This window comes from Gorilla gorilla, chromosome 15 (assembly GCF_029281585.2).
Source record: "Gorilla gorilla gorilla isolate KB3781 chromosome 15, NHGRI_mGorGor1-v2.1_pri, whole genome shotgun sequence".
NCBI lineage: Eukaryota > Metazoa > Chordata > Mammalia > Primates > Hominidae > Gorilla > Gorilla gorilla.
The window spans coordinates 56879336-57167693 of NC_073239.2; positions in this window are offsets into that span (position 1 = coordinate 56879336).

Below are 288358 nucleotides of genomic sequence, written 5' to 3' on the forward strand. Positions count from 1 at the left end.
CAATTCGATTTCATTCGATTCCATTCCATTTCACTCCATTCCATTCCGTTCCGTTCCATTTCGTTCCGTTCCGTTCCATTCCGTTCCATTCCATTCCGTTCTACTCGAGTTGATTCCATTCTCTTCCACTCCATTCCATTCGATTCCATTCGATTCCATTCGATTCCATTCCATTCCATTCCATTCCATTGCATTCCATTCCATTCCATTCTATTCCATTGAATTCCATTCCATTCCATTCCATTCCATTCCATTCCAATCCACTCCATTCTACTCGTGTTGATTCCATTCTATTCCATTCCATTCCATTCCATTCCATTCCATTCCATTCCATTCCAATCCATTCGTTTCCATTCCATTCCATTCCATTGCATTCCATTCCATTCCATTCCATTCCTTTCCGTTCCATTCGATTCCATTCCGATCCATTCCATCCCATTCGATTCCATTCGATTAAATTCCATTCCATTCCATTCCATTCCATTCCATTCCTTTCTATTCCATTCCAGTCCATTCCATTCCATTCCATTCCATTCCGTTCTACTCCGGTTCATTCCATTCCATTCCATTCCATTCCATTCCATTCAATTCCATTCCGTTCCATTCCATTCCAATCCATTCCATTCTACTCGGGTTGATTCCATTCCATTCCATTCCATTCAATTCCATTCCATTCCCTTCCATTCCATTCCATTCGGTTCCTTTCGATTCCATTCGATTCCATTCCATTTCACTCCATTCCATTCCGTTCCGTTCCGTTCCGTTCTATTAGGGTTGATTCCATTCTATTCCACTCCATTCCATTCGATTCCATTCGATTCCATTCGATTCCATTCCATTCCATTCCATTCCATTCCATTCCATTCCATTCCATTCTATTGAATTCCATTCCATTCCATTCCATTCCATTCCATTCCATTCCATTCCATTCCATTCCAATCCATTCCATTCTACTCAGGTTGATTCCATTCCATTCCATTCCATTCCATTCCATTCCATTCCGTTCCCCTCTTTCCATTCCATTCGGTTCCGTTCGATTCCATTCGATTCCATTCCATTTCACTCCATTCCGTTCTGTTCCGTTCCGTTCCGTTCCGTTCCGTTCCGTTCCGTTCCATTCCATTCCATTCTACTCGGGTTGATTCCATTCTATTCCACTCCATTCCATTCGATTCCATTCGATTCCATTCGATTCTATTCCATTCCATTCTATTCCATTCCATGTCATTTTTTCCATTGAATTCCATTCCATTCCATTTCATTCCATTCCAATCCATTCCAATCTACTCGGGTTGATTCCATTCCATTCCATTTCATTCCTTTCCATTTCATTCCATTCGATTCGATTCCATTCCATTCCATTCCATTCGATTCCATTCCATTCCATTCCATTCCATTCCATTCCATTCCATTCCATTCGATTCCATTCCATTCCATTCCATTCCATTCGATTCCATTCCATTCCATTCCATTCCATTCCATTCCATTCCATTCGATTCCATTCCATTCCATTCCATTCCATTCGATTCCATTCCATTCGATTCCATTCCATTCCATTCCATTCCATTCCATTCCTTTCCATTCCCCTCCATTCCATTCTATTGAATTACATTCCATTCCATTCCATTCCATTCCTATCCATTCCATTCTACTCGGGTTGATTCCATTCCATTCCATTCCATTCCATTCCATTCCATTCCATTCCATTCCATTCCATTCCATTCCATTCCATTCCATTCCATTCCGTTCTACTCGCGTCCATTCCATTCCTTTCCATTCCTTTCGATTCCATTCCATTCCATTCGATTCCATTCCATTCCATTCCATTCCAATCCATTCCATTCTACTCGGGTTGATTCCATTCCATTCCATTCCATTCCATTCCATTCCATTCCATTCCATTCCATTCCATTGCATTCCAGTCCATTCCATTCGATTCCATTCGATTCCATTCTATTCCATTCCATTCCATTCCATTCCATTCCATTCCATTCCATTCCATTCCGTTCCATTCCTTTCTTCTCGGGTTGATTCCATTCCATTCCATTCCATTCCGTTCCATTCCATTGAATTCCATTCCATTCCATTCCATTCCATTCCATTCCATTCCATTGCTTTCCATTCCATTCCATTCCGTTCTACTCGGGTTGATTCCATTCCATTCCATTCCATTCCATAGAATTCCATTCCATTCCATTCCATTCAATTCCATTTCATTCCATTCCATTCCATTCCATTCCGTTCTACTCGTGTTGATTCCATTCCATTCCATTCCATTCCATTCCATTCCATTCCATTCCATTCCATTCGATTCGATTCCATTCCATTCCATTCCATTCCACTCAATTCCATTCCATTCCATTCCATTCCATTCCATTCCATTCCATTCCATTCCATTCCGTTCTACTCGGGTTGATTACATTCTATTCCATTCCATTCCATTCGATTCCATTCAATTCCATTCGATTCCATTCCATTCCATTCCATTCCATTCCATTGAATTCCATTCCATTCCATTCCATTCCATTCCTTTCCATTCCATTCCATTCCATTCCATTCCGTTCTACTCGGGTTGATTACATTCTATTCCATTCCATTCCATTCGATTCCATTCAATTCCATTCGATTCAATTCCATTCCATTCCATTCCATTCCATTCCATTCCATTCCATTGAATTCCATTCCATTCCATTCCATTCCATTCCATTCCTTTCCATTCCATTCCATTCCATTCCGTTCTACTCGGGTTGATTCCATTCCATTCCATTCCATTCCATTCCATTCCATTCCATTCGATTCCATTGGATTAAATTCCATTCCATTCCATTCCATTCCATTCCATTCCATTCCATTCCATTCCTTTCGATTCCATTTCAGTCCATTCCATTCCTTTCCATTCCATTCCGTTCTACTCCGGTTCATTCCATTCCATTCCATTCCATTCCATTCCATTCCATTCCGTTCTACTCGGGTCCATTCCGTTCCATTCCATTCCATTCCATTCCATTGCATTGCATTAAATTCCATTCCATTCCATTCCAATCCATTCCATTCTACTCGGGTTGATTCCATTCCATTCCATTCCATTCAATTCCATTCCATTCCCTTCCATTCCATTCCATTCGGTTCCTTTCGATTCCATTCGATTCCATTCCATTTCACTCCATTCCATTCCGTTCCGTTCCGTTCCGTTCCGTTCCGTTCTATTCGGGTTGATTCCATTCTATTCCACTCCATTCCATTCGATTCCATTCGATTCCATTCGATTCCATTCCATTCCATTCCATTCCATTCCATTCCATTCCATTCCATTCCATTCCATTCTATTCTATTGAATTCCATTCCATTCCATTCCATTCCATTCCATTCCATTCCAATCCATTCCATTCTACTCGGGTTGATTCCATTCCATTCCATTCCATTCCGTTCCCTTCTTTCCATTCCATTCGGTTCCGTTCGATTCCATTCGATTCCATTCCATTTCACTCCATTCCGTTCCGTTCCGTTCCGTTCCGTTCCGTTCCGTTCCATTCCATTCCATTCTACTCGGGTTGATTCCATTCTATTCCACTCCATTCCATTCGATTCCATTCGATTCCATTCGATTCTATTCCATTCCATTCCATTCCATTCCATTCCATTCCATTCCATTTCATTTTTTCCATTGAATTCCATTCCATTCCATTTCATTCCATTCCAATCCATTCCAATCTACTCGGGTTGATTCCATTCCATTCCATTCCATTCGATTCCATTCCTTTCCATTCCATTCCATTCCATTCCGTTCTACTCGGGTTGATTCCATTCCATTCCATTCCATTCCATTCCATTCCATTCCATTCCATTCCATTCTATTCCATTCGATTCCATTCGATTCCATTCCATTCCATTCCATTCCATTCCATTCCATTCCATTCCAATCCATTACATTCTACTAGGGTTGATTCCATTCCATTCCAGTCCATTCCATTCCATTCCGTTCCATTCCATTCCATTCGGTTCCATTCGATTCCATTCGATTCCTTTCCATTTCACCCCATTCCATTCCGTTCCGTTCCATTCCGTTCCGTTCCGTTCCATTCCGTTCCATTCCATTCCGTTCTACTCGAGTTGATTCCATTCTCTTCCACTCCATTCCATTTGATTCCATTCGATTCCATTCGATTCCATTCCATTCCATTCCATTCCATTCCATTCCATTTCATTCTATTCCATTGAATTACATTCCATTCCATTCCATTCCATTCCAATCCATTCCATTCTACTCGTGTTGATTCCATTCCATTCCATTCCATTCCATTCCATTCCATTCCATTCCATTCCATTGCAATCCATTCGATTCCATTCCAATCCATTCCATTCCATTCCACTCCATTCCATTCCATTCCATTCCTTTCCGTTCCATTCGATTCCATTCCGTTCCATTCCATTCCATTCGATTCCATTGGATGAAATTCCATTCCATTCCATTCCATTCCATTCCATTCCATTCCATTCCATTCCATTCCTTTCGATTCCATTCCAGTCCATTCCATTCCTTTCCATTCCATTCCTTTCTACTCCGGTTCATTCCATTCCATTCCATTCCATTCCATTCCATTCCATTCCGTTCTACTCGGGTCAATTCCGTTCCATTCCATTCCATTCCATTCCATTCCATTGCATTGCATTCGATTCCATTCCATTCCATTCCAATCCGTTCCATTCTACTCGGGTTGATTCCATTCCATTCCATTCCATTCAATTCCATTCCATTCCCTTCCATTCCATTCCATGCGGTTCCTTTCGATTCCATTCGATTCCATTCCATTTCACTCCATTCCGTTCCGTTCCGTTCCGTTCCGTTCCGTTCCATTCCATTCCATTCTACTCGGGTTGATTCCATTCTATTCCACTCCATTCCATTCGATTCCATTCGATTCCATTCGATACTATTCCATTCCATTCCATTCCATTCCATTCCATTCCATTTCATTTTTTCCATTCCATTCCATGCCATTCCATTCCATTCCATTCCATTCCATTCCGTTCTACTCGGGTTGATTCCATTCCTTTCCATTCCATTCCATTCTATTCCATTCCATTCCATTCCATTCCAATCCATTCCATTCTACTCGGGTTGATTCTATTCCCTTCCATTCCATTCCATTCCATTCCATTGAATTCCATTCCATTCCATTCCATTCCATTCCTTTCCATTCCATTCCACTCCATTCCATTCCGTTCTACTCGGGTTGATTCCATTCTATTCCATTCCATTCCATTCCATTCCATTCCATTCCATTCCATTCCATTCCATTCCATTCCATTCCATTCCATTCCATTCGATTCCATTCGATTCCATTCCATTCCATTCCATTCCATTCCAATCGATTCCATTACAATCCATTCCATTCTACTCGGGTTGATTCCATTCCATTTCATTCCATTCCATTCTATTCCATTGAATTCCATTCCATTCCATTCCATTCCATTCCATTCCATTCCATTCCATTCCATTCCATTCCGTTCGGTTCCATTCGATTCCATTCCATTCCATTCCATTCCATTCCATTCCATTCCATTCCATTCGATTCCATTCGATTCCATTCGATTCCATTCCATTCCATTCCATTCCATTACATTCCATTCCTTTCCATTCCATTCCATTCCGTTCTACTCGTGTTGATTCCATTCCATTCCATTCCATTCCATTCCATTCCTTTCCATTCCATTCCATTCCATTCCATTCCATTATATTCCATTGAATTCCATTCCATTCCGTTCCATTCCATTCCATTCCATTCCATTCCATTCCATTCCTTTCCATTCCATTCCATTCCATTCCATTCCATTATATTCCATTGAATTCCATTCCATTCCGTTCCATTCCATTCCATTCCATTCCATTCCATTCCATTCCTTTCCATTCCATTCCATTCCATTCCATTCCATTATATTCCATTGAATTCCATTCCATTCCATTCCATTCCATTGCATTCCATTCCATTCCATTCCAATCCATTCCATTCCGTTCTACTCGGGTTGATTCCATTCCATTCCATTCCATTCCATTCCATTCCATTCCATTCCATTCCATAGAATTCCATTCCATTCCATTCCATTCCATTCCATTCCATTCCATTCCATTCCATTCCATTCCATTCCATTCCACTCCACTCCATTCCATTCCATTCCATTCCATTCCATTCCGTTCCATTCCATTCCATTCCATTCCATTTCATTCCGTTCCATTCCATTGAATTCCATTCCATTCCATTCCATTCCATTCCATTTCATTCCATTCCATTCCTTTCCATTCCATTCGATTCCGTTCTACTCGGGTTGATTCCATTCCATTCCATTCCATTCCATGGAATTCCATTCCATTCCATGGAATTCCATTCCATTCCATTCCATTCCATTCCATTCCATTCCGTTCTACTCGTGTTGATTCCATTCCATTCCATTCCATTCCATTCGATTCCATTCCATTCCATTCCATTCCATTCGATTCCATTCCATTCCACTCAATTCCATTCCATTCCATTCCATTCCATTCCATTCCATTCCATTCCGTTCTACTCGGGTTGATTACATTCTATTCCATTCCATTCCATTCGATTCCATTCAATTCCATTCAATTCCATTCCATTCCATTCCATTCCATTCCATTCCATTCCATTCCATTCCATTGAATTCCATTCCATTCCATTCCATTCCATTCCATTCCATTCCATTCCATTCCATTCCATTCCATTCCATTCCATTCCATTCCATTCCGTTCTACTCGGGTTGATTCCATTCCATTCTGTTCGATTCCATTCCATTCCATTCGATTCCATTCGATTCCATTCCATTCCATTCCATTCCATTCCAATCCACTACATTCTACTAGGGTTGATTCCATTCCATTCCAGTCCATTCCATTCCATTCCGTTCCATTCCATTCCATTCGGTTCCATTCGATTCCATTCGATTACATTCCATTTCACTCCATTCCATTCCGTTCCGTTCCATTCCGTTCCGTTCCGTTCCATTCCGTTCCATTCCATTCCGTTCTACTCGAGTTGATTCCATTCTCTTCCACTCCATTCCATTCGATTCCATTCGATTCCATTCGATTCCATTCCATTCCATTCCATTCCATTCCATTCCATTCCATTCCATTTCATTCTATTCCATTGAATTCCATTGCATTCCATTCCATTCCATTGCAATCCATTCCATTCTTCTCGGGTTGATTCCATTCCATTCCATTCCATTCCATTCCATTCCATTCCATTCCATTCCATTCCATTCCATTCCATTCCATTCCATTCCATTCCAATCCATTCGATTCCATTCCATTCCATTCGATTCCATTCCATTCCATTCCATTCCATTCCAATCGATTCCATTACAATCCATTCCATTCTACTCGGGTTGATTCCATTCCATTTCATTCCATTCCATTCTATTCCATTGAATTCCATTCCATTCCATTCCATTCCATTCCATTCCATTCCATTCCATTCCATTCCGTTCCGTTCCATTCGATTCCATTCCATTCCATTCCATTCCATTCCATTCCATTCCATTCCATTCGATTCCATTCGATTCCATTCGATTCCATTCCATTACATTCCATTCCATTACATTCCATTCCATTCCATTCCTTTCCCTTCCATTCCATTCCGTTCTACTCGTGTTGATTCCATTCCATTCCATTCCATTCCATTCCATTCCATTCCTTTCCATTCCATTCCATTCCATTCCATTCCATTATATTCCATTGAATTCCATTCCATTCCATTCCAATCCATTCCATTCCATTCCATTCCATTCCATTCCATTCCATTCCTTTCCATTCCATTCCATTCCATTCCATTCCATTATATTCCATTGAATTCCATTCCATTCCATTCCATTCCATTGCATTCCATTCCATTCCATTCCATTCCATTCCATTCCGTTCTACTCGGGTTGATTCCATTGCATTCCATTCCATTCCATTCCATTCCATTCCATTCCATTCCATTCCAATCCATTCCATTCCGTTCTACTCGGGTTGATTCCATTCCATTCCATTCCATTCCATTCCATTCCATTCCATTCCATAGAATTCCATTCCATTCCATTCCATTCCATTCCATTCCATTCCATTCCATTCCACTCCACTCCATTCCATTCCATTCCATTCCATTCCATTCCGTTCCATTCCATTCCATTCCATTCCATTTCATTCCGTTCCATTCCATTGAATTCCATTCCATTCCATTCCATTCCATTCCATTTCATTCCATTCCATTCCTTTATATTCCATTCCATTCCGTTCTACTCGGGTTGATTCCATTCCATTCCATTCCATTCCATGGAATTCCATTCCATTCCATGGAATTCCATTCCATTCCATTCCATTCCATTCCATTCCATTCCATTCCATTCCGTTCTACTCGTGTTGATTCCATTCCATTCCATTCCATTCCATTCCATTCCATTCCATTCCATTCCATTCCGTTCTACTCGGGTTGATTCCATTCCATTCTGTTCGATTCCATTCCATTCCATTCGATTCCATTCGATTCCATTCGATTCGATTCCATTCCATTCCATTCCATTCCATTCCAATCCACTACATTCTACTAGGGTTGATTCCATTCCATTCCAGTCCATTCCATTCCATTCCGTTCCATTCCATTCCATTCGGTTCCATTCGATTCCATTCGATTCCATTCCGTTTCACTCCATTCCATTCCGTTCCGTTCCATTCCGTTCCGTTCCGTTCCATTCCGTTCCATTCCATTCCGTTCTACTCGAGTTGATTCCATTCTCTTCCACTCCATTCCATTCGATTCCATTCGATTCCATTCGATTCCATTCCATTCCATTCCATTCCATTCCATTCCATTCCATTCCATTTCATTCTATTCCATTGAATTCCATTCCATTCCATTCCATTCCATTCCAATCCATTCCATTCTTCTCGGGTTGATTCCATTCCATTCCATTCCATTCCATTCCATTCCATTCCATTCCATTCCATTCCAATCCATTCGATTCCATTCCATTCCATTCGATTCCATTCCATTCCATTCCATTCCATTCCTTTCCGTTCCATTGGATTCCATTCCGTTCCATTCCATTCCATTCGATTTCATTCGATTAAATTCCATTCCATTCCATTCCATTCCATTCCATTCCATTCCATTCCATTCCATTCCTTTCCATTCCATTCCATTCCGTTCTACTCGGGTTGATTCCATTCCATTCCATTCCATTCCATTCCATTCCATTCCATTCCATTCCATTCCATTCCATTCCGTTCTACTCGTGTTGATTCCATTCCATTCCATTCCATTCCATTCCATTCCATTCCATTCCATTCCATTCCATTCGATTCCATTCCATTCCACTCAATTCCATTCCATTCCATTCCATTCCATTCCATTCCATTCCATTCCATTCCGTTCTACTCGGGTTGATTACATTCTATTCCATTCCATTCTATTCGATTCCATTCAATTCCATTCGATTCCATTCCATTCCATTCCATTCCATTCCATTCCATTCCATTCCATGGAATTCCATTCCATTGCATTCCATTCCATTCCATTCCATTCCATTCCATTCCATTCCATTCCATTCCACTCCATTCCATTCCATTCCATTCCATTCCATTCCGTTCTACTCGGGTTGATTCCATTCCATTCTATTCGATTCCATTCCATTCCATTCGATTCCATTCGATTCCATTCGATTCGATTCCATTCCATTCCATTCCATTCCATTCCAATCCATTACATTCTACTAGGGTTGATTCCATTCCATTCCAGTCCATTCCATTCCATTCCGTTCCATTCCATTCCATTCGGTTCCATTCGATTCCATTCGATTCCATTCCATTTCACTCCATTCCATTCCGTTCCGTTCCATTCCGTTCCGTTCCGTTCCATTCCGTTCCATTCCATTCCGTTCTACTCGAGTTGATTCCATTCTCTTCCACTCCATTCCGTTCGATTCCATTCGATTCCATTCGATTCCATTCCATTCGATTCCATTCCATTCCATTCCATTCCATTTCATTCTATTCCATTGAATTCCTTTCCATTCCATTCCATTCCAATCCATTCCATTCTTCTCGGGTTGATTCCATTCCATTCCATTCCATTCCATTCCATTGCATTCCATTCCATTCCATTCCAATCCATTCGATTCCATTCCATTCCATTCGATTCCATTCCATTCCATTCCATTCCAATCCTTTCCGTTCCATTGGATTCCATTCCGTTCCATTCCATTCCATTCGATTTCATTCGAATAAATTCCATTCCATTCCATTCCATTCCATTCCATTCCATTCCATTCCATTCCATTCCTTTCGATTCCATTCCATTCCATTCCATTCCATTCCATTCCATTCCGTTCTACTCGGGTTCATTCCATTCCATTCCATTCCATTCCATTCCATTCCATTACATTCCGTTCTACTCGGGTCAGTTCCATTCCATTCCATTCCATTCCGTTCTACTCGGGTTCATTCCATTCCATTCCATTCCATTCCATTCCATTCCATTCCATTACATTCCGTTCTACTCGGGTCAGTTCCATTCCATTCCATTCCATTCCATTCCATTGCATTGCATTCGATTCCATTCCATACCATTCCAATCCATTCCATTCTACTCGGGTTGATTCCATTCCATTCCATTCCATTCAATTCCATTCCATTCCCTTCCATTCCATTCCATTCGGTTCCTTTCGATTCCATTCGATTCCATTCCATTTCACTCCATTCCATTCCGTTCCGATCCCTTCCGTTCCGTTCCGTTCTATTCGGGTTGATTCCATTCTATTCCACTCCATTCCATTCGATTCCATTCGATTCCATTCGATTCCATTCCATTCCATTCCATTCCATTCCATTCCATTCTATTCTATTGAATTCCATTCCATTCCAATCCATTCCATTCCATTCCATTCCATTCCAATCCATTCCATTCTACTAGGGTTGATTCCATTCCATTCCATTCCATTCCGCTCCCTTCTTTCCATTCCATTCGGTTCCGTTCGATTCCATTCGATTCCATTCCATTTCACTCCATTCCATTCCGTTCCGATCCGTTCCGTTCCGTTCCGTTCCGTTCCGTTCCATTCCATTCCATTCTACTCGGGTTGATTCCATTCTATTCCACTCCATTCCATTCGATTCCATTCGATTCCATTCGATTCCATTCCATTCCATTCCATTCCATTCCATTCCATTCCATTCCGTTTCGTTTTTTCCATTGAATTCCATTCCATTCCATTTCATTCCATTCCAATCCATTCCAATCTACTCGGGTTGATTCCATTCCATTCCTTTCCATTCCTTTCCTTTCCATTCAATTCCTTTCCATTCCATTCGATTCCATTCGATTCGATTCCATTCCATTCCATTCCATTCCATTCCATTCCATTCCATTCCATTCCATTCGGTTCCATTCGATTCCATTTGATTCCATTCCATTTCACTCCATTCCATTCCGTTCCGTTCCGTTCCGTTCCGTTGCGTTCCGTTCTATTCGGGTTGATTCCATTCTATTCCACTCCATTCCATTCGATTCCATTCGATTCCATTCGATTCCATTCCATTCCATTCCATTCCATTCCATTCCATTCCTTTCCATTCCCTTCCATTCTATTCTATTGAATTACATTCCATTCCATTCCATTCCATTCCTATCCATTCCATTCTACTCGGGTTGATTCCATTCCATTCCATTCCATTCCATTCCATTCCATTCCATTCCATTCCATTCCATTCCATTCCATTCCATTCCGTTCTACTCGGGTTCATTCCATTCCATTCCATTCCATTCCATTCCATTCCATTCCATTGCATTCTGTTCTACTCTCGTCCATTCCATTCCTTTCCATTCCTTTCGATTCCATTCCATTCCATTCGATTCCATTCCATTCCATTCCATTCCAATCCATTCCATTCTACTCGGGTTGATTCCATTCCATTCCATTCCATTCCATTCCATTTCATTGCATTCCATTCCATTCCATTCCATTCCACTCCATTCCATTCCATTCCATTCCATTCCATTCCATTCCTTTCCATTCGATTCCATTCCATTCCATTCCATTCCCTTCTACTCGGGTTGATTCCATTTCATTCCATTCCATTCCATTCTATTCCATTGAATTCCATTCCATTCCATTCCATTCCATTCCATTCCATTCCATTCCATTCCACTCCATTCCATTCCATTCCATTCCATTCCATTCCATTCCATTCCATTCCATTCCTTTCCATTCCATTGAATTCCATTCCATTCCATTCCATTCCATTCCTTTCCATTCCATTCCATTCCGTTCTACTCGGGTTGATTCCATTCCATTCCATTCCATTCCATTGAATTCCATTCCATTCCATTCCATTCCATTCCATTCCATTCCGTTCTACTCGGGTTGATTACATTCTATTCCATTCCATTCCATTCGATTCCATTCAATTCCATTCGATTCCATTCCATTCCATTCCATTCCATTCCATTCCATTTCATTCCATTCCATTCCATTCCATTCCATTCGATTCCATTCCATTCCACTCAATTCCATTCCATTCCATTCCATTCCATTCCATTCCATTCCATTCCATTCCATTCCGTTCTACTTGGGTTGATTACATTCTATTCCATTCCATTCCATTCCATTCCAATCAATTCCATTCGATTCCATTCCATTCCATTCCATTCAATTCCATTCCATTCCATTGAATTCCATTCCATTCCATTCCATTCCATTCCATTCCATTCCATTCCATTCCATGCCATTCCATTCCGTTCTACTCAGGTTGATTCCATTCCATTCCATTCCATTCCATTCCATTCCATTCCATTCCATTCCATTCCACTCCATTCCATTCGATTGCATTCGATTCCATTCGATTCCATTCCATTCCATTCCATTCCATTCCATTCCATTCTATTCTATTGAATTCCATTCCATTCCATTCCATTCCATTCCATTCCATTCCATTGCAATCCATTCCATTCTACTCGGGTTGATTCCATTCCATTCCATTCCATTCCATTCCATTCCATTCCATTCCAGTCCATTCCATTCCAATCCATTCGATTCCATTCCATTCCATTCGATTCCATTCCATTCCATTCCATTCCATTCCTTACCGTTCCATTGGATTCCATTCCGTTCCATTCCATTCCATTCGATTTCATTCGATTAAATTCCATTCCATTCCATTCCACTCCATTCCATTCCATTCCATTCCATTCCTTTCGATTCCATTCCATTCCATTCCATTCCATTCCATTCCATTCCATTACATTCCGTTGTACTCGGGTGAATTCCATTCCATTCCATTCCATTCCTTACCGTTCCATTGCATTGCATTCGATTCCATTCCATTCCATTCCAATCCATTCCATTCTACTCGGGTTGATTCCATTCCATTCCATTCCATTCAATTCCATTCCATTCCCTTCCATTCCATTCCATTCGGTTCCTTTCGATTCCATTCGATTCCATTCCATTTCACTCCATTCCATTCCGTTCCGTACCGTTCCGTTCCGTTCCGTTCTATTCGGGTTGATTCCATTCTATTCCACTCCATTCCATTCGATTCCATTCGATTCCATTCGATTCCATTCCATTCCATGGAATTCCATTCCATTCTATTCTATTGAATTCCATTCCATTCCAATGCATTCCATTCCATTCCATTCCATTCCAATCCATTCCATTCTACTCGGGTTGATTCCATTCCATTCCATTCCATTCCATTCCATTCCGCTCCCTTCTTTCCATTCCATTCGGTTCCGTTCGATTCCATTCGATTCCATTCCATTTCACTCCATTCCATTCCGTTCCGATCCGTTCCGTTCCGTTCCGTTCCGTTCCGTTCCATTTCATTCCATTCTACTCGGGTTGATTCCATTCTATTCCACTCCATTCCATTCGATTCCATTCGATTCCATTCGATTCCATTCCATTCCATTCCATTCCATTCCATTCCATTCCGTTTCGTTTTTTCCATTGAATTCCATTCCATTCCATTTCATTCCATTCCAATCCATTCCAATCTACTCGGGTTGATTCCATTCCATTCCTTTCCATTCTTTCCTTTCCATTCAATTCCTTTCCATTCCATTCGATTCCATTCGATTCGATTCCATTCCATTCCATTCCATTCCATTCCATTCCATTCCATTCTGTTCCATTCGATTCCATTTGATTCCATTCCATTTCACTCCATTCCATTCCGTTACGTTCCGTTCCGTTCCGTTGCGTTCCGTTGTATTCGGGTTGATTCCATTCTATTCCACTCCATTCCATTCGATTCCATTCGATTCCATTCCATTCCATTCCATTCCATTCCATTCCATTCCATTCCATTCCATTTCATTCCATTCCATTCCGTTCTACTCGTGTTGATTCCATTCCATTCTGTTCGATTCCATTCCATTCCATTCGATTCCATTCGATTCCATTCGATTCGATTCCATTCCATTCCATTCCATTCCATTCCAATCCACTACATTCTACTAGGGTTGATTCCATTCCATTCCAGTCCATTCCATTCCATTCCGTTCCATTCCATTCCATTCGGTTCCATTCGATTCCATTCGATTCCATTCCGTTTCACTCCATTCCATTCCGTTCCGTTCCATTCCGTTCCGTTCCGTTCCATTCCGTTCCATTCCATTCCGTTCTACTCGAGTTGATTCCATTCTCTTCCACTCCATTCCATTCGATTCCATTCGATTCCATTCGATTCCATTCCATTCCATTCCATTCCATTCCATTCCATTCCATTTCATTCTATTCCATTGAATTCCATTCCATTCCATTCCTTTCCATTCCAATCCATTCCGTTCTACTCGGGTTGATTCCATTCCATTCAATTCCATTCCATTCCATTCCATTCCATTCCATTCCATTCCATTCCATTCCGTTCTACTCGTGTTGATTCCATTCCATTCCATTCCATTCCATTCCATTCCATTCCATTCCATTCCATTCGATTCCATTCCATTCCACTCAATTCCATTCCATTCCATTCCATTCCATTCCATTCCATTCCATTCCATTCCATTCCATTCCGTTCTACTCGGGTTGATTACATTCTATTCCATTCCATTCTATTCGACTCCATTCAATTCCATTGGATTCCATTCCATTCCATTCCATTCCATTCCATTCCATTCCATGGAATTCCATTCCATTGCATTCCATTCCATTCCATTCCATTCCATTCCATTCCATTCCATTCCATTCCACTCCATTCCATTCCATTCCATTCCATTCCATTCCGTTCTGCTCGGGTTGATTCCATTCCATTCTATTCGATTCCATTCCATTCCATTCGATTCCATTCGATTCCATTCGATTCGATTCCATTCCATTCCATTCCATTCCATTCCAATCCATTACATTCTACTAGGGTTGATTCCATTCCATTCCAGTCCATTCCATTCCATTCCGTTCCATTCCATTCCATTCGGTTCCATTCGATTCCATTCGATTCCATTCCATTTCACTCCATTCCATTCCGTTCCGTTCCATTCCGTTCCGTTCCGTTCCATTCCGTTCCATTCCATTCCGTTCTACTCGAGTTGATTCCATTCTCTTCCACTCCATTCCATTCGATTCCATTCGATTCCATTCGATTCCATTCCATTCGATTCCATTCCATTCCATTCCATTCCATTTCATTCTATTCCATTGAATTCCATTCCATTCCATTCCATTCCAATCCATTCCATTCTTCTCGGGTTGATTCCATTCCATTCCATTCCATTCCATTCCATTGCATTCCATTCCATTCCATTCCAATCCATTCGATTCCATTCCATTCCATTCGATTCCATTCCATTCCATTCCATTCCAATCCTTTCCGTTCCATTGGATTCCATTCCGTTCCATTCCATTCCATTCGATTTCATTCGAATAAATTCCATTCCATTCCATTCCATTCCATTCCATTCCATTCCATTCCATTCCATTCCTTTCGATTCCATTCCATTCCATTCCATTCCATTCCATTCCATTCCGTTCTACTCGGGTTCATTCCATTCCATTCCATTCCATTCCATTCCATTCCATTACATTCCGTTCTACTCGGGTCAGTTCCATTCCATTCCATTCCATTCCGTTCTACTCGGGTTCATTCCATTCCATTCCATTCCATTCCATTCCATTCCATTACATTCCGTTCTACTCGGGTCAGTTCCATTCCATTCCATTCCATTCCATTCCATTGCATTGCATTCGATTCCATTCCATACCATTCCAATCCATTCCATTCTACTCGGGTTGATTCCATTCCATTCCATTCCATTCAATTCCATTCCATTCCCTTCCATTCCATTCCATTCGGTTCCTTTCGATTCCATTCGATTCCATTCCATTTCACTCCATTCCATTCCGTTCCGATCCGTTCCGTTCCGTTCCGTTCTATTCGGGTTGATTCCATTCTATTCCACTCCATTCCATTCGATTCCATTCGATTCCATTCGATTCCATTCCATTCCATTCCATTCCATTCCATTCTATTCTATTGAATTCCATTCCATTCCAATCCATTCCATTCCATTCCATTCCATTCCAATCCATTCCATTCTACTAGGGTTGATTCCATTCCATTCCATTCCATTCCGCTCCCTTCTTTCCATTCCATTCGGTTCCGTTCGATTCCATTCGATTCCATTCCATTTCACTCCATTCCATTCCGTTCCGATCCGTTCCGTTCCGTTCCGTTCCGTTCCGTTCCATTCCATTCCATTCTACTCGGGTTGATTCCATTCTATTCCACTCCATTCCATTCGATTCCATTCGATTCCATTCGATTCCATTCCATTCCATTCCATTCCATTCCATTCCATTCCGTTTCGTTTTTTCCATTGAATTCCATTCCATTCCATTTCATTCCATTCCAATCCATTCCAATCTACTCGGGTTGATTCCATTCCATTCCTTTCCATTCCTTTCCTTTCCATTCAATTCCTTTCCATTCCATTCGATTCCATTCGATTCGATTCCATTCCATTCCATTCCATTCCATTCAATTCCATTCCATTCCATTCGGTTCCATTCGATTCCATTTGATTCCATTCCATTTCACTCCATTCCATTCCGTTCCGTTCCGTTCCGTTCCTTTGCGTTCCGTTCTATTCGGGTTGATTCCATTCTATTCCACTCCATTCCATTCGATTCCATTCGATTCCATTCGATTCCATTCGATTCCATTCCATTCCATTCCATTCCATTCCTTTCCATTCCCTTCCATTCTATTCTATTGAATTACATTCCATTCCATTCCATTCCATTCCTATCCATTCCATTCTACTCGGGTTGATTCCATTCCATTCCATTCCATTCCATTCCATTCCATTCCATTCCATTCCATTCCATTCCATTCCATTCCGTTCTACTCGGGTTCATTCCATTCCATTCCATTCCATTCCATTCCATTGCATTCCATTCCATTCTGTTCTACTCTCGTCCATTCCATTCCTTTCCATTCCTTTCGATTCCATTCCATTCCATTCGATTCCATTCCATTCCATTCCATTCCAATCCATTCCATTCTACTCGGGTTGATTCCATTCCATTCCATTCCATTCCATTCCATTTCATTGCATTCCATTCCATTCCATTCCATTCCACTCCATTCCATTCCATTCCATTCCATTCCATTCCATTCCTTTCCATTCGATTCCATTCCATTCCATTCCATTCCAATCCATTCCCTTCTACTCGGGTTGATTCCATTTCATTCCATTCCATTCCATTCTATTCCATTGAATTCCATTCCATTCCATTCCATTCCATTCCATTCCATTCCATTCCATTCCACTCCATTCCATTCCATTCCATTCCATTCCATTCCATTCCATTCCATTCCATTCCTTTCCATTCCATTGAATTCCATTCCATTCCATTCCATTCCATTCCATTCCATTCCTTTCCATTCCATTCCATTCCGTTCTACTCGGGTTGATTCCATTCCATTCCATTCCATTCCATTGAATTCCATTCCATTCCATTCCATTCCATTCCATTCCATTCCATTCCATTCCGTTCTACTCTTGTTGTTTCCTTTCCATTCCTTTCCATTCCATTCCATTCCATTCCATTCCATTCCATTCCATTCCATTCCATTCCATTCGATTCCATTCCATTCCACTCAATTCCATTCCATTCCATTCCATTCCATTCCATTCCATTCCGTTCTACTCGGGTTGATTACATTCTATTCCATTCCATTCCATTCGATTCCATTCAATTCCATTCGATTCCATTCCATTCCATTCCATTCCATTCCATTCCATTTCATTCCATTCCATTCCATTCCATTCCATTCGATTCCATTCCATTCCACTCAATTCCATTCCATTCCATTCCATTCCATTCCATTCCATTCCGTTCCATTCCATTCCATTCCATTCCATTCCATTCCGTTCTACTTGCGTTGATTACATTCTATTCCATTCCATTCCATTCCATTCCAATCAATTCCATTCGATTCCATTCCATTCCATTCCATTCAATTCCATTCCATTCCATTGAATTCCATTCCATTCCATTCCATTCCATTCCATTCCATTCCATTCCATTCCATGCCATTCCATTCCGTTCTACTCGGGTTGATTCCATTCCATTCCATTCCATTCCATTCCATTCCATTCCATTCCATTCCATTCCATTCCACTCCATTCCATTCGATTGCATTCGATTCCATTCGATTCCATTCCATTCCATTCCATTCCATTCCATTCCATTCTATTCTATTGAATTCCATTCCATTCCATTCCATTCCATTCCATTCCATTCCATTCCAATCCATTCCATTCTACTCGGGTTGATTCCATTCCATTCCATTCCATTCCATTCCATTCCATTCCATTCCAGTCCATTCCATTCCAATCCATTCGATTCCATTCCATTCCATTCGATTCCATTCCATTCCATTCCATTCCATTCCTTACCGTTCCATTGGATTCCATTCCGTTCCATTCCATTCCATTCGATTTCATTCGATTAAATTCCATTCCATTCCATTCCATTCCATTCCATTCCATTCCATTCCATTCCTTTCGATTCCATTCCATTCCATTCCATTCCATTCCATTCCATTCCATTACATTCCGTTGTACTCGGGTGAATTCCATTCCATTCCATTCCATTCCATTCCATTGCATTGCATTCGATTCCATTCCATTCCATTCCAATCCATTCCATTCTACTCGGGTTGATTCCATTCCATTCCATTCCATTCAATTCCATTCCATTTCCTTCCATTCCATTCCATTCGGTTCCCTTCGATTCCATTCGATTCCATTCCATTTCACTCCATTCCATTCCGTTCCGTACCGTTCCGTTCCGTTCCGTTCTATTCGGGTTGATTCCATTCTATTCCACTCCATTCCATTCGATTCCATTCGATTCCATTCGATTCCATTCCATTCCATGGAATTCCATTCCATTCTATTCTATTGAATTCCATTCCATTCCAATGCATTCCATTCCATTCCATTCCAATCCAATCCATTCCATTCTACTCGGGTTGATTCCATTCCATTCCATTCCATTCCATTCCATTCCGCTCCCTTCTTTCCATTCCATTCGGTTCCGTTCGATTCCATTCGATTCCATTCCATTTCACTCCATTCCATTCCGTTCCGATCCGTTCCGTTCCGTTCCGTTCCATTCCGTTCCATTCCATTCCATTCTACTCGGGATGATTCCATTCTATTCCACTCCATTCCATTCGATTCCATTCGATTCCATTCGATTCCATTCCATTCCATTCCATTCCATTCCATTCCATTCCGTTTCATTTTTTCCATTGAATTCCATTCCATTCCATTTCATTCCATTCCAATCCATTCCAATCTACTCGGGTTGATTCCATTCCATTCCATTCCATTCCATTCCATTCCTTTCCATTCCATTCCATTCCTTTCCATTCCATTCGATTCCATTCGATTCGATTCCATTCCATTCCATTCCATTCCATTCCATTCCATTCCATTCCATTCTGTTCCATTCGATTCCATTTGATTCCATTCCATTTCACTCCATTCCATTCCGTTCCGTTCCGTTCCGTTCCGTTCCGTTCCGTTCCGTTCTATTCGGGTTGATTCCATTCTATTCCACTCCATTCCATTCGATTCCATTCGATTCCATTCGATTCCATTCCATTCCATTCCATTCCATTCCATTCCATTCCATTCCTTTCCATTCCATTCCATTCCGTTCTACTCGGGTTGACTCCATTCCATTCCATTCCATTCCATTGAATTCCATTCCATTCCATTCCATTCCATTCCATTCCATTCCATTCCATTCCATTCCATTCCATTCCATTCCGTTCTACTCGTGTTGATTCCATTCCATTCCATTCCATTCCATTCCATTCCATTCCATTCCATTCCATTCCATTCCATTCCATTCCATTCCGTTCCATTCCATTCCATTCCATTCCATTCCATTCCGTTCTACTTGCGTTGATTACATTCTATTCCATTCCATTCCATTCCATTCCAATCAATTCCATTCGATTCCATTCCATTCCATTCCATTCAATTCCATTCCATTCCATTGAATTCCATTCCATTCCATTCCATTCCATTCCATTCCATTCCATTCCATTCCATGCCATTCCATTCCGTTCTACTCGGGTTGATTCCATTCCATTCCATTCCATTCCATTCCATTCCATTCCATTCCATTCCATTCCATTCCACTCCATTCCATTCGATTGCATTCGATTCCATTCGATTCCATTCCATTCCATTCCATTCCATTCCATTCCATTCTATTCTATTGAATTCCATTCCATTCCATTCCATTCCATTCCATTCCAATCCATTCCATTCTACTCGGGTTGATTCCTTTCCATTCCATTCCATTCCATTCCATTCCATTCCATTCCAGTCCATTCCATTCCAATCCATTCGATTCCATTCCATTCCATTCGATTCCATTCCATTCCATTCCATTCCATTCCTTACCGTTCCATTGGATTCCATTCCGTTCCATTCCATTCCATTCGATTTCATTCGATTAAATTCCATTCCATTCCATTCCATTCCATTCCATTCCATTCCATTCCATTCCTTTCGATTCCATTCCATTCCATTCCATTCCATTCCATTCCATTCCATTACATTCCGTTGTACTCGGGTGAATTCCATTCCATTCCATTCCATTCCATTCCATTGCATTGCATTCGATTCCATTCCATTCCATTCCAATCCATTCCATTCTACTCGGGTTGATTCCATTCCATTCCATTCCATTCAATTCCATTCCATTTCCTTCCATTCCATTCCATTCGGTTCCTTTCGATTCCATTCGATTCCATTCCATTTCACTCCATTCCATTCCGTTCCGTACCGTTCCGTTCCGTTCCGTTCTATTCGGGTTGATTCCATTCTATTCCACTCCATTCCATTCGATTCCATTCGATTCCATTCGATTCCATTCCATTCCATGGAATTCCATTCCATTCTATTCTATTGAATTCCATTCCATTCCAATGCATTCCATTCCATTCCATTCCAATCCAATCCATTCCATTCTACTCGGGTTGATTCCATTCCATTCCATTCCATTCCATTCCATTCCGCTCCCTTCTTTCCATTCCATTCGGTTCCGTTCGATTCCATTCGATTCCATTCCATTTCACTCCATTCCATTCCGTTCCGATCCGTTCCGTTCCGTTCCGTTCCATTCCGTTCCATTCCATTCCATTCTACTCGGGTTGATTCCATTCTATTCCACTCCATTCCATTCGATTCCATTCGATTCCATTCGATTCCATTCCATTCCATTCCATTCCATTCCATTCCATTCCGTTTCATTTTTTCCATTGAATTCCATTCCATTCCATTTCATTCCATTCCAATCCATTCCAATCTACTCGGGTTGATTCCATTCCATTCCATTCCATTCCATTCCATTCCTTTCCATTCCATTCCATTCCTTTCCATTCCATTCGATTCCATTCGATTCGATTCCATTCCATTCCATTCCATTCCATTCCATTCCATTCCATTCCATTCTGTTCCATTCGATTCCATTTGATTCCATTCCATTTCACTCCATTCCATTCCGTTCCGTTCCGTTCCGTTCCGTTCCGTTCCGTTCCGTTCCGTTCTATTCGGGTTGATTCCATTCTATTCCACTCCATTCCATTCGATTCCATTCGATTCCATTCGATTCCATTCCATTCCATTCCATTCCATTCCATTCCATTCCATTCCTTTCCATTCCATTCCATTCCGTTCTACTCGGGTTGACTCCATTCCATTCCATTCCATTCCATGGAATTCCATTCCATTCCATTCCATTCCATTCCATTCCATTCCATTCCATTCCATTCCATTCCATTCCATTCCGTTCTACTCGTGTTGATTCCATTCCATTCCATTCCATTCCATTCCATTCCATTCCATTCCATTCCATTCCATTCGATTCCATTCCATTCCACTCAATTCCATTCCATTCCATTCCATTCCATTCCATTCCATTCCATTCCGTTCTACTCGGGTTGATTACATTCTATTCCATTCCATTCCATTCGATTTCATTCAATTCCATTCGATTCCATTCCATTCCATTCCATTCCATTCCATTCCATTCCATTCCATTCCATTCCATTCCGTTCTACTCGGGTTGATTACATTCTATTCCATTCCATTCCATTCCATTCCATTCCATTCCGTTCGATTCCATTCCATTCCATTCCATTCCATTCCATTCCATTGAATTCCATTCCATTCCATTCCATTCCATTCCATTCCATTCCATTCCATTCAATTCCGTTCTACTCGGGTTGATTCCATTCCGTTCCATTCCATTCCATTCCATTCCATTCCACTCCATTCCATTCGATTCCATTCGATTCCATTCGATTCCATTCCATTCCACTCCTTTCCATTCTATTCTATTGAATTCCATTCCATTCCATTCCATTCCATTCCATTCCATTCCATTCCATTCCAATCCATTCCATTCTACTCGGGTTGATTCCATTCCATTCCATTCCATTCCATTCCATTCCATTCCGTTCCCTTCTTTCCACTCCATTCGGTTCCGTTCGATTCCATTCGATTCCATTCCATTTCACTCCATTCCATTCCGTTCCGTTCCGTTCCGTTCCGTTCCGTTCCATTCCATTCCATTCTACTCGGGTTGATTCCATTCTATTCCACTCCATTCCATTCGATTCCATTCGATTCCATTCGATTCCATTCCATTCCATTCCATTCCATTCCATTCCATTCCATTGCATTTCATTTTTTCCATTGAATTCCATTCCATTCCATTTCATTCCATTCCAATCCATTCCAATCTACTCGGGTTGATTCCATTCCATTCCATTCAATTCCATTCCATTCCATTCCATTCCATTCCAATCCATTCCATTCGATTCCATTCCATTCCATTCCATTCGATTCCATTCCATTCCATTCCATTCCATTCCATTCCATTCGATTCCATTCGATTCCATTCCATTCCATTCCATACCATTCCATTCCATTCAATTCCATTCCATTCCATTCCGTTCTACTCGGGTTCATTCCATTCCATTCCATTCCATTCCATTCCATTCTATTCCATTGAATTCCATTCCATTCCAGTCCATTCCATTCCATTCCATTCCATTCCGTTCTACTCGTGTTGATTCCATTCCATTCCATTCCATTCCATTCCAATCCATTCCATTCCATTCCATTCAATTCCGTTCTACTCGGGTTGATTCCATTCCATTCCATTCCATTCCATTCCATTCCATTCCATTCCATTCCATTCCATTGCAGTCCATTCCATTCTACTCGAGTTGATTCCATTCCATTCCATTCCATTCCATTGCATTCCATTCCCTTCCATTCCATTCCATTCGGTTCCATTCGATTCCATTTGATTCCATTCCATTCCATTCCATTCCATTCCATTCCATTCCATTCCATTCCATTCCGTTCCATTCCATTCGATTCCATTCCATTCCATTCCATCCCATTCCATTCCATTCCATCCCATTCCATTCCATTCCATTCCATTCCATTCGATTCCATTCGATTCCATTCCATTCCATTCCATTCCTTTCCATTCCCTTCCATTCTATTCTATTGAATTACATTCCATTCCATTCCACTCCATTCCTATCCATTCCATTCTACTCGGGTTGATTCCATTCCTTTCCATTCCTTTCCATTCCATTGCATTAAATTCCATTCCATTCCATTACATTCCATTCCATTCCATTCTGTTCCACTCGGGTTCATTCCATTCCATTCCATTCCATTCCATTCCATTCCATTCCATTCCATTCCATTCCATTCCGTTATACTCGCGTCCATTCCATTCGTTTCCATTCCATTCGATTCCATTCCATTCCATTCCATTCCATTCCATTCCATTCCATTCCATTCCACTCCATTCCATTCTACTCGGGTTGATTCCATTCCATTCCATTCCATTCCATTCCATTCCATTCCATTCCATTTCATTCCAGTCCATTCCATTCGATTCCATTCCATTCCATTCCATTCCATTCCATTCCTTTCTACTCGAGTTGATTCCATTCCATTCCATTCCATTCCTTTCTATTCCATTGAATTCCATTCCATTCCATTCCATTCCATTCCATTCCGTTCCATTCCATTCCATTCCATTCCATTCCATTCCATTCCGTTCTACTCGGGTTGATTCCATTCCATTCCATTCCATTCCATTCCATTCCATTCCATTCCATTCCAATCCATTCCATTCTACTCGGGTTGATTCCATTCCATTCCATTCCATTCCATTCCATTCCCTTCCATTCCAATCCATTCGGTTCCATTCGATTCCATTCGATTCCATTCCATGTCACTCCATTCCATTCCTTTCCGTTCCGTTCCATTCCGTTCCGTTCCATTCCATTCCTTTCTACTCGGGTTGATTCCATTCTATTCCACTCCATTCCTTTCGATTCCATTCGATTCCATTCGATTCCATTCCATTCCATTCCATTCCATTCCATTCCATTCCATTCCATTCCGTTCTACTCGGGTTGATTCCACTCCATTCCATTCCATTCCACTCCATTCCATTCCATTCCATTCCATTCCATTTCTTTGAATTCCATTCCATTCCATTCCATTCCATTCCATTCCGTTCTACTCGGGTTGATTCCATTCCTTTCCATTCCATTCCATTCCATTCCATTCCATTCCATTCCATTCCATTCCATTCCATTCCAATACATTCCATTCTACTCGGGTTGATTCCTTTCCATTCCATTCCATTCCATTCTATTCCATAGAATTCCATTCCATTCCATTCCATTCCATTGAATTCCATTCTATTCCATTCCATTCCATTCGATTCCTTTCTATTCCATTCGATTCCATTCCATTCCATTCCATTCCATTCCATTCCATTCCATTCCATTCCATTGAATTCCATTCCATTCCATTCCATTCCATTCCATTCCATTCCATTCCATTCCATTCCATTCCGTTCTACTCGGGTTGATTCCATTCCATTCCATTCCATTCGATTCCATTCGATTACATTCGATTCCATTCCATTCCATTCCATTCCATTCCATTCCAATGCATTACATTCTACTAGGGTTGATTCCATTCCATTCCAGTCCATTCCATTCCATTCCGTTCCATTCCATTCCATTCGGTTCCATTCGATTCCATTCGATTCCATTCCATTTCACTCCATTCCATTCCGTTCCGTTCCATTCCGTTCCGTTCCGTTCCATTCCGTTCCATTCCATTCCGTTCTACTCGAGTTGATTCCATTCTCTTCCACTCCATTCCATTCGATTCCATTCGATTCCATTCGGTTCCATTACATTCGATTCGATTCCATTCCATTCCATTCCATTCCATTTCATTCTATTCCATTGAATTCCATTGAATTCCATTCCATTCCATTCCAATCCATTCCATTCTACTCGGGTTGATTCCATTCCATTCCATTCCATTCCATTCCATTCCATTCCATTCCAATCCATTCGATTCCATTCCATTCCATTCGATTCCATTCCATTCCATTCCATTCCATTCCATTCCTTTCCGTTCCATTCGATTCCATTCCGTTCCATTCCATTCCATTCGATTCCATTCGATTAAATTCCATTCCATTCCATTCCATTCCATTCCATTCCATTCCTTTCCATTCCATTCCATTCCTTTCGATTCCATTCCATTCCATTCCCTTCCATTCCATTCCATTCCGTTCTACTCGGGTTCATTCCATTCCATTCCATTCCATTCCATTCCATTCCATTCCATTCCATTCCGTTCTACTCGGGTCCATTCCATTCCATTCCATTCCATTCCATTCCATTCCATTGCATTGCATTCGATTCCATTCCATTCCATTCCAATCCATTCCATTCTACTCGGGTTTATTCCATTCCATTCCATTCCATTCAATTCCCTTCCATTCCCTTCCATTCCACTCCATTCGGTTCCTTTCGATTCCATTCGATTCCATTCCATTTCACTCCATTCCATTCCGTTCCGTTCTGTTCCATTCCGTTCCTTTCTATTCGGGTTGATTCCATTCTATTCCACTCCATTCCATTCGATTCCAATCGATTCCATTCGATTCCATTCCATTCCATTCCATTCCATTCCATTCCATTCCATTCCATTCCATTCTATTCTATTGAATTCCATTCCATTCCATTCCATTCCATTCCATTCCATTCCATTCCATTCCATTCCAATCCATTCCATTCTACTCGGGTTGATTCCATTCCATTCCTTTCCATTCCATTCCATTCCGTTCCCTTCTTTCCATTCCATTCGGTTCCGTTCGATTCCTTTCGATTCCATTCCATTTCACTCCATTCCATTCCGTTCCGTTCCGTTCCGTTCCGTTCCGTTCCGTTCCGTTCCATTCCATTCCGTTCCACTCGGGTTGATTCCATTCCATTCCATTCCATTCCATTCCATTCCTTTCCATTGAATTCCATTCCATTCCATTCCATTCCATTCCATTCCATTCCATTCCATTCCACTCCACTCCATTCCATTCCATTCCATTCCATTCCATTCCATTCCATTCCATTCCATTCCATTCCATTCCGTTCCATTCCATTAAATTCCATTCCATTCCATTCCATTCCATTCCATTCCATTCCATTCCTTTCCATTCCATTCCATTCCGTTCTACTCGGGTTGATTCCATTCCATTCCATTCCATTCCATTGAATTCCATTCCATTCCATTCCATTCCATTCCATTCCATTCTATTCCGTTCTACTCGCGTCCGTTCCATTCCTTTCCATTCCTTTCGATTCCATTCCATTCCATTCGATTCCATTCCATTCCATTCCATTCCAATCCATTCCATTCTACTCGGGTTGATTCCATTCCATTCCATTCCATTCCATTCCATTCCATTCCATTCCATTCCATTTCATTCCAGTCCATTCCATTCGATGCCATTCGATTCCATTCCATTTCATTGCATTCCATTCCATTCCATTCCATTCAATTCCATTCCATTCCATTCCATTCCATTCCATTCCGTTCCATTCCTTTCTTCTCGGGTTGATTCCATTCCATTCCATTCCATTCCATTCTATTCCATTGAATTCCATTCCATTCCATTCCATTCCATTCCATTCCATTCCGTTCCATTCCATTGAATTCCATTCCATTCCATTCCATTCCATTCCATTCCATTCCTTTCCATTCCATTCCATTCCGTTCTACTCGGGTTGATTCCATTCCATTCCATTCCATTCCATACAATTCCATTCCATTCCATTCCATTCAATTCCATTCCATTCCATTCCATTCCATTCCATTCCGTTCTACTCGTGTTGATTCCATTCCATTCCATTCCATTCCATTCCATTCGATTCCATTCCATTCCATTCCATTCCATTCAACTCAATTCCATTCCATTCCATTCCATTCCATTCCATTCCATTCCATTCCATTCCATTCCATTCCATTCCGTTCTACTCGGGTTGATTCCATTCTATTCCATTCCATTCCATTCGATTCCATTCAATTCCATTCGATTCCATTCCATTCCATTCCATTCCATTCCATTCCATTCCATTGAATTCCATTCCATTCCATTCCATTCCATTCCATTCCATTCCATTCCATTCCATTCCATTCCATTCCATTCCATTCCATTCCATTCCATTCCGTTCTACTCGGGTTGATTCCATTCCATTCCATTCCATTCCATTAAATTCCAATCGATTCCATTCGATTCCATTCGATTCCATTCCATTCCATTCCATTCCATTACATTCCAATCCATTACATTCTACTAGGGTTGATTCCATTCCATTCCATTCCATTAAATTCCAATCGATTCCATTCGATTCCATTCCATTCCATTCCATTCCATTCCATTCCATTCCATTCCATTCCATTCCATTCCGTTCCATTCCATTGAATTCCATTCCATTCCATTCCATTCCATTCCATTCCATTCCATTCCTTTCCATTCCATTTCATTCCGTTCTACTCGGGTTGATTCCATTCCATTCCATTCCATTCCATTGAATTCCATTCCATTCCATTCCATTCCATTCCATTCCATTCTATTCCGTTCTACTCGCGTCCGTTCCATTCCTTTCCATTCCTTTCGATTCCATTCCATTCCATTCGATTCCATTCCATTCCATTCCATTCCAATCCATTCCATTCTACTCGGGTTGATTCCATTCCATTCCATTCCATTCCATTCCATTCCATTCCATTCCATTCCATTCCATTTCATTCCAGTCCATTCCATTCGATGCCATTCGATTCCATTCCATTTCATTGCATTCCATTCCATTCCATTCCATTCAATTCCATTCCATTCCGTTCTTTCCATTCCATTCGGTTCAATTCGATTTCATTCGATTCCATTCCATTTCACTCCATTCCATTCCGTTCCGTTCCATTTCGTTCCGTTCCGTTCCATTCCGTTCCATTCCATTCCGTTCTACTCGAGTTGATTCCATTCTCTTCCACTCCATTCCATTCGATTCCATTCGATTCCATTCGATTCCATTCCATTCCATTCCATTCCATTGCATTCCATTCCATTCCATTCTATTCCATTGAATTCCATTCCATTCCATTCCATTCCATTCCATTCCAATCCATTCCATTCTACTCGTGTTGATTCCATTCTATTCCATTCCATTCCATTCCATTCCATTCCATTCCATTCCATTCCAATCCATTCGTTTCCATTCCATTCCATTCCATTGCATTCCATTCCATTCCATTCCATTCCTTTCCGTTCCATTCGATTCCATTCCGATCCATTCCATCCCATTCGATTCCATTCGATTAAATTCCATTCCATTCCATTCCATTCCATTCCATTCCTTTCTATTCCATTCCAGTCCATTCCATTCCATTCCATTCCATTCCGTTCTACTCCGGTTCATTCCATTCCATTCCATTCCATTCCATTCCATTCAATTCCATTCCGTTCCATTCCATTCCAATCCATTCCATTCTACTCGGGTTGATTCCATTCCATTCCATTCCATTCAATTCCATTCCATTCCCTTCCATTCCATTCCATTCGGTTCCTTTCGATTCCATTCGATTCCATTCCATTTCACTCCATTCCATTCCGTTCCGTTCCGTTCCGTTCTATTAGGGTTGATTCCATTCTATTCCACTCCATTCCATTCGATTCCATTCGATTCCATTCGATTCCATTCCATTCCATTCCATTCCATTCCATTCCATTCCATTCCATTCTATTCTATTGAATTCCATTCCATTCCATTCCATTCCATTCCATTCCATTCCATTCCATTCCAATCCATTCCATTCTACTCAGGTTGATTCCATTCCATTCCATTCCATTCCATTCCATTCCATTCCGTTCCCCTCTTTCCATTCCATTCGGTTCCGTTCGATTCCATTCGATTCCATTCCATTTCACTCCATTCCGTTCTGTTCCGTTCCGTTCCGTTCCGTTCCGTTCCGTTCCATTCCATTCCATTCTACTCGGGTTGATTCCATTCTATTCCACTCCATTCCATTCGATTCCATTCGATTCCATTCGATTCTATTCCATTCCATTCCATTCCATTCCATGTCATTTTTTCCATTGAATTCCATTCCATTCCATTTCATTCCATTCCAATCCATTCCAATCTACTCGGGTTGATTCCATTCCATTCCATTCCATTCCTTTCCATTTCATTCCATTCGATTCGATTCCATTCCATTCCATTCCATTCGATTCCATTCCATTCCATTCCATTCCATTCCATTCCATTCCATTCCATTCCATTCGATTCCATTCCATTCCATTCCATTCCATTCGATTCCATTCCATTCCATTCCATTCCATTCCATTCCATTCCATTCCATTCCATTCGATTCCATTCCATTCCATTCCATTCCATTCGATTCCATTCCATTCGATTCCATTCCATTCCATTCCATTCCATTCCATTCCATTCCTTTCCATTCCCCTCCATTCCATTCTATTGAATTACATTCCATTCCATTCCATTCCATTCCTATCCATTCCATTCTACTCGGGTTGATTCCATTCCATTCCATTCCATTCCATTCCATTCCATTCCATTCCATTCCATTCCATTCCATTCCATTCCATTCCGTTCTACTCGCGTCCATTCCATTCCTTTCCATTCCTTTCGATTCCATTCCATTCCATTCGATTCCATTCCATTCCATTCCATTCCAATCCATTCCATTCTACTCGGGTTGATTCCATTCCATTCCATTCCATTCCATTCCATTCCATTCCATTCCATTCCATTCCATTCCATTGCATTCCAGTCCATTCCATTCGATTCCATTCGATTCCATTCTATTCCATTCCATTCCATTCCATTCCATTCCATTCCATTCCATTCCATTCCATTCCGTTCCATTCCTTTCTTCTCGGGTTGATTCCATTCCATTCCATTCCATTCCGTTCCATTCCATTGAATTCCATTCCATTCCATTCCATTCCATTCCATTCCATTCCATTCCTTTCCATTCCATTCCATTCCGTTCTACTCGGGTTGATTCCATTCCATTCCATTCCATTCCATAGAATTCCATTCCATTCCATTCCATTCAATTCCATTTCATTCCATTCCATTCCATTCCATTCCGTTCTACTCGTGTTGATTCCATTCCATTCCATTCCATTCCATTCCATTCCATTCCATTCCATTCCATTCGATTCGATTCCATTCCATTCCATTCCATTCCACTCAATTCCATTCCATTCCATTCCATTCCATTCCATTCCATTCCATTCCATTCCATTCCGTTCTACTCGGGTTGATTACATTCTATTCCATTCCATTCCATTCGATTCCATTCAATTCCATTCGATTCCATTCCATTCCATTCCATTCCATTCCATTGAATTCCATTCCATTCCATTCCATTCCATTCCTTTCCATTCCATTCCATTCCATTCCATTCCATTCCGTTCTACTCGGGTTGATTACATTCTATTCCATTCCATTCCATTCGATTCCATTCAATTCCATTCGATTCAATTCCATTCCATTCCATTCCATTCCATTCCATTCCATTGAATTCCATTCCATTCCATTCCATTCCATTCCATTCCTTTCCATTCCATTCCATTCCATTCCGTTCTACTCGGGTTGATTCCATTCCATTCCATTCCATTCCATTCCATTCCATTCCTTTCGATTCCATTCGATTCCATTCGATTCCATTCCATTCCATTCCATTCCATTCCATTCCATTCCAATCCATTACATTCTACTCGTGTTGATTCCATTCCATTCCATTCCATTCCATTCCATTCCATTCCATTCCATTCCATTCCATTCCATTCCATTCCATTCCATTCCATTCCTTTCCGTTCCATTCGATTCCATTCCGTTCCATTCCATTCCATTCGATTCCATTGGATTAAATTCCATTCCATTCCATTCCATTCCATTCCATTCCATTCCATTCCATTCCTTTCGATTCCATTTCAGTCCATTCCATTCCTTTCCATTCCATTCCGTTCTACTCCGGTTCATTCCATTCCATTCCATTCCATTCCATTCCATTCCATTCCGTTCTACTCGGGTCCATTCCGTTCCATTCCATTCCATTCCATTCCATTCCATTGCATTGCATTAAATTCCATTCCATTCCATTCCAATCCATTCCATTCTACTCGGGTTGATTCCATTCCATTCCATTCCATTCAATTCCATTCCATTCCCTTCCATTCCATTCCATTCGGTTCCTTTCGATTCCATTCGATTCCATTCCATTTCACTCCATTCCATTCCGTTCCGTTCCGTTCCGTTCCGTTCCGTTCTATTCGGGTTGATTCCATTCTATTCCACTCCATTCCATTCGATTCCATTCGATTCCATTCGATTCCATTCCATTCCATTCCATTCCATTCCATTCCATTCCATTCCATTCTATTCTATTGAATTCCATTCCATTCCATTCCATTCCATTCCATTCCATTCCATTCCAATCCATTCCATTCTACTCGGGTTGATTCCATTCCATTCCATTCCATTCCGTTCCCTTCTTTCCATTCCATTCGGTTCCGTTCGATTCCATTCGATTCCATTCCATTTCACTCCATTCCGTTCCGTTCCGTTCCGTTCCGTTCCGTTCCGTTCCATTCCATTCCATTCTACTCGGGTTGATTCCATTCTATTCCACTCCATTCCATTCGATTCCATTCGATTCCATTCGATTCTATTCCATTCCATTCCATTCCATTCCATTCCATTCCATTCCATTTCATTTTTTCCATTGAATTCCATTCCATTCCATTTCATTCCATTCCAATCCATTCCAATCTACTCGGGTTGATTCCATTCCATTCCATTCCATTCGATTCCATTCCTTTCCATTCCATTCCATTCCATTCCGTTCTACTCGGGTTGATTCCATTCCATTCCATTCCATTCCATTCCATTCCATTCCATTCCATTCTATTCCATTCGATTCCATTCGATTCCATTCCATTCCATTCCATTCCATTCCATTCCATTCCAATCCATTACATTCTACTAGGGTTGATTCCATTCCATTCCAGTCCATTCCATTCCATTCCGTTCCATTCCATTCCATTCGGTTCCATTCGATTCCATTCGATTCCTTTCCATTTCACCCTATTCCATTCCGTTCCGTTCCATTCCGTTCCGTTCCGTTCCATTCCGTTCCATTCCATTCCGTTCTACTCGAGTTGATTCCATTCTCTTCCACTCCATTCCATTCGATTCCATTCGATTCCATTCGATTCCATTCCATTCCATTCCATTCCATTCCATTCCATTTCATTCTATTCCATTGAATTACATTCCATTCCATTCCATTCCATTCCAATCCATTCCATTCTACTCGTGTTGATTCCATTCCATTCCATTCCATTCCATTCCATTCCATTCCATTCCATTCCATTCCATTGCAATCCATTCGATTCCATTCCAATCCATTCCATTCCATTCCACTCCATTCCATTCCATTCCATTCCATTCCTTTCCGTTCCATTCGATTCCATTCCGTTCCATTCCATTCCATTCGATTCCATTGGATGAAATTCCATTCCATTCCATTCCATTCCATTCCATTCCATTCCATTCCATTCCATTCCTTTCGATTCCATTCCAGTCCATTCCATTCCTTTCCATTCCATTCCTTTCTACTCCGGTTCATTCCATTCCATTCCATTCCATTCCATTCCATTCCATTCCGTTCTACTCGGGTCAATTCCGTTCCATTCCATTCCATTCCATTCCATTCCATTGCATTGCATTCGATTCCATTCCATTCCATTCCAATCCCTTCCATTCTACTCGGGTTGATTCCATTCCATTCCATTCCATTCAATTCCATTCCATTCCCTTCCATTCCATTCCATGCGGTTCCTTTCGATTCCATTCGATTCCATTCCATTTCACTCCATTCCGTTCCGTTCCGTTCCGTTCCGTTCCGTTCCATTCCATTCCATTCTACTCGGGTTGATTCCATTCTATTCCACTCCATTCCATTCGATTCCATTCGATTCCATTCGATACTATTCCATTCCATTCCATTCCATTCCATTCCATTCCATTTCATTTTTTCCATTCCATTCCATGCCATTCCATTCCATTCCATTCCATTCCATTCCGTTCTACTCGGGTTGATTCCATTCCTTTCCATTCCATTCCATTCTATTCCATTCCATTCCATTCCATTCCAATCCATTCCATTCTACTCGGGTTGATTCTATTCCCTTCCATTCCATTCCATTCCATTCCATTGAATTCCATTCCATTCCATTCCATTCCATTCCTTTCCATTCCATTCCACTCCATTCCATTCCGTTCTACTCGGGTTGATTCCATTCTATTCCATTCCATTCCATTCCATTCCATTCCATTCCATTCCATTCCATTCCATTCCATTCCATTCCATTCCATTCGATTCCATTCGATTCCATTCCATTCCATTCCATTCCATTCCAATCGATTCCATTACAATCCATTCCATTCTACTCGGGTTGATTCCATTCCATTTCATTCCATTCCATTCTATTCCATTGAATTCCATTCCATTCCATTCCATTCCATTCCATTCCATTCCATTCCATTCCATTCCGTTCGGTTCCATTCGATTCCATTCCATTCCATTCCATTCCATTCCATTCCATTCCATTCCATTCGATTCCATTCGATTCCATTCGATTCCATTCCATTCCATTCCATTCCATTACATTCCATTCCTTTCCATTCCATTCCATTCCGTTCTACTCGTGTTGATTCCATTCCATTCCATTCCATTCCATTCCATTCCTTTCCATTCCATTCCATTCCATTCCATTCCATTATATTCCATTGAATTCCATTCCATTCCGTTCCATTCCATTCCATTCCATTCCATTCCATTCCATTCCTTTCCATTCCATTCCATTCCATTCCATTCCATTATATTCCATTGAATTCCATTCCATTCCGTTCCATTCCATTCCATTCCATTCCATTCCATTCCATTCCTTTCCATTCCATTCCATTCCATTCCATTCCATTATATTCCATTGAATTCCATTCCATTCCATTCCATTCCATTGCATTCCATTCCATTCCATTCCAATCCATTCCATTCCGTTCTACTCGGGTTGATTCCATTCCATTCCATTCCATTCCATTCCATTCCATTCCATTCCATAGAATTCCATTCCATTCCATTCCATTCCATTCCATTCCATTCCATTCCACTCCACTCCATTCCATTCCATTCCATTCCATTCCATTCCGTTCCATTCCATTCCATTCCATTCCATTTCATTCCGTTCCATTCCATTGAATTCCATTCCATTCCATTCCATTCCATTCCATTTCATTCCATTCCATTCCTTTCCATTCCATTCGATTCCGTTCTACTCGGGTTGATTCCATTCCATTCCATTCCATTCCATGGAATTCCATTCCATTCCATGGAATTCCATTCCATTCCATTCCATTCCATTCCATTCCATTCCGTTCTACTCGTGTTGATTCCATTCCATTCCATTCCATTCCATTCCATTCCATTCCATTCCATTCCATTCCATTCGATTCCATTCCATTCCACTCAATTCCATTCCATTCCATTCCATTCCATTCCATTCCATTCCATTCCGTTCTACTCGGGTTGATTACATTCTATTCCATTCCATTCCATTCGATTCCATTCAATTCCATTCGATTCCATTCCATTCCATTCCATTCCATTCCATTCCATTCCATTCCATTCCATTCCATTGAATTCCATTCCATTCCATTCCATTCCATTCCATTCCATTCCATTCCATTCCATTCCATTCCATTCCATTCCATTCCATTCCATTCCATTCCATTCCGTTCTACTCGGGTTGATTCCATTCCATTCTGTTCGATTCCATTCCATTCCATTCGATTCCATTCGATTCCATTCGATTCGATTCCATTCCATTCCATTCCATTCCATTCCAATCCACTACATTCTACTAGGGTTGATTCCATTCCATTCCAGTCCATTCCATTCCATTCCGTTCCATTCCATTCCATTCGGTTCCATTCGATTCCATTCGATTACATTCCATTTCACTCCATTCCATTCCGTTCCGTTCCATTCCGTTCCGTTCCGTTCCATTCCGTTCCATTCCATTCCGTTCTACTCGAGTTGATTCCATTCTCTTCCACTCCATTCCATTCGATTCCATTCGATTCCATTCGATTCCATTCCATTCCATTCCATTCCATTCCATTCCATTCCATTTCATTCTATTCCGTTGAATTCCATTGCATTCCATTCCATTCCATTGCAATCCATTCCATTCTTCTCGGGTTGATTCCATTCCATTCCATTCCATTCCATTCCATTCCATTCCATTCCATTCCATTCCATTCCATTCCATTCCATTCCATTCCAATCCATTCGATTCCATTCCATTCCATTCGATTCCATTCCATTCCATTCCATTCCATTCCAATCGATTCCATTACAATCCATTCCATTCTACTCGGGTTGATTCCATTCCATTTCATTCCATTCCATTCTATTCCATTGAATTCCATTCCATTCCATTCCATTCCATTCCATTCCATTCCATTCCATTCCATTCCGTTCCGTTCCATTCGATTCCATTCCATTCCATTCCATTCCATTCCATTCCATTCCATTCCATTCGATTCCATTCGATTCCATTCGATTCCATTCCATTACATTCCATTCCATTCCATTCCATTCCATTCCATTCCTTTCCCTTCCATTCCATTCCGTTCTACTCGTGTTGATTCCATTCCATTCCATTCCATTCCATTCCATTCCATTCCTTTCCATTCCATTCCATTCCATTCCATTCCATTATATTCCATTGAATTCCATTCCATTCCATTCCATTCCATTCCATTCCATTCCATTCCATTCCATTCCTTTCCATTCCATTCCATTCCATTCCATTCCATTATATTCCATTGAATTCCATTCCATTCCATTCCATTCCATTGCATTCCATTCCATTCCATTCCATTCCATTCCATTCCGTTCTACTCGGGTTGATTCCATTGCATTCCATTCCATTCCATTCCATTCCATTCCATTCCATTCCATTCCAATCCATTCCTTTCCGTTCTACTCGGGTTGATTCCATTCCATTCCATTCCATTCCATTCCATTCCATTCCATTCCATAGAATTCCATTCCATTCCATTCCATTCCATTCCATTCCATTCCATTCCATTCCACTCCACTCCATTCCATTCCATTCCATTCCATTACATTCCGTTCCATTCCATTCCATTCCATTCCATTTCATTCCGTTCCATTCCATTGAATTCCATTCCATTCCATTCCATTCCATTCCATTTCATTCCATTCCATTCCTTTCCATTCCATTCCATTCCGTTCTACTCGGGTTGATTCCATTCCATTCCATTCCATTCCATGGAATTCCATTCCATTCCATGGAATTCCATTCCATTCCATTCCATTCCATTCCATTCCATTCCATTCCATTCCATTCCGTTCTACTCGTGTTGATTCCATTCCATTCCATTCCATTCCATTCCATTCCATTCCATTCCATTCGATTCCATTCCATTCCACTCAATTCCATTACATTCCATTCCATTCCATTCCATTCCATTCCATTCCATTCGATTCCATTCCATTCCACTCAATTCCATTACATTCCATTCCATTCCATTCCATTCCATTCCATTCCGTTCTACTCGGGTTGATTACATTCTATTCCATTCCATTCCATTCCATTCCATTCAATTCCATTCGATTCCATTCCATTCCATTCCATTCCATTCCATTCCATTCCATTCCATTCCATTCCATTCCATTGAATTCCATTCCATTCCATTCCATTCCATTCCATTCCATTCCATTCCATTCCATTCCATTCCATTCCATTCCGTTCTACTCGGGTTGATTCCATTCCATTCTGTTCGATTCCATTCCATTCCATTCGATTCCATTCGATTCCATTCGATTCGATTCCATTCCATTCCATTCCATTCCATTCCAATCCACTACATTCTACTAGGGTTGATTCCATTCCATTCCAGTCCATTCCATTCCATTCCGTTCCATTCCATTCCATTCGGTTCCATTCGATTCCATTCGATTCCATTCCGTTTCACTCCATTCCATTCCGTTCCGTTCCATTCCGTTCCGTTCCGTTCCATTCCGTTCCATTCCATTCCGTTCTACTCGAGTTGATTCCATTCTCTTCCACTCCATTCCATTCGATTCCATTCGATTCCATTCGATTCCATTCCATTCCATTCCATTCCATTCCATTCCATTCCATTCCATTTCATTCTATTCCATTGAATTCCATTCCATTCCATTCCATTCCATTCCAATCCATTCCATTCTTCTCGGGTTGATTCCATTCCATTCCATTCCATTCCATTCCATTCCATTCCATTCCATTCCATTCCAATCCATTCGATTCCATTCCATTCCATTCGATTCCATTCCATTCCATTCCATTCCATTCCTTTCCGTTCCATTGGATTCCATTCCGTTCCATTCCATTCCATTCGATTTCATTCGATTAAATTCCATTCCATTCCATTCCATTCCATTCCATTCCATTCCATTCCATTCCTTTCCATTCCATTCCATTCCGTTCTACTCGGGTTGATTCCATTCCATTCCATTCCATTCCATTCCATTCCATTCCATTCCATTCCATTCCATTCCATTCCATTCCATTCCGTTCTACTCGTGTTGATTCCATTCAATTCCATTCCATTCCATTCCATTCCATTCCATTCCATTCCATTCCATTCGATTCCATTCCATTCCACTCAATTCCATTCCATTCCATTCCATTCCATTCCATTCCATTCCGTTCTACTCGGGTTGATTACATTCTATTCCATTCCATTCTATTCGATTCCATTCAATTCCATTCGATTCCATGCCATTCCATTCCATTCCATTCCATTCCATTCCATGGAATTCCATTCCATTGCATTCCATTCCATTCCATTCCATTCCATTCCATTCCATTCCATTCCATTCCACTCCATTCCATTCCATTCCATTCCATTCCATTCCGTTCTACTCGGGTTGATTCCATTCCATTCTATTCGATTCCATTCCATTCCATTCGATTCCATTCGATTCCATTCGATTCGATTCCATTCCATTCCATTCCATTCCATTCCAATCCATTACATTCTACTAGGGTTGATTCCATTCCATTCCAGTCCATTCCATTCCATTCCGTTCCATTCCATTCCATTCGGTTCCATTCGATTCCATTCGATTCCATTCCATTTCACTCCATTCCATTCCGTTCCGTTCCATTCCGTTCCGTTCCGTTCCATTCCGTTCCATTCCATTCCGTTCTACTCGAGTTGATTCCATTCTCTTCCACTCCATTCCATTCGATTCCATTCGATTCCATTCGATTCCATTCCATTCGATTCCATTACATTCCATTCCATTCCATTTCATTCTATTCCATTGAATTCCATTCCATTCCATTCCATTCCAATCCATTCCATTCTTCTCGGGTTGATTCCATTCCATTCCATTCCATTCCATTCCATTGCATTCCATTCCATTCCATTCCAATCCATTCGATTCCATTCCATTCCATTCGATTCCATTCCATTCCATTCCATTCCAATCCTTTCCGTTCCATTGGATTCCATTCCGTTCCATTCCATTCCATTCGATTTCATTCGAATAAATTCCATTCCATTCCATTCCATTCCATTCCATTCCATTCCATTCCATTCCATTCCTTTCGATTCCATTCCATTCCATTCCATTCCATTCCATTCCATTCCGTTCTACTCGGGTTCATTCCATTCCATTCCATTCCATTCCATTCCATTCCATTACATTCCGTTCTACTCGGGTCAGTTCCATTCCATTCCATTCCATTCCGTTCTACTCGGGTTCATTCCATTCCATTCCATTCCATTCCATTCCATTCCATTCCATTACATTCCGTTCTACTCGGGTCAGTTCCATTCCATTCCATTCCATTCCATTCCATTGCATTGCATTCGATTCCATTCCATACCATTCCAATCCATTCCATTCTACTCGGGTTGATTCCATTCCATTCCATTCCATTCAATTCCATTCCATTCCCTTCCATTCCATTCCATTCGGTTCCTTTCGATTCCATTCGATTCCATTCCATTTCACTCCATTCCATTCCGTTCCGATCCCTTCCGTTCCGTTCCGTTCTATTCGGGTTGATTCCATTCTATTCCACTCCATTCCATTCGATTCCATTCGATTCCATTCGATTCCATTCCATTCCATTCCATTCCATTCCATTCTATTCTATTGAATTCCATTCCATTCCAATCCATTCCATTCCATTCCATTCCATTCCAATCCATTCCATTCTACTAGGGTTGATTCCATTCCATTCCATTCCATTCCGCTCCCTTCTTTCCATTCCATTCGGTTCCGTTCGATTCCATTCGATTCCATTCCATTTCACTCCATTCCATTCCGTTCCGATCCGTTCCGTTCCGTTCCGTTCCGTTCCGTTCCATTCCATTCCATTCTACTCGGGTTGATTCCATTCTATTCCACTCCATTCCATTCGATTCCATTCGATTCCATTCGATTCCATTCCATTCCATTCCATTCCATTCCATTCCATTCCATTCCGTTTCGTTTTTTCCATTGAATTCCATTCCATTCCATTTCATTCCATTCCAATCCATTCCAATCTACTCGGGTTGATTCCATTCCATTCCTTTCCATTCCTTTCCTTTCCATTCAATTCCTTTCCATTCCATTCGATTCCATTCGATTCGATTCCATTCCATTCCATTCCATTCCATTCCATTCCATTCCATTCCATTCGGTTCCATTCGATTCCATTTGATTCCATTCCATTTCACTCCATTCCATTCCGTTCCGTTCCGTTCCGTTTCGTTGCGTTCCGTTCTATTCGGGTTGATTCCATTCTATTCCACTCCATTCCATTCGATTCCATTCGATTCCATTCGATTCCATTCCATTCCATTCCATTCCATTCCATTCCATTCCTTTCCATTCCCTTCCATTCTATTCTATTGAATTACATTCCATTCCATTCCATTCCATTCCTATCCATTCCATTCTACTCGGGTTGATTCCATTCCATTCCATTCCATTCCATTCCATTCCATTCCATTCCATTCCATTCCATTCCATTCCATTCCATTCCATTCCGTTCTACTCGGGTTCATTCCATTCCATTCCATTCCATTCCATTCCATTCCATTCCATTCCATTCTGTTCTACTCTCGTCCATTCCATTCCTTTCCATTCCTTTCGATTCCATTCCATTCCATTCGATTCCATTCCATTCCATTCCATTCTAATCCATTCCATTCTACTCGGGTTGATTCCATTCCATTCCATTCCATTCCATTCCATTTCATTGCATTCCATTCCATTCCATTCCATTCCACTCCATTCCATTCCATTCCATTCCATTCCATTCCATTCCTTTCCATTCGATTCCATTCCATTCCATTCCATTCCCTTCTACTCGGGTTGATTCCATTTCATTCCATTCCATTCCATTCTATTCCATTGAATTCCATTCCATTCCATTCCATTCCATTCCATTCCATTCCATTCCATTCCACTCCATTCCATTCCATTCCATTCCATTCCATTCCATTCCATTCCATTCCTTTCCATTCCATTGAATTCCATTCCATTCCATTCCATTCCATTCCTTTCCATTCCATTCCATTCCGTTCTACTCGGGTTGATTCCATTCCATTCCATTCCATTCCATTGAATTCCATTCCATTCCATTCCATTCCATTCCATTCCATTCCGTTCTACTCTTGTTGTTTCCTTTCCATTCCTTTCCATTCCATTCCATTCCATTCCATTCCATTCCATTCCATTCCATTCCATTCGATTCCATTCCATTCCACTCAATTCCATTCCATTCCATTCCATTCCATTCCATTCCATTCCGTTCTACTCGGGTTGATTACATTCTATTCCATTCCATTCCATTCGATTCCATTCAATTCCATTCGATTCCATTCCATTCCATTCCATTCCATTCCATTCCATTTCATTCCATTCCATTCCATTCCATTCCATTCGATTCCATTCCATTCCACTCAATTCCATTCCATTCCATTCCATTCCATTCCATTCCATTCCATTCCATTCCATTCCATTCCATTCCGTTCTACTTGGGTTGATTACATTCTATTCCATTCCATTCCATTCCATTCCAATCAATTCCATTCGATTCCATTCCATTCCATTCCATTCAATTCCATTCCATTCCATTGAATTCCATTCCATTCCATTCCATTCCATTCCATTCCATTCCATTCCATTCCATTCCATGCCATTCCATTCCGTTCTACTCGGGTTGATTCCATTCCATTCCATTCCATTCCATTCCATTCCATTCCATTCCATTCCATTCCACTCCATTCCATTCGATTGCATTCGATTCCATTCGATTCCATTCCATTCCATTCCATTCCATTCCATTCCATTCTATTCTATTGAATTCCATTCCATTCCATTCCATTCCATTCCATTCCATTCCATTGCAATCCATTCAATTCTACTCGGGTTGATTCCATTCCATTCCATTCCATTCCATTCCATTCCATTCCATTCCAGTCCATTCCATTCCAATCCATTCGATTCCATTCCATTCCATTCGATTCCATTCCATTCCATTCCATTCCATTCCTTACCGTTCCATTGGATTCCATTCCGTTCCATTCCATTCCATTCGATTTCATTCGATTAAATTCCATTCCATTCCATTCCACTCCATTCCATTCCATTCCATTCCATTCCTTTCGATTCCATTCCATTCCATTCCATTCCATTCCATTCCATTCCATTACATTCCGTTGTACTCGGGTGAATTCCATTCCATTCCATTCCATTCCTTACCGTTCCATTGCATTGCATTCGATTCCATTCCATTCCATTCCAATCCATTCCATTCTACTCGGGTTGATTCCATTCCATTCCATTCCATTCAATTCCATTCCATTCCCTTCCATTCCATTCCATTCGGTTCCTTTCGATTCCATTCGATTCCATTCCATTTCACTCCATTCCATTCCGTTCCGTACCGTTCCGTTCCGTTCCGTTCTATTCGGGTTGATTCCATTCTATTCCACTCCATTCCATTCGATTCCATTCGATTCCATTCGATTCCATTCCATTCCATGGAATTCCATTCCATTCTATTCTATTGAATTCCATTCCATTCCAATGCATTCCATTCCATTCCATTCCATTCCAATCCATTCCATTCTACTCGGGTTGATTCCATTCCATTCCATTCCATTCCATTCCATTCCGCTCCCTTCTTTCCATTCCATTCGGTTCCGTTCGATTCCATTCGATTCCATTCCATTTCACTCCATTCCATTCCGTTCCGATCCGTTCCGTTCCGTTCCGTTCCGTTCCGTTCCATTCCATTCCATTCTACTCGGGTTGATTCCATTCTATTCCACTCCATTCCATTCGATTCCATTCGATTCCATTCGATTCCATTCCATTCCATTCCATTCCATTCCATTCCATTCCGTTTCGTTTTTTCCATTGAATTCCATTCCATTCCATTTCATTCCATTCCAATCCATTCCAATCTACTCGGGTTGATTCCATTCCATTCCTTTCCATTCTTTCCTTTCCATTCAATTCCTTTCCATTCCATTCGATTCCATTCGATTCCATTCCATTCCATTCCATTCCATTCCATTCCATTCCATTCCATTCTGTTCCATTCGATTCCATTTGATTCCATTCCATTTCACTCCATTCCATTCCGTTCCGTTCCGTTCCGTTCCGTTGCGTTCCGTTCTATTCGGGTTGATTCCATTCTATTCCACTCCATTCCATTCGATTCCATTCGATTCCATTCCATTCCATTCCATTCCATTCCATTCCATTCCATTCCATTCCATTCCATTCCATTCCGTTCTACTCGGGTTGATTCCATTCCATTCTGTTCGATTCCATTCCATTCCATTCGATTCCATTCGATTCCATTCGATTCGATTCCATTCCATTCCATTCCATTCCATTCCAATCCACTACATTCTACTAGGGTTGATTCCATTCCATTCCAGTCCATTCCATTCCATTCCGTTCCATTCCATTCCATTCGGTTCCATTCGATTCCATTCGATTCCATTCCGTTTCACTCCATTCCATTCCGTTCCGTTCCATTCCGTTCCGTTCCGTTCCATTCCGTTCCATTCCATTCCGTTCTACTCGAGTTGATTCCATTCTCTTCCACTCCATTCCATTCGATTCCATTCGATTCCATTCGATTCCATTCCATTCCATTCCATTCCATTCCATTCCATTCCATTTCATTCTATTCCATTGAATTCCATTCCATTCCATTCCATTCCATTCCAATCCATTCCATTCTTCTCGGGTTGATTCCATTCCATTCCATTCCATTCCATTCCATTCCATTCCATTCCATTCCATTCCATTCCATTCCAATCCATTCGATTCCATTCCATTCCATTCGATTCCATTCCATTCCATTCCATTCCATTCCTTTCCGTTCCATTGGATTCCATTCCGTTCCATTCCATTCCATTCGATTTCATTCGATTAAATTCCATTCCATTCCATTCCATTCCATTCCATTCCATTCCATTCCATTCCATTCCTTTCCATTCCAATCCATTCCGTTCTACTCGGGTTGATTCCATTCCATTCAATTCCATTCCATTCCATTCCATTCCATTCCATTCCATTCCATTCCATTCCGTTCTACTCGTGTTGATTCCATTCCATTCCATTCCATTCCATTCCATTCCATTCCATTCCATTCCATTCCATTCGATTCCATTCCATTCCACTCAATTCCATTCCATTCCATTCCATTCCATTCCATTCCATTCCATTCCATTCCATTCCATTCCATTCCGTTCTACTCGGGTTGATTACATTCTATTCCATTCCATTCTATTCGATTCCATTCAATTCCATTGGATTCCATTCCATTCCATTCCATTCCATTCCATTCCATTCCATGGAATTCCATTCCATTGCATTCCATTCCATTCCATTCCATTCCATTGCATTCCATTCCATTCCATTCCATTCCATTCCATTCCATTCCATTCCATTCCACTCCATTCCATTCCATTCCATTCCATTCCATTCCGTTCTGCTCGGGTTGATTCCATTCCATTCTATTCGATTCCATTCCATTCCATTCGATTCCATTCGATTCCATTCGATTCGATTCCATTCCATTCCATTCCATTCCATTCCAATCCATTACATTCTACTAGGGTTGATTCCATTCCATTCCAGTCCATTCCATTCCATTCCGTTCCATTCCATTCCATTCGGTTCCATTCGATTCCATTCGATTCCATTCCATTTCACTCCATTCCATTCCGTTCCGTTCCATTCCGTTCCGTTCCGTTCCATTCCGTTCCATTCCATTCCGTTCTACTCGAGTTGATTCCATTCTCTTCCACTCCATTCCATTCGATTCCATTCGATTCCATTCGATTCCATTCCATTCGATTCCATTCCATTCCATTCCATTCCATTTCATTCTATTCCATTGAATTCCATTCCATTCCATTCCATTCCAATCCATTCCATTCTTCTCGGGTTGATTCCATTCCATTCCATTCCATTCCATTCCATTGCATTCCATTCCATTCCATTCCAATCCATTCGATTCCATTCCATTCCATTCGATTCCATTCCATTCCATTCCATTCCAATCCTTTCCGTTCCATTGGATTCCATTCCGTTCCATTCCATTCCATTCGATTTCATTCGAATAAATTCCATTCCATTCCATTCCATTCCATTCCATTCCATTCCATTCCATTCCATTCCATTCCTTTCGATTCCATTCCATTCCATTCCATTCCATTCCATTCCATTCCGTTCTACTCGGGTTCATTCCATTCCATTCCATTCCATTCCATTCCATTCCATTACATTCCGTTCTACTCGGGTCAGTTCCATTCCATTCCATTCCATTCCGTTCTACTCGGGTTCATTCCATTCCATTCCATTCCATTCCATTCCATTCCATTACATTCCGTTCTACTCGGGTCAGTTCCATTCCATTCCATTCCATTCCATTCCATTGCATTGCATTCGATTCCATTCCATACCATTCCAATCCATTCCATTCTACTCGGGTTGATTCCATTCCATTCCATTCCATTCAATTCCATTCCATTCCCTTCCATTCCATTCCATTCGGTTCCTTTCGATTCCATTCGATTCCATTCCATTTCACTCCATTCCATTCCGTTCCGATCCGTTCCGTTCCGTTCCGTTCTATTCGGGTTGATTCCATTCTATTCCACTCCATTCCATTCGATTCCATTCGATTCCATTCGATTCCATTCCATTCCATTCCATTCCATTCCATTCTATTCTATTGAATTCCATTCCATTCCAATCCATTCCATTCCATTCCATTCCATTCCAATCCATTCCATTCTACTAGGGTTGATTCCATTCCATTCCATTCCATTCCGCTCCCTTCTTTCCATTCCATTCGGTTCCGTTCGATTCCATTCGATTCCATTCCATTTCACTCCATTCCATTCCGTTCCGATCCGTTCCGTTCCGTTCCGTTCCGTTCCGTTCCATTCCATTCCATTCTACTCGGGTTGATTCCATTCTATTCCACTCCATTCCATTCGATTCCATTCGATTCCATTCGATTCCATTCCATTCCATTCCATTCCATTCCATTCCATTCCATTCCGTTTCGTTTTTTCCATTGAATTCCATTCCATTCCATTTCATTCCATTCCAATCCATTCCAATCTACTCGGGTTGATTCCATTCCATTCCTTTCCATTCCTTTCCTTTCCATTCAATTCCTTTCCATTCCATTCGATTCCATTCGATTCGATTCCATTCCATTCCATTCCATTCCATTCAATTCCATTCCATTCCATTCGGTTCCATTCGATTCCATTTGATTCCATTCCATTTCACTCCATTCCATTCCGTTCCGTTCCGTTCCGTTCCGTTGCGTTCCGTTCTATTCGGGTTGATTCCATTCTATTCCACTCCATTCCATTCGATTCCATTCGATTCCATTCGATTCCATTCCATTCCATTCCATTCCATTCCATTCCATTCCTTTCCATTCCCTTCCATTCTATTCTATTGAATTACATTCCATTCCATTCCATTCCATTCCTATCCATTCCATTCTACTCGGGTTGATTCCATTCCATTCCATTCCATTCCATTCCATTCCATTCCATTCCATTCCATTCCATTCCATTCCGTTCTACTCGGGTTCATTCCATTCCATTCCATTCCATTCCATTCCATTCCATTCCATTCCATTCTGTTCTACTCTCGTCCATTCCATTCCTTTCCATTCCTTTCGATTCCATTCCATTCCATTCGATTCCATTCCATTCCGTTCCATTCCAATCCATTCCATTCTACTCGGGTTGATTCCATTCCATTCCATTCCATTCCATTCCATTTCATTGCATTCCATTCCATTCCATTCCATTCCACTCCATTCCATTCCATTCCATTCCATTCCATTCCATTCCTTTCCATTCGATTCCATTCCATTCCATTCCATTCCCTTCTACTCGGGTTGATTCCATTTCATTCCATTCCATTCCATTCTATTCCATTGAATTCCATTCCATTCCATTCCATTCCATTCCATTCCATTCCGTTCTACTCTTGTTGTTTCCTTTCCATTCCTTTCCATTCCATTCCATTCCATTCCATTCCTTTCCATTCGATTCCATTCCATTCCATTCCATTCCCTTCTACTCGGGTTGATTCCATTTCATTCCATTCCATTCCATTCTATTCCATTGAATTCCACTCCATTCCATTCCATTCCATTCCATTCCATTCCATTCCATTCCTTTCCATTCCATTGAATTCCATTCCATTCCATTCCATTCCATTCCTTTCCATTCCATTCCATTCCGTTCTACTCGGGTTGATTCCATTCCATTCCATTCCATTCCATTGAATTCCATTCCATTCCATTCCATTCCATTCCATTCCATTCCGTTCTACTCTTGTTGTTTCCTTTCCATTCCTTTCCATTCCATTCCATTCCATTCCATTCCATTCCATTCCATTCCATTCCATTCCATTCGATTCCATTCCATTCCACTCAATTCCATTCCATTCCATTCCATTCCATTCCATTCCATTCCGTTCTACTCGGGTTGATTACATTCTATTCCATTCCATTCCATTCGATTCCATTCGATTCCATTCGATTCGATTCCATTCCATTCCATTCCATTCCATTCCAATCCATTACATTCTACTAGGGTTGATTCCATTCCATTCCAGTCCATTCCATTCCATTCCGTTCCATTCCATTCCATTCGGTTCCATTCGATTCCATTCGATTCCATTCCATTTCACTCCATTCCATTCCGTTCCGTTCCATTCCGTTCCGTTCCGTTCCATTCCGTTCCATTCCATTCCGTTCTACTCGAGTTGATTCCATTCTCTTCCACTCCATTCCATTCGATTCCATTCGATTCCATTCGATTCCATTCCATTCGATTCCATTCCATTCCATTCCATTCCATTTCATTCTATTCCATTGAATTCCATTCCATTCCATTCCATTCCAATCCATTCCATTCTTCTCGGGTTGATTCCATTCCATTCCATTCCATTCCATTCCATTGCATTCCATTCCATTCCATTCCAATCCATTCGATTCCATTCCATTCCATTCGATTCCATTCCATTCCATTCCATTCCAATCCTTTCCGTTCCATTGGATTCCATTCCGTTCCATTCCATTCCATTCGATTTCATTCGAATAAATTCCATTCCATTCCATTCCATTCCATTCCATTCCATTCCATTCCATTCCATTCCTTTCGATTCCATTCCATTCCATTCCATTCCATTCCATTCCATTCCGTTCTACTCGGGTTCATTCCATTCCATTCCATTCCATTCCATTCCATTCCATTACATTCCGTTCTACTCGGGTCAGTTCCATTCCATTCCATTCCATTCCGTTCTACTCGGGTTCATTCCATTCCATTCCATTCCATTCCATTCCATTCCATTACATTCCGTTCTACTCGGGTCAGTTCCATTCAATTCCATTCCATTCCATTCCATTGCATTGCATTCGATTCCATTCCATACCATTCCAATCCATTCCATTCTACTCGGGTTGATTCCATTCCATTCCATTCCATTCAATTCCATTCCATTCCCTTCCATTCCATTCCATTCGGTTCCTTTCGATTCCATTCGATTCCATTCCATTTCACTCCATTCCATTCCGTTCCGATCCGTTCCGTTCCGTTCCGTTCTATTCGGGTTGATTCCATTCTATTCCACTCCATTCCATTCGATTCCATTCGATTCCATTCGATTCCATTCCATTCCATTCCATTCCATTCCATTCTATTCTATTGAATTCCATTCCATTCCAATCCATTCCATTCCATTCCATTCCATTCCAATCCATTCCATTCTACTAGGGTTGATTCCATTCCATTCCATTCCATTCCGCTCCCTTCTTTCCATTCCATTCGGTTCCGTTCGATTCCATTCGATTCCATTCCATTTCACTCCATTCCATTCCGTTCCGATCCGTTCCGTTCCGTTCCGTTCCGTTCCGTTCCATTCCATTCCATTCTACTCGGGTTGATTCCATTCTATTCCACTCCATTCCATTCGATTCCATTCGATTCCATTCGATTCCATTCCATTCCATTCCATTCCATTCCATTCCATTCCATTCCGTTTCGTTTTTTCCATTGAATTCCATTCCATTCCATTTCATTCCATTCCAATCCATTCCAATCTACTCGGGTTGATTCCATTCCATTCCTTTCCATTCCTTTCCTTTCCATTCAATTCCTTTCCATTCCATTCGATTCCATTCGATTCGATTCCATTCCATTCCATTCCATTCCATTCAATTCCATTCCATTCCATTCGGTTCCATTCGATTCCATTTGATTCCATTCCATTTCACTCCATTCCATTCCGTTCCGTTCCGTTCCGTTCCGTTGCGTTCCGTTCTATTCGGGTTGATTCCATTCTATTCCACTCCATTCCATTCGATTCCATTCGATTCCATTCGATTCCATTCCATTCCATTCCATTCCATTCCATTCCATTCCTTTCCATTCCCTTCCATTCTATTCTATTGAATTACATTCCATTCCATTCCATTCCATTCCTATCCATTCCATTCTACTCGGGTTGATTCCATTCCATTCCATTCCATTCCATTCCATTCCATTCCATTCCATTCCATTCCATTCCATTCCATTCCGTTCTACTCGGGTTCATTCCATTCCATTCCATTCCATTCCATTCCATTCCATTCCATTCTGTTCTACTCTCGTCCATTCCATTCCTTTCCATTCCTTTCGATTCCATTCCATTCCATTCGATTCCATTCCATTCCGTTCCATTCCAATCCATTCCATTCTACTCGGGTTGATTCCATTCCATTCCATTCCATTCCATTCCATTTCATTGCATTCCATTCCATTCCATTCCATTCCACTCCATTCCATTCCATTCCATTCCATTCCATTCCATTCCTTTCCATTCGATTCCATTCCATTCCATTCCATTCCCTTCTACTCGGGTTGATTCCATTTCATTCCATTCCATTCCATTCTATTCCATTGAATTCCATTCCATTCCATTCCATTCCATTCCATTCCATTCCGTTCTACTCTTGTTGTTTCCTTTCCATTCCTTTCCATTCCATTCCATTCCATTCCATTCCTTTCCATTCGATTCCATTCCATTCCATTCCATTCCCTTCTACTCGGGTTGATTCCATTTCATTCCATTCCATTCCATTCTATTCCATTGAATTCCACTCCATTCCATTCCATTCCATTCCATTCCATTCCATTCCATTCCATTCCTTTCCATTCCATTGAATTCCATTCCATTCCATTCCATTCCATTCCTTTCCATTCCATTCCATTCCGTTCTACTCGGGTTGATTCCATTCCATTCCATTCCATTCCATTGAATTCCATTCCATTCCATTCCATTCCATTCCATTCCATTCCGTTCTACTCTTGTTGTTTCCTTTCCATTCCTTTCCATTCCATTCCATTCCATTCCATTCCATTCCATTCCATTCCATTCCATTCGATTCCTTTCCATTCCACTCAATTCCATTCCATTCCATTCCATTCCATTCCATTCCATTCCGTTCTACTCGGGTTGATTACATTCTATTCCATTCCATTCCATTCGATTCCATTCAATTCCATTCGATTCCATTCCATTCCATTCCATTCCATTCCATTCCATTCCATTTCATTCCATTCCATTCCATTCCATTCCATTCGATTCCATTCCATTCCACTCAATTCCATTCCATTCCATTCCATTCCATTCCATTCCATTCCATTCCATTCCATTCCATTCCATTCCGTTCTACTTGGGTTGATTACATTCTATTCCATTCCATTCCATTCCATTCCAATCAATTCCATTCGATTCCATTCCATTCCATTCCATTCAATTCCATTCCATTCCATTGAATTCCATTCCATTCCATTCCATTCCATTCCATTCCATTCCATTCCATTCCATGCCATTCCATTCCGTTCTACTCGGGTTGATTCCATTCCATTCCATTCCATTCCATTCCATTCCATTCCATTCCATTCCATTCCACTCCATTCCATTCGATTGCATTCGATTCCATTCGATTCCATTCCATTCCATTCCATTCCATTCCATTCCATTCTATTCTATTGAATTCCATTCCATTCCATTCCATTCCATTCCATTCCATTCCAATCCATTCCATTCTACTCGGGTTGATTCCATTCCATTCCATTCCATTCCATTCCATTCCATTCCATTCCAGTCCATTCCATTCCAATCCATTCGATTCCATTCCATTCCATTCGATTCCATTCCATTCCATTCCATTCCATTCCTTACCGTTCCATTGGATTCCATTCCGTTCCATTCCATTCCATTCGATTTCATTCGATTAAATTCCATTCCATTCCATTCCACTCCATTCCATTCCATTCCATTCCATTCCTTTCGATTCCATTCCATTCCATTCCATTCCATTCCATTCCATTCCATTACATTCCGTTGTACTCGGGTGAATTCCATTCCATTCCATTCCATTCCTTACCGTTCCATTGCATTGCATTCGATTCCATTCCATTCCATTCCAATCCATTCCATTCTACTCGGGTTGATTCCATTCCATTCCATTCCATTCAATTCCATTCCATTCCCTTCCATTCCATTCCATTCGGTTCCTTTCGATTCCATTCGATTCCATTCCATTTCACTCCATTCCATTCCGTTCCGTACCGTTCCGTTCCGTTCCGTTCTATTCGGGTTGATTCCATTCTATTCCACTCCATTCCATTCGATTCCATTCGATTCCATTCGATTCCATTCCATTCCATGGAATTCCATTCCATTCTATTCTATTGAATTCCATTCCATTCCAATGCATTCCATTCCATTCCATTCCATTCCAATCCATTCCATTCTACTCGGGTTGATTCCATTCCATTCCATTCCATTCCATTCCATTCCGCTCCCTTCTTTCCATTCCATTCGGTTCCGTTCGATTCCATTCGATTCCATTCCATTTCACTCCATTCCATTCCGTTCCGATCCGTTCCGTTCCGTTCCGTTCCGTTCCGTTCCATTCCATTCCATTCTACTCGGGTTGATTCCATTCTATTCCACTCCATTCCATTCGATTCCATTCGATTCCATTCGATTCCATTCCATTCCATTCCATTCCATTCCATTCCATTCCGTTTCGTTTTTTCCATTGAATTCCATTCCATTCCATTTCATTCCATTCCAATCCATTCCAATCTACTCGGGTTGATTCCATTCCATTCCTTTCCATTCCTTTCCTTTCCATTCAATTCCTTTCCATTCCATTCGATTCCATTCGATTCGATTCCATTCCATTCCATTCCATTCCATTCCATTCCATTCCATTCGGTTCCATTCGATTCCATTTGATTCCATTCCATTTCACTCCATTCCATTCCGTTCCGTTCCGTTCCGTTCCGTTGCGTTCCGTTCTATTCGGGTTGATTCCATTCTATTCCACTCCATTCCATTCGATTCCATTCGATTCCATTCGATTCCATTCCATTCCATTCCATTCCATTCCATTCCATTCCTTTCCATTCCCTTCCATTCTATTCTATTGAATTACATTCCATTCCATTCCATTCCATTCCTATCCATTCCATTCTACTCGGGTTGATTCCATTCCATTCCATTCCATTCCATTCCATTCCATTCCATTCCATTCCATTCCATTCCATTCCGTTCTACTCGGGTTCATTCCATTCCATTCCATTCCATTCCATTCCATTGCATTCCATTCCATTCTGTTCTACTCTCGTCCATTCCATTCCTTTCCATTCCTTTCGATTCCATTCCATTCCATTCGATTCCATTCCATTCCATTCCATTCCAATCCATTCCATTCTACTCGGGTTGATTCCATTCCATTCCATTCCATTCCATTCCATTTCATTGCATTCCATTCCATTCCATTCCATTCCACTCCATTCCATTCCATTCCATTCCATTCCATTCCATTCCTTTCCATTCGATTCCATTCCATTCCATTCCATTCCAATCCATTCCCTTCTACTCGGGTTGATTCCATTTCATTCCATTCCATTCCATTCTATTCCATTGAATTCCATTCCATTCCATTCCATTCCATTCCATTCCATTCCATTCCATTCCACTCCATTCCATTCCATTCCATTCCATTCCATTCCATTCCATTCCATTCCTTTCCATTCCATTGAATTCCATTCCATTCCATTCCATTCCATTCCATTCCATTCCTTTCCATTCCATTCCATTCCGTTCTACTCGGGTTGATTCCATTCCATTCCATTCCATTCCATTGAATTCCATTCCATTCCATTCCATTCCATTCCATTCCATTCCATTCCATTCCGTTCTACTCTTGTTGTTTCCTTTCCATTCCTTTCCATTCCATTCCATTCCATTCCATTCCATTCCATTCCATTCCATTCCATTCGATTCCATTCCATTCCACTCAATTCCATTCCATTCCATTCCATTCCATTCCATTCCATTCCATTCCTTTCTACTCGGGTTGATTACATTCTATTCCATTCCATTCCATTCGATTCCATTCAATTCCATTCGATTCCATTCCATTCCATTCCATTCCATTCCATTCCATTTCATTCCATTCCATTCCATTCCATTCCATTCGATTCCATTCCATTCCACTCAATTCCATTCCATTCCATTCCATTCCATTCCATTCCATTCCGTTCCATTCCATTCCATTCCATTCCATTCCATTCCGTTCTACTTGCGTTGATTACATTCTATTCCATTCCATTCCATTCCATTCCAATCAATTCCATTCGATTCCATTCCATTCCATTCCATTCAATTCCATTCCATTCCATTGAATTCCATTCCATTCCATTCCATTCCATTCCATTCCATTCCATTCCATTCCATGCCATTCCATTCCGTTCTACTCGGGTTGATTCCATTCCATTCCATTCCATTCCATTCCATTCCATTCCATTCCATTCCATTCCATTCCACTCCATTCCATTCGATTGCATTCGATTCCATTCGATTCCATTCCATTCCATTCCATTCCATTCCATTCCATTCCATTCTATTCTATTGAATTCCATTCCATTCCATTCCATTCCATTCCATTCCATTCCATTCCAATCCATTCCATTCTACTCGGGTTGATTCCATTCCATTCCATTCCATTCCATTCCATTCCATTCCATTCCAGTCCATTCCATTCCAATCCATTCGATTCCATTCCATTCCATTCGATTCCATTCCATTCCATTCCATTCCATTCCTTACCGTTCCATTGGATTCCATTCCGTTCCATTCCATTCCATTCGATTTCATTCGATTAAATTCCATTCCATTCCATTCCATTCCATTCCATTCCATTCCATTCCATTCCTTTCGATTCCATTCCATTCCATTCCATTCCATTCCATTCCATTCCATTCCATTACATTCCGTTGTACTCGGGTGAATTCCATTCCATTCCATTCCATTCCATTCCATTGCATTGCATTCGATTCCATTCCATTCCATTCCAATCCATTCCATTCTACTCGGGTTGATTCCATTCCATTCCATTCCATTCAATTCCATTCCATTTCCTTCCATTCCATTCCATTCGGTTCCTTTCGATTCCATTCGATTCCATTCCATTTCACTCCATTCCATTCCGTTCCGTACCGTTCCGTTCCGTTCCGTTCTATTCGGGTTGATTCCATTCTATTCCACTCCATTCCATTCGATTCCATTCGATTCCATTCGATTCCATTCCATTCCATGGAATTCCATTCCATTCTATTCTATTGAATTCCATTCCATTCCAATGCATTCCATTCCATTCCATTCCAATCCAATCCATTCCATTCTACTCGGGTTGATTCCATTCCATTCCATTCCATTCCATTCCATTCCGCTCCCTTCTTTCCATTCCATTCGGTTCCGTTCGATTCCATTCGATTCCATTCCATTTCACTCCATTCCATTCCGTTCCGATCCGTTCCGTTCCGTTCCGTTCCATTCCGTTCCATTCCATTCCATTCTACTCGGGTTGATTCCATTCTATTCCACTCCATTCCATTCGATTCCATTCGATTCCATTCGATTCCATTCCATTCCATTCCATTCCATTCCATTCCATTCCGTTTCATTTTTTCCATTGAATTCCATTCCATTCCATTTCATTCCATTCCAATCCATTCCAATCTACTCGGGTTGATTCCATTCCATTCCATTCCATTCCATTCCATTCCTTTCCATTCCATTCCATTCCTTTCCATTCCATTCGATTCCATTCGATTCGATTCCATTCCATTCCATTCCATTCCATTCCATTCCATTCCATTCCATTCTGTTCCATTCGATTCCATTTGATTCCATTCCATTTCACTCCATTCCATTCCGTTCCGTTCCGTTCCGTTCCGTTCCGTTCCGTTCCGTTCCGTTCTATTCGGGTTGATTCCATTCTATTCCACTCCACTCCATTCGATTCCATTCGATTCCATTCGATTCCATTCCATTCCATTCCATTCCATTCCATTCCATTCCATTCCTTTCCATTCCCTTCCATTCTATTCTATTGAATTACATTCCATTCCATTCCATTCCATTCCTATCCATTCCATTCTACTCGGGTTGATTCCATTCCATTCCATTCCATTCCATTCCATTCCATTCCATTCCATTCCATTCCATTCCGTTCTACTCGGGTTCATTCCATTCCATTCCATTCCATTCCATTCCATTCCATTCCATTCCATTCCATTCCATTCCATTCTGTTCTACTCGCGTCCATTCCATTCCTTTCCATTCCTTTCGATTCCATTCCATTCCATTCGATTCCATTCCATTCCATTCCATTCCAATCCATTCCATTCTACTCGGGTTGATTCCATTCCATTCCATTCCATTCCATTCCATTCCATTCCATTCCATTCCATTCCATTTCATTCCAGTCCATTCCATTCGATTCCATTCGATTCCATTCCATTTCATTGCATTCCATTCCATTCCATTCCATTCCACTCCATTCCATTCCATTCCATTCCATTCCATTCCTTTCCATTCGATTCCATTCCATTCCATTCCATTCCAATCCATTCCCTTCTACTCGGGTTGATTCCATTTCATTCCATTCCATTCCATTCTATTCCATTGAATTCCATTCCATTCCATTCCATTCCATTCCATTCCATTCCATTCCACTCCACTCCATTCCATTCCATTCCATTCCATTCCATTCCATTCCGTTCCATTCCTTTGAATTCCATTCCATTCCATTCCATTCCATTCCATTCCATTCCATTCCATTCCTTTCCATTCCATTCCATTCCGTTCTACTCGGGTTGACTCCATTCCATTCCATTCCATTCCATTGAATTCCATTCCATTCCATTCCATTCCATTCCATTCCATTCCATTCCATTCCATTCCATTCCATTCCATTCCATTCCGTTCTACTCGTGTTGATTCCATTCCATTCCATTCCATTCCATTCCATTCCATTCCATTCCATTCCATTCGATTCCATTCCATTCCACTCAATTCCATTCCATTCCATTCCATTCCATTCCATTCCATTCCATTCCGTTCTACTCGGGTTGATTACATTCTATTCCATTCCATTCCATTCGATTTCATTCAATTCCATTCGATTCCATTCCATTCCATTCCATTCCATTCCATTCCATTCCATTCCATTCCATTCCATTCCGTTCTACTCGGGTTGATTACATTCTATTCCATTCCATTCCATTCCATTCCATTCCATTCCGTTCGATTCCATTCCATTCCATTCCATTCCATTCCATTCCATTGAATTCCATTCCATTCCATTCCATTCCATTCCATTCCATTCCATTCCATTCAATTCCGTTCTACTCGGGTTGATTCCATTCCGTTCCATTCCATTCCATTCCATTCCATTCCACTCCATTCCATTCGATTCCATTCGATTCCATTCGATTCCATTCCATTCCACTCCTTTCCATTCTATTCTATTGAATTCCATTCCATTCCATTCCATTCCATTCCATTCCATTCCATTCCAATCCATTCCATTCTACTCGGGTTGATTCCATTCCATTCCATTCCATTCCATTCCATTCCATTCCGTTCCCTTCTTTCCACTCCATTCGGTTCCGTTCGATTCCATTCGATTCCATTCCATTTCACTCCATTCCATTCCGTTCCGTTCCGTTCCGTTCCGTTCCGTTCCATTCCATTCCATTCTACTCGGGTTGATTCCATTCTATTCCACTCCATTCCATTCGATTCCATTCGATTCCATTCGATTCCATTCCATTCCATTCCATTCCATTCCATTCCATTCCATTGCATTTCATTTTTTCCATTGAATTCCATTCCATTCCATTTCATTCCATTCCAATCCATTCCAATCTACTCGGGTTGATTCAATTCCATTCCATTCAATTCCATTCCATTCCATTCCATTCCATTCCAATCCATTCCATTCGATTCCATTCCATTCCATTCCATTCCATTCCATTCCATTCCATTCCATTCCATTCCATTCCATTCCATTCGATTCCATTCGATTCCATTCCATTCCATTCCATACCATTCCATTCCATTCAATTCCATTCCATTCCATTCCGTTCTACTCGGGTTCATTCCATTCCATTCCATTCCATTCCATTCCATTCTATTCCATTGAATTCCATTCCATTCCAGTCCATTCCATTCCATTCCATTCCATTCCGTTCTACTCGTGTTGATTCCATTCCATTCCATTCCATTCCATTCCAATCCATTCCATTCCATTCCATTCAATTCCGTTCTACTCGGGTTGATTCCATTCCATTCCATTCCATTCCATTCCATTCCATTCCATTCCATTCCATTCCATTGCAGTCCATTCCATTCTACTCGGGTTGATTCCATTCCATTCCATTCCATTCCATTGCATTCCATTCCCTTCCATTCCATTCCATTCGGTTCCATTCGATTCCATTTGATTCCATTCCATTCCATTCCATTCCATTCCATTCCATTCCATTCCATTCCGTTCCATTCCATTCGATTCCATTCCATTCCATTCCATCCCATTCCATTCCATTCCATCCCATTCCATTCCATTCCATTCCATTCCATTCGATTCCATTCGATTCCATTCCATTCCATTCCATTCCTTTCCATTCCCTTCCATTCTATTCTACTGAATTACATTCCATTCCATTCCACTCCATTCCTATCCATTCCATTCTACTCGGGTTGATTCCATTCCTTTCCATTCCTTTCCATTCCATTGCATTAAATTCCATTCCATTCCATTACATTCCATTCCATTCCATTCCGTTCCACTCGGGTTCATTCCATTCCATTCCATTCCATTCCATTCCATTCCATTCCATTCCATTCCATTCCACTCCACTCCATTCCATTCCATTCCATTCCATTCCATTCCATTCCGTTCCATTCCTTTGAATTCCATTCCATTCCATTCCATTCCATTCCATTCCATTCCATTCCATTCCTTTCCATTCCATTCCATTCCGTTCTACTCGGGTTGACTCCATTCCATTCCATTCCATTCCATTGAATTCCATTCCATTCCATTCCATTCCATTCCATTCCATTCCATTCCATTCCATTCCATTCCATTCCATTCCATTCCGTTCTACTCGTGTTGATTCCATTCCATTCCATTCCATTCCATTCCATTCCATTCCATTCCATTCCATTCGATTCCATTCCATTCCACTCAATTCCATTCCATTCCATTCCATTCCATTCCATTCCATTCCATTCCGTTCTACTCGGGTTGATTACATTCTATTCCATTCCATTCCATTCGATTTCATTCAATTCCATTCGATTCCATTCCATTCCATTCCATTCCATTCCATTCCATTCCATTCCATTCCATTCCATTCCGTTCTACTCGGGTTGATTACATTCTATTCCATTCCATTCCATTCCATTCCATTCCATTCCGTTCGATTCCATTCCATTCCATTCCATTCCATTCCATTCCATTGAATTCCATTCCATTCCATTCCATTCCATTCCATTCCATTCCATTCCATTCAATTCCGTTCTACTCGGGTTGATTCCATTCCGTTCCATTCCATTCCATTCCATTCCATTCCACTCCATTCCATTCGATTCCATTCGATTCCATTCGATTCCATTCCATTCCACTCCTTTCCATTCTATTCTATTGAATTCCATTCCATTCCATTCCATTCCATTCCATTCCATTCCATTCCAATCCATTCCATTCTACTCGGGTTGATTCCATTCCATTCCATTCCATTCCATTCCATTCCATTCCGTTCCCTTCTTTCCACTCCATTCGGTTCCGTTCGATTCCATTCGATTCCATTCCATTTCACTCCATTCCATTCCGTTCCGTTCCGTTCCGTTCCGTTCCGTTCCATTCCATTCCATTCTACTCGGGTTGATTCCATTCTATTCCACTCCATTCCATTCGATTCCATTCGATTCCATTCGATTCCATTCCATTCCATTCCATTCCATTCCATTCCATTCCATTGCATTTCATTTTTTCCATTGAATTCCATTCCATTCCATTTCATTCCATTCCAATCCATTCCAATCTACTCGGGTTGATTCAATTCCATTCCATTCAATTCCATTCCATTCCATTCCATTCCATTCCAATCCATTCCATTCGATTCCATTCCATTCCATTCCATTCCATTCCATTCCATTCCATTCCATTCCATTCCATTCCATTCCATTCGATTCCATTCGATTCCATTCCATTCCATTCCATACCATTCCATTCCATTCAATTCCATTCCATTCCATTCCGTTCTACTCGGGTTCATTCCATTCCATTCCATTCCATTCCATTCCATTCTATTCCATTGAATTCCATTCCATTCCAGTCCATTCCATTCCATTCCATTCCATTCCGTTCTACTCGTGTTGATTCCATTCCATTCCATTCCATTCCATTCCAATCCATTCCATTCCATTCCATTCAATTCCGTTCTACTCGGGTTGATTCCATTCCATTCCATTCCATTCCATTCCATTCCATTCCATTCCATTCCATTCCATTGCAGTCCATTCCATTCTACTCGGGTTGATTCCATTCCATTCCATTCCATTCCATTGCATTCCATTCCCTTCCATTCCATTCCATTCGGTTCCATTCGATTCCATTTGATTCCATTCCATTCCATTCCATTCCATTCCATTCCATTCCATTCCATTCCGTTCCATTCCATTCGATTCCATTCCATTCCATTCCATCCCATTCCATTCCATTCCATCCCATTCCATTCCATTCCATTCCATTCCATTCGATTCCATTCGATTCCATTCCATTCCATTCCATTCCTTTCCATTCCCTTCCATTCTATTCTACTGAATTACATTCCATTCCATTCCACTCCATTCCTATCCATTCCATTCTACTCGGGTTGATTCCATTCCTTTCCATTCCTTTCCATTCCATTGCATTAAATTCCATTCCATTCCATTACATTCCATTCCATTCCATTCCGTTCCACTCGGGTTCATTCCATTCCATTCCATTCCATTCCATTCCATTCCATTCCATTCCATTCCATTCCATTCCATTCCATTCCGTTATACTCGCGTCCATTCCATTCGTTTCCATTCCATTCGATTCCATTCCATTCCATTCCATTCCATTCCATTCCATTCCATTCCATTCCACTCCATTCCATTCTACTCGGGTTGATTCCATTCCATTCCATTCCATTCCATTCCATTCCATTCCATTCCATTTCATTCCAGTCCATTCCATTCGATTCCATTCCATTCCATTCCATTCCATTCCATTCCTTTCTACTCGAGTTGATTCCATTCCATTCCATTCCATTCCTTTCTATTCCATTGAATTCCATTCCATTCCATTCCATTCCATTCCATTCCATTCCGTTCCATTCCATTCCATTCCATTCCATTCCATTCCATTCCGTTCTACTCGGGTTGATTCCATTCCATTCCATTCCATTCCATTCCATTCCATTCCATTCCATTCCATTCCAATCCATTCCATTCTACTCGGGTTGATTCCATTCCATTCCATTCCATTCCATTCCATTCCCTTCCATTCCAATCCATTCGGTTCCATTCGATTCCATTCGATTCCATTCCATTTCACTCCATTCCATTCCTTTCCGTTCCGTTCCATTCCGTTCCGTTCCATTCCATTCCTTTCTACTCGGGTTGATTCCATTCTATTCCACTCCATTCCTTTCGATTCCATTCGATTCCATTCTATTCCATTCCATTCCATTCCATTCCATTCCATTCCATTCCATTCCGTTCTACTCGGGTTGATTCCACTCCATTCCATTCCATTCCACTCCATTCCATTCCATTCCATTCCATTCCATTTCTTTGAATTCCATTCCATTCCATTCCATTCCATTCCATTCCGTTCTACTCGGGTTGATTCCATTCCTTTCCATTCCATTCCATTCCATTCCATTCCATTCCATTCCATTCCATTCCATTCCATTCCAATACATTCCATTCTACTCGGGTTGATTCCTTTCCATTCCATTCCATTCCATTCTATTCCATAGAATTCCATTCCATTCCATTCCATTCCATTGAATTCCATTCTATTCCATTCCATTCCATTCGATTCCTTTCTATTCCATTCGATTCCATTCCATTCCATTCCATTCCATTCCATTCCATTCCATTCCATTGAATTCCATTCCATTCCATTCCATTCCATTCCATTCCATTCCATTCCATTCCATTCCATTCCGTTCTACTCGGGTTGATTCCATTCCATTCCATTCCATTCGATTCCATTCGATTCCATTCGATTCCATTCCATTCCATTCCATTCCATTCCATTCCAATGCATTACATTCTACTAGGGTTGATTCCATTCCATTCCAGTCCATTCCATTCCATTCCGTTCCATTCCATTCCATTCGGTTCCATTCGATTCCATTCGATTCCATTCCATTTCACTCCATTCCATTCCGTTCCGTTCCATTCCGTTCCGTTCCGTTCCATTCCGTTCCATTCCATTCCGTTCTACTCGAGTTGATTCCATTCTCTTCCACTCCATTCCATTCGATTCCATTCGATTCCATTCGGTTCCATTACATTCGATTCGATTCCATTCCATTCCATTCCATTCCATTTCATTCTATTCCATTGAATTCCATTGAATTCCATTCCATTCCATTCCAATCCATTCCATTCTACTCGGGTTGATTCCATTCCATTCCATTCCATTCCATTCCATTCCATTCCATTCCAATCCATTCGATTCCATTCCATTCCATTCGATTCCATTCCATTCCATTCCATTCCATTCCATTCCATTCCTTTCCGTTCCATTCGATTCCATTCCGTTCCATTCCATTCCATTCGATTCCATTCGATTAAATTCCATTCCATTCCATTCCATTCCATTCCATTCCATTCCTTTCCATTCCATTCCATTCCTTTCGATTCCATTCCATTCCATTCCCTTCCATTCCATTCCATTCCGTTCTACTCGGGTTCATTCCATTCCATTCCATTCCATTCCATTCCATTCCATTCCATTCCATTCCGTTCTACTCGGGTCCATTCCATTCCATTCCATTCCATTCCATTCCATTCCATTGCATTGCATTCGATTCCATTCCATTCCATTCCAATCCATTCCATTCTACTCGGGTTTATTCCATTCCATTCCATTCCATTCAATTCCCTTCCATTCCCTTCCATTCCACTCCATTCGGTTCCTTTCGATTCCATTCGATTCCATTCCATTTCACTCCATTCCATTCCGTTCCGTTCTGTTCCATTCCGTTCCTTTCTATTCGGGTTGATTCCATTCTATTCCACTCCATTCCATTCGATTCCAATCGATTCCATTCGATTCCATTCCATTCCATTCCATTCCATTCCATTCCATTCCATTCCATTCCATTCTATTCTATTGAATTCCATTCCATTCCATTCCATTCCATTCCATTCCATTCCATTCCATTCCATTCCAATCCATTCCATTCTACTCGGGTTGATTCCATTCCATTCCTTTCCATTCCATTCCATTCCGTTCCCTTCTTTCCATTCCATTCGGTTCCGTTCGATTCCTTTCGATTCCATTCCATTTCACTCCATTCCATTCCGTTCCGTTCCGTTCCGTTCCGTTCCGTTCCGTTCCGTTCCATTCCATTCCATTCTACTGGGGTTGATTCCATTCTATTCCACTCCATTCCATTCGATTCCATTCGATTCCATTCGATTCCATTCCATTCCATTCCATTCCATTCCATTCCATTTCATTTTTTCCATTGAATTCCATTCCATTCCATTTCATTCCATTCCAATCCATTCCAATCTACTCGGGTTGATTCCATTCCATTCCATTCCATTCCATTCCATTCCATTCCATTCCATTCCATTCGATTCCATTCCATTCCATTCCATTCGATTCCATTCCATTCCATTCCATTCCATTCCATTCCATTCGATTCCATTCCATTCCATTCCATTCCATTCCATTTAATTCCTTTCCATTCCATTCCGTTCTACTCGGGTTCATTCCATTCCATTCCATTCCATTCCATTCCATTCTATTCCATTGAATTCCATTCCATTGAATTCCATTCCATTCCATTCCATTCCATTCCATTCCGTTCTACTCGGGTTGATTCCATTCCATTCCATTCCATTCCATTCCATTCCATTCCATTCCATTCCGTTCTACTCGGGTTGATTCCATTCCATTCCATTCCATTCCATTCCATTCCATTCCATTCCATTCCATTCCATTTCATTCCAGTCCATTCCATTCGATTCCATTCCATTCCATTTCATTGCATTCCATTCCATTCCATTCCATTCCATTCCATTCCATTCCATTCCATTCCATTCCTTTCTACTCGAGTTGATTCCATTCCATTCCATTCCATTCCATTCTATTCCATTGAATTCCATTCCATTCCATTCCATTCCATTCCATTCCATTCCACTCCACTCCACTCCATTCCATTCCATTCCATTCCATTCCATTCCATTCCATTCCATTCCATTCCTTTCCATTCCATTCCATTCTACTCGGGTTGATTCCATTCCATTCCATTCCATTCCATTCCATTCCATTGAATTCCATTCCATTCCATTCCATTCCATTCCATTCCATTCCATTCCATTCCATTCCATTCCATTCCATTCCATTCCATTCCATTCCATTCCATTCCGTTCTACTCGGGTTGATTCCATTCCATTCCATTCCATTCCATTCCATTCCTTTCCATTCGATTCCATTCTATTCCATTCGATTCCATTCCATTACATTACATTATATTCCATTCCATTCCAATCCATTCCATTCTACTAGGGTTGTTTCCATTCCATTCCATTCCATTCCATTCCATTCCATTCCATTCCATTCCATTCCATTCCATTCCATTCCCTTCCATTCCATTCCATTCGGTTCCATTTGATTCCATTCGATTCCTTTCCATTCCATTCCAATCCATTCCATTCTACTCGCGTTGATTCCATTCCATTCCATTCCAGTCTATTCCATTCCTTTCCATTTCATTCCAGTCCATTCCATTCGATTCCATTCCATTCCTTTCCATTTCATTCCATTCCATTCCATTCCATTCCATTCCATTCCATTCCATTCCATTCCATTCCATTCCATTCCTTTCTACTCGGGTTGATTCCATTCTATTCCATTCCATTCCATTCGATTCCATTCGATTCCATTCGATTCCATTCCATTCCATTCCTTTCAATTCCATTCCATTCCAATCCATTCCATTCTACTTGGGTTGATTCCATTCCATTCCATTCCATTCCATTCCATTCCCTTCCATTCCATTCCATTCGGTTCCATTCGATTCCATTCGATTCCATTCCATTTCACTCCATTCAATTCCTTTCCGTTCCGTTCCATTCCGTTCCGTTCCATTCCATTCCTTTCTACTCGGGTTGATTCCATTCTATTCCACTCCATTCCATTCGATTCCATTCGATTCCATTCGATTCCATTCCATTCCATTCCGTTCCATTCCATTCCATTCCATTTCATTCCATTCCATTCCATTCCATGCCATTCCATTCCATTCCATTCCATTCCATTCCGTTCTACTCGGGTTGATTCCATTCCATTCCATTCCATTCCATTCCATTCCATTCCATTCCGTTCTACTCGGGTTGATTCCATTCCATTCCATTCCATTCCATTCCATTCCATTCCATTCCATTCCATTCCATTCCATTTCATTCCAGTCCATTCCATTCGATTCCATTCCATTCCATTTCATTGCATTCCATTCCATTCCATTCCATTCCATTCCATTCCATTCCATTCCATTCCATTCCATTCCATTCCTTTCTACTGGAGTTGATTCCATTCCATTCCATTCCATTCCATTCTATTCCATTGAATTCCATTCCATTCCATTCCATTCCATTCCATTCCACTCCACTCCACTCCATTCCATTCCATTCCATTCCATTCCATTCCATTCCATTCCATTCCATTCTACTCGGGTTGATTCCATTCCATTCCATTCCATTCCATTCCATTCCATTCCATTGAATTCCATTCCATTCCATTCCATTCCATTCCATTCCATTCCATTCCATTCCATTCCATTCCATTCCATTCCGTTCTACTCGGGTTGATTCCATTCCATTCCATTCCATTCCATTCCATTCCTTTCCATTCGATTCCATTCTATTCCATTCGATTCCATTCCATTACATTACATTATATTCCATTCCATTCCAATCCATTCTATTCTACTAGGGTTGTTTCCATTCCATTCCATTCCATTCCATTCCATTCCATTCCATTCCATTCCATTCCATTCCATTCCGTTCCATTCCATTCCCTTCCATTCCATTCCATTCGGTTCCATTTGATTCCATTCGATTCCTTTCCATTCCATTCCAATCCATTCCATTCTACTCGCGTTGATTCCATTCCATTCCATTCCAGTCTATTCCATTCCTTTCCATTTCATTCCAGTCAATTCCATTCGATTCCATTCCATTCCTTTCCATTTCATTCCATTCCATTCCATTCCATTCCATTCCATTCCATTCCTTTCCATTTCATTCCATTCCATTCCATTCCATTCCATTCCATTCCATTCCATTCCATTCCATTCCATTCCATTCCATTCCTTTCTACTCGGGTTGATTCCATTCTATTCCATTCCATTCCATTCGATTCCATTCGATTCCATTCGATTCCATTCCATTCCATTCCTTTCAATTCCATTCCATTCGATTCCATTCGATTCCATTCGATTCCATTCCATTCCATTCCTTTCAATTCCATTCCATTCGATTCCATTCGATTCCATTCGATTCCATTCCATTCCATTCCATTCAATTCCATTCCATTCCATTCTATTCCATTGAATTCCATTCCATTCCATTCCATTCCATTCCATTCCGTTCCATTCCATTCCATTCCATTCCATTCCATTCCATTCCGTTCCGTTCTACTCGGGTTGATTCCATTCCATTCCATTCCATTCCATTCCATTCCATTCGATTCCATTCGATTGCATTCCATTCCATTCCATTCCATTCCATTCCATTCCAATCCATTCCATTCTACTCGGGTTGATTCCATTCCATTCCATTCCATTCCATTCCATTCCCTTCCATTCCATTCCATTCGGTTCCATTCGATTCCATTCGATTCCATTCCATTTCACTCCATTCCATTCCTTTCCGTTCCGTTCCATTCCGTTCCGTTCCATTCCATTCCTTTCTACTCGGGTTGATTCCATTCTATTCCACTCCATTCCATTCGATTCCATTCGATTCCATTCGATTCCATTCCATTCCATTCCGATCCATTCCATTCCATTCCTTTTCATTCCATTCCATTCCATTCCATGCCATTCCATTCCATTCCATTCCATTCCATTCCGTTCTACTCGGGTTGATTCCACTCCATTCCATTCCATTCCATTCCATTCCATTTCTTTGAATGCCATTCCATTCAATTCCATTCCATTCCGTTCTACTCGGGTTGATTCCATTCCATTCCATTCCATTCCATTCCATTCCATTCCATTCCATTCCATTCCATTCCATTCGATTCCATTCCATTCCATTCCATTCCATTCCATTGCATTCCATTCCATTCCAATCCATTCCATTCTACTCGGGTTGATTCCATTCCATTTCATTGCATTCCATTCTATTCCATTCAATTCCATTCCATTCCATTCCATTCCATTCCATTCCATTCCATTCCATTCCGTTCCATTCCATTCGATTCCATTCCATTCCATTCCATTGCATTCCATTCCATTCGATTCCATTCGATTCCATTCGATTCCATTCGATTCCATTCCATTCCATTCCATTCCATTCCATTCCATTACTTTCCATTCCATTCCATTCCGTTCTACTCGGGTTGATTCCATTCCATTCCATTCCATTCCATTCCATTCCATTCCATTATATTCCATTGAATTCCATTCCATTCCATTCCATTCCATTCCATTCCATTCCATTCCATTCCATTCCATTCCGTTCTACTCGGGTTGATTCCATTCCATTCCATTCCATTCCATTCCATTCGATTACATTCCATTCCATTCCATTCCGTTCTACTCGGGTTGATTCCATTCCATTCCATTCCATTCCATTGAATTCCATTCCATTCCATTCCATTCCATTCCATTCCATTCCATTCCATTCCATTCCGTTCTACTCGGGTTGATTCCATTCCATTAAATTCCATTCCATTCCATTCCATTCCGTTCTACTCGGGTCCATTCCATTCCATTCCATTCCATTCCATTCCATTCCATTGCATTGCATTCGATTCCATTCCATTCCATTCCAATCCATTCCATTCTACTCGGGTTGATTCCATTCCATTCCATTCCATTCCATTCAATTCCCTTCCATTCCCTTCCATTCCATTCCATTCGGTTCCTTTCGATTCCATTCGATTCCATTCCATTTCACTCCATTCCATTCCGTTCCGTTCTGTTCCATTCCGTTCCTTTCTATTCGGGTTGATTCCATTCTATTCCACTCCATTCCATTCGATTCCAATCGATTCCATTCGATTCCATTCCATTCCATTCCATTCCATTCCATTCCATTCCATTCTATTCTACTGAATTCCATTCCATTCCATTCCATTCCATTCCATTCCATTCCATTCCATTCCATTCCATTCCATTCCATTCCATTCCAATCCATTCCATTCTACTCGGGTTGATTCCATTCCATTCCTTTCCATTCCATTCCATTCCGTTCCCTTCTTTCCATTCCATTCGGTTCCATTCGATTCCTTTCGATTCCATTCCATTTCACTCCATTCCATTCCGTTCCGTTCCGTTCCGTTCCGTTCCGTTCCGTTCCATTCCATTCCATTCTACTGGGGTTGATTCCATTCTATTCCACTCCATTCCATTCGATTCCATTCGATTCCATTCGATTCCATTCCATTCCATTCCATTCCATTCCATTCCATTCCATTTCATTTTTTCCATTGAATTCCATTCCATTCCATTTCATTCCATTCCAATCCATTCCAATCTAGTCGGGTTGATTCCATTCCATTCCATTCCATTCCATTCCATTCCATTCCATTCCATTCCATTCCATTCCATTCCATTCGATTCGATTCCATTCCATTCCATTCCATTCGATTCCATTCCATTCCATTCCATTCCATTCCATTCCATTCGATTCCATTCGATTCCATTCCATTCCATTCCATTCCATTCCATTTAATTCCTTTCCATTCCATTCCGTTCTACTCGGGTTCATTCCATTCCATTCCATTCCATTCCATTCCATTCCATTCTATTCCATTGAATTCCATTCCATTGAATTCCATTCCATTCCATTCCATTCCATTCCATTCCATTCCGTTCTACTCGGGTTGATTCCATTCCATTCCTTTCCATTCCATTCCATTCCATTCCATTCCATTCCGTTCTACTCGGGTTGATTCCATTCCATTCCATTCCATTCCATTCCATTCCATTCCATTCCATTCCATTCCATTCCATTCCATTCCATTTCATTCCAGTCCATTCCATTCGATTCCATTCCATTCCATTTCATTGCATTCCATTCCATTCCATTCCATTCCATTCCATTCCATTCCATTCCTTTCTACTCTCGTTGATTCCATTCCATTCCATTCCATTCCATTCTATTCCATTGAATTCCATTCCATTCCATTCCATTCCATTCCATTCCATTCCATTCCATTCCGTTATACTCGCGTCCATTCCATTCCTTTCCATTCCATTCGATTCCATTCCATTCCATTCCATTCCATTCCATTCCATTCCATTCCATTCCAATCCATTCCATTCTACTCGGGTTGATTCCATTCCATTCCATTCCATTCCATTCCATTCCATTCCATTCCATTCCATTCCATTTCATTCCAGTCCATTCCATTCGATTCCATTCCATTCCATTCCATTCCATTCCATTTCTTTCCATTCCATTCCATTTCATTCCAGTCCATTCCTTTCTACTCGAGTTGATTCCATTCCATTCCATTCCATTCCTTTCTATTCCATTGAATTCCATTCCATTCCATTCCATTCCATTCCGTTCCATTCCATTCCATTCCATTCCATTCCATTCCATTCCGTTCTACTCGGGTTGATTCCATTCCATTCCTTTCCATTCCATTCGATTCCCTTCGATTCCATTCCATTCCATTCCATTCCATTCCATTCCATTCCATTCCATTCCAATCCTTTCCATTCTACTCGGGTTGATTCCATTCCATTCCATTCCATTCCATTCCATTCCCTTCCATTCCAATCCATTCGTTTCCATTCGATTCCATTCGATTCCATTCCATTTCACTCCATTCCATTCCTTTCCGTTCCGTTCCATTCCGTTCCGTTCCATTCCATTCCTTTCTACTCGGGTTGATTCCATTCTGTTCCACTCCATTCCTTTCGATTCCATTCGATTCCATTCGATTCCATTCCATTCCATTCCATTCCATTCCATTCCATTCCATTCCATTTCATTCCATTCCATTCCATTCCATGCCATTCCATTCCATTCCATTCCATTCCATTCCATTCCATTCCATTCCGTTCTACTCGGGTTGATTCCACTCCATTCCATTCCATTCCACTCCATTCCATTCCATTCCATTCCATTCCATTTCTTTGAATTCCATGCCATTCCATTCCATTGCATTCCATTCCGTTCTACTCGGGTTGATTCCATTCCTTTCCATTCCATTCCATTCCATTCCATTCCATTCCATTCCATTCCATTCCAATACATTCCATTCTACTCGGGTTGATTCCTTTCCATTCCATTCCATTCCATTCTATTCCATTGAATTCCATTCCATTCCATTCCATTCCATTGAATTCCATTCTATTCCATTCCATTCCATTCGATTCCTTTCTATTCCATTCGATTCCATTCCATTCCATTCCATTCCATTCCATTCCATTCCATTGAATTCCATTCCATTCCATTCCATTCCATTCCATTCCATTCCATTCCATTCCATTCCGTTCTACTCGGGTTGATTCCATTCCATTCCATTCCATTCGATTCCATTCGATTCCATTCGATTCCATTCGATTCCATTCCATTCCATTCCATTCCATTCCATTCCAATGCATTACATTCTACTAGGGTTGATTCCATTCCATTCCAGTCCATTCCATTCCATTCCGTTCCATTCCATTCCATTCAGTTCCATTCGATTCCATTCGATTCCATTCCATTTCACTCCATTCCATTCCGTTCCGTTCCATTCCGTTCCGTTCCGTTCCATTCCGTTCCATTCCATTCCTTTCTAATCGAGTTGATTCCATTCTCTTCCACTCCATTCCATTCGATTCCATTCGATTCCATTCGATTCCATTCCATTCCATTCCATTCCATTCCATTCCATTCCATTCCATTCCATGCCATTCCATTCCATTCAATTCCATTCCATGCCATTCCATTCCATTCCATTCCATTCCATTCCATTCCTTTCCATTCCGTTCCGTTCTACTCGGGTTGATTCCATTCCATTCTATTCCATTCCATTCCATTCCACTCCATTCCATCCCATTCCATTCCATTCCATTCCATTCCACTCCATTCCATCCGATTCCATTCGATTCCATTCCATTCCATTCCATTCCATTCCATTCCATTTCATTCTATTCCACTGAATTCCATTCAATTCCATTCCATTCCATTCCAATCCACTCCAGTCTATTCGGGTTGATTCCATTCCATTCCATTCCATTCCATTCCATTCCATTCCATTCCATTATATTCCATTGAATTCCATTCCATTCCATTCCATTCCATTCCATTCCATTCCATTCCATTCCATTCCATTCCATTCCGTTCTACTCGGGTTGATTCCATTCCATTCCATTCCATTCCATTCCATTCCATTCCATTCCATTCCATTCCATTCCATTCGGTTCTACTAGGGTTGATTCCATTCCATTCCATTCCATTCCATTCCATTCCATTCCATTCCATTCCATTCCATTCCATTCCGTTCTACTCGGGTTGATTCCATTCCATTCCATTCCATTCCATTCCATTCCATTCGATTCCATTCGATTCCATTCGATTCCATTCCATTCCATTACATTATATTCCATTCCATTCCAATCCATTCCATTCTACTCGGGTTGATTCCATTCCATTCCATTCCATTCTATTCCATTCCCTTCCATTCCATTCCATTCGGTTCCATTCGATTCCATTCGATTCCATTCCATTCCATTCCAATCCATTCCATTCTACTCGGGTTGATTCCATTCCATTCCATTCCAGTCTATTCCATTCCTTTCCATTTCATTCCAGTCCATTCCATTCGATTCCATTCCATTCCTTTCCATTTCATTGCATTCCATTCCATTCCATTCCATTCCATTCCATTCCATTCCATTCCATTCCATTCCTTTCTACTCGGGTTCATTCCATTCTATTCCATCCCATTCCATTCGATGCCATTCGATTCCATTAGATTCCATTCCATTCCATTCCATTCCCTTCCATTCCATTCCATTCGGTTCCATTCGATTTCATTCGATTCCATTCCATTTCACTCCATTCCATTCCTTTCCGTTCCGTTCCATTCCGTTCCGTTCCATTCCATTCCTTTCTACTCGGGTTGATTCCATTCTATTCCACTCCATTCCATTCGATTCCATTCGATTCCATTCCATTCCATTCCATTCCATTCCATTCCATTCCATTCCATTCCATTCCATTCCATTCCATGCCATTCCATTCCATTCAATTCCATTCCATGCCATTCCATTCCATTCCATTCCATTCCATTCCATTCCATTCCATTCCGTTCTACTCGGGTTGATTCCATTCCTTTCCATTCCATTCCATTCCATTCCATTCCATTCCATTCCATTCCAATCCATTCCATTCTAGTCGGGTTGATTCCATTCCATTCCATTCCATTCCATTCTATTCCATTGAATTCCATTCCATTCCATTCCATTCCATTCCATTCCATTCCGTTCTACTCGGGTTGATTCTATTCCCTTCCATTCCATTCCATTCCATTCCATTGAATTCCATTCCATTCCATTCCATTCCTTTCCATTCTATTCCATTCCATTCCATTCCGTTCTACTCGGGTTGATTCCATTCCATTCCATTCCATTCCATTCCATTCCATTCCACTCCATTCCATTCCATTCCATTCCATTCCATTCTATTCGATTCCATTCCATTCCATTCCATTCCATTCCATTCCATTCACTTCCATTCCATTCCATTCCATTACAATCCATTCCATTCTACTCGGGTTGATTCCATTCCATTTCATTCCATTCCATTCTATTCCATTGAATTCCATTCCATTCCATTCCATTCCATTCCATTCCATTCCATTCCATTCCATTCCATTCCGTTCCGTTCCATTCGATTCCATTCCATTCCATTCCATTCCATTCCAGTCCATTCCATTCTACTCGGGTTGATTCCATTCCATTCCATTCCATTCCATTGCATTCCATTCCCTTCCATTCCATTCCATTCGGTTCCATTCGATTCCATTTGATTCCATTCCATTTCACTCCATTCCATTCCGTTCCGTTCCGTCCCGTTCCGTTCCGTTCCGTTCTATTCGGGTTGATTCCATTCCATTTCATTGCATTCCATTCTATTCCATTCCATTCCATTCCATTCCATTCCATTCCATTCCAATCCATTCCATTCCATTCCATTCCGTTCCATTCCATTCGATTCCATTCCATTCCATTCCATTGCATTCCATTCCATTCGATTCCATTCGATTCCATTCGATTCCATTCCATTCCATTCCATTCCATTCCATTCCATTCCATTCCATTCCTTTCCATTCCATTCCATTCCGTTCTACTCGGGTTGATTCCATTCCATTCCATTCCATTCCATTCCATTCCATTCCATTCCATTCCATTCCATTCCATTCCATTATATTCCATTGAATTCCATTGAATTCCATTCCATTCCATTCCATTCCATTCCATTCCATTCCATTCCATTCCATTCCATTCCATTCCATTCCATTCCATTCCATTCCGTTCTACTCGGGTTGATTCCATTCCATTCCAATCCATTCCATTCCATTCCATTCCATTCCATTCCGTTCTACTCGGGTTGATTCCATTCCATTCCATTCCATTCCATTCCATTCCATTCCATTCCATTCCATTGAATTCCATTCCATTCCATTCCATTCCATTCCATTCCATTCCATTCCATTCCATTCCATTCCATTCCATTCCGTTCTACTCGGGTTGATTCCATTCCATTCCATTCCATTCCATTACATTACATTCCATTCGATTCCATTCGATTCCATTCGATTCCATTCCATTCCATTACATTATATTCCATTCCATTCCAATCCATTGCATTCTACTCGGGTTGATTCCATTCCATTCCATTCCATTCCATTCCATTCCCTTCCATTCCATTCCATTCGGTTCCATTCGATTCCATTCGATTCCATTCCATTCCATTCCAATCCATTCCATTCTACTCGGGTTGATTCCATTCCATTCCATTCCAGTCTATTCCATTCCTTTCCATTTCATTCCAGTCCATTCCATTCGATTCCATTCCATTCCTTTCCATTTCATTGCACTCCATTCCATTCCATTCCATTCCATTCCATTCCATTCCATTCCATTCCATTCCATTCCTTTCTACTCGGGTTGATTCCATTCTATTCCATTCCATTCCATTCGATTCCATTCGATTCCATTAGATTCCATTCCATTCCATTCCATTCCATTCCATTCCATTTCATTCCATTCCATGGAATTCCATTCCATTCCATTCCATTTCATTCCATTCCATGGAATTCCATTCCATTCCATTCCATTCCATTCCATTCCATTTCATTCCATTCCATGGAATTCCATTCCATTCCATTCCATTCCATTCAATTCCATTCCATTCCATTCCATTCCATTCCATTCCATTCCATTCCATTCCATTCCATTCCTATCCATTCCATTCTACTCGGGTTGATTCCATTCCATTCCATTCCATTCCATTCCATTCCCTTCCATTCCATTCCATTCGGTTCCATTCGATTCCATTCGATTCCATTCCATTTCACTCCATTCCATTCCTTTCCATTCCGTTCCATTCCGTTCCGTTCCATTCCATTCCTTTCTACTCGGGTTGATTCCATTCTATTCCACTCCATTCCATTCGATTCCTTTCGATTCCATTCGATTCCATTCGATTCCATTCCATTCCATTCCATTCCATTCCATTCCATTCCATTCCATTTCATTCCATTCCATTCCATTCCATGCCATTCCATTCCATTCCATTCCATTCCATGCCATTCCATTCCATTCCATTCCATTCCATTCCATTCCTTTCCATTCCGTTCTACTCGGGTTGATTCCATTCCATTATATTCCATTCCATTCCATTCCATTTCTTTGAATTCCATTCCATTCCATTCCATTCCTTTCCGTTCTACTCGGGTTGATTCCATTCCTTTCCATTCCATTCCATTCCATTCCATTCCATTCCATTCCATTCCAATCCATTCCATTCTACTCGGGTTGATTCCATTCCATTCCATTCCATTCCATTCCATTCCATTCCATTCCATTCCATTCCATTCCAATCCATTCCATTCTACTCGGGTTGATTCCATTCCATTCCATTCCATTCCATTCTATTCCATTGAATTCCATTCCATTCCATTCCATTCCATTCCATTCCATTCCATTCCATTCCATTCCATTCCATTCCATTCCGTTCTACTCGGGTTGATTCCATTCCATTCCATTCCATTCCATTCCATTCCATTCCATTCGATTCCATTCGATTCCATTCCATTCCATTCCATTCGATTCCATTCGATTCCATTCGATTCCATTCCATTCCATTACATTATATTCCATTCCATTCCAATCCATTCCATTCTACTCGGGTTGATTCCATTCCATTCCATTCCATTCCATTCCCTTCCATTCCATTCCATTCGGTTCCATTCGATTCCATTCGATTCCATTCCATTCCATTCCAATCCATTCCATTCTACTCGGGTTGATTCCATTCCATTCCATTCCAGTCTATTCCATTCCTTTCCATTTCATTCCAGTCCATTCCATTCGATTCCATTCCATTCCTTTCCTTTTCATTGCATTCCATTCCATTCCATTCCATTCCATTCCATTCCATTCCATTCCATTCCATTCCATTCCATTCCTTTCTACTCGGGTTGATTCCATTCTATTCCATTCCATTCCATTCGATTCCTTTCGATTCCATTAGATTCCATTCCATTCCATTCCATTCCATTCCATTCCATTCCATTCCATTCCATTCCATTGAATTCCATTCCATTCCATTCCATTCCATTCCATTCCATTCCATTCCATTCCATTCCATTCCGTACTACTCGGGTTGATTCCATTCCATTCCATTCCATTCCATTCCATTCCATTCCATTCGATTCCATTCGATTCCATTCCATTCCATTCTATTCCATTCCATTCCATTCCATTCCAATCCATTCCATTCTATTCGGGTTGATTCCATTCCACTCCATTCCATTCCATTCCATTCCCTTCCATTCCATTCCATTCGGTTCCATTCGATTCCATTCGATTCCATTCCATTTCACTCCATTCCATTCCTTTCCGTTCCGTTCCATTCCGTTCCGTTCCATTCCATTCCTTTCTACTCGGGTTGATTCCATTCTATTGCACTCCATTCCATTCGATTCCATTCGATTCCATTCGATTCCATTCCATTCCATTCCATTCCATTCCATTCCATTCCATTCCATTCCATGCCATGCCATGCCATTCCATTCCATTCCATTCCATTCCATGCCATTCCATTCCATTCCATTCCATTCCATTCCATTCCATTCCATTCCATTCCATTCCATTCCATTCCGTTCTACTCGGGTTGATTCCATTCCATTATATTCCATTCCATTCCATTCCATTTCTTTGAATTCCATTCCATTCCATTCCGTTCTACTCGGGTTGATTCCATTCCTTTCCATTCCATTCCATTCCATTCCATTCCATTCCATTCCATTCCATTCCATTCCATTCCAATCCATTCCATTCTACTCGGGTTGATTCCATTCCAATCCATTCCATTCCATTCTATTCCATTGAATTCCATTCCATTCCATTCCATTCCATTCCATTCCATTCCATTCCATTCCGTTCTACTCGGGTTGATTCTATTCCCTTCCATTCCATTCCATTCCATTCCATTCCATTCCATTCCATTCCATTCCATTCCATTCCATTCCATTCCATTATATTCCATTGAATTCCATTCCATTCCATTCCATTCCATTCCATTCCATTCCATTCCATTCCATTCCATTCCATTCCATTCCGTTCTACTCGGGTTGATTCCATTCCATTCCATTCCATTCCATTCCATTCCATTCCATTCCATTCGATTCCATTCGATTCCATTCCATTCCATTCCATTCCATTCGATTCCATTCCATTCCATTCCATTCCGTTCCATTCCATTCGATTCCATTCGATTCCATTCGATTCCATTCCATTCCATTCCATTCCGTTCATTCCATTCCATTCCATTCCATTCCTTTCCATTCCAATCCATTCCGTTCTACTCGGGTTGATTCCATTCCATTCCATTCCATTCCATTCCATTCCATTCGATTCCATTCCATTCCATTCTATTCCACAGAATTCCATTCCATTCCATTCCATTCTATTCCACAGAATTCCATTCCATTCCATTCCATTCCATTCCATTCCATTCCTTTCCATTCCATTCCGTTCTACTCGGGTTGATTCCATTCCATTCCATTCCATTCCATTCCATTCCATTCCGTTCTACTCGGGTTGATTCCATTCCATTCCATTCCATTCCATTCCATTCCATTCCATTCCATTCCATTCCATTCCATTCCATTCCATTCCATTCCAGTCCAGTCCATTCTACTCGGGTTGATTCCATTCCATTCCATTCCATTCCATTGCGTTCCATTCCCTTCCATTCCATTCCATTCGGTTCCATTCGATTCCATTTGATTCCATTCCATTTCACTCCATTCCATTCCGTTCCGTTCCGTTCCGTTCCGTTCCGTTCTATTTCGATTGATTCCATTCCATTTCATTGCATTCCATTCTATTCCATTCAATTCCATTCCATTCCATTCCATTCCATTCCATTCCATTCCATTCCACTCCATTCCATTCCGTTCCATTCCATTCGATTCCATTCCATTCCATTCCATTGCATTCCATTCCATTCGATTCCATTCGATTCCATTCGATTCCATTCCATTCCATTCCATTCCATTCCATTCCATTCCATTCCATTCCATTCCTTTCCATTCCAATCCATTCCGTTCTACTAAGGTTGATTCCATTCCATTCCATTCCATTCCATTCCATTCCATTCCATTCCATTCCATTCCATTCCATTATATTCCATTGAATTCCATTCCATTCCATTCCATTCCATTCCATTCCATTCCATTCCATTCCATTCCATTCCATTCCATTCCATTCCATTCCGTTCTACTCGGGTTGATTCCATTCCATTCCATTCCATTCCATTCCATTCCATTCCATTCCATTCCATTCCATTCCATTCCATTCCGTTCTACTCGGGTTGATTCCATTCCATTCCATTCCATTCCATTCCATTCCATTCCATTCCATTCCATTCCATTCCATTCCATTCCGTTCTACTCGGGTTGATTCCATTCCATTCCATTCCATTCCATTCCATTACATTCCATTCGATTCCATTCGATTCCATTCGATTCCATTCCATTCCATTACATTATATTCCATTCCATTCCAATCCATTCCATTCTACTCGGGTTGATTCCATTCCATTCCATTCCATTCCATTCCATTCTATTCCCTTCCATTCCATTCCATTCGGTTCCATTCGATTCCATTCGATTCCTTTCCATTTCATTGCATTCCATTCCATTCCATTCCATTCCATTCCATTCCATTCCATTCCATTCCATTCCTTTCTACTCGGGTTGATTCCATTCTATTCCATTCCATTCCATTCGATTCCATTCGAGTCCATTAGATTCCATTCCATTCCATTCCATTCCATTCCATTCCATTCCATTCCATTCCATTCCATTGAATTCCATTCCATTCCATTCCATTCCATTCCATTCCATTCCATTCCATTGCATTCCATTCCATTCCATTCCATTCCATTCCATTCCATTCCGTTCTACTCGGGTTGATTCCATTCCATTCCATTCCATTCCATTCGATTCCATTCGATTCCATTCGATTCCATTCCATTCCATTCCATTCCATTCCATTCCATTCCATTCCATTCCATTCCATTCCATTCCATTCCTATCCATTCCATTCTACTCGGGTTGATTCCATTCCATTCCATTCCATTCCATTCCATTCCATTCCATTTGGTTCCATTCTATTCCATTCGATTCCATTCCATTTCACTCCATTCCATTCCTTTCCGTTCCGTTCCATTCCGTTCCGTTCCATTCCATTCCTTTCTACTCGGGTTGATTCCATTCTATTCCACTCCATTCCATTCGATTCCATTCGATTCCATTCCATTCCATTCCATTCCATTCCATTCCATTCCATTCCATTCCATTCCATTCCATTCCATTTCATTCCATTCCATTCCATTCCATGCCATTCCATTCCATTCCATTCCATTCCATGCCATTCCATTCCATTCCATTCCATTCCATTCCATTCCATTCCGTTCTACTCGGGTTGATTCCATTCCATTATATTCCATTCCATTCCATTCCATTTCTTTGAATTCCATTCCATTCCATTGCATTCCATTCCATTCCGTTCTACTCGGGTTGATTCCATTCCTTTCCATTCCATTCCATTCCATTCAATTCCATTCCATTCCATTCCAATCCATTCCATTCTACTCGGGTTGATTCCATTCCATTCCATTCCATTCCATTCTATTCCATTGAATTCCATTCCATTCCATTCCATTCCATTCCATTCCATTCCATTCCATTCCATTCCATTCCATTCCATTCCATTCCATTCCGTTCTACTCGGGTTGATTCTATTCCCTTCCATTCCATTCAATTCCATTCCATTGAATTCCATTCCATTCCATTCCATTCCTTTCCATTCTATTCCATTCCATTCCATTCCGTTCTACTCGGGTTGATTCCATTCCATTCCATTCCATTCCATTCCATTCCATTCAATTCCATTCCATTCCATTCGATTCCATTCCATTCCATTCCATTCCATTCCATTCCATTACAATCCATTCCATTCTACTCGGGTTGATTCCATTCCATTTCATTCCATTCCATTCTATTCCGTTGAATTCCATTCCACTCCATTCCATTCCATTCCATTCCATTCCATTCCATTCCATTCCGTTCCATTCCATTCGATTCCATTCGATTCCATTCGATTCCATTCCATTCCATTCCATTCCATTCCATTCCATTCCCTTCCATTCCATTCCATTCCGTTCTACTCGGGTTGATTCCATTCCATTCCATTCCATTCCATTCCATTCCATTCCATTCCATTCCATTCCATTCCATTCCATTCCATTCCATTCCACTCCATTCCATCCGATTCCATTCTATTCCATTCCATTCCATTCCATTCCGTTCCGTTCTACTCGGGTTGATTCCATTCCATTCCATTCCATTCCATTCCATTCCATTCCATTCCATTCCGTTCGATTCCATTCGATTCCATTCCATTCCATTCCATTCCATTCGATTCCATTCCATTCCATTCCATTCCATTCCATTCCATTCCATTCCTTTCTACTCGAGTTGATTCCATTCCATTCCATTCCATTCCATTCTATTCCATTGAATTCCATTCCATTCCATTCCATTTCATTCCATTCCACTCCACTCCACTCCATTCCATTCCATTCCATTCCATTCCATTCCATTCCATTCCATTCCATTCCATTCCATTCCATTCTACTCGGGTTGATTCCATTCCATTCCATTCCATTCCATTCCATTCCATTCCATTGAATTCCATTCCATTCCATTCCATTCCATTCCATTCCATTCCATTCCATTCCATTCCATTCCATTCCATTCCATTCCGTTCTACTCAGGTTGATTCCATTCCATTCCATTCCATTCCTTTCCATTCGATTCCATTCTATTCCATTCGATTCCATTCCATTCCATTACATTATATTCCATTCCATTCCAATCCATTCCATTCTACTAGGGTTGTTTCCATTCCATTCCATTCCATTCCATTCCATTCCATTCCATTCCATTCCATTCCATTCCATTCCCTTCCATTCCATTCCATTCGGTTCCATTTGATTCCATTCGATTCCTTTCCATTCCATTCCAATCCATTCCATTCTACTCGCGTTGATTCCATTCCATTCCATTCCAGTCTATTCCATTCCTTTCCATTTCATTCCAGTCCATTCCATTCGATTCCATTCCATTCCTTTCCATTTCATTCCATTCCATTCCATTCCATTCCATTCCATTCCATTCCATTCCATTCCATTCCATTCCATTCCATTCCTTTCTACTCGGGTTGATTCCATTCTATTCCATTCCATTCCATTCGATTCCATTCGATTCCATTCCATTCCATTCCATTCCATTCCATTCCATTCCCTTCCATTCCATTCCATTCCGTTCTACTCGGGTTGATTCCATTCCATTCCATTCCATTCCATTCCATTCCATTCCATTCCATTCCATTCCATTCCATTCCATTATATTCCATTGAATTCCATTCCATTCCTTTCCATTCCATTCAATTCCATTCCATTCCATTCCATTCCGTTCCGTTCTACTCGGGTTGATTCCATTCCATTCCATTCCATTCCATTCCATTCCATTCCATTCCATTCCGTTCGATTCCATTCGATTCCATTCCATTCCATTCCATTCCATTCGATTCCATTCCATTCCATTCCATTCCATTCCATTCCATTCCATTCCTTTCTACTCGAGTTGATTCCATTCCATTCCATTCCATTCCATTCTATTCCATTGAATTCCATTCCATTCCATTCCATTCCATTCCATTCCACTCCACTCCACTCCATTCCATTCCATTCCATTCCATTCCATTCCATTCCATTCCATTCCATTCCATTCCATTCCATTCCATTCTACTCGGGTTGATTCCATTCCATTCCATTCCATTCCATTCCATTCCATTCCATTGAATTCCATTCCATTCCATTCCATTCCATTCCATTCCATTCCATTCCATTCCATTCCATTCCATTCCATTCCGTTCTACTCAGGTTGATTCCATTCCATTCCATTCCATTCCTTTCCATTCGATTCCATTCTATTCCATTCGATTCCATTCCATTCCATTACATTATATTCCATTCCATTCCAATCCATTCCATTCTACTAGGGTTGTTTCCATTCCATTCCATTCCATTCCATTCCATTCCATTCCATTCCATTCCATTCCATTCCATTCCCTTCCATTCCATTCCATTCGGTTCCATTTGATTCCATTCGATTCCTTTCCATTCCATTCCAATCCATTCCATTCTACTCGCGTTGATTCCATTCCATTCCATTCCAGTCTATTCCATTCCTTTCCATTTCATTCCAGTCCATTCCATTCGATTCCATTCCATTCCTTTCCATTTCATTCCATTCCATTCCATTCCATTCCATTCCATTCCATTCCATTCCATTCCATTCCTTTCTACTCGGGTTGATTCCATTCTATTCCATTCCATTCCATTCGATTCCATTCGATTCCATTCGATTCCATTCCATTCCATTCCTTTCAATTCCATTCCATTCGATTCCATTCCATTCCATTCCATTCAATTCCATTCCATTCCATTCAATTCCATTCCATTCCATTCTATTCCATTGAATTCCATTCCATTCCATTCCATTCCATTCCATTCCGTTCCATTCCATTCCATTCCATTCCATTCCATTCCATTCCGTTCCGTTCTACTCGGGTTGATTCCATTCCATTCCATTCCATTCAATTCGATTCCATTCGATTCCATTCGATTGCATTCCATTCCATTCCATTCCATTCCATTCCATTCCAATCCATTCCATTCTACTCGGGTTGATTCCATTCCATTCCATTCCATTCCATTCCATTCCCTTCCATTCCATTCCATTCGGTTCCATTCGATTCCATTCGATTCCATTCCATTTCACTCCATTCCATTCCTTTCCGTTCCGTTCCATTCCGTTCCGTTCCATTCCATTCCTTTCTACTCGGGTTGATTCCATTCTATTCCACTCCATTCCATTCGATTCCATTCCATTCCATTCCGTTCCATTCCATTCCATTCCATTTCATTCCATTCCATTCCATTCCATGCCATTCTATTCCATTCCATTCCATTCCATTCCGTTCTACTCGGGTTGATTCCACTCCATTCCATTCCATTCCATTCCATTCCATTTCTTTGAATGCCATTCCATTCAATTCCATTCCATTCCGTTCTACTCGGGTTGATTCCATTCCATTCCATTCCATTCCATTCCATTCCATTACATTCCATTCCATTCGATTCCATTCCATTCCATTCCATTCCATTCCATTCCATTCCATTCCATTGCATTCCATTCCATTCCAATCCATTCCATTCTACTCGGGTTGATTCCATTCCATTTCATTGCATTCCATTCTATTCCATTCAATTCCATTCAATTCCATTCCATTCGATTCCATTCCATTCCATTCCATTCCGTTCCATTCCATTCGATTCCATTCCATTCCATTCCATTGCATTCCATTCCATTCGATTCCATTCGATTCCATTCGATTCCATTCGATTCCATTCCATTCCATTCCATTCCATTCCATTCCATTACTTTCCGTTCCATTCCATTCCGTTCTACTCGGGTTGATTCCATTCCATTCCATTCCATTCCATTCCATTCCATTCCATTATATTCCATTGAATTCCATTCCATTCCATTCCATTCCATTCCATTCCATTCCATTCCATTCCATTCCATTCCATTCCATTCCATTCCGTTCTACTCGGGTTGATTCCATTCCATTCCATTCCATTCCATTCCATTCGATTACATTCCATTCCATTCCATTCCGTTCGATTCCATTCGATTCCATTCCATTCCATTCCATTCCATTCGATTCCATTCCATTCCATTCCATTCCATTCCATTCCATTCCATTCCTTTCTACTCGAGTTGATTCCATTCCATTCCATTCCATTCCATTCTATTCCATTGAATTCCATTCCATTCCATTCCATTTCATTCCATTCCACTCCACTCCACTCCATTCCATTCCATTCCATTCCATTCCATTCCATTCCATTCCATTCCATTCCATTCCATTCCATTCTACTCGGGTTGATTCCATTCCATTCCATTCCATTCCATTCCATTCCATTCCATTGAATTCCATTCCATTCCATTCCATTCCATTCCATTCCATTCCATTCCATTCCATTCCATTCCATTCCATTCCATTCCGTTCTACTCAGGTTGATTCCATTCCATTCCATTCCATTCCTTTCCATTCGATTCCATTCTATTCCATTCGATTCCATTCCATTCCATTACATTATATTCCATTCCATTCCAATCCATTCCATTCTACTAGGGTTGTTTCCATTCCATTCCATTCCATTCCATTCCATTCCATTCCATTCCATTCCATTCCATTCCATTCCCTTCCATTCCATTCCATTCGGTTCCATTTGATTCCATTCGATTCCTTTCCATTCCATTCCAATCCATTCCATTCTACTCGCGTTGATTCCATTCCATTCCATTCCAGTCTATTCCATTCCTTTCCATTTCATTCCAGTCCATTCCATTCGATTCCATTCCATTCCTTTCCATTTCATTCCATTCCATTCCATTCCATTCCATTCCATTCCATTCCATTCCATTCCATTCCATTCCATTCCTTTCTACTCGGGTTGATTCCATTCTATTCCATTCCATTCCATTCGATTCCATTCGATTCCATTCCATTCCATTCCATTCCATTCCATTCCATTCCCTTCCATTCCATTCCATTCCGTTCTACTCGGGTTGATTCCATTCCATTCCATTCCATTCCATTCCATTCCATTCCATTCCATTCCATTCCATTCCATTATATTCCATTGAATTCCATTCCATTCCTTTCCATTCCATTCAATTCCATTCCATTCCATTCCATTCCGTTCCGTTCTACTCGGGTTGATTCCATTCCATTCCATTCCATTCCATTCCATTCCATTCCATTCCATTCCGTTCGATTCCATTCGATTCCATTCCATTCCATTCCATTCCATTCGATTCCATTCCATTCCATTCCATTCCATTCCATTCCATTCCATTCCTTTCTACTCGAGTTGATTCCATTCCATTCCATTCCATTCCATTCTATTCCATTGAATTCCATTCCATTCCATTCCATTCCATTCCATTCCACTCCACTCCACTCCATTCCATTCCATTCCATTCCATTCCATTCCATTCCATTCCATTCCATTCCATTCCATTCCATTCCATTCTACTCGGGTTGATTCCATTCCATTCCATTCCATTCCATTCCATTCCATTCCATTGAATTCCATTCCATTCCATTCCATTCCATTCCATTCCATTCCATTCCATTCCATTCCATTCCATTCCGTTCTACTCAGGTTGATTCCATTCCATTCCATTCCATTCCTTTCCATTCGATTCCATTCTATTCCATTCGATTCCATTCCATTCCATTACATTATATTCCATTCCATTCCAATCCATTCCATTCTACTAGGGTTGTTTCCATTCCATTCCATTCCATTCCATTCCATTCCATTCCATTCCATTCCATTCCATTCCATTCCCTTCCATTCCATTCCATTCGGTTCCATTTGATTCCATTCGATTCCTTTCCATTCCATTCCAATCCATTCCATTCTACTCGCGTTGATTCCATTCCATTCCATTCCAGTCTATTCCATTCCTTTCCATTTCATTCCAGTCCATTCCATTCGATTCCATTCCATTCCTTTCCATTTCATTCCATTCCATTCCATTCCATTCCATTCCATTCCATTCCATTCCATTCCTTTCTACTCGGGTTGATTCCATTCTATTCCATTCCATTCCATTCGATTCCATTCGATTCCATTCGATTCCATTCCATTCCATTCCTTTCAATTCCATTCCATTCGATTCCATTCCATTCCATTCCATTCAATTCCATTCCATTCCATTCAATTCCATTCCATTCCATTCTATTCCATTGAATTCCATTCCATTCCATTCCATTCCATTCCATTCCGTTCCATTCCATTCCATTCCATTCCATTCCATTCCATTCCGTTCCGTTCTACTCGGGTTGATTCCATTCCATTCCATTCCATTCAATTCGATTCCATTCGATTCCATTCGATTGCATTCCATTCCATTCCATTCCATTCCATTCCATTCCAATCCATTCCATTCTACTCGGGTTGATTCCATTCCATTCCATTCCATTCCATTCCATTCCCTTCCATTCCATTCCATTCGGTTCCATTCGATTCCATTCGATTCCATTCCATTTCACTCCATTCCATTCCTTTCCGTTCCGTTCCATTCCGTTCCGTTCCATTCCATTCCTTTCTACTCGGGTTGATTCCATTCTATTCCACTCCATTCCATTCGATTCCATTCCATTCCATTCCGTTCCATTCCATTCCATTCCATTTCATTCCATTCCATTCCATTCCATGCCATTCTATTCCATTCCATTCCATTCCATTCCGTTCTACTCGGGTTGATTCCACTCCATTCCATTCCATTCCATTCCATTCCATTTCTTTGAATGCCATTCCATTCAATTCCATTCCATTCCGTTCTACTCGGGTTGATTCCATTCCATTCCATTCCATTCCATTCCATTCCATTACATTCCATTCCATTCGATTCCATTCCATTCCATTCCATTCCATTCCATTCCATTCCATTCCATTGCATTCCATTCCATTCCAATCCATTCCATTCTACTCGGGTTGATTCCATTCCATTTCATTGCATTCCATTCTATTCCATTCAATTCCATTCAATTCCATTCCATTCGATTCCATTCCATTCCATTCCATTCCGTTCCATTCCATTCGATTCCATTCCATTCCATTCCATTGCATTCCATTCCATTCGATTCCATTCGATTCCATTCGATTCCATTCGATTCCATTCCATTCCATTCCATTCCATTCCATTCCATTACTTTCCGTTCCATTCCATTCCGTTCTACTCGGGTTGATTCCATTCCATTCCATTCCATTCCATTCCATTCCATTCCATTATATTCCATTGAATTCCATTCCATTCCATTCCATTCCATTCCATTCCATTCCATTCCATTCCATTCCATTCCATTCCATTCCATTCCGTTCTACTCGGGTTGATTCCATTCCATTCCATTCCATTCCATTCCATTCGATTACATTCCATTCCATTCCTTTCCGTTCTACTCGGGTTGATTCCATTCCATTCCATTCCATTCCATTGAATTCCATTCCATTCCATTCCATTCCATTCCATTCCATTCCATTCCATTCCATTCCATTCCATTCCAATCCATTCCATTCTACTCGGGTTGATTCCATTCCATTCCATTCCATTCAATTCCCTTCCATTCCCTTCCATTCCATTCCATTCGGTTCCTTTCGATTCCATTCGATTCCATTCCATTTCACTCCATTCCATTCCGTTCCGTTCTGTTCCATTCCGTTCCTTTCTATTCGGGTTGATTCCATTCTATTCCACTCCATTCCATTCGATTCCAATCGATTCCATTCGATTCCATTCCATTCCATTCCATTCCATTCCATTCCATTCTATTCTATTGAATTCCATTCCATTCCATTCCATTCCATTCCATTCCATTCCATTCAATTCCAATCCATTCCATTCTACTCGGGTTGATTCCATTCCATTCCTTTCCATTCCATTCCATTCCGTTCCCTTCTTTCCATTCCATTCGGTTCCGTTCGATTCCTTTCGATTCCATTCCATTTCACTCCATTCCATTCCGTTCCGTTCCGTTCCGTTCCGTTCCGTTCCGTACCATTCCATTCCATTCTACTGGGGTTGATTCCATTCTATTCCACTCCATTCCATTCGATTCCATTCGATACCATTCGATTCCATTCCATTCCATTCCATTCCATTCCATTCCATTTCATTTTTTCCGTTGAATTCCATTCCATTCCATTTCATTCCATTCCAATCCATTCCAATCTAGTCGGGTTGATTCCATTCCATTCCATTCCATTCCATTCCATTCCATTCCATTCCATTCCATTCCATTCCATTCCATTCCATTCCATTCCATTCCATTCGATTCCATTCCATTCCATTCCATTCCATTCCATTCCATTCCATTCCATTCGATTCCATTCCATTCCATTCCATTCCATTCCATTTAATTCCTTTCCATTCCATTCCGTTCTACTCGGGTTCATTCCATTCCATTCCATTCCATTCCATTCCATTCCATTCTATTCCATTGAATTCCATTCCATTGAATTCCATTCCATTCCATTCCATTGCATTCCATTCCATTCTACTCGGGTTGATTCCATTCCATTCCATTCCATTCCATTCCATTCCATTCCATTCCATTCCATTCCATTCCGTTCTACCCGGGTTGATTCCATTCCATTCCATTCCATTCCATTCCATTCCATTCCATTCCATTCCATTTCATTCCAGTCCATTCCATTCGATTCCATTCCATTCCATTTCATTGCATTCCATTCCATTCCATTCCATTGCATTCCATTCCATTCCATTCCATTCCTTTCTACTCGAGTTGATTCCATTCCATTCCATTCCATTCCATTCTATTCCATTGAATTCCATTCCATTCCATTCCATTCCATTCCATTCCACTCCACTCAACTCCATTCCATTCCATTCCATTCCATTCCATTCCATTCCATTCCATTCCATTCCATTCCATTCTACTCGGGTTGATTCCATTCCATTCCATTCCATTCCATTCCATTCCATTGAATTCCATTCCATTCCATTCCATTCCATTCCATTCCATTCCATTCCTTTCCATTCCATTCCGTTCTACTCGGGTTGATTCCATTCCATTCCATTCCATTCCATTCCATTCCATTCCATTCCATTCCATTCTATTCCATTCGATTCCATTCCATTACATTAAATTATATTCCATTCCATTCCAATCCATTCCATTCTACTAGGGTTGTTTCCATTCCATTCCATTCCATTCCATTCCATTCCATTCCATTCCATTCCATTCCCTTCCATTCCATTCCATTCGGTTCCATTTGATTCCATTTGATTCCTTTCCATTCCATTCCAATCCATTCCATTCTACTCGCGTTGATTCCATTCCATTCCATTCCAGTCTATTCCATTCCTTTCCATTTCATTCCAGTCCATTCCATTCGATTCCATTCCATTCCTTTCCATTTCATTCCATTCCATTCCATTCCATTCCATTCCATTCCATTCCATTCCATTCCATTCCATTCCATTCCTTTCTACTCGGGTTGATTCCATTCTATTCCATTCCATTCCATTGGATTCCATTCGATTCCATTCGATTCCATTCCATTCCATTCCATTCCATTCCATTCCATTCCATTCCATTCCATTCCATTCTATTCCATTGAATTCCATTCCATTCCATTCCATTCCGTTCCATTCCATTCCATTCCATTCCATTCCATTCCATTCCATTCCGTTCTACTCGGGTTGATTCCATTCCATTCCATTCCATTCAATTCGATTCCATTCGATTCCATTCGATTGCATTCCATTCCATTCCATTCCATTCCATTCCATTCCTATCCATTCCATTCTACTCGGGTTGATTCCATTCCATTCCATTCCATTCCATTCCATTCCCTTCCATTCCATTCCATTCGGTTCCATTCGATTCCATTCGATTCCATTCCATTTCACTCCATTCCATTCTTTTCCGTTCCGTTCCATTCCGTTCCGTTCCATTCCATTCCTTTCTACTCGGGTTGATTCCATTCTATTCCACTCCATTCCATTCGATTCCATTCGATTCCATTCGATTCCATTCCATTCCATTCCGTTCCATTCCATTCCATTCCATTTCATTCCATTCCATTCCATTCCATGCCATTCCATTCCATTCCATTCCATTCCATTCCGTTCTACTCGGGTTGATTCCACTCCATTCCATTCCATTCCATTCCATTCCATTTCTTTGAATGCCATTCCATTCCATTCCATTCCATTCCGTTCTACTCGGGTTGATTCCATTCCATTCCATTCCATTCCATTTCATTCCATTCCATTCCATTCCATTCCATTCCATTCCATTCCATTCCATTCCATTCCATTCCATTCCATTCCATTCCATTCCATTGCATTCCATTCCATTCCAATCCATTCCATTCTACTCGGGTTGATTCCATTCCATTTCATTGCATTCCATTCTATTCCATTCAATTCCATTCCATTCCATTCCATTCCATTCCATTCCATTCCATTCTATTCCGTTCCTTTCCATTCGATTCCATTCCATTCCATTCCATTCCATTGCATTCCATTCCATTCGATTCCATTCGATTCCATTCGATTCCATTCCATTCCATTCCATTCCATTCCATTCCATTCCATTCCATTCCATTCCTTTCCATTCCATTCCATTCCGTTCTACTCGGGTTGATTCCATTCCATTCCATTCCATTCCATTCCATTCCATTCCATTCCATTCCATTCCATTCCATTATATTCCATTGAATTCCATTCCATTCCATTCCATTCCATTCCATTCCATTCCATTGAATTCCATTCCATTCCATTCCATTCCATTCCATTCCATTCCATTCCGTTCTACTCGGGTTGATTCTATTCCATTCCATTCCATTACATTCCATTACATTCCATTCGATTCCATTCGATTCCATTCCATTCCATTCCATCCCATTCCATTCCATTCCATCCCATTCCATTCCATTCCATTCCATTCCATTCCATTCCATTCCATTCCATTCCATTCCATTCCGTTATACTCGCGTCCATTCCATTCCTTTCCATTCCATTCGATTCCATTCCATTCCATTCCATTCCATTCCATTCCATTCCATTCCATTCCATTCCATTCCAATCCATTCCATTCTACTCGGGTTGATTCCATTCCATTCCATTCCATTCCATTCCATTCCATTCCATTCCATTCCATTTCATTCCAGTCCATTCCATTCGATTCCATTCCATTCCATTCCATTTCATTGCATTCCATTCCATTCCATTCCATTCCATTCCATTCCTTTCTACTCGAGTTGATTCCATTCCATTCCATTCCATTCCTTTCTATTCCATTGAATTCCATTGCATTCCATTCCATTCCATTCCATTCCGTTCCATTCCATTCCATTCCATTCCATTCCATTCCATTCCATTCCGTTCTACTCGGGTTGATTCCATTCCATTCCATTCCATTCCATTCGATTCCATTCGATTCCATTCCATTCCATTCCATTCCATTCCATTCCATTCCATTCCATTCCATTCCAATCCATTCCATTCTACTCGGGTTGATTCCATTCCATTCCATTCCATTCCATTCCATTCCCTTCCATTCCAATCCATTCGGTTCCATTCGATTCCATTCGATTCCATTCCATTTCACTCCATTCCATTCCTTTCCGTTCCGTTCCATTCCGTTCCTTTCCATTCCATTCCTTTCTACTCGGGTTGATTCCATTCTATTCCACTCCATTCCTTTCGATTCCATTCGATTCCATTCGATTCCATTCCATTCCATTCCATTCCATTCCATTCCATTCCATTTCATTCCATTCCATTCCATTCCATGCCATTCCATTCCTTTCCATTCCATTCCATTCCATTCCGTTCTACTCGGGTTGATTCCACTCCATTCCATTCCATTCCACTCCATTCCATTCCATTCCATTCCTTTCTACTCGAGTTGATTCCATTCCATTCCATTCCATTCCATTCTATTCCATTGAATTCCATTCCATTCCATTCCATTCCATTCCATTCCACTCCACTCAACTCCATTCCATTCCATTCCATTCCATTCCATTCCATTCCATTCCATTCCATTCCATTCCATTCCATTCCATTCCATTCTACTCGGGTTGATTCCATTCCATTCCATTCCATTCCATTCCATTCCATTGAATTCCATTCCATTCCATTCCATTCCATTCCATTCCATTCCATTCCATTCCATTCCATTCCATTCCGTTCTACTCGGGTTGATTCCATTCCATTCCATTCCATTCCATTCCATTCCATTCCATTCCATTCCATTCTATTCCATTCGATTCCATTCCATTACATTACATTATATTCCATTCCATTCCAATCCATTCCATTCTACTAGGGTTGTTTCCATTCCATTCCATTCCATTCCATTCCATTCCATTCCATTCCATTCCATTCCCTTCCATTCCATTCCATTCGGTTCCATTTGATTCCATTTGATTCCTTTCCATTCCATTCCAATCCATTCCATTCTACTCGCGTTGATTCCATTCCATTCCATTCCAGTCTATTCCATTCCTTTCCATTTCATTCCAGTCCATTCCATTCGATTCCATTCCATTCCTTTCCATTTCATTCCATTCCATTCCATTCCATTCCATTCCATTCCATTCCATTCCATTCCATTCCTTTCTACTCGGGTTGATTCCATTCTATTCCATTCCATTCCATTCGATTCCATTCGATTCCATTCGATTCCATTCCATTCCATTCCATTCCATTCCATTCCATTCCATTCTATTCCATTGAATTCCATTCCATTCCATTCCATTCCGTTCCATTCCATTCCATTCCATTCCATTCCATTCCATTCCATTCCGTTCTACTCGGGTTGATTCCATTCCATTCCATTCCATTCAATTCGATTCCATTCGATTCCATTCGATTGCATTCCATTCCATTCCATTCCATTCCATTCCATTCCAATCCATTCCATTCTACTCGGGTTGATTCCATTCCATTCCATTCCATTCCATTCCATTCCCTTCCATTCCATTCCATTCGGTTCCATTCGATTCCATTCGATTCCATTCCATTTCACTCCATTCCATTCTTTTCCGTTCCGTTCCATTCCGTTCCGTTCCATTCCATTCATTTCTACTCGGGTTGATTCCATTCTATTCCACTCCATTCCATTCGATTCCATTCGATTCCATTCGATTCCATTCCATTCCATTCCGTTCCATTCCATTCCATTCCATTTCATTCCATTCCATTCCATTCCATGCCATTCCATTCCATTCCATTCCATTCCATTCCGTTCTACTCGGGTTGATTCCACTCCATTCCATTCCATTCCATTCCATTCCATTTCTTTGAATGCCATTCCATTCCATTCCATTCCATTCCGTTCTACTCGGGTTGATTCCATTCCATTCCATTCCATTCCATTCCATTCCATTCCATTCCATTCCATTCCATTCCATTCCATTCCATTCCATTCCATTCCATTCCATTGCATTCCATTCCATTCCAATCCATTCCATTCTACTCGGGTTGATTCCATTCCATTTCATTGCATTCCATTCTATTCCATTCAATTCCATTCCATTCCATTCCATTCCATTCCATTCCATTCCATTCCATTCCGTTCCATTCCATTCGATTCCATTCCATTCCATTCCATTCCATTGCATTCCATTCCATTCGATTCCATTCGATTCCATTCGATTCCATTCCATTCCATTCCATTCCATTCCATTCCATTCCATTCCATTCCATTCCATTCCTTTCCATTCCATTCCATTCCGTTCTACTCAGGTTGATTCCATTCCATTCCATTCCATTCCATTCCATTCCATTCCATTCCATTCCATTCCATTATATTCCATTGAATTCCATTCCATTCCATTCCATTCCATTCCATTCCATTCCATTGAATTCCATTCCATTCCATTCCATTCCATTCCATTCCATTCCATTCCATTCCATTCCATTCCATTCCATTCCGTTCTACTCGGGTTGATTCCATTCCATTCCATTCCATTACATTCCATTACATTCCATTCGATTCCATTCGATTCCATTCCATTCCATTCCATCCCATTCCATTCCATTCCATCCCATTCCATTCCATTCCATTCCATTCCATTCCATTCCATTCCATTCCATTCCGTTATACTCGCGTCCATTCCATTCCTTTCCATTCCATTCGATTCCATTCCATTCCATTCCATTCCATTCCATTCCATTCCATTCCATTCCATTCCATTTCATTGCATTCCATTCCATTCCATTCCATTCCATTCCATTCCTTTCTACTCGAGTTGATTCCAATCCATTCCATTCCATTCCTTTCTATTCCATTGAATTCCATTGCATTCCATTCCATTCCATTCCATTCCGTTCCATTCCATTCCATTCCATTCCATTCCGTTCTACTCGGGTTGATTCCATTCCATTCCATTCCATTCCATTCGATTCCATTCGATTCCATTCCATTCCATTCCATTCCATTCCATTCCATTCCATTCCATTCCATTCCATTCCATTCCATTCTACTCGGGTTGATTCCATTCCATTCCATTCCATTCCATTCCATTACCTTCCATTCCAATCCATTCGGTTCCATTCGATTCCATTCGATTCCATTCCATTTCACTCCATTCCATTCCTTTCCGTTCCGTTCCATTCCGTTCCTTTCCATTCCATTCCTTTCTACTCGGGTTGATTCCATTCTATTCCACTCCATTCCTTTCGATTCCATTCGATTCCATTCGATTCCATTCCATTCCATTCCATTCCATTCCATTCCATTCCATTCCATTTCATTCCATTCCATTCCATTCCATGCCATTCCATTCCATTCCATTCCATTCCATTCCATTCCGTTCTACTCGGGTTGATTCCACTCCATTCCATTCCATTCCACTCCATTCCATTCCATTCCATTCCATTCCATTTCTTTGAATTCCATTCCATTCCATTCCATTCCATTCCATTCCGTTCTACTCGGGATGATTCCATTCCTTTCCATTCCATTCCATTCCATTCCATTCCATTCCATTCCATTCCATTCCATTCCAATACATTCCATTCTACTCGGGTTGATTCCTTTCCATTCCATTCCATTCCATTCTATTCCATTGAATTCCATTCCATTCCATTCCATTCCATTGAATTCCATTCTATTCCATTCCATTCCATTCGATTCCTTTCTATTCCATTCGATTCCATTCCATTCCATTCCATTCCATTCCATTCCATTCCATTGAATTCCATTCCATTCCATTCCATTCCATTCCATTCCATTCCATTCCATTCCGTTCTACTCGGGTTGATTCCATTCCATTCCATTCCATTCGATTCCATTCGATTCCATTCGATTCCATTCCATTCCATTCCATTCCATTCCATTCCATTCCATTCCAATGCATTACATTCTACTAGGGTTGATTCCATTCCATTCCAGTCCATTCCATTCCATTCCGTTCCATTCCATTCCATTCAGTTCCATTCGATTCCATTCGATTCCATTCCATTTCACTCCATTCCATTCCGTTCCGTTCCATTCCGTTCCGTTCCGTTCCATTCCGTTCCATTCCATTCCGTTCTACTCGAGTTGATTCCATTCTCTTCCACTCCATTCCATTCGATTCCATTCGATTCCATTCGGTTCCATTACTTTCGATTCCATTCCATTCCATTCCATTCCATTCCATTTCATTCTATTCCATTGAATTCCATTGAATTCCATTCCATTCCATTCCAATCCATTCCATTCAACTCGGGTTGATTCCATTCCATTCCATTCTATTCCATTCCATTCCATTCCATTCCATTCCAATCCATTCGATTCCATTCCATTCCATTCCATTCGATTCCATTCCATTCCATTCCATTCCATTCCATTCCTTTCCGTTCCATTCGATTCCATTCCGTTCCATTCCATTCCATTCGATTCCATTCGATTAAATTCCATTCCATTCCATTCCATTCCATTCCATTCCATTCCATTCCTTTCCATTCCATTCCATTCCTTTCGATTCCATTCCATTCCATTCCCTTCCATTCCATTCCATTCCGTTCTACTCGGGTTCATTCCATTCCATTCCATTCCATTCCATTCCATTCCATTCCATTCCGTTCTACTCGGGTCCATTCCATTCCATTCCATTCCATTCCATTCCATTCCATTGCATTGCCTTCGATTCCATTCCATTCCATTCCAATCCATTCCATTCTACTCGGGTTGATTCCATTCCATTCCATTCCATTCAATTCCCTTCCATTCCCTTCCATTCCATTCCATTCGGTTCCTTTCGATTCCATTCTATTCCATTCCATTTCACTCCATTCCATTCCGTTCCGTTCTGTTCCATTCCGTTCCTTTCTATTCGGGTTGATTCCATTCTATTCCACTCCATTCCATTCGAATCCAATCGATTCCATTCGATTCCATTCCATTCCATTCCATTCCATTCCATTCCATTCCATTCCATTCCATTCCATTCTATTCTATTGAATTCCATTCCATTCCATTCAATTCCATTCCATTCCATTCCATTCCAATCCATTCCATTCTACTCGGGTTGATTCCATTCCATTCCTTTCCATTCCATTCCATTCCGTTCCCTTCTTTCCATTCCATTCGGTTCCGTTCGATTCCTTTCGATTCCATTCCATTTCACTCCATTCCATTCCGTTCCGTTCCGTTCCGTTCCGTTCCGTTCCGTTCCATTCCATTCCATTCTACTGGGGTTGATTCCATTCTATTCCACTCCATTCCATTCGATTCCATTCGATTCCATTCGATTCCATTCCATTCCATTCCATTCCATTCCATTCCATTCCATTTCATTTTTTACATTGAATTCCATTCCATTCCATTTCATTCCATTCCAATCCATTCCAATCTACTCGGGTTGATTCCATTCCATTCCATTCCATTCCATTCCATTCCATTCCATTCCATTCCATTCCATTCCATTCCATTCCATTCCATTCCATTCCATTCCATTCCATTCGATTCCATTCCATTCCATTCCATTCGATTCCATTCCATTCCATTCCATTCCATTCCATTCCATTCGATTCCATTCCATTCCATTCCATTCCATTCCATTTAATTCCTTTCCATTCCATTCCGTTCTACTCGGGTTGATTCCATTCCTTTCCATTCCATTCCATTCCATTCTATTCCATTGAATTCCATTCCATTCCATTCCATTCCATTCCATTCCATTCCATTCCATTCCGTTCTACTCGGGTTGATTCCATTGCATTCCATTCCATTCCATTCCATTCCATTCCATTCCATTCCGTTCTACTCGGGTTGATTCCATTCCATTCCATTCCATTCCATTCCATTCCATTCCATTCCATTCCATTCCATTTCATTCCAGTCCATTCCATTCGATTCCATTCCATTCCATTTCATTGCATTCCATTCCATTCCATTCCATTCCATTCCATTCCATTCCATTCCTTTCTACTCGAGTTGATTCCATTCCATTCCATTCCATTCCATTCTATTCCATTGAATTCCATTCCATTCCATTCCATTCCATTCCATTCCACTCCACTCCACTCCATTCCATTCCATTCCATTCCATTCCATTCCATTCCATTCCATTCCATTCCATTCCATTCTACTCGGGTTGATTCCATTCCATTCCATTCCATTCCATTCCATTCCATTGAATTCCATTCCATTCCATTCCATTCCATTCCATTCCATTCCATTCCATTCCATTCCATTCCATTCCATTCCGTTCTACTCGGGTTGATTAAATTCCATTCCATTCCATTCCATTCCATTCCATTCCATTCCATTCCATTCGATTCCATTCTATTCCATTCGATTCCATTCCATTCCATTACATTATATTCCATTCCATTCCAATCCATTCCATTCTACTAGGGTTGTTTCCATTCCATTCCATTCCATTCCATTCCATTCCATTCCATTCCATTCCATTCCATTCCCTTCCATTCCATTCCATTCGGTTCCATTTGATTGCATTCGATTCCTTTCAATTCCATTCCAATCCATTCCATTCTACTCGCGTTGATTCCATTCCATTCCATTCCGTGTCTATTCCATTCCTTTCCATTTCATTCCAGTCCATTCCATTCGATTCCATTCCATTCCTTTCCATTTCATTCCATTCCATTCCATTCCATTCCATTCCATTCCATTCCATTCCATTCCATTCCATTCCATTCCTTTCTACTCGGGTTGACTCCATTCTATTCCATTCCATTCCATTCGATTCCATTCGATTCCATTCGATTCCATTCCATTCCATTCCATTCAATTCCATTCCATTCCATTCTATTCCATTGAATTCCATTGAATTCCATTCCATTCCATTCCATTCCGTTCCATTCCATTCCATTCCATTCCATTCCATTCCATTCCATTCCGTTCCGTTCTACTCGGGTTGATTCCATTCCATTCCATTCCATTCAATTCGATTCCATTCGATTCCATTCGATTGCATTCCATTCCATTCCATTCCATTCCATTCCATTCCATTCCAATCCATTCCATTCTACTCGGGTTGATTCCATTCCATTCCATTCCATTCCATTCCATTCCCTTCCATTCCATTCCATTCGGTTCCATTCGATTCCATTCGATTCCATTCCATTTCACTCCATTCCATTCCTTTCCGTTCCGTTCCATTCCGTTCCGTTCCATTCCATTCCTTTCTACTCGGGTTGATTCCATTCTATTCCACTCCATTCCATTCGATTCCATTCGATTCCATTCGATTCCATTCCATTCCATTCCGTTCCATTCCATTCCATTCCATTTCATTCCATTCCATTCCATTCCATGCCATTCCATTCCATTCCATTCCATTCCATTCCGTTCTACTCGGGTTGATTCCACTCCATTCCATTCCATTCCATTCCATTCCATTTCTTTGAATGCCATTCCATTCCATTCCATTCCATTCCGTTCTACTCGGGTTGATTCCATTCCATTCCATTCCATTCCATTCCATTCCATTCCATTCCATTCCATTCCATTCGATTCCATTCCATTCCATTCCATTCCATTCCATTGCATTCCATTCCATTCCAATCCATTCCATTCTACTCGGGTTGATTCCATTCCTTTTCATTGCATTCCATTCAATTCCATTCAATTCCATTCCATTCCATTCCATTCCATTCCATTCCATTCCATTCCATTCCGTTCCATTCCATTCGATTCCATTCCATTCCATTCCATTGCATTCCATTCCATTCGATTCCATTCGATTCCATTCGATTCCATTCCATTCCATTCCATTCCATTCCATTCCATTCCATTCCATTCCATTCCTTTCCATTCCATTCCATTCCGTTCTACTCGGGTTGATTCCATTCCATTCCATTCCATTCCATTCCATTCCATTCCATTCCATTCCATTCCATTTTATTCCATTGAATTCCATTCCATTCCATTCCATTCCATTCCATTCCATTCCATTCCATTCCATTCCATTCCATTCCATTCCGTTCTACTCGGGTTGATTCCATTCCATTCCATTCCATTCCATTCCATTCGATTACATTCCATTACATTCCATTCCGTTCTACTCGGGTTGATTCCATTCCATTCCATTCCATTCCATTCCATTCCATTCCATTCCATTCCATTCCGTTCTACTCGGGTTGATTCCATTCCATTCCATTCCATTCCATTCCATTCCATTCCGTTCTACTCGGGTCCATTCCATTCCATTCCATTCCATTCCATTCCATTCCATTGCATTGCATTCGATTCCATTCCATTCCATTCCAATCCATTCCATTCTACTCGGGTTGATTCCATTCCATTCCATTCCATTCAATTCCCTTCCATTCCCTTCCATTCCATTCCATTCGGTTCCTTTCGATTCCATTCGATTCCATTCCATTTCACTCCATTCCATTCCGTTCCGTTCTGTTCCATTCCGTTCCTTTCTATTCGGGTTGATTCCATTCTATTCCACTCCATTCAATTCGATTCCAATCGATTCCATTCGATTCCATTCCATTCAATTCCATTCCATTCCATTCCATTCCATTCCATTCCATTCCATTCTATTCTATTGAATTCCATTCCATTCCATTCCGTTCTACTCGGGTTGATTCCATTCCATTCCATTCCATTCCATTCCATTCCATTCCATTCCATTCCATTCCATTTCATTCCAGTCCATTCCATTCGATTCGATTCCATTCCATTTCATTGCATTCCATTCCATTCCATTCCATTCCATTCCATTCCATTCCATTCCATTCCTTTCTACTCGAGTTGATTCCATTCCATTCCATTCCATTCCATTCTATTCCATTGAATTCCATTCCATTCCATTCCATTCCATTCCATTCCACTCCACTCCACTCCATTCCATTCCATTCCATTCCATTCCATTCCATTCCATTCCATTCCATTCCATTCCATTCTACTCGGGTTGATTCCATTCCATTCCATTCCATTCCATTCCATTCCATTGAATTCCATTCCATTCCATTCCATTCCATTCCATTCCATTCCATTCCATTCCATTCCATTCCATTCCGTTCTACTCGGGTTGATTAAATTCCATTCCATTCCATTCCATTCCATTCCATTCCATTCCATTCGATTCCATTCTATTCCATTCGATTCCATTCCATTCCATTACATTATATTCCATTCCATTCCAATCCATTCCATTCTACTAGGGTTGTTTCCATTCCATTCCATTCCATTCCATTCCATTCCATTCCATTCCATTCCATTCCATTCCATTCCATTCCATTCCATTCGGTTCCATTTGATTCCATTCGATTCCTTTCAATTCCATTCCAATCCATTCCATTCTACTCGCGTTGATTCCATTCCATTCCATTCCAGTCTATTCCATTCCTTTCCATTTCATTCCAGTCCATTCCATTCGATTCCATTACATTCCTTTCCATTTCATTCCATTCCATTCCATTCCATTCCATTCCATTCCATTCCATTCCATTCCATTCCATTCCATTCCTTTCTACTCGGGTTGACTCCATTCTATTCCATTCCATTCCATTCGATTCCATTCGATTCCATTCGATTCCATTCCATTCCATTCCATTCAATTCCATTCCATTCCATTCTATTCCATTGAATTCCATTGAATTCCATTCCATTCCATTCCATTCCGTTCCATTCCATTCCATTCCATTCCATTCCATTCCATTCCGTTCCGTTCTACTCGGGTTGATTCCATTCCATTCCATTCCATTCAATTCGATTCCATTCGATTCCATTCGATTGCATTCCATTCCATTCCATTCCATTCCATTCCATTCCATTCCATTCCAATCCATTCCATTCTACTCGGGTTGATTCCATTCCATTCCATTCCATTCCAATCCATTCCCTTCCATTCCATTCCATTCGGTTCCATTCGATTCCATTCGATTCCATTCCATTTCACTCCATTCCATTCCTTTCCGTTCCGTTCCATTCCGTTCCGTTCCATTCCATTCCTTTCTACTCGGGTTGATTCCATTCTATTCCACTCCATTCCATTCGATTCCATTCGATTCCATTCGATTCCATTCCATTCCATTCCGTTCCATTCCATTCCATTCCATTTCATTCCATTCCATTTCATTCCATGCCATTCCATTCCATTCCATTCCATTCCATTCCGTTCTACTCGGGTTGATTCCACTCCATTCCATTCCATTCCATTCCATTCCATTTCTTTGAATGCCATTCCATTCCATTCCATTCCATTCCGTTCTACTCGGGTTGATTCCATTCCATTCCATTCCATTCCATTCCATTCCATTCCATTCCATTCCATTCCATTCGATTCCATTCCATTCCATTCCATTCCATTCCATTGCATTCCATTCCATTCCAATCCATTCCATTCTACTCGGGTTGATTCCATTCCATTTCATTGCATTCCATTCAATTCCATTCAATTCCTTTCCATTCCATTCCATTCCATTCCATTCCATTCCATTCCATTCCATTCCGTTCCATTCCATTCGATTCCATTCCATTCCATTCCATTGCATTCCATTCCATTCGATTCCATTCGATTCCATTCGATTCCATTCCATTCCATTCCATTCCATTCCATTCCATTCCATTCCATTCCATTCCTTTCCATTCCATTCCATTCCGTTCTACTCGGGTTGATTCCATTCCATTCCATTCCATTCCATTCCATTCCATTCCATTCCATTTTATTCCATTGAATTCCATTCCATTCCATTCCATTCCATTCCATTCCATTCCATTCCATTCCATTCCATTCCGTTCTACTCGGGTTGATTCCATTCCATTCCATTCCATTCCATTCCATTCGATTACATTCCATTACATTCCATTCCATTCCATTCCGTTCTACTCGGGTTGATTCCATTCCATTCCATTCCATTCCATTCGATTCCATTCCATTCCATTCCATTCCTATCCATTCCATTCTACTCGGGTTGATTCCATTCCATTCCATTCCATTCCATTCCATTCCCTTCCATTCCATTCCATTCGGTTCCATTCGATTCCATTCGATTCCATTCCATTTCACTCCATTCCATTCCTTTCCGTTCCATTCCTTTCCGTTCCGTTCCATTCCATTCCTTTCTACTCGGGTTGATTCCATTCTATTCCACTCCATTCCATTCGATTCCATTCGATTCCATTCGATTCCATTCCATTTCATTCCATTCCATTCCATTCCATTCCATTCCATTCCATTTCATTCCATTCCATTCCATTCCATGCCATTCCATTCCATTCCATTCAATTCCATGCCATTCCATTCCATTCCATTCCATTCCGTTCTACTCGGGTTGATTCCATTCCATTATATTCCATTCCATTCCATTCCATTTCTTTGAATTCCATTCCATTCCATTCCATTCCATTCCGTTCTACTCGGGTTGATTCCATTCCTTTCCATTCCATTCCATTCCATTCCATTCCATTCCAATCCATTCCATTCTACTCGTGTTGATTCCATTCCATTCCATTCCATTCCATTCTATTCCATTGAATTCCATTCTATTCCATTCCATTCCATTCCATTCTATTCCATTCCATTCCATTCCGTTCTACTCGGGTTGATTCCATTCCATTCCATTCCATTCCATTCGATTCCATTCCATTCCATTCCATTCGATTCCATTCGATTCCATTCCATTCCATTCCATTCTATTCCATTCTATTCCATTCCATTCCATTCCATTCTATAACAATCCATTCCATTCTACTCGGGTTGATTCCATTCCATTTCATTCCATTCCATTCTATTCCATTGAATTCCATTCCATTCCATTCCATTCCATTCCATTCCATTCCATTCCGTTCCATTCCATTCGATTCCATTCCATTCCATTCCATTCCATTCGAATCCATTCGATTCCATTCGATTCCATTCCATTCCATTCCATTCCATTCCATTCCATTCCATTCCTTTCCATTCCATTCCATTCCGTTCTACTCGGGTTGATTCCATTCCATTCCATTCCATTCCATTCCATTCCATTCCATTCCATTATATTCCATTGAATTCCATTCCATTCCATACCATTCCATTCCATTCCATTCCATTCCATTCCATTCCGTTCTACTTGGGTTGATTCCATTCCATTCCATTCCATTCCATTCCATTCCATTCCATTCCATTCCATTCGATTCCATTCCAATCCATTCCATTCTATTCCATTCCATTCCATTCAATTCCATTCCATTCCATTTCATTCTATTCCACTGAATTCCATTCCATTCCATTCCATTCCATTCCAATCCACTCCATTCTATTCGGGTTGATTCCATTCCATTCCATTCCATTCCATTCCATTCCATTACATTCCATTCCATTCCATTCCATTCCATTCCATTCCGTTCTACTCGGGTTGATTCCATTCCATTCCATTCCATTCCATTCCATTCCATTCCATTCCATTCCATTCGATTCCATTCCAATCCATTCCATTCTATTCCATTCCATTCCATTCAATTCCATTCCATTCCATTTCATTCTATTCCACTGAATTGCATTCCATTCCATTCCATTCCATTCCAATCCACTCCATTCTATTCGGGTTGATTCCATTCCATTCCATTCCATTCCATTCCATTCCATTCCATTATATTCCATTCAATTCCATTCCATTCCATTCCGTTCCATTCCATTCCATTCCATTCCATTCCATTCCATTCCATTCCATTCCACTCCATTCCATTCCATTCCTTTCCATTCCGTTCTACTCGGGTTGATTCCATTCCATTCCATTCCATTCCATTCCATTCCATTCCATTCCATTCCATTTCATTCCATTCCATTCCATTCCATTCCATTCCATTCCATTCCATTCCATTCCATTCCGTTCTACTCGGGTTGATTCCATTCCATTCCATTCCATTCCATTCCATTCCATTCCATTCCATTCCATTCGATTCCATTCGATTCCATTCCATTCCATTACATTATATTCCATTCCATTCCAATCCATTCCATTCTACTCGGGTTGATCCCATTCCATTCCATTCCATTCCATTCCCTTCCATTCCATTCCTTTCGGTTCCATTCGATTCCATTCGATTCCATTCCATTCCATTCCAATCCATTCCATTCTACTCGGGTTGATTCCATTCCATTCCATTCCAGTCTATTCCATTCCTTTCCATTTCATTCCAGTCCATTCCATTCGATTCCATTCCATTCCTTTCCATTTCATTGCATTCCATTCCATTCCACTCCATTCCATTCCATTCCATTCCATTCCTTTCTACTCGGGTTGATTCCATTCTATTCCATTCCATTCCATTCGATTCCATTCGATTCCATTAGATTCCATTCCATTCCATTCCATTCCATTCCATTCCATTCCATTCCATTCCATTCCGTTCTACTCGGGTAGATTCCATTCCATTCCATTCCATTCCATTCCATTCCATTCCATTCCATTCCATTCCATTATATTCCATTCAATTCCATTCCATTCCATTCCGTTCCATTCCATTCCATTCCATTCCATTCCATTCCATTCCATTCCATTCCACTCCATTCCATTCCATTCCTTTCCATTCCGTTCTACTCGGGTTGATTCCATTCCATTCCATTCCATTCCATTCCATTCCATTCCATTCCATTCCATTCCATTTCATTCCATTCCATTCCATTCCATTCCATTCCATTCCATTCCATTCCGTTCTACTCGGGTTGATTCCATTCCATTCCATTCCATTCCATTCCATTCCATTCCATTCGATTCCATTCGATTCCATTCGATTCCATTCCATTCCATTACATTATATTCCATTCCATTCCAATCCATTCCATTCTACTCGGGTTGATCCCATTCCATTCCATTCCATTCCATTCCCTTCCATTCCATTCCTTTCGGTTCCATTCGATTCCATTCGATTCCATTCCATTCCATTCCGTTCCATTCCATTCCATTCCATTTCATTCCATTCCATTCCATTCCATGCCATTCCATTCCATTCCATTCCATTCCATTCCGTTCTACTCGGGTTGATTCCACTCCCTTCCATTCCATTCCATTCCATTCCATTTCTTTGAATGCCATTCCATTCCATTCCATTCCATTCCGTTCTACTCGGGTTGATTCCATTCCATTCCATTCCATTCCATTCCATTCCATTCCATTCCATTCCATTCCATTCCATTCGATTCCATTCCATTCCATTCCATTCCATTCCATTGCATTCCATTCCATTCCAATCCATTCCATTCTACTCGGGTTGATTCCATTCCATTTCATTGCATTCCATTCAATTCCATTCAATTCCTTTCCATTCCATTCCATTCCATTCCATTCCATTCCATTCCATTCCATTCCGTTCCATTCCATTCGATTCCATTCCATTCCATTCCATTGCATTCCATTCCATTCGATTCCATTCGATTCCATTCGATTCCATTCCATTCCATTCCATTCCATTCCATTCCATTCCATTCCATTCCATTCCATTCTTTTCCATTCCATTCCATTCCGTTCTACTCGGGTTGATTCCATTCCATTCCATTCCATTCCATTCCATTCCATTCCATTCCATTCCATTCCATTTTATTCCATTGAATTCCATTCCATTCCATTCCATTCCATTCCATTCCATTCCATTCCATTCCATTCCATTCCATTCCATTCCGTTCTACTCGGGTTGATTCCATTCCATTCCACTCCATTCCATTCCATTCGATTACATTCCATTACATTCCATTCCGTTCTACTCGGGTTGATTCCATTCCATTCCATTCCATTCCATTCCATTCCATTCCATTCCATTCCATTCCATTCCGTTCTACTCGGGTTGATTCCATTCCATTCCATTCCATTCCATTCCATTCCATTCCGTTCTACTCGGGTCCATTCCATTCCATTCCATTCCATTCCATTCCATTCCATTGCATTGCATTCGATTCCATTCCATTCCATTCCAATCCATTCCATTCTACTCGGGTTGATTCCATTCCATTCCATTCCATTCAATTCCCTTCCATTCCCTTCCATTCCATTCCATTCGGTTCCTTTCGATTCCATTCGATTCCATTCCATTTCACTCCATTCCATTCCGTTCCGTTCTGTTCCATTCCGTTCCTTTCTATTCGGGTTGATTCCATTCTATTCCACTCCATTCCATTCGATTCCAATCGATTCCATTCGATTCCATTCCATTCCATTCCATTCCATTCCATTCCATTCCATTCCATTCCATTCCATTCCATTCTATTCTATTGAATTCCATTCCATTCCATTCCATTCCATTCCATTCCATTCCATTCCATTCCATTCCAATCCATTCCATTCTACTCGGGTTGATTCCATTCCATTCCTTTCCATTCCATTCCATTCCGTTCCCTTCTTTCCATTCCATTCGGTTCCGTTCGATTCCTTTCGATTCCATTCCATTTCACTCCATTCCATTCCGTTCCGTTCCGTTCCGTTCCGTTCCGTTCCGTTCCGTTCCATTCCATTCCATTCTACTGGGGTTGATTCCATTCTATTCCACTCCATTCCATTCGATTCCATTCGATTCCATTCGATTCCATTCCATTCCATTCCATTCCATTTCATTTTTTCCATTGAATTCCATTCCATTCCATTTCATTCCATTCCAATCCATTCCAATCTACTCGGGTTGATTCCATTCCATTCCATTCCATTCCATTCCATTCCATTCCATTCCATTCCATTCCATTCCATTCGATTCGATTCCATTCCATTCCATTCCATTCCATTCCATTCCATTCCATTCCATTCCATTCCATTCGATTCCATTCGATTCCATTCCATTCCATTCCATTCCATTCCATTTAATTCCTTTCCATTCCATTCCGTTCTACTCGGGTTCATTCCATTCCATTCCATTCCATTCCATTCCATTCCATTCTATTCCATTGAATTCCATTCCATTGAATTCCATTCCATTCCATTCCATTCCATTCCATTCCGTTCTACTCGGGTTGATTCCATTCCATTCCATTCCATTCCATTCCATTCCATTCCATTCCATTCCATTCCATTCCATTCCGTTCTACTCGGGTTGATTCCATTCCATTCCATTCCATTCCATTCCATTCCATTCCATTCCATTCCATTCCATTCCATTTCATTCCAGTCCATTCCATTCGATTCCATTCCATTCCATTTCATTGCATTCCATTCCATTCCATTCCATTCCATTCCATTCCATTCCATTCCATTCCATTCCTTTCTACTCGAGTTGATTCCATTCCATTCCATTCCATTCCATTCTATTCCATTGAATTCCATTCCATTCCATTCCATTCCATTCCATTCCACTCCACTCCACTCCATTCCATTCCATTCCATTCCATTCCATTCCATTCCATTCCATTCCATTCCATTCCATTCTACTCGGGTTGATTCCATTCCATTCCATTCCATTCCATTCCATTCCATTGAATTCCATTCCATTCCATTCCATTCCATTCCATTCCATTCCATTCCATTCCATTCCGTTCTACTCGGGTTGATTCCATTCCATTCCATTCCATTCCATTCCATTCCATTACATTCTATTCCATTCGATTCCATTCCATTCCATTCCATTATATTCCATTCCATTCCAATCCATTCCATTCTACTAGGGTTGTTTCCATTCCATTCCATTCCATTCCATTCCATTCCATTCCATTCCATTCCCTTCCATTCCATTCCATTCGGTTCCATTTGATTCCATTCGATTCCTTTCCATTCCATTCCAATCCATTCCATTCTACTCGCGTTGATTCCACTCCATTCCATTCCAGTCTATTCCATTCCTTTCCATTTCATTCCAGTCCATTCCATTCGATTCCATTCCATTCCTTTCCATTTCATTCCATTCCATTCCATTCCATTCCATTCCATTCCATTCCATTCCATTCCATTCCATTCCATTCCATTCCATTGAATTCCATTCCATTCCATTCCATTCCATTCCATTCCGTTCCATTCCATTCCATTCCATTCCATTCCATTCCATTCTGTTCCGTTCTACTCGGGTTGATTCCATACCATTCCATTCCATTCAATTCGATTCCATTCGATTCCATTCGATTGCATTCCATTCCATTCCATTCCATTCCATTCCATTCCAATCCATTCCATTCTACTCGGGTTGATTCCATTCCATTCCATTCCATTCCATTCCATTCCCTTCCATTCCATTCCATTCGGTTCCATTCGATTCCATTCGATTCCATTCCATTTCACTCCATTCCATTCCTTTCCGTTCCGTTCCATTCCGTTCCGTTCCATTCCATTCCTTTCTACTCGGGTTGATTCCATTCTATTCCACTCCATTCCATTCGATTCCATTCGATTCCATTCGATTCCATTCCATTCCATTCCGTTCCATTCCATTCCATTCCATTTCATTCCATTCCATTCCATTCCATGCCATTCCATTCCATTCCATTCCATTCCATTCCGTTCTACTCTTGTTGATTCCACTCCATTCCATTCCATTCCATTCCATTCCATTTCTTTGAATGCCATTCCATTCCATTCCATTCCATTCCATTCCGTTCTACTCGGGTTGATTCCATTCCATTCCATTACATTCCATTCCATTCCATTCCATTCCATTCCATTCGATTCCATTCCATTCCATTCCATTCCATTCCATTGCATTCCATTCCATTCCAATCCATTCCATTCTACTCGGGTTGATTCCATTCCATTTCATTGCATTCCATTCTATTCCATTCAATTCCATTCCATTCCATTCCATTCCATTCCATTCCATTCCATTCCATTCCATTCCGTTCCGTTCCATTCCATTCGATTCCATTCCATTCCATTCCATTCCATTGCATTCCATTCCATTCGATTCCATTCGATTCCATTCGATTCCATTCCATTCCATTCCATTCCATTCCATTCCATTCCATTCCTTTCCATTCCATTCCATTCCGTTCTACTCGGGTTGATTCCATTCCATTCCATTCCATTCCATTCCATTCCATTCCATTATATTCCATTGAATTCCATTCCATTCCATTCCATTCCATTCCATTCCATTCCATTCCATTCCGTTCTACTCGGGTTGATTCCATTCCATTCCATTCCATTCCATTCCATTCGATTACATTCCATTCCATTCCATTCCGTTCTACTCGGGTTGATTCCATTCCATTCCATTCCATTCCATTCCATTCCATTCCATTCCATTCCATTCCATTCCATTCCATTCCATTCCATTCCGTTCTACTCGGGTTGATTCCATTCCATTCTATTCCATTACATTCCATTACATTCCATTCGATTCCATTCGATTCCATTCCATTCCATTACATTCCATTACATTATATTCCATTCCATTCCAATCCATTCCATTCTACTCGGGTTGATTCCATTCCATTCCATTCGATTCCATTCCATTCCCTTCCATTCCATACCATTCGGTTCCATTCGATTCCATTCGATTCCATTCCATTCCATTCCAATCCATTCCATTCTATTCCGGTTGATTCCATTCCATTCCATTCCAGTCTATTCCATTCCTTTCCATTTCATTCCAGTCCATTCCATTCGATTCCATTCCATTCCTTTCCATTTCATTGCATTCCATTCCATCCCATTCCATTCCATTCCATTCCATTGAATTCCATTCCAAACCATTCCATTGAATTCCATTCCATTCCATTCCATTCCATTCCATTCCTTTCCTTTCTACTCGGGTTGATTCCATTCTATTCCATTCCATTCCATTCGATTCCATTCGATTCCATTAGATTCCTTTCCATTCCATTCCATTCCATTCCATTCCATTCCATTCCATTCCATTCCATTCCATTCCATTCCATTCCATTCCATTCCGTTCTACTCGGGTTGATTCCATTCCATTCCATTCCATTCCATTCGATTCCATTCCATTCCATTCCATTCCTATCCATTCCATTCTACTCGGGTTGATTCCATTCCATTCCATTCCATTCCATTCCATTCCCTTCCATTCCATTCCATTCGGTTCCATTCGATTCCATTCGATTCCATTCCATTTCACTCCATTCCATTCCTTTCCGTTCCATTCCTTTCCGTTCCGTTCCATTCCATTCCTTTCTACTCGGGTTGATTCCATTCTATTCCACTCCATTCCATTCGATTCCATTCGATTCCATTCGATTCCATTCCATTTCATTCCATTCCATTCCATTCCATTCCATTCCATTCCATTTCATTCCATTCCATTCCATTCCATGCCATTCCATTCCATTCCATTCAATTCCATGCCATTCCATTCCATTCCATTCCATTCCGTTCTACTCGGGTTGATTCCATTCCATTATATTCCATTCCATTCCATTCCATTTCTTTGAATTCCATTCCATTCCATTCCATTCCATTCCGTTCTACTCGGGTTGATTCCATTCCTTTCCATTCCATTCCATTCCATTCCATTCCATTCCAATCCATTCCATTCTACTCGTGTTGATTCCATTCCATTCCATTCCATTCCATTCTATTCCATTGAATTCCATTCTATTCCATTCCATTCCATTCCATTCTATTCCATTCCATTCCATTCCGTTCTACTCGGGTTGATTCCATTCCATTCCATTCCATTCCATTCGATTCCATTCCATTCCATTCCATTCGATTCCATTCGATTCCATTCCATTCCATTCCATTCTATTCCATTCTATTCCATTCCATTCCATTCCATTCTATAACAATCCATTCCATTCTACTCGGGTTGATTCCATTCCATTTCATTCCATTCCATTCTATTCCATTGAATTCCATTCCATTCCTTTCCATTCCATTCCATTCCATTCCATTCCGTTCCATTCCATTCGATTCCATTCCATTCCATTCCATTCCATTCGAATCCATTCGATTCCATTCGATTCGATTCCTTTCCATTCCATTCCATTCCATTCCATTCCATTCCATTCCTTTCCATTCCATTCCATTCCGTTCTACTCGGGTTGATTCCATTCCATTCCATTCCATTCCATTCCATTCCATTCCATTCCATTCCATTATATTCCATTGAATTCCATTCCATTCCATACCATTCCATTCCATTCCATTCCATTCCATTCCATTCCGTTCTACTCGGGTTGATTCCATTCCATTCCATTCCATTCCATTCCATTCCATTCCATTCCATTCGATTCCATTCCAATCCATTCCATTCTATTCCATTCCATTCCATTCAATTCCATTCCATTCCATTTCATTCTATTCCACTGAATTCCATTCCATTCCATTCCATTCCATTCCAATCCACTCCATTCTATTCGGGTTGATTCCATTCCATTCCATTCCATTCCATTCCATTCCATTACATTCCATTCCATTCCATTCCATTCCATTCCATTCCGTTCTACTCGGGTTGATTCCATTCCATTCCATTCCATTCCATTCCATTCCATTCCATTCCATTCCATTCCATTCGATTCCATTCCAATCCATTCCATTCTATTCCATTCCATTCCATTCAATTCCATTCCATTCCATTTCATTCTATTCCACTGAATTGCATTCCATTCCATTCCATTCCATTCCAATCCACTCCATTCTATTCGGGTTGATTCCATTCCATTCCATTCCATTCCATTCAATTCCATTATATTCCATTCAATTCCATTCCATTCCATTCCGTTCCATTCCATTCCATTCCATTCCATTCCATTCCATTCCATTCCACTCCATTCCATTCCATTCCTTTCCATTCCGTTCTACTCGGGTTGATTCCATTCCATTCCATTCCATTCCATTCCATTCCATTCCATTCCATTCCATTCCATTTCATTCCATTCCATTCCATTCCATTCCATTCCATTCCATTCCATTCCATTCCGTTCTACTCGGGTTGATTCCATTCCATTCCATTCCATTCCATTCCATTCCATTCCATTCCATTCCATTCGATTCCATTCGATTCCATTCCATTCCATTACATTATATTCCATTCCATTCCAATCCATTCCATTCTACTCGGGTTGATCCCATTCCATTCCATTCCATTCCATTCCCTTCCATTCCATTCCTTTCGGTTCCATTCGATTCCATTCGATTCCATTCCATTCCATTCCAATCCATTCCATTCTACTCGGGTTGATTCCATTCCATTCCATTCCAGTCTATTCCATTCCTTTCCATTTCATTCCAGTCCATTCCATTCGATTCCATTCCATTCCTTTCCATTTCATTGCATTCCATTCCATTCCACTCCATTCCATTCCATTCCATTCCATTCCTTTCTACTCGGGTTGATTCCATTCTATTCCATTCCATTCCATTCGATTCCATTCGATTCCATTAGATTCCATTCCATTCCATTCCATTCCATTCCATTCCATTCCATTCCATTCCATTCCGTTCTACTCGGGTAGATTCCATTCCATTCCATTCCATTCCATTCCATTCCATTCCATTCCATTCCATTATATTCCATTCAATTCCATTCCATTCCATTCCGTTCCATTCCATTCCATTCCATTCCATTCCATTCCATTCCATTCCATTCCATTCCACTCCATTCCATTCCATTCCTTTCCATTCCGTTCTACTCGGGTTGATTCCATTCCATTCCATTCCATTCCATTCCATTCCATTCCATTCCATTCCATTCCATTTCATTCCATTCCATTCCATTCCATTCCATTCCATTCCATTCCATTCCGTTCTACTCGGGTTGATTCCATTCCATTCCATTCCATTCCATTCCATTCCATTCCATTCCATTCGATTCCATTCGATTCCATTCGATTCCATTCCATTCCATTACATTATATTCCATTCCATTCCAATCCATTCCATTCTACTCGGGTTGATCCCATTCCATTCCATTCCATTCCATTCCCTTCCATTCCATTCCTTTCGGTTCCATTCGATTCCATTCGATTCCATTCCATTCCATTCCAATCCATTCCATTCTACTCGGGTTGATTCCATTCCATTCCATTCCAGTCTATTCCATTCCTTTCCATTTCATTCCAGTCCATTCCATTCGATTCCATTCCATTCCTTTCCATTTCATTGCATTCCATTCCATTCCATTCCATTCCATTCCATTCCATTCCATTCCATTCCATTCCTTTCTACTCGGGTTGATTCCATTCTATTCCATTCCATTCCATTCGATTCCATTCGATTCCATTAGATTCCATTCCATTCCATTCCATTCCATTCCATTCCATTCCATTCCATTCCATTCCGTTCTACTCGGGTAGATTCCATTCCATTCCATTCCATTCTATTCCATTCCATTCCATTCCATTCCATTGAATTCCATTCCATTCCATTCCATTCCATTCCATTCCATTCCATTCCATTCCATTCCATTCCATTCCATTCCATTCCATTCCATTCCTTTCTACTCGGGTTGATTCCATTCTATTCCATTCCATTCCATTCGATTCAATTCTATTCCATTAGATTCCATTCCATTCCATTCCATTCCATTCCATTCCATTCCATTCCATTCCATTGAATTCCATTCCATTCCATTCCATTCCATTCCATTCCATTCCATTCCATTCCATTCCATTCCATTCCGTTCTACTTGGGTTGATTCCATTCCATTCCATTCCATTCCATTCTATTCCATTGAATTCCATTCCATTCCATTCCATTCCATTCCATTCCATTCCATTCCATTCCATTCCATTCCGTTCTACTCGGGTTGATTCTATTCCCTTCCATTCCATTCCATTCCATTCCATTGAATTCCATTCCATTCCATTCCATTCCTTTCCATTCTATTCCATTCCATTCCATTCCGTTCTACTCGGGTTGATTCCATTCCATTCCATTCCATTCCACTCCATTCCAATCCATTCCATTCCATTCCATTCCATTCGATTCCATTCGATTCCATTCCATTCCATTCCATTCCATTCCATTCCATTCCATTCCATTCCATTCCATTCCATTCCATTCCATTCCATTCCATTCCATTCCATTCCATTCCATTCCATTCCATTCCATTCTACTCGGGTTGATTCCATTCCATTTCATTCCATTCCATTCTATTCCATTGAGTTCCATTCCATTCCATTCCATTCCATTCCATTCCATTCCATTCCATTCCGTTCCATTCCATTCGATTCCATTCCATTCCATTCCATTCCATTCCATTCCATTCGATTCCATTCCATTCCATTCCATTCCATTCCATTCCATTCCATTCCATTCCATTCCTTTCCATTCCATTCCATTCCGTTCTACTCGGGTTGATTCCATTCCATTCCATTCCATTCCATTCCATTCCATTCCATTGCATTCCATTCCATTATATTCCATTGAATTCCATTCCATTCCATTCCATTCCATTCCATTCCATTCCATTCCATTCCGTTCTACTCGGGTTGATTCCATTCCATTCCATTCCATTCCATTCCATTCCATTCCATTCCATTAGATTCCATTCGATTCCATTCCAATCCATTCCATTCTATTCCATTCCATTCCATTCTATTCCATTGAATTCCATTCCATTCCATTCCATTCCATTCCATTCCATTCCTTTCCATTCCATTCCTTTCTACTCGGGTTGATTCCATTCCATTCCATTCCATTCCATTCCATTCCATTCCATTCCATTCCATTCCATTCCACTCCATTCCATCCCATTCCATTCCATTCCACTCCATTCCATCCGATTCCATTTGATTCCATTCCATTCCACTCAATTCCATTCCATTCCATTTCATTCTATTCCACTGAATTCCATTCCGTTCCATTCCATTCCATTCCAATCCACTCCATTGTATTCGGGTTGATTCCATTCCATTCCATTCCATTCCATTCCATTCCATTCCATTCCATTCCATTCCATTCCATTCCATTCCATTCGATTCCATTCCATTCCATTCCATTCCATTCCATTCCATTCCATTCCTTTCGATTCCATTCCATTCCATTCCATTCCATTCCATTCCATTCCATTCCATTCCATTCCATTCCATTCCAAACCATTCCATTCCGTTCCGTTCTACTCGGGTTCATTCCATTCCATTCCATTCCATTCTATTCCATTGAATTCCATTCCATTCCATTCCATTCCATTCCATTCTACTCGGGTTGATTCCATTCCATTGCATTCCATTCCATTCCATTGCATTCCATTCCATTCCATTCCATTCGATTCCATTCGATTCCATTCTATTGCATTCCATTCCATTCCATTCCATTCCATTCCATTCCATTCCAATCCATTCCATTCTACTCGTTTTGATTCCATTCCATTCCATTCCATTCCATTCCATTCCCTTCCATTCCATTCTATTTGGTTCCTTTCGATTCCATTCGATTCCATTCCATTTCACTCCATTCCATTCCGTTCACTTCCGTTCCGTTCCGTTCCGTTCCGTTCTATTCGGGTTGATTCCATTCTATTCCACTCCATTCCATTCGATTCCATTCGATTCCATTCGATTCCATTCCATTCCATTCCATTCCATTCCATTCCATTCCATTCCATTCCATACTATTCTATAGAATTCCATTCCATTCCATTCCATTCCATTGAATTCCATTCTATTCCATTCCATTCCATTCGATTCCATTCAATTCCATTTGATTCCATTCCATTCCATTCCATTCCATTCCATTCCATTCCAATCCATTACATTCTACTAGGGTTGATTCCATTCCATTCCAGTCCATTCCATTCCATTCCGTTCCATTCCATTCCATTCGGTTCCATTCGATTCCATTCGATTCCATTCCATTTCACTCCTTTCCATTCCGAACCGTTCTATTCCGTTCCGTTCCGTTCCATTGCGTTCCATTCCATTCCGTTCTACTCGAGTTGATTCCATTGTCTTCCACTCCATTCCATTCCATTCCATTCGATTCCATTCCATTCCATTCCATTCCATTCCATTCCATTCCATTTCATTCAATTCCATTGAATTCCATTCCATTCCATTCCATTCCATTCCAATCCATTCCATTCTACTCGGGTTGATTCCATTCCATTCCATTCCATTCCATTCCATTCCATTCCATTCCATTCCATTCCAATCCATTCGATTCCATTCCATTCCATTCGATTCCATTCCATTCCATTCCATTCCATTCCATTCCATTCCATTCCATTCCTTTCCGTTCCATTCGATTCCATTCCATTCCATTCCATTCCATTCCATTCCATTCGATTAAATTCCATTCCATTCCATTCCATTCCATTCCATTCCATTCCATTCCTTTCGATTCCATTCCATTCCATTCCATTCCATTCCATTCCATTCCATTCCATTCCATTCCGTTCTATTCGGGTTCATTCCATTCCATTCCATTCCATTCCAATCCATTCCATTCCGTTCTACTCGGGTCCATTCCATTCCATTCCATTCCATTCCATTCCATTCCACTGCATTGCATTCGATTCCATTCCTTTCCATTCCAATCCATTCCATTCTACTCGGGTTGATTCCATTCCATTCCATTCCATTCAATTCCATTCCATTCCCTTCCATTCCATTCCATTCGGTTCCTTTCGATTCCTTTCGATTCCATTCCATTTCACTCCATTCCATTCCGTTCCGTTCTGTTCCGTTCCGTTCCGTTCTATTCGGGTTGATTCCATTCTATTCCACTCCATTCCATTCGATTCCATTCGATTCCATTCGATTCCATTCCATTCCATTCCATTCCATTCCATTCCATTCTATTCTATTGAATTAAATTCCATTCCATTCCATTCCATTCCATTCCATTCCATTCCAATCCATTCCATTCTACTCGGGTTGATTCCATTCCATTCCATTCCATTCCATTCCATTCCGTTCCCTTCCTTCCATTCCATTCGGTTCCGTTCGATTCCATTCGAATCCATTTCATTTCACTCCATTCCATACCGTTCCGTTCCGTTCCGTTCCGTTCCGTTCCGTTCCATTCCATTCCATTCTACTCGGGTTGATTCCATTCTATTCCACTCCTTTCCATTCGATTCCATTCGATTCCATTCGATTCCATTCCATTCCATTCCATTCCATTCCATTCCATTCCATTTCATTTTTTCCATTGAATTCCATTCCATTCCATTTCATTCCATTCCAATCCATTCCAATCTACTCGGGTTGATTCCATTCCATTCCATTCCATTCCATTCCATTCCATTCCATTCCATTCCATTCGATTCCATTCGATTCGATTCCATTCCATTCCATTCCATTCCATTCCATTCGATTCCATTCCATTCCATTCCATTCCATTCCATTCAATTCCATTCCATTCCATTCCGTTCTACTCGGGTTCATTAAATTCCATTCCATTCCATTCCATTCCATTCTATTCCATTGAATTCCATTCCATTGAATTCCTTTCCATTCCATTCCATTCCATTCCATTCCATTCCATTCCATTCCATTCCGTTCTACTCGGGTCCATTCCATTCCATTCCATTCCATTCCATTCCATTCCATTGCATTGCATTCGATTCCATTCCATTCCATTCCAATCCATTCCATTCTACTCGGGTTGATTCCATTCCATTCCATTCCATTCAATTCCCTTCCATTCCCTTCCATTCCATTCCATTCGGTTCCTTTCGATTCCATTCGATTCCATTCCATTTCACTCCATTCCATTCCGTTCCGTTCTGTTCCATTCCGTTCCTTTCTATTCGGGTTGATTCCATTCTATTCCACTCCATTCAATTCGATTCCAATCGATTCCATTCGATTCCATTCCATTCAATTCCATTCCATTCCATTCCATTCCATTCCATTCCATTCCATTCTATTCTATTGAATTCCATTCCATTCCATTCCGTTCTACTCGGGTTGATTCCATTCCATTCCATTCCATTCCATTCCATTCCATTCCATTCCATTCCATTCCATTTCATTCCAGTCCATTCCATTCGATTCGATTCCATTCCATTTCATTGCATTCCATTCCATTCCATTCCATTCCATTCCATTCCATTCCATTCCATTCCTTTCTACTCGAGTTGATTCCATTCCATTCCATTCCATTCCATTCTATTCCATTGAATTCCATTCCATTCCATTCCATTCCATTCCATTCCACTCCACTCCACTCCATTCCATTCCATTCCATTCCATTCCATTCCATTCCATTCCATTCCATTCCATTCCATTCTACTCGGGTTGATTCCATTCCATTCCATTCCATTCCATTCCATTCCATTGAATTCCATTCCATTCCATTCCATTCCATTCCATTCCATTCCATTCCATTCCATTCCATTCCATTCCGTTCTACTCGGGTTGATTAAATTCCATTCCATTCCATTCCATTCCATTCCATTCCATTCCATTCGATTCCATTCTATTCCATTCGATTCCATTCCATTCCATTACATTATATTCCATTCCATTCCAATCCATTCCATTCTACTAGGGTTGTTTCCATTCCATTCCATTCCATTCCATTCCATTCCATTCCATTCCATTCCATTCCATTCCATTCCATTCCATTCCATTCCATTCGGTTCCATTTGATTCCATTCGATTCCTTTCAATTCCATTCCAATCCATTCCATTCTACTCGCGTTGATTCCATTCCATTCCATTCCAGTCTATTCCATTCCTTTCCATTTCATTCCAGTCCATTCCATTCGATTCCATTACATTCCTTTCCATTTCATTCCATTCCATTCCATTCCATTCCATTCCATTCCATTCCATTCCATTCCATTCCATTCCATTCCTTTCTACTCGGGTTGACTCCATTCTATTCCATTCCATTCCATTCGATTCCATTCGATTCCATTCGATTCCATTCCATTCCATTCCATTCAATTCCATTCCATTCCATTCTATTCCATTGAATTCCATTGAATTCCATTCCATTCCATTCCATTCCGTTCCATTCCATTCCATTCCATTCCATTCCATTCCATTCCGTTCCGTTCTACTCGGGTTGATTCCATTCCATTCCATTCCATTCAATTCGATTCCATTCGATTCCATTCGATTGCATTCCATTCCATTCCATTCCATTCCATTCCATTCCATTCCATTCCAATCCATTCCATTCTACTCGGGTTGATTCCATTCCATTCCATTCCATTCCAATCCATTCCCTTCCATTCCATTCCATTCGGTTCCATTCGATTCCATTCGATTCCATTCCATTTCACTCCATTCCATTCCTTTCCGTTCCGTTCCATTCCGTTCCGTTCCATTCCATTCCTTTCTACTCGGGTTGATTCCATTCTATTCCACTCCATTCCATTCGATTCCATTCGATTCCATTCGATTCCATTCCATTCCATTCCGTTCCATTCCATTCCATTCCATTTCATTCCATTCCATTTCATTCCATGCCATTCCATTCCATTCCATTCCATTCCATTCCGTTCTACTCGGGTTGATTCCACTCCATTCCATTCCATTCCATTCCATTCCATTTCTTTGAATGCCATTCCATTCCATTCCATTCCATTCCGTTCTACTCGGGTTGATTCCATTCCATTCCATTCCATTCCATTCCATTCCATTCCATTCCATTCCATTCCATTCCATTCGATTCCATTCCATTCCATTCCATTCCATTCCATTGCATTCCATTCCATTCCAATCCATTCCATTCTACTCGGGTTGATTCCATTCCATTTCATTGCATTCCATTCAATTCCATTCAATTCCTTTCCATTCCATTCCATTCCATTCCATTCCATTCCATTCCATTCCATTCCGTTCCATTCCATTCGATTCCATTCCATTCCATTCCATTGCATTCCATTCCATTCGATTCCATTCGATTCCATTCGATTCCATTCCATTCCATTCCATTCCATTCCATTCCATTCCATTCCATTCCATTCCTTTCCATTCCATTCCATTCCGTTCTACTCGGGTTGATTCCATTCCATTCCATTCCATTCCATTCCATTCCATTCCATTCCATTTTATTCCATTGAATTCCATTCCATTCCATTCCATTCCATTCCATTCCATTCCATTCCATTCCATTCCATTCCATTCCGTTCTACTCGGGTTGATTCCATTCCATTCCATTCCATTCCATTCCATTCGATTACATTCCATTACATTCCATTCCATTCCATTCCGTTCTACTCGGGTTGATTCCATTCCATTCCATTCCATTCCATTCGATTCCATTCCATTCCATTCCATTCCTATCCATTCCATTCTACTCGGGTTGATTCCATTCCATTCCATTCCATTCCATTCCATTCCCTTCCATTCCATTCCATTCGGTTCCATTCGATTCCATTCGATTCCATTCCATTTCACTCCATTCCATTCCTTTCCGTTCCATTCCTTTCCGTTCCGTTCCATTCCATTCCTTTCTACTCGGGTTGATTCCATTCTATTCCACTCCATTCCATTCGATTCCATTCGATTCCATTCGATTCCATTCCATTTCATTCCATTCCATTCCATTCCATTCCATTCCATTCCATTTCATTCCATTCCATTCCATTCCATGCCATTCCATTCCATTCCATTCAATTCCATGCCATTCCATTCCATTCCATTCCATTCCGTTCTACTCGGGTTGATTCCATTCCATTATATTCCATTCCATTCCATTCCATTTCTTTGAATTCCATTCCATTCCATTCCATTCCATTCCGTTCTACTCGGGTTGATTCCATTCCTTTCCATTCCATTCCATTCCATTCCATTCCATTCCAATCCATTCCATTCTACTCGTGTTGATTCCATTCCATTCCATTCCATTCCATTCTATTCCATTGAATTCCATTCTATTCCATTCCATTCCATTCCATTCTATTCCATTCCATTCCATTCCGTTCTACTCGGGTTGATTCCATTCCATTCCATTCCATTCCATTCGATTCCATTCCATTCCATTCCATTCGATTCCATTCGATTCCATTCCATTCCATTCCATTCTATTCCATTCTATTCCATTCCATTCCATTCCATTCTATAACAATCCATTCCATTCTACTCGGGTTGATTCCATTCCATTTCATTCCATTCCATTCTATTCCATTGAATTCCATTCCATTCCATTCCATTCCATTCCATTCCATTCCATTCCGTTCCATTCCATTCGATTCCATTCCATTCCATTCCATTCCATTCGAATCCATTCGATTCCATTCGATTCCATTCCATTCCATTCCATTCCATTCCATTCCATTCCATTCCTTTCCATTCCATTCCATTCCGTTCTACTCGGGTTGATTCCATTCCATTCCATTCCATTCCATTCCATTCCATTCCATTCCATTATATTCCATGGAATTCCATTCCATTCCATACCATTCCATTCCATTCCATTCCATTCCATTCCATTCCGTTCTACTTGGGTTGATTCCATTCCATTCCATTCCATTCCATTCCATTCCATTCCATTCCATTCCATTCGATTTCATTCCAATCCATTCCATTCTATTCCATTCCATTCCATTCAATTCCATTCCATTCCATTTCATTCTATTCCACTGAATTCCATTCCATTCCATTCCATTCCATTCCAATCCACTCCATTCTATTCGGGTTGATTCCATTCCATTCCATTCCATTCCATTCCATTCCATTACATTCCATTCCATTCCATTCCATTCCATTCCATTCCGTTCTACTCGGGTTGATTCCATTCCATTCCATTCCATTCCATTCCATTCCATTCCATTCCATTCCATTCGATTCCATTCCAATCCATTCCATTCTATTCCATTCCATTCCATTCAATTCCATTCCATTCCATTTCATTCTATTCCACTGAATTGCATTCCATTCCATTCCATTCCATTCCAATCCACTCCATTCTATTCGGGTTGATTCCATTCCATTCCATTCCATTCCATTCCATTCCATTCCATTATATTCCATTCAATTCCATTCCATTCCATTCCGTTCCATTCCATTCCATTCCATTCCATTCCATTCCATTCCATTCCATTCCACTCCATTCCATTCCATTCCTTTCCATTCCGTTCTACTCGGGTTGATTCCATTCCATTCCATTCCATTCCATTCCATTCCATTCCATTCCATTCCATTTCATTCCATTCCATTCCATTCCATTCCATTCCATTCCATTCCATTCCATTCCGTTCTACTCGGGTTGATTCCATTCCATTCCATTCCATTCCATTCCATTCCATTCCATTCCATTCCATTCGATTCCATTCGATTCCATTCCATTCCATTACATTATATTCCATTCCATTCCAATCCATTCCATTCTACTCGGGTTGATCCCATTCCATTCCATTCCATTCCATTCCCTTCCATTCCATTCCTTTCGGTTCCATTCGATTCCATTCGATTCCATTCCATTCCATTCCAATCCATTCCATTCTACTCGGGTTGATTCCATTCCATTCCATTCCAGTCTATTCCATTCCTTTCCATTTCATTCCAGTCCATTCCATTCGATTCCATTCCATTCCTTTCCATTTCATTGCATTCCATTCCATTCCACTCCATTCCATTCCATTCCATTCCATTCCTTTCTACTCGGGTTGATTCCATTCTATTCCATTCCATTCCATTCGATTCCATTCGATTCCATTAGATTCCATTCCATTCCATTCCATTCCATTCCATTCCATTCCATTCCATTCCATTCCGTTCTACTCGGGTAGATTCCATTCCATTCCATTCCATTCCATTCCATTCCATTCCATTCCATTCCATTCCATTATATTCCATTCAATTCCATTCCATTCCATTCCGTTCCATTCCATTCCATTCCATTCCATTCCATTCCATTCCATTCCACTCCATTCCATTCCATTCCTTTCCATTCCGTTCTACTCGGGTTGATTCCATTCCATTCCATTCCATTCCATTCCATTCCATTCCATTCCATTCCATTCCATTTCATTCCATTCCATTCCATTCCATTCCATTCCATTCCATTCCATTCCGTTCTACTCGGGTTGATTCCATTCCATTCCATTCCATTCCATTCCATTCCATTCCATTCGATTCCATTCGATTCCATTCGATTCCATTCCATTCCATTACATTATATTCCATTCCATTCCAATCCATTCCATTCTACTCGGGTTGATCCCATTCCATTCCATTCCATTCCATTCCCTTCCATTCCATTCCTTTCGGTTCCATTCGATTCCATTCGATTCCATTCCATTCCATTCCGTTCCATTCCATTCCATTCCATTTCATTCCATTCCATTCCATTCCATGCCATTCCATTCCATTCCATTCCATTCCATTCCGTTCTACTCGGGTTGATTCCACTCCCTTCCATTCCATTCCATTCCATTCCATTTCTTTGAATGCCATTCCATTCCATTCCATTCCATTCCGTTCTACTCGGGTTGATTCCATTCCATTCCATTCCATTCCATTCCATTCCATTCCATTCCATTCCATTCCATTCCATTCGATTCCATTCCATTCCATTCCATTCCATTCCATTGCATTCCATTCCATTCCAATCCATTCCATTCTACTCGGGTTGATTCCATTCCATTTCATTGCATTCCATTCAATTCCATTCAATTCCTTTCCATTCCATTCCATTCCATTCCATTCCATTCCATTCCATTCCATTCCATTCCGTTCCATTCCATTCGATTCCATTCCATTCCATTCCATTGCATTCCATTCCATTCGATTCCATTCGATTCCATTCGATTCCATTCCATTCCATTCCATTCCATTCCATTCCATTCCATTCCATTCCATTCCATTCTTTTCCATTCCATTCCATTCCGTTCTACTCGGGTTGATTCCATTCCATTCCATTCCATTCCATTCCATTCCATTCCATTCCATTCCATTTTATTCCATTGAATTCCATTCCATTCCATTCCATTCCATTCCATTCCATTCCATTCCATTCCATTCCATTCCATTCCATTCCGTTCTACTCGGGTTGATTCCATTCCATTCCACTCCATTCCATTCCATTCGATTACATTCCATTACATTCCATTCCGTTCTACTCGGGTTGATTCCATTCCATTCCATTCCATTCCATTCCATTCCATTCCATTCCATTCCATTCCATTCCGTTCTACTCGGGTTGATTCCATTCCATTCCATTCCATTCCATTCCATTCCATTCCGTTCTACTCGGGTCCATTCCATTCCATTCCATTCCATTCCATTCCATTCCATTGCATTGCATTCGATTCCATTCCATTCCATTCCAATCCATTCCATTCTACTCGGGTTGATTCCATTCCATTCCATTCCATTCAATTCCCTTCCATTCCCTTCCATTCCATTCCATTCGGTTCCTTTCGATTCCATTCGATTCCATTCCATTTCACTCCATTCCATTCCGTTCCGTTCTGTTCCATTCCGTTCCTTTCTATTCGGGTTGATTCCATTCTATTCCACTCCATTCCATTCGATTCCAATCGATTCCATTCGATTCCATTCCATTCCATTCCATTCCATTCCATTCCATTCCATTCCATTCCATTCCATTCCATTCTATTCTATTGAATTCCATTCCATTCCATTCCATTCCATTCCATTCCATTCCATTCCATTCCATTCCAATCCATTCCATTCTACTCGGGTTGATTCCATTCCATTCCTTTCCATTCCATTCCATTCCGTTCCCTTCTTTCCATTCCATTCGGTTCCGTTCGATTCCTTTCGATTCCATTCCATTTCACTCCATTCCATTCCGTTCCGTTCCGTTCCGTTCCGTTCCGTTCCGTTCCGTTCCATTCCATTCCATTCTACTGGGGTTGATTCCATTCTATTCCACTCCATTCCATTCGATTCCATTCGATTCCATTCCATTCCATTCCATTCCATTCCATTCCATTTCATTTTTTCCATTGAATTCCATTCCATTCCATTTCATTCCATTCCAATCCATTCCAATCTACTCGGGTTGATTCCATTCCATTCCATTCCATTCCATTCCATTCCATTCCATTCCATTCCATTCCATTCCATTCGATTCGATTCCATTCCATTCCATTCCATTCCATTCCATTCCATTCCATTCCATTCCATTCCATTCGATTCCATTCGATTCCATTCCATTCCATTCCATTCCATTCCATTTAATTCCTTTCCATTCCATTCCGTTCTACTCGGGTTCATTCCATTCCATTCCATTCCATTCCATTCCATTCCATTCTATTCCATTGAATTCCATTCCATTGAATTCCATTCCATTCCATTCCATTCCATTCCATTCCGTTCTACTCGGGTTGATTCCATTCCATTCCATTCCATTCCATTCCATTCCATTCCATTCCATTCCATTCCATTCCATTCCGTTCTACTCGGGTTGATTCCATTCCATTCCATTCCATTCCATTCCATTCCATTCCATTCCATTCCATTCCATTCCATTTCATTCCAGTCCATTCCATTCGATTCCATTCCATTCCATTTCATTGCATTCCATTCCATTCCATTCCATTCCATTCCATTCCATTCCATTCCATTCCATTCCTTTCTACTCGAGTTGATTCCATTCCATTCCATTCCATTCCATTCTATTCCATTGAATTCCATTCCATTCCATTCCATTCCATTCCATTCCACTCCACTCCACTCCATTCCATTCCATTCCATTCCATTCCATTCCATTCCATTCCATTCCATTCCATTCCATTCTACTCGGGTTGATTCCATTCCATTCCATTCCATTCCATTCCATTCCATTGAATTCCATTCCATTCCATTCCATTCCATTCCATTCCATTCCATTCCATTCCATTCCGTTCTACTCGGGTTGATTCCATTCCATTCCATTCCATTCCATTCCATTCCATTACATTCTATTCCATTCGATTCCATTCCATTCCATTCCATTATATTCCATTCCATTCCAATCCATTCCATTCTACTAGGGTTGTTTCCATTCCATTCCATTCCATTCCATTCCATTCCATTCCATTCCATTCCCTTCCATTCCATTCCATTCGGTTCCATTTGATTCCATTCGATTCCTTTCCATTCCATTCCAATCCATTCCATTCTACTCGCGTTGATTCCACTCCATTCCATTCCAGTCTATTCCATTCCTTTCCATTTCATTCCAGTCCATTCCATTCGATTCCATTCCATTCCTTTCCATTTCATTCCATTCCATTCCATTCCATTCCATTCCATTCCATTCCATTCCATTCCATTCCATTCCATTCCATTGAATTCCATTCCATTCCATTCCATTCCATTCCATTCCGTTCCATTCCATTCCATTCCATTCCATTCCATTCCATTCTGTTCCGTTCTACTCGGGTTGATTCCATACCATTCCATTCCATTCAATTCGATTCCATTCGATTCCATTCGATTGCATTCCATTCCATTCCATTCCATTCCATTCCATTCCAATCCATTCCATTCTACTCGGGTTGATTCCATTCCATTCCATTCCATTCCATTCCATTCCCTTCCATTCCATTCCATTCGGTTCCATTCGATTCCATTCGATTCCATTCCATTTCACTCCATTCCATTCCTTTCCGTTCCGTTCCATTCCGTTCCGTTCCATTCCATTCCTTTCTACTCGGGTTGATTCCATTCTATTCCACTCCATTCCATTCGATTCCATTCGATTCCATTCGATTCCATTCCATTCCATTCCGTTCCATTCCATTCCATTCCATTTCATTCCATTCCATTCCATTCCATGCCATTCCATTCCATTCCATTCCATTCCATTCCGTTCTACTCTTGTTGATTCCACTCCATTCCATTCCATTCCATTCCATTCCATTTCTTTGAATGCCATTCCATTCCATTCCATTCCATTCCATTCCGTTCTACTCGGGTTGATTCCATTCCATTCCATTACATTCCATTCCATTCCATTCCATTCCATTCCATTCGATTCCATTCCATTCCATTCCATTCCATTCCATTGCATTCCATTCCATTCCAATCCATTCCATTCTACTCGGGTTGATTCCATTCCATTTCATTGCATTCCATTCTATTCCATTCAATTCCATTCCATTCCATTCCATTCCATTCCATTCCATTCCATTCCATTCCATTCCGTTCCGTTCCATTCCATTCGATTCCATTCCATTCCATTCCATTCCATTGCATTCCATTCCATTCGATTCCATTCGATTCCATTCGATTCCATTCCATTCCATTCCATTCCATTCCATTCCATTCCATTCCATTCCATTCCTTTCCATTCCATTCCATTCCGTTCTACTCGGGTTGATTCCATTCCATTCCATTCCATTCCATTCCATTCCATTCCATTATATTCCATTGAATTCCATTCCATTCCATTCCATTCCATTCCATTCCATTCCATTCCATTCCGTTCTACTCGGGTTGATTCCATTCCATTCCATTCCATTCCATTCCATTCGATTACATTCCATTCCATTCCATTCCGTTCTACTCGGGTTGATTCCATTCCATTCCATTCCATTCCATTCCATTCCATTCCATTCCATTCCATTCCATTCCATTCCATTCCATTCCATTCCGTTCTACTCGGGTTGATTCCATTCCATTCTATTCCATTACATTCCATTACATTCCATTCGATTCCATTCGATTCCATTCCATTCCATTACATTCCATTACATTATATTCCATTCCATTCCAATCCATTCCATTCTACTCGGGTTGATTCCATTCCATTCCATTCGATTCCATTCCATTCCCTTCCATTCCATACCATTCGGTTCCATTCGATTCCATTCGATTCCATTCCATTCCATTCCAATCCATTCCATTCTATTCCGGTTGATTCCATTCCATTCCATTCCAGTCTATTCCATTCCTTTCCATTTCATTCCAGTCCATTCCATTCGATTCCATTCCATTCCTTTCCATTTCATTGCATTCCATTCCATCCCATTCCATTCCATTCCATTCCATTGAATTCCATTCCAAACCATTCCATTGAATTCCATTCCATTCCATTCCATTCCATTCCATTCCTTTCCTTTCTACTCGGGTTGATTCCATTCTATTCCATTCCATTCCATTCGATTCCATTCGATTCCATTAGATTCCTTTCCATTCCATTCCATTCCATTCCATTCCATTCCATTCCATTCCATTCCATTCCATTCCATTCCATTCCATTCCGTTCTACTCGGGTTGATTCCATTCCATTCCATTCCATTCCATTCGATTCCATTCCATTCCATTCCATTCCTATCCATTCCATTCTACTCGGGTTGATTCCATTCCATTCCATTCCATTCCATTCCATTCCCTTCCATTCCATTCCATTCGGTTCCATTCGATTCCATTCGATTCCATTCCATTTCACTCCATTCCATTCCTTTCCGTTCCATTCCTTTCCGTTCCGTTCCATTCCATTCCTTTCTACTCGGGTTGATTCCATTCTATTCCACTCCATTCCATTCGATTCCATTCGATTCCATTCGATTCCATTCCATTTCATTCCATTCCATTCCATTCCATTCCATTCCATTCCATTTCATTCCATTCCATTCCATTCCATGCCATTCCATTCCATTCCATTCAATTCCATGCCATTCCATTCCATTCCATTCCATTCCGTTCTACTCGGGTTGATTCCATTCCATTATATTCCATTCCATTCCATTCCATTTCTTTGAATTCCATTCCATTCCATTCCATTCCATTCCGTTCTACTCGGGTTGATTCCATTCCTTTCCATTCCATTCCATTCCATTCCATTCCATTCCAATCCATTCCATTCTACTCGTGTTGATTCCATTCCATTCCATTCCATTCCATTCTATTCCATTGAATTCCATTCTATTCCATTCCATTCCATTCCATTCTATTCCATTCCATTCCATTCCGTTCTACTCGGGTTGATTCCATTCCATTCCATTCCATTCCATTCGATTCCATTCCATTCCATTCCATTCGATTCCATTCGATTCCATTCCATTCCATTCCATTCTATTCCATTCTATTCCATTCCATTCCATTCCATTCTATAACAATCCATTCCATTCTACTCGGGTTGATTCCATTCCATTTCATTCCATTCCATTCTATTCCATTGAATTCCATTCCATTCCTTTCCATTCCATTCCATTCCATTCCATTCCGTTCCATTCCATTCGATTCCATTCCATTCCATTCCATTCCATTCGAATCCATTCGATTCCATTCGATTCGATTCCATTCCATTCCATTCCATTCCATTCCATTCCATTCCATTCCTTTCCATTCCATTCCATTCCGTTCTACTCGGGTTGATTCCATTCCATTCCATTCCATTCCATTCCATTCCATTCCATTCCATTCCATTATATTCCATTGAATTCCATTCCATTCCATACCATTCCATTCCATTCCATTCCATTCCATTCCATTCCGTTCTACTCGGGTTGATTCCATTCCATTCCATTCCATTCCATTCCATTCCATTCCATTCCATTCGATTCCATTCCAATCCATTCCATTCTATTCCATTCCATTCCATTCAATTCCATTCCATTCCATTTCATTCTATTCCACTGAATTCCATTCCATTCCATTCCATTCCATTCCAATCCACTCCATTCTATTCGGGTTGATTCCATTCCATTCCATTCCATTCCATTCCATTCCATTACATTCCATTCCATTCCATTCCATTCCATTCCGTTCTACTCGGGTTGATTCCATTCCATTCCATTCCATTCCATTCCATTCCATTCCATTCCATTCCATTCCATTCGATTCCATTCCAATCCATTCCATTCTATTCCATTCCATTCCATTCAATTCCATTCCATTCCATTTCATTCTATTCCACTGAATTGCATTCCATTCCATTCCATTCCATTCCAATCCACTCCATTCTATTCAGGTTGATTCCATTCCATTCCATTCCATTCCATTCAATTCCATTATATTCCATTCAATTCCATTCCATTCCATTCCGTTCCATTCCATTCCATTCCATTCCATTCCATTCCATTCCATTCCACTCCATTCCATTCCATTCCTTTCCATTCCGTTCTACTCGGGTTGATTCCATTCCATTCCATTCCATTCCATTCCATTCCATTCCATTCCATTCCATTCCATTTCATTCCATTCCATTCCATTCCATTCCATTCCATTCCATTCCATTCCATTCCGTTCTACTCGGGTTGATTCCATTCCATTCCATTCCATTCCATTCCATTCCATTCCATTCCATTCCATTCGATTCCATTCGATTCCATTCCATTCCATTACATTATATTCCATTCCATTCCAATCCATTCCATTCTACTCGGGTTGATCCCATTCCATTCCATTCCATTCCATTCCCTTCCATTCCATTCCTTTCGGTTCCATTCGATTCCATTCGATTCCATTCCATTCCATTCCAATCCATTCCATTCTACTCGGGTTGATTCCATTCCATTCCATTCCAGTCTATTCCATTCCTTTCCATTTCATTCCAGTCCATTCCATTCGATTCCATTCCATTCCTTTCCATTTCATTGCATTCCATTCCATTCCACTCCATTCCATTCCATTCCATTCCATTCCTTTCTACTCGGGTTGATTCCATTCTATTCCATTCCATTCCATTCGATTCCATTCGATTCCATTAGATTCCATTCCATTCCATTCCATTCCATTCCATTCCATTCCATTCCATTCCATTCCGTTCTACTCGGGTAGATTCCATTCCATTCCATTCCATTCCATTCCATTCCATTCCATTCCATTCCATTATATTCCATTCAATTCCATTCCATTCCATTCCGTTCCATTCCATTCCATTCCATTCCATTCCATTCCATTCCATTCCATTCCATTCCACTCCATTCCATTCCATTCCTTTCCATTCCGTTCTACTCGGGTTGATTCCATTCCATTCCATTCCATTCCATTCCATTCCATTCCATTCCATTCCATTCCATTTCATTCCATTCCATTCCATTCCATTCCATTCCATTCCATTCCATTCCGTTCTACTCGGGTTGATTCCATTCCATTCCATTCCATTCCATTCCATTCCATTCCATTCGATTCCATTCGATTCCATTCGATTCCATTCCATTCCATTACATTATATTCCATTCCATTCCAATCCATTCCATTCTACTCGGGTTGATCCCATTCCATTCCATTCCATTCCATTCCCTTCCATTCCATTCCTTTCGGTTCCATTCGATTCCATTCGATTCCATTCCATTCCATTCCAATCCATTCCATTCTACTCGGGTTGATTCCATTCCATTCCATTCCAGTCTATTCCATTCCTTTCCATTTCATTCCAGTCCATTCCATTCGATTCCATTCCATTCCTTTCCATTTCATTGCATTCCATTCCATTCCATTCCATTCCATTCCATTCCATTCCATTCCATTCCATTCCTTTCTACTCGGGTTGATTCCATTCTATTCCATTCCATTCCATTCGATTCCATTCGATTCCATTAGATTCCATTCCATTCCATTCCATTCCATTCCATTCCATTCCATTCCATTCCATTCCATTCCGTTCTACTCGGGTAGATTCCATTCCATTCCATTCCATTCTATTCCATTCCATTCCATTCCATTCCATTGAATTCCATTCCATTCCATTCCATTCCATTCCATTCCATTCCATTCCATTCCATTCCATTCCATTCCATTCCATTCCATTCCATTCCTTTCTACTCGGGTTGATTCCATTCTATTCCATTCCATTCCATTCGATTCAATTCTATTCCATTAGATTCCATTCCATTCCATTCCATTCCATTCCATTCCATTCCATTCCATTCCATTGAATTCCATTCCATTCCATTCCATTCCATTCCATTCCATTCCATTCCATTCCATTCCATTCCATTCCATTCCGTTCTACTTGGGTTGATTCCATTCCATTCCATTCCATTCCATTCTATTCCATTGAATTCCATTCCATTCCATTCCATTCCATTCCATTCCATTCCATTCCATTCCATTCCATTCCGTTCTACTCGGGTTGATTCTATTCCCTTCCATTCCATTCCATTCCATTCCATTGAATTCCATTCCATTCCATTCCATTCCTTTCCATTCTATTCCATTCCATTCCATTCCGTTCTACTCGGGTTGATTCCATTCCATTCCATTCCATTCCACTCCATTCCAATCCATTCCATTCCATTCCATTCCATTCGATTCCATTCGATTCCATTCCATTCCATTCCATTCCATTCCATTCCATTCCATTCCATTCCATTCCATTCCATTCCATTCCATTCCATTCCATTCCATTCTACTCGGGTTGATTCCATTCCATTTCATTCCATTCCATTCTATTCCATTGAATTCCATTCCATTCCATTCCATTCCATTCCATTCCATTCCATTCCATTCCGTTCCATTCCATTCGATTCCATTCCATTCCATTCCATTCCATTCCATTCCATTCGATTCCATTCCATTCCATTCCATTCCATTCCATTCCATTCCATTCCATTCCATTCCTTTCCATTCCATTCCATTCCGTTCTACTCGGGTTGATTCCATTCCATTCCATTCCATTCCATTCCATTCCATTCCATTGCATTCCATTCCATTATATTCCATTGAATTCCATTCCATTCCATTCCATTCCATTCCATTCCATTCCATTCCATTCCGTTCTACTCGGGTTGATTCCATTCCATTCCATTCCATTCCATTCCATTCCATTCCATTCCATTAGATTCCATTCGATTCCATTCCAATCCATTCCATTCTATTCCATTCCATTCCATTCTATTCCATTGAATTCCATTCCATTCCATTCCATTCCATTCCATTCCATTCCTTTCCATTCCATTCCGTTCTACTCGGGTTGATTCCATTCCATTCCATTCCATTCCATTCCATTCCATTCCATTCCATTCCATTCCATTCCACTCCATTCCATCCCATTCCATTCCATTCCACTCCATTCCATCCGATTCCATTTGATTCCATTCCATTCCACTCAATTCCATTCCATTCCATTTCATTCTATTCCACTGAATTCCATTCCGTTCCATTCCATTCCATTCCAATCCACTCCATTGTATTCGGGTTGATTCCATTCCATTCCATTCCATTCCATTCCATTCCATTCCATTCCATTCCATTCCATTCCATTCGATTCCATTCCATTCCATTCCATTCCATTCCATTCCATTCCATTGCTTTCGATTCCATTCCATTCCATTCCATTCCATTCCATTCCATTCCATTCCATTCCATTCCATTCCATTCCAAACCATTCCATTCCGTTCCGTTCTACTCGGGTTCATTCCATTCCATTCCATTCCATTCTATTCCATTGAATTCCATTCCATTCCATTCCATTCCATTCCATTCTACTCGGGTTGATTCCATTCCATTGCATTCCATTCCATTCCATTGCATTCCATTCCATTCCATTCCATTCGATTCCATTCGATTCCATTCTATTGCATTCCATTCCATTCCATTCCATTCCATTCCATTCCATTCCAATCCATTCCATTCTACTCGTTTTGATTCCATTCCATTCCATTCCATTCCATTCCATTCCCTTCCATTCCATTCTATTTGGTTCCTTTCGATTCCATTCGATTCCATTCCATTTCACTCCATTCCATTCCGTTCACTTCCGTTCCGTTCCGTTCCGTTCCGTTCTATTCGGGTTGATTCCATTCTATTCCACTCCATTCCATTCGATTCCATTCGATTCCATTCGATTCCATTCCATTCCATTCCATTCCATTCCATTCCATTCCATTCCATTCCATACTATTCTATAGAATTCCATTCCATTCCATTCCATTCCATTGAATTCCATTCTATTCCATTCCATTCCATTCGATTCCATTCAATTCCATTTGATTCCATTCCATTCCATTCCATTCCATTCCATTCCATTCCAATCCATTACATTCTACTAGGGTTGATTCCATTCCATTCCAGTCCATTCCATTCCATTCCGTTCCATTCCATTCCATTCGGTTCCATTCGATTCCATTCGATTCCATTCCATTTCACTCCTTTCCATTCCGAACCGTTCTATTCCGTTCCGTTCCGTTCCATTGCGTTCCATTCCATTCCGTTCTACTCGAGTTGATTCCATTGTCTTCCACTCCATTCCATTCCATTCCATTCGATTCCATTCCATTCCATTCCATTCCATTCCATTCCATTCCATTTCATTCAATTCCATTGAATTCCATTCCATTCCATTCCATTCCATTCCAATCCATTCCATTCTACTCGGGTTGATTCCATTCCATTCCATTCCATTCCATTCCATTCCATTCCATTCCATTCCATTCCAATCCATTCGATTCCATTCCATTCCATTCGATTCCATTCCATTCCATTCCATTCCATTCCATTCCATTCCATTCCATTCCTTTCCGTTCCATTCGATTCCATTCCATTCCATTCCATTCCATTCCATTCCATTCGATTAAATTCCATTCCATTCCATTCCATTCCATTCCATTCCATTCCATTCCTTTCGATTCCATTCCATTCCATTCCATTCCATTCCATTCCATTCCATTCCATTCCATTCCATTCCGTTCTATTCGGGTTCATTCCATTCCATTCCATTCCATTCCAATCCATTCCATTCCGTTCTACTCGGGTCCATTCCATTCCATTCCATTCCATTCCATTCCATTCCACTGCATTGCATTCGATTCCATTCCTTTCCATTCCAATCCATTCCATTCTACTCGGGTTGATTCCATTCCATTCCATTCCATTCAATTCCATTCCATTCCCTTCCATTCCATTCCATTCGGTTCCTTTCGATTCCTTTCGATTCCATTCCATTTCACTCCATTCCATTCCGTTCCGTTCTGTTCCGTTCCGTTCCGTTCTATTCGGGTTGATTCCATTCTATTCCACTCCATTCCATTCGATTCCATTCGATTCCATTCGATTCCATTCCATTCCATTCCATTCCATTCCATTCCATTCTATTCTATTGAATTAAATTCCATTCCATTCCATTCCATTCCATTCCATTCCATTCCAATCCATTCCATTCTACTCGGGTTGATTCCATTCCATTCCATTCCATTCCATTCCATTCCGTTCCCTTCCTTCCATTCCATTCGGTTCCGTTCGATTCCATTCGAATCCATTTCATTTCACTCCATTCCATACCGTTCCGTTCCGTTCCGTTCCGTTCCGTTCCGTTCCATTCCATTCCATTCTACTCGGGTTGATTCCATTCTATTCCACTCCTTTCCATTCGATTCCATTCGATTCCATTCGATTCCATTCCATTCCATTCCATTCCATTCCATTCCATTCCATTTCATTTTTTCCATTGAATTCCATTCCATTCCATTTCATTCCATTCCAATCCATTCCAATCTACTCGGGTTGATTCCATTCCATTCCATTCCATTCCATTCCATTCCATTCCATTCCATTCCATTCGATTCCATTCGATTCGATTCCATTCCATTCCATTCCATTCCATTCCATTCGATTCCATTCCATTCCATTCCATTCCATTCCATTCAATTCCATTCCATTCCATTCCGTTCTACTCGGGTTCATTAAATTCCATTCCATTCCATTCCATTCCATTCTATTCCATTGAATTCCATTCCATTGAATTCCTTTCCATTCCATTCCATTCCATTCCATTCCATTCCATTCCATTCCATTCCATTCCATTCCATTCCATTCCGTTCTACTCGGGTTGATTCCATTCCATTCCATTCCATTCCATTCCATTCCATTCCATTCCATTCCATTCCATTCCATTCCGTTGTACTCGGGTTGATTCCATTCCATTCCATTCCATTCCATTCCATTCCATTCCATTCCATTCCATTCCATTCCATTCCATTCCATTGCATTCCAGTCCATTCCATTCTACTCTGGTTGATTCCATTCCATTCCATTCATTCCATTGCATTCCATTCCCTTCCATTCCATTCAATTCTATTCCATTCGATTCCATTTGATTCCATTCCATTTCACTCCATTCCATTCCGTTCCGTTCCGTTCCGTTCCGTTCTGTTCTATTCGGGTTGATTCCATTCTATTCCACTCCATTCCATTCGATTCCATTCGATTCCATTCCATTCCATTCCATTCCATTCCATTCCATTCCCTTCCATTCCATTCCATTCGGTTCCTTTCGATTCCTTTCGATTCCATTCCATTTCACTCCATTCCATTCCGTTCCGTTCTGTTCCATTCCGTTCCGTTCTATTCGGGTTGATTCCATTCTATTCCACTCCATTCCATTCGATTCCATTCGATTCCATTCGATTCCATTCCATTCCATTCCATTCCATTCCATTCCATTCCATTCCATTCCATTCTATTCTATTGAATTCCATTCCATTCCATTCCATTCCATTCCATTCCATTCCATTCCAATCCATTCCATTCTACTCGGGTTGATTCCATTCCATTCCATTCCATTCCATTCCATTCCGTTCCCTTCCTTCCATTCCATTCGGTTCCGTTCGATTCCATTCGAATCCATTTCATTACACTCCATTCCATTCCGTTCCGTTCCGTTCCGTTCCGTTCCGTTCCGTTCCATTCCATTCCATTCTACTCGGGTTGATTCCATTCGATTCCACTCCTTTCCATTCGATTCCTTTCGATTCCATTCGATTCCATTCCATTCCATTCCATTCCATTCCATTTCATTTTTTCCATTGAATTCCATTCCATTCCATTTCATTCCATTCCAATCCATTCCAATCTACTCGGGTTGATTCCATTCCATTCCATTCCATTCCATTCCATTCCATTCCATTCCATTCCATTCCATTCCATTCCATTCCATTCCATTCCATTCGATTCCATTCCATTCCATTCCATTCCATTCCATTCCATTCGATTCCATTCCATTCCATTCCATTCCATTCCATTCAATTCCATTCCATTCCATTCCGTTCTACTCGGGTTCATTAAATTCCATTCCATTCCATTCCATTCCTTTCTATTCCATTGAATTCCATTCCATTGAATTCCATTCCATTCCATTCCATTCCATTGAATTCCATTCCATTCCATTCCATTCCATTCCATTCCATTCCATTCCATTCCATTCCATTCCATTCCATTCCATTGCATTCCAGTCCATTCCATTCTACTCGGGTTGATTCCATTCCATTCCATTCATTCCATTGCATTCCATTCCCTTCCATTCCATTCCATTCTATTCCATTCGATTCCATTTGATTCCATTCCATTTCACTCCGTTCCATTCCGTTCCGTTCAGTTCCGTTCCGTTCCGTTCTATTCGGGTTGATTCCATTCTATTCCACTCCATTCCATTCGATTCCATTCGATTCCTTTCCATTCCATTCCATTCCATTCTATTCCATTCCATTCCATTCCATTCCATTCCTTTCCATTCCCTTCCATTCTATTCTATTGAATTACATTCCATTCCATTCCATTCCATTCCTATCCATTCCATTCTACTCGGGTTGATTCCATTCCTTTCCATTCCTTTCCATTCCATTCCATTAAATTCCATTCCATTCCATTCCATTCCATTCCGTTCTACTCGGGTTCATTCCATTCCATTCCATTCCATTCCATTCCATTCCATTCCATTCCATTCCATTCCGTTCTACTCGCGTCCATTCCATTCCTTTCCATTCCATTCGATTCCATTCCATTCCTTTCGATTCCATTCCATTCCATTCCATTCCATTCCATTCCATTCCATTCCATTTCATTCCAGTCCATTCCATTCGATTCCATTCCATTCCATCCCACTTCATTGCATTCCATTCCATTCCATTCCATTCCATTCCATTCCATTCCTTTCTACTCGAGTTGATTCCATTCCATTCCATTCCATTCCATTCCATTCCATTCTATTCCATTGAATTCTATTCCATCCCATTCCATTCCATTCCATTCCACTCCACTCCACTCCATTCCATTCCATTCCATTCCATTCCATTGCATTCCATTCCATTCCATTTCATTCCACTCCATTCCGTTCTACTCGGGTTGATTCCATTCCATTCCATTCCATTCCATTCCATTCCATTCCATTGAATTCCATTCCATTCCATTCCATTCCATTCCATTCCATTCCATTCCATTCCGTTCTACTCGGGTTGATTCCATTCCATTCCATTCCATTCCATTCCATTCCATTCCATTCCATTCCATTCCATTCGATTCCTTTCGATTCCCTTCGATTCCATTCCATTCCATTACATTATATTCCATTCCATTCCAATCCATTCCATTCTACTCGGGTTGATTCCATTCCATTCCATTCCATTCCATTCCATTCCATTCCATTCCATTAAATTCCATTGAATTCCATTCCATTCCATTCCGTTCCATTCCATTCCATTCCATTCCATTCCATTCCATTCCGTTCTACTCGGGTTGATTCCATTCCATTCCATTCCATTCCATTCCATTCCATTCCATTCCATTCCATTCCATTCCATTCCATTCCGTTGTACTCGGGTTGATTGCATTCCATTCCATTCCATTCCATTCCATTCCATTCCATTCCATTCCATTCCATTCCATTGCATTCCAGTCCATTCCATTCTGCTCGGGTTGATTCCATTCCATTCCATTCATTCCATTGCATTCCATTCCCCTCCATTCCATTCCATTCTATTCCATTCGATTCCATTTGATTCCATTCCATTTCACTCCATTCCATTCCGTTCCGTTCCGTTCCGTTCCGTTCCGTTCTATTCGGGTTGATTCCATTCTATTCCACTCCATTCCATTCGATTCCATTCGATTCCATTCCATTCCATTCCATTCCATTCCATTCTATTCCATTCCATTCCATTGCATTCCATTCCTTTCCATTCCCTTCCATTCTATTCTATTGAATTACATTCCATTCCATTCCATTCCATTCCTATCCATTCCATTCTACTCGGGTTGATTCCATTCCTTTCCATTCCTTTCCATTCCATTCCATTAAATTCCATTCCATTCCATTCCATTCCATTCCGTTCTACTCGGGTTCATTCCATTCCATTCCATTCCATTCCATTCCATTCCATTCCATTCCATTCTATTCCATTCCATTCCGTTCTACTCGCGTCCATTCCATTCCTTTCCATTCCATTCGATTCCATTCCATTCCATTCGATTCCATTCCATTCCATTCCATTCCAATCCATTCCATTCTACTCGGGTTGATTCCATTCCATTCCATTCCATTCCATTCCATTCCATTCCATTCCATTCCATTCCATTCCATTCCATTTCATTCCAGTCCATTCCATTCGATTCCATTCCATTCCATCCCACTTCATTGCATTCCATTCCATTCCATTCCATTCCATTCCATTCCATTCCATTCCTTTCTATTCCATTGAATTCTATTCCATTCCATTCCATTCCATTCCATTCCACTCCACTCCACTCCATTCCATTCCATTCCATTCCATTCCATTGCATTCCATTCCATTCCATTTCATTCCACTCCATTCCGTTCTACTCGGGTTGATTCCATTCCATTCCATTCCATTCCATTCCATTCCATTGAATTCCATTCCATTCCATTCCATTCCATTCCATTCCATTCCATTCCGTTCTACTCGGGTTGATTCCATTCCATTCCATTCCATTCCATTCCATTCCATTCCATTCCATTCCATTCGATTCCTTTCGATTCCCTTCGATTCCATTCCTTTCCATTACATTATATTCCATTCCATTCCAATCCATTCCATTCTACTCGGGTTGATTCCATTCCATTCCATTCCATTCCATTCCATTCCATTCCATTCCATTCCATTCCATTCCATTCCGTTCTACTCGCGTCCATTCCATTCCTTTCCATTCCATTCGATTCCATTCCATTCCATTCGATTCCATTCCATTCCATTCCATTCCAATCCATTCCATTCTACTCGGGTTGATTCCATTCCATTCCATTCCATTCCAATCCATTCCATTCTACTCGGGTTGATTCCATTCCATTCCATTCCATTCCATTCCATTCCATTCCATTCCATTCCATTCCATTCCATTCCATTTCATTCCAGTCCATTCCATTCGATTCCATTCCATTCCATCCCACTTCATTGCATTCCATTCCATTCCATTCCATTCCATTCCATTCCATTCCATTCCATTCTATTCCATTGAATTCTATTCCATTCCATTCCATTCCATTCCATTCCACTCCACTCCACTCCATTCCATTCCATTCCATTCCATTCCATTGCATTCCATTCCATTCCATTTCATTCCACTCCATTCCGTTCTACTCGGGTTGATTCCATTCCATTCCATTCCATTCCATTCCATTCCATTCCATTGAATTCCATTCCATTCCATTCCATTCCATTCCATTCCATTCCATTCCGTTCTACTCGGGTTGATTCCATTCCATTCCATTCCATTCCATTCCATTCCATTCCATTCCATTCCATTCCATTCGATTCCTTTCGATTCCCTTCGATTCCATTCCATTCCATTACATTATATTCCATTCCATTCCAATCCATTCCATTCTACTCGGGTTGATTCCATTCCATTCCATTCCATTCCATTCCATTCCATTCCATTCCATTAAATTCCATTGAATTCCATTCCATTCCATTCCGTTCCATTCCATTCCATTCCATTCCATTCCATTCCATTCCGTTCTACTCGGGTTGATTCCATTCCATTCCATTCCATTCCATTCCATTCCATTCCATTCCATTCCATTCCATTCCGTTGTACTCGGGTTGATTCCATTCCATTCCATTCCATTCCATTCCATTCCATTCCATTCCATTCCATTCCATTCCATTGCATTCCAGTCCATTCCATTCTACTCGGGTTGATTCCATTCCATTCCATTCATTCCATTGCATTCCATTCCCTTCCATTCCATTCCATTCTATTCCATTCGATTCCATTTGATTCCATTCCATTTCACTCCATTCCATTCCGTTCCGTTCCGTTCCGTTCCGTTCTATTCGGGTTGATTCCATTCTATTCCACTCCATTCCATTCGATTCCATTCGATTCCATTCCATTCCATTCCATTCCATTCTATTCCATTCCATTCCATTCCATTCCATTCCTTTCCATTCCCTTCCATTCTATTCTATTGAATTACATTCCATTCCATTCCATTCCATTCCTATCCATTCCATTCTACTCGGGTTGATTCCATTCCTTTCCATTCCTTTCCATTCCATTCCATTAAATTCCATTCCATTCCATTCCATTCCATTCCGTTCTACTCGGGTTCATTCCATTCCATTCCATTCCATTCCATTCCATTCCATTCCATTCCATTCCATTCCATTCCGTTCTACTCGCGTCCATTCCATTCCTTTCCATTCCATTCGAATCCATTCCATTCCATTCGATTCCATTCCATTCCATTCCATTCCAATCCATTCCATTCTACTCGGGTTGATTCCATTCCATTCCATTCCATTCCATTCCATTCCATTCCATTCCATTCCATTCCATTTCATTCCAGTCCATTCCATTCGATTCCATTCCATTCCATCCCATTTCATTGCATTCCATTCCATTCCATTCCATTCCATTCCATTCCATTCCATTCCATTCCTTTCTACTCGAGTTGATTCCATTCCATTCCATTCCATTCCATGCCATTCCATTCCATTCTATTCCATTGAATTCTATTCCATTCCATTCCATTCCATTCCATTCCACTCCACTCCACTCCATTCCATTCCATTCCCTTCCATTCCATTCCATTCCATTCCATTCCATTTCATTCCACTCCATTCCGTTCTACTCGGGTTGATTCCATTCCATTCCATTCCATTCCATTCCATTCCATTCCATTCCATTCCATTCCATTGAATTCCATTCCATTCCATTCCATTCCATTCCATTCCATTCCATTCCATTCCGTTCTACTCGGGTTGATTCCATTCCATTCCATTCCATTCCATTCCATTCCATTCCATTCCATTCGATTCCATTCGATTCCCTTCGATTCCATTCCATTCCATTACATTATATTCCATTCCATTCCTATCCATTCCATTCTACTCGGGTTGATTCCATTCCATTCCATTCCATTCCATTCCATTCCATTCCATTCCATTCCATTAAATTCCATTGAATTCCATTCCATTCCATTCCGTTCCATTCCATTCCATTCCATTCCATTCCATTCCATTCCATTCCGTTCTACTCGGGTTGATTCCATTCCATTCCATTCCATTCAATTCGATTCCATTCGATTCCATTCGATTCCATTCCATTCCATTCCATTCCAATCCATTCCATTCTACTCGGGTTGATTCCATTCCATTCCATTCCATTCCCTTCCATTCCATTCCATTCGGTTCCATTCGATTCCATTCGATTCCATTCCATTTCACTCCATTCCATTCCTTTCCGTTCCGTTCCATTCCGTTCCGTTCCATTCCATTCCTTTCTACTCGGGTTGATTCCACTCCATTCCATTCCATTCCATTCCATTTCTTTGAATTCCATTCCATTCCATTCCATTCCATTCCGTTCTACTCGGGTTGATTCCATTCCTTTCCATTCCATTGCATTCCATTCCATTCCATTCCATTCCAATCCATTCCATTCTACTCGGGTTGATTCCATTCCATTCCATTCCATTCCATTCTATTCCATTGAATTCCATTCCATTCCATTCCATTCCATTCCATTCCGTTCTACTCGGGTTGATTCTATTCCCTTCAATTCCATTCCATTCCCTTCCATTCCATTGAATTCCATTCCATTCCATTCCATTCCATTCCTTTCCATTCCATTCCATTCCATTCCATTCCGTTCTAATCGGGTTGATTCCATTCCATTCCATTCCATTCCATTCCATTCCATTCCATTCCTTTCCATTCCATTCCATTCCATTCGATTCCATTCCATTCCATTCCATTCCATTACAATCCATTCCATTCGATTCCATTCCATTCCATTCCATTCCATTCCATTCCATTCCATTCGATTACATTCCATTGCATTCCATTCCATTCCATTCCATTCCATTCCATTCCTTTCCATTCCTTTCCATTCCGTTCTACTCGGGTTGATTCCATTCCATTCCATTCCATTCCATTCCATTCCATTCCATTCCACCCCATTCCATTATATTCCATTGAATTCCATTCCATTCCATTCCATTCCATTCCATTCCATTCTATTCCATTCCATTCCATTCCATTCCGTTCTACTCGGGTTGATTCCATTCCATTCCATTCCATTCCATTCCACTCCATTCCATTCCATTCCATTACAATCCATTCCATTCTACTCGGGTTGATTCCATTCCATTTCATTGCATTCCATTCTATTCCATTCAATTCCATTCCATTCGATTCCATTCCATTCCATTCCATTCCATTCCATTCCGTTCCATTCCATTCGATTCCATTCCATTCCATTCCATTCCATTCCATTCCATTCCATTCCATTCCATTCCATTCCATTCGATTCCATTCCATTCCATTCCATTCCATTCCATTCCATTCCATTCCATTCCTTTCCATTCCATTCCATTCCGTTCTACTCGGGTTGATTCCATTCCATTCCATTCCATTCCATTCCATTCCACTCCACTCCACTCCATTCCATTCCATTCCATTCCATTCCATTCCATTCCATTTCATTCCACTCCATTCCGTTCTACTCGGGTTGATTCCATTCCATTCCATTCCATTCCATTCCATTCCATTCCATTCCATTCCATTCCATTCCATTCCATTGAATTCCATTCCATTCCATTCCATTCCATTCCATTCCATTCCATTCCATTCCATTCCGTTCTACTCGGGTTGATTCCATTCCATTCCATTCCATTCCATTCCATTCCATTCCATTCCATTCCATTCCATTCGATTCCATTCGATTCCCTTCGATTCCATTCCATTCCATTACATTATATTCCATTCCATTCCAATCCATTCCATTCTACTCGGGTTGATTCCATTCCATTCCATTCCATTCCATTCCATTCCATTTCATTCAATTCATTGAATTCCATTCCATTCCATTCCTTTCCATTCCAATCCATTCCATTCTACCCGGGTTGATTCCATTCCATTCCATTGCATTCCATTCCATTCCACTCCATTCCATTCCATTCCATTCCAATCCATTCGATTCCATTCCATTCCATTCGATTCCATTCCATTCCATTCCATTCCATTCCATTCCATTCCTTTCCGTTCCATTCGTTTCCATTCCGTTCCATTCCATTCCATTCGAATCCATTCGATTAAATTCCATTCCATTCCATTCCATTCCATTCCATTCCATTCCTTTCGATTCCATTCCATTCCATTCCATTCCATTCCATTCCATTCCATTCCATTCCATTCCGTTCTATTCGGGTTCATTCCATTCCATTCCATTCCATTCCAATCCATTCCATTCCGTTCTACTCGGGTCCATTCCATTCCATTCCATTCCATTCCATTCCATTCCATTGCATTGCGTTCGATTCCATTCCTTTCCATTCCAATCCATTCCATTCTACTCGGGTTGATTCCATTCCATTCCATTCCAGTCAATTCCATTCCATTCCATTCCATTCCATTCCATTCGGTTAATTTCGATTCCTTTCGATTCCATTCCATTTCACTCCATTCCATTCCGTTCCGTTCCGTTCCGTTCCGTTCCGTTCTATTCGGGTTGATTCCATTCTATTCCACTCCATTCCATTCGATTCCATTCGATTCCATTCGATTCCATTCCATTCCATTCCATTCCGTTCCCTTCCTTCCATTCCATTCGGTTCCATTCGATTCCATTCGAATCCATTCCATTTCACTCCATTCCATTCCGTTCCGTTCCGTTCCGTTCCGTTCCGTTCCGTTCCATTCCATTCCATTCTACTCGGGTTGATTCCATTCTATTCCACTCCTTTCCATTCGATTCCATTCGATTCCATTCGATTCCATTCCATTCCATTCCATTCCATTCCATTCCATTTCATTTTTTCCATTGAATTCCATTCCATTCCATTTCATTCCATTCCAATCCATTCCAATCTACTCGGGTTGATTCCATTCCATTCCATTCCATTGCATTCCATTCCATTCCATTCCATTGCATTCCATTCCATTCCATTCGATTCCATTCGATTCGATTCCATTCCATTCCATTCCATTCAATTCCATTCGATTCCATTCCATTCCATTCCATTCCATTCCATTCAATTCCATTCCATTCCATTCCGTTCTACTCGGGTTCATTAAATTCCATTCCATTCCATTCCATTCCATTCTATTCCATTGAATTCCATTCCATTGAATTCCATTCCATTCCATTTCATTCCATTCCATTCCATTCCATTCCGTTCTACTCGGGTTGATTCCATTCCATTCCATTCCATTCCATTCCATTCCATTCCATTCCATTCCATTCCATTCCATTCCATTCCATTCCATTCCATTCCGTTGTACTCGTGTTGATTCCATTCCATTCCATTCCATTCCATTTGATTCGATTCCATTCCATTCCATTCCATTCCATTCCATTCCAGTCCATTCCATTCTACTCGGGTTGATTCCATTCCATTCCATTCATTCCATTGCATTCCATTCCCTTCCATTCCATTCCACTCTATTCCATTCGATTCCATTTGATTCCATTGCATTTCACTCCATTCCATTCCGTTCCGTTCCGTTCCGTTCCGTTCCGTTCCGTTCTATTCGGGTTGATTCCATTCTATTCCACTCCATTCCATTCGATTCCAGTCGATTCCATTCGATTCCATTCCATTCCATTCCATTCCATTCCATTCCATTCCATTCCATTCCTTTCCATTCCCTTCCATTCTATTCTATTGAATTACATTCCATTCCATTCCATTCCATTCCTATCCATTCCATTCTACTCGGGTTGATTCCATTCCTTTCCATTCCTTTCCATTCCATTCCATTAAATTCCATTCCATTCCATTCCATTCCATTCCGTTCTACTCGGGTCCATTCCATTCCATTCCATTCCATTCCATTCCATTCCATTCCGTTCCATTCCGTTCTACTCGCGTCCATTCCATTCCTTTCCATTCCATCCGATTCCATTCCATTCCATTAGATTCCATTCCATTCCATTCCATTCCAATCCATTCCATTCTACTCGGGTTGATTCCATTCCATTTAATTCCATTCCATTCCATTCCATTCCATTCCATTCCATTCCGTTCTACTAGGGTTCATTCCATTCCATTCCATTCCATTCCATTCCATTCCATTCCATTCCATTCCATTCCATTCCAGTCCATTCCATTCGATTCCATTCCATTCCATCCCATTTCATTGCATTCCATTCCATTCCATTCCATTCCATTCCATTCCATTCCTTTCTACTCGAGTTTATTCCATTCCATTCCATTCCATTCCATTCCATTCTATTCCATTGAATTCTATTCCATTCCATTCCATTCCATTCCATTCCACTCCACTCCACTCCATTCCATTCCATTCCATTCCATTCCATTCCATTCCATTCCATTCCATTCGATTCCATTCGATTACATTCCATTGCATTCCATTCCATTCCATTCCATTCCATTCCATTCCTTTCCATTCCTTTCCATTCCGTTCTACTCGGGTTGATTCCATTCCATTCCATTCCATTCCATTCCATTCCATTCCATTCCATCCCATTCCATTATATTCCATTGAATTCCATTCCATTCCATTCCATTCCATTCCATTCCATTCCATTCCATTCCATTCCATTCCATTCCATTCCGTTCTACTCGGGTTGATTCCATTCCATTCCATTCCATTCCATTCCACTCCATTCCATTCCATTCCATTACAATCCATTCCATTCTACTCGGGTTGATTCCATTCCATTTCATTGCATTCCATTCTATTCCATTCAATTCCATTCCATTCGATTCCATTCCATTCCATTCCATTCCATTCCATTCCGTTCCATTCCATTCGATTCCATTCCATTCCATTCCATTCCATTCCATTCCATTCCATTCCATTCCATTCCATTCCATTCCATTCCATTCCATTCCATTCCATTCGATTCCATTCGATTCCATTCCATTCCATTCCATTCCATTCCATTCCATTCCATTCCATTCCTTTCCTTTCCATTCCATTCCGTTCTACTCGGGTTGATTCCATTCCATTCCATTCCATTCCATTCCACTCCACTCCACTCCATTCCATTCCATTCCATTCCATTCCATTCCATTCCATTTCATTCCACTCCATTCCGTTCTACTCGGGTTGATTCCATTCCATTCCATTCCATTCCATTCCATTCCATTCCATTCCATTCCATTCCATTGAATTCCATTCCATTCCATTCCATTCCATTCCATTCCATTCCATTCCATTCCATTCCATTCCGTTCTACTCGGGTTGATTCCATTCCATTCCATTCCATTCCATTCCATTCCATTCCATTCCATTCCATTCCATTCGATTCCATTCGATTCCCTTCGATTCCATTCCATTCCATTACATTATATTCCATTCCATTCCAATCCATTCCATTCTACTCGGGTTGATTCCATTCCATTCCATTCCATTCCATTCCATTCCATTTCATTCAATTCATTGAATTCCATTCCATTCCATTCCTTTCCATTCCAATCCATTCCATTCTACCCGGGTTGATTCCATTCCATTCCATTGCATTCCATTCCATTCCACTCCATTCCATTCCATTCCATTCCAATCCATTCGATTCCATTCCATTCCATTCGATTCCATTCCATTCCATTCCATTCCATTCCATTCCATTCCTTTCCGTTCCATTCGTTTCCATTCCGTTCCATTCCATTCCATTCGAATCCATTCGATTAAATTCCATTCCATTCCATTCCATTCCATTCCATTCCATTCCATTCCATTCCTTTCGATTCCATTCCATTCCATTCCATTCCATTCCATTCCATTCCATTCCATTCCATTCCGTTCTATACGGGTTCATTCCATTCCATTCCATTCCATTCCAATCCATTCCATTCCGTTCTACTCGGGTCCATTCCATTCCATTCCATTCCATTCCATTCCATTCCATTCCATTGCATTGCATTCGATTCCATTCCTTTCCATTCCAATCCATTCCATTCTACTCGGGTTGATTCCATTCCATTCCATTCCATTCAATTCCATTCCATTCCCTTCCATTCCATTCCATTCGGTTCCTTTCGATTCCTTTCGATTCCATTCCATTTCACTCCATTCCATTCCGTTCCGTTCCGTTCCGTTCCGTTCCGTTCTATTCGGGTTGATTCCATTCTATTCCACTCCATTCCATTCGATTCCATTCGATTCCATTCGATTCCATTCCATTCCATTCCATTCCATTCCATTCCATTCCATTCCATTCCATTCTATTCTATTGAATTCCATTCCATTCCATTCGATTCCATTCCATTCCATTCCATTCCAATCCATTCCATTCTACTCGGGTTGATTACATTCCATTCCATTCCATTCCATTCCATTCCGTTCCCTTCCTTCCATTCCATTCGGTTCCGTTCGATTCCATTCGAATCCATTCCATTTCACTCCATTCCATTCCGTTCCATTCCGTTCCGTTCCGTTCCGTTCCGTTCCATTCCATTCCATTCTACTCTGGTTGATTCCATTCTATTCCACTCCTTTCCATTCGATTCCATTCGATTCCATTAGATTCCATTCCATTCCATTCCATTCCATTCCATTCCATTTCATTTTTTCCATTGAATTCCATTCCATTCCATTCCATTCCATTCCAATCCATTCCAATCTACTCGGGTTGATTCCATTCCATTCCATTCCATTGCATTCCATTCCATTCCATTCCATTGCATTCCATTCCATTCCATTCGATTCCATTCGATTCGATTCCATTCCATTCCATTCCATTCCATTCCATTCGATTCCATTCCATTCCATTCCATTCCATTCCATTCAATTCCATTCCATTCCATTCCGTTCTACTCGGGTTCATTAAATTCCATTCCATTCCATTCCATTCCATTCTATTCCATTGAATTCCATTCCATTGAATTCCATTCCATTCCATTTCATTCCATTCCATTCCATTCCATTCCGTTCTACTCGGGTTGATTCCATTCCATTCCATTCCATTCCATTCCATTCCATTCCATTCCATTCCATTCCATTCCATTCCATTCCGTTGTACTCGTGTTGATTCCATTCCATTCCATTCCATTCCATTCGATTCGATTCCATTCCATTCCATTCCATTCCATTCCATTCCAGTCCATTCCGTTCTACTCGGGTTGATTCCATTCCATTCCATTCCATTCCATTCCATTCCATTCCATTCCATTCCATTCGATTCCTTTCGATTCCCTTCGATTCCATTCCATTCCATTACATTATATTCCATTCCATTCCAATCCATTCCATTCTACTCGGGTTGATTCCATTCCATTCCATTCCATTCCATTCCATTCCATTCCATTCCATTAAATTCCATTGAATTCCATTCCATTCCATTCCGTTCCATTCCATTCCATTCCATTCCATTCCATTCCATTCCGTTCTACTCGGGTTGATTCCATTCCATTCCATTCCATTCCATTCCATTCCATTCCATTCCATTCCATTCCATTCCATTCCATTCCATTCCGTTGTACTCGGGTTGATTCCATTCCATTCCATTCCATTCCATTCCATTCCATTCCATTCCATTCCATTCCATTCCATTCCATTGCATTCCAGTCCATTCCATTCTACTCGGGTTGATTCCATTCCATTCCATTCATTCCATTGCATTCCATTCCCTTCCATTCCATTCCATTCTATTCCATTCGATTCCATTTGATTCCATTCCATTTCACTCCATTCCATTCCGTTCCGTTCCGTTCCGTTCCGTTCTATTCGGGTTGATTCCATTCTATTCCACTCCATTCCATTCGATTCCATTCGATTCCATTCCATTCCATTCCATTCCATTCTATTCCATTCCATTCCATTCCATTCCATTCCTTTCCATTCCCTTCCATTCTATTCTATTGAATTACATTCCATTCCATTCCATTCCATTCCTATCCATTCCATTCTACTCGGGTTGATTCCATTCCTTTCCATTCCTTTCCATTCCATTCCATTAAATTCCATTCCATTCCATTCCATTCCATTCCGTTCTACTCGGGTTCATTCCATTCCATTCCATTCCATTCCATTCCATTCCATTCCATTCCATTCCATTCCGTTCTACTCGCGTCCATTCCATTCCTTTCCATTCCATTCGAATCCATTCCATTCCATTCGATTCCATTCCATTCCATTCCATTCCAATCCATTCCATTCTACTCGGGTTGATTCCATTCCATTCCATTCCATTCCATTCCATTCCATTCCATTCCATTCCATTCCATTTCATTCCAGTCCATTCCATTCGATTCCATTCCATTCCATCCCATTTCATTGCATTCCATTCCATTCCATTCCATTCCATTCCATTCCATTCCATTCCATTCCTTTCTACTCGAGTTGATTCCATTCCATTCCATTCCATTCCATGCCATTCCATTCCATTCTATTCCATTGAATTCTATTCCATTCCATTCCATTCCATTCCATTCCACTCCACTCCACTCCATTCCATTCCATTCCCTTCCATTCCATTCCATTCCATTCCATTCCATTTCATTCCACTCCATTCCGTTCTACTCGGGTTGATTCCATTCCATTCCATTCCATTCCATTCCATTCCATTCCATTCCATTCCATTGAATTCCATTCCATTCCATTCCATTCCATTCCATTCCATTCCATTCCATTCCATTCCGTTCTACTCGGGTTGATTCCATTCCATTCCATTCCATTCCATTCCATTCCATTCCATTCCATTCCATTCGATTCCATTCGATTCCCTTCGATTCCATTCCATTCCATTACATTATATTCCATTCCATTCCTATCCATTCCATTCTACTCGGGTTGATTCCATTCCATTCCATTCCATTCCATTCCATTCCATTCCATTCCATTCCATTCCATTAAATTCCATTGAATTCCATTCCGTTCCATTCCGTTCCATTCCATTCCATTCCATTCCATTCCATTCCGTTCTACTCGGGTTGATTCCATTCCATTCCATTCCATTCAATTCGATTCCATTCGATTCCATTCGATTCCATTCCATTCCATTCCATTCCAATCCATTCCATTCTACTCGGGTTGATTCCATTCCATTCCATTCCATTCCCTTCCATTCCATTCCATTCGGTTCCATTCGATTCCATTCGATTCCATTCCATTTCACTCCATTCCATTCCTTTCCGTTCCGTTCCATTCCGTTCCGTTCCATTCCATTCCTTTCTACTCGGGTTGATTCCACTCCATTCCATTCCATTCCATTCCATTTCTTTGAATTCCATTCCATTCCATTCCATTCCATTCCGTTCTACTCGGGTTGATTCCATTCCTTTCCATTCCATTGCATTCCATTCCATTCCATTCCATTCCAATCCATTCCATTCTACTCGGGTTGATTCCATTCCATTCCATTCCATTCCATTCTATTCCATTGAATTCCATTCCATTCCATTCCATTCCATTCCATTCCGTTCTACTCGGGTTGATTCTATTCCCTTCAATTCCATTCCATTCCCTTCCATTCCATTGAATTCCATTCCATTCCATTCCATTCCATTCCTTTCCATTCCATTCCATTCCATTCCATTCCGTTCTAATCGGGTTGATTCCATTCCATTCCATTCCATTCCATTCCATTCCATTCCATTCCTTTCCATTCCATTCCATTCCATTCCATTCGATTCCATTCCATTCCATTCCATTCCATTACAATCCATTCCATTCGATTCCATTCCATTCCATTCCATTCCATTCCATTCCATTCCATTCGATTACATTCCATTGCATTCCATTCCATTCCATTCCATTCCATTCCATTCCTTTCCATTCCTTTCCATTCCGTTCTACTCGGGTTGATTCCATTCCATTCCATTCCATTCCATTCCATTCCATTCCATTCCACCCCATTCCATTATATTCCATTGAATTCCATTCCATTCCATTCCATTCCATTCCATTCCATTCTATTCCTTTCCATTCCATTCCATTCCGTTCTACTCGGGTTGATTCCATTCCATTCCATTCCATTCCATTCCACTCCATTCCATTCCATTCCATTACAATCCATTCCATTCTACTCGGGTTGATTCCATTCCATTTCATTGCATTCCATTCTATTCCATTCAATTCCATTCCATTCGATTCCATTCCATTCCATTCCATTCCATTCCATTCCGTTCCATTCCATTCGATTCCATTCCATTCCATTCCATTCCATTCCATTCCATTCCATTCCATTCCATTCCATTCCATTCCATTCGATTCCATTCCATTCCATTCCATTCCATTCCATTCCATTCCATTCCATTCCATTCCTTTCCATTCCATTCCATTCCGTTCTACTCGGGTTGATTCCATTCCATTCCATTCCATTCCATTCCATTCCATTCCACTCCACTCCACTCCATTCCATTCCATTCCATTCCATTCCATTCCATTCCATTTCATTCCACTCCATTCCGTTCTACTCGGGTTGATTCCATTCCATTCCATTCCATTCCATTCCATTCCATTCCATTCCATTCCATTCCATTCCATTCCATTGAATTCCATTCCATTCCATTCCATTCCATTCCATTCCATTCCATTCCATTCCATTCCGTTCTACTCGGGTTGATTCCATTCCATTCCATTCCATTCCATTCCATTCCATTCCATTCCATTCCATTCCATTCCATTCGATTCCATTCGATTCCCTTCGATTCCATTCCATTCCATTACATTATATTCCATTCCATTCCAATCCATTCCATTCTACTCGGGTTGATTCCATTCCATTCCATTCCATTCCATTCCATTCCATTTCATTCAATTCATTGAATTCCATTCCATTCCATTCCTTTCCATTCCAATCCATTCCATTCTACCCGGGTTGATTCCATTCCATTCCATTGCATTCCATTCCATTCCACTCCATTCCATTCCATTCCATTCCAATCCATTCGATTCCATTCCATTCCATTCGATTCCATTCCATTCCATTCCATTCCATTCCATTCCATTCCTTTCCGTTCCATTCGTTTCCATTCCGTTCCATTCCATTCCATTCGAATCCATTCGATTAAATTCCATTCCATTCCATTCCATTCCATTCCATTCCATTCCATTCCATTCCATTCCTTTCGATTCCATTCCATTCCATTCCATTCCATTCCATTCCATTCCATTCCATTCCATTCCGTTCTTTTCGGGTTCATTCCATTCCATTCCATTCCATTCCAATCCATTCCATTCCGTTCTACTCGGGTCCATTCCATTCCATTCCATTCCATTCCATTCCATTCCATTCCATTCCATTGCATTGCATTCGATTCCATTCCTTTCCATTCCAATCCATTCCATTCTACTCGGGTTGATTCCATTCCATTCCATTCCATTCAATTCCATTCCATTCCCTTCCATTCCATTCCATTCGGTTCCTTTCGATTCCTTTCGATTCCATTCCATTTCACTCCATTCCATTCCGTTCCGTTCCGTTCCGTTCCGTTCCGTTCTATTCGGGTTGATTCCATTCTATTCCACTCCATTCCATTCGATTCCATTCGATTCCATTCGATTCCATTCCATTCCATTCCATTCCATTCCATTCCATTCCATTCCATTCTATTCTATTGAATTCCATTCCATTCCATTCGATTCCATTCCATTCCATTCCATTCCAATCCATTCCATTCTACTCGGGTTGATTACATTCCATTCCATTCCATTCCATTCCATTCCGTTCCCTTCCTTCCATTCCATTCGGTTCCGTTCGATTCCATTCGAATCCATTCCATTTCACTCCATTCCATTCCGTTCCATTCCGTTCCGTTCCGTTCCGTTCCGTTCCATTCCATTCCATTCTACTCTGGTTGATTCCATTCTATTCCACTCCTTTCCATTCGATTCCATTCGATTCCATTAGATTCCATTCCATTCCATTCCATTCCATTCCATTCCATTTCATTTTTTCCATTGAATTCCATTCCATTCCATTCCATTCCATTCCAATCCATTCCAATCTACTCGGGTTGATTCCATTCCATTCCATTCCATTGCATTCCATTCCATTCCATTCCATTGCATTCCATTCCATTCCATTCGATTCCATTCGATTCGATTCCATTCCATTCCATTCCATTCCATTCCATTCGATTCCATTCCATTCCATTCCATTCCATTCCATTCAATTCCATTCCATTCCATTCCGTTCTACTCGGGTTCATTAAATTCCATTCCATTCCATTCCATTCCATTCTATTCCATTGAATTCCATTCCATTGAATTCCATTCCATTCCATTTCATTCCATTCCATTCCATTCCATTCCATTCCGTTCTACTCGGGTTGATTCCATTCCATTCCATTCCATTCCATTCCATTCCATTCCATTCCATTCCATTCCATTCCATTCCATTCCATTCCATTCCGTTGTACTCGTGTTGATTCCATTCCATTCCATTCCATTCCATTCGATTCGATTCCATTCCATTCCATTCCATTCCATTCCATTCCATTCCAGTCCATTCCATTCTACTCGGGTTGATTCCATTCCATTCCATTCATTCGATTGCATTCCATTCCCTTCCATTCCATTCCATTCTATTCCATTCGATTCCATTTGATTCCATTGCATTTCACTCCATTCCATTCCGTTCCGTTCCGTTCCGTTCCGTTCCGTTCCGTTCTATTCGGGTTGATTCCATTCTATTCCACTCCATTCCATTCGATTCCAGTCGATTCCATTCGATTCGATTCCATTCCATTCCATTCCATTCCATTCCATTCCATTCCTTTCCATTCCCTTCCATTCTATTCTATTGAATTACATTCCATTCCATTCCATTCCATTCCTATCCATTCCATTCTACTCGGGTTGATTCCATTCCTTTCCATTCCTTTCCATTCCATTCCATTAAATTCCATTCCATTCCATTCCATTCCATTCCGTTCTACTCGGGTTCATTCCATTCCATTCCATTCCATTCCATTCCATTCCATTCCATTCCATTCCGTTCCATTCCGTTCTACTCGCGTCCATTCCATTCCTTTCCATTCCATCCGATTCCATTCCATTCCATTAGATTCCATTCCATTCCATTCTATTCCAATCCATTCCATTCTACTCGGGTTGATTCCATTCCATTTAATTCCATTCCATTCCATTCCATTCCATTCCATTCCATTCCATTCCATTCCGTTCTACTAGGGTTCATTCCATTCCATTCCATTCCATTCCATTCCATTCCATTCCATTCCATTCCATTCCAGTCCATTCCATTCGATTCCATTCCATTCCATCCCATTTCATTGCATTCCATTCCATTCCATTCCATTCCATTCCATTCCATTCCTTTCTACTCGAGTTTATTCCATTCCATTCCATTCCATTCCATTCCATTCTATTCCATTGAATTCTATTCCATTCCATTCCATTCCATTCCATTCCACTCCACTCCACTCCATTCCATTCCATTCCATTCCATTCCATTCCATTTCATTCCACTCCATTCCGTTCTACTCGGGTTGATTCCATTCAATTCAATTCCATTCCATTCCATTCCATTCCATTCCATTGAATTCCATTCCATTCCATTCCATTCCATTCCATTCCATTCCATTCCGTTCTACTCGGGTTGATTCCATTCCATTCCATTCCATTCCATTCCATTCCATTCCATTCCATTCGATTCCATTCGATTCCCTTCGATTCCATTCCATTCCATTACATTATATTCCATTCCATTCCAATCCACTCCATTCTACTCGTGTTGATTCCATTCCATTCCATTCCATTCCATTCCATTCCATTCCATTCCATTCCATTCCATTCCATTAAATTCCATTGAATTCCATTCCATTCCATTCCGTTCCATTCCATTCCATTCCATTCCATTCCGTTCTACTCGGGTTGATTCCATTCCATTCCATTCCATTCACTTCGATTCCATTCGATTCCATTCGATTCCATTCCATTCCATTCCCTTCCATTCCATTCCAATCCATTCCATTCTACTCGGGTTGATTCCATTCCATTCCATTCCATTCCCTTCCATTCTATTCCATTCGGTTCCATTCGATTCCATTCGATTCCATTCCATTTCACTCCATTCCATTCCTTTCCGTTCCGTTCCATTCTGTTCCGTTCCATTCCATTCCTTTCTACTCGGGTTGATTCCATTCTATTCCACTCCATTCCATTCGATTCCATTCGATTCCATTCCATTCCATTCCATTCCATTCCATTCCATTCCATTCCATTCCATTCCATGCCATTCCATTCCATTCCATTCCATTCCATTCCGTTCTACTCGGGTTGATTCCACTCCATTCCATTCCATTCCATTCCATTCCATTCCATTTCTTTGAATTCCATTCCATTCCATTCCATTCCATTCCGTTCTACTCGGGTTGATTCCATTCCTTTCCATTCCATTCCATTCCATTCCATTCCATTCCATTCCAATCCATTCCATTCTACTCGGGTTGATTCCATTCCATTCCATTTCATTCCATTCTATTCCATTGAATTCCATTCCATTCCATTCCATTCCATTCCATTCCATTCCATTCCATTCCATTCCATTCCGTTCTACTCGGGTTGATTCCATTCCATTCCATTCCATTCCATTCCATTCCATTCCATTCCTTTCGATTCCATTCGATTCCCTTCGATTCCGTTCCATTCCATTACATTATATTCCATTCCATTCCAATCCATTCCATTCTACTCGGGTTGATTCCATTCCATTCCATTCCATTCCATTCCATTCCATTTCATTCAATTCCATTGAATTCCATTCCATTCCATTCCATTCCATTCCTATCCATTCCATTCTACTCGGGTTGATTCCATTCCATTCCATTCCATTCCATTCCATTCCATTCCATTCCATTCCATTCCATTCCAATCCATTCGATTCCATTCCATTCCATTCGATTCCATTCCATTCCATTCCATTCCATTCCATTCCATTCCATTCCTTTCCGTTCCATTCTATTCCATTCCGTTCCATTCCATTCCATTCGATTCCATTCGATTAAATTCCATTCCATTCCATTCCATTCCATTCCATTCCATTCCATTCCATTCCTTTCGATTCCACTCCATTCCATTCCATTCCATTCCATTCCATTCCATTCCGTTCTATTCGGGTTCATTCCATTCCATTCCATTCCATTCCAATCCATTCCATTCCGTTCTACTCGGGTCCATTCCATTCCATTCCTTTCCATTCCATTCCATTGCATTGCATTCGATTCCATTCCTTTCCATTCCAATCCATTCCATTCTACTCGGGTTGATTCCATTCCATTCCATTCCATTCAATTCCATTCCATTCCCTTCCATTCCATTCCATTCGGTTCCTTTCGATTCCTTTCGATTCCATTCCATTTCACTCCATTCCATTCCGTTCCATTCTGTTCCGTTCCGTTCCGTTCTATTCGGGTTGATTCCATTCTATTCCACTCCATTTCATTCGATTCCATTCGATTCCATTCGATTCCATTCCATTCCATTCCATTCTATTCCATTCCATTCCATTCCATTCTATTCTATTGAATTCCATTCCATTCCATTCGATTCCATTCCATTCCATTCGATACCAATCCATTCCATTCTACTCGGGTTGATTCCATTCCATTCCATTCCATTCAATTCCATTCCATTCCCTTCCATTCCATTCCATTCAGTTCCTTTCGATTCCTTTCGATTCCATTCCATTTCACTCCATTCCATTCCGTTCCGTTCCGTTCCGTTCCATTCCATTCCATTCTACTCGGGTTGATTCCATTCTATTCCACTCCTTTCCATTCGATTCCATTCGATTCCATTCGATTCCATTCCATTCCATTCCATTCAATTCCATTCCATTTCATTTTTCCCATTGAATTCCATTCCATTCCATTTCATTCCATTCCAATCCATTCCAATCTACTCGGGTTGATTCCATTCCATTCCATTCCATTCCATTCCATTCCATTCCATTCCATTCCATTCCATTCCATTCGATTCCATTCGATTCGATTCCATTCCATTCCATTCCATTCCATTCCATTCGATTCCATTCCATTCCATTCCATTCCATTCCATTCAATTCCATTCCATTCCATTCCGTTCTACTCTGGTTGTTTCCATTCCATTCCATTCCATTCCATTCCATTCCATTCCATTCCATTCCATTTCATTCAATTCCATTGAATTCCATTTCATTCCATTCCATTCCATTCCAATCCATTCCATTCTACTCGGGTTGATTCCATTCCATTCCATTCCATTCCATTCCATTCCATTCCATTCCATTCCATTCCATTCCATTCCAATCCATTCGATTCCATTCCATTCCATTCGATTCCATTCCATTCCATTCCATTCCATTCCATTCCATTCCTTTCCGTTCCATTCGATTCCATTCCGTTCCATTCCATTCCATTCGATTCCATTCGATTAAATTCCATTCCATTCCATTCCATTCCATTCCATTCCATTCCTTTCGATTCCATTCCATTCCATTCCATTCCATTCCATTCCATTCCATTCCATTCCATTCCGTTCTATTCGGGTTCATTCCATTCCATTCCATTCCATTCCAATCCATTCCATTCCGTTCTACTCGGGTCCATTCCATTCCATTCCATTCCATTCCATTCCATTCCATTGCATTGCATTCGATTCCATTCCTTTCCATTCCAATCCATTCCATTCTACTCGGGTTGATTCCATTCCATTCCATTCCATTCCATTCCATTCCATTCCATTCCATTCCGTTCTATTCGGGTTCATTCCATTCCATTCCATTCCATTCGAATCCATTCCATTCCGTTCTACTCGGGTCCATTCCATTACATTCCATTCCATTCCATTCCATTCCATTGCATTGCATTCGATTCTATTCCTTTCCGTTCCAATCCATTCCATTCTACTCGGGTTGATTCCATTCCATTCCATTCCATTCCATTCCATTCAATTCCATTCCATTCCCTTCCATTCCATTCCATTCGGTTCCTTTCGATTCCTTTCGATTCCATTCCATTTCACTCCATTCCTTTCCGTTCCGTTCTGTTCCGTTCCGTTCAGTTCTATTCGGGTTGATTCCATTCTATTCCACTCCATTCCATTCGATTCCATTCGATTCCATTCGATTCCATTCCATTCCATTCCATTCCATTCCATTCCATTCCATTCTATTCTATTGAATTCCATTCCATTCCATTCGATTCCATTCCATTCCATTCCATTCCAATCCATTCCATTCTACTCGGGTTGATTCCATTCCATTCCATTCCATTCCATTCCATTCCATTCCCTTCCTTCCATTCCATTCGGTTCCGTTCGATTCCGTTCGAATCCATTCCATTTCACTCCATTCCATTCCGTTCCGTTCCGTTCCGTTCGGTTCCGTTCCGTTCCGTTCCATTCCATTCCATTCTACTCGGGTTGATTCCATTCTATTCCACTCCTTTCCATTCGATTCCATTCGATTCCATTCGATTCCATTCCATTCCATTCCATTCCATTCCATTCCATTCCATTTCATTTTTTCCATTGAATTCCATTCCATTCCATTTCATTCCATTCCAATCCATTCCAATCTACTCGGGTTGATTCCATTCCATTCCATTCCATTCCATTCCATTCCATTCCATTCCATTCCATTCCATTCCATTCGATTCCATTCGATTCGATTCCATTCCATTCCATTCCATTCCATTCCATTCGATTCCATTCCATTCCATTCCATTCCATTCCATTCAATTCCATTCCATTCCATTCCGTTCTACTCGGGTTGATTCCATTCCATTCCATTCCATTCCATTCCATTCCATTCCATTCCGTTCCATTCCATTCCATTCCGTTGTACTCGGGTTGATTCCATTCCATTCCATTCCGTTCCATTCCATTCCATTCCATTTCATTCCATTCCATTCCATTCCATGCCATTCCATTCCATTCCATTCCATTCCATTCCGTTCTACTCTTGTTGATTCCACTCCATTCCATTCCATTCCATTCCATTCCATTTCTTTGAATGCCATTCCATTCCATTCCATTCCATTCCGTTCTACTCGGGTTGATTCCATTCCATTCCATTCCATTCCATTCCATTCCATTCCATTCCATTCCATTCCATTCCATTCCATTCCATTCCATTCCATTCCATTGCATTCCATTCCATTCCAATCCATTCCATTCTACTCGGGTTGATTCCATTCCATTTCATTGCATTCCATTCTATTCCATTCAATTCCATTCCATTCCATTCCATTCCATTCCATTCCATTCCATTCCGTTCCATTCCATTCGATTCCATTCCATTCCATTCCATTCCATTGCATTCCATTCCATTCGATTCCATTCGATTCCATTCGATTCCATTCCGTTCCATTCCATTCCATTCCATTCCATTCCATTCCATTCCTTTCCATTCCATTCCATTCCGTTCTACTCGGGTTGATTCCATTCCATTCCATTCCATTCCATTCCATTCCATTCCATTCCATTCCATTCCATTCCATTATATTCCATTGAATTCCATTCCATTCCATTCCATTCCATTCCATTCCATTCCATTCCATTCCGTTCTACTCGGGTTGATTCCATTCCATTCCATTCCATTCCATTCCATTCGATTACATTCCATTCCATTCCATTCCGTTCTACTCGGGTTGATTCCATTCCATTCCATTCCATTCCATTCCATTCCATTCCATTGAATTCCATTCCATTCCATTCCATTCCATTCCATTCCATTCCATTCCATTCCATTCCATTCCATTTCGTTCTACTCGGGTTGATTCCATTCCATTCTATTCCATTACATTCCATTACATTCCATTCGATTCCATTCGATTCCATTCGAATCCATTCCATTCCATTACATTATATTCCATTCCATTCCAATCCATTCCATTCTACTCGGGTTGATTCCATTCCATTCCATTCCATTCCATTCCATTCCCTTCCATTCCATACCATTCGGTTCCATTCGATTCCATTCGATTCCATTCCATTCCATTCCAATCCATTCCATTCTATTCCGGTTGATTCCATTCCATTCCATTCCAGTCTATTCCATTCCTTTCCATTTCATTCCAGTCCATTCCATTCGATTCCATTCCATTCCTTTCCATTTCATTGCATTCCATTCCATCCCATTCCATTCCATTCCATTCCATTGAATTCCATTCCAAACCATTCCATTGAATTCAATTCCATTCCATTCCATTCCATTCCATTCCTTTCCTTTCTACTCGGGTTGATTCCATTCTATTCCATTCCATTCCATTCGATTCCATTCGATTCCATTAGATTCCTTTCCATTCCATTCCATTCCATTCCATTCCATTCCATTCCATTCCATTCCATTCCATTCCATTCCATTCCATTCCATTCCGTTCTACTCGGGTTGATTCCATTCCATTCCATTCCATTCCATTCGATTCCATTCCATTCCATTCCATTCGATTCCATTCGATTCCATTCCATTCCATTCCATTCTATTCCATTCCATTCCATTCCATTCCATTCCATTCCATTCCATTCCATTCCATTCCATTCCGTTCTACTCGGGTAGATTCCATTCCATTCCATTCCATTCCATTCCATTCCATTCCATTCCATTCCATTGAATTCCATTCCATTCCATTCCATTCCATTCCATTCCATTCCATTCCATTCCATTCCATTCCATTCCATTCCATTCCATTCCATTCCATTCCTTTCTACTCGGGTTGATTCCATTCTATTCCATTCCATTCCATTCGATTCAATTCTATTCCATTAGATTCCATTCCATTCCATTCCATTCCATTCCATTCCATTCCATTCCATTCCATTCCATTCCATTCCATTCCATTCCATTGAATTCCATTCCATTCCATTCCATTCCATTCCATTCCATTCCATTCCATTCCATTCCATTCCATTCCATTCCATTCCATTCCGTTCTACTTGGGTTGATTCCATTCCATTCCATTCCATTCCATTCTATTCCATTGAATTCCATTCCATTCCATTCCATTCCATTCCATTCCATTCCATTCCATTCCATTCCATTCCATTCCGTTCTACTCGGGTTGATTCTATTCCCTTCCATTCCATTCCATTCCATTCCATTGAATTCCATTCCATTCCATTCCATTCCTTTCCATTCTATTCCATTCCATTCCATTCCGTTCTACTCGGGTTGATTCCATTCCATTCCATTCCATTCCACTCCATTCCAATCCATTCCATTCCATTCCATTCCATTCGATTCCATTCGATTCCATTCCATTCCATTCCATTCCATTCCATTCCATTCCATTCCATTCCATTCCATTCCATTCCATTCCATTCTACTCGGGTTGATTCCATTCCATTTCATTCCATTCCATTCTATTCCATTGAATTCCATTCCATTCCATTCCATTCCATTCCATTCCATTCCATTCCATTCCGTTCCATTCCATTCGATTCCATTCCATTCCATTCCATTCCATTCCATTCCATTCGATTCGATTCCATTCCATTCCATTCCATTCCATTCCATTCCATTCCATTCCATTCCTTTCCATTCCATTCCATTCCGTTCTAATCGGGTTGATTCCATTCCATTCCATTCCATTCCATTCCATTCCATTCCATTCCATTGCATTCCATTCCATTATATTCCATTGAATTCCATTCCATTCCATTCCATTCCATTCCATTCCATTCCATTCCATTCCATTCCATTCCATTCCATTCCATTCCGTTCTACTCGGGTTGATTCCATTCCATTCTATTCCATTCCATTCCATTCCATTCGATTCCATTCGATTCCATTCGATTCCATTCCAATCCATTCCATTCTATTCCATTCCATTCCATTCTATTCCATTGAATTCCATTCCATTCCATTCCATTCCATTCCATTCCATTCCTTTCCATTCCATTCCGTTCTACTCGGGTTGATTCCATTCCATTCCATTCCATTCCATTCCATTCCATTCCATTCCATTCCATTCCATTCCATTCCACTCCATTCCATCCCATTCCATTCCATTCCACTCCATTCCATCCGATTCCATTTGATTCCATTCCATTCCACTCAATTCCATTCCATTCCATTTCATTCTATTCCACTGAATTCCATTCCGTTCCATTCCATTCCATTCCAATCCACTCCATTGTATTCGGGTTGATTCCATTCCATTCCATTCCATTCCATTCCATTCCATTCCATTCCATTCCATTCGATTCCATTCCATTCCATTCCATTCCATTCCATTCCATTCCTTTCGATTCCATTCCATTCCATTCCATTCCATTCCATTCCATTCCATTCCATTCCATTCCATTCCATTCCAAACCATTCCATTCCGTTCCGTTCTACTCGGGTTCATTCCATTCCATTCCATTCCATTCTATTCCATTGAATTCCATTCCATTCCATTCCATTCCATTCCATTCTACTCGGGTTGATTCCATTCCATTGCATTCCATTCCATTCCATTGCATTCCATTCCATTCCATTCCATTCGATTCCATTCGATTCCATTCTATTGCATTCCATTCCATTCCATTCCATTCCATTCCATTCCAATCCATTCCATTCTACTCGTTTTGATTCCATTCCATTCCATTCCATTCCATTCCATTCCCTTCCATTCCATTCTATTTGGTTCCTTTCGATTCCATTCGATTCCATTCCATTTCACTCCATTCCATTCCGTTCACTTCCGTTCCGTTCCGTTCCGTTCCGTTCTATTCGGGTTGATTCCATTCTATTCCACTCCATTCCATTCGATTCCATTCGATTCCATTCGATTCCATTCCATTCCATTCCATTCCATTCCATTCCATTCCATTCCATTCCATACTATTCTATAGAATTCCATTCCATTCCATTCCATTCCATTGAATTCCATTCTATTCCATTCCATTCCATTCGATTCCATTCAATTCCATTTGATTCCATTCCATTCCATTCCATTCCATTCCATTCCATTCCAATCCATTACATTCTACTAGGGTTGATTCCATTCCATTCCAGTCCATTCCATTCCATTCCGTTCCATTCCATTCCATTCGGTTCCATTCGATTCCATTCGATTCCATTCCATTTCACTCCTTTCCATTCCGAACCGTTCTATTCCGTTCCGTTCCGTTCCATTGCGTTCCATTCCATTCCGTTCTACTCGAGTTGATTCCATTGTCTTCCACTCCATTCCATTCCATTCCATTCGATTCCATTCCATTCCATTCCATTCCATTCCATTCCATTCCATTTCATTCAATTCCATTGAATTCCATTCCATTCCATTCCATTCCATTCCAATCCATTCCATTCTACTCGGGTTGATTCCATTCCATTCCATTCCATTCCATTCCATTCCATTCCATTCCATTCCATTCCAATCCATTCGATTCCATTCCATTCCATTCGATTCCATTCCATTCCATTCCATTCCATTCCATTCCATTCCATTCCATTCCTTTCCGTTCCATTCGATTCCTTTCCATTCCATTCCATTCCATTTGATTCCATTCGATTAAATTCCATTCCATTCCATTCCATTCCATTCCATTCCATTCCATTCCATTCCTTTCGATTCCATTCCATTCCATTCCATTCCATTCCATTCCATTCCATTCCATTCCATTCCATTCCGTTCTATTCGGGTTCATTCCATTCCATTCCATTCCATTCCAATCCATTCCATTCCGTTCTACTCGGGTCCATTCCATTCCATTCCATTCCATTCCATTCCATTCCACTGCATTGCATTCGATTCCATTCCTTTCCATTCCAATCCATTCCATTCTACTCGGGTTGATTCCATTCCATTCCATTCCATTCAATTCCATTCCATTCCCTTCCATTCCATTCCATTCGGTTCCTTTCGATTCCTTTCGATTCCATTCCATTTCACTCCATTCCATTCCGTTCCGTTCTGTTCCGTTCCGTTCCGTTCTATTCGGGTTGATTCCATTCTATTCCACTCCATTCCATTCGATTTCATTCGATTCCATTCGATTCCATTCCATTCCATTCCATTCCATTCCATTCCATTCTATTCTATTGAATTAAATTCCATTCCATTCCATTCCATTCCATTCCATTCCATTCCAATCCATTCCATTCTACTCGGGTTGATTCCATTCCATTCCATTCCATTCCATTCCATTCCGTTCCCTTCCTTCCATTCCATTCGGTTCCGTTCGATTCCATTCGAATCCATTTCATTTCACTCCATTCCATACCGTTCCGTTCCGTTCCGTTCCGTTCCGTTCCGTTCCATTCCATTCCATTCTACTCGGGTTGATTCCATTCTATTCCACTCCTTTCCATTCGATTCCATTCGATTCCATTTGATTCCATTCCATTCCATTCCATTCCATTCCATTCCATTCCATTTCATTTTTTCCATTGAATTCCATTCCATTCCATTTCATTCCATTCCAATCCATTCCAATCTACTCGGGTTGATTCCATTCCATTCCATTCCATTCCATTCCATTCCATTCCATTCCATTCCATTCGATTCCATTCGATTCGATTCCATTCCATTCCATTCCATTCCATTCCATTCGATTCCATTCCATTCCATTCCATTCCATTCCATTCAATTCCATTCCATTCCATTCCGTTCTACTCGGGTTCATTAAATTCCATTCCATTCCATTCCATTCCATTCTATTCCATTGAATTCCATTCCATTGAATTCCTTTCCATTCCATTCCATTCCATTCCATTCCATTCCATTCCATTCCATTCCATTCCATTCCATTCCGTTCTACTCGGGTTGATTCCATTCCATTCCATTCCATTCCATTCCATTCCATTCCATTCCATTCCATTCCATTCCATTCCATTCCGTTGTACTCGGGTTGATTCCATTCCATTCCATTCCATTCCATTCCATTCCATTCCATTCCATTCCATTCGATTCCATTCCATTCCATTCCATTGCATTCCAGTCCATTCCATTCTACTCTGGTTGATTCCATTCCATTCCATTCATTCCATTGCATTCCATTCCCTTCCATTCCATTCAATTCTATTCCATTCGATTCCATTTGATTCCATTCCATTTCACTCCATTCCATTCCGTTCCGTTCCGTTCCGTTCCGTTCTGTTCTATTCGGGTTGATTCCATTCTATTCCACTCCATTCCATTCGATTCCATTCGATTCCATTCCATTCCATTCCATTCCATTCCATTCCATTCCCTTCCATTCCATTCCATTCGGTTCCTTTCGATTCCTTTCGATTCCATTCCATTTCACTCCATTCCATTCCGTTCCGTTCTGTTCCATTCCGTTCCGTTCTATTCGGGTTGATTCCATTCTATTCCACTCCATTCCATTCGATTCCATTCGATTCCATTCGATTCCATTCCATTCCATTCCATTCCATTCCATTCCATTCCATTCCATTCTATTCTATTGAATTCCATTCCATTCCATTCCATTCCATTCCATTCCATTCCATTCCAATCCATTCCATTCTACTCGGGTTGATTCCATTCCATTCCATTCCATTCCATTCCATTCCGTTCCCTTCCTTCCATTCCATTCGGTTCCGTTCGATTCCATTCGAATCCATTTCATTACACTCCATTCCATTCCGTTCCGTTCCGTTCCGTTCCGTTCCGTTCCGTTCCATTCCATTCCATTCTACTCGGGTTGATTCCATTCGATTCCACTCCTTTCCATTCGATTCCTTTCGATTCCATTCGATTCCATTCCATTCCATTCCATTCCATTCCATTCCATTTCATTTTTTCCATTGAATTCCATTACATTCCATTTCATTCCATTCCAATCCATTCCAATCTACTCGGGTGGATTCCATTCCATTCCATTCCATTCCATTCCATTCCATTCCATTCCATTCCATTCCATTCCATTCCATTCCATTCCATTCGATTCCATTCCATTCCATTCCATTCCATTCCATTCGATTCCATTCCATTCCATTCCATTCCATTCCATTCAATTCCATTCCATTCCATTCCGTTCTACTCGGGTTCATTAAATTCCATTCCATTCCATTCCATTCCTTTCTATTCCATTGAATTCCATTCCATTGAATTCCATTCCATTCCATTCCATTCCATTGAATTCCATTCCATTCCATTCCATTCCATTCCATTCCATTCCATTCCATTCCATTCCATTCCATTCCATTGCATTCCAGTCCATTCCATTCTACTCGGGTTGATTCCATTCCATTCCATTCATTCCATTGCATTCCATTCCCTTCCATTCCATTCCATTCTATTCCATTCGATTCCATTTGATTCCATTCCATTTCACTCCGTTCCATTCCGTTCCGTTCAGTTCCGTTCCGTTCCGTTCTATTCGGGTTGATTCCATTCTATTCCACTCCATTCCATTCGATTCCATTCGATTCCTTTCCATTCCATTCCATTCCATTCTATTCCATTCCATTCCATTCCATTCCATTCCTTTCCATTCCCTTCCATTCTATTCTATTGAATTACATTCCATTCCATTCCATTCCATTCCTATCCATTCCATTCTACTCGGGTTGATTCCATTCCTTTCCATTCCTTTCCATTCCATTCCATTAAATTCCATTCCATTCCATTCCATTCCATTCCGTTCTACTCGGGTTCATTCCATTCCATTCCATTCCATTCCATTCCATTCCATTCCATTCCATTCCATTCCATTCCATTCCATTCCATTCCATTCCGTTCTACTCGCGTCCATTCCATTCCTTTCCATTCCATTCGATTCCATTCCATTCCTTTCGATTCCATTCCATTCCATTCCATTCCATTCCATTCCATTCCATTCCATTCCATTCCATTTCATTCCAGTCCATTCCATTCGATTCCATTCCATTCCATCCCACTTCATTGCATTCCATTCCATTCCATTCCATTCCATTCCATTCCATTCCATTCCATTCCTTTCTACTCGAGTTGATTCCATTCCATTCCATTCCATTCCATTCCATTCCATTCTATTCCATTGAATTCTATTCCATTCCATTCCATTCCATTCCATTCCACTCCACTCCACTCCATTCCATTCCATTCCATTCCATTCCATTCCATTGCATTCCATTCCATTCCATTTCATTCCACTCCATTCCGTTCTACTCGGGTTGATTCCATTCCATTCCATTCCATTCCATTCCATTCCATTCCATTGAATTCCATTCCATTCCATTCCATTCCATTCCATTCCATTCCATTCCATTGAATTCCATTCCATTCCATTCCATTCCATTCCATTCCTTTCCATTCCGTTCTACTCGGGTTGATTCCATTCCATTCCATTCCATTCCATTCCATTCCATTCCATTCCATTCCATTCGATTCCTTTCGATTCCCTTCGATTCCACTCCATTCCATTACATTATATTCCATTCCATTCCAATCCATTCCATTCTACTCGGGTTGATTCCATTCCATTCCATTCCATTCCATTCCATTCCATTCCATTCCATTAAATTCCATTGAATTCCATTCCATTCCATTCCGTTCCATTCCATTCCATTCCATTCCATTCCATTCCATTCCGTTCTACTCGGGTTGATTCCATTCCATTCCATTCCATTCCATTCCATTCCATTCCATTCCATTCCATTCCATTCCGTTGTACTCGGGTTGATTGCATTCCATTCCATTCCATTCCATTCCATTCCATTCCATTCCATTCCATTCCATTCCATTGCATTCCAGTCCATTCCATTCTACTCGGGTTGATTCCATTCCATTCCATTCATTCCATTGCATTCCATTCCCCTCCATTCCATTCCATTCTATTCCATTCGATTCCATTTGATTCCATTCCATTTCACTCCATTCCATTCCGTTCCGTTCCGTTCCGTTCCGTTCCGTTCTATTCGGGTTGATTCCATTCTATTCCACTCCATTCCATTCGATTCCATTCGATTCCATTCCATTCCATTCCATTCCATTCCATTCTATTCCATTCCATTCCATTCCATTCCATTCCTTTCCATTCCCTTCCATTCTATTCTATTGAATTACATTCCATTCCATTCCATTCCATTCCTATCCATTCCATTCTACTCGGGTTGATTCCATTCCTTTCCATTCCTTTCCATTCCATTCCATTAAATTCCATTCCATTCCATTCCATTCCATTCCGTTCTACTCGGGTTCATTCCATTCCATTCCATTCCATTCCATTCCATTCCATTCCATTCCATTCCATTCCATTCCATTCCGTTCTACTCGCGTCCATTCCATTCCTTTCCATTCCATTCGATTCCATTCCATTCCATTCGATTCCATTCCATTCCATTCCATTCCAATCCATTCCATTCTACTCGGGTTGATTCCATTCCATTCCATTCCATTCCATTCCATTCCATTCCATTCCATTCCATTCCATTCCATTCCATTCCATTTCATTCCAGTCCATTCCATTCGATTCCATTCCATTCCATCCCACTTCATTGCATTCCATTCCATTCCATTCCATTCCATTCCATTCCATTCCATTCCTTTCTATTCCATTGAATTCTATTCCATTCCATTCCATTCCATTCCATTCCACTCCACTCCACTCCATTCCATTCCATTCCATTCCATTCCATTGCATTCCATTCCATTCCATTTCATTCCACTCCATTCCGTTCTACTCGGGTTGATTCCATTCCATTCCATTCCATTCCATTCCATTCCATTCCATTGAATTCCATTCCATTCCATTCCATTCCATTCCATTCCATTCCATTCCGTTCTACTCGGGTTGATTCCATTCCATTCCATTCCATTCCATTCCATTCCATTCCATTCCATTCCATTCCATTCGATTCCTTTCGATTCCCTTCGATTCCATTCCATTCCATTACATTATATTCCATTCCATTCCAATCCATTCCATTCTACTCGGGTTGATTCCATTCCATTCCATTCCATTCCATTCCATTCCATTCCATTCCATTCCATTCCATTCCATTCCGTTCTACTCGCGTCCATTCCATTCCTTTCCATTCCATTCGATTCCATTCCATTCCATTCGATTCCATTCCATTCCATTCCATTCCAATCCATTCCATTCTACTCGGGTTGATTCCATTCCATTCCATTCCATTCCAATCCATTCCATTCTACTCGGGTTGATTCCATTCCATTCCATTCCATTCCATTCCATTCCATTCCATTCCATTCCATTCCATTCCATTCCATTCCATTTCATTCCAGTCCATTCCATTCGATTCCATTCCATTCCATCCCACTTCATTGCATTCCATTCCATTCCATTCCATTCCATTCCATTCCATTCCATTCCATTCTATTCCATTGAATTCTATTCCATTCCATTCCATTCCATTCCATTCCACTCCACTCCACTCCATTCCATTCCATTCCATTCCATTCCATTGCATTCCATTCCATTCCATTTCATTCCACTCCATTCCGTTCTACTCGGGTTGATTCCATTCCATTCCATTCCATTCCATTCCATTCCATTCCATTGAATTCCATTCCATTCCATTCCATTCCATTCCATTCCATTCCATTCCGTTCTACTCGGGTTGATTCCATTCCATTCCATTCCATTCCATTCCATTCCATTCCATTCCATTCCATTCGATTCCTTTCGATTCCCTTCGATTCCATTCCATTCCATTACATTATATTCCATTCCATTCCAATCCATTCCATTCTACTCGGGTTGATTCCATTCCATTCCATTCCATTCCATTCCATTCCATTCCATTCCATTAAATTCCATTGAATTCCATTCCATTCCATTCCGTTCCATTCCATTCCATTCCATTCCATTCCATTCCATTCCGTTCTACTCGGGTTGATTCCATTCCATTCCATTCCATTCCATTCCATTCCATTCCATTCCATTCCATTCCATTCCGTTGTACTCGGGTTGATTCCATTCCATTCCATTCCATTCCATTCCATTCCATTCCATTCCATTCCATTCCATTCCATTGCATTCCAGTCCATTCCATTCTACTCGGGTTGATTCCATTCCATTCCATTCATTCCATTGCATTCCATTCCCTTCCATTCCATTCCATTCTATTCCATTCGATTCCATTTGATTCCATTCCATTTCACTCCATTCCATTCCGTTCCGTTCCGTTCCGTTCCGTTCTATTCGGGTTGATTCCATTCTATTCCACTCCATTCCATTCGATTCCATTCGATTCCATTCCATTCCATTCCATTCCATTCTATTCCATTCCATTCCATTCCATTCCATTCCTTTCCATTCCCTTCCATTCTATTCTATTGAATTACATTCCATTCCATTCCATTCCATTCCTATCCATTCCATTCTACTCGGGTTGATTCCATTCCTTTCCATTCCTTTCCATTCCATTCCATTAAATTCCATTCCATTCCATTCCATTCCATTCCGTTCTACTCGGGTTCATTCCATTCCATTCCATTCCATTCCATTCCATTCCATTCCATTCCATTCCATTCCATTCCGTTCTACTCGCGTCCATTCCATTCCTTTCCATTCCATTCGAATCCATTCCATTCCATTCGATTCCATTCCATTCCATTCCATTCCAATCCATTCCATTCTACTCGGGTTGATTCCATTCCATTCCATTCCATTCCATTCCATTCCATTCCATTCCATTCCATTTCATTCCAGTCCATTCCATTCGATTCCATTCCATTCCATCCCATTTCATTGCATTCCATTCCATTCCATTCCATTCCATTCCATTCCATTCCATTCCATTCCATTCCTTTCTACTCGAGTTGATTCCATTCCATTCCATTCCATTCCATGCCATTCCATTCCATTCTATTCCATTGAATTCTATTCCATTCCATTCCATTCCATTCCATTCCACTCCACTCCACTCCATTCCATTCCATTCCCTTCCATTCCATTCCATTCCATTCCATTCCATTTCATTCCACTCCATTCCGTTCTACTCGGGTTGATTCCATTCCATTCCATTCCATTCCATTCCATTCCATTCCATTCCATTCCATTGAATTCCATTCCATTCCATTCCATTCCATTCCATTCCATTCCATTCCATTCCATTCCGTTCTACTCGGGTTGATTCCATTCCATTCCATTCCATTCCATTCCATTCCATTCCATTCCATTCGATTCCATTCGATTCCCTTCGATTCCATTCCATTCCATTACATTATATTCCATTCCATTCCTATCCATTCCATTCTACTCGGGTTGATTCCATTCCATTCCATTCCATTCCATTCCATTCCATTCCATTCCATTCCATTCCATTCCATTAAATTCCATTGAATTCCATTCCATTCCATTCCGTTCCATTCCATTCCATTCCATTCCATTCCATTCCATTCCATTCCGTTCTACTCGGGTTGATTCCATTCCATTCCATTCCATTCAATTCGATTCCATTCGATTCCATTCGATTCCATTCCATTCCATTCCATTCCAATCCATTCCATTCTACTCGGGTTGATTCCATTCCATTCCATTCCATTCCCTTCCATTCCATTCCATTCGGTTCCATTCGATTCCATTCGATTCCATTCCATTTCACTCCATTCCATTCCTTTCCGTTCCGTTCCATTCCGTTCCGTTCCATTCCATTCCTTTCTACTCGGGTTGATTCCACTCCATTCCATTCCATTCCATTCCATTTCTTTGAATTCCATTCCATTCCATTCCATTCCATTCCGTTCTACTCGGGTTGATTCCATTCCTTTCCATTCCATTGCATTCCATTCCATTCCATTCCATTCCAATCCATTCCATTCTACTCGGGTTGATTCCATTCCATTCCATTCCATTCCATTCTATTCCATTGAATTCCATTCCATTCCATTCCATTCCATTCCATTCCGTTCTACTCGGGTTGATTCTATTCCCTTCAATTCCATTCCATTCCCTTCCATTCCATTGAATTCCATTCCATTCCATTCCATTCCATTCCTTTCCATTCCATTCCATTCCATTCCATTCCGTTCTAATCGGGTTGATTCCATTCCATTCCATTCCATTCCATTCCATTCCATTCCATTCCTTTCCATTCCATTCCATTCCATTCCATTCGATTCCATTCCATTCCATTCCATTCCATTACAATCCATTCCATTCGATTCCATTCCATTCCATTCCATTCCATTCCATTCCATTCCATTCGATTACATTCCATTGCATTCCATTCCATTCCATTCCATTCCATTCCATTCCTTTCCATTCCTTTCCATTCCGTTCTACTCGGGTTGATTCCATTCCATTCCATTCCATTCCATTCCATTCCATTCCATTCCATTCCACCCCATTCCATTATATTCCATTGAATTCCATTCCATTCCATTCCATTCCATTCCATTCCATTCTATTCCATTCCATTCCATTCCATTCCGTTCTACTCGGGTTGATTCCATTCCATTCCATTCCATTCCATTCCACTCCATTCCATTCCATTCCATTACAATCCATTCCATTCTACTCGGGTTGATTCCATTCCATTTCATTGCATTCCATTCTATTCCATTCAATTCCATTCCATTCGATTCCATTCCATTCCATTCCATTCCATTCCATTCCGTTCCATTCCATTCGATTCCATTCCATTCCATTCCATTCCATTCCATTCCATTCCATTCCATTCCATTCCATTCCATTCCATTCCATTCCATTCCATTCCATTCCTTTCCATTCCATTCCATTCCGTTCTACTCGGGTTGATTCCATTCCATTCCATTCCATTCCATTCCATTCCACTCCACTCCACTCCATTCCATTCCATTCCATTCCATTCCATTCCATTTCATTCCACTCCATTCCGTTCTACTCGGGTTGATTCCATTCCATTCCATTCCATTCCATTCCATTCCATTCCATTCCATTCCATTCCATTCCATTGAATTCCATTCCATTCCATTCCATTCCATTCCATTCCATTCCATTCCATTCCATTCCATTCCGTTCTACTCGGGTTGATTCCATTCCATTCCATTCCATTCCATTCCATTCCATTCCATTCCATTCCATTCCATTCGATTCCATTCGATTCCCTTCGATTCCATTCCATTCCATTACATTATATTCCATTCCATTCCAATCCATTCCATTCTACTCGGGTTGATTCCATTCCATTCCATTCTATTCCATTCCATTCCATTTCATTCAATTCATTGAATTCCATTCCATTCCATTCCTTTCCATTCCAATCCATTCCATTCTACCCGGGTTGATTCCATTCCATTCCATTGCATTCCATTCCATTCCACTCCATTCCATTCCATTCCATTCCAATCCATTCGATTCCATTCCATTCCATTCGATTCCATTCCATTCCATTCCATTCCATTCCATTCCATTCCTTTCCGTTCCATTCGTTTCCATTCCGTTCCATTCCATTCCATTCGAATCCATTCGATTAAATTCCATTCCATTCCATTCCATTCCATTCCATTCCATTCCATTCCTTTCGATTCCATTCCATTCCATTCCATTCCATTCCATTCCATTCCATTCCATTCCATTCCGTTCTATTCTGGTTCATTCCATTCCATTCCATTCCATTCCAATCCATTCCATTCCGTTCTACTCGGGTCCATTCCATTCCATTCCATTCCATTCCATTCCATTCCATTGCATTGCATTCGATTCCATTCCTTTCCATTCCAATCCATTCCATTCTACTCGGGTTGATTCCATTCCATTCCATTCCAGTCAATTCCATTCCATTCCATTCCATTCCATTCCATTCGGTTCCTTTCGATTCCTTTCGATTCCATTCCATTTCACTCCATTCCATTCCGTTCCGTTCCGTTCCGTTCCGTTCCGTTCTATTCGGGTTGATTCCATTCTATTCCACTCCATTCCATTCGATTCCATTCGATTCCATTCGATTCCATTCCATTCCATTCCATTCCGTTCCCTTCCTTCCATTCCATTCGGTTCCATTCGATTCCATTCGAATCCATTCCATTTCACTCCATTCCATTCCGTTCCATTCCGTTCCGTTCCGTTCCGTTCCGTTCCATTCCATTCCATTCTACTCGGGTTGATTCCATTCTATTCCACTCCTTTCCATTCGATTCCATTCGATTCCATTCGATTCCATTCCATTCAATTCCATTCCATTCCATTCCATTTCATTTTTTCCATTGAATTCCATTCCATTCCATTTCATTCCATTCCAATCCATTCCAATCTACTCGGGTTGATTCCATTCCATTCCATTCCATTGCATTCCATTCCATTCCATTCCATTGCATTCCATTCCATTCCATTCGATTCCATTCGATTCGATTCCATTCCATTCCATTCCATTCCATTCCATTCGATTCCATTCCATTCCATTCCATTCCATTCCATTCAATTCCATTCCATTCCATTCCGTTCTACTCGGGTTCATTAAATTCCATTCCATTCCATTCCATTCCATTCTATTCCATTGAATTCCATTCCATTGAATTCCATTCCATTCCATTTCATTCCATTCCATTCCATTCCATTCCGTTCTACTCGGGTTGATTCCATTCCATTCCATTCCATTCCATTCCATTCCATTCCATTCCATTCCATTCCATTCCATTCCATTCCATTCCGTTGTACTCGTGTTGATTCCATTCCATTCCATTCCATTCCATTCGATTCGATTCCATTCCATTCCATTCCATTCCATTCCATTCCAGTCCATTCCATTCTACTCGGGTTGATTCCATTCCATTCCATTCATTCCATTGCATTCCATTCCCTTCCATTCCATTCCATTCTATTCCATTCGATTCCATTTGATTCCATTGCATTTCACTCCATTCCATTCCGTTCCGTTCCGTTCCGTTCCGTTCCGTTCCGTTCTATTCGGGTTGATTCCATTCTATTCCACTCCATTCCATTCGATTCCAGTCGATTCCATTCGATTCCATTCCATTCCATTCCATTCCATTCCATTCCATTCCATTCCATTCCTTTCCATTCCCTTCCATTCTATTCTATTGAATTACATTCCATTCCATTCCATTCCATTCCTATCCATTCCATTCTACTCGGGTTGATTCCATTCCTTTCCATTCCTTTCCATTCCATTCCATTAAATTCCATTCCATTCCATTCCATTCCATTCCGTTCTACTCGGGTCCATTCCATTCCATTCCATTCCATTCCATTCCATTCCATTCCGTTCCATTCCGTTCTACTCGCGTCCATTCCATTCCTTTCCATTCCATCCGATTCCATTCCATTCCATTAGATTCCATTCCATTCCATTCCATTCCAATCCATTCCATTCTACTCGGGTTGATTCCATTCCATTTAATTCCATTCCATTCCATTCCATTCCATTCCATTCCATTCCATTCCGTTCTACTAGGGTTCATTCCATTCCATTCCATTCCATTCCATTCCATTCCATTCCATTCCATTCCAGTCCATTCCATTCGATTCCATTCCATTCCATCCCATTTCATTGCATTCCATTCCATTCCATTCCATTCCATTCCATTCCATTCCTTTCAACTCGAGTTTATTCCATTCCATTCCATTCCATTCCATTCCATTCTATTCCATTGAATTCTATTCCATTCCATTCCATTCCATTCCATTCCACTCCACTCCACTCCATTCCATTCCATTCCATTCCATTCCATTCCATTCCATTCCATTCCATTCCATTCGATTCCATTCGATTACATTCCATTGCATTCCATTCCATTCCATTCCATTCCATTCCATTCCTTTCCATTCCTTTCCATTCCGTTCTACTCGGGTTGATTCCATTCCATTCCATTCCATTCCATTCCATTCCATTCCATTCCATCCCATTCCATTATATTCCATTGAATTCCATTCCATTCCATTCCATTCCATTCCATTCCATTCCATTCCATTCCATTCCATTCCATTCCATTCCGTTCTACTCGGGTTGATTCCATTCCATTCCATTCCATTCCATTCCACTCCATTCCATTCCATTCCATTACAATCCATTCCATTCTACTCGGGTTGATTCCATTCCATTTCATTGCATTCCATTCTATTCCATTCAATTCCATTCCATTCGATTCCATTCCATTCCATTCCATTCCATTCCATTCCGTTCCATTCCATTCGATTCCATTCCATTCCATTCCATTCCATTCCATTCCATTCCATTCCATTCCATTCCATTCCATTCCATTCCATTCCATTCCATTCCATTCCATTCGATTCCATTCGATTCCATTCCATTCCATTCCATTCCATTCCATTCCATTCCATTCCATTCCATTCCTTTCCATTCCATTCCATTCCGTTCTACTCGAGTTGATTCCATTCCATTCCATTCCATTCCATTCCATTCCATTCCATTCCACTCCACTCCACTCCATTCCATTCCATTCCATTCCATTCCATTCCATTCCATTCCATTTCATTCCACTCCATTCCGTTCTACTCGGGTTGATTCCATTCCATTCCATTCCATTCCATTCCATTCCATTCCATTCCATTCCATTCCATTGAATTCCATTCCATTCCATTCCATTCCATTCCATTCCATTCCATTCCATTCCATTCCATTCCGTTCTACTCGGGTTGATTCCATTCCATTCCATTCCATTCCATTCCATTCCATTCCATTCCATTCCATTCCATTCGATTCCATTCGATTCCCTTCGATTCCATTCCATTCCATTACATTATATTCCATTCCATTCCAATCCATTCCATTCTACTCGGGTTGATTCCATTCCATTCCATTCCATTCCATTCCATTCCATTTCATTCAATTCATTGAATTCCATTCCATTCCATTCCTTTCCATTCCAATCCATTCCATTCTACCCGGGTTGATTCCATTCCATTCCATTGCATTCCATTCCATTCCACTCCATTCCATTCCATTCCATTCCAATCCATTCGATTCCATTCCATTCCATTCGATTCCATTCCATTCCATTCCATTCCATTCCATTCCATTCCTTTCCGTTCCATTCGTTTCCATTCCGTTCCATTCCATTCCATTCGAATCCATTCGATTAAATTCCATTCCATTCCATTCCATTCCATTCCATTCCATTCCATTCCTTTCGATTCCATTCCATTCCATTCCATTCCATTCCATTCCATTCCATTCCATTCCATTCCGTTCTATTCGGGTTCATTCCATTCCATTCCATTCCATTCCAATCCATTCCATTCCGTTCTACTCGGGTCCATTCCATTCCATTCCATTCCATTCCATTCCATTCCATTCCATTGCATTGCATTCGATTCCATTCCTTTCCATTCCAATCCATTCCATTCTACTCGGGTTGATTCCATTCCATTCCATTCCATTCAATTCCATTCCATTCCCTTCCATTCCATTCCATTCGGTTCCTTTCGATTCCTTTCGATTCCATTCCATTTCACTCCATTCCATTCCGTTCCGTTCCGTTCCGTTCCGTTCCGTTCTATTCGGGTTGATTCCATTCTATTCCACTCCATTCCATTCGATTCCATTCGATTCCATTCGATTCCATTCCATTCCATTCCATTCCATTCCATTCCATTCCATTCCATTCTATTCTATTGAATTCCATTCCATTCCATTCGATTCCATTCCATTCCATTCCATTCCAATCCATTCCATTCTACTCGGGTTGATTACATTCCATTCCATTCCATTCCATTCCATTCCGTTCCCTTCCTTCCATTCCATTCGGTTCCGTTCGATTCCATTCGAATCCATTCCATTTCACTCCATTCCATTCCGTTCCATTCCGTTCCGTTCCGTTCCGTTCCGTTCCATTCCATTCCATTCTACTCTGGTTGATTCCATTCTATTCCACTCCTTTCCATTCGATTCCATTCGATTCCATTAGATTCCATTCCATTCCATTCCATTCCATTCCATTCCATTTCATTTTTTCCATTGAATTCCATTCCATTCCATTCCATTCCATTCCAATCCATTCCAATCTACTCGGGTTGATTCCATTCCATTCCATTCCATTGCATTCCATTCCATTCCATTCCATTGCATTCCATTCCATTCCATTCGATTCCATTCGATTCGATTCCATTCCATTCCATTCCATTCCATTCCATTCGATTCCATTCCATTCCATTCCATTCCATTCCATTCAATTCCATTCCATTCCATTCCGTTCTACTCGGGTTCATTAAATTCCATTCCATTCCATTCCATTCCATTCTATTCCATTGAATTCCATTCCATTGAATTCCATTCCATTCCATTTCATTCCATTCCATTCCATTCCATTCCGTTCTACTCGGGTTGATTCCATTCCATTCCATTCCATTCCATTCCATTCCATTCCATTGAATTCCATTCCATTCCATTCCATTCCATTCCATTCCATTGAATTCCATTCCATTCCATTCCATTCCATTCCATTCCATTCCATTCCATTCCGTTCTACTCGGGTTGATTCCATTCCATTCCATTCCATTCCATTCCATTCCATTCCATTCCATTCCATTCGATTCCTTTCGATTCCCTTCGATTCCACTCCATTCCATTACATTATATTCCATTCCATTCCAATCCATTCCATTCTACTCGGGTTGATTCCATTCCATTCCATTCCATTCCATTCCATTCCATTCCATTCCATTAAATTCCATTGAATTCCATTCCATTCCATTCCGTTCCATTCCATTCCATTCCATTCCATTCCATTCCATTCCGTTCTACTCGGGTTGATTCCATTCCATTCCATTCCATTCCATTCCATTCCATTCCATTCCATTCCATTCCATTCCGTTGTACTCGGGTTGATTGCATTCCATTCCATTCCATTCCATTCCATTCCATTCCATTCCATTCCATTCCATTCCATTCCATTGCATTCCAGTCCATTCCATTCTACTCGGGTTGATTCCATTCCATTCCATTCATTCCATTGCATTCCATTCCCCTCCATTCCATTCCATTCTATTCCATTCGATTCCATTTGATTCCATTCCATTTCACTCCATTCCATTCCGTTCCGTTCCGTTCCGTTCCGTTCCGTTCTATTCGGGTTGATTCCATTCTATTCCACTCCATTCCATTCGATTCCATTCGATTCCATTCCATTCCATTCCATTCCATTCCATTCTATTCCATTCCATTCCATTCCATTCCATTCCTTTCCATTCCCTTCCATTCTATTCTATTGAATTACATTCCATTCCATTCCATTCCATTCCTATCCATTCCATTCTACTCGGGTTGATTCCATTCCTTTCCATTCCTTTCCATTCCATTCCATTAAATTCCATTCCATTCCATTCCATTCCATTCCGTTCTACTCGGGTTCATTCCATTCCATTCCATTCCATTCCATTCCATTCCATTCCATTCCATTCCATTCCATTCCATTCCATTCCGTTCTACTCGCGTCCATTCCATTCCTTTCCATTCCATTCGATTCCATTCCATTCCATTCGATTCCATTCCATTCCATTCCATTCCAATCCATTCCATTCTACTCGGGTTGATTCCATTCCATTCCATTCCATTCCATTCCATTCCATTCCATTCCATTCCATTCCATTCCATTCCATTCCATTCCATTTCATTCCAGTCCATTCCATTCGATTCCATTCCATTCCATCCCACTTCATTGCATTCCATTCCATTCCATTCCATTCCATTCCATTCCATTCCATTCCTTTCTATTCCATTGAATTCTATTCCATTCCATTCCATTCCATTCCATTCCACTCCACTCCACTCCATTCCATTCCATTCCATTCCATTCCATTGCATTCCATTCCATTCCATTTCATTCCACTCCATTCCGTTCTACTCGGGTTGATTCCATTCCATTCCATTCCATTCCATTCCATTCCATTCCATTGAATTCCATTCCATTCCATTCCATTCCATTCCATTCCATTCCATTCCGTTCTACTCGGGTTGATTCCATTCCATTCCATTCCATTCCATTCCATTCCATTCCATTCCATTCCATTCCATTCGATTCCTTTCGATTCCCTTCGATTCCATTCCATTCCATTACATTATATTCCATTCCATTCCAATCCATTCCATTCTACTCGGGTTGATTCCATTCCATTCCATTCCATTCCATTCCATTCCATTCCATTCCATTCCATTCCATTCCATTCCGTTCTACTCGCGTCCATTCCATTCCTTTCCATTCCATTCGATTCCATTCCATTCCATTCGATTCCATTCCATTCCATTCCATTCCAATCCATTCCATTCTACTCGGGTTGATTCCATTCCATTCCATTCCATTCCAATCCATTCCATTCTACTCGGGTTGATTCCATTCCATTCCATTCCATTCCATTCCATTCCATTCCATTCCATTCCATTCCATTCCATTCCATTTCATTCCAGTCCATTCCATTCGATTCCATTCCATTCCATCCCACTTCATTGCATTCCATTCCATTCCATTCCATTCCATTCCATTCCATTCCATTCCATTCTATTCCATTGAATTCTATTCCATTCCATTCCATTCCATTCCATTCCACTCCACTCCACTCCATTCCATTCCATTCCATTCCATTCCATTGCATTCCATTCCATTCCATTTCATTCCACTCCATTCCGTTCTACTCGGGTTGATTCCATTCCATTCCATTCCATTCCATTCCATTCCATTCCATTGAATTCCATTCCATTCCATTCCATTCCATTCCATTCCATTCCATTCCGTTCTACTCGGGTTGATTCCATTCCATTCCATTCCATTCCATTCCATTCCATTCCATTCCATTCCATTCCATTCCTTTCGATTCCCTTCGATTCCATTCCATTCCATTACATTATATTCCATTCCATTCCAATCCATTCCATTCTACTCGGGTTGATTCCATTCCATTCCATTCCATTCCATTCCATTCCATTCCATTCCATTCCATTAAATTCCATTGAATTCCATTCCATTCCATTCCGTTCCATTCCATTCCATTCCATTCCATTCCATTCCATTCCGTTCTACTCGGGTTGATTCCATTCCATTCCATTCCATTCCATTCCATTCCATTCCATTCCATTCCATTCCATTCCGTTGTACTCGGGTTGATTCCATTCCATTCCATTCCATTCCATTCCATTCCATTCCATTCCATTCCATTCCATTCCATTGCATTCCAGTCCATTCCATTCTACTCGGGTTGATTCCATTCCATTCCATTCATTCCATTGCATTCCATTCCCTTCCATTCCATTCCATTCTATTCCATTCGATTCCATTTGATTCCATTCCATTTCACTCCATTCCATTCCGTTCCGTTCCGTTCCGTTCCGTTCTATTCGGGTTGATTCCATTCTATTCCACTCCATTCCATTCGATTCCATTCGATTCCATTCCATTCCATTCCATTCCATTCTATTCCATTCCATTCCATTCCATTCCATTCCTTTCCATTCCCTTCCATTCTATTCTATTGAATTACATTCCATTCCATTCCATTCCATTCCTATCCATTCCATTCTACTCGGGTTGATTCCATTCCTTTCCATTCCTTTCCATTCCATTCCATTAAATTCCATTCCATTCCATTCCATTCCATTCCGTTCTACTCGGGTTCATTCCATTCCATTCCATTCCATTCCATTCCATTCCATTCCATTCCATTCCATTCCATTCCGTTCTACTCGCGTCCATTCCATTCCTTTCCATTCCATTCGAATCCATTCCATTCCATTCGATTCCATTCCATTCCATTCCATTCCAATCCATTCCATTCTACTCGGGTTGATTCCATTCCATTCCATTCCATTCCATTCCATTCCATTCCATTCCATTCCATTTCATTCCAGTCCATTCCATTCGATTCCATTCCATTCCATCCCATTTCATTGCATTCCATTCCATTCCATTCCATTCCATTCCATTCCATTCCATTCCATTCCATTCCTTTCTACTCGAGTTGATTCCATTCCATTCCATTCCATTCCATGCCATTCCATTCCATTCTATTCCATTGAATTCTATTCCATTCCATTCCATTCCATTCCATTCCACTCCACTCCACTCCATTCCATTCCATTCCCTTCCATTCCATTCCATTCCATTCCATTCCATTTCATTCCACTCCATTCCGTTCTACTCGGGTTGATTCCATTCCATTCCATTCCATTCCATTCCATTCCATTCCATTCCATTCCATTCCATTGAATTCCATTCCATTCCATTCCATTCCATTCCATTCCATTCCATTCCATTCCATTCCGTTCTACTCGGGTTGATTCCATTCCATTCCATTCCATTCCATTCCATTCCATTCCATTCCATTCGATTCCATTCGATTCCCTTCGATTCCATTCCATTCCATTACATTATATTCCATTCCATTCCTATCCATTCCATTCTACTCGGGTTGATTCCATTCCATTCCATTCCATTCCATTCCATTCCATTCCATTCCATTCCATTCCATTAAATTCCATTGAATTCCATTCCATTCCATTCCGTTCCATTCCATTCCATTCCATTCCATTCCATTCCATTCCATTCCGTTCTACTCGGGTTGATTCCATTCCATTCCATTCCATTCAATTCGATTCCATTCGATTCCATTCGATTCCATTCCATTCCATTCCATTCCAATCCATTCCATTCTACTCGGGTTGATTCCATTCCATTCCATTCCATTCCCTTCCATTCCATTCCATTCGGTTCCATTCGATTCCATTCGATTCCATTCCATTTCACTCCATTCCATTCCTTTCCGTTCCGTTCCATTCCGTTCCGTTCCATTCCATTCCTTTCTACTCGGGTTGATTCCACTCCATTCCATTCCATTCCATTCCATTTCTTTGAATTCCATTCCATTCCATTCCATTCCATTCCGTTCTACTCGGGTTGATTCCATTCCTTTCCATTCCATTGCATTCCATTCCATTCCATTCCATTCCAATCCATTCCATTCTACTCGGGTTGATTCCATTCCATTCCATTCCATTCCATTCTATTCCATTGAATTCCATTCCATTCCATTCCATTCCATTCCATTCCATTCCGTTCTACTCGGGTTGATTCTATTCCCTTCAATTCCATTCCATTCCCTTCCATTCCATTGAATTCCATTCCATTCCATTCCATTCCATTCCTTTCCATTCCATTCCATTCCATTCCATTCCGTTCTAATCGGGTTGATTCCATTCCATTCCATTCCATTCCATTCCATTCCATTCCATTCCTTTCCATTCCATTCCATTCCATTCCATTCGATTCCATTCCATTCCATTCCATTCCATTACAATCCATTCCATTCGATTCCATTCCATTCCATTCCATTCCATTCCATTCCATTCCATTCGATTACATTCCATTGCATTCCATTCCATTCCATTCCATTCCATTCCATTCCTTTCCATTCCTTTCCATTCCGTTCTACTCGGGTTGATTCCATTCCATTCCATTCCATTCCATTCCATTCCATTCCATTCCATTCCACCCCATTCCATTATATTCCATTGAATTCCATTCCATTCCATTCCATTCCATTCCATTCCATTCTATTCCATTCCATTCCATTCCATTCCGTTCTACTCGGGTTGATTCCATTCCATTCCATTCCATTCCATTCCACTCCATTCCATTCCATTCCATTACAATCCATTCCATTCTACTCGGGTTGATTCCATTCCATTTCATTGCATTCCATTCTATTCCATTCAATTCCATTCCATTCGATTCCATTCCATTCCATTCCATTCCATTCCATTCCGTTCCATTCCATTCGATTCCATTCCATTCCATTCCATTCCATTCCATTCCATTCCATTCCATTCCATTCCATTCCATTCCATTCCTTTCCATTCCATTCCATTCCGTTCTACTCGGGTTGATTCCATTCCATTCCATTCCATTCCATTCCATTCCACTCCACTCCACTCCATTCCATTCCATTCCATTCCATTCCATTCCATTTCATTCCACTCCATTCCGTTCTACTCGGGTTGATTCCATTCCATTCCATTCCATTCCATTCCATTCCATTCCATTCCATTCCATTCCATTCCATTGAATTCCATTCCATTCCATTCCATTCCATTCCATTCCATTCCATTCCATTCCATTCCGTTCTACTCGGGTTGATTCCATTCCATTCCATTCCATTCCATTCCATTCCATTCCATTCCATTCCATTCCATTCGATTCCATTCGATTCCCTTCGATTCCATTCCATTCCATTACATTATATTCCATTCCATTCCAATCCATTCCATTCTACTCGGGTTGATTCCATTCCATTCCATTCTATTCCATTCCATTCCATTTCATTCAATTCATTGAATTCCATTCCATTCCATTCCTTTCCATTCCAATCCATTCCATTCTACCCGGGTTGATTCCATTCCATTCCATTGCATTCCATTCCATTCCACTCCATTCCATTCCATTCCATTCCAATCCATTCGATTCCATTCCATTCCATTCGATTCCATTCCATTCCATTCCATTCCATTCCATTCCATTCCTTTCCGTTCCATTCGTTTCCATTCCGTTCCATTCCATTCCATTCGAATCCATTCGATTAAATTCCATTCCATTCCATTCCATTCCATTCCATTCCATTCCATTCCTTTCGATTCCATTCCATTCCATTCCATTCCATTCCATTCCATTCCATTCCATTCCATTCCGTTCTATTCGGGTTCATTCCATTCCATTCCATTCCATTCCAATCCATTCCATTCCGTTCTACTCGGGTCCATTCCATTCCATTCCATTCCATTCCATTCCATTCCATTGCATTGCATTCGATTCCATTCCTTTCCATTCCAATCCATTCCATTCTACTCGGGTTGATTCCATTCCATTCCATTCCAGTCAATTCCATTCCATTCCATTCCATTCCATTCCATTCGGTTCCTTTCGATTCCTTTCGATTCCATTCCATTTCACTCCATTCCATTCCGTTCCGTTCCGTTCCGTTCCGTTCCGTTCTATTCGGGTTGATTCCATTCTATTCCACTCCATTCCATTCGATTCCATTCGATTCCATTCGATTCCATTCCATTCCATTCCATTCCGTTCCCTTCCTTCCATTCCATTCGGTTCCATTCGATTCCATTCGAATCCATTCCATTTCACTCCATTCCATTCCGTTCCATTCCGTTCCGTTCCGTTCCGTTCCGTTCCATTCCATTCCATTCTACTCGGGTTGATTCCATTCTATTCCACTCCTTTCCATTCGATTCCATTCGATTCCATTCGATTCCATTCCATTCCATTCCATTCCATTCCATTCCATTTCATTTTTTCCATTGAATTCCATTCCATTCCATTTCATTCCATTCCAATCCATTCCAATCTACTCGGGTTGATTCCATTCCATTCCATTCCATTGCATTCCATTCCATTCCATTCCATTGCATTCCATTCCATTCCATTCGATTCCATTCGATTCGATTCCATTCCATTCCATTCCATTCCATTCCATTCGATTCCATTCCATTCCATTCCATTCCATTCCATTCAATTCCATTCCATTCCATTCCGTTCTACTCGGGTTCATTAAATTCCATTCCATTCCATTCCATTCCATTCTATTCCATTGAATTCCATTCCATTGAATTCCATTCCATTCCATTTCATTCCATTCCATTCCATTCCATTCCGTTCTACTCGGGTTGATTCCATTCCATTCCATTCCATTCCATTCCATTCCATTCCATTCCATTCCATTCCATTCCATTCCATTCCATTCCATTCCGTTGTACTCGTGTTGATTCCATTCCATTCCATTCCATTCCATTCGATTCGATTCCATTCCATTCCATTCCATTCCATTCCATTCCAGTCCATTCCATTCTACTCGGGTTGATTCCATTCCATTCCATTCATTCCATTGCATTCCATTCCCTTCCATTCCATTCCATTCTATTCCATTCGATTCCATTTGATTCCATTGCATTTCACTCCATTCCATTCCGTTCCGTTCCGTTCCGTTCCGTTCCGTTCCGTTCTATTCGGGTTGATTCCATTCTATTCCACTCCATTCCATTCGATTCCAGTCGATTCCATTCGATTCCATTCCATTCCATTCCATTCCATTCCATTCCATTCCATTCCATTCCTTTCCATTCCCTTCCATTCTATTCTATTGAATTACATTCCATTCCATTCCATTCCATTCCTATCCATTCCATTCTACTCGGGTTGATTCCATTCCTTTCCATTCCTTTCCATTCCATTCCATTAAATTCCATTCCATTCCATTCCATTCCATTCCGTTCTACTCGGGTCCATTCCATTCCATTCCATTCCATTCCATTCCATTCCATTCCGTTCCATTCCGTTCTACTCGCGTCCATTCCATTCCTTTCCATTCCATCCGATTCCATTCCATTCCATTAGATTCCATTCCATTCCATTCCATTCCAATCCATTCCATTCTACTCGGGTTGATTCCATTCCATTTAATTCCATTCCATTCCATTCCATTCCATTCCATTCCATTCCATTCCGTTCTACTAGGGTTCATTCCATTCCATTCCATTCCATTCCATTCCATTCCATTCCATTCCATTCCATTCCAGTCCATTCCATTCGATTCCATTCCATTCCATCCCATTTCATTGCATTCCATTCCATTCCATTCCATTCCATTCCATTCCATTCCTTTCTACTCGAGTTTATTCCATTCCATTCCATTCCATTCCATTCCATTCTATTCCATTGAATTCTATTCCATTCCATTCCATTCCATTCCATTCCACTCCACTCCACTCCATTCCATTCCATTCCATTCCATTCCATTCCATTCCATTCCATTCCATTCGATTCCATTCGATTACATTCCATTGCATTCCATTCCATTCCATTCCATTCCATTCCATTCCTTTCCATTCCTTTCCATTCCGTTCTACTCGGGTTGATTCCATTCCATTCCATTCCATTCCATTCCATTCCATTCCATTCCATCCCATTCCATTATATTCCATTGAATTCCATTCCATTCCATTCCATTCCATTCCATTCCATTCCATTCCATTCCATTCCATTCCATTCCATTCCGTTCTACTCGGGTTGATTCCATTCCATTCCATTCCATTCCATTCCACTCCATTCCATTCCATTCCATTACAATCCATTCCATTCTACTCGGGTTGATTCCATTCCATTTCATTGCATTCCATTCTATTCCATTCAATTCCATTCCATTCGATTCCATTCCATTCCATTCCATTCCATTCCATTCCGTTCCATTCCATTCGATTCCATTCCATTCCATTCCATTCCATTCCATTCCATTCCATTCCATTCCATTCCATTCCATTCCATTCCATTCCATTCCATTCGATTCCATTCGATTCCATTCCATTCCATTCCATTCCATTCCATTCCATTCCATTCCATTCCTTTCCATTCCATTCCATTCCGTTCTACTCGAGTTGATTCCATTCCATTCCATTCCATTCCATTCCATTCCATTCCACTCCACTCCACTCCATTCCATTCCATTCCATTCCATTCCATTCCATTCCATTCCATTTCATTCCACTCCATTCCGTTCTACTCGGGTTGATTCCATTCCATTCCATTCCATTCCATTCCATTCCATTCCATTCCATTCCATTCCATTGAATTCCATTCCATTCCATTCCATTCCATTCCATTCCATTCCATTCCATTCCATTCCATTCCGTTCTACTCGGGTTGATTCCATTCCATTCCATTCCATTCCATTCCATTCCATTCCATTCCATTCCATTCCATTCGATTCCATTCGATTCCCTTCGATTCCATTCCATTCCATTACATTATATTCCATTCCATTCCAATCCATTCCATTCTACTCGGGTTGATTCCATTCCATTCCATTCCATTCCATTCCATTCCATTTCATTCAATTCATTGAATTCCATTCCATTCCATTCCTTTCCATTCCAATCCATTCCATTCTACCCGGGTTGATTCCATTCCATTCCATTGCATTCCATTCCATTCCACTCCATTCCATTCCATTCCATTCCAATCCATTCGATTCCATTCCATTCCATTCGATTCCATTCCATTCCATTCCATTCCATTCCATTCCATTCCTTTCCGTTCCATTCGTTTCCATTCCGTTCCATTCCATTCCATTCGAATCCATTCGATTAAATTCCATTCCATTCCATTCCATTCCATTCCATTCCATTCCATTCCTTTCGATTCCATTCCATTCCATTCCATTCCATTCCATTCCATTCTATTCCATTCCATTCCGTTCTATTCGGGTTCATTCCATTCCATTCCATTCCATTCCAATCCATTCCATTCCGTTCTACTCGGGTCCATTCCATTCCATTCCATTCCATTCCATTCCATTCCATTCCATTGCATTGCATTCGATTCCATTCCTTTCCATTCCAATCCATTCCATTCTACTCGGGTTGATTCCATTCCATTCCATTCCATTCAATTCCATTCCATTCCCTTCCATTCCATTCCATTCGGTTCCTTTCGATTCCTTTCGATTCCATTCCATTTCACTCCATTCCATTCCGTTCCGTTCCGTTCCGTTCCGTTCCGTTCTATTCGGGTTGATTCCATTCTATTCCACTCCATTCCATTCGATTCCATTCGATTCCATTCGATTCCATTCCATTCCATTCCATTCCATTCCATTCCATTCCATTCCATTCTATTCTATTGAATTCCATTCCATTCCATTCGATTCCATTCCATTCCATTCCATTCCAATCCATTCCATTCTACTCGGGTTGATTACATTCCATTCCATTCCATTCCATTCCATTCCGTTCCCTTCCTTCCATTCCATTCGGTTCCGTTCGATTCCATTCGAATCCATTCCATTTCACTCCATTCCATTCCGTTCCATTCCGTTCCGTTCCGTTCCGTTCCGTTCCATTCCATTCCATTCTACTCTGGTTGATTCCATTCTATTCCACTCCTTTCCATTCGATTCCATTCGATTCCATTAGATTCCATTCCATTCCATTCCATTCCATTCCATTCCATTTCATTTTTTCCATTGAATTCCATTCCATTCCATTCCATTCCATTCCAATCCATTCCAATCTACTCGGGTTGATTCCATTCCATTCCATTCCATTGCATTCCATTCCATTCCATTCCATTGCATTCCATTCCATTCCATTCGATTCCATTCGATTCGATTCCATTCCATTCCATTCCATTCCATTCCATTCGATTCCATTCCATTCCATTCCATTCCATTCCATTCAATTCCATTCCATTCCATTCCGTTCTACTCGGGTTCATTAAATTCCATTCCATTCCATTCCATTCCATTCTATTCCATTGAATTCCATTCCATTGAATTCCATTCCATTCCATTTCATTCCATTCCATTCCATTCCATTCCGTTCTACTCGGGTTGATTCCATTCCATTCCATTCCATTCCATTCCATTCCATTCCATTCCATTCCATTCCATTCCATTCCATTCCATTCCGTTGTACTCGTGTTGATTCCATTCCATTCCATTCCATTCCATTCGATTCGATTCCATTCCATTCCATTCCATTCCATTCCATTCCAGTCCATTCCATTCTACTCGGGTTGATTCCATTCCATTCCATTCATTCCATTGCATTCCATTCCCTTCCATTCCATTCCATTCTATTCCATTCGATTCCATTTGATTCCATTGCATTTCACTCCATTCCATTCCGTTCCGTTCCGTTCCGTTCCGTTCCGTTCCGTTCTATTCGGGTTGATTCCATTCTATTCCACTCCATTCCATTCGATTCCAGTCGATTCCATTCGATTCGATTCCATTCCATTCCATTCCATTCCATTCCATTCCATTCCTTTCCATTCCCTTCCATTCTATTCTATTGAATTACATTCCATTCCATTCCATTCCATTCCTATCCATTCCATTCTACTCGGGTTGATTCCATTCCTTTCCATTCCTTTCCATTCCATTCCATTAAATTCCATTCCATTCCATTCCATTCCATTCCGTTCTACTCGGGTTCATTCCATTCCATTCCATTCCATTCCATTCCATTCCATTCCATTCCATTCCGTTCCATTCCGTTCTACTCGCGTCCATTCCATTCCTTTCCATTCCATCCGATTCCATTCCATTCCATTAGATTCCATTCCATTCCATTCCATTCCAATCCATTCCATTCTACTCGGGTTGATTCCATTCCATTTAATTCCATTCCATTCCATTCCATTCCATTCCATTCCATTCCATTCCATTCCGTTCTACTAGGGTTCATTCCATTCCATTCCATTCCATTCCATTCCATTCCATTCCATTCCATTCCAGTCCATTCCATTCGATTCCATTCCATTCCATCCCATTTCATTGCATTCCATTCCATTCCATTCCATTCCATTCCATTCCATTCCTTTCTACTCGAGTTTATTCCATTCCATTCCATTCCATTCCATTCCATTCTATTCCATTGAATTCTATTCCATTCCATTCCATTCCATTCCATTCCACTCCACTCCACTCCATTCCATTCCATTCCATTCCATTCCATTCCATTTCATTCCACTCCATTCCGTTCTACTCGGGTTGATTCCATTCCATTCCATTCCATTCCATTCCATTCCATTCCATTCCATTCGATTCCATTCGATTCCCTTCGATTCCATTCCATTCCATTACATTATATTCCATTCCATTCCAATCCACTCCATTCTACTCGTGTTGATTCCATTCCATTCCATTCCATTCCATTCCATTCCATTCCATTCCATTCCATTCCATTAAATTCCATTGAATTCCATTCCATTCCATTCCGTTCCATTCCATTCCATTCCATTCCATTCCGTTCTACTCGGGTTGATTCCATTCCATTCCATTCCATTCACTTCGATTCCATTCGATTCCATTCGATTCCATTCCATTCCATTCCCTTCCATTCCATTCCAATCCATTCCATTCTACTCGGGTTGATTCCATTCCATTCCATTCCATTCCCTTCCATTCTATTCCATTCGGTTCCATTCGATTCCATTCGATTCCATTCCATTTCACTCCATTCCATTCCTTTCCGTTCCGTTCCATTCCGTTCCGTTCCATTCCATTCCTTTCTACTCGGGTTGATTCCATTCTATTCCACTCCATTCCATTCGATTCCATTCGATTCCATTCCATTCCATTCCATTCCATTCCATTCCATTCCATTCCATTCCATTCCATGCCATTCCATTCCATTCCATTCCATTCCATTCCGTTCTACTCGGGTTGATTCCACTCCATTCCATTCCATTCCATTCCATTCCATTTCTTTGAATTCCATTCCATTCCATTCCATTCCATTCCGTTCTACTCGGGTTGATTCCATTCCTTTCCATTCCATTCCATTCCATTCCATTCCATTCCATTCCATTCCAATCCATTCCATTCTACTCGGGTTGATTCCATTCCATTCCATTTCATTCCATTCTATTCCATTGAATTCCATTCCATTCCATTCCATTCCATTCCATTCCATTCCATTCCATTCCATTCCATTCCATTCCGTTCTACTCGGGTTGATTCCATTCCATTCCATTCCATTCCATTCCATTCCATTCCATTCCTTTCGTTTCCATTCGATTCCCTTCGATTCCGTTCCATTCCATTACATTATATTCCATTCCATTCCAATCCATTCCATTCTACTCGGGTTGATTCCATTCCATTCCATTCCATTCCATTCCATTCCATTCCATTCAATTCCATTGAATTCCATTCCATTCCATTCCATTCCATTCCTATCCATTCCATTCTACTCGGGTTGATTCCATTCCATTCCATTCCATTCCATTCCATTCCATTCCATTCCATTCCATTCCATTCCAATCCATTCGATTCCATTCCATTCCATTCGATTCCATTCCATTCCATTCCATTCCATTCCATTCCATTCCATTCCTTTCCGTTCCATTCTATTCCATTCCGTTCCATTCCATTCCATTCGATTCCATTCGATTAAATTCCATTCCATTCCATTCCATTCCATTCCATTCCATTCCATTCCATTCCATTCCATTCCATTCCGTTCTATTCGGGTTCATTCCATTCCATTCCATTCCATTCCAATCCATTCCATTCCGTTCTACTCGGGTCCATTCCATTCCATTCCTTTCCATTCCATTCCATTGCATTGCATTCGATTCCATTCCTTTCCATTCCAATCCATTCCATTCTACTCGGGTTGATTCCATTCCATTCCATTCCATTCAATTCCATTCCATTCCCTTCCATTCCATTCCATTCGGTTCCTTTCGATTCCTTTCGATTCCATTCCATTTCACTCCATTCCATTCCGTTCCATTCTGTTCCGTTCCGTTCCGTTCTATTCGGGTTGATTCCATTCTATTCCACTCCATTTCATTCGATTCCATTCGATTCCATTCCATTCCATTCCATTCTATTCCATTCCATTCCATTCCATTCTATTCTATTGAATTCCATTCCATTCCATTCGATTCCATTCCATTCCATTCGATACCAATCCATTCCATTCTACTCGGGTTGATTCCATTCCATTCCATTCCATTCAATTCCATTCCATTCCCTTCCATTCCATTCCATTCAGTTCCTTTCGATTCCTTTCGATTCCATTCCATTTCACTCCATTCCATTCCGTTCCGTTCCGTTCCGTTCCATTCCATTCCATTCTACTCGGGTTGATTCCATTCTATTCCACTCCTTTCCATTCGATTCCATTCGATTCCATTCGATTCCATTCCATTCCATTCCATTCCATTCCATTCCATTTCATTTTTTCCATTGAATTCCATTCCATTCCATTTCATTCCATTCCAATCCATTCCAATCTACTCGGGTTGATTCCATTCCATTCCATTCCATTCCATTCCATTCCATTCCATTCCATTCCATTCCATTCGATTCCATTCGATTCGATTCCATTCCATTCCATTCCATTCCATTCCATTCGATTCCATTCCATTCCATTCCATTCCATTCCATTCAATTCCATTCCATTCCATTCCGTTCTACTCTGGTTGTTTCCATTCCATTCCATTCCATTCCATTCCATTCCATTCCATTCCATTCCATTTCATTCAATTCCATTGAATTCCATTTCATTCCATTCCATTCCATTCCAATCCATTCCATTCTACTCGGGTTGATTCCATTCCATTCCATTCCATTCCATTCCATTCCATTCCATTCCATTCCATTCCATTCCATTCCAATCCATTCGATTCCATTCCATTCCATTCGATTCCATTCCATTCCATTCCATTCCATTCCATTCCATTCCTTTCCGTTCCATTCGATTCCATTCCGTTCCATTCCATTCCATTCGATTCCATTCGATTAAATTCCATTCCATTCCATTCCATTCCATTCCATTCCATTCCTTTCGATTCCATTCCATTCCATTCCATTCCATTCCATTCCATTCCATTCCATTCCATTCCGTTCTATTCGGGTTCATTCCATTCCATTCCATTCCATTCCAATCCATTCCATTCCGTTCTACTCGGGTCCATTCCATTCCATTCCATTCCATTCCATTCCATTCCATTGCATTGCATTCGATTCCATTCCTTTCCATTCCAATCCATTCCATTCTACTCGGGTTGATTCCATTCCATTCCATTCCATTCCATTCCATTCCATTCCATTCCGTTCTATTCGGGTTCATTCCATTCCATTCCATTCCATTCGAATCCATTCCATTCCGTTCTACTCGGGTCCATTCCATTACATTCCATTCCATTCCATTCCATTCCATTGCATTGCATTCGATTCTATTCCTTTCCGTTCCAATCCATTCCATTCTACTCGGGTTGATTCCATTCCATTCCATTCCATTCCATTCCATTCAATTCCATTCCATTCCCTTCCATTCCATTCCATTCGGTTCCTTTCGATTCCTTTCGATTCCATTCCATTTCACTCCATTCCTTTCCGTTCCGTTCTGTTCCGTTCCGTTCAGTTCTATTCGGGTTGATTCCATTCTATTCCACTCCATTCCATTCGATTCCATTCGATTCCATTCGATTCCATTCCATTCCATTCCATTCCATTCCATTCCATTCCATTCTATTCTATTGAATTCCATTCCATTCCATTCGATTCCATTCCATTCCATTCCATTCCAATCCATTCCATTCTACTCGGGTTGATTCCATTCCATTCCATTCCATTCCATTCCATTCCATTCCCTTCCTTCCATTCCATTCGGTTCCGTTCGATTCCGTTCGAATCCATTCCATTTCACTCCATTCCATTCCGTTCCGTTCCGTTCCGTTTGGTTCCGTTCCGTTCCGTTCCATTCCATTCCATTCTACTCGGGTTGATTCCATTCTATTCCACTCCTTTCCATTCGATTCCATTCGATTCCATTCGATTCCATTCCATTCCATTCCATTCCATTCCATTCCATTCCATTTCATTTTTTCCATTGAATTCCATTCCATTCCATTTCATTCCATTCCAATCCATTCCAATCTACTCGGGTTGATTCCATTCCATTCCATTCCATTCCATTCCATTCCATTCCATTCCATTCCATTCCATTCCATTCGATTCCATTCGATTCGATTCCATTCCATTCCATTCCATTCCATTCCATTCGATTCCATTCCATTCCATTCCATTCCATTCCATTCAATTCCATTCCATTCCATTCCGTTCTACTCGGGTTGATTCCATTCCATTCCATTCCATTCCATTCCATTCCATTCCATTCCATTCCATTCCATTCCGTTGTACTCGGGTTGATTCCATTCCATTCCATTCCGTTCCATTCCATTCCATTCCATTTCATTCCATTCCATTCCATTCCATGCCATTCCATTCCATTCCATTCCATTCCATTCCGTTCTACTCTTGTTGATTCCACTCCATTCCATTCCATTCCATTCCATTCCATTTCTTTGAATGCCATTCCATTCCATTCCATTCCATTCCGTTCTACTCGGGTTGATTCCATTCCATTCCATTCCATTCCATTCCATTCCATTCCATTCCATTCCATTCCATTCCATTCCATTCCATTCCATTGCATTCCATTCCATTCCAATCCATTCCATTCTACTCGGGTTGATTCCATTCCATTTCATTGCATTCCATTCTATTCCATTCAATTCCATTCCATTCCATTCCATTCCATTCCATTCCATTCCATTCCGTTCCATTCCATTCGATTCCATTCCATTCCATTCCATTCCATTGCATTCCATTCCATTCGATTCCATTCGATTCCATTCGATTCCATTCCATTCCATTCCATTCCATTCCATTCCATTCCATTCCATTCCTTTCCATTCCATTCCATTCCGTTCTACTCGGGTTGATTCCATTCCATTCCATTCCATTCCATTCCATTCCATTCCATTCCATTCCATTATATTCCATTGAATTCCATTCCATTCCATTCCATTCCATTCCATTCCATTCCATTCCATTCCGTTCTACTCGGGTTGATTCCATTCCATTCCATTCCATTCCATTCCATTCGATTACATTCCATTCCATTCCATTCCGTTCTACTCGGGTTGATTCCATTCCATTCCATTCCATTCCATTCCATTCCATTCCATTGAATTCCATTCCATTCCATTCCATTCCATTCCATTCCATTCCATTCCATTCCATTCCATTCCATTTCGTTCTACTCGGGTTGATTCCATTCCATTCTATTCCATTACATTCCATTACATTCCATTCGATTCCATTCGATTCCATTCGAATCCATTGCATTCCATTACATTATATTCCATTCCATTCCAATCCATTCCATTCTACTCGGGTTGATTCCATTCCATTCCATTCCATTCCATTCCATTCCCTTCCATTCCATACCATTCGGTTCCATTCGATTCCATTCGATTCCATTCCATTCCATTCCAATCCATTCCATTCTATTCCGGTTGATTCCATTCCATTCCATTCCAGTCTATTCCATTCCTTTCCATTTCATTCCAGTCCATTCCATTCGATTCCATTCCATTCCTTTCCATTTCATTGCATTCCATTCCATCCCATTCCATTCCATTCCATTCCATTGAATTCCATTCCAAACCATCCCATTGAATTCCATTCCATTCCATTCCATTCCATTCCATTCCTTTCCTTTCTACTCGGGTTGATTCCATTCTATTCCATTCCATTCCATTCGATTCCATTCGATTCCATTAGATTCCTTTCCATTCCATTCCATTCCATTCCATTCCATTCCATTCCATTCCATTCCATTCCATTCCATTCCATTCCGTTCTACTCGGGTTGATTCCATTCCATTCCATTCCATTCCATTCGATTCCATTCCATTCCATTCCATTCCTATCCATTCCATTCTACTCGGGTTGATTCCATTCCATTCCATTCCATTCCATTCCATTCCCTTCCATTCCATTCCATTCGGTTCCATTCGATTCCATTCGATTCCATTCCATTTCACTCCATTCCATTCCTTTCCGTTCCATTCCTTTCCGTTCCGTTCCATTCCATTCCTTTCTACTCGGGTTGATTCCATTCTATTCCACTCCATTCCATTCGATTCCATTCGATTCCATTCGATTCCATTCCATTTCATTCCATTCCATTCCATTCCATTCCATTCCATTCCATTTCATTCCATTCCATTCCATTCCATGCCATTCCATTCCATTCCATTCAATTCCATGCCATTCCATTCCATTCCATTCCATTCCGTTCTACTCGGGTTGATTCCATTCCATTATATTCCATTCCATTCCATTCCATTTCTTTGAATTCCATTCCATTCCATTCCATTCCATTCCGTTCTACTCGGGTTGATTCCATTCCTTTCCATTCCATTCCATTCCATTCCATTCCATTCCAATCCATTCCATTCTACTCGTGTTGATTCCATTCCATTCCATTCCATTCCATTCTATTCCATTGAATTCCATTCTATTCCATTCCATTCCATTCCATTCTATTCCATTCCATTCCATTCCGTTCTACTCGGGTTGATTCCATTCCATTCCATTCCATTCCATTCGATTCCATTCCATTCCATTCCATTCGATTCCATTCGATTCCATTCCATTCCATTCCATTCTATTCCATTCTATTCCATTCCATTCCATTCCATTCTATTACAATCCATTCCATTCTACTCGGGTTGATTCCATTCCATTTCATTCCATTCCATTCTATTCCATTGAATTCCATTCCATTCCATTCCATTCCATTCCATTCCATTCCATTCCATTCCATTCCATTCCGTTCCATTCCATTCGATTCCATTCCATTCCATTCCATTCCTTTCGAATCCATTCGATTCCATTCGATTCCATTCCATTCCATTCCATTCCATTCCATTCCATTCCATTCCTTTCCATTCCATTCCATTCCGTTCTACTCGGGTTGATTCCATTCCATTCCATTCCATTCCATTCCATTCCATTATATTCCATTGAATTCCATTCCATTCCATACCATTCCATTCCATTCCATTCCATTCCATTCCATTCTGTTCTACTCGGGTTGATTCCATTCCATTCCATTCCATTCCATTCCATTCCATTCCATTCCATTCCATTCGATTCCATTCCAATCCATTCCATTCTATTCCATTCCATTCCATTCAATTCCATTCCATTCCATTTCATTCTATTCCACTGAATTCCATTCCATTCCATTCCATTCCATTCCAATCCACTCCATTCTATTCGGGTTGATTCCATTCCATTCCATTCCATTCCATTCCATTCCATTATATTCCATTCCATTCCATTCCATTCCATTCCATTCCGTTCTACTCGGGTTGATTCCATTCCATTCCATTCCATTCCATTCCATTCCATTCCATTCCATTCCATTCGATTCCATTCCAATCCATTCCATTCTATTCCATTCCATTCCATTCAATTCCATTCCATTCCATTTCATTCTATTCCACTGAATTCCATTCCATTCCATTCCATTCCATTCCAATCCACTCCATTCTATTCGGGTTGATTCCATTCCATTCCATTCCATTCCATTCCATTCCATTATATTCCATTGAATTCCATTCCATTCCATTCCGTTCCATTCCATTCCATTCCATTCCATTCCATTCCATTCCACTCCATTCCATTCCATTCCTTTCCATTCCGTTCTACTCGGGTTGATTCCATTCCATTCCATTCCATTCCATTCCATTCCATTCCATTTCATTCCATTCCATTCCATTCCATTCCATTCCATTCCATTCCATTCCATTCCATTCCGTTCTACTCGGGTTGATTCCATTCCATTCCATTCCATTCCATTCCATTCCATTCCATTCCATTCGATTCCATTCGATTCCATTCGATTCCATTCCATTCCATTACATTATATTCCATTCCATTCCAATCCATTCCATTCTACTCGGGTTGATTCCATTCCATTCCATTCCATTCCATTCCCTTCCATTCCATTCCATTCGGTTCCATTCGATTCCATTCGATTCCATTCCATTCCATTCCAATCCATTCCATTCTACTCGGGTTGATTCCATTCCATTCCATTCCAGTCTATTCCATTCCTTTCCATTTCATTCCAGTCCATTCCATTCGATTCCATTCCATTCCTTTCCATTTCATTGCATTCCATTCCATTCCATTCCATTCCATTCCATTCCATTCCATTCCTTTCTACTCGGGTTGATTCCATTCTATTCCATTCCATTCCATTCGATTCCATTCGATTCCATTAGATTCCATTCCATTCCATTCCATTCCATTCCATTCCATTCCATTCCATTCCATTCCATTCCATTCCATTCCATTCCGTTCTACTCGGGTAGATTCCATTCCATTCCATTCCATTCCATTCCATTCCATTCCATTCCGTTCTACTCGGGTTGATTCCATTCCATTCCATTCCATTCCATTCCATTCCATTCCATTCCATTCCATTGAATTCCATTCCATTCCATTCCATTCCATTCCATTCCATTCCATTCCATTCCATTCCTTTCTACTCGGGTTGATTCCATTCTATTCCATTCCATTCCATTCGATTCAATTCGATTCCATTAGATTCCATTCCATTCCATTCCATTCCATTCCATTCCATTCCATTCCATTCCATTCCATTCCATTCCATTCCATTGAATTCCATTCCATTCCATTCCATTCCATTCCATTCCATTCCATTCCATTCCATTCCATTCCATTCCATTCCATTCCATTCCGTTCTACTCGGGTTGATTCCATTCCATTCCATTCCATTCCATTCCATTCTATTCCATTGAATTCCATTCCATTCCATTCCATTCCATTCCATTCCATTCCATTCCATTCCATTCCATTCCATTCCATTCCGTTCTACTCGGGATGATTCTATTCCCTTCCATTCCATTCCATTCCATTCCATTGAATTCCATTCCATTCCATTCCATTCCTTTCCATTCTATTCCATTCCATTCCATTCCGTTCTACTCGGGTTGATTCCATTCCATTCCATTCCATTCCATTCCATTCCAATCCATTCCATTCCATTCCATTCCATTCGATTCCATTCGATTACATTCCATTCCATTCCATTCCATTCCATTCCATTCCATTCCATTCCATTCCATTCCATTTCCATTCCATTACATTCCATTCCATTCTACTCGGGTTGATTCCATTCCATTTCATTCCATTCCATTCTATTCCATTGAATTCCATTCCATTCCATTCCATTCCATTCCATTCCATTCCATTCCATTCCATTCCGTTCCATTCCATTCGATTCCATTCCATTCCATTCCATTCCATTCCATTCCATTCGATTCCATTCCATTCCATTCCATTCCATTCCATTCCATTCCATTCCATTCCATTCCATTCCTTTCCATTCCATTCCATTCCGTTCTACTCGGGTTGATTCCATTCCATTCCATTCCATTCCATTCCATTCCATTCCATTGCATTCCATTCCATTATATTCCATTGAATTCCATTCCATTCCATTCCATTCCATTCCATTCCATTCCATTCCATTCCATTCCGTTCTACTCGGGTTGATTCCATTCCATTCCATTCCATTCCATTCCATTCCATTCCATTCGATTCCATTCCATTCCATTCGATTCCATTCCAATCCATTCCGTTCTATTCCATTCCATTCCATTCTATTCCATTGAATTCCATTCCATTCCATTCCATTCCATTCCATTCCATTCCATTCCATTCCATTCCGTTCTACTCGGGTTGATTCCATTCCATTCCATTCCATTCCATTCCATTCCATTCCATTCGATTCCATTCCATTCCATTCGATTCCATTCCAATCCATTCCATTCTATTCCATTCCATTCCATTCTATTCCATTGAATTCCATTCCATTCCATTCCATTCCATTCTATTCCATTCCATTCCATTCCTTTCCATTCCATTCCGTTCTACTCGGGTTGATTCCGTTCCATTCCATTCCATTCCATTCCATTCCATTCCATTCCACTCCATTCCATCCCATTCCATTCCATTCCACTCCATTCCATCCGATTCCATTCGATTCCTTTCCATTCCATTCAATTCCATTCCATTCCATTTCATTCTATTCCACTGAATTCCATTCCGTTCCATTCCATTCCATTCCAATCCACTCCATTGTATTCGGGTTGATTCCATTCCATTCCATTCCATTCCATTCCATTCCATTCCATTCCATTCCATTCCATTCCATTCCTTTCGATTCCATTCCATTCCATTCCATTCCATTCCATTCCATTCCATTCCAAACCATTCCATTCCATTCCGTTCTACTCGGGTTCATTCCATTCCATTCCATTCCATTCTATTCCATTGAATTCCATTCCATTCCATTCCATTCTACTCGGGTTGATTCCATTCCATTGCATTCCATTCCGTTCCATTGCATTCCATTCCATTCCATTCCATTCGATTCCATTCGATTCCATTCTATTGCATTCCATTCCATTCCATTCCATTCCATTCCATTCCATTCCAATCCATTCCATTCTACTCGTTTTGATTCCATTCCATTCCATTCCATTCCATTCCATTCCCTTCCATTCCATTCTATTTGGTTCCTTTCGATTCCATTCGATTCCATTCCATTTCACTCCATTCCATTCCGTTCACTTCCGTTCCGTTCCGTTCCGTTCCGTTCTATTCGGGTTGATTCCATTCTATTCCACTCCATTCCATTCGATTCCATTCGATTCCATTCGATTCCATTCCATTCCATTCCATTCCATTCCATTCCATTCCATTCCATACTATTCTATAGAATTCCATTCCATTCCATTCCATTCCATTGAATTCCATTCTATTCCATTCCATTCCATTCGATTCCATTCAATTCCATTTGATTCCATTCCATTCCATTCCATTCCATTCCATTCCAATCCATTACATTCTACTAGGGTTGATTCCATTCCATTCCAGTCCATTCCATTCCATTCCGTTCCATTCCATTCCATTCGGTTCCATTCGATTCCATTCGATTCCATTCCATTTCACTCCTTTCCATTCCGAACCGTTCTATTCCGTTCCGTTCCGTTCCATTGCGTTCCATTCCATTCCGTTCTACTCGAGTTGATTCCATTGTCTTCCACTCCATTCCATTCCATTCCATTCGATTCCATTCCATTCCATTCCATTCCATTCCATTCCATTCCATTTCATTCAATTCCATTGAATTCCATTCCATTCCATTCCATTCCATTCCAATCCATTCCATTCTACTCGGGTTGATTCCATTCCATTCCATTCCATTCCATTCCATTCCATTCCATTCCATTCCATTCCAATCCATTCGATTCCATTCCATTCCATTCGATTCCGTTCCATTCCATTCCATTCCATTCCATTCCATTCCATTCCATTCCTTTCCGTTCCATTCGATTCCATTCCATTCCATTCCATTCCATTCCATTCCATTCCAAACCTTTCCATTCCATTCCGTTCTACTCGGGTTCATTCCATTCCATTCCATTCCATTCTATTCCATTGAATTCCATTCCATTCCATTCCATTCCATTCCATTCTACTCGGGTTGATTCCATTCCATTGCATTCCATTCCGTTCCATTGCATTCCATTCCATTCCATTCCATTCGATTCCATTCGATTCCATTCTATTGCATTCCATTCCATTCCATTCCAATCCATTCCATTCTACTCGTTTTGATTCCATTCCATTCCATTCCATTCCATTCCATTCCCTTCCTTTCCATTCTATTTGGTTCCTTTCGATTCCATTCGATTCCATTCCATTTCACTCCATTCCATTCCGTTCACTTCCGTTCCGTTCCATTCCGTTCCGTTCTATTCGGGTTGATTCCATTCTATTCCACTCCATTCCATTCGATTCCATTCGATTCCATTCGATTCCATTCCATTCCATTCCATTCCATTCCATTCCATTCCATTCCATACTATTCTATAGAATTCCATTCCATTCCATTCCATTCCATTGAATTCCATTCTATTCCATTCCATTCCATTCGATTCCATTCAATTCCATTTGATTCCATTCCATTCCATTCCATTCCATTCCATTCCAATCCATTACATTCTACTAGGGTTGATTCCATTCCATTCCAGTCCATTCCATTCCATTCCGTTCCATTCCATTCCATTCGGTTCCATTCGATTCCATTCGATTCCATTCCATTTCACTCCTTTCCATTCCGAACCGTTCTATTCCGTTCCGTTCCGTTCCATTGCGTTCCATTCCATTCCGTTCTACTCGAGTTGATTCCATTGTCTTCCACTCCATTCCATTTCATTCCATTCGATTCCATTCCATTCCATTCCATTCCATTCCATTCCATTCCATTTCATTCAATTCCATTGAATTCCATTCCATTCCATTCCATTCCATTCCAATCCATTCCATTCTACTCGGGTTGATTCCATTCCATTCCATTCCATTCCATTCCATTCCATTCCATTCCATTCCATTCCATTCCAATCCATTCGATTCCATTCCATTCCATTCGATTCCGTTCCATTCCATTCCATTCCATTCCATTCCATTCCATTCCATTCCATTCCTTTCCGTTCCATTCGATTCCATTCCATTCCATTCCATTCCATTCGATTCCATTCGATTAAATTCCATTCCATTCCATTCCATTCCATTCCATTCCATTCCTTTCGATTCCATTCCATTCCATTCCATTCCATTCCATTCCATTCCATTCCATTCCATTCCGTTCTATTCGGGTTCATTCCATTCCATTCCATTCCATTCCAATCCATTCCATTCCGTTCTACTCGGGTCCATTCCATTCCATTCCATTCCATTCCATTCCATTGCATTGCATTCGATTCCATTCCTTTCCATTCCAATCCATTCCATTCTACTCGGGTTGATTCCATTCCATTCCATTCCATTCAATTCCATTCCATTCCCTTCCATTCCATTCCATTCGGTTCCTTTCGATTCCTTTCGATTCCATTCCATTTCACTCCATTCCATTCCGTTCCGTTCTGTTCCGTTCCGTTCCGTTCTATTCTGGTTGATTCCATTCTATTCCACTCCATTCCATTCGATTCCATTCGATTCCATTCGATTCCATTCCATTCCATTCCATTCCATTCCATTCCATTCCATTCTATTCTATTGAATTCCATTCCATTCCATTCCATTCCATTCCATTCCATTCCATTCCAATCCATTCCATTCTACTCGGGTTGATTCCATTCCATTCCATTCCATTCCATTCCATTCCGTTCCCTTCCTTCCATTCCATTCGGTTCCGTTCGATTCCATTCGAATCCATTTCATTTCACTCCATTCCATTCCGTTCCGTTCCGTTCCGTTCCGTTCCGTTCCGTTCCATTCCATTCCATTCTACTCGGGTTGATTCCGTTCTATTCCACTCCTTTCCATTCGATTCCATTCGATTCCATTCGATTCCATTCCATTCCATTCCATTCCATTCCATTCCATTCCATTCCATTTCATTTTTTCCATTGAATTCCATTCCATTCCATTTCATTCCATTCCTATCCATTCCAATCTACTCGGGTTGATTCCATTCCATTCCATTCCATTCCATTCCATTCCATTCCATTCCATTCCATTCGATTCCATTTGATTCGATTCCATTCCATTCCATTCCATTCCATTCCATTCGATTCCATTCCATTCCATTCCATTCCATTCAATTCCATTCCATTCCATTCCATTCCGTTCTACTCGGGTTCATTAAATTCCATTCCATTCCATTCCATTCCATTCTATTCCATTGAATTCCATTCCATTGAATTCCATTCCATTCCATTCCATTCCATTCCATTCCATTCCATTCCATTCCGTTCTACTCGGGTTGATTCCATTCCATTCCATTCCATTCCATTCCATTCCATTCCATTCCATTCCATTCCGTTGTACTCGGGTTGATTCCATTCCATTCCATTCCATTCCATTCCATTCCATTCCATTCCATTCCATTCGATTCCATTCCATTCCATTCCATTGCATTCCTGTCCATTCCATTCTACTCGGGTTGATTCCATTCCATTCCATTCATTCCATTGCATTCCATTCCCTTCCATTCCATTCCATTCTATTCCATTCGATTCCATTTGATTCCATTCCATTTCACTCCATTCCATTCCGTTCCGTTCCGTTCCGTTCCGTTCTGTTCTATTCGGGTTGATTCCATTCTATTCCACTCCATTCCATTCGATTCCATTCGATTCCATTCCATTCCATTCCATTCCATTCCATTCCATTCCCTTCCATTCCATTCCATTCGGTTCCTTTCGATTCCTTTCGATTCCATTCCATTTCACTCCATTCCATTCCGTTCCGTTCTGTTCCATTCCGTTCCGTTCTATTCGGGTTGATTCCATTCTATTCCACTCCATTCCATTCGATTCCATTCGATTCCATTCGATTCCATTCCATTCCATTCCATTCCATTCCATTCCATTCCATTCTATTCTATTGAATTCCATTCCATTCCATTCCATTCCATTCCATTCCATTCCATTCCAATCCATTCCATTCTACTCGGGTTGATTCCATTCCATTCCATTCCATTCCATTCCATTCCGTTCCCTTCCTTCCATTCCATTCGGTTCCGTTCGATTCCATTCGAATCCATTTCATTTCACTCCATTCCATTCCGTTCCGTTCCGTTCCGTTCCGTTCCGTTCCGTTCCATTCCATTCCATTCTACTCGGGTTGATTCCATTCGATTCCACTCCTTTCCATTCGATTCCATTCGATTCCATTCGATTCCATTCCATTCCATTCCATTCCATTCCATTTCATTTTTTCCATTGAATTCCATTCCATTCCATTTCATTCCATTCCAATCCATTCCAATCTACTCGGGTTGATTCCATTCCATTCCCTTCCATTCCATTCCATTCCATTCCATTCCATTCCATTCCATTCCATTCCATTCCATTCCATTCGATTCGATTCCATTCCATTCCATTCCATTCCATTCCATTCGATTCCATTCCATTCCATTCCATTCCATTCCATTCCATTCAATTCCATTCCATTCCATTCCGTTCTACTCGGGTTCATTAAATTCCATTCCATTCCATTCCATTCCATTCTATTCCATTGAATTCCATTCCATTGAATTCCATTCCATTCCAATCCATTCCATTCCATTCCATTCCATTCCATTCCATTCCATTCCATTCCGTTCTACTCGGGTTGATTCCATTCCATTCCATTCCATTCCATTCCATTCCATTCCATTCCATTCCATTCCATTCCATTCCATTCCATTCCGTTGTACTCGGGTTGATTCCATTCCATTCCATTCCATTCCATTCCATTCCATTCCATTCCATTCCATTCCATTCCATTGCATTCCAGTCCATTCCATTCTACTCGGGTTGATTCCATTCCATTCCATTCATTCCATTGCATTCCATTCCCTTCCATTCCATTCCATTCTATTCCATTCGATTCCATTTGATTCCATTCCATTTCACTCCATTCCATTCCGTTCCGTTCCGTTCCGTTCCGTTCCGTTCTATTCGGGTTGATTCCATTCTATTCCACTCCATTCCATTCGATTCCGTTCGATTCCATTCCATTCCATTCCATTCCATTCTATTCCATTCCATTCCATTCCATTCCATTCCTTTCCATTCCCTTCCATTCTATTCTATTGAATTCCATTCCATTCCATTCCATTCCATTCCTATCCATTCCATTCTACTCGGGTTGATTCCATTCCTTTCCATTCCTTTCCATTGCATTCCATTAAATTCCATTCCATTCCATTCCATTCCATTCCGTTCTACTCGGGTTCATTCCATTCCATTCCATTCCATTCCATTCCATTCCATTCCATTCCATTCCATTCCGTTCTACTCGCGTCCATTCCATTCCTTTCCATTCCATTCGATTCCATTCCATTCCATTCGATTCCATTCCATTCCATTCCATTCCAATCCATTCCATTCTACTCGGGTTGATTCCATTCCATTCCATTCCATTCCATTCCATTCCATTCCATTCCATTCCATTCCATTCCATTCCATTTCATTCCAGTCCATTCCATTCGATTCCATTCCATTCCATCCCACTTCATTGCATTCCATTCCATTCCATTCCATTCCATTCCATTCCATTCCTTTCTACTCGAGTTGATTCCATTCCATTCCATTCCATTCCATTCCATTCCATTCTATTCCATTGAATTCTATTCCATTCCATTCCATTCCATTCCATTCCACTCCACTCCACTCCATTCCATTCCATTCCATTCCATTCCATTGCATTCCATTCCATTCCATTTCATTCCACTCCATTCCGTTCTACTCGGGTTGATTCCATTCCATTCCATTCCATTCCATTCCATTGAATTCCATTCCATTCCATTCCATTCCATTCCATTCCATTCCATTCCGTTCTACTCGGGTTGATTCCATTCCATTCCATTCCATTCCATTCCATTCCATTCCATTCCATTCCTTTCGATTCCATTCGATTCCCTTCGATTCCATTCCATTCCATTACATTATATTCCATTCCATTCCAATCCATTCCATTCTACTCGGGTTGATTCCATTCCATTCCATTCCATTCCATTCCATTCCATTCCATTCCATTCCATTAAATTCCATTGAATTCCATTCCATTCCATTCCGTTCCATTCCATTCCATTCCATTCCATTCCATTCCATTCCGTTCTACTCGGGTTGATTCCATTCCATTCCATTCCATTCCATTCCATTCCATTCCATTCCATTCCATTCCATTCCATTCCATTCCGTTGTACTCGGGTTGATTCCATTCCATTCCATTCCATTCCATTCCATTCCATTCCATTCCATTCCATTCCATTCCATTGCATTCCAGTCCATTCCATTCTACTCGGGTTGATTCCATTCCATTCCATTCATTCCATTGCATTCCATTCCCTTCCATTCCATTCCATTCTATTCCATTCGATTCCATTTGATTCCATTCCATTTCACTCCATTCCATTCCGTTCCGTTCCGTTCCGTTCCGTTCCGTTCCGTTCTATTCGGGTTGATTCCATTCTATTCCACTCCATTCCATTCGATTCCATTCGATTCCATTCCATTCCATTCCATTCCATTCTATTCCATTCCATTCCATTCCATTCCATTCCTTTCCATTCCCTTCCATTCTATTCTATTGAATTACATTCCATTCCATTCCATTCCATTCCTATCCATTCCATTCTACTCGGGTTGATTCCATTCCTTTCCATTCCTTTCCATTCCATTCCATTAAATTCCATTCCATTCCATTCCATTCCATTCCGTTCTACTCGGGTTCATTCCATTCCATTCCATTCCATTCCATTCCATTCCATTCCATTCCATTCCATTCCATTCCATTCCATTCCGTTCCACTCGCGTCCATTCCATTCCTTTCCATTCCATTCGATTCCATTCCATTCCATTCGATTCCATTCCATTCCATTCCATTCCAATCCATTCCATTCTACTCGGGTTGATTCCATTCCATTCCATTCCATTCCATTCCATTCCATTCCATTCCATTCCATTCCATTCCATTTCATTCCAGTCCATTCCATTCGATTCCATTCCATTCAATCCCATTTCATTGCATTCCATTCCATTCCATTCCATTCCATTCCATTCCATTCCATTCCATTCCTTTCTACTCGAGTTGATTCCATTCCATTCCATTCCATTCCATTCCATTCCATTCTATTCCATTGAATTCTATTCCATTCCATTCCATTCCACTCCACTCCACTCCATTCCATTCCATTCCCTTCCATTCCATTCCATTCCATTCCATTCCATTTCATTCCACTCCATTCCGTTCTACACGGGTTGATTCCATTCCATTCCATTCCATTCCATTCCATTCCATTCCATTCCATTCCATTCCATTGAATTCCATTCCATTCCATTCCATTCCATTCCATTCCATTCCATTCCGTTCTACTCGGGTTGATTCCATTCCATTCCATTCCATTCCATTCCATTCCATTCCATTCGATTCCATTCGATTCCCTTCGATTCCATTCCATTCCATTACATTATATTCCATTCCATAACAATCCATTCCATTCTACTCGGGTTGATTCCATTCCATTCCATTCCATTCCATTCCATTCCATTCCATTCCATTCCATTAAATTCCATTGAATTCCATTCCATTCCATTCCGTTCCATTCCATTCCATTCCATTCCATTCCATTCCATTCCGTTCTACTCGGGTTGATTCCATTCCATTCCATTCCATTCAATTCGATTCCATTCGATTCCATTCGATTCCATTCCATTCCATTCCATTCCAATCCATTCCATTCTACTCGGGTTGATTCCATTCCATTCCATTCCATTCCCTTCCATTCCATTCCATTCGGTTCCATTCGATTCCATTCGATTGCAATCCATTTCACTCCATTCCATTCCTTTCCGTTCCGTTCCATTCCGTTCCGTTCCATTCCATTCCTTTCTACTCGGGTTGATTCCATTCTATTCCACTCCATTCCATTCGATTCCATTCGATTCGATTCCATTCCATTCCATTCCATGCCATTCCATTCCATTCCATTCCATTTCATTCCATTCCATTCCATTCCATGCCATTCCATTCCATTCCATTCCATTCCATTCCATTCCGTTCTACTCGGGTTGATTCCACTCCATTCCATTCCATTCCATTCCATTTCTTTGAATTCCATTCCATTCCATTCCATTCCATTCCGTTCTACTCGGGTTGATTCCATTCCTTTCCATTCCATTCCATTCCATTCCATTCCATTCCATTCCATTCCAATCCATTCCATTCTACTCGGGTTGATTCCATTCCATTCCATTCCATTCCATTCTATTCCATTGAATTCCATTCCATTCCATTCCATTCCATTCCATTCCATTCCGTTCTACTCGGGTTGATTCTATTCCCTTCCATTCCATTCCATTCCCTTCCATTCCATTGAATTCCATTCCATTCCATTCCATTCCATTCCTTTCCATTCCATTCCATTCCATTCCATTCCGTTCTAATCGGGTTGATTCCATTCCATTCCATTCCATTCCATTCCATTCCATTCCACTCCATTCCATTCCATTCCATTCGATTCCATTCCATTCCATTCCATTCCATTACAATCCATTCCATTCGATTCCATTCCATTCCATTCCATTCCATTCCATTCCATTCCATTCGAGTCCATTCGATTCCATTCGATTACATTCCATTGCATTCCATTCCATTCCATTCCATTCCATTCCATTCCTTTCCATTCCTTTCCATTCCGTTCTACTCGGGTTGATTCCATTCCATTCCATTCCATTCCATTCCATTCCATTCCATTCCATCCCATTCCATTATATTCCATTGAATTCCATTCCATTCCATTCCATTCCATTCCATTCCATTCCATTCCATTCCATTCCATTCCATTCCGTTCTACTCGGGTTGATTCCATTCCATTCCATTCCATTCCATTCCACTCCATTCCATTCCATTCCATTACAATCCATTCCATTCTACTCGGGTTGATTCCATTCCATTTCATTGCATTCCATTCTATTCCATTCAATTCCATTCCATTCGATTCCATTCCATTCCATTCCATTCCATTCCATTCCGTTCCATTCCATTCGATTCCATTCCATTCCATTCCATTCCATTCCATTCCATTCCATTCCATTCCATTCGATTCCATTCGATTCCATTCGATTCCATTCCATTCCATTCCATTCCATTCCATTCCATTCCATTCCATTCCTTTCCATTCCATTCCATTCCGTTCTACTCGGGTTGATTCCATTCCATTCCATTCCATTCCATTCCATTCCATTCCACTCCACTCCACTCCATTCCATTCCATTCCATTCCATTCCATTCCATTCCATTTCATTCCACTCCATTCCGTTCTACTCGGGTTGATTCCATTCCATTCCATTCCATTCCATTCCATTCCATTCCATTCCATTGAATTCCATTCCATTCCATTCCATTCCATTCCATTCCATTCCATTCCATTCCATTCCGTTCTACTCGGGTTGATTCCATTCCATTCCATTCCATTCCATTCCATTCCATTCCATTCCATTCCATTCCATTCCATTCCATTCGATTCGATTCCATTCCATTCCATTCCATTCCATTCCATTCCATTCCATTCCATTCCTTTCCATTCCATTCCGTTCTACTCGGGTTGATTCCGTTCCATTCCATTCCATTCCATTCCATTCCATTCCATTCCATTCCATTCCATTCCACTCCATTCCATCCCATTCCATTCCATTCCACTCCATTCCATCCGATTCCATTCGATTCCATTCCATTCCATTCAATTCCATTCCATTCCATTTCATTCTATTCCACTGAATTCCATTCCGTTCCATTCCATTCCATTCCAATCCACTCCATTGTATTCGGGTTGATTCCATTCCATTCCATTCCATTCCATTCCATTCCATTCCATTCCATTCCATTCGATTCCATTCCATTCCATTCCATTCCATTCCATTCCATTCCTTTCGTTTCCATTCCATTCCATTCCATTCCATTCCATTCCATTCCATTCCATTCCATTCCAAACAATTCCATTCCATTCCGTTCTACTCGGGTTCATTCCATTCCATTCCATTCCATTCTATTCCATTGAATTCCATTCCATTCCATTCCATTCCATTCCATTCCATTCTACTCGGGTTGATTCCATTCCATTGCATTCCATTCCATTCCATTGCATTCCATTCCATTCCATTCCATTCGATTCCATTCGATTCCATTCTATTGCATTCCATTCCATTCCATTCCATTCCATTCCATTCCATTCCAATCCATTCCATTCTACTCGTTTTGATTCCATTCCATTCCATTCCATTCCATTCCCTTCCATTCCATTCTATTTGGTTCCTTTCGATTCCATTCGATTCCATTCCATTTCACTCCATTCCATTCCGTTCACTTCCGTTCCGTTCCGTTCCGTTCCGTTCTATTCGGGTTGATTCCATTCTATTCCACTCCATTCCATTCGATTCCATTCGATTCCATTCGATTCCATTCCATTCCATTCCATTCCATTCCATTCCATTCCATTCCATACTATTCTATAGAATTCCATTCCATTCCATTCCATTCCATTGAATTCCATTCTATTCCATTCCATTCCATTCGATTCCATTCAATTCCATTTGATTCCATTCCATTCCATTCCATTCCATTCCATTCCAATCCATTACATTCTACTAGGGTTGATTCCATTCCATTCCAGTCCATTCCATTCCATTCCGTTCCATTCCAATCCATTCGGTTCCATTCGATTCCATTCGATTCCATTCCATTTCACTCCTTTCCATTCCGAACCGTTCTATTCCGTTCCGTTCCGTTCCATTGCGTTCCATTCCATTCCGTTCTACTCGAGTTGATTCCATTGTCTTCCACTCCATTCCATTCCATTCCATTCGATTCCATTCCATTCCATTCCATTCCATTCCATTCCATTCCATTTCATTCAATTCCATTGAATTCCATTCCATTCCATTCCATTCCATTCCAATCCATTCCATTCTACTCGGGTTGATTCCATTCCATTCCATTCCATTCCATTCCATTCCATTCCAATCCATTCGATTCCATTCCATTCCATTCGATTCCATTCCATTCCATTCCATTCCATTCCATTCCATTCCATTCCTTTCCGTTCCATTCGATTCCATTCCATTCCATTCCATTCCATTCGATTCCATTCGATTAAATTCCATTCCATTCCATTCCATTCCATTCCATTCCATTCCTTTCGATTCCATTCCATTCCATTCCATTCCATTCCATTCCATTCCATTCCATTCCATTCCGTTCTATTCGGGTTCATTCCATTCCATTCCATTCCATTCCAATCCATTCCATTCCGTTCTACTCGGGTCCATTCCATTCCATTCCATTCCATTCCATTCCATTCCATTGCATTGCATTTGATTCCATTCCTTTCCATTCCAATCCATTCCATTCTACTCGGGTTGATTCCATTCCATTCCATTCCATTCAATTCCATTCCATTCCCTTCCATTCCATTCCATTCGGTTCCTTTCGATTCCTTTCGATTCCATTCCATTTCACTCCATTCCATTCCGTTCCGTTCTGTTCCGTTCCGTTCCGTTCTATTCTGGTTGATTCCATTCTATTCCACTCCATTCCATTCGATTCCATTCGATTCCATTCGATTCCATTCCATTCCATTCCATTCCATTCCATTCCATTCCATTCTATTCTATTGAATTCCATTCCATTCCATTCCATTCCATTCCATTCCATTCCATTCCAATCCATTCCATTCTACTCGGGTTGATTCCATTCCATTCCATTCCATTCCATTCCATTCCGTTCCCTTCCTTCCATTCCATTCGGATCCGTTCGATTCCATTCGAATCCATTTCATTTCACTCCATTCCATTCCGTTCCGTTCCGTTCCGTTCCGTTCCGTTCCGTTCCATTCCATTCCATTCTACTCGGGTTGATTCCATTCTATTCCACTCCTTTCCATTCGATTCCATTCGATTCCATTCGATTCCATTCCATTCCATTCCATTCCATTCCATTCCATTCCATTTCATTTTTTCCATTGAATTCCATTCCATTCCATTTCATTCCATTCCAATCCATTCCAATCTACTCGGGTTGATTCCATTCCATTCCATTCCATTCCATTCCATTCCATTCCATTCCATTCCATTCCATTCCATTCGATTCCATTCCATTCCATTCCATTCCATTCCATTCGATTCCATTCCATTCCATTCCATTCCATTCCATTCCATTCCATTCCATTCCGTTCTACTCGGGTTCATTAAATTCCATTCCATTCCATTCCATTCCATTCTATTCCATTGAATTCCATTCCATTGAATTCCATTCCATTCCATTCCATTCCATTCCATTCCATTCCATTCCATTCCATTCCATTCCATTCCGTTCTACTCGGGTTGATTCCATTCCATTCCATTCCATTCCATTCCATTCCATTCCATTCCATTCCATTCCATTCCATTCCGTTGTACTCGGGTTGATTCCATTCCATTCCATTCCATTCCATTCCATTCCATTCCATTCCATTCCATTCGATTCCATTCTATTCCATTCCATTGCATTCCAGTCCATTCCATTCTACTCGGGTTGATTCCATTCCATTCCATTCATTCCATTGCATTCCATTCCCTTCCATTCCATTCCATTCTATTCCATTCGATTCCATTTGATTCCATTCCATTTCACTCCATTCCATTCCGTTCCGTTCCGTTCCGTTCCGTTCTGTTCTATTCGGGTTGATTCCATTCTATTCCACTCCATTCCATTCGATTCCATTCGATTCCATTCCATTCCATTCCATTCCATTCCATTCCATTCCCTTCCATTCCATTCCATTCGGTTCCTTTCGATTCCTTTCGATTCCATTCCATTTCACTCCATTCCATTCCGTTCCGTTCTGTTCCATTCCGTTCCGTTCTATTCGGGTTGATTCCATTCTATTCCACTCCATTCCATTCGATTCCATTCGATTCCATTCGATTCCATTCCATTCCATTCCATTCCATTCCATTCCATTCCATTCCATTCTATTCTATTGAATTCCATTCCATTCCATTCCATTCCATTCCATTCCATTCCATTCCATTCCAATCCATTCCATTCTACTCGGGTTGATTCCATTCCATTCCATTCCATTCCATTCCATTCCGTTCCCTTCCTTCCATTCCATTCGGTTCCGTTCGATTCCATTCGAATCCATTTCATTTCACTCCATTCCATTCCGTTCCGTTCCGTTCCGTTCCGTTCCGTTCCGTGCCATTCCATTCCATTCTACTCGGGTTGATTCCATTCGATTCCACTCCTTTCCATTCGATTCCATTCGATTCCATTCGATTCCATTCCATTCCATTCCATTCCATTCCATTCCATTTCATTTTTTCCATTGAATTCCATTCCATTCCATTTCATTCCATTCCAATCCATTCCAATCTACTCGGGTTGATTCCATTCCATTCCATTCCATTCCATTCCATTCCATTCCATTCCATTCCATTCCATTCCATTCCATTCGATTCGATTCCATTCCATTCCATTCCATTCCATTCCATTCGATTCCATTCCATTCCATTCCATTCCATTCCATTCAATTCCATTCCATTCCATTCCGTTCTACTCGGGTTCATTAAATTCCATTCCATTCCATTCCATTCCATTCTATTCCATTGAATTCCATTCCATTGAATTCCATTCCATTCCATTCCATTCCATTCCATTCCATTCTATTCCATTGAATTCCATTCCATTGAATTCCATTCCATTCCATTCCATTCCATTCCATTCCATTCCATTCCATTCCATTCCATTCCGTTGTACTCGGGTTGATTCCATTCCATTCCATTCCATTCCATTCCATTCCATTCCATTCCATTCCATTCCATTCCATTCCATTGCATTCCAGTCCATTCCATTCTACTCGGGTTGATTCCATTCCATTCCATTCATTCCATTGCATTCCATTCCCTTCCATTCCATTCCATTCTATTCCATTCGATTCCATTTGATTCCATTCCATTTCACTCCATTCCATTCCGTTCCGTTCCGTTCCGTTCCGTTCCGTTCTATTCGGGTTGATTCCATTCTATTCCACTCCATTCCATTCGATTCCATTCGATTCCATTCCATTCCATTCCATTCCATTCCATTCCATTCCATTCCATTCCATTCCTTTCCATTCCCTTCCATTCTATTCTATTGAATTACATTCCATTCCATTCCATTCCATTCCTATCCATTCCATTCTACTCGGGTTGATTCCATTCCTTTCCATTCCTTTCCATTCCATTCCATTAAATTCCATTCCATTCCATTCCATTCCATTCCGTTCTACTCGGGTTCATTCCATTCCATTCCATTCCATTCCATTCCATTCCATTCCATTCCATTCCATTCCATTCCATTCCGTTCTACTCGCGTCCATTCCATTCCTTTCCATTCCATTCGATTCCATTCCATTCCATTCGATTCCATTCCATTCCATTCCATTCCAATCCATTCCATTCTACTCGGGTTGATTCCATTCCATTCCATTCCATTCCATTCCATTCAATTCCATTCCATTCCATTCCATTCCATTTCATTCCAGTCCATTCCATTCGATTCCATTCCATTCCATCCCACTTCATTGCATTCCATTCCATTCCATTCCATTCCATTCCATTCCATTCCTTTCTACTCGAGTTGATTCCATTCCATTCCATTCCATTCCATTCCATTCCATTCTATTCCATTGAATTCTATTCCATTCCATTCCATTCCATTCCATTCCACTCCACTCCACTCCATTCCATTCCATTCCATTCCATTCCATTGCATTCCATTCCATTCCATTTCGTTCCACTCCATTCCGTTCTACTCGGGTTGATTCCATTCCATTCCATTCCATTCCATTCCATTCCATTCCATTGAATTCCATTCCATTCCATTCCATTCCATTCCATTCCATTCCATTCCGTTCTACTCGGGTTGATTCCATTCCATTCCATTCCATTCCATTCCATTCCATTCCATTCCATTCCATTCCATTCCATTCCATTCCATTCGATTCCATTCGATTCCCTTCGATTCCATTCCATTCCATTACATTATATTCCATTCCATTCCAATCCATTCCATTCTACTCGGGTTGATTCCATTCCATTCCATTCCATTCCATTCCATTCCATTCCATTCCATTCCATTCCATTAAATTCCATTGAATTCCATTCCATTCCATTCCGTTCCATTCCATTCCATTCCATTCCATTCCATTCCATTCCGTTCTACTCGGGTTGATTCCATTCCATTCCATTCCATTCCATTCCATTCCATTCCATTCCATTCCATTCCATTCCATTCCATTCCATTCCATTCCATTCCGTTGTACTCGGGTTGATTCCATTCCATTCCATTCCATTCCATTCCATTCCATTCCATTCCATTCCATTCCATTCCATTCCATTCCATTGCATTCCAGTCCATTCCATTCTACTCGGGTTGATTCCATTCCATTCCATTCATTCCATTGCATTCCATTCCCTTCCATTCCATTCCATTCTATTCCATTCGATTCCGTTTGATTCCATTCCATTTCACTCCATTCCATTCCGTTCCGTTCCGTTCCGTTCCGTTCCGTTCTATTCGGTTTGATTCCATTCTATTCCACTCCATTCCATTCGATTCCATTCGATTCCATTCCATTCCATTCCATTCCATTCTATTCCATTCCATTCCATTCCATTCCATTCCTTTCCATTCCCTTCCATTCTATTCTATTGAATTACATTCCATTCCATTCCATTCCATTCGTATCCATTCCATTCTACTCGGGTTGATTCCATTCCTTTCCATTCCTTTCCATTCCATTCCATTAAATTCCATTCCATTCCATTCCATTCCATTCCGTTCTACTCGGGTTCATTCCATTCCATTCCATTCCATTCCATTCCATTCCATTCCATTCCATTCCATTCCATTCCATTCCATTCCATTCCGTTCTACTCGCGTCCATTCCATTCCTTTCCATTCCATTCGATTCCATTCCATTCCATTCGATTCCATTCCATTCCATTCCATTCCAATCCATTCCATTCTACTCGGGTTGATTCCATTCCATTCCATTCCATTCCATTCCATTCCATTCCATTCCATTCCATTTCATTCCAGTCCATTCCATTCGATTCCATTCCATTCCATCCCATTTCATTGCATTCCATTCCATTCCATTCCATTCCATTCCATTCCATTCCATTCCATTCCTTTCTACTCGAGTTGATTCCATTCCATTCCATTCCATTCCATTCCATTCCATTCCATTCTATTCCATTGAATTCTATTCCATTCCATTCCATTCCATTCCATTCCACTCCACTCCACTCCATTCCATTCCATTCCCTTCCATTCCATTCCATTCCATTCCATTCCATTTCATTCCACTCCATTCCGTTCTACTCGGGTTGATTCCATTCCATTCCATTCCATTCCATTCCATTCCATTCCATTGAATTCCATTCCATTCCATTCCATTCCATTCCATTCCATTCCATTCCGTTCTACTCGGGTTGATTCCATTCCATTCCATTCCATTCCATTCCATTCCATTCCATTCGATTCCATTCGATTCCCTTCGATTCCATTCCATTCCATTACATTATATTCCATTCCATTCCAATCCATTCCATTCTACTCGGGTTGATTCCATTCCATTCCATTCCATTCCATTCCATTCCATTCCATTCCATTCCATTAAATTCCATTGAATTCCATTCCATTCCATTCCGTTCCATTCCATTCCATTCCATTCCATTCCATTCCATTCCGTTCTACTCGGGTTGATTCCATTCCATTCCATTCCATTCAATTCGATTCCATTCGATTCCATTCGATTCCATTCCATTCCATTCCATTCCAATCCATTCCATTCTACTCGGGTTGATTCCATTCCATTCCATTCCATTCCCTTCCATTCCATTCCATTCGGTTCCATTCGATTCCATTCGATTCCATTCCATTTCACTCCATTCCATTCCTTTCCGTTCCGTTCCATTCCGTTCCGTTCCATTCCATTCCTTTCTACTCGGGTTGATTCCATTCTATTCCACTCCATTCCATTCGATTCCATTCGATTCGATTCCATTCCATTCCATTCCATGCCATTCCATTCCATTCCATTCCATTTCATTCCATTCCATTCCATTCCATGCCATTCCATTCCATTCCATTCCATTCCATTCCGTTCTACTCGGGTTGATTCCACACCATTCCATTCCATTCCATTCCATTTCTTTGAATTCCATTCCATTCCATTCCATTCCATTCCGTTCTACTCGTGTTGATTCCATTCCTTTCCATTCCATTCCATTCCATTCCATTCCATTCCATTCCAATCCATTCCATTCTACTCGGGTTGATTCCATTCCATTCCATTCCATTCCATTCTATTCCATTGAATTCCATTCCATTCCATTCCATTCCATTCCATTCCATTCCGTTCTACTCGGGTTGATTCTATTCCCTTCCATTCCATTCCATTCCCTTCCATTCCATTGAATTCCATTCCATTCCATTCCATTCCGTTCCTTTCCATTCCATTCCATTCCATTCCATTCCGTTCTAATCGGGTTGATTCCATTCCATTCCATTCCATTCCATTCCATTCCATTCCATTCCATTCGATTCCATTCGATTCCATTCCATTCCATTCCATTCCATTACAATCCATTCCATTCGATTCCATTCCATTCCATTCCATTCCATTCCATTCGATTCCATTCGAGTCCATTCGATTCCATTCGATTACATTCCATTGCATTCCATTCCATTCCATTCCATTCCATTCCATTCCTTTCCATTCCTTTCCATTCCGTTCTACTCGGGTTGATTCCATTCCATTCCATTCCATTCCATTCCATTCCATTCCATCCCATTCCATTATATTCCATTGAATTCCATTCCATTCCATTCCATTCCATTCCATTCCATTCCATTCCATTCCATTCCATTCCGTTCTACTCGGGTTGATTCCATTCCATTCCATTCCATTCCATTCCACTCCATTCCATTCCATTCCATTACAATCCATTCCATTCTACTCGGGTTGATTCCATTCCAATTCATTGCATTCCATTCTATTCCATTCAATTCCATTCCATTCGATTCCATTCCATTCCATTCCATTCCATTCCATTCCGTTCCATTCCATTCGATTCCATTCCATTCCATTCCATTCCATTCCATTCCATTCCATTCCATTCCATTCGATTCCATTCGATTCCATTCGATTCCATTCCATTCCATTCCATTCCATTCCATTCCATTCCATTCCATTCCTTTCCATTCCATTCCATTCCGTTCTACTCGGGTTGATTCCATTCCATTCCATTCCATTCCATTCCATTCCACTCCACTCCACTCCATTCCATTCCATTCCATTCCATTCCATTCCATGCCATTTCATTCCACTCCATTCCGTTCTACTCGGGTTGATTCCATTCCATTCCATTCCATTCCATTCCATTCCATTCCATTCCATTGAATTCCATTCCATTCCATTCCATTCCATTCCATTCCATTCCATTCCATTCCATTCCGTTCTACTCGGGTTGATTCCATTCCATTCCATTCCATTCCATTCCATTCCATTCCATTCCATTCCATTCCATTCGATTCCATTCGATTCCCTTCGATTCCATTCCATTCCATTACATTATATTCCATTCCATTCCAATTAATTCCATTCTACTCGGGTTGATTCCATTCCATTCCATTCCATTCCATTCCATTCCATTTCATTCAATTCATAGAATTCCATTCCATTCCATTCCTTTCCATTCCAATCCATTCCATTCTACCCGGGTTGATTCCATTCCATTCCATTCCATTCCATTCCATTCCACTCCATTCCATTCCATTCCATTCCAATCCATTCGATTCCATTCCATTCCATTCGATTCCATTCCATTCCATTCCATTCCATTCCTTTCCGTTCCATTCGTTTCCATTCCGTTCCATTCCATTCCATTCGAATCCATTCGATTAAATTCCATTCCATTCCATTCCATTCCATTCCATTCCATTCCTTTCGATTCCATTCCATTCCATTCCATTCCATTCCATTCCATTCCATTCCGTTCTATTCGGGTTCATTCCATTCCATTCCATTCCATTCCAATCCATTCCATTCCATTCTACTCGGGTCCATTCCATTCCATTCCATTCCATTCCATTCCATTCCATTCCATTGCATTGCATTCGATTCCATTCCTTTCCATTCCAATCCATTCCATTCTACTCGGGTTGATTCCATTCCATTCCATTCCAGTCAATTCCATTCCATTCCCTTCCATTCCATTCCATTCGGTTCCTTTCGATTCCTTTCGATTCCATTCCATTTCACTCCATTCCATTCCGTTCCGTTCTGTTCCGTTCCGTTCCGTTCTATTCGGGTTGATTCCATTCTATTCCACTCCATTCCATTCGATTCCATTCGATTCCATTCGATTCCATTCCATTCCATTCCATTCCTTTCCATTCCATTCCATTCCATTCTATTCTATTGAATTCCATTCCATTCCATTCGATTCCATTCCATTCCATTCCATTCCAATCCATTCCATTCTACTCGGGTTGATTCCATTCCATTCCATTCCATTCCATTCCATTCCGTTCCCTTCCTTCCATTCCATTCGGTTCCGTTCGATTCCATTCGAATCCATTCCATTTCACTCCATTCCATTCCGTTCCGTTCCGTTCCGTTCCGTTCCGTTCCGTTCCGTTCCATTCCATTCCATTCTACTCAGGTTGATTCCATTCTATTCCACTCCTTTCCATTCGATTCCATTCGATTCCATTCGATTCCATTCCATTCCATTCCATTCCATTCCATTCCATTTCATTTTTTCCATTGAATTCCATTCCATTCCTTTTCATTCCATTCCAATCCATTCCAATCTACTCGGGTTGATTCCATTCCATTCCATTCCATTGCATTCCTTTCCATTCCATTCCATTCCATTCCATTCCATTCCATTCCATTCGATTCCATTCCATTCCATTCCATTCCATTCCATTCGATTCCATTCCATTCCATTCCATTCCATTCCATTCAATTCCATTCCATTCCATTCCGTTCTACTCGGGTTCATTAAATTCCATTCCATTCCATTCCCTTCCATTCTATTCTATTGAATTACATTCCATTCCATTCCATTCCATTCCTATCCATTCCATTCTACTCGGGTTGATTCCATTCCTTTCCATTCCTTTCCATTCCATTCCATTAAATTCCATTCCATTCCATTCCATTCCATTCCGTTCTACTCGTGTTCATTCCATTCCATTCCATTCCATTCCATTCCATTCCATTCCATTCCATTCCGTTCCATTCCGTTCTACTCGCGTCCATTCCATTCCTTTCCATTCCATCCGATTCCATTCCATTCCATTAGATTCCATTCCATTCCATTCCATTCCAATCCATTCCATTCTACTCGGGTTGATTCCATTCCATTTAATTCCATTCCATTCCATTCCATTCCATTCCATTCCATTCCATTCCATTCCGTTCTACTAGGGTTCATTCCATTCCATTCCATTCCATTCCATTCCATTCCATTCCATTCCATTCCATTCCATTCCAGTCCATTCCATTCGATTCCATTCCATTCCATCCCATTTCATTGCATTCCATTCCATTCCATTCCATTCCATTCCATTCCATTCCTTTCTACTCGAGTTTATTCCATTCCATTCCATTCCATTCCATTCCATTCTATTCCATTGAATTCTATTCCATTCCATTCCATTCCATTCCATTCCACTCCACTCCACTCCATTCCATTCCATTCCATTCCATTCCATTCCATTCCATTCCATTTCATTCCACTCCATTCCGTTCTACTCGGGTTGATTCCATTCAATTCCATTCCATTCCATTCCATTCCATTCCATTCCATTGAATTCCATTCCATTCCATTCCATTCCATTCCATTCCATTCCATTCCGTTCTACTCGGGTTGATTCCATTCCATTCCATTCCATTCCATTCCATTCCATTCCATTCCATTCGATTCCATTCGATTCCCTTCGATTCCATTCCATTCCATTACATTATATTCCATTCCATTCCAATCCACTCCATTCTACTCGTGTTGATTCCATTCCATTCCATTCCATTCCATTCCATTCCATTCCATTCCATTAAATTCCATTGAATTCCATTCCATTCCATTCCGTTCCATTCCATTCCATTCCATTCCATTCCGTTCTACTCGGGTTGATTCCATTCCATTCCATTCCATTCACTTCGATTCCATTCGATTCCATTCGATTCCATTCCATTCCATTCCTTTCCATTCCATTCCAATCCATTCCATTCTACTCGGGTTGATTCCATTCCATTCCATTCCATTCCCTTCCATTCTATTCCATTCGGTTCCATTCGATTCCATTCAATTCCATTCCATTTCACTCCATTCCATTCCTTTCCGTTCCGTTCCATTCCGTTCCGTTCCATTCCATTCCTTTCTACTCGGGTTGATTCCATTCTATTCCACTCCATTCCATTCGATTCCATTCGATTCCATTCCATTCCATTCCATTCCATTCCATTCCATTCCATTCCATTCCATTCCATGCCATTCCATTCCATTCCATTCCATTCCATTCCGTTCTACTCGGGTTGATTCCACTCCATTCCATTCCATTCCATTCCATTCCATTTCTTTGAATTCCATTCCATTCCATTCCATTCCATTCCGTTCTACTCGGGTTGATTCCATTCCTTTCCATTCCATTCCATTCCATTCCATTCCATTCCATTCCATTCCAATCCATTCCATTCTACTCGGGTTGATTCCATTCCATTCCATTCCATTCCATTCTATTCCATTGAATTCCATTCCATTCCATTCCATTCCATTCCATTCCATTCCATTCCATTCCATTCCGTTCTACTCGGGTTGATTCCATTCCATTCCATTCCATTCCATTCCATTCCATTCCATTCCATTCCTTTCGATTCCATTCGATTCCCTTCGATTCCATTCCATTCCATTACATTATATTCCATTCCATTCCAATCCATTCCATTCTACTCGGGTTGATTCCATTCCATTCCATTCCATTCCATTCCATTCCATTTCATTCAATTCCATTGAATTCCATTCCATTCCATTCCATTCCATTCCTATCCATTCCATTCTACTCGGGTTGATTCCATTCCATTCCATTCCATTCCATTCCATTCCATTCCATTCCATTCCATTCCAATCCATTCGATTCCATTCCATTCCATTCGATTCCATTCCATTCCTTTCCATTCCATTCCATTCCATTAAATTCCTTTCCGTTCCATTCTATTCCATTCCGTTCCATTCCATTCCATTCGATTCCATTCGATTAAATTCCATTCCATTCCATTCCATTCCATTCCATTCCATTCCATTCCATTCCATTCCTTTCGATTCCATTCCATTCCATTCCATTCCATTCCATTCCATTCCATTCCATTCCATTCCGTTCTATTCGGGTTCATTCCATTCCATTCCATTCCATTCCAATCCATTCCATTCCGTTCTACTCGGGTCCATTCCATTCCATTCCTTTCCATTCCATTCCATTGCATTGCATTCGATTCCATTCCTTTCCATTCCAATCCATTCCATTCTACTCGGGTTGATTCCATTCCATTCCATTCCATTCAATTCCATTCCATTCCCTTCCATTCCATTCCATTCGGTTCCTTTCGATTCCTTTCGATTCCATTCCATTTCACTCCATTCCATTCCGTTCCATTCTGTTCCGTTCCGTTCCGTTCTATTCGGGTTGATTCCATTCTATTCCACTCCATTTCATTCGATTCCATTCGATTCCATTCGATTCCATTCCATTCCATTCCATTCCATTCCATTCCATTCCATTCTATTCTATTGAATTCCATTCCATTCCATTCGATTCCATTCCATTCCATTCGATACCAATCCATTCCATTCTACTCGGGTTGATTCCATTCCATTCCATTCCTTTCAATTCCATTCCATTCCCTTCCATTCCATTCCATTCGGTTCCTTTCGATTCCTTTCGATTCCATTCCATTTCACTCCATTCCATTCCGTTCCGTTCCGTTCCGTTCCATTCCATTCCATTCTACTCGGGTTGATTCCATTCTATTCCACTCCTTTCCATTCGATTCCATTCGATTCCATTCGATTCCATTCCATTCCATTCCATTCCATTCCATTCCATTTCATTTTTTCCATTGAATTCCATTCCATTCCATTTCATTCCATTCCAATCCATTCCAATCTACTCGGGTTGATTCCATTCCATTCCATTCCATTCCATTCCATTCCATTCCATTCCATTCCATTCCATTCGATTCCATTCGATTCGATTCCATTCCATTCCATTCCATTCCATTCCATTCGATTCCATTCCATTCCATTCCATTCCATTCCATTCAATTCCATTCCATTCCATTCCGTTCTACTCTGGTTGTTTCCATTCCATTCCATTCCATTCCATTCCATTCCATTCCATTCCATTCCATTCCATTTCATTCAATTCCATTGAATTCCATTTCATTCCATTCCATTCCATTCCAATCCATTCCATTCTACTCGGGTTGATTCCATTCCATTCCATTCCATTCCATTCCATTCCATTCCATTCCATTCCATTCCATTCCATTCCATTCCAATCCATTCGATTCCATTCCATTCCATTCGATTCCATTCCATTCCATTCCATTCCATTCCATTCCATTCCATTCCTTTCCGTTCCATTCGATTCCACTCCGTTCCATTCCATTCCATTCGATTCCATTCGATTAATTTCCATTCCATTCCATTCCATTCCATTCCATTCCATTCCTTTCGATTCCATTCCATTCCATTCCATTCCATTCCATTCCATTCCATTCCATTCCATTCCGTTCTATTCGGGTTCATTCCATTCCATTCCATTCCATTCCAATCCATTCCATTCCGTTCTACTCGGGTCCATTCCATTCCATTCCATTCCATTCCATTCCATTGCATTGCATTCGATTCCATTCCTTTCCATTCCAATCCATTCCATTCTACTCGGGTTGATTCCATTCCATTCCATTCCATTCCATTCCATTCCATTCCATTCCATTCCATTCCGTTCTATTCGGGTTCATTCCATTCCATTCCATTCCATTCGAATCCATTCCATTCCGTTCTACTCGGGTCCATTCCATTACATTCCATTCCATTCCATTCCATTCCATTGCATTGCATTCGATTCCATTCCTTTCCGTTCCAATCCATTCCATTCTACTCGGGTTGATTCCATTCCATTCCATTCCATTCCATTCCATTCAATTCCATTCCATTCCCTTCCATTCCATTCCATTCGGTTCCTTTCGATTCCTTTCGATTCCATTCCATTTCACTCCATTCCTTTCCGTTCCGTTCTGTTCCGTTCCGTTCAGTTCTATTCGGGTTGATTCCATTCTATTCCACTCCATTCCATTCGATTCCATTCGATTCCATTCGATTCCATTCCATTCCATTCCATTCCATTCCATTCCATTCCATTCTATTCTATTGAATTCCATTCCATTCCATTCGATTCCATTCCATTCCATTCCATTCCAATCCATTCCATTCTACTCGGGTTGATTCCATTCCATTCCATTCCATTCCATTCCATTCCATTCCCTTCCTTCCATTCCATTCGGTTCCGTTCGATTCCATTCGAATCCATTCCATTTCACTCCATTCCATTCCGTTCCGTTCCGTTCCGTTCGGTTCCGTTCCGTTCCGTTCCATTCCATTCCATTCTACTCGGGTTGATTCCATTCTATTCCACTCCTTTCCATTCGATTCCATTCGATTCCATTCGATTCCATTCCATTCCATTCCATTCCATTCCATTCCATTCCATTTCATTTTTTCCATTGAATTCCATTCCATTCCATTTCATTCCATTCCAATCCGTTCCAATCTACTCGGGTTGATTCCATTCCATTCCATTCCATTCCATTCCATTCCATTCCATTCCATTCCATTCCATTCCATTCCATTCGATTCCATTCGATTCGATTCCATTCCATTCCATTCCATTCCATTCCATTCGATTCCATTCCATTCCATTCTATTCCATTCCATTCAATTCCATTCCATTCCATTCCGTTCTACTCGGGTTGATTCCATTCCATTCCATTCCATTCCATTCCATTCCATTCCATTCCATTCCATTCCATTCCATTCCATTCCGTTGTACTCGGGTTGATTCCATTCCATTCCATTCCGTTCCATTCCATTCCATTCCATTTCATTCCATTCCATTCCATTCCATGCCATTCCATTCCATTCCATTCCATTCCATTCCGTTCTACTCTTGTTGATTCCACTCCATTCCATTCCATTCCATTCCATTGATTTCTTTGAATGCCATTCCATTCCATTCCATTCCATTCCGTTCTACTCGGGTTGATTCCATTCCATTCCATTCCATTCCATTCCATTCCATTCCATTCCATTCCATTCCATTCCATTCCATTCCATTGCATTCCATTCCATTCCAATCCATTCCATTCTACTCGGGTTGATTCCATTCCATTCCATTGCATTCCATTCCATTCGATTCCATTCGATTCCATTCGATTCCATTCCATTCCATTCCATTCCATTCCATTCCATTCCATTCCATTCCATTCCATTCCTTTCCATTCCATTCCATTCCGTTCTACTCGGGTTGATTCCATTCCATTCCATTCCATTCCATTCCATTCCATTCCATTCCATTCCATTTTATTCCATTGAATTCCATTCCATTCCATTCCATTCCATTCCATTCCATTCCATTCCATTCCGTTCTACTCGGGTTGATTCCATTCCATTCCATTCCATTCCATTCCATTCGATTCCATTCCATTCCATTACATTATATTCCATTCCATTCCAATCCATTCCATTCTACTCGGGTTGATTCCATTCCATTCCATTCCATTCCATTCCATTCCCTTCCATTCCATACCATTCGGTTCCATTCGATTCCATTCGATTCCATTCCATTCCATTCCAATCCATTCCATTCTATTCCGGTTGATTCCATTCCATTCCATTCCAGTCTATTCCATTCCTTTCCATTTCATTCCAGTCCATTCCATTCGATTCCATTCCATTCCTTTCCATTTCATTGCATTCCATTCCATCCCATTCCATTCCATTCCATTCCATTGAATTCCATTCCAAACCATTCCATTGAATTCCATTCCATTCCATTCCATTCCATTCCATTCCTTTCCTTTCTACTCGGGTTGATTCCATTCTATTCCATTCCATTCCATTCGATTCCATTCGATTCCATTAGATTCCTTTCCATTCCATTCCATTCCATTCCATTCCATTCCATTCCATTCCATTCCATTCCATTCCATTCCATTCCGTTCTACTCGGGTTGATTCCATTCCATTCCATTCCATTCCATTCGATTCCATTCCATTCCATTCCATTCCTATCCATTCCATTCTACTCGGGTTGATTCCATTCCATTCCATGCCATTCCATTCCATTCCCTTCCATTCCATTCCATTCGGTTCCATTCGATTCCATTCGATTCCATTCCATTTCACTCCATTCCATTCCTTTCCGTTCCATTCCTTTCCGTTCCGTTCCATTCCATTCCTTTCTACTCGGGTTGATTCCATTCTATTCCACTCCATTCCATTCGATTCCATTCGATTCCATTCGATTCCATTCAATTTCATTCCATTCCATTCCATTCCATTCCATTCCATTCCATTCCATTTCATTCCATTCCATTCCATTCCATGCCATTCCATTCCATTCCATTCAATTCCATGCCATTCCATTCCATTCCATTCCATTCCGTTCTACTCGGGTTGATTCCATTCCATTATATTCCATTCCATTCCATTCCATTTCTTTGAATTCCATTCCATTCCATTCCATTCCATTCCGTTCTACTCGGGTTGATTCCATTCCTTTCCATTCCATTCCATTCCATTCCATTCCATTCCAATCCATTCCATTCTACTCGTGTTGATTCCATTCCATTCCATTCCATTCCATTCTATTCCATTGAATTCCATTCTATTCCATTCCATTCCATTCCATTCTATTCCATTCCATTCCATTCCGTTCTACTCGGGTTGATTCCATTCCATTCCATTCCATTCCATTCCATTCCATTCCATTCCATTCCATTCGATTCCATTCGATTCCATTCCATTCCATTCCATTCTATTCCATTCTATTCCATTCCATTCCATTCCATTCTATTACAATCCATTCCATTCTACTCGGGTTGATTCCATTCCATTTCATTCCATTCCATTCTATTCCATTGAATTCCATTCCATTCCATTCCATTCCATTCCATTCCATTCCATTCCATTACATTCCGTTCCATTCCATTCGATTCCATTCCATTCCATTCCATTCCTTTCGAATCCATTCGATTCCATGCGATTCCATTCCATTCCATTCCATTCCATTCCATTCCATTCCTTTCCATTCCATTCCATTCCGTTCTACTCGGGTTGATTCCATTCCATTCCATTCCATTCCATTCCATTCCATTCCATTCCATTATATTCCATTGAATTCCATTCCATTCCATACCATTCCATTCCATTCCATTCCATTCCATTCCATTCCATTCCGTTCTACTCGGGTTGATTCCATTCCATTCCATTCCATTCCATTCCATTCCATTCCATTCCATTCCATTCGATTCCATTCCAATCCATTCCATTCTATTCCATTCCATTCCATTCAATTCCATTCCATTCCATTTCATTCTATTCCACTGAATTCCATTCCATTCCATTCCATTCCATTCCAATCCACTCCATTCTATTCGGGTTGATTCCATTCCATTCCATTCCATTCCATTCCATTCCATTATATTCCATTCCATTCCATTCCATTCCATTCCATTCCGTTCTACTCGGGTTGATTCCATTCCATTCCATTCCATTCCATTCCATTCCATTCCATTCCATTCCATTCGATTCCATTCCAATCCATTCCATTCTATTCCATTCCATTCCATTCAATTCCATTCCATTCCATTTCATTCTATTCCACTGAATTCCATTCCATTCCATTCCATTCCATTCCAATCCACTCCATTCTATTCGGGTTGATTCCATTCCATTCCATTCCATTCCATTCCATTCCATTATATTCCATTGAATTCCATTCCATTCCATTCCGTTCCATTCCATTCCATTCCATTCCATTCCATTCCATTCCACTCCATTCCATTCCATTCCTTTCCATTCCGTTCTACTCGGGTTGATTCCATTCCATTCCATTCCATTCCATTCCATTCCATTCCATTCCATTCCATTCCATTCCATTCCATTCCATTCCATTCCATTCCATTCCATTCCATTCCATTCCGTTCTACTCGGGTTGATTCCATTCCATTCCATTCCATTCCATTCCATTCCATTCCATTCCATTCCATTCGATTCCATTCGATTCCATTCCATTCCATTACATTATATTCCATTCCATTCCAATCCATTCCATTCTACTCGGGTTGATTCCATTCCATTCCATTCCATTCCATTCCCTTCCATTCCATTCCATTCGGTTCCATTCGATTCCATTCGATTCCATTCCATTCCATTCCAATCCATTCCATTCTACTCGGGTTGATTCCATTCCATTCCATTCCAGTCTATTCCATTCCTTTCCATTTCATTCCAGTCCATTCCATTCGATTCCATTCCATTCCTTTCCATTTCATTGCATTCCATTCCATTCCATTCCATTCCATTCCATTCCATTCCATTCCATTCCATTCCTTTCTACTCGGGTTGATTCCATTCTATTCCATTCCATTCCATTCGATTCCATTCGATTCCATTAGATTCCATTCCATTCCATTCCATTCCATTCCATTCCATTCCATTCCATTCCGTTCTACTCGGGTAGATTCCATTCCATTCCATTCCATTCCATTCCATTCCATTCCATTCCATTCCGTTCTACTCGGGTTGATTCCATTCCATTCCATTCCATTCCATTCCATTCCATTCCATTCCATTCCATTGAATTCCATTCCATTCCATTCCATTCCATTCAATTCCATTCCATTCCATTCCATTCCATTCCATTCCATTCCATTCCTTTCTACTCGGGTTGATTCCATTCTATTCCATTCCATTCCATTCGATTCAATTCGATTCCATTAGATTCCATTCCATTCCATTCCATTCCATTCCATTCCATTCCATTCCATTCCATTCCATTGAATTCCATTCCATTCCATTCCATTCCATTCCATTCCATTCCATTCCATTCCATTCCATTCCATTCCATTCCATTCCATTCCATTCTACTCGGGTTGATTCCATTCCATTCCATTCCATTCCATTCCATTCTATTCCATTGAATTCCATTCCATTCCATTCCATTCCATTCCATTCCATTCCATTCCATTCCATTCCATTCCGTTCTACTCGGGATGATTCTATTCCCTTCCATTCCATTGCATTCCATTCCATTGAATTCCATTCCATTCCATTCCATTCCTTTCCATTCTATTCCATTCCATTCCATTCCGTTCTACTCGGGTTGATTCCATTCCATTCCATTCCATTCCATTCCATTCCAATCCATTCCATTCCATTCCATTCCATTCGATTCCATTCGATTACATTCCATTCCATTCCATTCCATTCCATTCCATTCCATTCCATTCCATTTCCATTCCATTACATTCCATTCCATTCTACTCGGGTTGATTCCATTCCATTTCATTCCATTCCATTCTATTCCATTGAATTCCATTCCATTCCATTCCATTCCATTCCATTCCATTCCATTCCATTCCATTCCATTCCGTTCCATTCCATTCGATTCCATTCCATTCCATTCCATTCCATTCCATTCCATTCCATTCCATTCCATTCCATTCCATTCCATTCCATTCCATTCCATTCCGTTCCATTCCATTCCTTTCCATTCCATTCCATTCCGTTCTACTCGGGTTGATTCCATTCCATTCCATTCCATTCCATTCCATTCCATTCCATTCCATTCCATTCCATTCCATTCCATTCGATTCCATTCGATTCCATTCGATTCCATTCCAATCCATTCCATTCTATTCCATTCCATTCCATTCTATTCCATTGAATTCCATTCCATTCCATTCCATTCCATTCCATTCCATTCCATTCCATTCCTTTCCATTCCATTCCGTTCTACTCGGGTTGATTCCGTTCCATTCCATTCCATTCCATTCCATTCCATTCCATTCCATTCCATTCCACTCCATTCCATCCCATTCCATTCCATTCCACTCCATTCCATCCGATTCCATTCGATTCCATTCCATTCCATTCAATTCCATTCCATTCCATTCCATTCCAAACCATTCCATTCCATTCCGTTCTACTCGGGTTCATTCCATTCCATTCCATTCCATTCTATTCCATTCCATTCCATTCCATTCCAAACCACTCCATTCCATTCCGTTCTACTCGGGTTCATTCCATTCCATTCCATTTCATTCTATTCCACTGAATTCCATTCCGTTCCATTCCATTCCATTCCAATCCACTCCATTGTATTCGGGTTGATTCCATTCCATTCCATTCCATTCCATTCCATTCCATTCCATTCCATTCCATTCCATTCCATTCCATTCCATTCCATTCCTTTCGATTCCATTCCATTCCATTCCATTCCATTCCATTCCATTCCATTCCAAACCATTCCATTCCATTCCGTTCTACTCGGGTTCATTCCATTCCATTCCATTCCATTCTATTCCATTGAATTCCATTCCATTCCATTCCATTCAATTCCATTCTACTCGGGTTGATTCCATTCCATTGCATTCCATTCCGTTCCATTGCATTCCATTCCATTCCATTCCATTCGATTCCATTCGATTCCATTCTATTGCATTCCATTCCATTCCATTCCATTCCATTCCATTCCATTCCAATCCATTCCATTCTACTCGTTTTGATTCCATTCCATTCCATTCCATTCCATTCCATTCCCTTCCATTCCATTCTATTTGGTTCCTTTCGATTCCATTCGATTCCATTCCATTTCACTCCATTCCATTCCGTTCACTTCCGTTCCGTTCCGTTCCGTTCCGTTCTATTCGGGTTGATTCCATTCTATTCCACTCCATTCCATTCGATTCCATTCGATTCCATTCGATTCCATTCCATTCCTTTGCATTCCATTCCATTCCATTCCATTCCATTCCATTCCGTTCTTCTCGGGTTGATTCCATTCCCTTCCATTCCATTCCATTCCATTCCATTCCATTCCATTCCATTCCGTTCTACTCGGGTTGATTCCATTCCATTCCATTCCATTCCATTCCATTCCATTCCATTCCATTCCATTCCATTCCATTCCATTCCATTCGATTCCATTCCATTCCATTCCATTCCGTTCCATTCCATTCGATTCCATTCGATTCCATTCGATTCCATTCCATTCCATTCTATTCCATTCATTCCATTCCATTCCATTCCATTCCTTTCCATTCCAATCCATTCCATTCTATTCCATTCCATTCCATTCTATTCCATTGAATTCCATTCCATTCCATTCCATTCCATTCCATTCCATTCCATTCCGTTCTACTCGGGTTGATTCCATTCCATTCCATTCCATTCCATTCCATTCCATTCCATTCCATTCCATTCCATTCCACTACATTCAATTCCATTCCATTCCATTTCATTCTATTCCATTGAATTTCATTCCATTTCATTCCATTCCATTCCATTCCAATCCACTCCATTCTACTCGGGTTGATTCCATTCCATTCCATTCCATTCCATTCCATTCCATTCCATTCCATTCTACCCGGGTTGATTCCATTCCATTCCATTCCATTCCATTCCATTCCCTTCCATTCCATTCCATTCGGTTCCTTTCGATTCCATTCGATTCCATTCCATTTCACTCAATTCCATTCCATTCCGTTCCGTTCCGTTCCGTTCCGTTCCGTTCTATTCGGGTTGATTCCATTCTATTCCACTCCATTCCATTCGATTCCATCCGATTCCATTCGATTCCATTCCATTCCATTCCATTCCATTCCATTTCATTTTTCCCATTGAATTCCATTCCATTCCATTCCATTCCATTCCAATCCATTCCAATCTACTCGGGTTGATTCCATTCCATTCCATTCCATTCCATTCCATTCCATTCCATTCCATTCCATTCCATTCCATTCGATTCCATTCGATTCCATTCCATTCCATTCCATTCCATTCGATTCCATTCCATTCCATTCCATTCCATTCCATTCCATTCCATTCCATTCCATTCGATTCAATTCCATTCCATTCCATTCCATTCCATTCCATTTCATTTTTTCCATTGAATTCCATTCCATTCCATTCCATTCCATTCCATTCCATTCCAGTCCATTCCAATCTACTCGGGTTGATTCCATTCCATTCCATTCCATTCCATTCCATTCCTTTCCATTCCATTCCATTCGATTCCATTCCATTCCATTCCATTCCGTTCCATTCCATTCCATTCCATTCCATTCCATTCCATTCCACTCCATTCCATTCCATTCCTTTCCATTCCGTTCTACTCGGGTTGATTCCATTCCATTCCATTCCATTCCATTCCATTCCATTCCATTTCATTCCATTCCATTCCATTCCATTCCATTCCATTCCATTCCATTCCGTTCTACTCGGGTTGATTCCATTCCATTCCATTCCATTTCATTCCAGTCCATTCCATTCGATTCCATTCCATTCCTTTCCATTTCATTGCATTCCATTCCATTCCATTCCATTCCATTCCATTCCATTCCATTCCTTTCTACTCGGGTTGATTCCATTCTATTCCATTCCATTCCATTCGATTCCATTCGATTCCATTAGATTCCATTCCATTCCATTCCATTCCATTCCATTCCATTCCATTCCATTCCATTCCGTTCTACTCGGGTAGATTCCATTCCATTCCATTCCATTCCATTCCATTCCATTCCATTCCATTCCGTTCTACTCGGGTTGATTCCATTCCATTCCATTCCATTCCATTCCATTCCATTCCATTCCATTGAATTCCATTCCATTCCATTCCATTCCATTCCATTCCATTCCATTCCATTCCATTCCATTCCATTCCATTCCTTTCTACTCGGGTTGATTCCATTCTATTCCATTCCATTCCATTCGATTCAATTCGATTCCATTAGATTCCATTCCATTCCATTCCATTCCATTCCATTCCATTCCATTCCATTCCATTCCATTGAATTCCATTCCATTCCATTCCATTCCATTCCATTCCATTCCATTCCATTCCATTCCATTCCATTCCATTCCATTCCATTCCATTCCGTTCTACTCGGGTTGATTCCATTCCATTCCATTCCATTCCATTCCATTCTATTCCATGGAATTCCATTCCATTCCATTCCATTCCATTCCATTGCATTCCATTCCATTATATTCCATTGAATTCCATTCCATTCCATTCCATTCCATTCCATTCCATTCCATTCCATTCCATTCCGTTCTACTCGGGTTGATTCCATTCCATTCCATTCCATTCCATTCCATTCCATTCGATTCCATTCGATTCCATTCGATTCCATTCCAATCCATTCCATTCTATTCCATTCCATTCCATTCTATTCCATTGAATTCCATTCCATTCCATTCCATTCCATTCCATTCCATTCCATTCCATTCCTTTCCATTCCATTCCTTTCTACTCGGGTTGATTCCGTTCCATTCCATTCCATTCCATTCCATTCCATTCCATTCCATTCCACTCCATTCCATCCCATTCCATTCCATTCCACTCCATTCCATCCGATTCCATTCGATTCCATTCCATTCCATTCAATTCCATTCCATTCCATTCCATTCCAAACCATTCCATTCCATTCCGTTCTACTCGGGTTCATTCCATTCCATTCCATTCCATTCTATTCCATTCCATTCCATTCCATTCCAAACCATTCCATTCCATTCCGTTCTACTCGGGTTCATTCCATTCCATTCCATTTCATTCTATTCCACTGAATTCCATTCCGTTCCATTCTATTCCATTCCAATCCACTCCATTGTATTCGGGTTGATTCCATTCCATTCCATTCCATTCCATTCCATTCCATTCCATTCCATTCCATTCCATTCCATTCCATTCCTTTCGATTCCATTCCATTCCATTCCATTCCATTCCATTCCATTCCATTCCATTCCAAACCATTCCATTCCATTCCGTTCTACTCGGGTTCATTCCATTCCATTCCATTCCATTCTATTCCATTGAATTCCATTCCATTCCATTCCATTCAATTCCATTCTACTCGGGTTGATTCCATTCCATTGCATTCCATTCCGTTCCATTGCATTCCATTCCATTCCATTCCATTCGATTCCATTCGATTCCATTCTATTGCATTCCATTCCATTCCATTCCATTCCATTCCATTCCATTCCAATCCATTCCATTCTACTCGTTTTGATTCCATTCCATTCCATTCCATTCCATTCCATTCCCTTCCATTCCATTCTATTTGGTTCCTTTCGATTCCATTCGATTCCATTCCATTTCACTCCATTCCATTCCGTTCACTTCCGTTCCGTTCCGTTCCGTTCCGTTCTATTCGGGTTGATTCCATTCTATTCCACTCCATTCCATTCGATTCCATTCGATTCCATTCGATTCCATTCCATTCCATTCCATTCCATTCCATTCCATTCCATTCCATACTATTCTATAGAATTCCATTCCATTCCATTCCATTCCATTGAATTCCATTCTATTCCATTCCATTCCATTCGATTCCATTCAATTCCATTTGATTCCATTCCATTCCATTCCATTCCATTCCATTCCAATCCATTACATTCTACTAGGGTTGATTCCATTCCATTCCAGTCCATTCCATTCCATTCCGTTCCATTCCATTCCATTCGGTTCCATTCGATTCCATTCGATTCCATTCCATTTCACTCCTTTCCATTCCGAACGGTTCTATTCCGTTCCGTTCCGTTCCATTGCGTTCCATTCCATTCCGTTCTACTCGAGTTGATTCCATTGTCTTCCACTCCATTCCATTCCATTCCATTCGATTCCATTCCATTCCATTGCATTCCATTCCATTCCATTCCATTTCATTCAATTCCATTGAATTCCATTCCATTCCATTCCATTCCATTCCAATCCATTCCATTCTACTCGGGTTGATTCCATTCCATTCCATTCCATTCCATTCCATTCCATTCCAATCCATTCGATTCCATTCCATTCCATTCGATTCCATTCCATTCCATTCCATTCCATTCCATTCCATTCCATTCCATTCCATTCCTTTCCGTTCCATTCGATTCCATTCCATTCCATTCCATTCCATTCGATTCCATTCGATTAAATTCCATTCCATTCCATTCCATTCCATTCCATTCCATTCCTTTCGATTCCATTCCATTCCATTCCATTCCATTCCATTCCATTCCATTCCGTTCTATTCGGGTTCATTCCATTCCATTCCATTCCATTCCAATCCATTCCATTCCGTTCTACTCGGGTCCATTCCATTCCATTCCATTCCATTCCATTCCATTGCATTGCATTCGATTCCATTCCTTTCCATTCCAATCCATTCCATTCTACTCGGGTTGATTCCATTCCATTCCATTCCATTCAATTCCATTCCATTCCCTTCCATTCCATTCCATTCGGTTCCTTTCGATTCCTTTCGATTCCATTCCATTTCACTCCATTCCATTCCGTTCCGTTCTGTTCCGTTCCGTTCCGTTCTATTCTGGTTGATTCCATTCTATTCCACTCCATTCCATTCGATTCCATTCGATTCCATTCGATTCCATTCCATTCCATTCCATTCCATTCCATTCCATTCCATTCTATTCTATTGAATTCCATTCCATTCCATTCCATTCCATTCCATTCCAATCCATTCCATTCTACTCGGGTTGATTCCATTCCATTCCATTCCATTCCATTCCATTCCGTTCCCTTCTTTCCATTCCATTCGGTTCCGTTCGATTCCATTCGAATCCATTTCATTTCACTCCATTCCATTCCGTTCCGTTCCGTTCCGTTCCGTTCCGTTCCGTTCCATTCCATTCCATTCTACTCGGGTTGATTCCATTCTATTCCACTCCTTTCCATTCGATTCCATTCGATTCCATTCGATTCCATTCCATTCCATTCCATTCCATTCCATTCCATTCCATTTCATTTTTTCCATTGAATTCCATTCCATTCCATTTCATTCCATTCCAATCCATTCCAATCTACTCGGGTTGATTCCATTCCATTCCATTCCATTCCATTCCATTCCATTCCATTCCATTCCATTCGATTCCATTCGATTCCATTCCATTCCATTCCATTCCATTCCATTCCATTCGATTCCATTCCATTCCATTCCATTCCATTCCATTCCATTCAATTCCATTCCATTCCATTCCGTTCTACTCGGGTTCATTAAATTCCATTCCATTCCATTCCATTCCATTCTATTCCATTGAATTCCATTCCATTGAATTCCATTCCATTCCATTCCATTCCATTCCATTCCATTCCATTCCATTCCATTCCATTCCATTCCGTTCTACTCGGGTTGATTCCATTCCATTCCATTCCATTCCATTCCATTCCATTCCATTCCATTCGATTCCATTCCATTCCATTCCATTGCATTCCAGTCCATTCCATTCTACTCGGGTTGATTCCATTCCATTCCATTCATTCCATTGCATTCCATTCCCTTCCATTCCATTCCATTCTATTCCATTCGATTCCATTTGATTCCATTCCATTTCACTCCATTCCATTCCGTTCCGTTCCGTTCCGTTCCGTTCTGTTCTATTCGGGTTGATTCCATTCTATTCCACTCCATTCCATTCGATTCCATTCGATTCCATTTCATTCCATTCCATTCCATTCCATTCCCTTCCATTCCATTCCATTCGGTTCCTTTCGATTCCTTTCGATTCCATTCCATTTCACTCCATTCCATTCCGTTCCGTTCTGTTCCATTCCGTTCCGTTCTATTCGGGTTGATTCCATTCTATTCCACTCCATTCCATTCGATTCCATTCGATTCCATTCGATTCCATTCCATTCCATTCCATTCCATTCCATTCCATTCCATTCCATTCCATTCTATTCTATTGAATTCCATTCCATTCCATTCCATTCCATTCCATTCCATTCCATTCCAATCCATTCCATTCTACTCGGGTTGATTCCATTCCATTCCATTCCATTCCATTCCATTCCGTTCCCTTCCTTCCATTCCATTCGGTTCCGTTCGATTCCATTCGAATCCATTTCATTTCACTCCATTCCATTCCGTTCCGTTCCGTTCCGTTCCGTTCCGTTCCGTTCCATTCCATTCCATTCTACTCGGGTTGATTCCATTCGATTCCACTCCTTTCCATTCGATTCCATTCGATTCCATTCGATTCCATTCGATTCCATTCCATTCCATTCCATTCCATTCCATTTCATTTTTTCCATTGAATTCCATTCCATTCCATTTCATTCCATTCCAATCCATTCCAATCTACTCGGGTTGATTCCATTCCATTCCATTCCATTCCATTCCATTCCATTCCATTCCATTCCATTCCATTCCATTCCATTCGATTCCATTCCATTCCATTCCATTCCATTCCATTCGATTCCATTCCATTCCATTCCATTCCATTCCATTCAATTCCATTCCATTCCATTCCGTTCTACTCGGGTTCATTAAATTCCATTCCATTCCATTCCATTCCATTCTATTCCATTGAATTCCATTCCATTGAATTCCATTCCATTCCATTCCATTCCATTCCATTCCATTCCATTCCATTCCATTCCATTCCATTCCGTTCTACTCGGGTTGATTCCATTCCATTCCATTCCATTCCATTCCATTCCATTCCATTCCATTCCATTGCATTCCAGTCCATTCCATTCTACTCGGGTTGATTCCATTCCATTCCATTCATTCCATTGCATTCCATTCCCTTCCATTCCATTCCATTCTATTCCATTCGATTCCATTTGATTCCATTCCATTTCACTCCATTCCATTCCGTTCCGTTCCGTTCCGTTCCGTTCCGTTCTATTCGGGTTGATTCCATTCTATTCCACTCCATTCCATTCGATTCCATTCGATTCCATTCCATTCCATTCCATTCCATTCTATTCCATTCCATTCCATTCCATTCCATTCCTTTCCATTCCCTTCCATTCTATTCTATTAAATTACATTCCATTCCATTCCATTCCATTCCTATCCATTCCATTCTACTCGGGTTGATTCCATTCCTTTCCATTCCTTTCCATTCCATTCCATTAAATTCCATTCCATTCCATTCCATTCCATTCCGTTCTACTCGGGTTCATTCCATTCCATTCCATTCCATTCCATTCCATTCCATTCCATTCCATTCCATTCCATTCCATTCCATTCCATTCCATTCCGTTCTACTCGCGTCCATTCCATTCCTTTCCATTCCATTCGATTCCATTCCATTCCATTCGATTCCATTCCATTCCATTCCATTCCAATCCATTCCATTCTACTCGGGTTGATTCCATTCCATTCCATTCCATTCCATTCCATTCCATTCCATTCCATTTCATTCCAGTCCATTCCATTCGATTCCATTCCATTCCATCCCACTTCATTGCATTCCATTCCATTCCATTCCATTCCATTCCATTCCATTCCTTTCTACTCGAGTTGATTCCATTCCATTCCATTCCATTCCATTCCATTCCATTCTATTCCATTGAATTCTATTCCATTCCATTCCATTCCATTCCATTCCACTCCACTCCACTCCATTCCATTCCATTCCATTCCATTCCATTGCATTCCATTCCATTCCATTTCATTCCACTCCATTCCGTTCTACTCGGGTTGATTCCATTCCATTCCATTCCATTCCATTCCATTCCATTCCATTGAATTCCATTCCATTCCATTCCATTCCATTCCATTCCATTCCATTCCGTTCTACTCGGGTTGATTCCATTCCATTCCATTCCATTCCATTCCATTCCATTCCATTCCATTCCATTCCATTCCATTCGATTCCCTTCGATTCCATTCCATTCCATTACATTATATTCCATTCCATTCCAATCCATTCCATTCTACTCGGGTTGATTCCATTCCATTCCATTCCATTCCATTCCATTCCATTCCATTCCATTCCATTAAATTCCATTGAATTCCATTCCATTCCATTCCGTTCCATTCCATTCCATTCCATTCCATTCCATTCCATTCCATTCCGTTCTACTCGGGTTGATTCCATTCCATTCCATTCCATTCCATTCCATTCCATTCCATTCCATTCCATTCCATTCCATTCCATTCCGTTGTACTCGGGTTGATTCCATTCCATTCCATTCCATTCCATTCCATTCCATTCCATTCCATTCCATTGCATTCCAGTCCATTCCATTCTACTCGGGTTGATTCCATTCCATTCCATTCATTCCATTGCATTCCATTCCCTTCCATTCCATTCCATTCTATTCCATTCGATTCTATTTGATTCCATTCCATTTCACTCCATTCCATTCCGTTCCGTTCCGTTCCGTTCCGTTCTATTCGGGTTGATTCCATTCTATTCCACTCCATTCCATTCGATTCCATTCGATTCCATTCCATTCCATTCCATTCCATTCTATTCCATTCCATTCCATTCCATTCCATTCCTTTCCATTCCCTTCCATTCTATTCTATTGAATTACATTCCATTCCATTCCATTCCATTCCTATCCATTCCATTCTACTCGGGTTGATTCCATTCCTTTCCATTCCTTTCCATTCCATTCCATTAAATTCCATTCCATTCCATTCCATTCCATTCCGTTCTACTCGGGTTCATTCCATTCCATTCCATTCCATTCCATTCCATTCCATTCCGTTCTACTCGCGTCCATTCCATTCCTTTCCATTCCATTCGATTCCATTCCATTCCATTCGATTCCATTCCATTCCATTCCATTCCAATCCATTCCATTCTACTCGGGTTGATTCCATTCCATTCCATTCCATTCCATACCATTCCATTCCATTCCATTCCATTCCATTCCATTCCATTTCATTCCAGTCCATTCCATTCGATTCCATTCCATTCCATCCCATTTCATTGCATTCCATTCCATTCCATTCCATTCCATTCCATTCCATTCCATTCCTTTCTACTCGAGTTGATTCCATTCCATTCCATTCCATTCCATTCCATTCTATTCCATTGAATTCTATTCCATTCCATTCCATTCCATTCCATTCCACTCCACTCCACTCCATTCCATTCCATTCCCTTCCATTCCATTCCATTCCATTCCATTCCATTCCATTTCATTCCACTCCATTCCGTTCTACTCGGGTTGATTCCATTCCATTCCATTCCATTCCATTCCATTCCATTCCATTCCATTGAATTCCATTCCATTCCATTCCATTCCATTCCATTCCATTCCATTCCATTCCGTTCTACTCGGGTTGATTCCATTCCATTCCATTCCATTCCATTCCATTCCATTCCATTCGATTCCATTCGATTCCCTTCGATTCCATTCCATTCCATTACATTATATTCCATTCCATTCCAATCCATTCCATTCTACTCGGGTTGATTCCATTCCATTCCATTCCATTCCATTCCATTCCATTAAATTCCATTGAATTCCATTCCATTCCATTCCGTTCCATTCCATTCCATTCCATTCCATTCCATTCTATTCCGTTCTACTCGGGTTGATTCCATTCCATTCCATTCCATTCAATTCGATTCCATTCGATTCCATTCCATTCCATTCCATTCCATTCCATTCCAATCCATTCCATTCTACTCGGGTTGATTCCATTCCATTCCATTCCATTCCATTCCCTTCCATTCCATTCCATTCGGTTCCATTCGATTCCATTCGATTCCATTCCATTTCACTCCATTCCATTCCTTTCCGTTCCCTTCCATTCCGTTCCGTTCCATTCTATTCCTTTCTACTCGGGTTGATTCCATTCTATTCCACTCCATTCCATTCGATTCCATTCGATTCGATTCCATTCCATTCCATTCCATGCCATTCCATTCCATTCCATTCCATTTCATTCCATTCCATTCCATTCCATGCCATTCCATTCCATTCCATTCCATTCCATTCCGTTCTACTCGGGTTGATTCCACTCCATTCCATTCCATTCCATTCCATTTCTTTGAATTCCATTCCATTCCATTCCATTCCATTCCGTTCTACTCGGGTTGATTCCATTCCTTTCCATTCCATTCCATTCCATTCCATTCCATTCCATTCCATTCCAATCCATTCCATTCTACTCGGGTTGATTCCATTCCATTCCATTCCATTCCATTCTATTCCATTGAATTCCATTCCATTCCATTCCATTCCATTCCATTCCATTCCGTTCTACTCGGGTTGATTCTATTCCCTTCCATTCCATTCCATTCCCTTCCATTCCATTGAATTCCATTCCATTCCATTCCATTCCATTCCTTTCCATTCCATTCCATTCCATTCCATTCCATTCCGTTCTAATCGGGTTGATTCCATTCCATTCCATTCCATTCCATTCTATTCCATTCCATTCCATTCCATTCCATTCGATTCCATTCGATTCCATTCCATTCCATTCCATTCCATTACAATCCATTCCATTCGATTCCATTCCATTCCATTCCATTCCATTCCATTCGATTCCATTCGAGTCCATTCGATTCCATTCGATTACATTCCATTGCATTCCATTCCATTCCATTCCATTCCATTCCATTCCTTTCCATTCCTTTCCATTCCGTTCTACTCGGGTTGATTCCATTCCATTCCATTCCATTCCATTCCATTCCATTCCATTCCATCCCATTCCATTATATTCCATTGAATTCCATTCCATTCCATTCCATTCCATTCCATTCCATTCCATTCCATTCCATTCCATTCCATTCCATTCCATTCCATTCCGTTCTACTCGGGTTGATTCCATTCCATTCCATTCCATTCCATTCCACTCCATTCCATTCCATTCCATTACAATCCATTCCATTCTACTCGGGTTGATTCCATTCCATTTCATTGCATTCCATTCTATTCCATTCAATTCCATTCCATTCGATTCCATTCCATTCCATTCCATTCCATTCCATTCCGTTCCATTCCATTCGATTCCATTCCATTCCATTCCATTCCATTCCATTCCATTCCATTCCATTCCATTCCATTCGATTCCATTCGATTCCATTCGATTCCATTCCATTCCATTCCATTCCATTCCATTCCATTCCATTCCATTCCTTTCCATTCCATTCCATTCCGTTCTACTCGGGTTGATTCCATTCCATTCCATTCCATTCCATTCCATTCCACTCCACTCCACTCCATTCCATTCCATTCCATTCCATTCCATTCCATTCCATTCCATTTCATTCCACTCCATTCCGTTCTACTCGGGTTGATTCCATTCCATTCCATTCCATTCCATTCCATTCCATTCCATTCCATTGAATTCCATTCCATTCCATTCCATTCCATTCCATTCCATTCCATTCCATTCCATTCCGTTCTACTCGGGTTGATTCCATTCCATTCCATTCCATTCCATTCCATTCCATTCCATTCCATTCCATTCCATTCGATTCGATTCCATTCCATTCCATTCCATTCCATTCCATTCCATTCCATTCCATTCCTTTCCATTCCATTCCGTTCTACTCGGGTTGATTCCGTTCCATTCCATTCCATTCCATTCCATTCCATTCCATTCCATTCCACTCCATTCCATCCCATTCCATTCCATTCCACTCCATTCAATCCGATTCCATTCGATTCCATTCCATTCCATTCAATTCCATTCCATTCCATTTCATTCTATTCCACTGAATTCCATTCCGTTCCATTCCATTCCATTCCAATCTACTCCATTGTATTCGGGTTGATTCCATTCCATTCCATTCTATTCCATTCCATTCCATTCCATTCCATTCCATTCCATTCGATTCCATTCCATTCCATTCCATTCCATTCCATTCCATTCCTTTCGATTCCATTCCATTCCATTCCATTCCATTCCATTCCATTCCATTCCATTCCATTCCAAACCATTCCATTCCATTCCGTTCTACTCGGGTTCATTCCATTCCATTCCATTCCATTCTATTCCATTGAATTCCATTCCATTCCATTCCATTCCATTCCATTCTACTCGGGTTGATTCCATTCCATTGCATTCCATTCCATTCCATTGCATTCCATTCCATTCCATTCCATTCGATTCCATTCGATTCCATTCTATTGCATTCCATTCCATTCCATTCCATTCCATTCCATTCCATTCCATTCCATTCCAATCCATTCCATTCTACTCGTTTTGATTCCATTCCATTCCATTCCATTCCATTCCCTTCCATTCCATTCTATTTGGTTCCTTTCGATTCCATTCGATTCCATTCCATTTCACTCCATTCCATTCCGTTCACTTCCGTTCCGTTCCGTTCCGTTCCGTTCTATTCGGGTTGATTCCATTCTATTCCACTCCATTCCATTCGATTCCATTCGATTCCATTCGATTCCATTCCATTCCATTCCATTCCATTCCATTCCATTCCATACTATTCTATAGAATTCCATTCCATTCCATTCCATTCCATTGAATTCCATTCTATTCCATTCCATTCCATTCGATTCCATTCAATTCCATTTGATTCCATTCCATTCCATTCCATTCCATTCCATTCCAATCCATTACATTCTACTAGGGTTGATTCCATTCCATTCCAGTCCATTCCATTCCATTCCGTTCCATTCCATTCCATTCGGTTCCATTCGATTCCATTCGATTCCATTCCATTTCACTCCTTTCCATTCCGAACCGTTCTATTCCGTTCTGTTCCGTTCCATTGCGTTCCATTCCATTCCGTTCTACTCGAGTTGATTCCATTGTCTTCCACTCCATTCCATTCCATTCCATTCGATTCCATTCCATTCCATTCCATTCCATTCCATTCCATTCCATTTCATTCAATTCCATTGAATTCCATTCCATTCCATTCCATTCCATTCCAATCCATTCCATTCTACTCGGGTTGATTCCATTCCATTCCATTCCATTCCATTCCATTCCATTCCATTCCATTCCATTCCAATCCATTCGATTCCATTCCATTCCATTCGATTCCATTCCATTCCATTCCATTCCATTCCATTCCATTCCATTCCATTCCATTCCTTTCCGTTCCATTCGATTCCATTCCATTCCATTCCATTCCATTCGATTCCATTCGATTAAATTCCATTCCATTCCATTCCATTCCATTCCATTCCATTCCATTCCTTTCGATTCCATTCCATTCCATTCCATTCCATTCCATTCCATTGCATTCCATTCCATTCCGTTCTATTCGGGTTCATTCCATTCCATTCCATTCCATTCCAATCCATTCCATTCCATTCTACTCGGGTCCATTCCATTCCATTCCATTCCATTCCATTCCATTGCATTGCATTCGATTCCATTCCTTTCCATTCCAATCCATTCCATTCTACTCGGGTTGATTCCATTCCATTCCATTCCATTCAATTCCATTCCATTCCCTTCCATTCCATTCCATTCGGTTCCTTTCGATTCCTTTCGATTCCATTCCATTTCACTCCATTCCATTCCGTTCCGTTCTGTTCCGTTCCGTTCCGTTCTATTCTGGTTGATTCCACTCTATTCCACTCCATTCCATTCGATTCCATTCGATTCCATTCGATTCCATTCCATTCCATTCCATTCCATTCCATTCCATTCCATTCCATTCTATTCTATTGAATTCCATTCCATTCCATTCCATTCCATTCCATTCCATTCCATTCCAATCCATTCCATTCTACTCGGGTTGATTCCATTCCATTCCATTCCATTCCATTCCATTCCGTTCCCTTCCTTCCATTCCATTCGGTTCCGTTCGATTCCATTCGAATCCATTTCATTTCACTCCATTCCATTCCGTTCCGTTCCGTTCCGTTCCGTTCCGTTCCGTTCCATTCCATTCCATTCTACTCGGGTTGATTCCATTCTATTCCACTCCTTTCCATTCGATTCCATTCGATTCCATTCGATTCCATTCCATTCCATTCCATTCCATTCCATTCCATTCCATTTCATTTTTTCCATTGAATTCCATTCCATTCCATTTCATTCCATTCCAATCCATTCCAATCTACTCGGGTTGATTCCATTCCATTCCATTCCATTCCATTCCATTCCATTCCATTCCATTCCATTCGATTCCATTCGATTCGATTCCATTCCATTCCATTCCATTCCATTCCATTCGATTCCATTCCATTCCATTCCATTCCATTCCATTCAATTCCATTCCATTCCATTCCGTTCTACTCGGGTTCATTAAATTCCATTCCATTCCATTCCATTCCATTCTATTCCATTGAATTCCATTCCATTGAATTCCATTCCATTCCATTCCATTCCATTCCATTCCATTCCATTCCATTCCATTCCGTTCTACTCGGGTTGATTCCATTCCATTCCATTCCATTCCATTCCATTCCATTCCATTCCATTCCATTCCGTTCTACTCGGGTTGATTCCATTCCATTCCATTCCATTCCATTCCATTCCATTCGATTCCATTCGATTCCATTCGATTCCATTCCAATCCATTCCATTCTATTCCATTCCATTCCATTCTATTCCATTGAATTCCATTCCATTCCATTCCATTCCATTCCATTCCATTCCATTCCATTCCTTTCCATTCCATTCCGTTCTACTCGGGTTGATTCCGTTCCATTCCATTCCATTCCATTCCATTCCATTCCATTCCATTCCACTCCATTCCATCCCATTCCATTCCATTCCACTCCATTCCATCCGATTCCATTCGATTCCATTCCATTCCATTCAATTCCATTCCATTCCATTCCATTCCAAACCATTCCATTCCATTCCGTTCTACTCGGGTTCATTCCATTCCATTCCATTCCATTCTATTCCATTCCATTCCATTCCATTCCAAACCATTCCATTCCATTCCGTTCTACTCGGGTTCATTCCATTCCATTCCATTTCATTCTATTCCACTGAATTCCATTCCGTTCCATTCTATTCCATTCCAATCCACTCCATTGTATTCGGGTTGATTCCATTCCATTCCATTCCATTCCATTCCATTCCATTCCATTCCATTCCATTCCATTCCATTCCATTCCATTCCATTCCATTCCTTTCGATTCCATTCCATTCCATTCCATTCCATTCCATTCCATTCCATTCCATTCCAAACCATTCCATTCCATTCCGTTCTACTCGGGTTCATTCCATTCCATTCCATTCCATTCTATTCCATTGAATTCCATTCCATTCCATTCCATTCAATTCCATTCTACTCGGGTTGATTCCATTCCATTGCATTCCATTCCGTTCCATTGCATTCCATTCCATTCCATTCCATTCGATTCCATTCGATTCCATTCTATTGCATTCCATTCCATTCCATTCCATTCCATTCCATTCCATTCCAATCCATTCCATTCTACTCGTTTTGATTCCATTCCATTCCATTCCATTCCATTCCATTCCCTTCCATTCCATTCTATTTGGTTCCTTTCGATTCCATTCGATTCCATTCCATTTCACTCCATTCCATTCCGTTCACTTCCGTTCCGTTCCGTTCCGTTCCGTTCTATTCGGGTTGATTCCATTCTATTCCACTCCATTCCATTCGATTCCATTCGATTCCATTCGATTCCATTCGATTCCATTCCATTCCATTCCATTCCATTCCATTCCATTCCATTCCATACTATTCTATAGAATTCCATTCCATTCCATTCCATTCCATTGAATTCCATTCTATTCCATTCCATTCCATTCGATTCCATTCAATTCCATTTGATTCCATTCCATTCCATTCCATTCCATTCCATTCCAATCCATTACATTCTACTAGGGTTGATTCCATTCCATTCCAGTCCATTCCATTCCATTCCGTTCCATTCCATTCCATTCGGTTCCATTCGATTCCATTCGATTCCATTCCATTTCACTCCTTTCCATTCCGAACGGTTCTATTCCGTTCCGTTCCGTTCCATTGCGTTCCATTCCATTCCGTTCTACTCGAGTTGATTCCATTGTCTTCCACTCCATTCCATTCCATTCCATTCGATTCCATTCCATTCCATTCCATTCCATTCCATTCCATTCCATTTCATTCAATTCCATTGAATTCCATTCCATTCCATTCCATTCCATTCCAATCCATTCCATTCTACTCGGGTTGATTCCATTCCATTCCATTCCATTCCATTCCATTCCATTCCATTCCAATCCATTCGATTCCATTCCATTCCATTCGATTCCATTCCATTCCATTCCATTCCATTCCATTCCATTCCATTCCATTCCATTCCTTTCCGTTCCATTCGATTCCATTCCATTCCATTCCATTCCATTCGATTCCATTCGATTAAATTCCATTCCATTCCATTCCATTCCATTCCATTCCATTCCTTTCGATTCCATTCCATTCCATTCCATTCCATTCCATTCCATTCCATTCCATTCCGTTCTATTCGGGTTCATTCCATTCCATTCCATTCCATTCCAATCCATTCCATTCCGTTCTACTCGGGTCCATTCCATTCCATTCCATTCCATTCCATTCCATTGCATTGCATTCGATTCCATTCCTTTCCATTCCAATCCATTCCATTCTACTCGGGTTGATTCCATTCCATTCCATTCCATTCAATTCCATTCCATTCCCTTCCATTCCATTCCATTCGGTTCCTTTCGATTCCTTTCGATTCCATTCCATTTCACTCCATTCCATTCCGTTCCGTTCTGTTCCGTTCCATTCCGTTCTATTCTGGTTGATTCCATTCTATTCCACTCCATTCCATTCGATTCCATTCGATTCCATTCGATTCCATTCCATTCCATTCCATTCCATTCCATTCCATTCCATTCCATTCTATTCTATTGAATTCCATTCCATTCCATTCCATTCCATTCCATTCCAATCCATTCCATTCTACTCGGGTTGATTCCATTCCATTCCATTCCATTCCATTCCATTCCGTTCCCTTCCTTCCATTCCATTCGGTTCCGTTCGATTCCATTCGAATCCATTTCATTTCACTCCATTCCATTCCGTTCCGTTCCGTTCCGTTCCGTTCCGTTCCGTTCCATTCCATTCCATTCTACTCGGGTTGATTCCATTCTATTCCACTCCTTTCCATTCGATTCCATTCGATTCCATTCGATTCCATTCCATTCCATTCCATTCCATTCCATTCCATTCCATTTCATTTTTTCCATTGAATTCCATTCCATTCCATTTCATTCCATTCCAATCCATTCCAATCTACTCGGGTTGATTCCATTCCATTCCATTCCATTCCATTCCATTCCATTCCATTCCATTCCATTCGATTCCATTCGATTCGATTCCATTCCATTCCATTCCATTCCATTCCATTCGATTCCATTCCATTCCATTCCATTCCATTCCATTCAATTCCATTCCATTCCATTCCGTTCTACTCGGGTTCATTAAATTCCATTCCATTCCATTCCATTCCATTCTATTCCATTGAATTCCATTCCATTGAATTCCATTCCATTCCATTCCATTCCATTCCATTCCATTCCATTCCATTCCATTCCATTCCATTCCGTTCTACTCGGGTTGATTCCATTCCATTCCATTCCATTCCATTCCATTCCATTCCATTCCATTCGATTCCATTCCATTCCATTCCATTGCATTCCAGTCCATTCCATTCTACTCGGGTTGATTCCATTCCATTCCATTCATTCCATTGCATTCCATTCCCTTCCATTCCATTCCATTCTATTCCATTCGATTCCATTTGATTCCATTCCATTTCACTCCATTCCATTCCGTTCCGTTCCGTTCCGTTCCGTTCTGTTCTATTCGGGTTGATTCCATTCTATTCCACTCCATTCCATTCGATTCCATTCGATTCCATTCCATTCCATTCCATTCCATTCCATTCCATTCCCTTCCATTCCATTCCATTCGGTTCCTTTCGATTCCTTTCGATTCCATTCCATTTCACTCCATTCCATTCCGTTCCGTTCTGTTCCATTCCGTTCCGTTCTATTCGGGTTGATTCCATTCTATTCCACTCCATTCCATTCGATTCCATTCGATTCCATTCGATTCCATTCCATTCCATTCCATTCCATTCCATTCCATTCCATTCCATTCTATTCTATTGAATTCCATTCCATTCCATTCCATTCCATTCCATTCCATTCCATTCCAATCCATTCCATTCTACTCGGGTTGATTCCATTCCATTCCATTCCATTCCATTCCATTCCGTTCCCTTCCTTCCATTCCATTCGGTTCCGTTCGATTCCATTCGAATCCATTTCATTTCACTCCATTCCATTCCGTTCCGTTCCGTTCCGTTCCGTTCCGTTCCGTTCCATTCCATTCCATTCTACTCGGGTTGATTCCATTCGATTCCACTCCTTTCCATTCGATTCCATTCGATTCCATTCGATTCCATTCGATTCCATTCCATTCCATTCCATTCCATTCCATTTCATTTTTTCCATTGAATTCCATTCCATTCCATTTCATTCCATTCCAATCCATTCCAATCTACTCGGGTTGATTCCATTCCATTCCATTCCATTCCATTCCATTCCATTCCATTCCATTCCATTCCATTCCATTCGATTCCATTCCATTCCATTCCATTCCATTCCATTCGATTCCATTCCATTCCATTCCATTCCATTCCATGCAATTCCATTCCATTCCATTCCGTTCTACTCGGGTTCATTAAATTCCATTCCATTCCATTCCATTCCATTCTATTCCATTGAATTCCATTCCATTGAATTCCATTCCATTCCATTCCATTCCATTCCATTCCATTCCATTCCATTCCATTCCATTCCATTCCATTCCGTTCTACTCGGGTTGATTCCATTCCATTCCATTCCATTCCATTCCATTCCATTCCATTCCATTCCATTCCATTCCATTGCATTCCAGTCCATTCCATTCTACTCGGGTTGATTCCATTCCATTCCATTCATTCCATTGCATTCCATTCCCTTCCATTCCATTCCATTCTATTCCATTCGATTCCATTTGATTCCATTCCATTTCACTCCATTCCATTCCGTTCCGTTCCGTTCCGTTCCGTTCCGTTCTATTCGGGTTGATTCCATTCTATTCCACTCCATTCCATTCGATTCCATTCGATTCCATTCCATTCCATTCCATTCCATTCTATTCCATTCCATTCCATTCCATTCCATTCCTTTCCATTCCCTTCCATTCTATTCTATTAAATTACATTCCATTCCATTCCATTCCATTCCTATCCATTCCATTCTACTCGGGTTGATTCCATTCCTTTCCATTCCTTTCCATTCCATTCCATTAAATTCCATTCCATTCCATTCCATTCCATTCCGTTCTACTCGGGTTCATTCCATTCCATTCCATTCCATTCCATTCCATTCCATTCCATTCCATTCCATTCCATTCCATTCCATTCCATTCCATTCCGTTCTACTCGCGTCCATTCCATTCCTTTCCATTCCATTCGATTCCATTCCATTCCATTCGATTCCATTCCATTCCATTCCATTCCAATCCATTCCATTCTACTCGGGTTGATTCCATTCCATTCCATTCCATTCCATTCCATTCCATTCCATTCCATTCCATTCCATTTCATTCCAGTCCATTCCATTCGATTCCATTCCATTCCATCCCACTTCATTGCATTCCATTCCATTCCATTCCATTCCATTCCATTCCATTCCTTTCTACTCGAGTTGATTCCATTCCATTCCATTCCATTCCATTCCATTCCATTCTATTCCATTGAATTCTATTCCATTCCATTCCATTCCATTCCATTCCACTCCACTCCACTCCATTCCATTCCATTCCATTCCATTCCATTGCATTCCATTCCATTCCATTTCATTCCACTCCATTCCGTTCTACTCGGGTTGATTCCATTCCATTCCATTCCATTCCATTCCATTCCATTCCATTGAATTCCATTCCATTCCATTCCATTCCATTCCATTCCATTCCATTCCGTTCTACTCGGGTTGATTCCATTCCATTCCATTCCATTCCATTCCATTCCATTCCATTCCATTCCATTCCATTCCATTCGATTCCCTTCGATTCCATTCCATTCCATTACATTATATTCCATTCCATTCCAATCCATTCCATTCTACTCGGGTTGATTCCATTCCATTCCATTCCATTCCATTCCATTCCATTCCATTCCATTCCATTAAATTCCATTGAATTCCATTCCATTCCATTCCGTTCCATTCCATTCCATTCCATTCCATTCCATTCCATTCCGTTCTACTCGGGTTGATTCCATTCCATTCCATTCCATTCCATTCCATTCCATTCCATTCCATTCCATTCCATTCCGTTGTACTCGGGTTGATTCCATTCCATTCCATTCCATTCCATTCCATTCCATTCCATTCCATTCCATTCCATTGCATTCCAGTCCATTCCATTCTACTCGGGTTGATTCCATTCCATTCCATTCATTCCATTGCATTCCATTCCCTTCCATTCCATTCCATTCTATTCCATTCGATTCCATTTGATTCCATTCCATTTCACTCCATTCCATTCCGTTCCGTTCCGTTCCGTTCCGTTCCGTTCTATTCGGGTTGATTCCATTCTATTCCACTCCATTCCATTCGATTCCATTCGATTCCATTCCATTCCATTCCATTCCATTCTATTCCATTCCATTCCATTCCATTCCATTCCTTTCCATTCCCTTCCATTCTATTCTATTGAATTACATTCCATTCCATTCCATTCCATTCCTATCCATTCCATTCTACTCGGGTTGATTCCATTCCTTTCCATTCCTTTCCATTCCATTCCATTAAATTCCATTCCATTCCATTCCATTCCATTCCGTTCTACTCGGGTTCATTCCATTCCATTCCATTCCATTCCATTCCATTCCATTCCGTTCTACTCGCGTCCATTCCATTCCTTTCCATTCCATTCGATTCCATTCCATTCCATTCGATTCCATTCCATTCCATTCCATTCCAATCCATTCCATTCTACTCGGGTTGATTCCATTCCATTCCATTCCATTCCATACCATTCCATTCCATTCCATTCCATTCCATTCCATTTCATTCCAGTCCATTCCATTCGATTCCATTCCATTCCATCCCATTTCATTGCATTCCATTCCATTCCATTCCATTCCATTCCATTCCATTCCATTCCTTTCTACTCGAGTTGATTCCATTCCATTCCATTCCATTCCATTCCATTCTATTCCATTGAATTCTATTCCATTCCATTCCATTCCATTCCATTCCACTCCACTCCACTCCATTCCATTCCATTCCCTTCCATTCCATTCCATTCCATTCCATTCCATTTCATTCCACTCCATTCCGTTCTACTCGGGTTGATTCCATTCCATTCCATTCCATTCCATTCCATTCCATTCCATTCCATTCCATTCCATTCCATTCCATTCCATTCCATTCCATTCCATTCCATTCCATTCCATTCCATTCCGTTCTACTCGGGTTGATTCCATTCCATTCCATTCCATTCCATTCCATTCCATTCCATTCGATTCCATTCGATTCCCTTCGATTCCATTCCATTCCATTACATTATATTCCATTCCATTCCAATCCATTCCATTCTACTCGGGTTGATTCCATTCCATTCCATTCCATTCCATTCCATTCCATTCCATTCCATTAAATTCCATTGAATTCCATTCCATTCCATTCCGTTCCATTCCATTCCATTCCATTCCATTCCATTCTATTCCGTTCTACTCGGGTTGATTCCATTCCATTCCATTCCATTCAATTCGATTCCATTCGATTCCATTCGATTCCATTCCATTCCATTCCATTCCAATCCATTCCATTCTACTCGGGTTGATTCCATTCCATTCCATTCCATTCCCTTCCATTCCATTCCATTCGGTTCCATTCGATTCCATTCGATTCCATTCCATTTCACTCCATTCCATTCCTTTCCGTTCCCTTCCATTCCGTTCCGTTCCATTCCATTCCTTTCTACTCGGGTTGATTCCATTCTATTCCACTCCATTCCATTCGATTCCATTCGATTCGATTCCATTCCATTCCATTCCATGCCATTCCATTCCATTCCATTCCATTTCATTCCATTCCATTCCATTCCATGCCATTCCATTCCATTCCATTCCATTCCATTCCGTTCTACTCGGGTTGATTCCACTCCATTCCATTCCATTCCATTCCATTTCTTTGAATTCCATTCCATTCCATTCCATTCCATTCCGTTCTACTCGGGTTGATTCCATTCCTTTCCATTCCATTCCATTCCATTCCATTCCATTCCATTCCAATCCATTCCATTCTACTCGGGTTGATTCCATTCCATTCCATTCCATTCCATTCTATTCCATTGAATTCCATTCCATTCCATTCCATTCCATTCCATTCCATTCCGTTCTACTCGGGTTGATTCTATTCCCTTCCATTCCATTCCATTCCCTTCCATTCCATTGAATTCCATTCCATTCCATTCCATTCCATTCCTTTCCATTCCATTCCATTCCATTCCATTCCATTCCGTTCTAATCGGGTTGATTCCATTCCATTCCATTCCATTCCATTCCATTCCATTCCATTCCATTCCATTCCATTCGATTCCATTCGATTCCATTCCATTCCATTCCATTCCATTACAATCCATTCCATTCGATTCCATTCCATTCCATTCCATTCCATTCCATTCGATTCCATTCGAGTCCATTCGATTCCATTCGATTACATTCCATTGCATTCCATTCCATTCCATTCCATTCCATTCCATTCCTTTCCATTCCTTTCCATTCCGTTCTACTCGGGTTGATTCCATTCCATTCCATTCCATTCCATTCCATTCCATCCCATTCCATTATATTCCATTGAATTCCATTCCATTCCATTCCATTCCATTCCATTCCATTCCATTCCATTCCATTCCATTCCATTCCATTCCATTCCGTTCTACTCGGGTTGATTCCATTCCATTCCATTCCATTCCATTCCACTCCATTCCATTCCATTCCATTACAATCCATTCCATTCTACTCGGGTTGATTCCATTCCATTTCATTGCATTCCATTCTATTCCATTCAATTCCATTCCATTCGATTCCATTCCATTCCATTCCATTCCATTCCATTCCGTTCCATTCCATTCGATTCCATTCCATTCCATTCCATTCCATTCCATTCCATTCCATTCCATTCCATTCCATTCCATTCGATTCCATTCGATTCCATTCGATTCCATTCCATTCCATTCCATTCCATTCCATTCCATTCCATTCCTTTCCATTCCATTCCATTCCGTTCTACTCGGGTTGATTCCATTCCATTCCATTCCATTCCATTCCATTCCACTCCACTCCACTCCATTCCATTCCATTCCATTCCATTCCATTCCATTCCATTTCATTCCACTCCATTCCGTTCTACTCGGGTTGATTCCATTCCATTCCATTCCATTCCATTCCATTCCATTCCATTCCATTGAATTCCATTCCATTCCATTCCATTCCATTCCATTCCATTCCATTCCATTCCATTCCATTCCGTTCTACTCGGGTTGATTCCATTCCATTCCATTCCATTCCATTCCATTCCATTCCATTCCATTCCATTCCATTCCATTCCATTCGATTCGATTCCATTCCATTCCATTCCATTCCATTCCATTCCATTCCATTCCATTCCTTTCCATTCCATTCCGTTCTACTCGGGTTGATTCCGTTCCATTCCATTCCATTCCATTCCATTCCATTCCATTCCATTCCATTCCACTCCATTCCATCCCATTCCATTCCATTCCACTCCATTCCATCCGATTCCATTCGATTCCATTCCATTCCATTCAATTCCATTCCATTCCATTTCATTCTATTCCACTGAATTCCATTCCGTTCCATTCCATTCCATTCCAATCTACTCCATTGTATTCGGGTTGATTCCATTCCATTCCATTCTATTCCATTCCATTCCATTCCATTCCATTCCATTCCATTCGATTCCATTCCATTCCATTCCATTCCATTCCATTCCATTCCTTTCGATTCCATTCCATTCCATTCCATTCCATTCCATTCCATTCCATTCCATTCCAAACCATTCCATTCCATTCCGTTCTACTCGGGTTCATTCCATTCCATTCCATTCCATTCTATTCCATTGAATTCCATTCCATTCCATTCCATTCCATTCCATTCTACTCGGGTTGATTCCATTCCATTGCATTCCATTCCATTCCATTGCATTCCATTCCATTCCATTCCATTCGATTCCATTCGATTCCATTCTATTGCATTCCATTCCATTCCATTCCATTCCATTCCATTCCATTCCAATCCATTCCATTCTACTCGTTTTGATTCCATTCCATTCCATTCCATTCCATTCCCTTCCATTCCATTCTATTTGGTTCCTTTCGATTCCATTCGATTCCATTCCATTTCACTCCATTCCATTCCGTTCACTTCCGTTCCGTTCCGTTCCGTTCCGTTCTATTCGGGTTGATTCCATTCTATTCCACTCCATTCCATTCGATTCCATTCGATTCCATTCGATTCCATTCCATTCCATTCCATTCCATTCCATTCCATTCCATACTATTCTATAGAATTCCATTCCATTCCATTCCATTCCATTGAATTCCATTCTATTCCATTCCATTCCATTCGATTCCATTCAATTCCATTTGATTCCATTCCATTCCATTCCATTCCATTCCATTCCAATCCATTACATTCTACTAGGGTTGATTCCATTCCATTCCAGTCCATTCCATTCCATTCCGTTCCATTCCATTCCATTCGGTTCCATTCGATTCCATTCGATTCCATTCCATTTCACTCCTTTCCATTCCGAACCGTTCTATTCCGTTCCGTTCCGTTCCATTGCGTTCCATTCCATTCCGTTCTACTCGAGTTGATTCCATTGTCTTCCACTCCATTCCATTCCATTCCATTCGATTCCATTCCATTCCATTCCATTCCATTCCATTCCATTCCATTTCATTCAATTCCATTGAATTCCATTCCATTCCATTCCATTCCATTCCAATCCATTCCATTCTACTCGGGTTGATTCCATTCCATTCCATTCCATTCCATTCCATTCCATTCCATTCCATTCCATTCCATTCCATTCCAATCCATTCGATTCCATTCCATTCCATTCGATTCCATTCCATTCCATTCCATTCCATTCCATTCCATTCCATTCCTTTCCGTTCCATTCGATTCCATTCCATTCCATTCCATTCCATTCGATTCCATTCGATTAAATTCCATTCCATTCCATTCCATTCCATTCCATTCCATTCCTTTCGATTCCATTCCATTCCATTCCATTCCATTCCATTCAATTGCATTCCATTCCATTCCGTTCTATTCGGGTTCATTCCATTCCATTCCATTCCATTCCAATCCATTCCATTCCATTCTACTCGGGTCCATTCCATTCCATTCCATTCCATTCCATTCCATTGCATTGCATTCGATTCCATTCCTTTCCATTCCAATCCATTCCATTCTACTCGGGTTGATTCCATTCCATTCCATTCCATTCAATTCCATTCCATTCCCTTCCATTCCATTCCATTCGGTTCCTTTCGATTCCTTTCGATTCCATTCCATTTCACTCCATTCCATTCCGTTCCGTTCTGTTCCGTTCCGTTCCGTTCTATTCTGGTTGATTCCACTCTATTCCACTCCATTCCATTCGATTCCATTCGATTCCATTCGATTCCATTCCATTCCATTCCATTCCATTCCATTCCATTCCATTCTATTCTATTGAATTCCATTCCATTCCATTCCATTCCATTCCATTCCATTCCATTCCAATCCATTCCATTCTACTCGGGTTGATTCCATTCCATTCCATTCCATTCCATTCCATTCCGTTCCCTTCCTTCCATTCCATTCGGTTCCGTTCGATTCCATTCGAATCCATTTCATTTCACTCCATTCCATTCCGTTCCGTTCCGTTCCGTTCCGTTCCGTTCCGTTCCATTCCATTCCATTCTACTCGGGTTGATTCCATTCTATTCCACTCCTTTCCATTCGATTCCATTCGATTCCATTCGATTCCATTCCATTCCATTCCATTCCATTCCATTCCATTCCATTTCATTTTTTCCATTGAATTCCATTCCATTCCATTTCATTCCATTCCAATCCATTCCAATCTACTCGGGTTGATTCCATTCCATTCCATTCCATTCCATTCCATTCCATTCCATTCCATTCCATTCGATTCCATTCGATTCGATTCCATTCCATTCCATTCCATTCCATTCCATTCGATTCCATTCCATTCCATTCCATTCCATTCCATTCAATTCCATTCCATTCCATTCCGTTCTACTCGGGTTCATTAAATTCCATTCCATTCCATTCCATTCCATTCTATTCCATTGAATTCCATTCCATTGAATTCCATTCCATTCCATTCCATTCCATTCCATTCCATTCCATTCCATTCCATTCCATTCCGTTCTACTCGGGTTGATTCCATTCCATTCCATTCCATTCCATTCCATTCCATTCCATTCCATTCCATTCCATTCCGTTGTACTCGGGTTGATTCCATTCCATTCCATTCCATTCCATTCCATTCCATTCCATTCCATTCGATTCCATTCCATTCCATTCCATTGCATTCCAGTCCATTCCATTCTACTCGGGTTGATTCCATTCCATTCCATTCATTCCATTGCATTCCATTCCCTTCCATTCCATTCCATTCTATTCCATTCGATTCCATTTGATTCCATTCCATTTCACTCCGTTCCGTTCCGTTCCGTTCCGTTCTGTTCTATTCGGGTTGATTCCATTCTATTCCACTCCATTCCATTCGATTCCATTCGATTCCATTCCATTCCATTCCATTCCATTCCATTCCATTCCCTTCCATTCCATTCCATTCGGTTCCTTTCGATTCCTTTCGATTCCATTCCATTTCACTCCATTCCATTCCGTTCCGTTCTGTTCCATTCCGTTCCGTTCTATTCGGGTTGATTCCATTCTATTCCACTCCATTCCATTCGATTCCATTCGATTCCATTCGATTCCATTCCATTCCATTCCATTCCATTCCATTCCATTCCATTCTATTCTATTGAATTCCATTCCATTCCATTCCATTCCATTCCATTCCATTCCATTCCATTCCAATCCATTCCATTCTACTCGGGTTGATTCCATTCCATTCCATTCCATTCCATTCCATTCCATTCCGTTCCCTTCCTTGCATTCCATTCGGTTCCGTTCGATTCCATTCGAATCCATTTCATTTCACTCCATTCCATTACGTTCCGTTCCGTTCCGTTCCGTTCCGTTCCGTTCCATTCCATTCCATTCTACTCGGGTTGATTCCATTCGATTCCACTCCTTTCCATTCGATTCCATTCGATTCCATTCGATTCCATTCCATTCCATTCCATTCCATTCCATTTCATTTTTTCCATTGAATTCCATTCCATTCCATTTCATTCCATTCCAATCCATTCCAATCTACTCGGGTTGATTCCATTCCATTCCATTCCATTCCATTCCATTCCATTCCATTCCATTCCATTCCATTCCATTCGATTCGATTCCATTCCATTCCATTCCATTCCATTCCATTCGATTCCATTCCATTCCATTCCATTCCATTCCATTCAATTCCATTCCATTCCATTCCGTTCTACTCGGGTTCATTAAATTCCATTCCATTCCATTCCATTCCATTCTATTCCATTGAATTCCATTCCATTGAATTCCATTCCATTCCATTCCATTCCATTCCATTCCATTCCATTCCATTCCATTCCATTCTATTCCGTTCTACTCGGGTTGATTCCATTCCATTCCATTCCATTCCATTCCATTCCATTCCATTCCATTCCATTCCATTCCATTCCATTCCGTTGTACTCGGGTTGATTCCATTCCATTCCATTCCATTCCATTCCATTCCATTCCATTCCATTCCATTCCATTCCATTCCATTGCATTCCAGTCCATTCCATTCTACTCGGGTTGATTCCATTCCATTCCATTCATTCCATTGCATTCCATTCCCTTCCATTCCATTCCATTCTATTCCATTCGATTCCATTTGATTCCATTCCATTTCACTCCATTCCATTCCGTTCCGTTCCGTTCCGTTCCGTTCCGTTCTATTCGGGTTGATTCCATTCTATTCCACTCCATTCCATTCGATTCCATTCGATTCCATTCCATTCCATTCCATTCCATTCTATTCCATTCCATTCCATTCCATTCCATTCCTTTCCATTCCCTTCCATTCTATTCTATTGAATTACATTCCATTCCATTCCATTCCATTCCTATCCATTCCATTCTACTCGGGTTGATTCCATTCCTTTCCATTCCTTTCCATTCCATTCCATTAAATTCCATTCCATTCCATTCCATTCCATTCCGTTCTACTCGGGTTCATTCCATTCCATTCCATTCCATTCCATTCCATTCCATTCCATTCCATTCCATTCCATTCCATTCCATTCCATTCCGTTCTACTCGCGTCCATTCCATTCCTTTCCATTCCATTCGATTCCATTCCATTCCATTCGATTCCATTCCATTCCATTCCATTCCAATCCATTCCATTCTACTCGGGTTGATTCCATTCCATTCCATTCCATTCCATTCCATTCAATTCCATTCCATTCCATTCCATTCCATTTCATTCCAGTCCATTCCATTCGATTCCATTCCATTCCATCCCACTTCATTGCATTCCATTCCATTCCATTCCATTCCATTCCATTCCATTCCTTTCTACTCGAGTTGATTCCATTCCATTCCATTCCATTCCATTCCATTCCATTCTATTCCATTGAATTCTATTCCATTCCATTCCATTCCATTCCATTCCACTCCACTCCACTCCATTCCATTCCATTCCATTCCATTCCATTCCATTGCATTCCATTCCATTCCATTTCATTCCACTCCATTCCGTTCTACTCGGGTTGATTCCATTCCATTCCATTCCATTCCATTCCATTCCATTCCATTGAATTCCATTCCATTCCATTCCATTCCATTCCATTCCATTCCATTCCGTTCTACTCGGGTTGATTCCATTCCATTCCATTCCATTCCATTCCATTCCATTCCATTCGATTCCATTTGATTCCCTTCGATTCCATTCCATTCCATTACATTATATTCCATTCCATTCCAATCCATTCCATTCTACTCGGGTTGATTCCATTCCATTCCATTCCATTCCATTCCATTCCATTCCATTCCATTCCATTAAATTCCATTGAATTCCATTCCATTCCATTCCGTTCCATTCCATTCCATTCCATTCCATTCCATTCCATTCCATTCCGTTCTACTCGGGTTGATTCCATTCCATTCCATTCCATTCCATTCCATTCCATTCCATTCCATTCCATTCCATTCCGTTGTACTCGGGTTGATTCCATTCCATTCCATTCCATTCCATTCCATTCCATTCCATTCCATTCCATTCCATTCCATTGCATTCCAGTCCATTCCATTCTACTCGGGTTGATTCCATTCCATTCCATTCATTCCATTGCATTCCATTCCCTTCCATTCCATTCCATTCTATTCCATTCGATTTCATTTGATTCCATTCCATTTCACTCCATTCCATTCCGTTCCGTTCCGTTCCGTTCCGTTCCGTTCTATTCGGGTTGATTCCATTCTATTCCACTCCATTCCATTCGATTCCATTCGATTCCATTCCATTCCATTCCATTCCATTCTATTCCATTCCATTCCATTCCATTCCATTTCTTTCCATTCCCTTCCATTCTATTCTATTGAATTACATTCCATTCCATTCCATTCCATTCCTATCCATTCCATTCTACTCGGGTTGATTCCATTCCTTTCCATTCCTTTCCATTCCATTCCATTAAATTCCATTCCATTCCATTCCATTCCATTCCGTTCTACTCGGGTTCATTCCATTCCATTCCATTCCATTCCATTCCATTCCATTCCATTCCATTCCATTCCGTTCTACTCGCGTCCATTCCATTCCTTTCCATTCCATTCGATTCCATTCCATTCCATTCGATTCCATTCCATTCCATTCCATTACAATCCATTCCATTCTACTCGGGTTGATTCCATTCCATTCCATTCCATTCCATTCCATTCCATTCCATTCCATTCCATTCCATTCCATTCCATTTCATTCCAGTCCATTCCATTCGATTCCATTCCATTCCATCCCATTTCATTGCATTCCATTCCATTCCATTCCATTCCATTCCATTCCATTCCATTCCTTTCTACTCGAGTTGATTCCATTCCATTCCATTCCATTCTATTCCATTGAATTCTATTCCATTCCATTCCATTCCATTCCATTCCACTCCACTCCACTCCATTCCATTCCATTCCCTTCCATTCCATTCCATTCCATTCCATTCCATTTCATTCCACTCCATTCCGTTCTACTCGGGTTGATTCCATTCCATTCCATTCCATTCCATTCCATTCCATTCCATTCCATTCCATTGAATTCCATTCCATTCCATTCCATTCCATTCCATTCCATTCCATTCCGTTCTACTCGGGTTGATTCCATTCCATTCCATTCCATTCCATTCCATTCCATTCCATTCGATTCCATTCGATTCCCTTCGATTCCATTCCATTCCATTACATTATATTCCATTCCATTCCAATCCATTCCATTCTACTCGGGTTGATTCCATTCCATTCCATTCCATTCCATTCCATTCCATTCCATTCCATTCCATTCCATTAAATTCCATTGAATTCCATTCCATTCCATTCCGTTCCATTCCATTCCATTCCATTCCATTCCATTCCATTCCGTTCTACTCGGGTTGATTCCATTCCATTCCATTCCATTCAATTCGATTCCATTCGATTCCATTCGATTCCATTCCATTCCATTCCATTCCAATCCATTCCATTCTACTCGGGTTGATTCCATTCCATTCCATTCCATTCCCTTCCATTCCATTCCATTCGGTTCCATTCGATTCCATTCGATTCCATTCCATTTCACTCCATTCCATTCCTTTCCGTTCCGTTCCATTCCGTTCCGTTCCATTCCATTCCTTTCTACTCGGGTTGATTCCATTCTATTCCACTCCATTCCATTCGATTCCATTCGATTCGATTCCATTCCATTCCATTCCATGCCATTCCATTCCATTCCATTCCATTTCATTCCATTCCATTCCATTCCATGCCATTCCATTCCATTCCATTCCGTTCTACTCGGGTTGATTCCACTCCATTCCATTCCATTCCATTCCATTTCTTTGAATTCCATTCCATTCCATTCCATTCCATTCCGTTCTACTCGTGTTGATTCCATTCCTTTCCATTCCATTCCATTCCATTCCATTCCATTCCATTCCAATCCATTCCATTCTACTCGGGTTGATTCCATTCCATTCCATTCCATTCCATTCTATTCCATTGAATTCCATTCCATTCCATTCCATTCCATTCCATTCCATTCCGTTCTACTCGGGTTGATTCTATTCCCTTCCATTCCATTCCATTCCCTTCCATTCCATTGAATTCCATTCCATTCCATTCCATTCCATTCCTTTCCATTCCATTCCATTCCATTCCATTCCATTCCGTTCTAATCGGGTTGATTCCATTCCATTCCATTCCATTCCATTCCATTCCATTCCATTCCATTCCATTCCATTCGATTCCATTCGATTCCATTCCATTCCATTCCATTCCATTACAATCCATTCCATTCGATTCCATTCCATTCCATTCCATTCCATTCCATTCGATTCCATTCGAGTCCATTCGATTCCATTCGATTACATTCCATTGCATTCCATTCCATTCCATTCTATTCCATTCCATTCCTTTCCATTCCTTTCCATTCCGTTCTACTCGGGTTGATTCCATTCCATTCCATTCCATTCCATTCCATTCCATTCCATTCCATCCCATTCCATTATATTCCATTGAATTCCATTCCATTCCATTCCATTCCATTCCATTCCATTCCATCCCATTCCATTCCGTTCTACTCGGGTTGATTCCATTCCATTCCATTCCATTCCATTCCACTCCATTCCATTCCATTCCATTACAATCCATTCCATTCTACTCGGGTTGATTCCATTCCAATTCATTGCATTCCATTCTATTCCATTCAATTCCATTCCATTCGATTCCATTCCATTCCATTCCATTCCATTCCATTCCGTTCCATTCCATTCGATTCCATTCCATTCCATTCCATTCCATTCCATTCCATTCCATTCCATTCCATTCCATTCCATTCCATTCCATTCGATTCCATTCGATTCCATTCGATTCCATTCCATTCCATTCCATTCCATTCCATTCCATTCCATTCCTTTCCATTCCATTCCATTCCGTTCTACTCGGGTTGATTCCATTCCATTCCATTCCATTCCATTCCATTCCATTCCATTCCACTCCACTCCACTCCATTCCATTCCATTCCATTCCATTCCATTCCATTCCATTCCATTTCATTCCACTCCATTCCGTTCTACTCGGGTTGATTCCATTCCATTCCATTGAATTCCATTCCATTCCATTCCATTCCATTGAATTCCATTCCATTCCATTCCATTCCATTCCATTCCATTCCATTCCATTCCATTCCATTCCATTCCATTCCGTTCTACTCGGGTTGATTCCATTCCATTCCATTCCATTCCATTCCATTCCATTCCATTCCATTCCATTCCATTCGATTCCATTCGATTCCCTTCGATTCCATTCCATTCCATTACATTATATTCCATTCCATTCCAATCCATTCCATTCTACTCGGGTTGATTCCATTCCATTCCATTCCATTCCATTCCATTCCATTTCATTCAATTCATTGAATTCCATTCCATTCCATTCCTTTCCATTCCAATCCATTCCATTCTACCCGGGTTGATTCCATTCCATTCCATTCCATTCCATTCCATTCCACTCCATTCCATTCCATTCCATTCCAATCCATTCGATTCCATTCCATTCCATTCGATTCCATTCCATTCCATTCCATTCCATTCCATTCCATTCCTTTCCGTTCCTTTCGTTTCCATTCCGTTCCATTCCATTCCATTCGAATCCATTCGATTAAATTCCATTCCATTCCATTCCATTCCATTCCATTCCATTCCATTCCATTCCTTTCGATTCCATTCCATTCCATTCCATTCCATTCCATTCCATTCCATTCCATTCCGTTCTATTCGGGTTCATTCCATTCCATTCCATTCCATTCCAATCCATTCCATTCCATTCTACTCGGGTCCATTCCATTCCATTCCATTCCATTCCATTCCATTCCATTGCATTGCATTCGATTCCATTCCTTTCCATTCCAATCCATTCCATTCTTCTCGGGTTGATTCCATTCCATTCCATTCCAGTCAATTCCATTCCATTTCCTTCCATTCCATTCCATTCGGTTCCTTTCGATTCCTTTCGATTCCATTCCATTTCACTCCATTCCATTCCGTTCCGTTCTGTTCCGTTCCGTTCCGTTCTATTCGGGTTGATTCCATTCTATTCCACTCCATTCCATTCGATTCCATTCGATTCCATTCGATTCCATTCCATTCCATTCCATTCCATTCCATTCCATTCCATTCTATTCTATTGAATTCCATTCCATTCCATTCGATTCCATTCCATTCCATTCCATTCCAATCCATTCCATTCTACTCGGGTTGATTACATTCCATTCCATTCCATTCCATTCCATTCCGTTCCCTTCCTTCCATTCCATTCGGTTCCGTTCGATTCCATTCGAATCCATTCCATTTCACTCCATTCCATTCCGTTCCGTTCCGTTCCGTTCCGTTCCGTTCCGTTCCATTCCATTCCATTCTACTCGGGTTGATTCCATTCTATTCCACTCCTTTCCATTCGATTCCATTCGATTCCATTCGATTCCATTCCATTCCATTCCGTTCCATTCCATTCCATTTCATTTTTTCCATTGAATTCCATTCCATTCCATTTCATTCCATTCCAATCCATTCCAATCTACTCGGGTTGATTCCATTCCATTCCATTCCATTGCATTCCTTTCCATTCCATTCCATTCCATTCCATTCCATTCCATTCCATTCCATTCGATTCCATTCCATTCCATTCCATTCCATTCCATTCGATTCCATTCCATTCCATTCCATTCCATTCCACTCAATTCCATTCCATTCCATTCCGTTCTACTCGGGTTCATTAAATTCCATTCCATTCCATTCCATTCCATTCTATTCCATTGAATTCCATTCCATTGAATTCCATTCCATTCCATTTCATTCCATTCCATTCCATTCCATTCCGTTCTACTCGGGTTGATTCCATTCCATTCCATTCCATTCCATTCCATTCCATTCCATTCCATTCCATTCCGTTGTACTCGTGTTGATTCCATTCCATTCCATTCCATTCCATTCGATTCGATTCCATTCCATTCCATTCCATTCCATTCCATTCCAGTCCATTCCATTTTACTCGGGTTGATTCCATTCCATTCCATTCATTCCATTGCATTCCATTCCCTTCCATTCCATTCCATTCTATTCCATTCGATTCCATTTGATTCCATTGCATTTCACTCCATTCCATTCCATTCCATTCCATTCCATTCCAAACCATTCCATTCCATTCCGTTCTACTCGGGTTCATTCCATTCCATTCCATTCCATTCTATTCCATTGAATTCCATTCCATTCCATTCCATTCCATTCCATTCTACTCGGGTTGATTCCATTCCATTGCATTCCATTCCATTCCATTGCATTCCATTCCATTCCATTCCATTCGATTCCATTCGATTCCATTCTATTGCATTCCATTCCATTCCATTCCATTCCATTCCATTCCATTCCAATCCATTCCATTCTACTCGTTTTGATTCCATTCCATTCCATTCCATTCCATTCCATTCCCTTCCATTCCATTCTATTTGGTTCCTTTCGATTCCATTCGATTCCATTCCATTTCACTCCATTCCATTCCGTTCACTTCCGTTCCGTTCCGTTCCGTTCCGTTCTATTCGGGTTGATTCCATTCTATTCCACTCCATTCCATTCGATTCCATTCGATTCCATTCGATTCCATTCCATTCCATTCCATTCCATTCCATTCCATTCCATTCCATACTATTCTATAGAATTCCATTCCATTCCATTCCATTCCATTGAATTCCATTCTATTCCATTCCATTCCATTCGATTCCATTCAATTCCATTTGATTCCATTCCATTCCATTCCATTCCATTCCATTCCATTCCATTCCAATCCATTACATTCTACTAGGGTTGATTCCATTCCATTCCAGTCCATTCCATTCCATTCCGTTCCATTCCATTCCATTCGGTTCCATTCGATTCCATTCGATTCCATTCCATTTCACTCCTTTCCATTCCGAACCGTTCTATTCCGTTCCGTTCCGTTCCATTGCGTTCCATTCCCTTCCGTTCTACTCGAGTTGATTCCATTGTCTTCCACTCCATTCCATTCCATTCCATTCGATTCCATTCCATTCCATTCCATTCCATTCCATTCCATTCCATTTCATTCAATTCCATTGAATTCCATTCCATTCCATTCCATTCCATTCCAATCCATTCCATTCTTCTCGGGTTGATTCCATTCCATTCCATTCCATTCCATTCCATTCCATTCCATTCCATTCCAATCCATTCGATTCCATTCCATTCCATTCGATTCCATTCCATTCCATTCCATTCCATTCCATTCCATTCCATTCCATTCCTTTCCGTTCCATTCGATTCCATTCCATTCCATTCCATTCCATTCGATTCCATTCGATTAAATTCCATTCCATTCCATTCCATTCCATTCCATTCCATTCCATTCCTTTCGATTCCATTCCATTCCATTCCATTCCATTCCATTCCGTTCCATTCCATTCCATTCCATTCCGTTCTATTCGGGTTCATTCCATTCCATTCCATTCCATTCCAATCCATTCCATTCCGTTCTACTCGGGTCCATTCCATTCCATTCCATTCCATTCCATTCCATTGCATTGCATTCGATTCCATTCCTTTCCATTCCAATCCATTCCATTCTACTCGGGTTGATTCCATTCCATTCCATTCCATTCAATTCCATTCCATTCCCTTCCATTCCATTCCATTCGGTTCCTTTCGATTCCTTTCGATTCCATTCCATTTCACTCCATTCCATTCCGTTCCGTTCTGTTCCGTTCCGTTCCGTTCTATTCTGGTTGATTCCATTCTATTCCACTCCATTCCATTCGATTCCATTCGATTCCATTCGATTCCATTCCATTCCATTCCATTCCATTCCATTCTATTCTATTGAATTCCATTCCATTCCATTCGATTCCATTCCATTCCATTCCATTCCAATCCATTCCATTCTACTCGGGTTGATTCCATTCCATTCCATTCCATTCCATTCCATTCCATTCCATTCCATTCCATTCCATTCCATTTCATTCCAGTCCATTCCATTCGATTCCATTCCATTCCATCCCATTTCATTGCATTCCGTTCCATTCCATTCCATTCCATTCCATTCCATTCCATTCCTTTCTACTCGAGTTGATTCCATTCCATTCCATTCCATTCCATTCCATTCCATTCTATTCCATTGAATTCTATTCCATTCCATTCCATTCCATTCCATTCCACTCCACTCCACTCCATTCCATTCCATTCCCTTCCATTCCATTCCATTCCATTCCATTCCATTTCATTCCACTCCATTCCGTTCTACTCGGGTTGATTCCATTCCATTCCATTCCATTCCATTCCATTCCATTCCATTCCATTGAATTCCATTCCATTCCATTCCATTCCATTCCGTTCTACTCGGGTTGATTCCATTCCATTCCATTCCATTCCATTCCATTCCATTCCATTCGATTCCATTCGATTCCCTTCGATTCCATTCCATTCCATTACATTATATTCCATTCCATTCCAATCCATTCCATTCTACTCGGGTTGATTCCATTCCATTCCATTCCATTCCATTCCATTCCATTCCATTCCATTCCATTAAATTCCATTGAATTCCATTCCATTCCATTCCGTTCCATTCCATTCCATTCCATTCCATTCCATTCCATTCCGTTCTACTCGGGTTGATTCCATTCCATTCCATTCCATTCAATTCGATTCCATTCGATTCCATTCGATTCCATTCCATTCCATTCCATTCCAATCCATTCCATTCTACTCGGGTTGATTCCATTCCATTCCATTCCATTCCCTTCCATTCCATTCCATTCGGTTCCATTCGATTCCATTCGATTCCATTCCATTTCACTCCATTCCATTCCTTTCCGTTCCGTTCCATTCCGTTCCGTTCCATTCCATTCCTTTCTACTCGGGTTGATTCCATTCTATTCCACTCCATTCCATTCGATTCCATTCGATTCGATTCCATTCCATTCCATTCCATGCCATTCCATTCCATTCCATTCCATTTCATTCCATTCCATTCCATTCCATGCCATTCCATTCCATTCCATTCCATTCCATTCCGTTCTACTCGGGTTGATTCCACTCCATTCCATTCCATTCCATTCCATTTCTTTGAATTCCATTCCATTCCATTCCATTCCATTCCGTTCTACTCGGGTTGATTCCATTCCTTTCCATTCCATTCCATTCCATTCCATTCCATTCCATTCCAATCCATTCCATTCTACTCGGGTTGATTCCATTCCATTCCATTCCATTCCATTCTATTCCATTGAATTCCATTCCATTCCATTCCATTCCATTCCATTCCATTCCGTTCTACTCGGGTTGATTCTATTCCCTTCCATTCCATTCCATTCCCTTCCATTCCATTGAATTCCATTCCATTCCATTCCATTCCATTCCTTTCCATTCCATTCCATTCCATTCCATTCCGTTCTAATCGGGTTGATTCCATTCCATTCCATTCCATTCCATTCCATTCCATTCCATTCCATTCGATTCCATTGGATTCCATTCCATTCCATTCCATTCCATTACAATCCATTCCATTCGATTCCATTCCATTCCATTCCATTCCATTCCATTCGATTCCATTCGAGTCCATTCGATTCCATTCGATTACATTCCATTGCATTCCATTCCATTCCATTCCATTCCATTCCTTTCCATTCCTTTCCATTCCGTTCTACTCGGGTTGATTCCATTCCATTCCATTCCATTCCATTCCATTCCATTCCATTCCATCCCATTCCATTATATTCCATTGAATTCCATTCCATTCCATTCCATTCCATTCCATTCCATTCCATTCCATTCCATTCCGTTCTACTCGGGTTGATTCCATTCCATTCCATTCCATTGCATTCCACTCCATTCCATTCCATTCCATTACAATCCATTCCATTCTACTCGGGTTGATTCCATTCCATTTCATTGCATTCCATTCTATTCCATTCAATTCCATTCCATTCGATTCCATTCCATTCCATTCCATTCCATTCCATTCCGTTCCATTCCATTCGATTCCATTCCATTCAATTCCATTCCATTCCATTCCATTCCATTCCATTCCATTCCATTCCATTCCATTCGATTCCATTCGATTCCATTCGATTCCATTCGATTCCATTCCATTCCATTCCATTCCATTCCATTCCTTTCCATTCCATTCCATTCCGTTCTACTCGGGTTGATTCCATTCCATTCCATTCCATTCCATTCCATTCCACTCCACTCCACTCCATTCCATTCCATTCCATTCCATTCCATTCCATTCCATTGAATTCCATTCCATTCCATTCCATTCCATTCCATTCCATTCCATTCCATTCCATTCCATTCCGTTCTACTCGGGTTGATTCCATTCCATTCCATTCCATTCCATTCCATTCCATTCCATTCCATTCCATTCCATTCCATTCCATTCGATTCCATTCGATTCCCTTCGATTCCATTCCATTCCATTACATTATATTCCATTCCATTCCAATCCATTCCATTCTACTCGGGTTGATTCCATTCCATTCCATTCCATTCCATTCCATTCCATTTCATTCAATTCATTGAATTCCATTCCATTCCATTCCTTTCCATTCCAATCCATTCCATTCTACCCGGGTTGATTCCATTCCATTCCATTCCATTCCATTCCATTCCATTCCACTCCATTACATTCCATTCCATTCCAATCCATTCGATTCCATTCCATTCCATTCGATTCCATTCCATTCCATTCCATTCCATTCCATTCCATTCCATTCCATTCCTTTCCGTTCCATTCGTTTCCATTCCGTTCCATTCCATTCCATTCGAATCCATTCGATTAAATTCCATTCCATTCCATTCCATTCCATTCCATTCTATTCCATTCCATTCCTTTCGATTCCATTCCATTCCATTCCATTCCATTCCATTCCATTCCATTCCATTCTGTTCTATTCGGGTTCATTCCATTCCATTCCATTCCAATCCATTCCATTCCATTCTACTCGGGTCCATTCCATTCCATTCCATTCCATTCCATTCCATTCCATTGCATTGCATTCGATTCCATTCCTTTCCATTCCAATCCATTCCATTCTACTCGGGTTGATTCCATTCCATTCCATTCCAGTCAATTCCATTCCATTCCCTTCCATTCCATTCCATTCGGTTCCTTTCGATTCCTTTCGATTCCATTCCATTTCACTCCATTCCATTCCGTTCCGTTCTGTTCCGTTCCGTTCCGTTCTATTCGGGTTGATTCCATTCTATTCCACTCCATTCCATTCGATTCCATTCGATTCCATTCCATTCCATTCCATTCCATTCCATTCCATTCCATTCTATTCTACTGAATTCCATTCCATTCCATTCGATTCCATTCCATTCCATTCCATTCCAATCCATTCCATTCTACTCGGGTTGATTACATTCCATTCCATTCCATTCCATTCCATTCCGTTCCCTTCCTTCCATTCCATTCGGTTCCGTTCGATTCCATTCGAATCCATTCCATTTCACTCCATTCCATTCCGTTCCGTTCCGTTCCGTTCCGTTCCGTTCCGTTCCATTCCATTCCATTCTACTCGGGTTGATTCCATTCTATTCCACTCCTTTCCATTCGATTCCATTCGATTCCATTCGATTCCATTCCATTCCATTCCATTCCATTCCATTCCATTCCATTTCATTTTTTCCATTGAATTCCATTCCATTCCATTTCATTCCATTCCAATCCATTCCAATCTACTCGGGTTGATTCCATTCCATTCCATTCCATTCCATTCCATTCCATTCCATTCGATTCGATTCCATTCCATTCCATTCCATTCCATTCCATTCGATTCCATTCCATTCCATTCCATTCCATTCCATTCAATTCCATTCCATTCCATTCCGTTCTACTCGGGTTCATTAAATTCCATTCCATTCCATTCTATTCCATTGAATTCCATTCCATTGAATTCCATTCCATTCCATTTCATTCCATTCCATTCCATTCCATTCCGTTCTACTCGGGTTGATTCCATTCCATTCCATTCCATTCCATTCCATTCCATTCCATTCCATTCCATTCCGTTGTACTCGTGTTGATTCCATTCCATTCCATTCCATTCCATTCGATTCGATTCCATTCCATTCCATTCCATTCCATTCCATTCCAGTCCATTCCATTTTACTCGGGTTGATTCCATTCCATTCCATTCATTCCATTGCATTCCATTCTCTTCCATTCCATTCCATTCTATTCCATTCGATTCCATTTGATTCCATTGCATTTCACTCCATTCCATTCCGTTCCGTTCCGTTCCGTTCCGTTCCGTTCCGTTCTATTCGGGTTGATTCCATTCTATTCCACTCCATTCCATTCGATTCCAGTCGATTCCATTCGATTCCATTCCATTCCATTCCATTCCATTCCATTCCATTCCATTCCATTCCATTCCTTTCCATTCCCTTCCATTCTATTCTATTGAATTACATTCCATTCCATTCCATTCCATTCCTATCCATTCCATTCTACTCGGGTTGATTCCATTCCTTTCCATTCCTTTCCATTCCATTCCATTAAATTCCATTCCATTCCATTCCATTCCATTCCGTTCTACTCGGGTTCATTCCATTCCATTCCATTCCATTCCATTCCATTCCATTCCATTCCATTCCGTTCCATTCCGTTCTACTCGCGTCCATTCCATTCCTTTCCATTCCATCCGATTCCATTCCATTCCATTAGATTCCATTCCATTCCATTCCATTCCAATCCATTCCATTCTACTCGGGTTGATTCCATTCCATTCCATTCCATTCCATTCCATTCCATTCCATTCCATTCCATTCCATTCCATTTCATTCCAGTCCATTCCATTCGATTCCATTCCATTCCATCCCATTTCATTGCATTCCATTCCATTCCATTCCATTCCATTCCATTCCATTCCATTCCTTTCTACTCGAGTTTATTCCATTCCATTCCATTCCATTCCATTCCATTCTATTCCATTGAATTCTATTCCATTCCATTCCATTCCATTCCATTCCACTCCACTCCACTCCATTCCATTCCATTCCATTCCATTCCATTCCATTCCATTTCATTCCACTCCATTCCGTTCTACTCGGGTTAATTCCATTCAATTCCATTCCATTCCATTCCATTCCATTCCATTGAATTCCATTCCATTCCATTCCATTCCATTCCATTCCATTCCATTCCGTTCTACTCGGGTTGATTCCATTCCATTCCATTCCATTCCATTCCATTCCATTCCATTCCATTCCATTCGATTCCATTCGATTCCCTTCGATTCCATTCCATTCCATTACATTATATTCCATTCCATTCCAATCCACTCCATTCTACTCGTGTTGATTCCATTCCATTCCATTCCATTCCATTCCATTCCATTCCATTAAATTCCATTGAATTCCATTCCATTCCATTCCGTTCCATTCCATTCCATTCCATTCCATTCCATTCCGTTCTACTCGGGTTGATTCCATTCCATTCCATTCCATTCACTTCGATTCCATTCGATTCCATTCGATTCCATTCCATTCCATTCCATTCCATTCCATTCCAATCCATTCCATTCTACTCTGGTTGATTCCATTCCATTCCATTCCATTCCCTTCCATTCTATTCCATTCGGTTCCATTCGATTCCATTCGATTCCATTCCATTTCACTCCATTCCATTCCTTTCCGTTCCGTTCCATTCCGTTCCGTTCCATTCCATTCCTTTCTACTCGGGTTGATTCCATTCTATTCCACTCCATTCCATTCGATTCCATTCGATTCCATTCCATTCCATTCCATTCCATTCCATTCCATTCCATTCCATTCCATTCCATGCCATTCCATTCCATTCCATTCCATTCCATTCCGTTCTACTCGGGCTGATTCCACTCCATTCCATTCCATTCCATTCCATTCCATTTCTTTGAATTCCATTCCATTCCATTCCATTCCATTCCGTTCTACTCGGGTTGATTCCATTCCTTTCCATTCCATTCCATTCCATTCCATTCCATTCCATTCCATTCCAATCCATTCCATTCTACTCGGGTTGATTCCATTCCATTCCATTCCATTCCATTCTATTCCATTGAATTCCATTCCATTCCATTCCATTCCATTCCATTCCATTCCATTCCATTCCATTCCATTCCGTTCTACTCGGGTTGATTCCATTCCATTCCATTCCATTCCATTCCATTCCATTCCATTCCTTTCGATTCCATTCGATTCCCTTCGATTCCATTCCATTCCTTTACATTATATTCCATTCCATTCCAATCCATTCCATTCTACTCGGGTTGATTCCATTCCATTCCATTCCATTCCATTCCATTCCATTTCATTCAATTCCATTGAATTCCATTCCATTCCATTCCATTCCATTCCTATCCATTCCATTCTACTCGGGTTGATTCCATTCCATTCCATTCCATTCCATTCCATTCCATTCCATTCCATTCCATTCCAATCCATTCGATTCCATTCCATTCCATTCGATTCCATTCCATTCCATTCCATTCCATTCCATTCCATTCCTTTCCGTTCCATTCTATTCCATTCCGTTCCATTCCATTCCATTCGATTCCATTCGATTAAATTCCATTCCATTCCATTCCATTCCATTCCATTCCATTCCATTCCATTCCATTCCTTTCGATTCCATTCCATTCCATTCCATTCCATTCCATTCCATTCCATTCCATTCCGTTCTATTCGGGTTCATTCCATTCCATTCCATTCCATTCCAATCCATTCCATTCCGTTCTACTCGGGTCCATTCCATTCCATTCCTTTCCATTCCATTCCATTGCATTGCATTCGTTTCCATTCCTTTCCATTCCAATCCATTCCATTCTACTCGGGTTGATTCCATTCCATTCCATTCCATTCAATTCCATTCCATTCCCTTCCATTCCATTCCATTCGGTTCCTTTCGATTCCTTTCGATTCCATTCCATTTCACTCCATTCCATTCCGTTCCGTTCTGTTCCGTTCCGTTCCGTTCTATTCGGGTTGATTCCATTCTATTCCACTCCATTCCATTCGATTCCATTCGATTCCATTCGATTCCATTCCATTCCATTCCATTCCATTCCATTCCATTCCATTCTATTCTATTGAATTCCATTCCATTCCATTCGATTCCATTCCATTCCATTCGATACCAATCCATTCCATTCTACTCGGGTTGATTCCATTCCATTCCATTCCATTCAATTCCATTCCATTCCCTTCCATTCCATTCCATTCGGTTCCTTTCGATTCCTTTCGATTCCATTCCATTTCACTCCATTCCATTCCGTTCCGTTCCGTTCCGTTCCATTCCATTCCATTCTACTCGGGTTGATTCCATTCTATTCCACTCCTTTCCATTCGATTCCATTCGATTCCATTCGATTCCATTCCATTCCATTCCATTCCATTCCATTCCATTTCATTTTTTCCATTGAATTCCATTCCATTCCATTTCATTCCATTCCAATCCATTCCAATCTACTCGGGTTGATTCCATTCCATTCCATTCCATTCCATTCCATTCCATTCCATTCCATTCCATTCCATTCGATTCCATTCGATTCGATTCCATTCCATTCCATTCCATTCCATTCCATTCGATTCCATTCCATTCCATTCCATTCCATTCCATTCAATTCCATTCCATTCCATTCCGTTCTACTCGGGTTGATTCCATTCCATTCCATTCCATTCCATTCCATTCCATTCCATTCCATTCCATTTCATTCAATTCCATTGAATTCCATTTCATTCCATTCCATTCCATTCCAATCCATTCCATTCTACTCGGGTTGATTCCATTCCATTCCATTCCATTCCATTCCATTCCATTCCATTCCATTCCATTCCAATCCATTCGATTCCATTCCATTCCATTCGATTCCATTCCATTCCATTCCATTCCATTCCATTCCATTCCTTTCCGTTCCATTCTATTCCATTCCGTTCCATTCCATTCCATTCGATTCCATTCGATTAAATTCCATTCCATTCCATTCCATTCCATTCCATTCCATTCCATTCCATTCCTTTCCATTCCATTCCATTCCATTCCATTCCATTCCATTCCATTCCATTCCGTTCTATTCGGGTTCATTCCATTCCATTCCATTCCATTCCAATCCATTCCATTCCGTTCTACTCGGGTCCATTCCATTCCATTCCTTTCCATTCCATTCCATTGCATTGCATTCGATTCCATTCCTTTCCATTCCAATCCATTCCATTCTACTCGGGTTGATTCCATTCCATTCCATTCCATTCAATTCCATTCCATTCCCTTCCATTCCATTCCATTCGGTTCCTTTCGATTCCTTTCGATTCCATTCCATTTCACTCCATTCCATTCCGTTCCGTTCTGTTCCGTTCCGTTCCGTTCTATTCGGGTTGATTCCATTCTATTCCACTCCATTCCATTCGATTCCATTCGATTCCATTCGATTCCATTCCATTCCATTCCATTCCATTCCATTCCATTCCATTCTATTCTATTGAATTCCATTCCATTCCATTCGATTCCATTCCATTCCATTCGATACCAATCCATTCCATTCTACTCGGGTTGATTCCATTCCATTCCATTCCATTCAATTCCATTCCATTCCCTTCCATTCCATTCCATTCGGTTCCTTCCGATTCCTTTCGATTCCATTCCATTTCACTCCATTCCATTCCGTTCCATTCCGTTCCGTTCCATTCCATTCCATTCTACTCGGGTTGATTCCATTCTATTCCACTCCTTTCCATTCGATTCCATTCGATTCCATTCGATTCCATTCCATTCCATTCCATTCCATTCCATTCCATTTCATTTTTTCCATTGAATTCCATTCCATTCCATTTCATTCCATTCCAATCCATTCCAATCTACTCGGGTTGATTCCATTCCATTCCATTCCATTCCATTCCATTCCATTCCATTCCATTCCATTCCATTCCATTCGATTCCATTCGATTCGATTCCATTCCATTCCATTCCATTCCATTCCATTCGATTCCATTCCATTCCATTCCATTCCATTCCATTCAATTCCATTCCATTCCATTCCGTTCTACTCGGGTTGATTCCATTCTATTCCATTCCATTCCATTCCATTCCATTCCATTCCATTCCATTCCATTTCATTCAATTCCATTGAATTCCATTTCATTCCATTCCATTCCATTCCAATCCATTCCATTCTACTCGGGTTGATTCCATTCCATTCCATTCCATTCCATTCCATTCCATTCCATTCCATTCCATTCCAATCCATTCGATTCCATTCCATTCCATTCGATTCCATTCCATTCCATTCCATTCCATTCCATTCCATTCCTTTCCGTTCCATTCGATTCCATTCCGTTCCATTCCATTCCATTCGATTCCATTCGATTAAATTCCATTCCATTCCATTCCATTCCATTCCATTCCATTCCTTTCGATTCCATTCCATTCCATTCCATTCCATTCCATTCCATTCCATTCCATTCCGTTCTATTCGGGTTCATTCCATTCCATTCCATTCCATTCCAATCCATTCCATTCTGTTCTACTCGGGTCCATTCCATTCCATTCCATTCCATTCCATTCCATTCCATTGCATTGCATTCGATTCCATTCCTTTCCATTCCAATCCATTCCATTCTACTCGGGTTGATTCCATTCCATTCCATTCCATTCCATTCCATTCCATTCCATTCCATTCCGTTCTATTCGGGTTCATTCCATTCCATTCCATTCCATTCCAATCCATTCCATTCCGTTCTACTCGGGTCCATTCCATTCCATTCCATTCCATTCCATTCCATTCCATTCCATTGCATTCGATTCCATTCCTTTCCATTCCAATCCATTCCATTCTACTCGGGTTGATTCCATTCCATTCCATTCCATTCCATTCCATTCCATTCCATTCCATTCCGTTCTATTCGGGTTCATTCCATTCCATTCCATTCCATTCCAATCCATTCCATTCCGTTCTACTCGGGTCCATTCCATTCCATTCCATTCCATTCCATTCCATTCCATTGCATTCGATTCCATTCCTTTCCATTCCAATCCATTCCATTCTACTCGGGTTGATTCCATTCCATTCCATTCCATTCCATTCCATTCCATTCCATTCCATTCCCTTCCATTCCATTCCATTCGGTTCCTTTCGATTCCTTTCGATTCCATTCCATTTCACTCCATTCCTTTCCGTTCCGTTCTGTTCCGTTCCGTTCAGTTCTATTCGGGTTGATTCCATTCTATTCCACTCCATTCCATTCGATTCCATTCGATTCCATTCGATTCCATTCCATTCCATTCCATTCCATTCCATTCCATTCCATTCCATTCCATTCCATTCTATTCTATTGAATTCCATTCCATTCCATTCGATTCCATTCCATTCCATTCGATACCAATCCATTCCATTCTACTCGGGTTGATTCCATTCCATTCCATTCCATTCCATTCCATTCCATTCCCTTCCTTCCATTCCATTCGGTTCCGTTCGATTCCATTCGAATCCATTCCATTTCACTCCATTCCATTCCGTTCCGTTCCGTTCCGTTCCGTTCCGTTCCGTTCCGTTCCATTCCATTCCATTCTACTCGGGTTGATTCCATTCTATTCCACTCCTTTCCATTCGATTCCATTCGATTCCATTCGATTCCATTCCATTCCATTCCATTCCATTCCATTCCATTCCATTTCATTTTTTCCATTGAATTCCATTCCATTCCATTTCATTCCATTCCAATCCATTCCAATCTACTCGGGTTGATTCCATTCCATTCCATTCCATTCCATTCCATTCCATTCCATTCCATTCCATTCCATTCCATTCCATTCCATTCCATTCGATTCCATTCGATTCGATTCCATTCCATTCCATTCCATTCCATTCCATTCGATTCCATTCCATTCCATTCCATTCCATTCCATTCAATTCCATTCCATTCCATTCCGTTCTACTCGGGTTGATTCCATTCCATTCCATTCCATTCCATTCCATTCCATTCCATTCCATTCCATTCCATTCCATTCCATTCCGTTGTACTCGGGTTGATTCCATTCCATTCCATTCCATTCCATTCCATTCCATTCCATTCCATTCCATTCCATTCCATTCCATTCCATTCGATTTGATTCCATTCCATTCCATTCCATTCCATTCCAGTCCATTCCATTCTACTCGGGTTGATTCCATTCCATTCCATTCTATTCCATTCCATTCCATTTGATTCCATTCCATTTCACTCCATTCCATTCCGTTCCGTTCCGTTCCATTCCGTTCCGTTCCGTTCTATTCGGGTTGATTCCATTCTATTCCACTCCATTCCATTCGATTCCATTCGATTCCATTCGATTCCATTCCATTCCATTCCATTCCATTCCATTCCATTCCATTCCATTCCTTTCCATTCCCTTCCATTCTATTCTATTGAATTACATTCCATTCCATTCCATTCCATTCCTATCCATTCCATTCTACTCGGGTTGATTCCATTCCTCTCCATTCCTTTCCATTCCATTCCATTAAATTCCATTCCATTCCATTCCATTCCATTCCATTCCGTTCTACTCGGGTTCATTCCATTCCATTCCATTCCATTCCATTCCATTCCATTCCATTCCATTCCGTTCTACTCGCGTCCATTCCATTCCTTTCCATTCCATTCGATTCCATTCCATTCCATTCGATTCCATTCCATTCCATTCCATTCCAATCCATTCCATTCTACTCGGGTTGATTCCATTCCATTCCATTCCATTGCATTCCATTCCATTCCATTCCATTCCATTCCATTCCATTCCATTTCATTCCAGTCCATTCCATTCGATTCCTTTCCATTCCATCCCATTTCATTGCATTCCATTCCATTCCATTCCATTCCATTCCATTCCATTCCTTTCTACTCGAGTTGATTCCATTCCATTCCATTCCATTCCATTCCATTCCATTCTATTCCATTGAATTCTATTCCATTCCATTCCATTCCATTCCATTCCACTCCACTCCACTCCATTCCATTCCATTCCATTCCATTCCATTCCATTCCATTCCATTCCATTCCATTTCATTCCACTCCATTCCGTTCTACTCGGGTTGATTCCATTCCATTCCATTCCATTCCATTCCATTCCATTCCATTCCATTCCATTGAATTCCATTCCATTCCATTCCATTCCATTCCATTCCATTCCATTCCATTCCGTTCTACTCGGGTTGATTCCATTCCATTCCATTCCATTCCATTCCATTCCATTCCATTCCATTCCATTCGATTCCCTTCGATTCCATTCCATTCCATTACATTATATTCCATTCCATTCCAATCCATTCCATTCTACTCGGGTTGATTCCATTCCATTCCATTCCATTCCATTCCATTCCATTCCATTCCATTCCATTAAATTCCATTGAATTCCATTCCATTCCATTCCGTTCCATTCCATTCCATTCCATTCCATTCCATTCCATTCCGTTCTACTCGGGTTGATTCCATTCCATTCCATTCCATTCAATTCGATTCCATTCGATTCCATTCGATTCCATTCCATTCCATTCCATTCCATTCCAATCCATTCCATTCTACTCGGGTTGATTCCATTCCATTCCATTCCATTCCCTTCCATTCTATTCCATTCGGTTCCATTCGATTCCATTCGATTCCATTCCATTTCACTCCAATCCATTCCTTTCCGTTCCGTTCCATTCCGTTCCGTTCCATTCCATTCCTTTCTACTCGGGTTGATTCCATTCTATTCCACTCCATTCCATTCGATTCCATTCCATTCCATTCCATTCCATTCCATTCCATTCCATTCCATTCCATTCCATTCCATTTCATTCCATTCCATTCCATTCCATGCCATTCCATTCCATTCCATTCCATTCCGTTCTACTCGGGTTGATTCCACTCCATTCCATTCCATTCCATTCCATTCCATTTCTTTGAATTCCATTCCATTCCATTCCATTCCATTCCGTTCTACTCGGGTTGATTCCATTCCTTTCCATTCCATTCCATTCCATTCCATTCCATTCCATTCCAATCCATTCCATTCTACTCGGGTTGATTCCATTCCATTCCATTCCATTCCATTCTATTCCGTTGAATTCCATTCCATTCCATTCCATTCCATTCCATTCCATTCCATTCCATTCCATTCCATTCGGTTCTACTCGGGTTGATTCTATTCCCTTCCATTCCGTTCCATTCCATTGAATTCCATTGAATTCCATTCCATTCCATTCCATTCCATTCCTTTCCATTCCATTCCATTCCATTCCATTCCGTTCTACTCGGGTTGATTCCATTCCATTCCATTCCATTCCATTCCATTCCATTCCATTCCATTCCATTCCATTCGATTCCATTCGATTCCATTCCATTCCATTCCATTCCATTCCATTCCATTCCATTCCATTCCATTCCATTACAATCCATTCCATTCTACTCGGGTTGATTCCATTCCATTCCATTCCATTCCATTCTATTCCATTGAATTCCATTCCATTCCATTCCATTCCATTCCATTCCATTCCGTTCTACTCGGGTTGATTCCATTCCATTCCATTCCATTCCATTTCATTCCATTCCATTCCATTCCATTCCATTCCTTTCGATTCCTTTCGATTCCCTTCGATTCCATTCCATTACATTACATTATATTCCATTCCATTCCAATCCATTCCATTCTACTCGGGTTGATTCCATTCCATTCCATTCCATTCCATTCCATTCCATTTCATTCAATTCCATTGAATTCCATTCCATTCCATTCCATTCCATTCCAATCCATTCCATTCTACTCGGGTTGATTCCATTCCATTCCATTCCATTCCATTCCATTCCATTCCATTCCATTCCATTCCATTCCATTCCATTTCAATCCATTCGATTCCATTCCATTCCATTCGATTCCATTCCATTCCATTCCATTCCATTCCATTCCATTCCTTTCAGTTCCATTCTATTCCATTCCGTCCCATTCCATTCCATTCGATTCCATTCGATTAAATTCCATTCCATTCCATTCCATTCCAATCCATTCCATTCCATTCCATTCCATTCCATTCCTTTCGATTCCATTCCATTCCATTCCATTCCATTCCATTCCATTCCATTCCATTCCGTTCTATTCGGGTTCATTCCATTCCATTCCATTCCATTCCAATCCATTCCATTCCGTTCTACTCGGGTCCATTCCATTCCATTCCATTCCATTCCATTCCATTGCATTGCATTCGATTCCATTCCTTTCCATTCCAATCCATTCCATTCTACTCGGGTTGATTCCATTCCATTCCATTCCATTGCATTCCATTCCATTCCATTCCATTCCATTCCATTCGATTCCATTCGATTCGATTCCATTCCATTCCATTCCATTCCATTCCATTCCATTCCATTCCATTCCATTCCATTCCATTCCATTCAATTCCATTCCATTCCATTCCGTTCTACTCGGGTTCATTAAATTCCATTCCATTCCATTCCATTCCATTCTATTCCATTGAATTCCATTCCATTGAATTCCATTCCATTCCATTCCATTCCATTCCATTCCATTCCATTCCGTTCTACTCGGGTTGATTCCATTCCATTCCATTCCATTCCATTCCATTCCATTCCATTCCATTCCATTCCATTCCATTCCATTCCGTTGTACTCGGGTTGATTCCATTCCATTCCATTCCATTCCATTCGATTCGATTCCATTCCATTCCATTCCATTCCATTCCATTCCAGTCCATTCCATTCTACTCGGGTTGATTCCATTCCATTCCATTCATTCCATTGCATTCCATTCCCTTCCATTCCATTCCATTCTATTCCATTCGATTCCATTTGATTCCATTGCATTTCACTCCATTCCATTCCGTTCCGTTCCGTTCCGTTCCGTTCCGTTCCGTTCTATTCGGGTTGATTCCATTCTATTCCACTCCATTCCATTCGATTCCAGTCGATTCCATTCGATTCCATTCCATTCCATTCCATTCCATTCCATTCCATTCCATTCCATTCCTTTCCATTCCCTTCCATTCTATTCTATTGAATTACATTCCATTCCATTCCATTCCATTCCTATCCATTCCATTCTACTCGGGTTGATTCCATTCCTTTCCATTCCTTTCCATTCCATTCCATTAAATTCCATTCCATTCCATTCCATTCCATTCCGTTCTACTCGGGTTCATTCCATTCCATTCCATTCCATTCCATTCCATTCCATTCCATTCCATTCCGTTCCATTCCGTTCTACTCGCGTCCATTCCATTCCTTTCCATTCCATCCGATTCCATTCCATTCCATTAGATTCCATTCCATTCCATTCCATTCCAATCCATTCCATTCTACTCGGGTTGATTCCATTCCATTCCATTCCATTCCATTCCATTCCATTCCATTCCATTCCATTCCATTCCATTCCATTTCATTCCAGTCCATTCCATTCGATTCCATTCCATTCCATCCCATTTCATTGCATTCCATTCCATTCCATTCCATTCCATTCCATTCCATTCCATTCCATTCCATTCCTTTCTACTCGAGTTTATTCCATTCCATTCCATTCCATTCCATTGCATTCTATTCCATTGAATTCTATTCCATTCCATTCCATTCCATTCCATTCCACTCCACTCCACTCCATTCCATTCCATTCCATTCCATTCCATTCCATTCCATTTCATTCCACTCCATTCCGTTCTACTCGGGTTGATTCCATTCAATTCCATTCCATTCCATTCCATTCCATTCCATTGAATTCCATTCCATTCCATTCCATTCCATTCCATTCCATTCCATTCCGTTCTACTCGGGTTGATTCCATTCCATTCCATTCCATTCCATTCCATTCCATTCCATTCCATTCTACTCGGGTTGATTCCATTCCATTCCATTCCGTTCTACTCGGGTCCATTCCATTCCATTCCATTCCATTCCATTCCATTCCATTCCATTCCATTGCATTGCATTCGATTCCATTCCTTTCCATTCCAATCCATTCCATTCTACTCCGGTTGATTCCATTCCATTCCATTCCATTCCATTCCATTCCATTCAATTCCATTCCATTCCCTTCCATTCCATTCCATTCGGTTCCTTTCGATTCCTTTCGATTCCATTCCATTTCACTCCATTCCTTTCCGTTCCGTTCTGTTCCGTTCCGTTCAGTTCTATTCGGGTTGATTCCATTCTATTCCACTCCATTCCATTCGATTCCATTCGATTCCATTCGATTCCATTCCATTCCATTCCATTCCATTCCATTCCATTCCATTCCATTCCATTCTATTCTATTGAATTCCATTCCATTCCATTCGATTCCATTCCATTCCATTCCATTCCAATCCATTCCATTCTACTCGGGTTGATTCCATTCCATTCCATTCCATTCCATTCCATTCCATTCCCTTCCTTCCATTCCATTCGGTTCCGTTCGATTCCATTCGAATCCATTCCATTTCACTCCATTCCATTCCGTTCCGTTCCGTTCCGTTCCGTTCCGTTCCGTTCCGTTCCATTCCATTCCATTCTACTCGGGTTGATTCCATTCTATTCCACTCCTTTCCATTCGATTCCATTCGATTCCATTCGATTCCATTCCATTCCATTCCATTCCATTCCATTCCATTCCATTTCATTTTTTCCATTGAATTCCATTCCATTCCATTTCATTCCATTCCAATCCATTCCAATCTACTCGGGTTGATTCCATTCCATTCCATTCCATTCCATTCCATTCCATTCCATTCCATTCCATTCCATTCCATTCGATTCCATTCCATTCGATTCCATTCCATTCCATTCCATTCCATTCCATTCGATTCCATCCCATTCCATTCCATTCCATTCCATTCAATTCCATTCCATTCCATTCCGTTCTACTCGGGTTGATTCCATTCCATTCCATTCCATTCCATTCCATTCCATTCCATTCCATTCCATTCCATTCCATTCCATTCCATTCCGTTGTACTCGGGTTGATTCCATTCCATTCCATTCCATTCCATTCCATTCCATTCAATTCCATTCCATTCCATTCCGTTCTACTCGGGTTGATTCCATTCCATTCCATTCCATTCCATTCCATTCCATTCCATTCCATTCCATTCCATTCCATTCCATTCCGTTGTACTCGGGTTGATTCCATTCCATTCCATTCCATTCCATTCCATTCCATTCCATTCCATTCCATTCCATTCCATTCGATTCGATTCCATTCCATTCCATTCCATTCCATTCCAGTCCATTCCATTCTACTCGGGTTGATTCCATTCCATTCCATTCATTCCATTGCATTCCATTCCCTTCCATTCCATTCCATTCTATTCCAATCCATTCCATTTGATTCCATTCCATTTCACTCCATTCCATTCCGTTCCGTTCCGTTCCGTTCCGTTCCGTTCCGTTCTATTCTGGTTGATTCCATTCTATTCCACTCCATTCCATTCGATTCCATTCGATTCCATTCGATTCCATTCCATTCCATTCCATTCCATTCCATTCCATTCCATTCCTTTCCATTCCCTTCCATTCTATTCTATTGAATTACATTCCATTCCATTCCATTCCATTCCTATCCATTCCATTCTACTCGGGTTGATTCCATTCCTCTCCATTCCTTTCCATTCCATTCCATTAAATTCCATTCCATTCCATTCCATTCCATTCCGTTCCGTTCTACTCGGGTTCATTCCATTCCATTCCATTCCATTCCATTCCATTCCATTCCATTCCATTCCATTCCATTCCATTCCGTTCTACTCGCGTCCATTCCATTCCTTTCCATTCCATTCGATTCCATTCCATTCCATTCGATTCCATTCCATTCCATTCCATTCCAATCCATTCCATTCTACTCGGGTTGAATCCATTCCATTCCATTCCATTCCATTCCATTCCATTCCATTCCATTCCATTCCATTCCATTCCATTCCATTCCATTCCATTTCATTCCAGTCCATTCCATTCGATTCCATTCCATTCCATCCCATTTCATTGCATTCCATTCCATTCCATTCCATTCCATTCCATTCCATTCCATTCCATTCCTTTCTACTCGAGTTGATTCCATTCCATTCCATTCCATTCCATTCCATTCCATTCTATTCCATTGAATTCTATTCCATTCCATTCCATTCCATTCCATTCCACTCCACTCCACTCCATTCCATTCCATTCCATTCCATTCCATTCCATTCCATTCCATTCCATTTCATTCCACTCCATTCCGTTCTACTCGGGTTGATTCCATTCCATTCCATTCCATTCCACTCCATTCCATTCCATTCCATTGAATTCCATTCCATTCCATTCCATTCCATTCCATTCCATTCCATTCCATTCCATTCCATTCCGTTCTACTCGGGTTGATTCCTTTCCATTCCATTCCATTCCATTCCATTCCATTCCATTCCATTCCATTCCATTCCATTCCATTCCATTCGATTCCCTTCGATTCCATTCCATTCCATTACATTATATTCCATTCCATTCCAATCCATTCCATTCTACTTGGGTTGATTCCATTCCATTCCATTCCATTCCATTCCATTCCATTCCATTCCATTCCATTCCATTAAATTCCATTGAATTCCATTCCATTCCATTCCGTTCCATTCCATTCCATTCCATTCCATTCCATTCCATTCCGTTCTACTCGGGTTGATTCCATTCCATTCCATTCCATTCATTTCGATTCCATTCGATTCCATTCGATTCCATTACATTCCATTGCATTCCATTC